General features: G+C 42.4%; 1 protein-coding gene across 2 annotated transcripts; it reads left to right on the top strand.

Annotated features, from left to right (window-relative positions):
- The first annotated feature begins 45,079 nt into the window (after positions 1 to 45,079).
- Positions 45,080 to 236,223, top strand: SPTBN1 (spectrin beta, non-erythrocytic 1). 2 transcript variants are annotated; one of them, XM_058551239.1, is made up of 36 exons: positions 45,080 to 45,242; positions 98,392 to 98,586; positions 167,471 to 167,622; positions 178,824 to 178,997; positions 183,096 to 183,187; positions 184,710 to 184,790; positions 185,178 to 185,293; positions 188,549 to 188,661; positions 189,459 to 189,646; positions 190,681 to 190,798; positions 191,820 to 191,978; positions 192,646 to 192,948; positions 194,768 to 194,921; positions 195,627 to 196,497; positions 196,586 to 196,723; positions 197,529 to 198,285; positions 199,120 to 199,322; positions 204,249 to 204,339; positions 209,113 to 209,259; positions 210,134 to 210,397; positions 211,685 to 211,909; positions 212,336 to 212,425; positions 212,602 to 212,883; positions 213,582 to 213,712; positions 214,996 to 215,200; positions 215,586 to 215,960; positions 219,961 to 220,205; positions 221,408 to 221,546; positions 222,335 to 222,419; positions 224,290 to 224,486; positions 225,628 to 225,740; positions 226,477 to 226,540; positions 230,893 to 231,131; positions 232,344 to 232,517; positions 234,047 to 234,089; positions 234,905 to 236,223. In XM_058551239.1, the coding sequence occupies exons 2-36, from the start codon at positions 98,439 to 98,441 to the stop codon at positions 235,121 to 235,123; spliced, it is 7,095 nt and encodes a 2,364-aa protein (XP_058407222.1). In that variant the 5' UTR covers positions 45,080 to 45,242; positions 98,392 to 98,438; the 3' UTR covers positions 235,124 to 236,223. The 2 variants fall into 2 exon arrangements, with proteins under 2 accessions (XP_058407222.1, XP_058407224.1); XM_058551241.1 differs by lacking the exons at positions 45,080 to 45,242; positions 98,392 to 98,586 and adding an exon at positions 130,488 to 131,013.
- The last annotated feature ends 322 nt before the right edge of the window (positions 236,224 to 236,545 follow it).

Raw genomic sequence — 236,545 nt, 5'->3', positions numbered from 1 at the left:
ATGAGATTAAGAATAAAGTAGAAAGCATTGGAAATACAGCAGACCATATGGAAGAGAGAATTAGCGAGCTTGAAGACAGAAATCTAGAAATGATTCAGGTGGAAGAGGAGACATAACCAAGATTTTTAAAAAATGGAGAAATTCTACAAGAAATATCCAACTTAATTATGAAAGGCAATATAAGGATAATAGGTATTCCAGAGAAGAAGAGAGGGAGAAAGAAGCAGAGAGCTTATTTAAAGAAATAATAGGGGGCCAGCCCAGTGGCGCAAGCAGTTAAGTGCACGCGCTCCGCTGCGGTGGCCTGGGGTTCGCCGGTTCAGATCCTGGGCGCGCACCGACACACTGCTTGGCAAGCTATGCTGTGGCAGCGTCCTATATAAAGTGGAGGAAGATGGGCATGGATGTTAGCCCAGGGCCAGTCTTCCTCAACAAAAAGAGGAGGAATGGCATGGATGTTAGCTCAGGGCTGATCTTCCTCACACACACACAGAAGGGGGGGGCGGCCTTGTGGCGCAAGCAGTTAAGTGCGTGCGCTCTGCTGTGGCAGCCCGGGGTTCGCCAGTTCAGATCCCAGGCAGGCATCAATGCACTGCTTGGCAAGCCATGCTGTGGCGGCGTCCCATATAAAGTGGAGGAAGATGGGCATGGATGTTAGCCCATGGCCAGTCTTCCTCAGCAAAAAAGAGGAGGATTGGCAGATGTTAGCTCAGGGCCCATCTTCCTCACAGAAAAAAAAAAGAAAGAAAAAAGAAATAATAGCTGAGAACTTACTAAACCTGGGGACAGAACTGGATATATTAGTACATGAAGCTAACAAAACACCCAATTATCTCAATGTAGAAAGACCTTCTCCAAGGCACATTATATTAAAACTATCAAAAGTCAATGACAAAAAAAGAATATTAAAAGTGGCCAGAAAGAAGAAAATGACTTTCAAAGGAAACTCCTAGGCTATCAGTGGATTTCTCAGCAGAAACTCTACACGCTAGGAGAGAGTGGAATGATATATTCAAAATATTGAAAGATAAAAACTGTCAGCCAAGAATACTCTATCCAACAAAGTTATCCTTCAGATATGAAGGAGAAATAAAGACTTTCCCAGACAAATAAAAGCTGAGAGGGTTCATTGCCACTAGACCTACCATACAAGAAATGTTGAAAAGAAGCCCTCCTAACTGAAACAAAAAGGCAAAGATATAGAAAGTTTTGAGCAAGGTGATAAATAGACAGACAGAATCAGAAAATTGCAACTCCATAACAGAATAGGTTAGTAAACACTTAATTATAACATAAAGACTAAAGGGAAAGAAATCATCAAAAATAACTACAACCACTTCAATTTGGTAACAGACTCACAATATGAGAAGGGATAATTTGGGATAAAAACATAGAAAGGGAAGAGGAAAAAGATGGAAATTGTATAGACAAATGGAGATAGGATACTATCAGCAGAAAAAAGACTATCTCATCTATAAGATCTTTTATACAAACTTCATGGTAACCACAAAACAAAAACTGAGAGCAGAGTCACAAAACATATAAAAAGAGGAAACTGAGAAACACATCACAGAAAACCACCAAACTGAAATGGTACACAGAAACACAAGGAAAAACAAACAATGGAAATATAGAACAACCAGAAAACAAAAGGTAAAATGTCAGTATTAAGCCTTCATATATCAATAATTACTCTAAATGTAAACAGATTGAATTCACCAATCAAAAGACACAGAGTGGCTGGATGGATTAAGAAACAAGACCCAACAATGTGCTGCTTCCAGAAGACCCATCTCATTCTAAAGACAAATATAGGCTCAGAGTGAAGGGAAGGAATATGATACTCCAAGCAAATGGCAACCAAAAGAAAGTGGGTGTAGCCATACTGATACCCGACAAAGTAGACTTCAAGCCAAAAATGATAATAAGAGACAAAGATGGACATTATATAATGATAAAGGGGATATTCCACCAAGAAGACATAATATTTATTAATATGTATGCACCTAACATAAGAACACCAAAGGATATAAAGCAACTATTAACAGACCTAATGGAAGAAATTGACAGCAACACAATAATAGTAGGGAACTTTAATACCCCACTAACATCAATGAATAGGTCATCTAGACACAGAATCAACAAGGAAACGTTGGCTTTAAATGAAACACTAGATCAGATGGACTTACCAGATGTATATAGACCATTCCAACCAAAAGCAGCAGAATACACATTCTTCTCAAGTGCACATGGAATATTCCCAAAGATAGACCATATCTTAGGAAACAAAACAAGTCTCAATAAATTTAAGAAGATTGAAGTCGTATCAAGCATCTTTTCCAACCACAATGGTATAAAACTAAAATCAATTACAAGAAGAAAGCTAGAAAAGTCATAAATATGTGGAGACTAAACAACATGCAACTGAACAACTATTGGACCAAAGGAGAAATCAAAAAATACCTGGGGACAAATGAAAATGAAAACACAACATACCAAAACCTATGGGATTCAGCAAAAGTGGTACTAAGAGGGAAGTATATAGCAACATAGGCCTATCTCAAGAAACAAGAAAAATCTCAAATAAACAATCTAACACTACACCTGAAAGAATTGGAAAAAGAAGAAATGAATGAAGCCCAAAGTTGGTAGAAGGAAGAAAATAAAAATCATAGCAGAAATAAATGAAATAGAGACTGAAAAGATCAATGAAACTAACAGCTGGTTCCTTGGAAAGATAAACAAAATTGACAAACCCTTAGCTAAACTCACTAAGAAAAAAAGAGAGGGCTCAATAAATAAATCAGAAATTCAAGAGGAGAAATTACAACAGATACCACAGAAATACAAAGGATTATAAGAGAATACTATGAAAAACTATATGCCAATAAATTGGATAAGTTAGAAGAAATGGATAAATTCTTAGAATCACACAACCTCCCAAAACTGAATCAAGAAGAAATAGAAAATCTGAACAGATCGATCACAAGTAAGGAGATTGAAACAGTAATCAAAAACCTCCCCAAAACCAAAAGTCCCAGACCAGATGGCTTCTCTGGTGAATTCTACCGAACATTCAAAGAAGATTTAATACTTATCCTTCTCAAACTATTCCAAAAAATTGGAGAGGCAGGGATGCTACCTACCCCATTTTATGAGTCCCACCTTACCATGATACCAAAACCAGATAAGGACAACACAAAAAAGGAAAACTGCAGGCCAATATTGTTGATGAACACAGACACAAAAGTTCTCAACAAAATATTAGCAAATTGAATACAACAATACATTAAAAAAGTCATACGCCACAATCAAGTGGGATTTTTTCCAGGGACACAAGGATGGTTCAACATCTGCAAATCAATCAACATGATACACTACATTAACAAAATGAAGAACAAAAATCGCATGATCATTTCAACAGATGAAGAGAAAGAATTTGACAAGATCCAACATCCATTTAAGATAAAAACTCTCAATAAAATGGGTAGAGAGGAAAGTACCTCAACATAATAAAGGCCATATATAACAAGCCCACAGGCAACATCATACTCAATGGTGAAAAACTGAAAGCTAGTCTTCTAAGAATAGGAACAAGACAAGGATGCCCACCCTCACCACTCTTATTCAACATAGTATTGGAAGTCTTAGCCAGTGCAATTAGGCAAGAGAAAAAATAAAGGGATCCAAATTGGAAAGGAAGAAGTAAAACTGTCACTATTTGCAGATGACATGATTTCATATATATATACATATATATATATATATATATGTATATATATATATATAACTCTAAAGAATCCATCAAAAAACTATTAGAAATAATTAATGAATACAGTAAAGTTGCAGAGCACAAAATCAATGTACAAAAATCAGTCACATTTCTATACACTAACACCAAACTAGCAGTAAGAGACATCAAGAATATAATCCCATTTATGATCGCAACAAAAAAAATAAAATACCAAGGAATAAATTTAACCAGGGCAGTGAAAGACCTGTACACTGAAAACTATAAGACATTGTTGATGGGGCCAGCCCCGGTGGCCTAGTGTTTAAGTTCGGTGCACTCCACTTCAGTGGCCTGGGTTCAGTTCCCGGGCATGGACCTACACCACCTGCCTGTCAGTGGCATGCTGTGGTGGCGGCTCACATACAAGAGGAAGATTGGCAACAGATGTTAGCTTAGGGAGAATCTTCCTCAACAACAATGAGAAAAAAAGACATTGTTGAAGGAAATTGAAGAAGACACAAAGAAATGGAAAGATATGCTGTGCTCGTGGATCGGAGGAATTAACTTAGTTAAAATATCCATATTACCTAAAGCAATCTACAGATTCAATGCAATCCCAATCAGAATCCCAATGACATTTTTCACAGAAATAGAACAAAGAATCATAAATAATATGGAACAACAAAAGACCCTGAATAGAAAAAGCAATCCTGAGAAAAAAGAACAAAGCTGGAGGTATCACACTCCCTGAATTCAAAATCTACTACAAAGTTGTAGTAATCAAAACAGCATGGTACTGGCACAAAAACAGAAACACAAATCAATGGAACACCATCAAGAGCCCAGAAATAGGCCCACACATCTATGGACAGCTAAAAGGAGCCAAGAACATACAATGGAGAAAGGAAGGTCTCTTCAATAAATAGTGTTGGGAAAACTGGACAGCCACATGCAAAAGAATGAAAGTAGAACATTATCTTAACACCATACCCAAAAATTAAGCCAAAATGGATTAAAGAATTGAATGTAAGACCTGAAACCACAAAACTTCTAGAAGAAAACATTGGCAGTACACTCTTTGACATCGGTCTTAGCAGTATCTTTTTGAATATCATGTCTCCTCAGGCAAAGGAAACAAAAGAAAAAATAAACAAATGAGACTACATCAGACTAAAAAGCTTCTGCATGGTGAAGAAAATCATCAACAAAACCAAAAGACACCTACCAATTGGGAGAAAATATTTGCAAATCATATATCCAATAAGCAGTTAATATCTAAAATATATAAAGAACTCATACAACCCAACAACAAAAAAACAAACAACCCAATCAAAAACAGGTAGAGGATATGAACAGACATTTTTTCAAAGAAGACATATAGATGGCCAACAGGCACATGAAAAGATGTTCAACATCACTAATTATTAGGGAAATGCAAATCAAAACTACAATGAGATATCACCTCACACCTGTCAGAATGGCTATTATTAAAAAGACAAGAAACAACAAATGTTGGAGAGGGTGTGGAGAAAAATGAACCCTTGTACACTGCTGGTGGGAATGTAAATTGGTGCATCCACTATGGAAAACAGTACGGAGATTCCTCAAAGACTTAAAAATAGAACTACCATATGATCCAGCTATTCCACTTCTGGGTATTTATCCAAAGAACACAACAACACTAATTCAAAAAGATATATGCACCCCTATGTTCACTGCAGCATTATTCACAATAGCCAAGACTTGGAAGCAACCTAAATGCCCATCAACAGATGTATGGATAAAGAAGATGTGGTACAGATATACAATGGAATACTACTCGGCCATAAAAAAAATGAAATCTTGCCTTTGCAATAAGATGAATGGACCTTGAGTGTATTATGTGAAGCAAAATAAGTCAGACGGAGAAAGACATTTACTGTATGACTTCACTCACATGTCCAAGATAAACAAACAGACAAACACATAGATAAGGAGACCAGATTGGTGGTTAGCAGAGGGGAAGAGGGTTGGGAGAAGATGAAAGGGGTAAAGGGGCACATGCGTATGGTGATGGATGGAAACTAGACTGTTGGTGGTGAATACAATGCAGTCTATACAGAAGTCGAAATGTAATGATATACACCTGAAATTTACATAATGTTGTAAATGAATGTGACCTCAATAAAACACACACACACACACACACACACACACACACACACTGAGATATCACTTCACACTCATTAAGACAGTTACTATTAAACAAAAAGGAAAATGACAAATGTTGGTGAGGATGTGGAGATGTTGGAACCCTTGTGCATTGCTGATGGGAATGTAAAGTAGCACAGCTGCTATGGAGAACATTTCGGCAGTTCCTGAAAAAGCTAAAAATAGAACTACCATATGATCCACAATTTTACTCCTAGGTATATACCCCAAACAATTGAAAGCAGAGACTCAGAAATACTTGTACACCAATGCTCATTGCAGCATTATTCACAGTAGCCAAAAGGTGGAAACAACCCAAGTGTCCATGAACAGACGAATGGATGGTATATATGGTGGTATATGCATATGGTGGTACATTATTCAGCCATAAAATGAATGAAGTTCTGATAAATACTACAACATGGATGAACCTTGAAGATATTATGCTAAATAAAATAACCCAGACACAAAAGAACAAATATTATATGATTCCATTTACATGAGGTACTTAGAATAGGTAAATTCATAGAAACAGAAAGTAGATTAGAGGTTACCTGCAGCTGGGTGGGAGAGAAGAATGGGCAGTTAGTTATTGCTTAATGATTACACAGTTTCTGTTAGGGATCCTGAAAATTTTTGTAAATAGAGAGTGGTGATAGTTGCACAACATTGTGAATGCAATTCGTTCCACTGAATTGTACATTTAAAAACTGTTAAAATAATAAATTTTATACATATTTTACCACAATAAACAATTTTTTTCTAAGTTAAGAAAAAAAAGAGGGAGGAAAAAGTAGGCTGAATTAAGTAAAATCTATTCAGTTCAAGGGAACAGATTTAAGATAAAGTCTCAGAGGCATTCCTGGTACAATAGACCTTCTCCACAATTAACACGTCTCCTCTGCACCAGGCTGGCAGTAACTCTTACTATCTTATTCTTTAATAGGGATCTAGATTTAACAATAATGCTTTTCATTTTATAGCATATTCACAATCTTTAAAGCTCTTTTACATTCATTATTCCAATTGACCCTTAAAATAATAGTGACAATAATAATAGGTAGGAGTTCAAACAAAGATTTTATTTATTTATTTATTTTTATTTTTTTAATTTTATTTATTTATTTTTTCCCCCAAAGCCCTAGTAGATAGTTGTATGTCATAGCTGCACATCCTTCCATTTGCTGTATGTGGGACGCAGCCCCAACATGGCCGGAGAAGCAGCGCGTCGGTGCTCGCCCGGGATCCGAACCCGGCCGCCAGCAGCAGAGCGCGCGCACTTAACCGCCAAGCCACGGGGCCGGCCTCAAACAAAGATTTTAGAATAAGACCTCAGTTTGACTGCCACCCTGGCCACTTATGAGCTGTGTGACCTTAGGCTGGTTAATTAACCATTCTGAGCCTCAATCTTCTGTCCTATAAGATGAGGATAATAAAAGCACCTACTTCATAAGGTTGTGGTGAGCATCCAAAGAGATAATACTTGTCCAGTGTTGCCCAGCACATAGTAAGTGCTCAAGAAATGCTAGCCAGTGTTATTTATATATATATATATGTTTCAGAAAAATTATCTGACATTTGAAAATAAGCAGAAAATATTACTGGACCTTCTTTCAGTGCGGCACTGGGCTAGATTTTCTATTGACTTTACAACTCTGTAGGTGCAAAGGCTAACTTAAAAATCTTTGGTGAAGATGTAAATAACTTTTGTCAAATAGAGCAGATAAGAAAAAAGATTACAGTCTATTGTCCTGTTGGACATTAACCAGTTTTGTCTCTAACTTGGCATTCTTATAACATTTCTTTATTAAATTGTACACACATATAATCTCTAATGCTCCTTGGACCAGTTTTAACATCTTAATGTTCCCCTCAATAAATAAAATCTTTGATGTGTATTCATATTATATCTGCCTGAGAGAATATGATTTTAGCCTTTCGAAAACTATACTTTAACATATTAGACAACTAATACAGGTAGGCCTGCCCCATTTACTTGAGGGACTCTGAAACTCGAAGAGATTTTGACTTGCCCAGACTTTAGGAGCACAATTCAGTTTTCTCTAACTCCAGTCCAATATTTTTTTGTTTTACCTTATGCTTTTGCCCAAATAATATTTAAAAATAGAATAATAACAATAAAGAATACAATATGAAAGAATATAAGACAGTGTTCTTCTGGCAGGCTTCAGCAGTTTCCAGGCTATCTTCGCAGCCATCACTCAAAGAGGAATGTGAGAAACCATGTGAAGCTATTTTCTAAACGTTCTGCTTCTCTAAATGTTTTTCAAACCCAAAGAGGAGAAAGAGACACTCTTCAAAGACAGCAATGGTCTAAAAAAAGGGATGAGGTGGGGAATCTGATAGTTCACTAACCTAGTTAACGGGAAATCAAAACTATTCTATGCAAAATAAATTTAATCTACATTGATTAGGTAGAGGGAGATGGGGCTGAATCTATCTTGGGATTTGAGCAGACTCAGCATCTCTGAAAACTTTCTAGTAAAGCCTTCAGAATTAGAAGGGTAATTAAGAGGGAACCCTGTGTCAGGGGCTGAACTTGCTGTTATGCTCTGGATGGGGAAAGTAACTAAACCCAGCATGGTGCTCAGAATCCGGTGGCCCAGCTGTTCCAGAAGAAGGCAGAAGCAGCAGGCAGAGCTGAACACTGGCAAGGTGAGTGTGGAACCAGGGTTAATTTAAATTAAGCAGTGCCTAAATCAAGTGAAAGGAGCTACCTTTACATTTACTACAACTGCAGGTTTATTAAAATAACATTAGTGAAGAGGGTTTTTTGTATTAAAAAAAAATTACACCAACGTTGTATATTGGTCCAGTCGGTCCCTCATTTTTGTAACACTTTCGTCTCCAAATTTCCCTGGATTTCCTCCTACCTCTCTAGCTGCTCCTTTTCGGTCTCCTTTGCTGATTGTTCATCCTTGATTTCTCAGTGTCAGTTGACTCGGGGGTCATTCATTCCTTAGCCCTATCTTTTCACCTCTACATGGTTTAAATGTCATCTGACATGTCCCAAATTTTATCTACAGCCTCAATCTTTTGCCTGAACTCAGAACTAATATATCTAGCTGCATATGTAAAATCTCCACTTGGATGCCAATGATCAACTTAAACTTAATACATCCAGAACAGTGTTTGATTCTGTCCCCTCACTCCACATCCATGTTCCCCAAGAGAACAAATTTTATGTCAGGGCTTTTGCACATGCTCTTTCCTGGGCCTAGAACACTCTTCTCCTTTTTTTTTTTTTTTTAATAATTTTATTTATTTATTTTTCCCCCAAAGCCCCAGTAGATAGTTGCATGTCATAGCTGCACAGCCTTCCAGCCGCTGCACGTGGGACGCAGCCTCAGCATGGCGGAGGAAGCAGTGCGCCCGCACGCACCCGGGATCCGAACCCACACCGCCAGCATCGGAGTGCGCGCACCCAACCGCCAAGCCACAGGGCGGCCCAGAACACTCTTCCCCTAATCATTTCATTCAGATCTAAGTTCCAACGTCACTTCCTTCATGGAGCTGTCCCTGACCCCCCCATCTGAAGTAGCTCCCCTTTTCCCCAGCACCACCGCTAGTCATTCTGGCAGTCATGAAGATAACCTGGAAACTGCCCCAAGACGTCATATTTATTACTATATGGAATTCTGTTACTTCAGTGTTTGCTTGTTTCTTGTTAATCTCCTCCTACCCCATAGCTCTGCTTCCTACCCCAATAGAAAATGAGCCTTGAGGGAGTTGGGACTCATCTATCCTAGTCACTGCTGTTCCACCAACACCTAGGCCCTCAACAAATTGTTATTGAATACATATAGGCATGCATGAATGCATCTCTGGGGGTCTATTTTCCCATAAAACCTGAGAGTAATTATCACCAAAAGTATGCATGATAATTGGGAAGGAAGAAGGTACCAGTTCAGGCATGACTTTGAATTTCTAAATTGATTCTGGGATAGTAAATGCCATTGGGACAATGAGGAGGGCAGAAGATGCACTCACGTCTGTGTGTGCGCACGTGTGTGTGTGTGTGTGTGTGTGTGTGTGTCTCGGGTGCAGGGGGGTGGGGAGGATAAGAAAATAGAAGAACACAAGAGAGTAAATTGTTCACTTTCCAGATTGAGATTCCAATACTCCCCAAATGTCCAGAAAAACTTTGAGAGACTGATATAACCATTTTATTTTTATTTTGGCAAGTAAAGATATTAGGGGGGAAGTTATCATCTACTATCATCACCATCACGTCATAAAATAAAGGACATTTAACTTCTAAAAAGTGGAATAGACATGAACTTCATTTTTTTCAAGCTGAATAAACTTTGTCTTATGAAAACTCCTTATATGGACTTTATTTCTCCCATTCATCATGGTGCTTTGGAAATGTCACCACTGATATTGTGGGGAACCATTGACTTAAGTGACTGGTTCAAGGTCAACAAGCAATCACTGGCAAGTTTCTCGAGTCTGTATATCTCAACATGTCTATTGCCAATTAAAGCTTTTCAATAAGTATTCTCTACTAGGGTATTGTCATGTGTAGGCGACCTCAGAAACTTGGCATTGAGATGTTATTTAGAATTTTCCCATACATTAACCAATTATAAGGCCAGACATACCAAAAAAAAAAGTAAGATATCTGAAATAAATGTGCATGTGTGCACGTGCATGTGCATGGGTGTGTGTGTATAATGCATTAAGGAAGAAACTGGTGGATCCGGAGAATTATAATACGTAAAAAAGATCAGTAGGAGCCCGCCCAATGGTGTAGCGGTTAAGTTCACATGCTCTGCTTTGGTGGCCCGGGGTTTGCAGGTTTGGATCCCGGGTGCGGACCAATGCACCGCTTGTCAAGCCACGCTGTGGTGGCATCCCATATAAAGTAGAGGAAGATGGGCATGGATGTTTAGCCCAGGGCCAATCTTCCTCAGCGAAAAGAGGAGGATTGTTAACAGATGTTAGCTGAGGGCTAATCTTGCTCACACACAAGAAAAGATCAGTAGTTCCTACTGAAATTAATGACCAAGACATCTAGTATCACGGTTATGTTACATAGAACACAAAGTAGAATTTCCTTTCATTTTACTGTCAATTGTTTTAAAAATAAATATTTTTTAAAGACTAAGAAAAAAAGGCACAAATAACAGGACAATTGAAAAAAAATGTTTAGTCTACTGAGGAAACTAAGAAACAAAAGCAAGTGACACAGATGATACAAAGTGTTATTCATATTTAATGTTGAACCAAATTATTCAGGAATAACACCACATGAGAAGGAGAATATATTTTGAAAATGGAAAAGTGAATTATTTCCTTAGGTGACTTACTTCATATGAAAAGAGGAAAATCTGCTCGAGGAGAATATGCAGAATGCAAGCAACAGTGCTTTGAAATAAAGTTGTACAGGGACAAGGAGAGAAAGGTTTTGGGCTGAGGGGTCATTCGTTAGCCAGCCAGTATCTGAAAGAAGCGGGGATGGCTGGGACATGTGTCACAGCTCATTAGATACCATTTTAATAAATTAATAATTTAGGTCCCAGGGGGAGCATTGGGTGACTGTAGTCATACATATAAGCAAATGACAATAAGGACTAAGTGTTCTGGTCATTTCATTGACCTGCGGGCTCATGGAGGATAGTAAACAGGGACTCGGTGTCTGGCTCACTAGATAAACGACAATAATAAGAGGAATCATAACAGTTCCAATTTGAAACTCTAGGTCTGCAGGGGGCAGCCACATAATCCACTCAAGTCAAAGAGTAAGAAAACTCAATTAGCAGCTGTCCACCACCCCTCTCCACCACCCCACCCCCTCTGATGAGGGAAAGGAGTAGAATTTTCTCCCACATACTCCCTGAACCATGGGGGTGTCTTTTGAGCTTCTGAACAGCAGTCAGGAAATGAGGCTGTTCAGTAAGTCGATACTGTGAACCACAGGTCTCCTGAAGAGCTTCAGTGGAAAATAATACCAGTGGATAGATTTGAATTGTCAATAAAACCAAAGTTATTCTTCCTACTTAGTTCAAGTAGAAATTGTCATATTTTAAACAAACCCTGTATAATATTTGTGATTTACAAGCAGATTCAAAATGTTATCTTTTGATTCAACAAGCAGTCAAGCCTCAGGACAAGAAAAGGAAGTTGGTACCAAGCTTCCTGGACCAGAGACTGTCCACCCAACACGCTCCTCCTGGAAACATCTTGAAAATAAAATAGCCCTCAGACCCTCCTGTTTCCCTTGGTTACAGCAGTCAGAACCTGTCGTGGGCTTAAATCCCACACTATTCGAGATAGATCCCCATGCAGAAGAAAATAAACCCAGTCACCCTGATTTGTTTGAATTTTAACAAAAAGTTTCCAAAGACTCCTGACTTTTTGCCTCGAGATTCACCTCGCTGAACTCATGTTAGTCTTTCACTCATAGGAAGAGTCTCTGTGAAGAGGTGGGGACAGAAGGAGAGAAAAGGACTGGAGAGAGCTGGATTTAGTCTACCTGTACCAGCAGCCAGCTGTGTGTTGATCGTGGTCATGCTGTGTCACTTACCTTCTCTGAACTTTAATTTCTTTAGCTGGATAGTTAGGGTATTGATGATCTTTAAGGTCTTTTCTAGTTCCAAAATAATATGATTTGATGTTTATAACTCTGTGTGATTGGACAGAAAGTTTGAATAGGTCTGTTGCCCAAGAATAAACTGGTTATATCATTCAGTTGTTGAAATGACCAAGATAACTAGATTAAAAAACGCTTGGCTGGTAATTTCAGCAACCTTAACCACTCACTAGTTGACAATGAAGGAGTCCTTTCGATTGCTTAAAATAGCTTTTCAAAACAGTTAAAATAGCTTGAAAAAAAAACGAATAACCGTCTTTGGTCAATTCGTCTCCATCACATAATCTGACCTCGTGTACGGATATCTTGGGACACACATCCTGCAGGGTTATTTTGTAAACTCTCCTCTCTTAGCGCCTATCGCACAACATTTGCTGCATCCTGGATGCCTTTTCTTGCTCTATTTCACAACTCCTCTTTCTCTGTCCACTCCCTAAATGTTACGTCCTTAGCACTCCTTCTCAGATCTTTTCCTCTCTCACTGTATTTGCTCTCCTTGGATGATTTCACCCTCAGCCCACAATAGTGTGTGGTAAATGTTAAGTAACAGCTCTTCCAAGGGGGTGAAAAAGCCCAGATTTATAGTGTTTGCTGATTTCTGTGGTATAAATACTCTCACCACTGCTGATTTCAAGCTACTAATCATTGTGAAGTTCGGAATTGATACACAAAATTGGCCCTTACCAGCTGTATGAGCCAACTCCAGCACACCACCATGCCCATCCCTTTTCTACCACCTACATGCTGAAGTCTCTTTCTCTATTTTGAGTTTGTTCCAGATTCAACTCCACTTGAATGTCACGTCTTCTCAACATCATCAAGGGCAAAATGTGCATACAATCTACCTATAAACTTTTTCCTGTATTCCCAGTTTATCAAGGCAACCACGGACAGGAGTGAGTGACCCAGGCTATGGGAAATATGCTAACCTTGAACTATTGTGGGAATGCATCTTTTGAACGATGGAATAAGACCACAGGCTGGTGGGTGGGGATGGAGTTTTTCCCAGCAGAGAACGGATGTTTCTGCTCAATCATCCTGTGAAGTGGTTTCTCTTGGGACAAGAAATGGGAGGCGGGGAATGCTTCGAACTGGAGAAAAGAAAGATCTAGGGCCTAAGTCCAGCTAAGTCTGAATCTGAGATATGGAGAAGCCTAGAGTTGTTCTACTAGCAGAGGAACTGCTGCTGTCACGTGGAGGCAGTGAATAGTAACACCAAGTTTCTGATCTAGCGGCAATGTGGAGGCTGAACAGGCAAGGCAAAAAAGGGGCTAATTTCTGGAGATGCCACGCTGAGGCAGAAATTGTGGACCTGGTCAGTCTCGAGAGGACACATCCCATTTCCAAGTCTGGAACGGGGTTCCATAGGCAGCAGTCACCCGTAAGTCAGCTGATCCCGCAAAGGGAGGGTCTCAGAAGGGCGTTAACTATAGCAGCAGCAGCAGCCAAGCAGCAAGATTAGAAGGTTAGAGGAGAAGAACCCAAGGGACTTGTTTTGCTCAACCGAGAGGCGCTCTAAGACACTCTCAGAAATAACAGATAGGACTCTGACAGGAGCTGGTTTCCTGCAAGTAGTTCCAGTACAGGCTCTATGCTATAAGAATTTAGGTATACTAAGGAAGAATAACTTTATGTCGTAGTCACAGGCTAGTGGGGCCAGGGTATTCTCCTGGATTACATTTATTTCCAACTAATGAGACTATTTACTACAAAGCCTAAGCCTGAAAACTAGGAGTCATTCTGTATTATCTGACCTACTATGTATAATCAGTCACAAATTCTTGTCAGTTCTATTGCTCAGCATTTTCTGGAATCCGTCTTTTCTCTTCATGCTCACAGTCATTCCTTCCGTTCAGGCCTTCATCCTTTCTCATGTGGATTTCTCTGAGAGCCTCCCAACCAGTCTCCCTAACTTCTGTCTTGCTCCCTCCGATCAATCCATCTACCACATTGCTACAAAGTGATCTTCAAACAAAAACCTCTTCAAGTCACTCCTTTGCTAAGAATCCTTCAGATAAAATCTAGACCCCTTGGGATGGTTGGCATACAAGATCCTTCATCGTCTTTCACAGCTCATTTCACGCTCCCCTGGTGCCTCCAAAACACAGAGTCATCTCTATGGGAGGATGCTTTGGATCTCTTCCCCGTCTTCTTTTTTATCTTAATGACGTGGTTTTAAACTCTTGTGCCTTTCTCCATTTCACCCCTCTCTTCTGGTTTTCCTCTTACATCTCTGGTCATTCCTTCTCACTTTCTGCTTCCTCTATTCATCCCTCAAATGTTGATTTTCCCAGGGTTCTTTCCTCAGCTCTCTTTTCTCTCTTCCTGAAAAACGTAACTCATTCCTGGGGCATCCACTTCCACCTAATGTTGAATTCTCTTAAATCTTTGCCTCCAGATCAGACTGCACTTCTCAACACAGAATGTCTCTTAGCTATCTTAAATGCCATATGTCTGAAACAGAACTTTCCCACCTTCAGATTCCTCCTATATTCTCTACCTCAGTTTATCTCTCTGTTTGGAAGTTGTGTCAGTTATTTACTGCTGCCTAACAAATCACCCAAAAACAGTGGCTTAATACAGCAATCATTTATTGTTCCACAATTGTCCCACAAGTCTGTGGGTCAGCTGGGTATTTCTGCTAACCTGAGCCAGACTCAGCTGATCTGGGCTAGGTTCTCTCACATGTCTGGAGCCTCAGCTGGGACAACCAGGCTAACTGGGCCCATATGGTTTCTCAACCTCCATCAGATTAACTGAGGTTTATTCACATGGCAGATGGGCAGAGATCCAGAGAAACCATTCAAGGCTTCTGGAAACCTATGATCAGAACTAACACACTATCACTTCCATTGTATTTTATTGAGCAGAAGTCACAAGGGCAGCCCAGGTTGAAGGGATTGAGAAATACACACCACATCCTGATGGAAGAAGCTGCATTGTGAGTGATGTGGATATACAGAGTGGTGGAGAAGTGCAGTGATTTTTGCAGTCTACCACAGAAGTAATCCCAGATCCCTCCACAGTGATAATGTGGTGGTGGTGATGATGATGATGGCGACTAATGTTTGCTAAATGCCCAGCACACACCCTGCTCGGAGCTAATGTCAGGGAAAAGGCAAATCCTGCATTGTGTTTAAAGTTATTCATTAAAATCACTTTGTATTTTATTTATGAGAATCTCAACTTTATGATGAGATGATATAGAAGATGTACAAATTTAACCTAAATTTTATGGTAACTGATACGTAAATATTCACTACTTTTTCTTTAACTGTAAAACAAGGATTGTAACTAATCTAATGCTTTGTATTCTCCATAGAACTTGGGTCAATAACTTCCCTTCTTGCAAACAACTGAATTGGTCTCAAAAGTCCTCATTATTACTGTGTCTATGTCCTGTATGAGAAGGCTGCTTTGAGCAAGGATGGTTTGAAAACACAGTCGCATGGTTTAGTCAACTTATTTCATAAGGATTAAATCAAAACAAAACATTTGTCATTTAACGGTACCTTTGATTTACTAATCCCTTTCCCTGGACTGGACCAAGTATGGCTTTAAGGACTTTCTGGATATTTTCTCCATTACTTTTCATCAGCTAAATATGCACAAAGAAAACTGAAAGGTAATCTTGTCATCATCCTCAATAAAGTATATTTTCATATTCACTAAGATATTGCATTTAAAATAGGATACAAAATTTATATGTATCCACAAAAAAATAATAGAAAACAAGTGCTCATCAGATTTTTTAAAAATTTTCTCATTTTTGCAAGTTTAATAATAATAATAAAATCTATTTTAATAATAGATAAATTGTAGCCTCTGGTTTTAACCTTAATTTTAATCAAGGCTGAATCAAATATATTTGGAGTTTATATTAATTTTTTTCCAAATAGGTACTTTACATTATTTCATTTAGTCTTCACAGTCACTCTAGAAGGAAGTTACTATTTTTATTAATTCCTTAACGTATAGTTGAGGAAATGGAAGGGTAGTATGGTAAAATATGTAGCTCAAAGTGACACAGCTAGTAAGTGATGGGGCCAGGGTTTGAATTCACGTAGTCTGACTCCAGGGCCACTCGTAGACAAAATGCTAAATTGGGACCTCCTTCTCCTTCACTCCCCACATCTAGTTGATCTGCCAGTTCTACCTCTTTCCCATTTATTGACCCAACACCTCCTATTCAACCCACTGGCCCTGAGTTTATTCAGGCTCTCAGAAATTCTTGCCTAGATTATTCCCTTAGCTTTCTGATTAGTCTCCTTGTTTCTAGTCCTGCAGCTAAAGTACAGATCTGGTAACTTCCTTCTCTTACTTAAAACACTTTGAGGAGTAACATATAAATTAAAACTACAATGTGTTTCCACAACTCTATTAGCCAGCTTGGTCTGCCATAACAAGATACCACAGACTGGGTGGCTTAAACAACAGACATTTATTTACTCACAGTTCTGGAGGCTGGCAGTTCAAGATCAAGTTTCCAGCAGTATTTGTTTCTGGTGAGGACTCTGTTCCTGGCTTGCACATGTCTGCCTTCTCACTGAGTCTTCACATGGCCTTTCCTCTGAGTGTATGCAGAGAGAGAGAGAGATCTCTGGTGTCTCTTCCTCTTCTTATATGGACGCCAGTGCTATCAGATTAGGGTCCCATTCTTATGGCCTCATTTAACAATTACCTCTGTAAAGGTTCTAATTCCAAATACAGTCACATTGGGGGTTAGGGCTTTAACATATGAATTTGAGGGGGGACGGGGCACAATTCAGTCCATAACAACTACACACACACGTCAGAATGGCTAAAAATGAAAAAGACAAACAATATCAATTGTTGGAAACTGGAACAACTAGAAGTCTCACACACAGCTGCTGGGACTTTAAATTAGTCCAATCACTTTGTAAAATTGGCAAAATCCAATAAAGCTGAATACATACTTAGCTTATGACCCAGAGATTCCACTCCTAGGTATTTTATCCAGTAGAAATGCATAAGAACACTCACCAAAAGCCATGTACAAGAAGGCAGCACTATTCATAATAGCCTCAAACTGGAAAGAACTCACATGCTGATACATAATAGAATGAATAAATAAATGATGGCAAATTCAGACAACGGAGTACTATACAACCAAAGATTGAATGAACTACCTCTCCACATGACAGAGTGGATGATGCTCAGAAACATAATCCTGGCTGATAAAAGCCAGGCACAGAAGAGTACATACCTTAAAATTCCGCTTAAATAATGTTCAAAAACAGGCAAAACAAATCTATAGTGTTAGAAGTCAGGCCAGTGGTCCTCCTTGGAGACAGAAGTAGTGACTGAAAGGGAAAAAGAGCGGGCTTCAGGGGTTCTGGTTACATTATGATCTAGTTTCTGGCTGGACAGCTGTGTTCAGTTCATAAAAATTCATCAAGCTGAATACTTATCATGTGTGCACGATTCTGCACATATTTTACACTTCAATAAAAATTTTTCTTAAAAAAGAAATATTCTGAAGACTCTGTTTCACCCCAGAATGAAGTCCCAATACTTCAGCCTAGCCTAAAGCCCTTTGTAACCTGGTCCCAGGCCAACTTTCCCAGCCCTATACACACTACTCTTGGCGTAAACTCCAGCCAAAATAAGCCATCACCAATACCCACAATGCATAATGCTCTTTCATGCTCTCTGCCTGCCTGAATTCCCTTCTCACTTCATCTACCTAGTTAACTCCTTTTTAAACTTTGAAAGTCAGATCAAGCTTCATTCTCCACCAGGAAGTTTTTCCTCACCTCACACAACCAGGCTGCATTAGGAGTCCCTGCTCTGTCCTCCCTTAACATTCAATGTACTTATCACCCTTAGTACATTGCACTGTCATTTTTGGTTTATAAATCTGTCTTCACTGCTGGACTGTGAGTGTGATGAGGGCAAAGATTGTGTCCTTTATCTCTGCATATACAGCATCCAGTGCAGTGCCAGCACATAGCAAATGCCCAATGAACAGCAAATGAATTCATAAAGGGATTAACAAAATTTAGCTTATGTCTTCATTTTGGCACAGAATTTTTCTTTAGTCATTCTATCAAGAAAAGTCAAAAAAAAAAAAGAGAGAGAAAAGAAACTAATCTGGCAGCACAGACTATACCATGCCCAAAGTTTAGTTTGCGAGTGCTTTGTTCCCCACAAAAATTAATATCAGGGAAACCAAAAACAGATTTTTAAAAATATATAATAGTCATATTGCCCATTCCCTAAAGACTGTCCAACTGAACAAAATGATTGCATTCCTCTGGAATATGGGTGAAGTGTTAATGTTCTTGGTTGGCTTGAAACTCAAGAAATTCCTCTAACATCTAGATTAGCCATGTTTCTTGGTGGATCTGCCAAAAATTCCTCAGATATCGCAGTCTGGGATTTATGAACTGAGAGGTTTATGATATTTCAGAGCGTAGAACAGGCTATTGTTTTACATGTTAGACAAGTCGAGTAAATGCAGTGAAAGCTGTGACTGGGCTTGGGGCCTAAAAAGTGAACCAAGTTGACAATAGTCATTTTCTAGGCAAGTTCCAAACAGGCTAAAACCAGGCAAAATGCTAAGTAGTGATCACATTGGATTCTCAACAACGTTTCTTCTACTTCTGAGTTTGGGCTTCAGGCATGGCTCCATAATAGAAAGCCAGACAATGTGTTAATGATGATAAGGATGATAAAGATGATAAGGATATTACCATGATGATGATTCCTGGTAAATAAGAGTGCATAATGCGCAACAGAATAAGCACAGATGTGAAACCTGACCTCACACTGCTTATCATCCCAAAAAGTTAAGGCAAAGGTAAAGAGGTAATATGTGTACAATCTGAGAGGTGAACCTAGGCCTACCTTTAGGGCATTTGCTCACCCTCTCTTCAATGAGCACTTCTCATTCTCTCCACCCCAGGACCGGACCTGCAGGATTATTTGTAGCACTGTCCCTGACTCCGCCTATCCTCTTGAGCTACAGCTGATTGGACCACACACAGATACCTGAATCAAACTGAGCCAATCAGATTGTCTTAATTTGGAATTGAGCCACAGTTAAGCCAGTGCTCAAAAGAGACGACCTGTAGGGCTGCCTGCCCAGCTGTTTGGGGTGCAAAGGAGTGGGGAAGCAGAGGAAAGTGGACCGCAGGGAGAAAGAAGAGATACAATAAGTTATCACGGCGGAATGGGGGTTGGCGAGAAGAGACATCACTCGCTGACAGCTTTCCTGTTTCTGTTTCCAATCCTCTGGAGAGATAGGATACCTTCTCTGCCCAAGTCTGGCCTGCTCTTTATGACATAACACCACGTTTTTGTTCATGCTGGTTTGGGTGGGTTTCTGAGGTCCCAAGACTATAGGACACGAGCGCTCTCGTATTCAGGCAGGAGGTCTGTCTTCACCCCGCAGTGCCTTCAGAAAAGGAGAGAGGGTGGACTGAGCCCAGGCTCGGGCGAGTGGGATTGCGCTGCAGCAGTCCGAATCCACAGCCATGGCTGGAGTTTAAGCTCTGAACGCTGGGGGCTTGCGAGCTGTTGGTTAGTGGGGGTGTTAATGTGGTTCTTTGAAAAAGGAAGCCTGACACTGTGAATGATGACATTTGAGCGTCAACAATACAAAATTAAGCCTGTGGAAAATTTTAATTATGATAGCTAACACAGGAAATTGCATTTATGTATGGAAACTAAATTTAGAAGCCCGGACAGATTGACAGGATCCTTCCTAAATCCATGTAAATAGCCCACGCCAGGTGCCAGGAAGTAACTGCAGTAGCAGGGACTGGCTAGGCCGGCAGGCCACTTGGCTGTGCTAAAGTCTGGAGGAAGAAAAGGGCTTTTCTCTAGATAAGTTATTTTTTCAAAAGTCTTATCTTCCAGGTTAAGAGGGAAGTAACAGTTTTTGAAAGAATCATTTTCAAGGCGGTTCCTATTCTCTCCCTGCTTTGTGTCCGTAAACAAGGAAAGGGTGTGGTCGAGACTTGGATTTGCTCTGGGCGGTGTTTATGTAGCCCCGGCCAGCTGCCCCAGGCAGGACACAGTGGAAAAGGGGAAGTGGGAGTGGGTAAGGGGAAATTTCTCGGGCTCCTTTCCCTCACCCACTGTGCCCCCAACTCTTAGGGTTCCCTCCTTCCCATGGTGTTCCTTTACCACTTCAAATCCAAGTGACATGAAAACTGAGATCAGAGGCAGAAGAGTGACATTAATGGTGGTTCAGTAGGGCAATGACATTGGAGTCAGGCAGACATGTTTAAAGCCCTGGTACTGCCTCGGTGCTGCTCTTGGATCCACACAAAAGGGGCCTCTACCCTAGGCCATGGGCTCTAGTGGGCCCAACTGTGGCTTTCCTCAAGGCGCACTCCACTCCATGGAGTGAAGAGTCCATCAGGTCAAAGGAACATGCCCACCAGAGCTCGTATCTCCCCCTCTAGACCATGCTCCAGGTAGAGAGACACCAGAATTCCCTGTGCCAATGGCCCCCAGCCTGCTTCCAGGACCCGTACAGGCCTCTTCCCAGGCGTGTCCTCCCGAGGGTGTGCACCTCCTAGATTTTAGGGTGGCTCAGAGGCAGCCGTTTGTAGATAGTATGGACGAGAGTTGGACGGTGCATGCTAGAGCATCTGCATGTGAGTTTCAGGGGTGGGAAGAGAAGGGCACCAGGCCAGGGACTGGGGCATGACTGTCTTTGCGCCACCTCTTTCTGGTTCAGACCAAGGAGTCTGAAAATTCTAAATTTGAATCTGGCCTTCCAGGTTGTTTTGAAAGTTTATTTTTTAAAGCAGGAGAAGAGAACGTATTTTACTTATCTGTTAGCTTGATGTATAACTTTTGCCATGGAATACGGGTCTCTATTTCTACTCTTACTCCTGGCCCCCCAAATGTTAGAGGTGAGCCGTGCTACCACTTCAACACTATGTGACCTTAGATAAGTTACTTTAGGCCCCTGAAACTCAGTTTCCTTCCCTGCAAAATGAAGGCAATAACAGTAGCAGTTATTTTGAGAATTTAAAATGTAATTAGTTCTATTATTGTTATGTGCCCTTCGGCAAGTTACTTAATCTCTCTGTGCCTCAGTTTTCTCATCTGTCAAATGGGAGGATACTAATAGTACCTGTCTTATGGGTTGTTGTTAATTAATGTATGTAAGGGTCTTAGAACAGTGTCTGGTGCATAGTAAATGCTATTAAATGTTAGTTGTTGTTGTTGTTATCCACTGCCCAATACCACCACCACCACCACCCGGCCAACTGGATTAAAGGAAACAGCAGCATATGCGGTGTGTAGGTCGTAGTGAGGCACATCTCTGCCACATTTTTGAGTTACTTTGGGACTTGCCTGGTACTCCAGACTCATCCTGTGATTTCAAAATCCCTACCAGACTTAGGAAGCATGAAGCCTGCTCCTGCTTCCAACTGCGACTGTTGCTTTGGCCAAGCGTAATTTGATGAATACAAAGTAAGAGTCCTGTCCTGGGATAACCCTTATTCTTGTCTGTAAAGGACTTTGAGATCCACTCAGAAAGGTACAAAACAAATCTTAAATCTCTGGGCAGAGACGCGGCGGTAACAGCGAGTGAGGAACGGGCGAGGGGTGTTGGCGGCTCTGCTGAGATCCACCGATTGCCATGCCTTGCTATGGAAGAGTTTCTGCAGCCCTGTGCATTGGCAGGCTCTCGGGGCTGGGCTGGGTTTGGGAATTAACTTGAAATGTTAATTTTGTAAATATCTAGAGAGGGCTGATCTTTTGTAAGAGGAGACTTGATCACATAGAAAGAACCTATAAGCCACACAGAGCTACAAAAGGATTTCCCAACTGCAAGCCTCATTTTTTTCTGCTACATAACACTGCCTCTGTGGATCAGCAGCTCTTTCTTCTGCTCAGCACCCGGGCAGCCCACACTCTGTTTGCTTCAATTTTGTAAGAGATTATCAACGGGCAGCTTAGATACCCCAGTGCTCTCCATGGGAGTGAAACTTAAGAAGGGTACCAGGGAGGCCATTAACAAAACATCAAGCATCAAGCCCGTCACCTTCAGCAGCATCCTCTCCCCAAGGACCCATTGCAGGCAGGTTCTTCCTACATCCCTGTGCTCTATAGACACATTTTATCTTGGGAACGTTCTATTCCTTGTTCACATTAAGGCATGAGTAACTAAGATCAGCATACGGTATTATACCTTTCTCAAATACTTTCATTTAAAAAAGACTGAAGAAAGCCCTAAACCAAAGAAATAAGGCAATTTCAGACCACAGCAGTCAGCAGTTAGAGAGGGTTTTGTCAGGGTGGTGGTCCTGAGGAATGGCAGGCCTATTCCAAAGTCCTTCTCATCTCAGAATCCGTTTATTCAGCCTACATACTTTTCTACCTGTGCTTTCAGGTGTGATATTAGGGATCAACCCCACAAGTTCATTGGCATCACTGTGGTTTGGGGCCAGTTGCACAGCTATTCCCTGGGGACTATGAGCAGTGACCACTGATTCCCTGTGGTCGTGGTTTTCATGAGGCCTTTGCTTTGGAATTCCCTTCTCTTTATAGTCAACAGCTTTGAGTGTTACAGACAGTCATGGAATAGTGCCGTGACCACACCTTATTTGTGTTTGGTGGTTCTGACCACATACATGCACTCCTACATCATAGGAATGGGACCATTTTAATATACAGAAAAAGGCTACAGTGAGGGAAAGCAGCTCCACGGTGTTGCCAATGAGGGGACCTGTTTTGATTGACTTGAGTGGTGCCTTTGTTTTTAAGATCATATTTGATGCAGGATGTAAATATGTAAGTTGGATTGCATGCTCTGCTGAACAAGCCCAGCAATAAATTATAAACATCGTTGTGACATTTCTTAAAGGAAGTAGTTGCTATGTGTGACTAGTAACCCCTTTTTCAAGGGTTAAACATCCGAGCTATTTAAATTCCTCTGCAAGGTATGAAAAGCGAATTAAGTAATCATGGCACAATCACTCAAATCAGAAGAATGGGGAGTGCAGTAGTTTTTTTTTTTCTTGTAACGGTGAGGTGGTAGGGGAACATCAAATCTGTTTGTCAAAATTTAGGAAAAATCTCTAGCCATTAAAAGATTTTAGGAGATAAATGATCCCCCTTACAGTTGATAGCTAGGATGAGTATCCTTGTGGTACAATCAAATTAACATGTATTGGATTGTTGACTGTGCGCTGTGTACTACAGAGTGAGCGTGTAAGTCCAGGGCGTGGGGAGATCATTGTATGAGTGTGTTATGGGTGTGTCATGAAGCAGCAGCAATATTTTTCTCAATGTTCTGTGTATGAAGCCTAGTTTGCCAGACAGCTGCTGAGGAGTCGAACCAAAGAATATGATAGTCAATATGTTTCATCCATGAGAACTAATTTAAATGAATTTATCACTGGTACAATAAGCTATGCTCTATGCCAGCTCTTCTCTGCTCAAAAGAAAACAGATATATTGCTAGTTTATTTCTCATGAAGGAAAAGTTTTGATTCCACCCTGAATGTACCTTTGTTTATTTGTAGAGGTGTTTCCTATTTTGCCTTATCAAAATATTTCAGCTGTAGCTTAGGAAATTGAGTAGGTATAGGAGGTTCTGTCCCAACCAAGTCAGATGAGTGTGTTCAATCACAGCTCTGAAGCAGATCTACTATGTTAGCAATTAGAGCACGTAAAAAAAAAGGGGAAAAATATTTTTATTCCAGTGAGTATCTCCTATGGGAAAAAAGGCAGATGGAAAGAATAGCAATGATGAAACAAAATTAATATATCTGTATTACATAACAACCAAAAAAGCTGCCATGTAACATTTCTATGTTTCCTTTTACAAATAATGCGCATTTTTTTTCTTTGAGTAGGAGTTTATGCTTGAGTTGGCAGCAGCCAAGCCTTAAAGGCCTAGGATAGATAAATGATTTCTGCCCCTTCAAGGAGATTTTTACATATCTCTGCCCAGTGCCATTATGTGTTGATTTGATAGTTTAACATTCAGAAAGTGTGTTTGTTTCCCTATGTTTTATTTCTTGGCTATACGTGTTTATTTCTCTACTTCCTATTTCTTGGCTGTGTTGGGGGTTGGGGGTGGATATCTTTTGCCCTCACGGACTGCCTACACGTGTGAAATCAAATTCCGAGGAAACGTATTCTAACTCTCTCTAAGCAACATAAACTGTTTTATTATTGAAGACAGTGTATTCCAGTTTGCTAACAAATCCAGCTCTGGGGTATCAAAAGTTGGAGACTTTTCCTCTCCTGTTTCTTTCTATAGAGGAGTCAATGGTATTGAACACACAAGAATTGCGTTACTTTTAGGCCAGAGGAGTGAAGGCAGCAGTCAGGGGAGTAAGAGAGTTAATCATGTGTCCTAAATTGAGCTCGCGGCGATGTACCTAGTGCATCCAGTTAACTAATCTTTAATTTTTGTACCAGGCACAGAGCCAGCATGTCCTGTTGACCGGGAAGGATGACAAAGGAGAACATTGTAAAAATGCTGAATCTATTTCACTATCACCAAAGATAGGCATCTCTGAAGCTGACAGTCTTGTTCATACAAAATGCAATGATATCATTCAAATTGTGAGAAAAGGAGTCTAACTTGGTTGGGATAGGAAAGACAAAACGAAAACAAAGAAACTTTGGCCCAAGAGTCATTTCTCTTTGGAAAGATTTCTAAAAATTGAATGGCCCACAGTGCACCTAACAGTGCAATCTGTGGGCTGCCAACGGAGCAGCCGTGGAAGTGAACCCAGTGATTCAAGGTGGGAGAAAATTAAGTGGACAGAGTCTACCTTCTGAAGATGCTCTTCTTATCAGAGTTTCCTGAGAGCTTCCGGAGTGATGAGTTCCAAATTATGTACAGCCATAGTGGGAGAAAAAAGATTTGGCTAGCTGCAGACACTGGATTTAATTATCTCATGGCCTATTTCCAGCTTCAGAACAATTTCTGCTTCTACCTTATAACCCATCACAACCCAGGAGTTTAAGAATTTTATCTTAAGGTATCTTAATGTAGTTTATTTTTTTGAAAGAAAATTACCATAGAAAAAACAGTTTTTAAAAACCACTATCCACTTATCCACACATGTACACATGTATGTGTACGAATACATAACATATATTTTAGTCACACATAAAGATTTAAATAAAGTAGGTGCCCTGGCTCTATTCCCTTTATGGAAAGTTCAAAGAGAAAGATCTAAACATGGCTTTTTCCTAAATTAGGTGCTATATTCTTTGGAACATGTTTCGCAGGATATTACTTAGGTGCTCCAATTAGCTGGACAGAATAATTATTACACATACAGAAAACAAATGGCTAATTTCTTTAAAAATATAAAAATGAGTCTTACAAGTCAATAAGAAAAAGAAACAATCTTACAGGAAAATAGGCAAAGGATATATACAGGTAGTTCAGGAAAAGGAACAAAAACAGGAAATAGACATATAAAAATATACTCAACTTCACTCATAGTTTAAAAATTCAAATGATGATGAGATAGCAACTTTCACTTCCAATTGGTAAAGACTACAAAGAGTGGTGATCCCAGGATAAGGTGTGAGGAAGCAGTCCCTCTCATACATTGTTGGTGAGCATATTAATTAATATAATGTTTTGTGGTGGCAATTTTGCAATATCAGGGCCGGCCCCGTGGCTTAGCGGTTAAGTGCGCACGCTCCACTGCTGGTGGCCCGGGTTCGGATCCCGGGTGTGCACTGAGGCACCGCTTCTCCGGCCATGCTGAGGCCGAGTCCCACATACAACAACTAGAAGGATGTGCACCTATGATGTACAACTATCTACTGGGGCTTTGGGCGGAAAAAAATAAATAAATAAAAATCTTTAAAAAAAAAAAAAAATTTTGCAATATCAAAGTTGACCCAGAAATTTTACTTCTAGGAATGTAACCTATAGAAACACTCACATAAGTACAAAGACAAATGTCCGTGGATGATGGTTGCAGCATGGTTCCTAACAGCTAAAATATGAAACAAACCACTAAAAAGAATGACGTAGATCTCTACGTATGCACATAGAAAGATATAGCAACAAGAAAAAAAGAGCGAGTTACAAAAAGAATATAGAAAATGGTTCCATTTTTGTTATGTGCAAAGGAGAAAAACCTAATCGCATATATACTATAATGTAAATACTGGTTATTTCCGGGGGTGGGATTTTGGAGCACCTTCCATTTCTGCCTTGTATATTTCTGTAATATTTGATCATGGATTAAATGTAAAATAAAAATGGTTTTTAAAAAATTACATTATGAACATCACTTAGGTAATTTTCTTGCCAAACGTTAAATCTGAATCTCAACAAGAGAAAACAGTCAGATAAACCCAGATTATATGATATTCTACAAGATAATCAGCCCAGACTTCTCAAATTTATCAGTTACGAAAAATGAGAAGAGGCTGTTCTAGATTAAACAGGGAGACTGATCTATATTTAAAATAACTAAAGGGAACCAATAACTAAATGCAATATGTGATCTTGACTGAATTCTGAATGCATAAAAAACCTTATAAAAGACCTTTTAGGACACAATTGCCTTGGTGAATCTAGGTGAAAGAACAGAATTTCTAGAATTATATTTTGGGAAATACTAGTATAGGAAACGCCCCTTTAATTAAATGTATTGTGCTCTTCCAAGCTAGATGTTCTCATGGATATATTATCTCATTTAATGTTGGTTATTTATAAGAGAGAAAGATGATTTCCTATTGAAGCCAAAACTCTAATTATTACTATGATTGCTGAAGGATACTAATATATTCAATTCTAGAATATTTATCTGGTCCATAGATTTCCAGTTAGTGCCTAGATGCCAACTAGGATTTATTATAAAGTTGGGGACTTTCAGAGCTGGAATCTATCTTTGAGAAGATACATGGGATCAATCCTCATCATTTTACAGATGAGCAAAAGGGACTCAGATGGGCTAGATGTTGTACTCATAGTCAGTTAGAAGGAAAACTGGTTTGGGAAACCTTGCCTCCAAATTTAATACACTTACAATAAAACCATAAAGATTTATTTGACTGGTGCTAAAAGTCAACAATAGACTAGGCATCATAATGGCCTGCTCTGAGATGGGCTCCTTCTGCATGGAAAGAGGCTTAACACTGGAGGAGGAATTGCATGATAATCCTCAAGGAGCAAAGAACCTCCAACTCCTAGCGCTTGTAATAATGCAGGCAGCTTGCCGAGTCCAAGCCGAACCAAGACATGCCCTTTGCTTGACTTTTTTATTACATAAGAAAGCACTAGGAGTTCAAGCCAATACTTTTTTCTCCCTAAAAAAATACAAAAGAAAAAAGAACTGACTGCTTATGGAAGATGGATAACAAAAGAGTCCTAGGTCCTTTACTTAGGCTCCTGATAAACATTTCCCTTGCAACACATTCCCAGCAGGCCTCATCCCGTCTGGTAGAATTATGGGAGAGAGGTTAAATCATTTTTCCTTTATAAAATTTGTGTACCTCCTTTTTTTTTTTAATTTTCTTTTTCTTTTTTTGGTGAGGAAGATCGGCCCTGAGTTAACATCCATTGCCAATCTTCCTCTTTTTGTTTGAGGAAGACTGTCCCTGAGCTAACATCTGTGCCAATCTTCCTCCATTCTGTATATGGGATGCCACCACAGCATGGCTTGACAAGTGGTGTGCAGGTGCGCGCCCGGGATCCAAAACCACAAACCGCAGGCCATATGTGGGGCACGTGAACCCAAGCACTATGCCACTGGGCTGGCCCCTGTACCTCCTTCTTGACTCGGCTAAGACTCCAGATTTACATCCCCTATTTTGTAGCTCCCTCTGAGAATCATCTCCTGACCTACACAGTGGAGTTAAGGAAATCAACAAGCCCATATCCCTAAAACGATTTCCCTGACTGGCTCGTGCCCACTCCTCAGGGGCCAGGAAAATGTTCCACAGAGATGATGGTGAAAGTGTGACTTCTCCTTGTAGTGGGGCAGGTACTGGAGGATGGGACAGGCAAAGGATTCTAGAGGGCTCAGAGAACCACAAGGGTAAACAAAGCTAAAGCTTGTAGAGGTAAGCCCAAGTCTAAATAGCTGGCAGAGCACATATCATGTCAGGTCAGGAGGCTACTGAGATCGAGGTTGCTAAGTTAAGGGTTTGGAACTGAATGAAAATGGGCTTGTAGCACAGATAGGTCAGGGTTAGGCAAGATAATCTCTTAGAAAATAGCCCCAGATTCCAGTTGGCATGTGTGGCTCACCATTTGTGGCTGGAAGGGTCTGGTGTCTTGAATTAGCTGAAGCAGCCAGGATCAGCTGCACCCAGAAGAGCAACTGGTTAGTGAACAACAGCCAAGACCACCAGGGCCTGAGTTAGAGTCCGGAGTGAAAACTGGATTCCCACATCCAAGGAGGTCAGCAGGGTGTGAAGTCAAAGACAAATCCATTGTTGGCCCAATAATCAAGTTTGACAAATCAAGGGAAGAGCAAGAAAGCAAGCATGAAGGATAGCAGGCAGCCAAGGTGGTCGACGTCAGAGGAGTGCAGTACAGTGCTGGGGGTGGGATGGGTTGGAGTGATGCCAGGGCCACACAGTGGATGATACAGCCACTCTTCAATCTGTTCCTGCTGCTCTGAATGGGATGTGTCTTGTGCCATTAAAAGTACCTCCAGAAACTTGGTTTACTCTGTTTCCTTGCAATTAACTGAGAGTATGAAGAGAAAGGAGAAGTTTGCTTATGGGGAAGAGTATGTTTGTGTTGATAGGAACTCCAGAATTTCAAACACAAACATGCAGGCATTCCTACTGGAATATGCTGGGGCAGTAGGAATGGGGGAATATGGCCAAAAGGACTGCACCGTGATCAGCCACACTGAGTTCTCCAACTGGCTGGTTGGGGATCCATGGGTCAAGTCAAGGTGCTTTCTTTTAAAAAACTCCATGAGAATGCACACATTTTGGGGAGGGTGAGTAACATGAATACACACTCCTAACAGCTCAGTTCAGAAGTATTTATGCTTACAACTGGAGGGAATGGAACAAAGGCACCTCAGGTTTAGGGGAAGGCTATGTTCCCAGCATGGAAGCCTGAGAACACTGGGCACCAACAGGGCAGGGGAGAAAGAGAGGGTGAACCCTAGGGGTGCTCCAGAGCCTGCTCAGAAAGGAGGGTAGATAGTGGGGTCCAGTTGACAGGATGCCAGTGTACCTACCTTTACCTCAACCTCTACCACAGTAGGCCAACTTGCGTCTATTGTGCACATTGGGTTTCTGTGATTTTCTTTCATTTGCCTTAGATAATTTGAAAACCACTGTCCTATACTAAGACAGAGTGCCGTCCATGTTATCCAGAAGCTCTTTGTTGGATGCTATCTTGGTCATTTGCCGTAGGACACTCTCCTCAAGGAGTTTACAGTCTCTCTGGATAGCCCAGTTTTGTAATGTAATGGCAAAAAGGAGAGAACAAAATGGGGTAGGACTGAAGTGCTAAGTGATGTTTTAGCGGCTACAAGTGACTCACAATTGCAAGAAAAAAGAGATCCCTGGGGTGTGGGGGTGAGGGACCATGTCAAAAAAGTACAGAAATTTCTATTTAAAAAAATGGTATTTGAGCTGAGCTTAAAGGAGTAGAGGCTTTGAATAAGTGGGGACGATATTCTAAGCTGTGAAAAGAGCATGAGCAAAGGTATAGAGATAACGAATGCTCAAGACCAGTTTAAGAAACAGTAAATAGAGAAAACATATGGATGACTGACGGTGTTTTCCATTTTTTAAATTACTTATTCAGACTGTATCCTGAGCAAGAACAATTTCCTGCAGTTTATAAATAGGTCCCAGTTATTTTAGTAGAACGTAACACTGGTGATCATTCATGGAATGTTCCACAGAGACTCCAGTTTTCCAAGGGCCAGGAAAATGTATAAGTGTGTAAGAAATGGTCCCATACATGAAACACCATTCATAAAACCTAATACAAAGTTTACGCAGAACCTGTTCCTAACCAGGTATTTGTCTCTCTGTCTCATTCTCCCTCCTGGACTTGTTCCTGATTTACTATGCAAAGTGCCTAAGGCTTCAGATGACATGTACCTCTGGATATAAAAGAACGAGAATAGAAATCGGGAGATAAAAAAACAGGGACAAGAGATGAAGTCATTTGTCTGAGCTCACAGGGAGGGTGGTGCCAAGGTTACAATTCAGGACGCCTATCTCAAGTTCCCTTTCACCCAAGATCTTGAACACAGAATTCCTACCCACCTCCACAACCAAGAAGCCACCAGAACAGTACAGAATTCCAATTCTCGTGATTCCTAAGATGAGAACCTTTTCACTAGGCTGGTATGTTTCATTGGTTGGGGATCCCAATTGCCTACACTTGAGAAACATTCCAATACATAATACATGTTATATAGTGTCCAGAAGAAAGAAGATATTTATATTGGTAGTTAATTATGTTAGGGTGGATTTGTATTTAGTTGCAATTAGCATCATTCTCAATTTTCCTCTACTGTTCTATTTTCCAATCTGTTTCACTAGCAATTGTATCACTATATATTGTTCATTTTGGCCTAAGAAAGATTATGAATGTATACATCTCTTTTATTCGTATTTTTCCTTTGGGTTCCTCTTACTATAGACTTAGGGCGAAAGTGAACTGATGATTATCCTAAATATTCTATCTTCCAGTCATACTGCAGTTGGTAAAAGAGGGAGCTTGGACTTCACTCACAGCTTTGAATGACTAAAATTAAGTTTTAGCAGCAATAGCAGCAGCAGCAGCTGACTGCTTTATTACCAAAACTTTCTTAGGAAAAATATCCAACAGTCAATCCTGTCTTATACCTGAAGCAATTACTATCAAACATCTTCAAAACTATGAAATAACTCTATTACTTGTGATTCTAAAAGTTTTTGCAAAAATATGAAGTTGTATCTAAGCCTTCACCCATATCCCAGCTCTCTAAATGAGAATGAGCATTATTAAGTCGCCCTCTCATTCTTACAATTAGGTCATTTTATGGGATAATAAAACCATCGCCAACAGCATTTCTGGCCATTCCAATAATCCTCCCCAAAATTCTTAAACTACTCCTAGAGTTGAAAGGAAGCTCCATCCAACTTATCAAATGTAATAACAACTGCCTACAAAAATGTCCTTTGACAGGCAGAATTTGTAGCCAAAGAGTATTATTTTCACGCAGTGTTTAAGATTTGCAGAATTCTTTTTTAAAAACAAGGGTTTTACTTGGTTCAGCATGCCATGTGTCTAAGTTTTACATTTCATGAGGATTTTCAGAGAGAGAGGGTGAAGATATTCTTTTTAGTGATATGAGAGCAACATTGGATTATATATTAAACCACCAGCTAATTAGAAATTAAGTTCACAGGCACAACCTAGCCAAGCATTGGCTACATGTATTTTTTGGTTCCCAACATCCCAATATCTTTACCTCAGGGTATGAAAGAACTAGAGCAGATATTGAGAGAGTTCTGCTTTAGAAAGAAAATCAGGTTTTTCCGTTTTGATACCTAAAATAAGCAAACAAACGAAGAAAACAAAAAATAAAAAAAACACAGTAGTGTTTTGAGATGTGGAAGTTTAGATAAATTCTTCTCTGTGCAGTCCTCAGAAAGTAAGATTCAAAGGCCCTTCATATTTTAGCATTATATATCCATAAAGAGTGGCCACGCCCAGGTGATCAGGAAACACACCTTTCCTTCCTTTCTCCAGTGTGGTCTATTTAGACTTTCCCAAACTGATGCCCCTCCCAGCACTATTTCTACTGAATGTGACTTGAACAAAGGGCTTGGGAGTAGTGGGAGAGGAGGCGATCATGGTGAAATCAGTTTCGGAAGTGTGAGATGCAACATCTACCTCTTGGTTGATTTATGAAGCGTCATAGTATATTAAAGTCTCTGAGAAAATCTGCGATTAAATTAAGGTCTCTTTTTGGCTATCTCAGCATTTCCCAAATTTAGTTGACCACAGAACCTCATTCCCTTTTGGGCTATGCACTAGTATTCTGTGGACTCCTTTGGATAAACATTGGCCTGTGCAAGAGCACTGGCTTTCACTCAGACACAGGGGCCTCAAAGGCTCTCTTTGCCACTCCATAGCTTTGAGATTTTGGGCAAGTGACTTACCCTCTCAGAGCCCTAGTTTTCTCATCTGAATTATGGGGAAATTATATCTATCTCTCACGGTCTTTTGAAGACATAGTATATGCTCAATAAATATTTACCTCCTTCCCTTTACAATCCACCGTAGTATAAATCTTTCTGGGTCTCAACATGCATTCCAGTATCCTAATATGACCACTTTCTTTTTTCAGTCTCATCTCCTAGTAACATGGAGAACTGTTAACACTGTTTTAGAGTCAAACTCTATAGAATGTAACTTTACTAGCTGTGTGACTTATGATTTGAGGTATGTTACCTACCCTCTCTGTGCCTCAGTGTCCTCACCTGTAAAATGGGGATAATAATGGTACCTGCTTCATAGGTTGTGAAGATTAAAGGTTAATATTGATAAAGCACTCAGAATAACACCCAGCATAAGGTAAGTGCTCAATAATCTCATTAAAACTACTGGTAGTTTTATCTTCTAATCATACACTGTGCTCCAGACACACTCGGCTTCTTGCTACCCAAAGATACTTGATGTTTTCCCACGTCTACACCTTAAGTCTTGCTGATCTCTTCACCTGGAATGCCCTTCTTCCCCTTTTCTACCTGGGAAAATCCTGCTCTTCCTTCCAGGCCCATCATGAATGCTACCTTCTTGATGAAGCTTTTCTAGATTTCCCCTAACCAGGGGTCTTCCTCCTCCAAGGAATCACCTCAGGCTTTGTAGCTCTCTCTTGGCTCCTACCATGTTCAACTTTGTATCCAATGAGTTTTATACTCCTAGAGGAGCCCCCCCACACACACACACACTCAGCACCCAGCAGTGTGATCTAGCAGGACAACTTCAGGCTGGGACCCAGGAAACCTGGGCTCTGGTCCCAGGCCAACCACTCTGTAATCTCAGGCAAGTCACTTCACAGAAACTTTGGTTTCTTCTTTCTTAAAACAGTGGGTTGGATTAGTTGAGATCTAAGGACTTTTCTGTCTCTACCCTTCTGTAAGTCTAGTATACACTCCTTGGGCAGCCATATACATGCCTGTGGACTATCAAGTGAATAGAAGGAACAAAATTGGAGCCAGAAAGGTTTGGCAGAAACTCTTCATTGCACTGTTATTAGAAGCAAAAGACGGAAACAATCCAAATAAATAAATTGTGGTGTATAGTGGAATACTATGCAGCTGTAACAACAACAAAGGAATAAGGAAGCTTACCATGTGCTGATAAGGAAAGATCTCTAGGATGTATTAAATGAAAAGAAACAAGGTACAGAACAGTGTTTGCAGTATGCTACCGCTATATAATAAAGGGAAAGAAGTAATCAGAGTATATATTTGGTTTTGTTTTTATATGACTAAAGAGACACTGGGCAGGTGCTCTGGAAGAGTACACAAGAAATTTAAAAAGTGGTTACATGTAGGCAATGGGGGTGAGGGTATGGGGTGGATTGGGACAGGGTAACAATGAGAATTTCAATACATATCACTTAATACCATTTTGATTTTTAAATAATGTGAATGTATTGCTTATTCAAACAAAAAGCTAAAATTAAAAGAGAAAACTGATTGTGACAATGAGTATTTTTAACAAAAAAAGATGTTTATCTTATTTGTGTATTTTCAGTTTTCAGTGGGGCTAAGAAAGAACTAAGGAATGATTTTCTAATTTATTGCTGCAGCTTTGTACTGAGGTATGAATCCCTGTGGCAAAATTGTCACTGGAAAGGTGAAACTTCGGCTATTAAGATGTTCCTGGAGTTTTCTTCCCAAGGCAGCCACACTGATCCTCCAGTTCATGCCACCTGATGCACATGCTCAGAAACCAAAGGCCTCCATCCATCTGGGATGTAGCTGGTGATTATGTGAAAGGCTAATGGCCGCAGTATCAGCACCCCTATTCTTCCTGGAGGATCCGGGAGAATTCAGTTGAGAAGGAGGGCAGGGGCAGCCTCGCAAATTCTGAAATCCTCTTGAAGGGCAAATTAACAGAGGAATGACTGGAGAAAGCTCTGATTCTTCTCTCACGGATGGTTAAAGATAACGCCCACATGCCAATAGCTAGGACACAATTCAGAGAATGCTTTTGGATAACTTCTCTAGCCTTCCCATAGAATTTACCCCTCAGAGAGCATGAACCTTCCCACCAAATGGGTGAAATCCCAGGTTCTTTTCAAATTCACTTAACCCAACGCCTTAAGAAACTTAGACCTATAAATATTTTTGTTCCTACCAGAGTCCCATGGCAATTGGAAATCCAACATATGATTTTCTCAGCTTGCTTTGGTCCAAGGTCCTCTTTGAAGAGAATCCTGAGAGTGTAAATTACTTGCAGCTGAGACAGGCCCATACTTACCCAGCATGTATTGCATCAAACCGCAGCACTCCTGCCTGGCTGCTCCTGGGAAGGCCTCAGAAGAGCCTCTCAAAGCAGACCTCATACAAACAAGCACCTCACCTCTACCCCCATCTCCTGTCCCCTTCAAAAAACAAACAACAATACTGCTCTGTTCACCAAACACAGGGGGATCTTCTGTTTAAAGTGTTTTTCTTATTTCATATTGGCAGCACTTATTAAGGAACGGATGACTTTCAAGTTGGGTGAACTTTGTTTGAAACATAAGCACATAAGAATCCAGGTGCTTAAAATGTTTTCAAACTTAAGTACATCCTTACACCCTTCATCAAATAACATGTTTTTAAAGTTTTATTAAAACTATGTCAGTTAAAAAAAAATGCCTTTGACCACATATTTTGAGTCATTCTGTTTGCTTTTAGGGCTCGTAATAAAATGTCTAAGATCCTATTTCCCTTTTCAAACTTTTGGAAACAGCTTTGGTGTCAGATGGACCTGGGTTTGAATTCTGTTTTCATCACTTACTAGCTGTAAGACCTCAGGCAATTGACCCAACTTCTTTGTGCCTCAGTTTCCTCATCGGTAACATGAGGATAATAATAGTATGCACCACACAGATTAGTTGTGAGGATTAAATGAGTACATGTAAAGTACTTAGCAGAATGCCTAGAGATATATATGAGTAGTAAAAATAGTAATGTTAAAACAATAACAAAAAAATCATTATACCTTGTATCTCCTTTAGTGGAAATGCTTATTAACAGAAATTTAGCAAATATTTCCTCATTTTTGTGATTTTTTTAAGGGCTCCAATTTCAGTCTTAAATAAAGGCTTATCATTAAAATTGAACTCTTGCTTGCTCAACCCTTGCGTAAAAGAAAGAACCCAAGAGAAGAAACCAGCCCGCCAACCATGAGAAGCAAGCAAGGAAAGAATTTCATTGCCTCCACAGCAAATGTTCAGATAGTCTCAATGTTTTTTGTCATCCTCAGAGAATGAGACATAACATTTTATGCTGTGACTGTGCATCCCCACCCACCCAGCATCTGAGGGCATAGGATGGGAAAGGAGGATACCCCAACATTGGAAGTATCATTAGGGGGCAAGATCTAATCACTCAATCAAGACAGAAGAGTTTCTCCTCAAACCAGCTACATGTTAAAATTCTCTGGCTGTGTGGGGAAGTGATTTTTCTCTCTGTTTCTCTTTGTTCCTCACCCATTAGCCTATGAATTTCTGCAATTTCTTGAATGAATTCTAGGCATGAATCTAGCCCACCTCTGGAATCCTTTACATGGACTGGCAAACTATGTCAAATTAGTGGGGGTGGGGGGTGGCTTATCTTGAAGCAATGACACTCTGTCATTGCCAAGGTCATCTTTGGACTTCCAAAAGAATGATGCCACTCATGAAAATAGTAGCCATGCCTGCCTTCTGCTCTCAGAAAAGCATCATGGCTTGCCATCCACGGATACTGAGGCCGTTGTGATGGAGGCACTATGGAAAGCCTGGAAGTGGAAAACTTGATCTCTTTGGAGTTCTTGTTTTGTGGCATATTCTAAATTCTAGTTGCTTTTCTTCAGTTTCCTCAAGCCTAAATAGTGAGGATGCCAATTACTTAGCTCCCCATTGACAATGTCTGGAACAGAGTTGTCCAATAGAAATATAAGGTGAGCCACATATGTAATTTAAAACTTTCACAGTAGTTTAAAAATTTTTTTTAAATATTTAAAAAAATAAAAAGAAATGGTGAAATTAATTTTAAAAATAGATTTTATTTAAACCATTATATCCAAGATAGTATCATTGCAACATATAATCTAAATTTTAAAAATTGAGATATTTCACATCCCTTTGTTTTTCTTTTTCTTTTTCAAGGATGGCTAGCCCTGAGTTAACATCTGTGCCCATCTTCCTCTGTTCTATATGGGAGGCCACTACAGCATGGCTTGACAAGCAGTGCATCGGTGCATGCCCGGGATCCGAACCTGTGAACCCCAGGTCGTCGAAGCAGAGTGCACGCACTTAACCACTGGCCCACCGGGCCGGCCTCTACATTCCTTTGTTTTTAACTAAGTTTTTGAATCTGGTGTGTATGTAGATTTCAGAAAATTCACTGTTCAAACAGAGTCAAATATGTTGTTCCAAACATACTTAAAAGTTTTCCAGTAACTGAACTAAGAATCAATTTTTAAATTTAAAGTAACTAAAATTAAAAATTCAGTTTCTCTGGCTGGCCCCGTGGCATAGCGATTAAGTGCCCACGCTCCGCTGCTGGAGACCTGGGTTCGGATCCTGGGCACGCACCGATGCACCGCTTGTCAGGCCACACTGTGGCGGCGTCCCATACAAAGTGGAGGAAAATGGGCACAGATGTTAGCCCAGGGCCAGTCTTCCTCAGCAAAAAGAGGAGGATTAGTATGGATGTTAGCTCAGGGCTGATCTTCCTCACCAAAAAAAAAAAAAAAATTCAGTTTCTCTGTCAGTCCAGCCACATTTCAAGTGCTCAATAGCCACATGTGTCTAGTGGCTACTGTATTGGACAGCGCAAGTGGAGAAGAGCACACTGTCATATGGAGAGCCATCACACTCTGAGCTTTTCCCTTCCTCATTCTCAGCTGCTACTTGCTGAAGAGAGATTCTAGAAACTCTTTTTTTTTTTTTAATTTCTACTTTGGTCCCAACAATAAGGACTCAGAATCACTTTTATAATTCTGGGATGGGATAATAGAATCAAGCTGCCTGAAAATATGCATGTGGAATAATCATCTCATATTTGAAAGGTATGTGATAAACCATTTCTCAGGAGGAGCATGTAGGAAAGTTTTTTTTTAATTGAGGTAACATTGGTTTATAACATTATATAAATTTCAGATGTACATCATTGTATTTTGACCTCTTTATAGACTAGATTGTGTTCAACAGCAAAAGTCTAGTTTAAAGAACATATGGAAGCCCATTTACCTGATGTGACAAGTGGTTAGTTAGTACTGAAAAATGATGTTAAATGAGAACTAATAAAAAAAAGATTTTGAATTACATTTTTTTAATTGAGGTGAAATTCACATAACATAAAATTAACCATTTTAAAGCAAACATTTCAGTGGCATTAAGTATATTCACTATGTTGTGCAACTACCACCTCTATCTAGTTCTAAAACATTTTCATCACTCCAAAATAAAACCCCATACCCATTAAGCAGTTATACCCCATCCTCCCCCCCAGCCACAGCAACCACCAATTTGTTTTCTAAGTCTATGGATTTACCTACTCTGGAAATTTCATATAAATGGAATCATACAATACGTGACCTTTTGTGTCTGGCTTTTTTCACATTATGCTAAGCGTACATATGCTAAGTATACAATGTACTGATACATTGTAGTATGTATCAGTGCTTCATTTCTTTTATGGCTGAATAATATTCCATTGTATGTATATATCACTTTTGTTTGTTTATTCATCCATTAATGGACATATGAGTTGTTTCCACCTTTTGGCTATTGTGAGTAGTGCTACTTCCAACATTCATGTCCAAGTGTTTGGGTACTTGTCTTCAATTCTTTGGGCCATATAGCTAGGAGTGGAATTGCTGGATCATATGTAATTCTATTTTTAACTTTTTGAGGGACTGCCAAACTGTTTTCCACAGCAGCTGCATGACTTTATATTCCTACCAATGTACAAGGCTTCCAATTCCTCCACATTCTCACCAATATTTGTTATTTTCTGTTTTTCCCTCCAGTTTTATTGAAATATAATTGACATACAGCACTATATAAGTTTAAGGTGTATAGCATAATGATTTGACTTACATATTTCGTGAGATGATTACCACAATTATAAGTTTAGCTAACATCCATTATCTCATATAGATACAAAATAAAAGAAAAAGAAAAAATTTTTTTTTCCTTCTGATGAGAATTCTTAGGATTACTCTCTTAACAACTTTCATATATATCATACAGCAGTATTAACTGTTGTTAATAAGCAGTATTTTCATCATGTTGTACATTACATCTTTAGTACTTATTTATCTTATAACTGGGAGTTTTTATCTTGTGGCCACCTTCATTCAATACCTTCTCTCCTCCCCGCCCCACACCTCTGGTTACCATAAATCCGATCTCTTCCTTTTTTTTTACTTAAATCTATCCTAGTGTGTGTATGAAGTGGTATCTCATAGTGGTTTCGATTTGCATTTCTCTAATGACTAATGATATTAAACATATTTTCACGTGCTTGTTGGACATTTGCATATCTTCTTTGGAGAAAATTCTGTTCAACTGCTTTGCCCGTTTTTGAATTGGGTTGTTTGTCTTTTTGTTGTTGAGTTGTAAAAGTTCTTTATTTATTCTATATTCTAGACCCTTATCAGATGTATGATTTGCAAATATTTTCTCCTATTCTGTAGATTGTCTTTTCACTTCCTTGATAATGTCCTTTGATACACAAAAGTTTCAAATTTTGATGAAGTCCAATTTGTCTATTTTTGTTGTTGTTGCTCATGCTTTTGGTGTCATATCTAACAGTTCATTGCTTAATCCTTGAAGCACATTTTGAAAAAAAAATGATAGCTTTATATCTGGAAAAAGACATACTTTAAAGTTTTATTTTACTTGAAACAAATTTACATTCACCTACTAATCTGTTGATAAACAGTCAAACTGTTTCTTGAACACGTTTACTGAATGAAAGGCCACTTCTCTTTTGCATAAGCCACAGCTGTTTGATATACACTTTTTTTCTTTTAAGTGAGGAACTTAGAGACACTTTCAAAGCAACCTGACTCCGAATATTTTAAGGTTTTTATCATTTCCATCCCTCCCTAATTTTTTATCTTGCCCACACATAATTTGATGGTACTATTTTTAGTCTTTAACCAGACATTTCAAAAATATGCAACTCAGTTTTCACTCAAAGAACTCTCTTTGCACACTCATATTTAATTGGTTTATGTAATGCTTAATTATAATAAGTATAATTATTAAGTACAATAAGTATAACTGGCATAAACCAATTTGGGAACAAACACAACTGGCTTGATGAATATAAAGCACAACTGGTGGGAGCTGAAGTATACAGGTGTAGCAGAGTATGGTCTATTAGCAGAGTGTGTTTGGTTTGCCATGGACATCAGTCAATACACTTACAACACAGAGGGAGTGAAGAGTGCAATCCAACAAGCGGGTTAAGTGAAGAAGCATTAAGAGAGCATCTTCTCTACTATTCTAGAGGTCTAAATTCAGAATTACTTTAAGAATTTTAAAAAAATTGCGGTAATAGGGGCCGGCCTGGTGGCATAGTGGTTAAGTACGCCCGTTCCACTTCCGTTCGCGTTTTGGTGGCCCGGGGTTAGCAGGTTCAGATCCCAGGTGTGGACCTATGCACCACCTATCAAACCATGCTGTGGCAGGCATCCCATGTATTTAAAGTAGAGGAAGATGGGCACGGATGTGAGCCCAGGGCCAATCTTCCTCAGCAAAAAGAGGAGGATTGGTAACAGATGTTAGCTCAGGGCTAATCCTCTTCACCAAAACAAAACAAAACAAAAAATTCTTTAATAAAAAGAAAATTGTGGCAACATATCCATAACATAAAATTTGCCATTTTAACCATTTTTAAGTGTACAGTTCACTGGCATTAAGTACATTCACATTGTTTTACAACCATCACCACCATCCATCTCCAGAATTTTTTTCATCTTGCAAACAGAATTACTTTTTAATAATTAATATGCAATGACCAGACACATAGCTCTGATATACTAGCTTCTAAGCAGATATCTCTGGCACTTAGTAGCTGTGTAAACTTGGGCAACTCATTCAACCTACTAGTGTCTCAGTTTTCTTGCCTATAAAATGGGGTTAATATCTACCCCACAGAACTGACAAAAGGACAAAATAATATGACATTTGCTAAAGCACGTTAAAAACTGGAAAGTATTTTATAGTCGCTGCTTATGATTATTAAAAGAAAATTTGAAGATCGTTTATAGAAAGCTGAGACTGTTTATTCTGATCATTTTATGTTATTTCTGTATATTTAGATTACCATATATTCAGATTTATCACATATATATTTTACTTATTTATTGATTGATTCTATCCCCTACTAGAATGGAAGATCCATGAAGGCAGTGATTTTTTTACTGTTTTGCCCAGTGCTCTATTTCAGATCCTAGAACAGATTACGGCATATACATTTCTCAAATAAATGAAAAAATGAATTATTTTATACAATAAATGTATTGTTAGTACTCAAAAAATACTCACTCATAATAATGACAGTTTAAACATGTAAGTCTTTAAGTTTTCCCAGGGCAAAATTAATACATGTGAATAACCAAATGGAACATTTCTAATCTGAGGAAACTTCCCAGACTAGCTCGGGGTTAAAAAAAAGTCGTTTCAGAGTAAATAGAAATGAAAAAAATTTATTCAAGTTTTCAAAATGTGTTCTGATTTTTAAATTTTAGGCTATTATCAGTACAATAAAAGATGGATTTTAATTGGGTTAATATAACCAAGGAAAGACTTAAAGTAGCCGGCAGTGGCGCACAACAGTACTGTGCATCAATATCTGGTTTCAGATGTAGCCTCATGACTTGCTTTGGCAAATGAAATGTGAGTGGAGGAAACCTTGCATCATTTCTGGGTGGAAGTATTTAGTTGCTGGTACTTAACCCTCCATCACACTCCCCCTACAGTGGAGATTGTGGAAGCGCCCATTGACATGGAGGTACCATAATATTAAAGTATTCTGGAAAACTGAGCTGACACATGGAAGACAGCTTCCCCAGAGAGTATCTTGAAACCACAGTTGGCTTTATATAAGTAATAAATTAGCTTTTGTTAATTTGGGACTTGCATATTATACTGAGATTTGGGGACTGTGAGTTATAACATGATAACCTAGTCTATAGTGACTACTATATATGTTGACAAGATTTCCTCCTACATTTTGAATGGAAAGTTAAAATAACAATTTATTTCTGCAAAATTTTTGTAATAAAGTACTGCCTCTATGGGAGTTAAAGCCATATATAATCACATGGTTTTAAAAATGGAGAGGGGTATGTTACAGACATGATATCAATGAGTTCTAGGTTCCTTTACATCAACCTTGATGCTAATGTGAAGTTACACTTCAGCAAAGCTGCTTTTGAGATATCTGAGAATAATTCTTTGTTACCATCATTACTGCCCAAGGCTTTTTATCTTTTTCTAGATTCTTGCTTTCCACAGAGATGTATTTCTTCTCCAATAATCTCTTCAGACTTAGACTGTCTTTTCTTTGACCTGTTACTTTTTTTTTTGGTCGGCGGTACACTGGGCTGTCCTGGGTGATGATATTTTTCCACCAAAGGGTAAGAATTTGAAATTGTGAGGCAGGTATTAATAGTGAAATTTTGAATCCTTGTCTTTCACATTTTTGGAATACTTACTGCCACTTTACTAGAGTACCTTGCTAAGGTTATGTGAGGCCTCCCTTTTTGAAGGAAATTTTTAAAAGTAAGTGGGAGTGAGCGGCCGGCCCTGTGGCTTAGCAGTTAAGTGTGCGCGCTCCACTACTGGCGGCCCGGGTCGGATCCCAGGCACGCAGGGAGGCACCGCTTCTCTGGCCATGTTGAGGCCGTGTCCCACATACAGCAACTAGAAGGATGTGCAACTATGACATACAACTATCTACTGGGGCTTTGGGGAATAAAAGGAGGAGGATTGGCAATAGATGTTAGCTCAGAGCGGGTCTTCCTCAGCAAAAAGAGGAGGATTAGCATGGATGTTAGCTTAGGGCTGATCTTCCTCACACACACACAAAAAAAATTAAAAAAAAAAAAGTAAGTGGGAGTGGAATGGGGTAGGGGAGGTGACTCATCCATCAAATGAAGATTATTCAAGTACTGTTATCTGCGATAAAGGAAGCAGTCAAGAGACACCAATTCAGAATCACACTGGAAAAATTTCAACAGGCATTTCCCAGTACTGCCATTGTTTTCTTTGGTTTTCATCAACACTGTGGGTGGGGAGGTGCTGGGGGCCGTGGCACAAACTAAGTGAAAGGGAAACAACTCTCATTCCTAGTGGATTTCCTGTATTACCTAATGAGGGCAGCCCTTACATGCCGATTCTGTTCCATTCAATTCAACCAATATTTTTTGATCACCTTCTAAGTGCCTGCTATGTACAGTCAAAGAACCTGGCCCTTGGACAGTTCCCCTTCTGGCTATGTTAATCAATCTTCTGAGAAAAATGTTAAATTACTTGCCTTCATTGTTTTTCATAAATATCAAATGTAAACATTGATACAAACATTCAAACTGATGGTGAATGCCTAAAAGGAAGAATCATTTTCACTTTGCTGGGACAATTTCATGTAGTTTTATTTTAAAATGTTCATTTAAAAAATATATACAGGGGCCAACCCGGTCGCACAGTGCTAAGTTCTCACGCTCCGCTTTGGCGGCCCGGGGCTCGCAGGCCTGATCCTGGGCGTGGATCTACCCACTGCTCATCAAGCCAGGCTGTGGCAGTGCTCCATAAACAAAATAGAGGAAGACTGGCACAGATGTTAGCTCAGGGACAATCTTCCCCACCAAAAAGAGGAAGATTGGCAACAGATGTTAGCTCATGGCCAATCTTCTCACACATACACACACACAAAATATATATACACACAAATATAAACCCATCAGGCTTCTGGTCTATTGATTTGAAATATAAGCATGACCCAAACTATTTGGCTGCCTTTTATTTCTACTTTTTATTCAGGGGTTGAGGGTCAGATCTCTAGGGAAAAAGGGGCTTTTTCAACCCAGAAAAGCCTTCTTCCTTCTGAAGGCTTACAGTGCCGCAGTTGGACACCTACAGACCAAGCAGAAAGTCACTTTCTCCAGACTGCTTTCTAAAGAGCGTTTCTATTCATGGCCCTGGTGATGACACCATCTTTTTTCCCCAACAGTGGCGGTTCCAGAATTTCTACATAGCCTTGTGGGGGTTGACAGGGTGGGCAAGCTGGTTGGGAAGGGGCACTGACAGTTGAGAAAAATTCGAGAAAAGGTCCGGAGTCCGTCTCGTACTGTGGGTAGGGGGAGAACTCCGGCCCCTCCAGCCATCGCAAGGCCTCCACTGCAGCCGGGACGTCCCCTCTCCGTAGGAGTGGCTCCGGAAAAGCATCGCTTCAGGTGAAAGTAAGCCTGCGTTTGGGCGAGAGGCAGGAGTTGGATGAATCACTTGTGGGGTCTGTTCCCAGCTACCCCGAGGGAAAGGATGAAAAAGCACTCACAACGGAGGAAGATCTTGACTTCACCGAAGAACCACCTCCCTCCCCTCATCGCCCCAAGGTTTCCCACGGAGAAGTCACTATCGCTCTTCATCAGGCTGAGCGGAACCTATAAGGCAACACCACCTAGATCTAAAACCAAACCAGCCAACCAACGCTCTAAACCCTCCCTCAGCACGCTCTCTCCATCGCGTTCCAAACGCAAACATCGCGGGTGAAAAGAGGCTGCACAAGTCACGCAGAAAATTAAGCTGCGCCTTTCCATGGCGATAATCGAATTAGCCTCAAATTAAACGTGAAATTGGCCCTCGCCGGCTGTGGGGACAAAGCCCTCATTGTCCCTCTGCTCCGGTAGCGGCGGCGACGGTGCCCATCCTGCCCAGGCCAGCCCCGGCCAGCCCCCGCGGCAGGCGACGAGGTCCGCGCTGGGCGGGGGCAGAGCCTCGGCGGGGGAAAGCGTGGACGCGCCCCAGGATCCGCTCGCGCGCGGAGCAGGCTCTGGGTGAGCAGCTGCGGGGCTGCCAGCAGGGGCGGGGGCAGGCGAGAGGGAGCGACCGAGGGAGGGAGGAGCGGAGGAGAAAAGAGGAGAGCGGAGGGTGTGCGGGAAAGAGCATGTGCGCGCGCGTGTTGCGCGCACCCGGCGCCCGCGCCCGCGCGCTCTCTCTCCCCGCCCCTCGCCCCCTCCCTGCGCGCTCCCTCCCCTCCTCCCGCCCACCTCGCGCTCCCGCCCAGCCCCCGGAATCAGTGCAGCTGTTGCCGTGCAGGCTGCGGATTCCTCCAGTCCCTCCCTCGGCCGCCTCTCCGCCCGGAGCAAGCGCGCAGCCCCGCGCAGCAGCGCCCACTGGTCCCGTCCTGTGAGCCCCGGCCCCAGCCGCGGACAGCCCCGCGGAGTCGCCTCCCGGCCCACCCGCCCGGCCGCCAAGGAGCGGGAGGAGGACGGGACTCCGGCGCCCCCACCCCTATCCGCGGGAGGTAGGTAGGGGGCCTGAGGCTGGAAGATGCCAACTCACTGGGGCTGCCTCCCGGGCAGCGGGCGGGAGGAGGGGCGCGGGCCCAGGCCGGGAGGACGCAGCTGCCCTGCCGCTGCCTTGCGCCGGGGGAGCGGCGTGGGGGCGGGGAGGCTGCAGAGCCCGGGCGGGGGCGGCGCGGGAAGCCTGGGTCTCCAGTGCTAATTATTGCTAGGGTTATGCGGGGCAGAGGGCGGTGGGCTCTGCAGTGAGGCGGCCGCAGACCAGCGGTGCGCACCGCGGCCGCCCAGCCTCATCCCCGGGCGCAGTGGCGCCGATTCCTTCTCCCTGCGTCCGCCGCCGCCTCCCTCCAGCCAGGCGCAGCGGCCCCTGGCGCGGGGGTGGGTGCGGAGTAGGCTGCAGGGAAGGTGTATTTTCAGGTGGCCTCCCTCTAGTCCCGGCTGGTGGGGAGCGGGGCGGCGTTGACAGGGCCGGGCTCTAGGCTTAACGGTACGGGGGATGCTGCCAGGCGTGGTCCGAACTGCGCTGCGCTGCAGCTGAACCGGAGGCGGCGGCCCGGCGCCCCTCACCCCCGCCCATCCTCGCGCCCGCTCCCCCCTCCGCGGCCGCTCCCCGCCCTCCCTGTCGTCCCCACTCTCCCAGTGCTGGGCGTGAGCCGCCTCGGGGCACCGAGCCGCCGCTGCGCCCGCCCTTGAGCTCCTGCCACCCTCTCTTCAACAGGTTTGTACCAGCGCGGAGCCCCTCCGGGCCTGCCTTTGGGGTGGTAGGCTGGAAGCCCCTCTCGTCATCATTCCTCACACCACGCTCGTGGCCCTCTTTTTCGGGGGGGAGAGACTTCCCTTTGTTTTTCTGTTAGGAAAGATGCCCAGTGCTTGCCATCAGATGGGGAGGGGAAATGTGGGGATCAGTACACAAACCGTGTCCATTTTTGCAGTCAAAAGCCAGGCCCGATAGTAAGTTAGGAGAGGACGAGTGTGGGGGTGCTTCGGTGGGGGAGAAAAATGGATTCGGTGGGGTTTATTTGGGCGGGGATGTGCTTTTTTGGCAAGATGGATGGCTCACGGTGCCCTCGCCGTGATGCAGCACAATGCAGCAGTATCGCAGCCTCCCCTGGTTCTCGCTGGCGGGGCTTGGCACGGCCACTCGGCGCCTGCGGCCCCCGCCCGGCCCCACCCAGGCCCGGGGCTGCCCTTGGCCGAGACTCGGAGCTGCGTCTACCTTGTCATGCTGCTTCAGCTGGATGTGGCGTCAGGAGGACCAGGTCACCTCGCTGTGAGGGGGGAGGCTTCTCTTTGGGCTGACCCCCTTCCGCCCCGCCTGTTGGGCTATGCTCGGATGAAGGGGCGCCCTGCAGCGCTAATGCGGGCAGAAGGAGCCGGCCTGCGGCTGCGGACCGCAATCTGATCTCCGACCGAGGGACCTGAACCGTAGGGAGGGGCAGCAGGGAGGACGGGGCCCAGCGGTGTGCGGAGGCAGTGGTGCATTCGGTATTGGGAGTCGCAGCGTCTTTCTGTGGATCACCCATGATCTGTAACTACAACCCCACTATCCTTCGGTTTCTTCATATGTGAAAGTTCATGTTTATTAATTGGAGCTTCGCAGCTATGACATTACTGTACCTCGGTCTTTGGTCAATACGGAGAAGGATTTTTTCCTAGAGGAAACCATTTTTTGAAATGAAGCGATTGATATATTTTAGTTTTTGTGTCCTTGAGGCATTTCTAAAAATACTGACATTCAGTAGATTGTTTTAAAAGGAACCTATTTTTTGATGGATAGTAAATGGTTTCTTTAACCTGTATTTGCTTTGTTTTTATTGTTTGCTTTTTCTGTAAATCAAGTACAATTACATATTTGGATTCTTTATTAAGGATTATTAGGTAAATGAGTGTCATAATTGATGGTAAGTACTCAGATTGATTTAGATAGGCAAGTTGTCTCCAGTTATGACTAATGGGATTGTGATGGTAACTGACTGCGTTTATGTTTGTTTATATGTATTTTTCGTATAAATATTTTTTGCAGATGTGGCTGGGGAGGGGGTTGAGAAAGGCAGACCCCCAAGGCCGCTGTGGCTGTTATCTGGTCAGAAGGAGATGGTTCCCTATGTCTTGTTTAGTCTAGACTAGTACACAGGGAATTTTTCTTCTAAATGCCACTTCGACAATTCATTTATTCAGTGTGGAATGGCAAATGAGATGCATTTCAAATGTCACCCCAGCTCTTCTAAAATGTATAGGTGAAAAAGAGAATTTAGTATTCTAACTGGAAGGGAAGGTCAGTGTTGTAAAGCAAGGGCGTGTCTACTTTTATTTTTTAAATCTCTAATGAATCCAAATTAGTGGCATTTGATTTTATGTGGCTCTGCAGAGTAGAACTGAATGCAAATTGTGTGGTTTATGTGCATTATTTTGAGTTTCTCTGATAGAGGGCCATTAAAATGTAGAACTTTTTGGGTTTGGCCTTCATTGTTGTGCTGGTTGTATAAAATCATGTTGCATAAAGATGTTTGGGAGTACTGTTCCCATGGATTATCCAGACATTTTGGATTTACTACTGTGTTGTAAGAAAATATCCTGTGTTGATGTCACAGGAGGTTTAGCTGTTCTGACTTACACACCAGCTGCAGAATTCTGTTAGATTAAGCTCTTTGTAATTCTGTGTCTCTGAACTGACCAAAACCTTCAACTGAGAGGATGAGAAGCGTTGCGGCAGTGAAGAAACTGCCAGCGCCTGGTCATCTTCTGTTGTGCAGGCTTTCTGTGAAGAGCATCTCTTGGGTGAGACTAGTAACAACTGTCTGAGATGTTGTAGGAGCTAGTGAGAAGGCCTCACTCTCTACTTGTGACACATTCTTAGCAGAGACTTGGCATTGGCAGAGTTTCCTTGGAAGAGTTTGAGTGGTTATTTTGCCTTGCTGTTTGAAAGTATGGCTTTACACGTGGAAGAACTATTTTGAGATGGAAGGATTTTACTACCACTAAACAAAGATAGACATGAGGAGTGGAAGTTATTCCATGTGGTGGTTGTTGAAATAAGTTTTTCATTTTAAGAGCATATTCTTAGAATTTTAAAGCCCAATGCATGTATTTTTCACATGCAGTGATGTGATGCTCCTTTAATTATGTTGGGCCCTGACTGCCATCTGCATTATAATCGGGCTTTAATGTTCTGTGGATTTCCGTATGGCAGTCCTGGTTTCTTCCTTGAGACTATTGGGAATGTAAACCATTCTTCCGTAGGGAAAGGATTAATACCTCTGCTGGAAAAGCTACTTTTGTAGGTCTGTGGAGGTGAGTAAAACATCTCATGAATTTCTCTTATAAGTTATCAGTCTTCGCTGTTTCTCAAAGCACCTTTTCTTTGCAAAAGACCTAGTTTAGTACTCTTGATTTTTCTGTTAACAGTTGTCCTGTATCCAAGTTTATGTAGTGTAGGAATAACATCATCAATCTTTTTACCTTGCTGGGTAAAATGAAATTATCCCAATTACATTCACCCATACTTCTATTTTTAAACATCACTGGAGAAGGCATTTTTATAATGTCTCTTGCTATCATAGTGAGGTTCCTGGACCAGCAGCATCAGGACAGGATCACTTGGGAGCTTCTTATAAATGCAGATTCTTAGAGGCCCCAACTCAGATCTATCCAATCAGAATTTGCATTTTAACAAGACCTGTAATCAGAATAAGTGGTTTGTATTCACATTAAATTGAGAAACTGCTCTACTCCTTCAGCTAAGGGACTTCTATATCAAAAGATTCCTTCTAGTATCTTACTTTTGTCTTTTCTTTTGCTGAAGTATCCACACATTTTTTTCCTTGTGTCACTAAGTAGTGTTGAAGAAAATGATGCCCTCACTGTAAATTATTTAATATAGAAATACTTTATAAGGTTCTTCTTTAATCTTTTGGTGGAAGAGTCCTATTTATTATAGTTTATTTAGATTAATCGTTTTTTTGGTTCTTTTCTAAAACACCTCTAAAGTTGAAAAACAACCCCCCTACCCCCCCCCCCCCCCGCCCCCCAACCTGGCTGGAGAAGAGGGCATTGACTTTGACACAGCAGGACTGGAGGCCAGGAAGCTAAACCTCTGAGCACAGGGTCCCGTCTACCTCCTCTGCTCTCTTCTGGCATCTTGTTCTCTGTCATCAGCTATTTCTCCTGGTATATTTAATGTCCTGCCTTTCTGGTCCATTATTTTCTTAAAGTTGTTTTCTATTAAGTGATTTGCCTATACAAAATAATGCTCATAAAAGATATGTTACAGAATCACAAACGAGTGGGCACTCAGGCAGCCACCACCTAGTTCGAGAAGAACCTTATACACTGAGTTCCTTGTGTGCCCCTCTGTCATCCCATCTGAAGCAACTACTGTCCTGAATTTTGTGCTTATCATTCCCTTGCTCTTCTTTATGGGTTATCCTTTTAAAAATTCTTATTTAATTTTGTACATTTTTGAACTTCATGTAAGTGAAATTATTCTTTATGTATTTTTCTGTGACTTGCACTTTTAGATTAACATTATGTTCCTGAGACTCATTCATTTTATTGCTGTATTTCATTCATTTTCACTGCTATATAGTATTGCATATGGCTTATTTGTTCCTTCTACTGTAGATGGAGATGTGGGTTGATTCCAGTTGTTTGCTATTATACAAAGGCAGCTGTGGACAGGTCTTCTACATGTCTCTTGGTACACATGTGGAGATACACACACATGCCACACACACATTATCTATTTCTCAGGAATGAAATTTGCTGGATCATACAGTATGTGCATCATCAACCTTCTAGATAATTCCAGACTGTTTTCCCAAAGAGATTGTACCAATTGTATTCCTACTAGTAGTGTGTGTGTTAGACTTGTTCTACGACCTTGCCAGTACTTCATTTACCAGACTTTAAAATGTTGTCCAGTTGATATTTGTGAAATGTTATCTCATTGTGTTTTTTATTTGCAATTTCCCTGATTGTTGAGGTTAAGTATCTATTTATATTATTGGGCATTTATGTTCCTTCTTTTGTGAAGTCCCTGTTTAGTCTTTTGCCTGTTGATCTTTTAGATTTTTTTTGTTATTGATTTGTAGGAGTTCTTTATGTAGATTGCCTGCTAATCCCTTGTGGGTTGTGTGTGTTGCAAAAATTACCTCCCAGTTTGTGTTTGTTTTCTAAAACTGTGGTTTCATTTGATGAATAGTCATTCATAATTTCAGTAGAGTCATAATTAGTTTTTGTCCTTTATGGTTTGTGTGGATGATTTTGTTGTTGTAGAAAAATGTTCCTTAGTTTGGAAAGAGCATGGGTTTTGGAGTCAAACAGATCTGGGCTCAAATCCTAATCCTACTGTATGCTAGCCACGTGGCCAGAGCTAGGTTCTGGCCTTGAGCTGGTTCATTACTCTTAGCACCACAGTTTCCTTGTGAGTAAAATTAAAATAATACTACTTCTTCCCACAATAGTGAGACAGCAGTGCATAGTGCTAGGCACATGGTAGGTGTGCAGCTGATGACAGTTCCATTCCTTTCTCCTTGGACTACCTATGCTGTAGGAGCCACTGACCCCTTTGGGAATGCTGTCCGAAAATTACCTTGACATTTTTATATCAAAAGAGTTATTAAACAGCTTATTCTTTTATTTTTTAAAAGGCTGTGTTAGAATGGAATTTACATATTGATTAACACAGTCTGTGTAAGACCACTTATTGGAAACCGTTTGTCAGTTCAGGTTCCTTTTCTTGAAAGTAGTGTAATTACAATTCTTTCCACCAAGAAGCACGTATACTAATGTTCTCCCTTTGCTGCTACTCTAAGATTACTTTGCAATATTGTTTTTGATGCAGTAAATATTTATTGGAGACCTTCTCTTGCCAGGGCTTGAAATTGGGTTGGGTGATGGTGGTGTGGGTTGGCTTAAAGTTGAATAAGAATTAGTTCCTAGGGCCGACCCCGTGGCTTAGCGGTTAAGTGCGCGTGCTCCACTGCTGGTGGCCCGGGTTCAGATCCTGGGCGCGCACCCATGCACGGCTTCTCCGGCCATGCTAAGGCCACGTCCCACATACAGCAACTAGAAGGATGTGCAGCTATGACATACAACAATCTACTGGGGCTTTGGGGGGATAAATAAATAAAATTAAAAAAAAAAAAAAAGAATTAGTTCCTAAATCCGAGGACTATATACTCTGCCAGATAGAATATACTCTGTAAATGTACACAGATGATAAAAGACCTTTTACTGACCAGGTGTATGACTTTGGCAAGCCATTAATCCTTCTGGTCTCATATCTAAATTTATAAGATGAAAAACTTAGATGAAATCATAGTGGGGTTAAAACCTGGCACATGGACACCACTCCCCCTGTCCCTAGCAGATGTGGAAAATCAGCCATGGTACTCTTTTTCCGCTGAGCTGAGATAGAGCCTCAGTAACACTCTCAATACAGTGTCCTAGGCAGTAACTACCAGTTGATTGGATCTGGCACTTAGTTTTTAAGATCCTGTACATCTCTAAAATTCTGTGATGGTAAGATAATTGTGTAACACAACACTTCGGCAATGTTTCAAATACAGTGGAACAGGAAGAAACTAGAAGCAAAGAGACAGGAAAGAGGTTATTGTGGAGGCCCAGAGGTTAAGGGAGCAAGTTATGGTGGTGGCCAAGGGAATGAGAAGGAGGCGGGGATGGGAGAAAGGTTGTGAAGGCCCAATCCTGTGCCAGCTGTTTGTAGGGTGAATAGATGGGAGGTGGACCTAAATGGATGAGGAGCTAAGGTGATAAAGGTTTCAAATTTGGGTGATGACAAAGAACGTGGTCGGTGATGATGAGAGAAAAAGACAAGTTAAGGGGAAGAGTGGATATCTGGTAGGGAAGAGATTCAGTTTTGTCTTTAAACGTGAAATTTGAGGTTCTAGCAGAACCCTTAGTGGAGATAATATTCAAGAGGTTGAAGGAGACAGGTCAGGGCTAGTGTGGCGGGTAGGAGGCTGTTGGATGCAGGGGTCTCAAGCTTTGTGCTCTGAATTTACACAGCCTGGTCACTCGCTAAGTGACCTTGGGCAAAATGCCTTGACTTCTCTGTGTGCTTCAGTATCTTCATCTGCAAAATGGTATTGATGATTCCTATCACAAAGGATTATTAAAGCTAAGTGAGATAATCCAGTGCCCATCATAATACATTTTAATTATCATAAAACATGGAATTTTTGCTTAGTGTGTTTCATTGTTATGCTTTCAAATAAGTAATTTGATTTATTCAGAGAAGGTGCATTCCAGTAAACAATACCATCATTCAGGTAAATAATGCTAAGTTTGGTCTATGTTAAACTTGTCCCTATGTATCATATCTAAAATTAGGAAAGACAAACCTGTTTAATATTCATTTTTAACAAACAAAACACTAAAACCCTAGAATTTGGGGAAAGGATAGGAACAGATTGTTTATAAAAGGAGAAATCGAGGAAGCCAATAACTATATTAAATTGTTCAAACTCACCAGTAATATGAAACACAAATTAAAACAATTAGATTAATTTTTCTGCTTAAATCTCTCTGGGACGCTGTGAGATGGGAGCTCTGCATTACTTTTTGGGAGAATATTTGGATTAATACAAACTTTGTGGAAAACAGTGGGCTATATATATAACAGAAACCTTAAATGTTTGTATCTTTTGGACTGAAATCCCACTTGTAGTTCTCTAACCTAAGGAAAGAATTAAAAATAAGGACAGAGGTTTTTATTTATTTATTTATTTATTTAGTGAGGAAGATCAGCCCTGAGCTAACATCCGTGCTAATCCTCCTCTTTTTTCATTGAGAAAGACCGGCTCTGAGCTAACATCTATTGCCAGTCCTCCTCCTTTTTTTTTTCCCCCAAAGCCCCAGTAGATAGTTGTATGTCATAGTTGCACATCCTTCTAGTTGCTGTATGTGGGACGCGGCCTCAGCATGGTCGGAGAAGCGGTGTGTCGGTGCACGCCTGGGATCCAAACCCGGCCGCCAGTAGCGGAGCGCGTGCACTTAACCGCTAAGCCACGGGGCCGGCCCCAGGACAGAGGTTTTTAAACAAGGATTTTCTTAGCAGTATAAATAGTGAAAAAGCAAATAGGGCATAATCAAATAAATTATGGCACAGGCATAGGATGGAATTCAATTTAGTGCTTAAAATAATGGTTTGTTAGAGTATTACTGAAATGGGAAAATGCTAACAATATAATATTCAGTGGAAAAATTGTATGCAAAGCTGTATGATATGGTATAACTCTAGTTTTGTTATGTTACATAAAAGACTGGAAGGAAATACATTAAAATGTTTGGATGGTGAGTTGATGGGTGATTTCCTTTCTTGTATGAAAGGAAATTCCTATGACTTAATGTTTCTTATTTTGAGTTTTGAATTATTGTACAAATAGAAAGAGTACAGTAAATAATATAGTAGACTACCATGAGGACCATTTTTTTAATCAAAAAAGCAGTCAACACTTTAATTTTGAAAAAAGGAAAGAAAAAAGCAGATCTGACGAACTGTAGATCATTATTAAATTCCAAAAGATTGTCATATCTAACCTCCTCTGCGCTTTTCTAAGAGCAGTGGAAAAACAAGTAAGCCGGCATTTTAAGGTATAGGTGTGAGAGAGAAGTAGAGCTTTCAGATGTAATAGAATGCTAACTTGCCTCTCTCCACTAACCTAGGTCAGCTTAAAAAGTAGGGGAGACTAGGATTCTTGAGTATTTCCAAACTGCACACTTGTGTGGAGAGCAGTGGAATTCTGTGATGTACTTGTTCTCACTTGTGGAAGCCCAAACACTGCTGCTGGAGCTAATTTTGTAACCATTAGACCATCGTATTTCATTGGAATTGGTCCGAAATGTAGATGAAATTCCAAGTGAAAATTTTAAAATAAAAATGACTCCAGATTTAGATTACTTCCAAAGAATGGTTTCTCAGCATTTGGGAATATGGTAGGCTAAGAGTGGGAGGAAGCAATTTTAATGATATCCTTCCTTTTTTGTGTGAAAGGATATTCTTATGTAACATTCTATATAGAATTTTGTGTGCATGTGTGTGATATCTCTTTTATCTATTCTGTCACATAGGTGAGAAAGGGAGATGTGTGTGTGATTGACTAATCTCTACCATGAAGGGAGAGAAAGGGCTATTTTAAGACTTTTTAAATGGGGAATTTATAGAGAGAATATTCTGAAGGTGAATCCCAGGAATGAGTCACATGGTCCTTAGCCAGTGGAAATGTTTGGGAGGAAATAGTACTTTCTGTTTTATGGTCCGATTCCCTAACTGTATTGGTACCTTGTAAAATGTAGCTTATAAAAATGAGCTATTTTACTTCCGTGAATTTTGTATTTTTTCCTTCATGAACTTAACAGTTGATTGAGGAGGGTTTCGGGTTAAGTGTGCTTCCAGATATGACACTAAGATGCTGTAATTTCAAGGTTGCTTTAAAATTGACCCTTGTTTATAGGCGTCATAATTCCATTCTTAGCAAACTCTAAACTCTGAGAGTGAAGAACCATTCGACATCTGTCCTGTAGAATCTAGAATTCCCTGCTGTTTCTGATCTTTAACATGTAAACTTGAAGCCATTAGTTAGGCAGTAAAATCTGTATTAGAACATAACTATAGATTTTTACCCAACAGATGAACTAAGAATGAAATTTAGAATGACATAAAAATATAATAGAATGTATGCTTTTGAAGTATGTGTGTGTAATTAAATATGTCTTTGCTTAGAAAGTCCATTAACTTAATAGTGATTATCTCTGGGTGATGGGATTGTGGAAGAATTCTAATTTCATCTCTCCATATTTTCCAAATTTTGGAAAATACTTAATAAACTCTTGCTCTTTATCAAAAATATCGTAACATTTACCATAATACACCTCATTTTAGCTGGATAAAAACTAATAAGTAAAATGATTAATTGGCTAAATATACCCTCTGCTGTTCAATTTGTTTTGTACCAGAACTTATGGGAAAGCAGTACTAATACTGAAGATGTAAAGAACATTGAAATTTTGAAAAGATTTTTCGATTCCTCATTTAAATGTGCATTTTGTTAGAGCCTTGGCATTTCATTACTTCTGTGGGAGTGTGGGAAAAGATGTAGGAACTGGGCCACAAGGAAGCCTGACAGAAATGTCCTCCAGGAGGAGATGAGCCTCTGTGGCTACTGCCTGTGGCTCTGGATGAAGTTTCTTGTTGTTTCCCCACCCTCTTGGGTGGCTGTTTCAGGAATAATTTTTGTCCTAGTGTGTTTGCCTCAAGGCCAGATCTAAACATTGAAGGGCTGCACATTTTTCTGGAATGTTCTTCACCAGCTGTACAGTCTTTGGGATTGGGTAATACATGTTCTTATCATGGTTAGCACCCCTCCCCTCCTTTTTGGCCCTTTTATCTTATTTATTTAGAGGAGAAAGAAAACCTAGATTCTTCCCTAAAACAATGCTTATTTATTTTGTTCTGTGATGTTTAAACATTTTCCGTTGTATTTTTTAACCTGTAGCATAGGCGTGCTTTTATAGTGAGTACAGTAGTCTTAAAAGTTAAAAATCTTCATTTTTTGACCTTCTTAGTATCCCTGAATTTTTGACAGTGTTTGCTAATATATACAGTGCGTATAGTTTTTTTCTGAATGGTTTATGAAGAATATATACTTTCATAGAGGTATAAATTAGCATAAAATCATCATAACAAAAACTTTAAAATAACATTTTTTTTTTTTTTTGAGGAAGATCAGCCCTGAGCTAACATCCATGCTAATCCTCCTCTTTTTGCTGAGGAAGACTGGCTCTGAGCTAACATCTATTGCCAATCTTCCTCCTTTTTGTTCCCCAAAGCCCCAGCAGATAGTTGTATGTCATAGTTGCACATCCTTCTAGTTGCTGTATGTGGGACGCGGCCTCAGCATGGCCAGAGAAGCGGTGCGTCGGTGCACGCCTGGATCCGAACCGGGCTGCCAGCAGTGGAGCGCGCGCACTTAACCGCTAAGCCACGGGGCCAGCCCTAAAATAACGTTTGTATTACAAAAATAATACATTTTTATTTTGTAGTTTATTATAGATCATATGGAAAATAAAAATGAACACAAAGAAGAAAATGAAAATCACTGGACATTCAGTGACCCCAGAAACATGCAGTTAAGATTTTGGCGTTTATCCTTTAAACCTTTTTTCCCCTGTGCACGTATCTGTTTATCTCACAAATAAGGGCCAATTCTCAAATCTTAGGCTAAAGATGTAAAGTTTTGACAGTCTAAATAATCACTTGATGTTGTTTATCACTCTTCGAGTTTACACATGTAGCATGGCAAAACATAAAGTCTTATTATTGGTCATATTTAAAGCTATGACATGGATACTGTCTGTTGCCCTGAGCTGTTTTTAGTGGTGGGGCTGTTAAGCAAAAACGGTGAAGAAACAGAGAATCCAAAATTTGCTTATTATAGATACTTGTTTGAAAAAAATCTTTTTACAGTGGAAAAATACTAGAAATTAAGTTCTCATTAGATAATGTGTGGTTTCTGTTTTGTTTTGAAAGGAATTCCCATCAGAGTTGCATTAATTCCCTTGAGAGATATCTCCATATGCTTCGGACAACATCTAATTTTACTTTTGTCTTCAGATTTCAGAGAGCTACTCCATAACTTGTTGCAAATGGAATGGATGTGGTTATTATAATCTTGGTCTTAAATGTAATAAATTTTACTGGGCAGGGTTTGGTTGTAACTGTTGAAAGCATACACTGGAGCTCAACTTTCTTAGGGTCATGGTATAGCTGAATTCTTTAAAATTCTATCTTTGGATCTAGGATCTGTTTCAAGAAGAAAAAGCAATATACATACATATTTGATTGTGCAAGCTAGTTCTTTCAGCCCTGGGACATCGGATGGATGGAGGTGACTTGCTGACACTTCTTTGTTGCCTTAATTCTAGTATCTGGTCTCTTCCTGAAGAAGGTGCTAAAATAGTTTCTTCATGTGGTGAGAGAACGAGGGAGTAGGAAGAGGGGAAAAATACCATTTTGTTGGAAGAGAAAGAAAGCCCTTTCCAGCAATTTCCATGAGGTACTTTGTGGTTGTTATTAGTCTTGTTTGGCTTGGTGGTTCTGGAGGAAAAGTGGCAGATGACCTTCTTCCCAGGTTTAAACACTAAAGGCCAGTGGTCGCTACTTTCACAGTTTAGAGGGAAAATCTGAGCCGGGCTGGGTGATGGATGGAACAGGGTTGGCTGATGGAGCTTAGCTGCACTACGTAGACTTCCTCTCTCCAAATAAGGGATCTTCAGAAGCTTCCAACCTGATGGGAATCATTCTCTTTGAAGGTGGCCCAAACCCATCAAGGAAAATGCTTGATGGTTAATGATCATGGGCTGTCTGAAGCCTGCCATAGGGATCTCAGCTGAAGATCTAGGCAGCTGCAGATGTTGAGTCTAGCGCTTGGAGAGGTGTCAAGCAGAGACAGTGCCCAGAGTGGTCTTAGTGCCCCCAGTTAGGGGACAGCAGGCGACTGGAATGTGGCCTTATCCGGATCTCTGACCGGATGAGCACACCTGTCACTATTTTAGGAGGCGAGTGGTGGTCAGAGGTATCGGTCGGGTGACTTCTCTGAGAGAGGTCTGGTCCTTCTCACAGCGAGGTTGACAACTCTGTGCTGCCAGCTGTCCTTAAATACCCAACTTATCTCCTGGGGTAGAGTCGAGGGAGCACCGTGATCCCGGAGCAAAGACGTTTGTGTGCTGTTTGAGGAGGAAAGAAACCAGTGCACACCTCGTGTTTTATTCTTGGTTTTAAAGGTAGGTTTTTTTGTCTGTTTGCTTATTTTAAATTAACACCCACTGCTACAGGAATTCCTGAGTTTCTCTGATAATCAGGACGATTTCTCATTTTGAAAGGCCTTTGATTTTGAAGTATGAGTTCCTGATGTTAAGAACACCAACTTTCATCCTAGTTCTAAAAATCTCATTTGATTCATAAAGTGAAAGTTTAGTTAGAGAGCAGGCTAATTTATTGTCTTGTTCCTGAGGAAGACTACTCTCGTCTGTCAGGTGAAGTTTTTATATGTATTTTTCCAGCTATGAGGAATTATTTTGTTAGTGTATGTTTGCATGAATATTTTATTCTTAATTATAGGCTATATTTCCTTTGAACTACACCTTTGTTAAAGGAAACCTGTTCACATGAAATATATATATCTTTAGTGGGTCATAGTTGAGAACTGCCTGTCAGTCTTCTCAACTTTTGAAGTAAGTGGATATTTAATGTAGAGAGTATATTGATAGCTGGCCTATCATTGGAATGTTGTGCAGCTATGCAGAGCATGAGGCTCAAATGTGCTAATTAAATATATGTTTTTAGCAAGGATGGAATGTAGCAGCATGTGGTTAACCATTCTGAAAGTTTGTTTTTAAAGAGGACTTTTTTTGGTCCAAATATTAACAATTAGAGAGTACATTGACTGAGAGGATGTATTGCTCTGTTAAATTGTTCTTTTCACAGGGGTAACGAATTGGACTCATTAAATACTGAGATTACCCTTTAAAATGTACCCTGATTAATAATCTGCTTCAAAATGTAGGCAGTGGGGGCATGACTAGGGTTTAGGATCTGTAGTCAAGGTGTCCCTTTTTAAAGATTTGACCTTGCTTTTTTCCCCTCATTATCAGTTCTCCTTCCTGACTTGGTGAGTACGCAGTCTTTGCTTGGGCAGTGAGGCGCATTGGTCCCCCCAGTTTGAGCAGTATTCTGATACTTGTTTTGGGGACCAGTGTGAATTGGATCATTTGAACTAAGCTGCATCCACACAGATGGTGGTCTGATTGTTTTTTTAGTCAGGCATTGTGCAGAGTGACCTGATGGGAGTAAATGGCAGTTAGGTTGTGTAATGTGGCAACATCTTACTTAGTGTGTCTTTAAAGATAAGTGGGATGTGATTCGAGCAAGGCTGTGCATAAAAAGTTGGAATGTGTTGGAGAACTGCCAAGAGATTGGCTGAAAGCTGTGTGACAAGCGCTAATGCAGGCTTGGCCCGCCCTAAAATAGCTACAGTTTAACAAAATATCTTGAAACTTGTCACTTCACTTGAGCAAACTTGCTCCCCTACATGTACGTATTACCAAGAAATAGAGATGGTGCCTTTCCTCTTTAGTTTAGCAAGGTTTATTTTTATTTATTTATCTTTTTGTTCTGACAGTCTTAAAAAATCTGGTGACTATATGTAGAAAAATACTTCTGTGTAACATCTTGTATGGTTTTACCTGGACTAATTACTAATGCATTTTATCCCAAACTTCACGTTGAGGTTCCCCTGCCCCACCCACCCCACTCACTGCAAAATATGCAGCCTTTGTGGTTTGAATAAAAATTGAGACCCTGAAGGTTTAAAAAAAAAGTCCTATCTTTTATATGTTGGGTAGTCATTTGGATATAAATTATTGATGTTTGAACACTAAAACATAGAAGCAGAGTCAAAGGCATTGGTTACTGCCCCGCAGAATCTTATTTTTTTTCTTAGTTTATTCACTCTTTGACTTCATATTAAGTTCATTGACGGTTTGTTTGCAGTGCTTGATTCCTGTTTGTAGTTGATTTACTTTCTAATTGTGGTCTCTCCATTTTTTTAAATAGAAAAGCTTGTTTTTTTCAGTCAGGATGGTAAGAACAAAGCCAGGGGCTGGGAGTGCAGTCTTTAGGAGGGGTCTTGTAAGGTTTGAGCCTGTTGGTGACATCATGAGCACCCGCAGAGGGGACGGTGGGTGGGTGGAGGTGGGGGCTGCCTGTGGGGATAATCCAGACAGTTTATTAGTTTGGGTGCTGTGAAGATGAAATTTTTAAAAATGCAGTATTTGGATTAGTGAGTGTGGAGCTAACTAAGAACAGAGAGGATTTAGATGATAAATGTGTAAACAGTGAGTGAACTTTATCTTGAGGGGCATAAATGCCAATCAATTCCTACTACTTAAGAAGTTTAACAAAGTCCATTAGAAATTTGGACTTAGGCATTGCGATAATTTTACAGCTTTTTAGAGTATCCCGCAAATGGCTTTGTTTCTTTTATATCACTGTCTTTAGATTTATAATAAGCCTAAATTTTGCTTTGTCACTTTTGGTATCTTGCGTATACTTCAGAGGGCCTCTCCTTGTATAGAAACAGTATTTCTGGCTCTATGTAAGTGCCTTCTACAGAGATTTATAGTTCATAATTATTAGGCCTTTGGTCAATAGAGTTGAGGTTATATTTTTAGGTTTGTTTTTATTATATGTAAAAAACATTTTGTGTTTTTACAACATGGAAAAATATTTTGTGGAAAACGTGTAGAGATACTTAGCTTCTTTAGATGTATTGATCTTTTCATTATTAGATGGCAGATGAATTCTCTATGGTATTGTTGACATGTTGGAAAATTTCTTTATTGAGCCCATGATTTCTTTGTTTTTTAAATTATGTTTTTGCCTTTCTCTTCTTTTACACATTCCCTGTTTTTTTAAACACACTCTTGGATAGCTGAATTGGTAAATTGAGTTCAGGAGATGTGACCTCTGAGCCGGAGCCACCACCGGTCTCCTTTTCACTTAGCACGCCATTATCTGATCTGCTTGTGTGATCTTGCTTTTGGATAGTTTTCACCTCAGACCATCCATTGATTTAGAGGATGCATTCCTTTAATCTTGCAAGAGAGTTCAATCATTCACTGTAAGATAAGCAGACAAAAAGTAAAATATTCCTTTTTTGGATTATTGTCTCAATTAGAAAATCATTCATTTTAATTTTACACGTGCATATTGGATGTCATCTCTCTTTGTATGCCTTGTATTGGCACAAGCTCATAAGACTAGGAACAAATAAGCTTAGTATTTAAAATATTCCAGACATAAACATTTACGGAATTTTCTTATGTATGTTGGGGGGTGCACAGAATAGACTCAGGGTTTAATTGGCTCTTTGTGCTGTGTGAAGGCAGATAGAAACATTACAGAAATCTGCTGCAGATGGTAGCAGAGTGGACAGGTGAGGGCCACATGGAAGTTCATACCAGGGGTAGGTGGAGTAATGAGTTGGTTTATGAAATGCTAGCCATCTTAGATGTTTCTACAGCTGTTGTCAGCTAGCTGAAAATAAATTGAACTTGTCGGAATGCTAAGAGTTTTGCCATCTGAATAGGCTTAGATAAAATAGTGCTTCAGATGCCAATAAAGATACCTATTGTAACATTATTATAATAGAAAAAAAAATTGGTAATAACCCAAATGTCCATCATTTTTTACTTAGAGGAAGGAATATGGAGGCAGTACAAGGTAGTGGTTAAGAGTGCTGACCCAGGGGCTACCTGAATCTGAATCCCGACTCCACCACAGACTCACTTTGTGACCGTGGGCAGGTCATTCACCCTACTCTGTCTCAGTTTCCTCATCTGTAGGGTGGGGGCAATCATCATACAGACTTTAAAGTGTTATTATGAGGATTAAATAAGTTAATATCAGTGAAGTGATTACTCTGTCTGGCAAATATATAACTATTACTTATTATGATATTGATAATATTATTAGTATTGAAAACCTTCTAATAACATAGGAAGGTTTTTAATATCAGGGAAAAAAAGCAGAACACAAGATTGTGTAAATGGTATGATCTCATCTATGTAGAAAAACATATCAAGAAAAAGAGATGAGAAGGAAATACTCCAAATGTTAATTTTTTGGGGAGAATGGTGGGATTATTTGTGATTTTTGTTTTTGTTTCAATGCTTTTCTGTATTTTTCACTGTGCTACAGTAAGTGTGTCTTTTATAATTTGAAAAAATAAATTTTTTGAAAAGTGCAGGTTTTCCCTTGTAGACAATTAGTATGTTAATTATAAGAACATCCCGTTTATTCTTCAAAAGCTCGGGACCTTCCATTTGACCAAAGTTTGCCTCCTTTTGATTCTGCAATACAGTACTTTCACATTCTTACAGAGTACCTCAGAGTAATGAAACTCCAAACTTTTAAAAAAAATTTCATAATTTAGGTTTTCCTAGTAATTTAGAGTAATGGTATAGTAAAAAAAATATAAACACATGTAGTTATGTGACTGCCATTTATTAGTGATATGACAAATATTATTATTAGACAAATTATGTAACAGAGTTTGGGTTTTCTCATGTGAAAAGGAGATAATACCAATGATTATCCTCTACCAGCTATCACAGCATCAAGATTAGATGCAGCAATCTATACACCTCATTTCTCAATGTCTGGCACATTACAGGCACTCAGTAAATGATGTTACTACCCTCACTGCCCACGCTGGTCGACAAACAAACTACGAACAAACTAAACTTGGTCCTTTCAAATTAGTCCATACCATGGTGTTAACTCACTGATCTTGAGTGCTTGATTTAAGATTCTGTAGACCAAAGTGGCCTCCTTAAAGGTTCGTTTTTGTTGTATGCTTATTCTACTATCTACCTCTCCATCCTTCAAATATCTCTCTCTCTATTTTGTCACTTCTAGTTAATTTATATAGATTTATTTAAGAAAATTCCCTTCCATGGTGTAACAGGCAGGTTAGGCTGGTGCTGCAGTAACAAGCATCTCCAAAATCTCAGTGGCTCAAACTCACAGAGGTGTATTTCTCATTCATTGTTATATGTCCATCATAGGATGGCAGGGGGCTCTGCCCCCTGTTTTTCTCACTCAGGAGCTCTCGCTGATGGGTCATACAAAAACCATTGGCCAGAACTAGTCACATGATGCTGCCCAAACTGCAAGGGGAGCAGCAAGTGTGACCTGCCCACGTGACCAGAAAGAGAAGAGACTGGATATATATGATCATTAGAAGTTTCTGGTCAAACATAGATAACGGTGTAGGTAATATGGTCTAACTTGGCATTTCCCATCAATTTCTTTTTTTTTTTAAATAATTTTATTTATTTATTTTACCCCCCAAAGTCCCGGTAGATAGTTGTATGTCATAGCTGCACATCCTTCTAGTTGCTGTATGTGGGACGTGGCCTCAGCATGGCCGGAGAAGCGGTGCGTCGGTGCGCGCCTGGGATCCGAACCTGGGCTGCCAGCAGCGGAGCACACGCACTTAACCGCTAAGCCACGGGGCCACCCCAACCATCAATTTCTTTGAAGCACAATTTTTGCAGTATGTTAACGTGTTATTTTTTAAAAAGAAAATGCTAGGCTAAGTAAAATGTAATAGGTTTCTTTAGTGAAGGACTTCTCAGAGCCTTTGTAAGCTAATAGGCATTCTACAGGGGAGAGTAATGTATGATGTTTCCCAAACTTAACCTGACCATGGAATTCTTTTCCTTTTTTTTCCATAGCCTCTCTTAGGCCCAGGGTTTCATAGAATACGCTTTGGGATACACTAGTCTAGTCTGTTCTCATACAAAGCAAAAATGTTAGGGTTGCATTTTAATGGTTGCATAAGTTGGGGAGAAGCTTTATTCTTATTGCTTGTTAGAAGAGTTGATTATTTGAAGTCTGATTTGTACTATTATGAATCAAATTGCAGGCAGTGTTTTTTTTTAAAGTTTAGTCATTATTGGTTACATGCCTGTGTTGAATCCATAGGATTTTTCTTCATTTAGTTGCTTTTGTGTTCTAAACTTACCATTGAAAAGAGAAAGGTAAACAAACCATGACCACACATCTTAGTGGTTATACAAGATTAAATTGGTATGAACAGATGGCCCAAACACGTATAATTTTTATTGGCTTCAACATTTTTTTCTTGGTTCTCTCTAACTTTCCATAACAAATTTTCTAGAAGGTTTGACACTACTGGAATGAAGGCTCTGATAAGAAGCAGAGTCTCACAACTTTTGTCAAGAGGTATTACTCATTTCTCTACCAGGAGGCTTTGGATTTTAACATGGTATTTGTTGCCAGGGATTTTATGCCTGCATATGTAACAAATCTCAGTATGGAAATTTTCACTTAAATGTGGCTATAAACTTCATGTAATAAAACTTTAGGTAAGAAGGAGCTCTTCCTGTTTCATAACTTGAAAACTTGAGAGAGTAAAACTTTATAATGACTAACTCCCCAGACCTTTGAGTTTATGGCTTTTTTTTTTTTTGTGATAAATTCAATTTATGTTAGAAATTACATGAAATCCAGGCTGAGAATTCAGTTTTCATTTTTCTCTTTTGTTTGTTTTTCTGCTTTGTGAGTGAAAAGATGTGAAGCGCAATTGCTGTTTCGTGACAAGAAACACACTTTTAAATGTATCAGTTAAGTCAGCAGCCCCCTACGCCTCTTTTTTTTGCCCACTGCCACTTTAGTCAGGAGCTGGCTGGTAGTAAACGTGCCTTATGAAGGTGACTGGTGAGGATTTGAGGCAGGAAAAACCTTCTTTAGAGCATGGTTCCCAGTCTTGAACTTTTTGTTGGTTTTAATATCGTCGTAGAAAAAGCGTTCATGACCCATCACATAAACGAACATAAAAAAACATTTTTCACATGGGCTGGGGCTGAAGGAGTCAAACTTAATATATCAAGGAGTATTACAAACATGAGAACCATCGCTGTTTACTGCAAGGCTGCTCCTGGTCACAGGACTGTTGCCTGGAGCAGGCCTTCCAGGTATTTGACGACCTGAGATGCTTGTGTTGGGTTTCAGCACTGGTAGCCTTGGTGTAGGTCTGCTTTTGAGAGAGGATTGTTTATTTCCTCACCTTTGGGGACCTGTAGTGCTGTCGTCTCATGGACCACCCTTGTGGACCAACGAGCTAAGAAGCACCAGCCAGGTGTTAGGAAGGTTTGTGGCCGAGCAGTGTTTTCACATTGCAGACTGCAGTTCATGGACAGAAAGATTGTAGACAATACATAGAGTTAGGAGTTTTAGAGCTGGGCGGGACCCTGTAGACCTTAGTACATCCACTCCATTGTATAAAGGAGGAGACAAGCTCAGAGAGGTCAGGTGAAGTCACACAGCCTCACACCAGTGTAAGCACTGAAATTACCATGTTAAGTCAGCAATAGTTATTCTGAACCATTTGCAGATATGTGGGAACACTCAGTCTCTTTGTGACCTTTTTAAAAGTGTTGAGCCTTGAAAGCTGTCTTACCTGTGCTTATTTGGACCACTTGTGATGCATTTTAAAATTATATATATGAAGTGAGCCTGCAAGGTAATGCTCATGTTTGCTGTTTTCATGCTGTCAAACTAGCATTAACGTTTATTGAGAAACATTTGTTGGGAAAATAGATAGTGTTTTACTAGAGATTATAAAAAAGAGAGGTTTTTTTTGTTTGTTTTTATTTAGGGAAAGAAGGAAAACCCATTGTGTGTGGAACTAGAAGTCAGCACATGCAGCATGTCCATCTTTGTCTTCATAAAAATAGCAAGTAACCGTGCCCTGGCTACCCGGGCCAGGCTGAACGAAGGTGAAAGTCATTCTAAAATGGAAAAGGATCTGGTTAAATATTACTATGAAAAGTTGAATATGTTTAAAAATTTTCAGAACCAGGGAGTTAGATATAGGCTGACTGAAGAATTCTCTCTGCCCGCAGATGATTTGTGCTGTGTGTTATCAATGGTTTAAAGGGGGATAAAGGACACTTCTGAAAAACCAGACCCTCGCCTGCCCCTGTGCCCCCACCGCACACTGATTTGTAACCATGTAAGAAATCTGGGATATGATTGGTAAAAATAAAGCAATAAATCCCATCGTCCCAAATCCTCTTCTGTGGAAGGTAGGACTTGGGAGAGAGTATCTTATAGTGGTTGGGTTCCGTTTCTGGAGCCGTGCTACATGATGGAAGCTTGCCTCTGCTAGTTACTGCCTCTGGGTCTTTGGGAGGTGACCGTATAATTTATCCTCTAAACTGAGTAATTTATGAGAGTGAAAGGGGACACTTTTAATAATTGTACCAGGACAACAGGCATAAACTGGGACTGCCTGAGGCAAACCAGGTGATATGGTCACCCTAGTCTTATCAAATTGCCTGATGTCTGTGTCCCAGTGTCTTCATGTTGTAAAATGGGCATGATAATACTTGCTTCTTAGGGGATTAAGATTAAGTGCAATAAAACATGTAAATTGTGTGGAATGTTTAGCATAAGATAACTGTTCAGCAGAGTTAGCTATTTTTAAAAAAACTATTATTTAGGATACTAAATTCACATAACCACATATATTCAGTTTACTTTCTCGTCTTCATATTATTTCTCCATAGCAAATTTTGCTTTTACTTTTAGTAAATGAATAATAGCATTTACTAATGATTTCTTCCATTGATGGCACCCACTCAAACTTAATTACTTGCTTTATCTGAGCCCTTTACTCAGATAAAGGCTGTGAAAGTAAAATTTACTTTTACTTTGTCAGCTACCCATGTGTCTGGCAATTAGTTATATAATTAGCATCTGTGGTCCAGAGAAGGATGGGCATTGGGGCACTGGTTATCAGGTGGTGGCTAATTCATAGCCACTCTACGGAGCACAGTTTTTACAGTTGACCCTGAGATGTAGGAATGGTTGAGTGGTTGAGTGGGTAGAGAGCGCCAAAATTAGATCTCCTCCTTGCCTCTCTCAAGTTGAATTTTCCCAGCTTAGTGATATGTACAGTTACCAGATTTAGCAAAAACAAAGAGACCAGAATGCCCAGTTAAATATGCATTTCAGATAAAACAGCTCGTCTTTTATAGTAGAAGTATGTCTCTTGCAATATTTGGGACATACTTATAGTAAAAATTCATTATCTGAAAGTCCACTTTAACTTGGTGTCCTGTATTTATTTGGCAATCCAATTATATGGTCTAAAGAGACTTTTTACCCTGTTCAGTGTAACCCACATTCAGATGTATATACAGAAGCATAATCCAGTGCCTATTGAAGTATTGTGTTAACTTTTAAAAAGTCTGTGTTTTTTACCCTCCATTGGAATGGACAGTTGAGAAACTGTTACTGAGTGACTGCTGCTGGGTGTCCACTAAGGCTGAGATAAAAAAGGAATTCAGTCTGGTTTGCCACAGCAGCAGGGATTACATTTGCTCTGTAAGAACTTCTTGGCTGTGAGTATGGATGGACTGAAGCCAGCCCTTTCTCCTTGGAGGGGAGTCCGTTGGTTAAGGTGACTTGTTGAAGCCTTGGCCAATTCAGGGAGTTCTTGGTTTTGTGATTGAATTACTTTAGTAATAATCTGGAGGGGGTGGTGGTGGTTAATTTTGGATCATTTGTATTTCACTTGTCAGTGTAGAGGGAACAATTTTTATTGTCATTAAGAGTGACCTTTAAATACTCTTCCTATTAAATTCCCCTCTTCCTGTTTCCTTTAGTCGTGCTGCCTAGAAAATGCTGGTGAATTTTTCTGCATCTGCCTTGGAGCTCCGTCAGCTTTCAACATGAAGGGCACTGTGTGATTGGAAGATTAGAGGCCGTGGAAACCTGAGTGTCTATTTGCATTTTTTACACTCTGGGTATGATGCCTCTGTTAAGTCAATTCTCAGAGAAAAAGGTTCGCTAGGTTAATGATACACTTGGTGAAATTAGTAATGGCAAGTGAAGGTTGAGACTGTGTGTCCTGGAGAAGAGTGAGCCAGAGCAAATGGATTTTGGACCAATACTGGCTTTTCAGTTGCTGCCATTTAGAGAGTTTAATGTACCCAGTGAGAAGGCACAGGTGTCAGACTATCCTTTGAAGAAAAATGCACAGTGGTGAGAGCTTACTATCAGGCACAGATAGTGTGTGGGTAGGTTAGCCAAGGGAAGAAAATCCCATTAGAGCTGTTTGTTCCAAGTACCAGATTTGGAGGTGTATTTTGTTGTTAACTGGTGGCTTTCCAGAAAATAAATTATTTATATGTAAAGACTCATGCTAGCCTGGCTTTAGACACTGATAGTTGTTTTGAAAAACTTGTTTCCCTCCTTCATTTACCTTCCTTTCTGAGCTGTGTCCTTTTCTCATTGCTCCCTTAGCGGCCCATTTTTTTGGGACATGGTTTTGCTCCTCAGACAAACCTTCGTCATAGTGTCATAGGATTGATTTGCAAGATGGGTGGAATATTTGTCCTAATTGTTTACGTGACTTAGTGTTTGCGGGTGTCTGGTTGGGTGAGGATTGGCTATAATGGTAGAAATTTTCAGATTTTAGAGCAAGATTCTCTATCTTAGCACATTTGCATCACCTGAGGAACTTGAAAAAATAAAGAAGTCGAGGCCCCACCCCCCAGAGAATTCGATTTAATTGTCTTGGGTACAAAATGGGCCCCAGGACTTTTAAGAGCTCCCCAGGTGATTTTAACGTATAGCCACGTTTGCACGTTATCCTTTGGTTTACTTTCAGAATTCTGGCTGTAGCCTATGCTGTTCGTTAGGTTAGCCATGAGCCTCATCGGCTACTTATATTTAAATTAATTAAAATTAACTAAAACTAAAAATTCAGTTCCTCCATCACACTAGCCACATTTCAGATGCTCAGTAGCCACATAAAGCTCATGGCTACTCTTCTGGACAGATATAGAATGTTTCCAATATGGCAGACAGTTCTGTTGGACAGCCGAGATTTCGGCTGTCTGTAGGATGTTCATGAAACAGAGGAGCCGTGAACATTTGAGAAGTCTGATACAGGAAGGACAGGCTTGGAGTAGAGCTGATCCAACAGGACTTGCCAGGACTGAGTTACCGTGTGTGTTTTTAACAGCCTTTTTCTCAATGGTCTTTTGGCACCAGAAGCCCTGCAGCAGTTGGTGCAATGGATTATGTGTCACCTCTTGCTGAAAGGCCCCGTTTAAAGCAGGCTGGCCTGAAGGGGTGTGGTAAGGACTGAGGGCAGGAAAACGTGAACTCTGGGGAGTCCAGGGCGAGGAAGGGGAGAATTAAGCTTTATTCCTGTAGAGCCGAGGAATGCACTTTAAGGCACTGAAGCATGAGTATTTGGGGTAAAACGAGGTGAGAGGTGATTTTATCCCTTCTGTTGGAGAAACACCTGCCTCAGTTGTTTGCCTCTCCTGGCTCATCTCTAGTGTGTGGGAGAGAAGGACGGTACTAGCATATATTTCCAGTGTGCTTGTGGGGGTTGGGCAGCAGGGAGGAGTTGAGAGAATGGGATCAAACTAAATCATTTTTATTCAGACATATCACATAAAGATCCAAGTAGGATAGAGTCATGGAAAAGAGAAAGAGAAGAAAAATGAAGTATGCTAACGGGTGTAGATTTTCTAAAGGATGCTTTCCTCAGGCAGGTCCTCTGCAGGACTGAGAAACCCTCAGGTGGAGAGGCTGTCACAGGCGACAATCCAGTCTGTCCCCTCCAGCCTCTTTGCTGAGCCTCTCTTTTGCATTTCACTGAACATTAGCACCTCCCCAGGAACAGATTTCTATTGCTTTTTCTGAGCCCGTCAAAAAGAAAATGCCAAGTGTCCGTGGGCACAGGGAGTGGGTAGGAAGAGCTCTGACAATGCTTGAATCAAAAGTGTGCAGGTCGTCCAGGGGCGAGAGTCCCAACAGCTTAATAGGGCCTGTGAGTCACTTGAGTTTTTCCTATTTTGTCATTGTCTGCTGTTAACCGGGGGTGAAGTTTAAGTGCCTGTTGCAGGCTTCATTTCCTTTCTTTGTTACGCTTGCCAGGTGAGTTTTCCTGATGGGTTTGTGTCTAAATATCCGTACTGGCAAGTGATAACCGCACAGCACTGCCTGCCTCCCCCTGAGGAATCAGCGATCAGGACCTTCCCCCAGTTACTTCCACTCAGCTTTGACTGCTGGAGGAGAGACATACTTCCTTTCCCACTGTCAATGAGTTTTATACATTTTGTTAACACTTATCCTTTATTTTGAATTATGTCCAGCCCTTTTATTTTGCCTCGTTTTCTGTTCTGTTTCCTCAAGCTCAGAGAGCTAGGTAGGAAATGTTAATTTCTTTCAAAAAACTTTTAAAACGTTTTAAAAAACTTCTTTTAAAAACAGGAAAATGGAAGATTGGAAAGACCAAAAAGAAGTGCTAAAAAGAATAGTTGGAAAACAAGCATTGACTAATTAATATCTTGTGTGGTAATGAGCCATGCTGGTAGCTCGCAAGGGTGCTGCTGGTCCTCCTGCTTATGGATTTTGGAGGCCTTTATGGAATTGAATTTTAAAGGGCAAGTAGGAGACTTACCTCCAAGCCCTTGAAAATTTGCGTTCTGAAGTACCGTAACCTTTCAATTCTTAGTGTAGTACACAGAGAAATCTAGAAATAAGTAGACCTGGGTTCTCAACAATGAGGTTAAATTGCAATTAAAACCAAAGGATGAGGTGGTGCCTTAGACATCCTCTTGCTTGGTGATTTCCAGATAATGTACATCAGAACCACCTCAGGGCCTTTTAAAAAATTACAGGTTTTGGTCACATCACATCCCTATTGAATAGAATTTCCAGGCACAGGGCCCAGGAATCTATATTTTAAAATTCCTAGGTGATGTTGGTGAGCAGCCAAGTTTGGGAACCACTGGCCTTATCATCTTACCTCAGTTTTCAGATGAGGAAACTGAGGACTAGGGTGGTGAACTGATTTCCTTACAGTTAAAGGTAGCCAGAGGGAGGACTAGACCAGGGACCTTTCTGAGGTCCCTTTCACTCCCGAGAGTCTGTGACTCTCTGGTTTCACCTTAGACTGTTGTGATATCTGACTCATAGTGTAGTCTTCTTTCTGAAATTACTTCTTTTCATTTTATTTTTGGCAGTGTGTTGAATTCTGCTCCTGTTTCATTCTGAGAGTGCTGTTTCTTACTTTATTATAAAAGGTGGCGTGTCACAGGTCCTGCATTGTCACACAAGCTGGATGTGAGCTTTGAGGGTGATCTCTGGGACCCTTTTTCTCAGATTTCAGTGTTGTGCATTATCTCATCCTGGCGACTTCTTTGTGATTTACAGTTTCCTTCCTCCCCTCACCATTTAAAAAAAAAAAGTTCTATCTCTTGATATATTTTTGGCTTCAAAATAACTCCAGATGGTACGTTTTGTGTAAGGGAAAAAAGTAGCAGAATTTTTCACACTTGTTTGTGAATTATTTTCCTACCTTCAATTTTAATGAAGTTATTACTCTTAAAAAGGATTAATTTTGTAAAGACTAATCACTGAACAAACGTACTTGTATACAGTATTTAATTCCATTGGCAAAAATCAAGAGTCTTGTTACTTTTACATCTTTACATCATTTGTTACTCTTTTATATCGTTAGCATCAGATGCTAAAATAGTCCAATTTTCTGGAAATAGAAGATTAACAAAAAGAACTTTTAATGCTTGGGTTTGACATTGAGAAATGAGTGCCAAAAGTGGGATCAAATAATATGATGTACTTGAAAGTACTTTGAAAAATACATGGCAACGTACAGATGTAAGTTATTGATTTTAAAAATCATAATTCTTACTTGAGAGCTGATATGGTTTCAAATGATTGAGAGCTTTTACAAAGAGCATGCATACAGAAATCCCTAATTGGGAATGTTTTGCAAAATATTACTGAGTTTGTGGATTATTTATGGAAAATGTTCTTTACTTTGAAATGATCTTTTCACTGTGGTTTTTGATTAGTTGGTTTTTTCTGGATCAAGGAGAGGACCTAGATCTATTCTTTGAGCCTAAAATATTTTTAATGCTGCTGTTTCCATAAGAATATGAGAGCACCTCAGCATTAATCATTTGTGCTGATCACCCCAAGAATCTATTTTATTTTGCTGAGTTGATGCAGAGGATAAACAACTTTTTAGAGATTTTTATAAACAGATCTTTTAATTCTGAAAGTATTTAAGGGGTCTTCTTTGGTGTGCTTTAATTCTAGTGGGTTCCACAAAAAAAGAAAAGAGGACATTTGAACAATGTTGAAACCACTGAAATGGTGACAAGAGAGTTATTTCAAAACGCATTTTCTCCAGAAATTTCTGATTGGGAATAAGCGCTTTAAAGTAACTGGATACTTTGATTAATCTACCATGTCAGAATTTTCCCTCAGTAGTGGATATGTTTTATCAGACTAAATTGGGTAACTGCCTCAGGAGCATAGATGGGCGTGGAGCTTCAGAGAGAATGTGGAGTACTTCCCATTGCTGGGCTCCGTGCTGGCACCAGAGCCCAGAAACGAGAGTTCTGCCCTGTCTCTCCCTTCACAGGGGAGCAAATGAGGAACCAGTGACAAGTTCTTGTCATGATTATTACAAAATTGTGGACACAAAATTGGTGTGTCTTATTCAGGTAGGTGACAAATGGGATAGGGACAGCTTTCTGAAGAAGGATGATGTCTGAGACGACTGTTGAAGAATGAATAGTGTTAGCTGGAAAGATTAGGGTGTGGAGGAGTCCCAAGCAGAGGAAACAGCATGCACAAAGCCACGGAGAGAGGAGAAGAGAGTGTGCTTTGGGAGGTGTTCTCTTATGGCCCAAGCTGAGGGAGCGTGTTGAGGAGTGAAGGGAGCTGAGGCAAGGGAAAGGTCTTGCATGCCCTGAAAAGGAGGTTTTACCCAAAAGATGAAGTGGGAGGGAGTTGAAAGATTTCAGGCAAGGTTGTGTGTTTTTCAAAGCTTATTTGAGCTCCATTATGGCAGAGAATAAATTTCAGTAGGGCAAAATGGCAGAGCAGGCAATAATTCAGTTATGAAATGCTGAGGGACTTTACTAAGGTCAAGGTTATAGTTCACAATTTTTTTGAGGTCCAGAGAAATTGTTAATAATAAACCTGACTGACAGGAAAAACTGAATCCCCAAGGCATCGTAGTCTGTCAGTGTGAGGGTTTACCTTCTCTCCCACATAGCCATACATTTGAAGAGTCTTCAAATCCATATTCAAGGATTGAAGATTGCCCACATTATTAACAGGACTTTATAATTTTCAAATATGTTCTCTTTCAATTACTCTGCACTTAGATAGAAAAAAATTTCATTGCCTACTGGATATTATGATTTGAACTGTTATGGTGGTCAACATTCTTGGTGAAGAACTGATCGGAAATTGTTGATCATATTGTGTAAGAATAATTCTTTGGAGTAAATATGTTCCTGAAGAGTTGCATGTAAGGTAAAATTTTGCACATCATATTTTAAGTGCCTTATAGCTATGCACTATTTAAATTAATCCTCTTGAAACTTCTGTGATTTGAAGAATCATTTTTAAGTAATTTACTTCTGATTTCTCTCTTTTCTAAATCCAGATTTTCCTATAGGTTTTGGTTATAGGCTCTTAAAGAAACAGAAGTTTAGCATTGCTCGTGAACATTGTTAGTTCTTTAGATATTTCCAGAGGAATAATGTACTTTAAGAGCTGAGGAAAAAAAAAAAACTCTGTAAAATATTTGTTTTGAGGATACATTTATGAAAGTAATACATTTATTAATTTTCCTGTAATCCCAGGGCTAACCTTTGTTAACATTTTGGTGCACTTCTTTCTGCTCTTGTTTATTCACACTTGCTCACACACGTACACTCACATATTTACACTTTAGTTTTTATGTAATTGTGCTCACTTTGTTACATCATGAGTTGTGTCTATGTTAGGAATGTTCTTTTGAAAACTTTTTTCACGGCTGTGTAAAGTAACCAGACAATCTGGGCATTTAGGTTGTCTTTGGGTTTTTTGCTACTATAAAAAACACAGTGATGAGCATTGTTGCGTTCAAATTTTTATCCAGATTCTTTTCTGGTGGATTCCTAAGCGGGAAATTGGTGGATCTAAGGAATTTTATTTGACACCTGTTTCTAAGGCTGTAAGTTCCCATGACCTCCTTGCAGGTGTCTTACTACGACTTGTGTTCACTGACTGACTCCTGTGGCAAATGCCTTCAAACTTAAGCAGGCTGGTAACATTTTATATGGGCTTTGGTTTTTGTTACTTAAAAGATTTGCTTCTGGAACATTTATGTAAATGACAGTAGTCTTTATGCTGAGGACACAAGGGCATGTGTCTTATATCTCAAGCAAAGATACTCCCAGCCTACATTAGAAATTAACTGACTACTGGGTGGATTTCCTTTCTTTTCATGTGAAATAAGAATGAGATTTATTTGCTTGTATAAACTAGAGCAGAAAAGTTAATAGAAATAATAAAAGCTGTCAGACTCTGTTTAACTCTATTATGCTTTTATACTCAGATTCTTTTAAAACTGTGTTTAGAAAATTGTTGTGCAGTTTAATGTGTCTACAGAATATTGAATATAGTATTTATCAGAAAACCCAATCCTTGAAGTTTAGATAGAACCAAGGAGGATATCTGGATGTTTTCAGTGTTCTTATAATTTCCTCTATGCTCAAATTACTCTTACTTACATATTCTGTAAACCATATACTTTTATGTGTTCTGGATTTAAATAGGTTAAATTTGGGGGAGAAGGTCCCAGACTAAGTACCAAGATAGAATATTTTCATGTAGAGTTGCTTTTCTGTTTTTAGCTCGTGTTGTATTTACTGCGGAATAGCTCCTTAATCAGGAGGCCCTTTAAATCTTACATCTAATTTTGGGTGCTGATAGGGTGTCTATCAAAGACCTAGAAAGTTAATATAACTTCCCTGAAGTCACATGAGTGGGTTACTGTCTTTTCTTGGAACACATACAAAGAAAGAGTCCTTCTTCAAGACTGATATAATCACAATGTCATGCTCTTTCTCACAATACCACTGTAGAGAATTACAGAGAAAGAAGCAATTAAATGGTACTATCCAAATCCAGAAAAGAATGAGGCTCAGTGTAGGGGAATTGGGCAGTGGACAGAATGCAAATTCTTATATAACTATAATTAATGTAGGCATGACTCATTTGAAGTTAAAAAACTTCAAATGTGAAGATTGGATTTTAGAAGTTACAGAGAATGATTATTCACATTATGAAATGACTCATCCCTTGTAAAAGGACATATTATCTTTCTTTTAAGGGAGATTCCCCTGGAGCATTTGGGTACTTGGCTGCTCATTGTTTTGTTGGTTTCTTTGTTTTAACTGAATTAGAATGCCCTATGATGCAGTTTCTTAAAAAATTATGATGTGACCCAGGTGTTCCACTCCTAGGCATTTACCCAAGAGAAATGAAAGAACATGTCCACCCAAAAACTTGTACACAAATGTTCATAGCAGCTTTATTTTGTAGTAGCCCAAAACCGGAAACAACTCGTATGTCTATCACAAGTGAATGGATAAATTGTGTTATATCCATACAGTGGAGTACTACTTGGCAATGAAAAAAGAACAAACTATTGCCATATGCAACAAGATAGGTGAATCTCAAAATAATTATACTGAGTGAAGAGGCCAGACAGAAAAGAGTTCATACTGTGTGATTCCATTTATATAGGAGATATAAACTAATCTCTAGTGATGGAAAGCAGATCTTTGGTTGTCTGGGGGTGGAGGATGAGGATAAGTTGGGGTGGGCTAGGAGGAATGGACTACAAAGGGGCATGAGGAAACTTTTTGGAATGATGGATGTGTTCATTTTCTTGATTGTGGTGATGGTTTCACGGGTGTATACATGTCAAAACTTATCAAATTGTGTAATTTATGTGCAGTTTATTTATACTTATTATATGTCAACTATACCTCAGTAAGTCCCCTCTCCACCTGTCTACTGGCTCCACTACGGTGTTATATCCCACTCAACCCACCCGCAGTCAAGAACAAGGGCAGGAATGGGCCAACAGTTGTAGTCCAGTGTGCAGAATGCTGTGCTAGATATGTGCACAGGGGGTGCAGTGATGGCCTCTGTTGCAGGAGGTGAGCTTGAGCTGAGTGTTGGAGAGGGGTGTTTTAGCAGGTGTGCAGAGTCTGGGAACTGTAAGGGGGTTGAACTGTCTGGAATGAGGGTGTGTGTGAGTTTGTGACAGGGGATCAGACTGGGGGAAAGCAGAGGCCTTGTGTTCTTATCATATAGTCTGAAGCGTTGTTTTGAAAGTCCTGGGCCATCGCTGGTGGATGGTAAGCAGGGGAAAGACGAAATCTGCTCAGGGCCCCTGCCCATGTCTGGGAGGATGAGGAGGCAGGAATCTCAGGTTCAGAGCTCGGGGAGCCCTTACGAGATGCCACTCCCCAATCTGTCCAAAGAATGTTCCTGCCCGAGAGAACCTTGTTACCCAATAGAGATCTGTCTTGCCAGATGACTCTGCTCTGTCCAAGAAACTGCACACTACATTGGAATCCCACCTGTACAAATACTTAAAATTTCTCATTTCAAAAATAAAGTGTTCTTTGTAGAAACTAAGGAAAATATAGTTTCCTTAAGAAAAATAAGAAAATTTAAATGGCCTTTAATCCCACCACCCAGTGCTAACTACTTTTAACATTTTGGTATATATTATTCCAGATAAATGTATGTCTCCAAACAAAAATAGAATCATAATTTTTGTGTATGTATTTTGTTACCTGCTATTTCATCTGAGCATTGTCCCATGTTTTACATATATGTATAAAATATCATTGTTTTTATTTAATGCATGAGAGTCTACATATTAGTGTCATGATTTATTTAACCAAATTCCTTTTTTGGGATTTTTTTGTTATAAAATTTTAAAAATTCTGGGAAAAACAGCATCTTAGTTAAATCAAATAAATCAAAGAATGTACGATTGATTAAAATGTTAGTCAAACATTTATTTTTTTAGTTTATATTACAGAAAAATAGCCCTGGGCTAGTGGATATTATAACTAAACGAAGGGGAGGGAGGTCCACTTCTAGAATTACACGTGGGTACATACAGTGGTTCTTTGTTACCCAGTGATAATTATTTCATCTGTGCTGTTCACAAAAAGTAACCACCAATGTGAACTCAAAAAGGAAGATTTCTTCCTTATCAGAAATCAGTTAAAAAGTATAAATAACAGTAATAGCTAACATATTTTTGAATGTTAATGTATTGTTTTAAGCATTTTACATCCATTACCTCATTTAATTCTGAAAGACAATTTTATGAGATATAGGTTCAATTATTTTTCCTATTTTACAGATAAATAAACTGAAGTACAGAGAGGTTAGTAACTTACTCAAATAAGTGATCAATTTATGATATGGAGACATTCAACAATAGTAGTAAGCAAAGACATGCAAATTAAAATAATGAGAAATCACTTCAGAGACCCCTAGTGATCTTCTCCGTAATAGTGGTGTTGATCAGGGTGGAGGGAAAACAAGGCCTCTGGTATAGTGCTGGTGGGAGGGTCCATTTCTGTAAAGTAATAGGTTTCTCTTTTAGAAGTTTATCCTAAGAAAATAGTTGGTCAAGGTTACAATGGTATTACCACATTCATGAAAATATTATTGAGACTAGTGAACAACTGTGTACAGTAGGGACTTTAACAACTCTTATAGTAGGGACTTCGTTAAATAAGTTATGGTACATCCATACGGTAGAACACTGCTCAGCTATCACAAACGATGATTTGGCTGCAAGTTTTTGGGAATAGTTGTTCAGGAAATAGTAAATGAGGATAAACATTCAGCATGGACATCTGTGCACACGCTGTGCTCCTGGTTGGGTATTTGGCCCCCCACCAGGGAACCAGCATACCCGGCTTCCTCCTTTGTTTACTGCAGTGCCAGAGAAACATGTCATCTGTTGACCCATAGGATGCATGTCCATGCAAGGAATGCCTGGAGTTTCTGTGGGAAACCCTCTGGGGTTCTCTGAAAATAAGCATCATAAACAATACCAGCCTTACGGGAAGGAGAGAAGGAATGACTGTAGTTTGTTATTGATCTTACATTAACTTCATTTAACAAATGCAGAAACAGAATTTTATAACTGGGAAGTCCAGCCACAGCAGAACTACAAATTGGTTTTGTTTTGTTTCATTTTTCTAGTCTTCCTCTAGGCCCACCTGAGTATCTTCCTTCTTCTTCCCTTGAGACTTGCTCCACCCAGTGAGTTTTCCTCGTTATTGTCCTGCCCCTCTGTGCCAGGACTTTTTTCCTACCAAAGTTTACTTGTCCTGGATCTTGTTTCCCCTCAAGTTCTTTTTGATTCAGATGTTTTGTTGAACAATGACTTGATGTGTTACCCTTCTTAGGTAATTGAACTTTCACAACTGCCTTTTCTCAAAGATGTAACTATTTTGGGAATTGCAGAAATCCTAATGCCCTGACCCCACCCCTCAGGGGCAGCTCATCCTGAGTCCTCCTCCAAGACAGAATTTAAAGGCTGCCTTGATACCCAAAACTTCGTTTCTTGTGTTACAGAAAGAACTTTGTGTGATGTGCTTTCTACATTTTGAAAAATGTCTGCAAATATTTTGGGAACTGAATTTCAGGAAGGGCTGCCCTCTGGCTGAACTCTGCTTACAAAATCCATAAATACAGGGTTTCGGCCCTTCACAGCAGGCCAGGTGTGAGTGTGCACTAGTGACCTAACAGAGACCATTTCTGTGAACATCCTGCCAGAAGAGTAGAGAATAACAAGGGAAAAAAACAAACTTGATAGTTGGCTTTCTTGTTGAGGGTGTCAGTGAAGAATGGAGCTGCTGTCGACTTGTTTTTATATACTTTTGCTTAAAGAATGGTTGTTAGAGAGTCCCAGTTGGAAAACCCCTTTGTGCTATGTTTTATTAGGTTGGGGGCACAGCATGGAGATGGGAGTCAGGATCTGGAGCCAAACCCAGATCAGGAGGTAGCAATAGAGTATTGCCTAAGAGCGTAGACCAGTGGGGCTTTCTACGATGATGGAAATGTTCTCTATCTGTGGTGTACAGTTGCCATGAGCCACATGTGGCTTCTGAGTGCATATGGCTAGTACATTGAGGAGCTGAATTTTAAATTTTATTTAACTTTAACTCATTTAAATTTAACTAGCCGCATGTGGCTCATGGCAACTGTGTTGGGCAGCATAGGATAGACTCAGAAGCTAGACAGCTTGGGTTCAAATCCCAACTCCACTAACTTTACCTCTTTGACCTTGGGGAAGTTCCTTAACCACTCTGTGCCACAGTTTTCTCATCTGTAAAATACAAAAGATAATAGTGCCTACCTCAAAAAGGTTATTTTGAGGATTAGATGAGTTAATATTTGTAAAGGGCGTAGGCCTGGCTCATAGAGCTTTATAAATGTTTGTTAAACAATGCAAATATACATATATTCATAAAATTAAAAATTAAAGTAAGATCCATGTTGTGTTTTCTTTCAGGAAGCCCCCATACATCAATCCTCAATGCATTTTTCTTAACATCCCTTAAATACTGTGGAGATCAGAAAAGTCATTTATTCAGTAAATATTTGTGGAGCCTGGACTTTGTGCCAAGTGCAGTGCTGGGTGCTGGAGATACACGTGGTGGTGAATAAGAGACTTGGATCTTATCTCTTATCCTCATAAGATAGCTAACACTCTAGCACAGTTTTCTCATCTGATGGTTATGGAACTTTAGGACAGGAAGGGATTTTAGAAGTAGGGTAAATGTTCAGGTGTAGGCCCAGAAACCCGGAGGAACTTTCTGCCTGCCCCTGGTCAGCTAGCTGAGACTTCCATTTTGTCTCCTGACTACTAGCTCACACTTTCCCTTTGCACTTATGGGTCACGTGTGTCCTGAGGCTCTCACTGCCCACTTCAGAAGCCTTCGTGTAAGATTACTATTTGTCCTCTTCTGCAAAGGATTGGTCTTTCAATTCTCAGATGATGATGATGATGATGATCCTTCTCCCATTATAAAATAGTGGCAATATTAGATAGTAGCTTTTTGTGTTTGTTTTAATTTTTACTCCTTACTTAACAAAATAAAGGTTGGAAACCCATGTTGGTCCCTCCATTTTTTTGTTTGTTTAACTTTATAGACTCATGAAATTGAAAAGTCTGCGTCGGACCATACTACTCCATTTGGTTTGTGTAAACTTTAAAAAATTTATATATATAAGCCTTGACAGTTATGAAGTACTGAGAGTGAGAGGCTTTTGAACCATAATTGATTTGACAAGAAATGGATATAATGAAGGAAGGTGACTGGTGGTTTGCCCTTTGATTTGCTTTCAACACTTGCTAAAGAGCGGAGGGAGGGGGAGAGAATCTGCCAGATTGCTCTACATATGAAAAATATTAAAATGTGAGCATGGCTCAGCCACTGAGATAAGAAAAATCGTTTAAAGTTAAGTTTCTAAATGATGTCCTAAAAACACAGCGTTTGTAATTATCTAATTAAATTAATCAAGGCTACAGGTAATAGAAGTGATGTGGGAGGCATTTTCTGGCAGATAAAGCTTCAGGAACTTTCCCATCTGCACATGATTATGAAGCCCCTGTTGTTACTTCACTTTCTCCCTTCCTTAGCCCGCATTTCTCACTACGAACTAATCGTACGTAATAATAAAACCCTGGATGTCAGCCAACACAGAGTTTTGGCTAACTTTTTAGAGTGTTTGTGAAAGTTGAAAAAGCAACGCAGCTGTAATACTGGGTACTTTCCAACAGAGGATATGTTTTCCAGATGAAAGCACAAATAGTAATTGAAATGTAATCAGTATTTTTGGCATCTTGGTATTATAATTCTTTTCACTTTTTGTTATGTTAATTGTTTATTTCTTAGGATTTGTTTTGTGCTTTTTCTGTGGTCTGTAATCCACTAAAAGTGAGGAAATGAACGAGTATTTTAGGCAGTTTTTCACTGTTTAAAAAAAAAACAATGGTAAGTAGTCTTATTTGTTAGCTGAAGACTTATTTTAAATAACCACAAAATTTTCGTTTAAGATATTTTATTGTGAGACTCGTTTCGGGCAGCAGAGAGAAGAAAATCTAAATCCCAAATACAGTGTCCAAATTTCAGAGCTGAGTGGAAACTTCTAGATCATCAGGTAGTCTGCAGCCTCAGTGTTCATCAAGTGTTGTCAGGGCCAGGCCAGCTGGAGGTGCCCCTTCCTTTGAGAGGCTTGCCCTACTGAGTGATGAGCTCACCTTTTTCGTCCCATCCACCACCCTAACGGAGGAGGGATGCAGATGAATTCATTGGTATTTGGGGCTTAGGACGTTTTTTGTTTTGTTTAAGGTGCAAGAGGCTCTAGTTGATCAAGTTCTCAGCCCTTAGTTTTGAAGATCCTGATGCCTGCCTCGCCCACACCTAAGCCTCATTAAATCAGAGAATCGCCCCAAGTGATTGTGACGTGCGGCTAGGGCTGGGAACTGCTGTTCAAGTCCACTCTTCTCTCTTGACAGATGAGGAAACTGAGGCCCTGAGCCTCTAGGTGACCTGTCCCAAGTCCTCCGCTGGGACTGACCGGAATCTGGGACATCTGGTGTCTAGAAGGGATGTCAGAGTCTCTGATTCCAGATCTCTGGTGATCTTCTCACAAGAGGCCTCAAACTACTTTGCGGAGAGGCAGGCCAGGAGGCTGCAGAGTGGGACCCCAGTGAGGAGGGTGGAGCCTTGCTCTCCCTGTCCTTTTCACCCATGTGCAACTGCCCTCCTTTTCCCACCAGAGCTGCTGCCTTCCTCAGTGAGAGGATGATAAACAGCCTCAGCTGCTCCTATTTTTTTACAGAAACAAATAGGTTTGTAATTAGCTAAATGAAATGGCAGCTTCCAGACCAGTTGCTGTTGATCACAGAAGAGCCTTTTGAATAGCTGGTCACCTCTGCATATCTTAGAAGCCTCTTTCTCCCCTTTTAGGGAACAGTACATATTATTTAGACACAGTGTTTGGTATAACTGACAATTTCTAATGCTATGTGTATCCATTAGGGATAATTTAAACCAATTAAATGGTAACCTGGCTCGACAACAGGGTGCAGATCTGTAATATCCGAAAAGAGGGGTTGGACCGCGTGGACTGAGTTGGTCTGTTCCAGCTCTTCTCCTGTCAGAGGCTTTGTCTAAAAGCCTTACCCGTGCACTAGCCCTGGCCATTCCTCGGCGCTGCAGCTGTGCACTGGACGGTGGTAACCTGGTTCACTCCCCACCCCTGCACTGGGCGCCTGTGGGGCACCCCCGCCTGGGGGTGAAGCCTCTGAGGAGAGGAGAACACAAAGGAGCGGGGCTGGGAGTTGTGAGGGAAAAAGAAGCAGGGATATGGAGTAACTTATGTGCAGAGACTTTGCTTGAGAAAAGTTTGATCACATTTTTGTTAAGTATTTACAGCTCCAGGTAATCATTAGCATATTTTGGCACATTTGGTAGAAAAACATTTGCATTGTAAATCAAGACTGGATTAAAGGGCTTTGGTTCATTTCCAGACCTGCCGTTTATTCTTGTAATAGGACAGCATCTGTTTCCATATGTAGAAGTCGGAGAAATGAAGAAGAGAAAATTGTGTGTACTTGTCTTTTCAGGATGTCAATCAGAGAATTCTCTCATCTCTTATCTAAACGCTCACTGGCCTCTGAAATGACACACCCACCTCCCAGTGTGAGACTGTGGCTGTGACTGGGAAGCTGGTGATTTTCAGATTTCTGGCCTCAAAGGCCTCACTCCTGCTGTCTTCTGGAAGCTGAAGGTGAAGGTTTGTTGCTCTTGTCAGGAGCCCATTACAATGACCTAAGGAACGTAGACCTGTAGTGGGCAGCTGGCCTCTGTTGAGCGCTGTGGCATGGTCAGTCTGATGGAGTGGTCTGGCTTTACCTGCCCACCCCCTCCTCTGTGAGGAGTTGGTTTACATCAGAGAAGGCTGCTCCCGACATCACTGTCTGTTTCTGGCAATAGAGCCACAGCAGAGGTGAAGGATACGTCCTGCCATTTAGAGGAAGTGAAATAAATTATTTACTTCAGAGAATACCTTTTGAGGCTGGGATATGTATGCGTGGGTGACAGCTCCCTGCCTGGTTTTCCTGCAAGGTTCTGTACGTAGGGAAAGATTAACGTACTTGGCCTCAAGTCAGACAGAGATGTGTCAATGAAAAATCTATCTCAATGCACAACCAAGGGCAAACTCTGGCTTTGCTGTGTTTGTTTTTTTCCTTTTTGGAATGTACGCTGAAAGCAAGGGGGGGGGGCTCCTCATCTCTCTTTTGTAAAGCCTGTTGGGCTGGTTAGCAGGAACTTTCTGGAACTTCTAGAGGGAGGTTCCTGGAGAATGTGTGAGTAGTGAGTAGTCTGGTTGAAGAGGGCCAGCACTTGTTGACTTTGCCGCCTTAAGAGTCAAGAGGGAGCTCTGTTCAGACTCCTGAGCTAACATATCAGCCAGCTCACCTCAGAGGAGAATGCACTTTAAGTCATTGCCGTGTTCCCTCTGGTCATGAGGAAAGAAGAGGGCTGGTACTGCCTGCCTGTGCAGCTGGCATCTTTCTTGAAACAGCAGTCACTCTGGATTTTACACTAAGAGTGGTTTTTAACAACTGGGTACATTCTTAGTTTTTGGTCATTGATCCCTAAGTTAAAAGAAATCCTTTTCCTGTGTGGAGCTTACTCTGTTGAGCTTATTAATGTTAAAAAAAAGATATTTTTGGACCCTGCTCATCCAGTCTCACCTGCCTCCAAGACTGAGACTCCATTCTGATGTATTATACGTGGTTTCTTGGCATGCTCCATTTGGAGATAGGAAAATGATCTCATGGGAACTTGGCCAGTCTTTCAGCACACTCTATAAGCCAGTGGCTACCTTCCTGTTCTCAGAAGACGAGGCAATGTGAGGGGTCTCTTTGCTCACCTGGTTAGTGCCTTTGCAGTCAGAGCAAACTAAGAAGGCCAGCACCCTGCCTGTTGTCCTCCTGCAGGCCCAGTGTGGGACAAAATGTGTTTCAGAGAAATCTCTTTGACACTGGCTGCCCACTCCCTCCCTGGAGGATCTGAGGGTTTTAGCCGAATTTAAAAGTATCACAGGCTTAGATGCAAGAAATCTCCATAAGCATGAAAAATGACCATTCTTGTAGGTCACCATGTTGATCTATGCTCTCATCACTGGTCTCACAAACAGGTCTTTCCTTTCTAGTCTTTGAACATATCAACTCTTTTTGAGCAACACAGCAATATCAAAAACATATGCCTGTCATCAAAAAGCAAAACCAACCCATTTGTGGCGGAGGAACTGCTAAATGTCTAACTCTTCATTATCCCATAGCTGAGTGTGGTTACAGTGAGTGGCTTTCCCATACTTTGTTGATGCTTCCAAATGTATCAGTTCACTTTTTTCAGAAACGTGTTGGTGCTATCATGATCAGCCTATAGAACATGGGTGAGATAAGGACACTTCTGGAAACTGCATTTAAAATAGCCAGAAGAAAAAAAATTCTACAGCTGCTGTGATACCTTGGTGGTTTGATTTGGTTTGTTAGCAACTCATCCTCAGAGTATCCCCCTCATTATGTCTGGACTTCCCTGCAAATGACTGATGCTGGATATGTGTGCATTGACTTTTAAGTACACTAGGGGGGACTGATGAGTTCAGATCCCCTCCCTTAGAGCAAAACTCTGATCAGGAGGATCACAGAGTAATTTCTTAGGGAAACTCCTTGAAATGCAACCCCCCAAATTAAAGAAGCAAAGAGACATTTTCTTTTAAGCAGTATAAACAAAGGACTTGTGAAGCACAGGCAGTTTTATATTCTGACATTCTTAAATAAAACCTTTTTGCATTTTCACATTTATTTAGGTAGCAGGAATGTCTTCACCTTTCGTGAAGGACAAAATCTCAGACTCAGTAATATGCCCTGGGTGAGATGTCACACCAGCATAGGCAGTATTTTCTTTCTTTCTTTTTTTTTTTTTGTGAGGAAGATCAGCCCTGAGCTAACATCCATACTAATCCTCCTCTTTTTTTTTTTTTTTGCTGAGGAAAGGCATTATTTTCTAATCAAAAGTTTTTTTTAATGAACATATGTTTTACTTGGTACATTATGATATCAAAAAAGTATAAAATTGCCTAATAAAATAATTGTTTTAATGATAAATGTTTCCAGTGGTGCCCTTAAAATGAATGTTTTCATTAAAATGTAAATGCTGTTTTCAAAATTTTTCACCCATTTTTTCAGTGTGGTTGTGAAACCCAGTGAAAATGTTTATAAGTGTTTGCAGAAGAATACTTTTGTTTTAAAGAGAATGCAAATATTTTCTTAATATGAAAACACCCCTACAAGGAATGGTTACAATTAAAGTAAACGAGATTCAGTTAAAAATAGGAATGGAAAAGACATTCTTTTGAAATATCTTGAGCCTCATTGAAGAGAGTATCGTGCATACCTTGGGAACCAAGTTTTGAGTGTTACTACAGTGTATGATCACAAGAATGGCAAATACTTTGTGGTTAACCAAATCTTAGAGGCCTCTTAGTTGGAAGGGATCTTAGAATTCATGCAGCCCAGCTTCCCACATAGTACTTGGTCCCCTCTGTAGCTGCCCTGTCAAGTGTTACTTCCCCACCACATGTGAACCTCTGGTGATATGGTGAACTCCCTGCTCTCCGGCCAGCCCTCTGCATTTTTGGAGAGCTCTAGTTGTTAGAAAGCTCCTTCTAACCCTGAGTCACTATGAATTTGTTGCTCCCTGCCTGCCAAAGAGTCTGTGCCCGTGCCCACATGAGGGCTTCTGAAGCTACTTGAAGATAGTTGCCAAGTGTCCCTTTAAGATTTTTTTCCCCTGTGAAGTCCTAGCTCCTGGGTGGGACTCCCAGGTGTCTTACAGCCTGGCTGCCCCCTTCTGGACACTCGGGTTGGTCAGTACCCTGGGATGATTACTTGATTTCTGACAGCAAAGCCATCTAGATCGTGCTGCCTTCTGCTGGTGTTTGATACTGAGCTTACAACATTTTCTTTGGACTGCTATCAGTTTTCACCTAACCTTGGGTACTTTAAAAACCTAAATGTAGGACTGCGTGGGTTCTTGAACAATTCTGAGTCTCTTCTCAGTCCAGGGTCCTCCCCTGTGCTAAGTGTGCTTTCTGAGGTAGTGAGGAAGTGTTGCCTAGACCCGGGCCCTGTGTTGTGAATCTGCCCCACCACCCTGTGATCAAAGAGTCAACACCCTTTGAGTATGGCTATTCAGCCCCAATGAAAATTGGACTTGGGAAATTAACCTCTGTAATTTAGACAGAAATTTTAAGTTTTTTCTTTGGTCATTGAGGGAAGTAAAAAATTCTGATGTGGTAAATACAGTAAAAACACGTAAAATGTAGATAATTCTTGGTCATTTAGGGGTTTATTTCAGTTTTTGTTTGTTTACTATTTACAGCTTACATTTGAACAAATTTACCATTGGATAAACTGGAAAATTTTTCTTCTTGATATGGCAGATTTGGTAGGGAGAGTGCTTATAATACTTTGGGAAGATAGAAATTTTTAATTATAAAGTTTATTCATTAAATGTTTACCTATTGTCTACTATATGGTAGGCATTGTATCTAGGGATACATTGATGAAAAAGAGAAATGCCTAATAATTCATGGAAAGTATAGAATATAAGGTGAGAGAGTCATTTAACAAATAATTAAATTACACAGGTAATTATTTAAACACTGTTGATACATGCCATGAAGAAGAAATACTAACAAGAGCAAACCAACAGGAGGCCCTGGGCTGGTGGGGCTGGAGGCTTCAGAAGAGCCTTCCTCTACAGGCTGACCCGGTTCTCCTTTATCTGTTGTCCCTATCTTTAAAATCACAAGTTATTGAGAGAGAGCAGCTCTATTGCTAATGAGATTAGAAAGCCTTCCTTGGCTGTAGGATCCTTTTTGGGTTGGGATTGGCATTTAATGGCATTCGAGTTCACTGGGACACGGCTAAAAATCCAGCACCACTGGGGTGCCCAGCCCCTGATTTTCCCTGATTTTCTCTCTGCGCTGAATCAGAGAATGCTAACAGGATCTGGTTCCCTCCAGTTCTCTGAACTGCCCTACCATCCTGTTCATTCTTCACTCTGTTGCTGAGTTGGACAAAAGAAGCAACTAACTTCTTTGAAAGCATTTGGAGGTGGGAAGACAAAGTGCATGTAATGTTGTAGATATTTTAGGAAGTAGGAAACTGGTTTATTAATAACATATTTCAAGGAGATGAAAGTACAGGCTTGATTTTGGTGAGGCAAGGAATTAAAAAATGTAGTTTCCAAAGTCACATCACCAGGGAGCTTTTAAAGAAACTCAGAGTGGTCTGGATGTTCTAGTTGTTGTTCTTCTAAGCCTGTTTCAAGCCTTTCTAAGCCTGTTTCCTATAACAGGGAAAGTTGCTGCGTTCCTTTGCTCTTGAACCTGATTGAGGACCTTACCAGCTAAGCCCTTATTTTCATTTTGTAATAAGTTGAGCAATAGAGTGGGAGCCAAGCAAATCTGAACTGCAGGCCGATAGCCCTGTGGCTTTGGATAGGCCGTGCTTTATCCTGTGCCTTTCTGAGGAGGGTGGTGGAGTGTTCGGTGGATTGTGGTCTGGCCCTGTGGTAGACGTACTTACTTGTGGCTGGTCACCTGTGACGGGTGCATGCTCTTAGTTAATCAGAGAGCTCCTCTGTGGTTCTAAACTTAAGGCAATATTTTAAACACTGTGGCTCATTTTTCTTGTATATCAGTGTTTCAATATTCTAGAAAGCCAAAGTGAATCTCCACATTTACTTCAATGACCTTTGTTACGAAGTTTGATATCGAGCACCTTTGGAAGCACGCTTTTAAAGAATAATGTGCAGAATTCTAGTGAGTTGTAGTCTGCATATATTGTTAAACGGTGTTTAAAAAAATTGTTTTTTGCCAGATTGATTAAGTTTAAACAAATTTTAGTAAGAGACGTTTGATCATGTTAAAACAGTAATTACTTGAACGATTTTTCTGCAATTGAAGACACTTCTTTTCAAGTATCATAGGCCAAGCTTTACTCATTTTGTTTATTTGAGAGGTTACAGATTTCTAAGTGAGTTTGGGAAACATTTACGAGGCACACAAAGGGTAAAGGCTTGCCACGAAGTGTTAATCCAAGCAGTAAGAATTGTTGGAACTGCTCTCTGAGAAAATTTAACTGATAATATTTAAACCTTTGTAAATTTGGGTATTATTAGACAAGCCTAGGATTTAGGTCACTTTGCAAAGGGAAATGATTCTTAAAATATTACATATTAGAATAAATATGTTTATTTATCTCAAATGAGATTGTGAAATTCATGATTACTCCATTCCTATCCAAATATGACCCATCTTATTTTGCAATAGTTGAAAATAAATTTCTTAACAAAAATTCATCTTTTGCTAAATGAATCTGAGTGAAGAGAAGGTTGCCCCTTACATAACGTTGAGTACTTTTTATTGGGGTCCGGGATGCATACTATTCAGACAGAAAGAAGCATTGTGTTTCAGAGTTAGATTGCTTTGGAGTGATACTGTGCCTGCTGCCTGCCATTTTATTTCGCAGTTGTTTTTGAGCATCTGCTATGGTTTAAGCATGGTGCTGGTGCTGGTGGTATAAAGATAAACAGAACAGAGAGGATCCTGGCCCTCAAGGAGTTTTCTGTGTGTGTGTGCATGTGCGCTTCATTTATCATTTTGTATAGTGTTGCTTTTCAGTGCAGTTTTACATTTTTCTTTCATTTGATCGTTATTCCATTTTCACTTGAGAGATTTGCACAGAATTTTGGCACTGGGCTGCTCTAGGAGTAAATGTCAGCTTCCAAATAGAAAGCACATTATTGCTCCTCTGTTACTTGGGCATACACAATACTGACTTAAGAAATTTCACAAAGAATAAGGCAGTGAAATGCCAAACTCACTGAAATTCAGGATTGGCATTTTGGCAGCAGTACCATTAGACCTAGATTGTAAAATAATTTAAAACTATCTAGAAGTAAAGGTAAGACCAAGATGGTTATTGGCTTAGAAACACCACATTGGTCATAAGGTCACAGTGTTAGGTCTGCACTGAGTTAATGATTTCAATTTTAATTGCTCCTCTCTGTAAGGAGAACAGAAACAAGGATGGCCTTTAACTGCCAAGTATACAAGGATAGCCGTGTATTTAGTAGAAATTATTTAAAATGTTTTTTGTTTGATTCAAGTTAGGTGATTTGAGACTTATAGACATTGGAAAAGCTGACCTTTCTTTCGAGATCTGTTTTCAAAATAAAGCTAGTTTAAAAAAATTTTAAGGCTTGCAAATTTATATTTAGAATCTAGATGGTGTCATATGTAGGCAGAGAAAAGAAATAAGGTGCTTTGTTTAAAATTTTAATGTACAAATAGTAAATGAGAATAAATTTCTATGCAGTATATTAAGAATTTTCCTTTCATTTAAGGCAGTCAGATGATAAATCTGTTTATAATTTAGCTGTTATTTGTGCAGTTTACTCTGTAAAATGGAGGGAGCTCAGAGAGATGCCCTGTTTTCCCTCCACATTATAGTCTTCTTTGTTGTAGAAATGTATCCTTGGTCATACTGTGTAATATAAGTTTTTAAGCCATAATGATGGATTCTTTTTAATAGATTGTTTTAAATAAAATGACCTATGGTCAGTGTATTTTTCCACTAGTGAAATCTTTTAAAATAATTAATTTCCTTTATAATAAGAGTTGATTTTGCTCCCTCAAATAGTAGAGCCTGCTTTAACCTGCCCATGTTAAAAAAGAAAATTTGTCCCTAGAGCTGTGTTCATAAAACTAGAGCCAGCCTTCTAGGGGCATCTTTCATCTGTGTAGGAAAGAGGTTATTTCTGAATAATGAAGGTGTCTTATTTTGTTATAGCAGCCCAAACAGGCTACCATAGGTTAGGTGGCTTCTTTTAAAGAACAAACATTTCTTTCTTTCTTTTTATTTTATTTTATTTATTTATTTTTTACCCCAAAGCCCCAGTAGATAGTTGTATGTCATAGTTGCACAGCCTTCTAGTTGCTGTATGTGGGATGCGGCCTCAGCATGGCCGGAGAAGCGGTGCGTCGGTGCCTGCCTAGGATCCGAACCCGGGCCGCCAGCAGCGGAGCGCGTGCACTTAACCGCTAAGCCACGGGGCCGGCCCGCAAACATTTGTTTCTCACAGTTCTGGAGGCTGGAAAGTCCAAGATCAATGTGCTGGCAGATTTGGTGTTTGGTAAGGACCTGCTTCTTGGTTCTTAAACTGCCGTCGTCTTGCTATAACCTCCTGTGGCAGGAGTGAGGTTACACTGTGGGTCTCTTTTATGAGGGCACTAAACCCATTCATAAGGACTCTTCCCTCATGACCAAATCACCTCCCAAAGCCCCACCTCCAAATACCATCACGTTGGGCATTAGGATTTAACATGTGAATTTTGGGAGGACACAAACATTCAGTCTATAGCAGAAGGTTTATAATGAGTGCTTTAGTCTTTGAATGTTGTAGGCAGAAGATGGCTGAACCATCACTGTTTGCCTAAAGTACATATATTAGCGTTTGGGGAGAGTAGCCCACTGTGAATTTTTACATCAGAGACATGATGAATGGGACCTGTGGTATATGAAATTCTAATTCTTTCGTACAAAGAAATGTGCTCTTCATCTTCCTGTCTTTGAAGACCTGCCTTCAAGTCTTCGTTTACTTAAAGGTGATATGCATTTTCTCTTTAGCTTAGACAATGTTTCTTAACCTTTTTTTCATTATTCCTTTGCTCCACCAGGAGTCTTTTAGACATTTTTTTCCTTATCTCCCACCCATGAAATTTTAATATCACAGACATACTGTATCTCTGTGCTTACACAAAAAAGAGTAAGTTTTTTTGCCGCATCCCCAAAATGAATTTTCATTCTCTGGGAGCCGCATCATCTCCATTGAGAATGTACGAGTTAGGAGTCCTGGTTAGGTAGGTTGCTGCCCTGTGTAGTAATTAGACTTGGAAGAGGGCAAATCTGTTTCCTCATTTATTTAAGAACCTTGAGTCCGTCAGATATTTTTTTGATATGGACCACTATGAAGGGTTTGTACTTCAAAACTCAGGCTAAGTTATTCATTTAAAGCATGGGCTTTGGAGTCATACATACTTGGTTCAGATCCTCTTAGCTTCCTCATTTCCATGCTGTGCTGCCACAGACAAAGCCTTAATTTATTCATCTGTAAAATAGGGCAGTAATGGTATCTGCCTCAAAAGGTTGCTAGGGAGGACTGAATGAAAAAGCAAGTAAATATCATGCCCACATAAAGTAAGCCAGCAAGAAAATTAAGTTATTTTTAATAGCATTAGAGTTTTCTTTGGTTGTTAGACTCATCAGCTCTCTGCATTTTAAAGATTAGCTTGAGTTTTTATGGCTCTGGATTCAGTGGTGATAAAGATGTTATAGATATTGGGCTCATAGCTGTGTAACTTGATGTAGTTGTTGAACTCTTTGGACCCCAGTTTCTACATTTTAGTAACTAAGAAAACAAAATAAGTTGGTTGAAGCTTCAAATATGGCAGTAATCCTAATAAATGTAAATGGATTATATTTGCCCACTAAATGACAGAGATTCTTGGATTGAATTTAAAAAATAAGAGGCATAACTAAAACAAAATCACTCTAGAAGATGAAATAGTAGAATGGAAAAAAATATACCAGGCAAATATTACCATCAGTCAAAGTAGAATGAATGTGTGAATAGGAAGAAAATAGAATATTTCATAAGGTTAACAACCCACAAGGAACATAAAATAATTATGATTTTTGTATGTATCCAGGGAATTATAAGGAAAATCTGATAAATCCATGATTATGTTGAGAGATTTTAACATGCTTTGTCATCGATAAATAAAACAGGTAAAAGTTAGTATAGAATATTTGAGGACCACCTTTGTTAAGGAGGTTTAATTATTAAACAGGTCTCTGAGCACCCTTCCTTTTCAAAATGGTCTGATTCTATGAATTTTGGCTAGTTTGTACAGTGATATCATATTTTTGTACAGTCGATGTGTTCCTGTAAAGCTGCAGGTAAACTGGATAATTTTAAAAGTGAATGACACTTTTATAAGGGACATTGTATGGGTGTCACTTTTCTTATGTTGTTAGCTGTCACACTAGGACTTTTTATGTATGTCTTGGTGTTTGTGAGCAGAAAATTCTGAATGCTTAGGCTGGAATCTTGGGCCTTTTTGTGAAACTAGCTCGGTGAACCTGAGTAACAGTGAGTTAGCTGGGTTTATTCATCACTGTGGTTCTAGATGTGGTTTCTTATGAATACTCCTCTTTACTGGCTGTTTTACACATGCTGCAGAATGCCTCAGTGGGCACATGGCAAACAGGATGTGACTCTCTTGCTTTCTGGGGACTGAATAGTTGAGAAGGTTTAGGCAGAACTCTCATAGGTCTCTTCCTGGAAGTTCTCAGACACACAGTTTGGTCCCTTCAAAGTCCCTGAGCAGAACTTTTTTTTTTTTTTTTTTTAAGATAGCACACCAGCAGTCCAATGTATGCTTTTCCAAGTCTTTTATGAGTAAAGTGGGAAGGTTTTAAGTGTTTGCAGAACATTTGGGGTCTGCGAATTCTGCCAAAGTAATTGTTAGCATATGGTTTTCCTCCTCAAAAAGGATTGGCAAATGTTAGTCACCTTTTTCACTTTTATTTATTTGAGCCTTTAATTAAGATTGGGTATTAAGGAAGTGTGTGTGTGTGTGTGTAGTGCCAGTGAAAATTCCATTTATTCTCTATTTGTTGCTTTACTCTGAAATCTGAGTAGTTCATACAAAAAATAAATTCTTTTCGTGGGGAAAAGCTAAATTAAAAAGGGAAACATTTTAATATGTACATGGAGAAGTACCTTATTAAATGTATGTTCGTGTTCATTAATAGACTAGTCTAAACTTCCTTGAAAGCAGAGTGCCCAGCAGATCTATGTAGCTCAGAAGAGTCTGTGTTTTGGGCTTTGTGACTGATGGAGATAGTACCAGAGTGGCAGCTTGAATTGACATTGCCTCTGTGGCCTCACCTCCAGTCTTCCTTCTGCCTGTCTCCCACCCAGCCTGCCAGCCCGCAAATAAATAATTAGCAAGCACTTAATGTGTCCAGGCACCCTGCTAGGAGTTGAGAGATATAAAGACAGTATGATGGGATCATGATCTCAAGAGCCTATGGCCTATTGATGATAAGTAAATAGAAGTTTTTTAATTGTGACACAGTTTTAAATGATAAGTGGTAAGTCAGAGATATATAAGGTGTCTGGGAGGGAGTACATATGCAGGCTGTCTAAGGTTGTCTTAATTCAGACCAAGTGGTGGTGGTGGTAAGTGATTAGAGGTGGCTTCCTGGATGAGGTGATACCTTAGCTAGGATTGGTGGGAAGAGTGGAGAGCTTTCCAGGTAGTAATTTTGGAGGTGAGACAGGAGCATGACTTCCTTCAGGAGCTACGAGAGCTTAGGACAGGAATAGTGAGACCAGGCTGGCAAGCTGGTCAGAATCCCCTCATGAAGGTTCTGATTTCTCTTCAAAGGTTTCTGGGCATTATTCTGAAGGCATGGGGATTTATTATTCTGAAGGCATGGGCATTGGTGGGTTTTAGTCACTGGAATGAAATGATTAGGATTACGTTTGAGAAAGGTCCCTCTGGTGGCAATGTGGGGGAATGGATTAGGGGTTAAAATTAAAGGTGAGGTGCTGGAAGAAGAAACTATTGCTTGAGCTAACCCAAGAGATTTTCAGGAGGTACAAGCAACCTTGGAGCCTGAATATGGGAGAAGAGGGAGAAATGAAGGCTGACTGCAAGGTTTGTAGCTGAGGTCACTGGGAGAAATGAGGGTGCCATTCAATGAGGGAGTGACAGAGGAAAAACAGAGTCTGGAGGGAGGAATTATGAGTTTAGTTTTAGACACTGACTTAAAGGCAGGGGTGGGCCGGCCCGGTGGCTTAGCGGTTAAGTGCACGCGCTCCGCTGCTGGCGGCCCGGGTTCGGATCCCGGGCGTGCACCGACGCACCGCTTCTCCGGCCATGCTGAGGCCGCGTCCCACATACAGCAACTAGAGGGATGTGCAGCTATGACATACAACTATCTGCTGGGGCTTTTGGGGAAAAAAATAAATAAATAAAATCTTTAAAAAAAAAAAAAAGAAGGCAGGGGTGTGGGTGATATCACCTGGGGAGATTTTGTAGAGTAACAGAAGAGGGCAGTGGAAGGAAGTTTGGAAATAAACTATAAAGAGCAAAAACCTTTGCACTTTTCTAGTACCTGTGTGACATGAAAAATACATTTGGCATCTTGGAAAGTAAACAGATGACGTGTTTTCCCTCTGGGCTTTGCCAGGTATTGACTTTCAGAATTTTAAATTCAATAAAGAGGAGAGCTAATAGAATACTCCTAAAACTTGGAATGGTGATGCTCCACTTTCTTTCCTGGTGATTATGACCTTCTGCTAACACATGCCAGAGCTGTAGGAACCTCTTTGCCTTGTAGGTCTAGGATGATTGTTTCCTCATGCGTTTCTGTCCTGGTCTGCCAGTTTGAAGAAATAAAATCGTTTTCTTCTCATTGGGGGTGAAAATGGAAAAGCTTTTGGAATTTCTTTGTATCTTTTGGAAAATTCCAGTTCATAGGACGTAGGATTAGAGAAGAGTAATTTGGTGGAGGAATCTTAGCTTTTTAACATATTCCTTATTTTTACACACACAGACACACACGCACATGCACACACACAGTTAGGAGAGGGAAGAGTAGGGAAGACAGATATGTATTTTTAATCATTTTCCCAAAACCTAGCCCCCAAAGACGTGGGTGTTACTCATATCACACCCAGGCTATTATTGATTTTTATTCATTCAAGGATTATTTAATGAGTTCCTGCTGTGGTGATCAAGTCTGAGAGAATCTGGGCCCTCACTGAGCCAGCGGAGGCAATGAGAACCCTTCTCTGATAGAGGAGATTGTCTTGCCTTGTGCCAACCTTACATGGTTCTCTCAAGCATTCCTAATGGTGGACCCACCAGGCAGAGTTACAAGATGGCCATCCCTTCTCTCTTCTCTCCTCCTAATCTTCCCTCAGCCATTTAAGAAATACAGATTACTTCACTGGCCCTTGGGACACACAGCTGATAAGTACCTTGGGAAAATCTAGCCCTTTATAGATAACCTCCCAGGGACACCTGTATGTGTGATACAAACTTCTCTCGCAGCTGGCACAGTCCGTTGTTGAAGGGGGTTAGAGAATAATGATGTTTGCAGCTTGCTGGGCTTTCTGAAATCCCCATGCCTTGGGCGTGCTTGTTCACGTTCTTTCCTTGACTCTGACTATTCTTTCACCCTCAGGTCACTCTACTGTTGCTGTTGAACACTTAAAAGCACCCTTTCACTATGGCCCTGGTGGGCATGTGGGATGTTTTGCTTTGACATTGCCCTGAAAATTAAGAAAAAAGAAAAAAGCTTCCATCATCATGAAAACTTGGCTGTTTGACAAGGATATTGCCTTAGGACAGATGGAGACTATTGAAGAAAAAAATATCCCATATATCCAAATTCTTAGACACTCGAGTGAAACAATAGAATAAAAAGAATAAGGTATAGCATCGATATTTCTTTTGTACAGACTAGTAGGAACTTTTGCTTCCCACTCTCCTCTTTGTTTTAAGGAACAATGGTGTTTTTAAAGAACACCATTAAGAAGAATACTTGGAAAAAATACTTAGGATCTCTGAATGACTTAAATTTTAAGCTTAAGAAAAAGATTAACACTTGCTTGTTGAGAAATGTGTGGAAAGCATTCGGTGGTTTTGAGGATAAGTCAGTGGTAGGAAGAGAGATTCATGGGGGGACAAAGGTTGTAGTTGGGCTTACTCAGGAGGCAGGTGTGGTGAAGCTAGAGCTGCCCTGGAGGCCGCGGTGTGGCTTGTTCTCATTGGTCAGCAGGTGGCGCCAAATAGCAAAAGCGACTCAGAGGTGTGGCGTTTAGATTTCACCTTGGGTTGGGTTAAATCTCATTTTCTGTGCTCTCAGAAATTTGGAATTAATAGCACTTTCACATTTTTTCACCTAGAGATGGCCTCCTCCAAGGCTGAATTTTATAAAAAGTCTTTAGTATTGATACAGTCATGAAAATTAACCATCTCCAAGTTCAAATGATACATGACAATATTGTTTTTTTTTTTTTGAAGAGGTTATGATTTTGAATGTTAAAAGCAACTGTGAGATCATTCAGTAGAATATGTTTACTGGCTTATGTTTCTGAAATTTTTGTGTTTTTATAAAATCTTGTAAATACATTGCTAATGTAGATGTTAAAATTAATCTACTGATAATTTATATTGTTGGGATTGGTTATGTCTGCCTGATGGGAATCCAGGATTTTGCTCCCATCCAAGATGTTTCTGTTTGAGCAAAGATGGGTGACTGTTTGAGTTACAGATGTGTGGCTCAGTTGTAAGGTGGACACAGTATAGGATGTCCTTAGGAACATGTAGGATGTGTTGGCGCTGTTCTTGGATAGCTTGTGAGAAAACAGCTAATGACAAAGGAGGAGGCAGTTCTGTGCTTCTGCCACCAACTACTATACTCTGTAAGGTGGAGTTCATTTGTTTCAGCTTAATTTATTTACCATGGAAACCTGGTTGTATGTGACATTTGTGGTTCTGTGTTAGAACTTGAGAAAAGCTATATTTGAAGCATAATAGGAGAAATGATTCTTCGCTGCGTATGTGGCTTTATTTTCTTTGTATGTGGCATATATGAGGTTAAAAAATCGGCTGGAGTGGTCATTTTATGGGTGCTAAGTGGTGGTTTGGCTTTATTAGTGCACAAGCTCTGGTGATTAGGCCTGTTAACTCTGGTCTGTGTGCATGTTCTTGGTGCATAGTGAATGAGGCTTTGAAAAAATGAGCATCCAGGTACAAAATCTTAAAATAAATTTTCAAATCTTAAAACGGAAAGTGGGATGGGATGGGAAGGAGAGAGAACAAATATTTTCTCCCTTGGGACATTTTGTCCAAAAAGGGGGCATCTTGCCTCCTCCTCCTCTTAACCCACCTAGATAGCTTTGTGGGAATTGCAAGAATGTACCACACCGATAGGATTTAAGCACATCCTTGCCTCCTGGAATCTGTTTTCCATACAGCAACAGGATTGATCTTTTAAAAACATATATCCAATGGTGTTAGTTATTAGCCTAAAATCCTGCAGTGGCTTCTGTCCACTTAGGCTCGTAGAGCGCTCCGTGGTCTGGCCCCACTTGCCTTTCCAAGCTCGTCTCCTTGTCTCTCCCCCTGCCCACCAGACTCCAGCCGCAATGACGTCTCCATTCCTCCAGCAAGCCGTGCTGTTACTCACCTTGTGGCCTTTCCATAAGCTGTTTCCTTTGCCTGGAATGCTATTCCTCTTGATCTGGCTGTGACCTGTTACTTTTTGGCATTGAGATCTCAGTTTAAATACCCACTCAGAGAGGCCTTCCCTGACTGCCTGATCTGAAATGGTCACTCACTCACACTCCTTCACGTCACTCCACTTTTATTTCATTTTCTTTTAACTCTCTTACCTTTTCTTGTGGGCTTTTTGTCCAGCTCCTCCTACTAGGACATAAGCTTCTCTAGAGCCGAGTCCTTATCTTGTTTACTGTTGACCTAGCATCTGGAACAGGGCCGAGCACGTAGCAAGTCCTCAGTACATTCTGGTTCAATGACTGAATAATTATTGAAGGGAGAAGCTATATTTAAAACTAAATGTATTTATTTCTCTTAATTCTCTGAGAGCACTGTGATAAAGGGCCAAAAGTTGAAGCCTAGGTTCTTGTTTCCCATTTATCCCAGTAGAACATGGACCCTAGGTGGGTCCCTGAGGAGTGGGTATTGATATTGGTAGTAGACTTTGTAATAACACAGCAATATAAATAATTGCAGTCATTATTTATCAAGCATCTACTATGCACTGGTACTGTCTTTGGTGCCATACGTTTACTGTCTCATTTAATCTTAGGCATCACTTTTCTAATATGTAAATGAGATGTTTAGATAAAGTGATCTGTTAGCTCTCTTATGTAATAGCTCTCTTATGTAACATTTTATGAATTTCCAGGAGAAGCTAAAAGATTATAGTTTATGGTGATACACAATAGAAATAAATGAGTTCATTCAGAAGCCCCAAATAGGTGTTCATCCAGCTCCGATAAATCTTTAAAATTCTGAAGTTTAAATTTTAGAGAGGAGGAAGAAACCCACCCTCCGTTGGGCATCCATCATCTCATTCAGTCCCCTTAACAACCTGTAGAGTATCTTCCCTCGTTGTTGGTTGGGGAAATTGAGGCTTGGAGATACTGAGTACCTTGGCCAAGGTCACACAAGGTAATGAGGCAATGCTGAAGTTCAAAACCAGCTTTGATTGACTCCAGAGACCCGTTCTGGACATGCACGAATTGTTTTACCTTCTACTCACCTTTGTCCCAGGAGGTTTTATGGGGACTCTGCATTTTAGATGCCTAAATAGGGTTTTCTTTTCTTTCTCGCAGAGCTCTAAGAAGGAGCTAATGTGGAAGAGCGGCTGAGACGGTTCAAGATGACGACCACAGTAGCCACAGACTACGACAACATTGAGATCCAGCAGCAGTACAGCGATGTCAACAACCGCTGGGACGTGGACGACTGGGACAATGAGAACAGCTCCGCGCGGCTCTTTGAGCGGTCCCGCATCAAGGCTCTGGCAGGTAAGTCTCCTTCATGCCCCATCACAGAGGCCCAGGATGTCTTCTAGTTCCCTTTAAAATCATCCACCTTACAAGATCAGCTTACAAGACTCCCTTACAAGATCGGCTCACCTCTACTTAAACATGTCCCACGAGAGCGAGCTGACCATTTCATAAGGTAGCCAGTTCCATATTTGGAAAACTGTCAGTCGTAAAGCCAAAATGAGTGATTTTTATAGCAGTTCAGAAAGAGCTGCCCTAAGGTTTGTGAGAATTCTTTTTTCTTTCTTTCTTATTTTTTTTTTGGGAAGAAGATTAGCCCTGAGCTAATATCCGATGGCAGTCTCCTCTTTTTGCTGAGGAAGATTGGCCCTGGGCTAACACCTGTGTGCATCTTCCTCTATTTTATATGGGATGCCTGCCACAGCATGGCTTGACAAGGGGTGCGTTGGTCCGCGCTGGGATCTGATGGGATACCGCGCTGGGATTCCGATGCGGAACTGGCAAACTTAACTGCTAGGCCACCGGGCCAGCCTCCAAGAATTCTTTTATTTTTGATACATCTTACATTTCGAAATATTGAAGCATACTATATATACCTTATACAGAAAAATATACAAATTAACTTGTGTACTTAGTGCTTGTGATATGTGAATTGACCTGACTTGTTAGAGCACTTACTTTGAGTGACCAACGTCAGTATCACATGCAAGGGTTTTAGATCTGAGAAGCAATAGCTTCATCTGGTGAGGGCACATTTAAAACTGTAACAGGTAAGTCTGCTATTCATTCATTAAAACTAGCAGGGGCGCATCATTACTTTGTGATTTCTCATTCCCTTGCTGTTGAATACCTAGAGCACACTTTCGCGGTGGCCTTAGTTGGGGTGGGGAATGTTTGCCCTGAAATTGCCCTGAAAATCAGGAAGGGGTTCTGTCACGGTGAAAACTCAGCAGTACTGAATATATGCAAACCCAGGGTCCAAGTGGAGTTTATGCAGGGTCTTGCATCTGTACTTTGAGATTTCAAATAAAATAGTTTCCAAGTGAGAAAAGTGGGTTTATGATTTTTTTTTCTGTTGTCTTTAATTACGACAAGTAAATTGGAGTTATGACTTAAACAGGTAAGTTTACTGTTAAATTGGGAACATAGCTTACTTTTTTGTTCCCTTTACAATGTAATCTGATTGTGAGGCATGTTTCATTTAGAGCTCTCTTAATTGTAAGTGAAAGGAAACCTATCCCAAAGTGGTTTAAATGACAGAATTTATTGACCAAATGGTAGACAAATTGGCCTTTAAGCAAGACTTACTCCTGGGCTTCAATGGTGTGAGCAAGACTCAGTTTCTCTCTCCCCGCTTTTTGGCTTTACTTGCTAGTGTGTAGCAGGCTGCACGTTAGCAGGCTCTTGGGACCCTGTAGTCCCAAGATGGCTGCCCTAGATCCCAGATCTGTCCATAAGGACATCCAGCAGAAAAGAGCACATTGCTTCCCCAGTACTTCCACCACGGTCCTGGGATCTGTGTCACTGGCCTGATTGATCATGACTTGGGTCATGTGCCTCTCTCAGAACCTCTCTCCCACTGGAGTCAGAGAAGAGGATATGCTGATTGACATCAGCTAATCAGGACACACTTCAGGAGTGAGGGGGGTTGTGGGGGGATGGGGAGGGGTCAGTCCCACCCAAATAGCTTGGCTAGAAAATTTGGAATATAATAGAAAGGGGGAAGAAGGAAATGGATGTTGGGGATGCAGCCAACTAAATGCTATAGGAAAATTATTCAGCTGCTTAGGATAATGTTTCTTGAGTGGTGGTGATTTAAAGATCTTTCTTGAGCTTGCCCTGTTTATGAGCATAAATGAATGTTTACCCAGATAGTCACTCTAGAATTGGATCTTTATTTTCTAGCTTACTGATTAAATGGAACCTTATGGAAATCATGATCCTGGCTTTCGCTAGTAGATTGGTTTGTACTTTAATCTCTATCTCTCTTTTCTTGAATCTGCATTTGAGCCTTTAGGCCAGTATGATAGTGGGGCCAGTTACCTTTGATCATGAGTCATTTTCTTTCTAGTTCCAGGCTACCATGTATTATTTCCCTTTTAAGGAGGATTTTACTTGCAAACTGCAGGGCAATTCTTTGCTCTTTGTATCTGATCTTTCCTACTAGTCCAGAGGAGATTCCCCCAGGTGTCGTTAGTATTGAACAGTTGTCCTGACACTTCCTAGAATGTGTTTCCCTCAGTGTTATCCAGGTCCCTAAACAATTGTAATTATTATAATATTAGTAAGCACTTAATATGATGCTTACTGTGTTCCAGGCACTGTTCTGAATGCATTGCATATGTTAACAGTTAATCTCATAATAACCATATGAGAGAGATTATTATTATCTACAATGTATAGATGAGAAAACTGAGGCACAGAAGATTACGTAACTTGCCCAGGGTTACACTTTTGTTAAGTGGCTGAAGGCAGACTGGCTCCAGAGTGTATGTTCAACTATTTTTCTATATTCCGTAAAATACAAAATGACTCAGAACTCATTGGTGTAGAGTATTGATGATGTGTAATTCAAACATGTTAAAACGCTCAGGAGTGCATCCTGTGGCCTCCAAGAAGCAATGAGTGACCATGAGAAGTTACTGAAAAGAAAGCATGCTGCCTCCAGGTTAAATGATGTTGAAAAAAAGAATTGCTTTCCGTGAATCCAGAAGATATAAGAACTATCCCTTTACTGGAGGAAATTATCTTATCTGACTTCCCTGTTCTGTGGGACAGAAAAATCTGAGCTCTCTAAGAAATCTTATATGCTGATAACAGGAGTAATAGAATAGTCCAGCAGTGTCTAGAACAGTGGTTCTAGAATTTGAGCATGCATCAGAATCACCTGGAGGGCTTGTTAAAGCATAGATTGCTGGGCCCTACCTCCAGAGTTTGTAATTCAGTCAGTCTAGCATGGGGCTTGATAATATGCGTTTCTAACAGGTTCCCAGGTGACACTGATGCAACTGGCCTGGGGAGTCACATTTTGAGACTGGTATAGAGTATTGACGGTCATCTGGTTTACTTCCTTGGGTGACTGAGACCATTTCATCTAGACCCAGCTAAAGTCTAGGGAGAATTCAAGTATCAAACTCACCAGTGTTGTCTTCAAGATACACTTTAATGTGAGAGTGGTGTGAAAGGCTGGCCACCTGATTTTAAGAAAAGGGAAATATCTTCCTGACTTGCATAGGGCAGTAATATAGTGATAGGCTCAGCGTGGGGGAGTGTTGTTGGAGGGTTTCTGTTACAAATGCATGTTCTGAAGTGGGAAAGCTTATTAGAGCAGTAGAAACATACATTTCAAGTTTCCTGTCTCTGTAAGGTGTTCTCCATGTTGAGTCTTGTCTAGACTTCAATCTGAATTCTGAGGTGATTTACAAAAGACGTCAATGCAGGAATTCATCTTTTTACAGTGCAGCGCATTGTGTATAGATAGTATAACCATTACCTTGTGTTGTCCTTTTCTAAGTAGATTTAAATGTCTGTATCTCTTAGGAAATAAGGTGAGGTAAACTACTTGCTACTAATTTTTATCCAATTTACAGGTACTTTTTGTTATTAGGCTGCAGTATATATGTTCTCCTGGTGGGTTGTAAAAACCTTCTTAATTTCAGATTTGCTTGCCTTCATCCTCTTCATGTTCAGGAATTGCTTTTAACTCAGTGTGGTATAATAAGAAGTAAATTTGTTCTCTGTTTCTAGTTACTGGCACAGAGCTTCTAAAACCCTTGGAATTTTCTGTGTCTTTTGTTATTCATAAAGAGTCTCTTTGATCACACTTGTATTTAGGAGGTGGCTTAGGGTGAGACCCCTATGTAGCCTTAGGATAGGGATGGTCACTGGAAAGACCAACTGATTTAGAAGGTGGGAACTTTCAGGTCTACCCACTCACCAGTGAGAAATGCGGGTAGCGGGGCTTGGAGATTGAGTTCAGTCACCAGTGGCCAATGATTTAATCAGTTTTGCCTACATAATGAAACTTCCACAAAAACCCCTAAACAACAGGGTTTGGAGAGCTTTTGGGTTGGGGAACGCATCAGTGTTGCTGGGAGGGTGGTACGCCCTGAGAGGGCATGGAAGTTCTGTCCCCCACCATACCTTACCCTACGTACCTCTTCCATTTGGCTGTTCCTGAATTATATCCTTTATAATAAACCAGCAAACATAAGTACAATGTTTTCATGAGTTCTGTGAGTTGTTCTAGCAAATTATTGAGCCTGAGCAGGTGTGGTCATGGGAACCCCTGAATTTATAGCCAGTCATTCAGACATACAGTGGTCTGGGACTGGAGACTGGCATCTGAAGTGGGGGCGTTATTGTGAGACTGAGTCCTTAACCGACGGGTCTGCACTAACTCCGGGTAGTTAGTGTCAGAATTGAATTGAATTCTAGGACGCCCATTTGTTGTTGAAGTATCAGACTCAGTAAGCTGTTTCACAGGGGAGATGGCTTCTCTGGTATAGTGTGTAACATGTCCATTTTTTTAAAAGGTAGAAATCAGGCCTGCAATCACTTGTCTAGTGCTGATTTATCATCACGAAGATGAAAGAGTCTGGAGTTGGGTCACTTCCATTGCCCAATGAGCTTTGACTCTTTCCATTCTCATTAAACTTTTTTGCTTGAAAATTAACTCTGACTCATGTCTCAGTCACTCATCACCCCTCCTGCTCCTTAGTAGTTAGAAACATCAGAGGGAAACACCAAGTGGAAGCACAAGGAATGAACTCTCCTATCTTTGTAATCCACCTAGAGCATCTCCTGGTGGGATTGAAAACAGCAGCTTTTTCTCAAAGTGAGAAAAACTTCATCTGAAAGCTTCCCCTTCACACGGGTTGGGTGAAGAGGGAGTCTCTCAAATCTTCAGCTTGTAAAAATGTAAGACTTAGGGATATTTTAGAAAATAATTAGAGTTAATATTGACTGTTGCCACATATTCAAAAATTTTATATGTATGAGGCTAGTGAGATATATACTTATGCCTAAAATTAAATGAGTTACCGTTTATAGTTCAGAAGCAAGATAAAAAGAGCATTGGTCCATCATGTTGTGTAGCAAAGAGATCATGTCATGCCAGTTCAGCCTTGAGGCAGAGTGCTGTGAAGTGATTTTTATGCATTCTGTAAATGATTCCCTGCATCCCATGATGGCATACTCACATTCCTGACCTCTGACCGAATCGCCTCAGTAGTGTGGAACATGTGATGATGAAAATGGCTCAAAATAAGCTAGACTTTTTGGAAACCAGCATTTTATTTTAAGGAAATGTAAAAGGTAAATGTTTTCTTTTTACAAATGATGGATGTTTATGGTTGTAGGTTATATTTTGTGGAATCAACACAAATTAGGGGAAGTAGTCTTTTAAAAAGTGTAACATTTAGCTTGAAAATACTAAGAATTAATATCTTTATATCAACACTCAAATAGTAAATTTAAAAAATTAGGAAGACATACACCAAAATATTCAGTGTGTATTTCTGAATGACTCTCCTTTTTCCTTACCTGTATTTGAATTTTTTCCTGAAATAAAATCTAAACTATTTTGTAATTAAAAAAAAAATGCATGAAAGCATCTTACCATCTAATATCACATTCAGAAGTTTTGATTCTTTCCCAAAAAATAATGGCATAGAGAGATGGTAGGAGAAAGCCTGTGTATGAAAGAGTATTAAGAAAAAATGACAGGGCCAGCCTGGTGGCATGGCGGTTAAGTTCGTGCATTCCCCTTCGGCGGCCTGGGGTTCGCCGGTTTGGATTCTGGGCATGGACCTACTCACAGCTCATCAAGCCACGCTGAGGCAGTGTCCCACATAGAAGAACTAGAAGGACATACAACTAGAATATACAACTATGTACTGGAGCTTTGGGGAGAAAAAAGAAAAAAAGAGAAAGATTGGCAACAGATGTTAGCTCAGGGCCAATCGGGGGGGAAAAAAAGACAAATTAAAAACGAGATTACTTTGGGAGTTGTCACTCATCAACATTTATGAGTTAAAATTTTGCATAAGAGCCTTTCTGCTAAGCTAAGGACATGGCAAAAGAAATTGACCTTGAGTTTACATGGTTATGGGGGAATCAAGGACAGCTGATAGCCGTAGGGAAATGAGGTGAAAGCATCTACTTGTATCTTTTACGTTACCTGTATAGAGTAAATAACAGTTATTAGTGGCTGTATGTATAAGCCAGATTCCCTTTAAACATACATGTTTATTTGAGTGACTAAGAATTTTGGTGAACATTTAGTCAGCTAAAGCAGTAATGTACTTTAAATATCTAGATCAGTGCTGTCCAAAAGAAATATAATACTAGCCACATGTAGGTAAGATGTTTTAAATTTTCTAAGGTGTTTCAGTTAATCAGGTTATCCAAAATGTTATCATATCAACATGTAATCAGTATAAAAAGTTATTAGCAAGATACTTTACATTTTTTTATGCTAAATCTTTAAAATCCAGTATGTATTTTACTACCTGCATTTCACATGGTCAGTAGTCATATGTGGCCATTGGCTACCAACTTGGACAGTGCAGCTCCAGTGCCTTCACATAGACACTTTTATTGGCTAAAATTGCCAAGTAAATATGGGCTTTAAAATATCTATCAGGTGTTTGGTCTCGGGTATATTTATGAAGCAGTAATTAGTTGGCCACTTGGCTAAATGTGAATTTAAATTCTGATGAGGCGTGATGCATCAATTGAATTATTCTGAAAACAAACACTTCTCCTTTTTGTGCTTTCCAATACTAAACTTTTACTAAATGGGTGCAAAGTAGCAACAAAGACAGATCCTCCACAACATCTACACTGCTCTTTCAATTGAAAACATTGACACTGTTCTCAAGCACTGTTTTTGGGTGCAGAAGACTCAATAGCACACTTATTTAATAAGGCGTATTCCAAGGTCCCCCCTTCCCCATAAATTGAGATTCACTACTGTGGGAGGGAGCACAGGAATCTGCATTTTTACTGCATATGGTACATTTTGAGAAACACTTTCCTGGGACATGGCCTACGTGTTCTCACTTAATATTCAAATCCTGTTATCCTTGAGTATTCGCATCAAAACGAAAATCAACGTTTTGTCTCTCCTTAAAATGTTAGTCTGCCCTTTCCTCCCCAGTAAGTAGGTCACAGTTTATGTTTGATATCTTGACACCTAAGAAGGCTTAATGTTCTGCCCAAACTGAGTCTAGTGCTGTCACCTGGCAGGAGGGACACATTCTTCCTGTAATCCTTGGCCTCATTACAGCCCCTGCCTGGGTGGATCCTCCTCCACGTGGAGGTGATTGAGACCTACCCCTGCCCTTCAGCCCCTATCACTGTTTGGACCTTTTAATTTGTAATCTCCAGGAAGGTAGAAGATTTCTCCTGGCCTAAATTAGCTCTCTAGTGCTAATTAAAATTAACGGGAACGCTTGAAAAGTATATCCTAAAAATTCTGTAGTTACAGATAAAAAAAAATCAGGCACAGTTTTCTCAGGAGGAAAAGAGCTGGATTCTGTCCTGAGAATTAGAGCAGAACTTGCCATCATTTTCTCCCAGTTGACTGTAAATTTCAAGCTATCATTATTGTACTTAAATTATTTACTTAATCCTAAGATAGACAGATCTGCACATAGATGGAGGAAAACTTATTTTAAAACCATAAAAGATTTTTAAGTTTACCTCTTTTGAGAGATGTCCTAATGTCTTTTCTACCTACAGTCACGAGTTTTTAATTAGCTAGTTTAGATATTGGCTTTATATTTTTTTATGATCTCCTATAATATAGTGGTTTTACTTAGAAACTTTCCAGAATACGGCCATTAATTCACAATCAACCACCCCCTGCCAAAATGAGTAAACAAATAAATATGTATGTAAAATATTTGACTTTCTTCTAGTGACAGTACAGAGCCAGCTTGCTGTTGAATATGTAAAGAGATCTATAAAAGATGGTCTGGAACTGTCTAATTAGAAAGATAAAACCTATTTACATGAAATGTTAACTAAACGTGTATGCAAGTGCCAAGAAAGTAGTATAGGCAATTACTGCTCTAGTAATTTCAAGGGAAGGATTGATCACAAGAGGAAGAAAACCAAAGTCATTTTAAGAGGATGGGTTGAGTAATGTAAAGAGGGAGAGAGACTGGGGTTTGAACCTTGGCACGACCGCTTCAGTTTCCACTGCAGCAAAACAGAAGGGGCCAGGTGCCAAGTCTCTGAGGGACCCCTCTCATTAAAATAGTCCACTTTCGGCTTCTCAAGATGACACACCACTTGAAGCTTGGACTCATTCCTCAAAAATTAAGCTAGAGCTTTCCTTATTTGCATACTCACTTCCCTGTTCATATGGAACACTTTTATAACCCAAGGGAAAGGCTTCTTGCATGAAGGAATGGATTTTTATAGTCAGGATTAACAGAGATTTAATAGCTACCCATTATTTTCCTCATCCACTCTTGAAGCTGTTCGCTAAATTATGCATTATTTGGGATTATTTGTGAGAGAGGCATGGTCCGTAATGCATAGTAAATACACCACCCATTATTTGTGAATTCTGAATCTGAAAGAGCATTTCATATCAGGTTCATTAAAGCTGTTGAAGAGAATGTCTGTTTAGGTCATCACATGTAGTCTCAGATTATGTCCTCAGTTTACTTTCTGTGTACACATGGCTTCAGTAGTTTCCTGACCACAGGAATGCAGGAATCTTTTCTTTCTCTTTTGGGTACAGCTTCTTCAGGTTTCCTTCCCCTCCTTTTCTTCTTACTGCTGTAAATGACTCCCTCCCCACTTTTGGAAGCTTGGATTCCTGCTGCTGTTCCTTAGATTCCTCAGATTCTCTTCTCACCTCAGCGATGGCTGAAATCCCATAGTAGCTGAGGTGAATGATCCTAGCTGGGAGAACCAGCCTGCTCTTCCTCTCCTTCATCAGGCCTCTTAAGCACACACCATTCCCTCTTCCTAACCCAGCCCCCATTCCTGCCCCTCAGTCTTCTAGAGCCCAAGTTCTCATTCCTTAGTCACGTCAGAGAAGTTCTCTTGATCCTCATTCCCTTATTCATCTCTTACTCCACACTTAGCCTTTGTCTTAACTCCTCTTCCCACCCCACCAGAATATTTCCTTAAGTCAGTCTCTACTTTTGAGGAACGCCAATCATCATTGCTATGATGATAAATTTTATGGTTGATTTATGATTAAACTTAGGGAATATAACCTCTCTTTTGTTGGGGGCTTCCTAGGTAAGCAAAAGAGGAAAAACTTATGATTTTTCTCCTTTCTTATGCTTTTCCTGGCTCTCTCTGCATATGTGCCCCCCTCCCCAGCCATCTGTCTGTCTCTTAAATATCAGGTTTATTGAGATATAATTTACATAAAATTTACCCCTGTAAACTATACAGTTCAGTGGTTTTTAATATACTCACAGAGTTGTGCAACAACCACCACTAATTCCAGAACATTTTTATCACCCCAAAAAGAAATCCATACACATTAGCAGTCACTTCTCGTTTTTACCTCCCCTAGTCCCAGGCAACCACTTTCTAACTCTATGGATTTGCCTATTCTGGACATTTCGTATAAATGGAATCATACAACATGTGGCCTTTTGTGACTGGTTTCTTTCACTAAGCAAAACATTTTCAAGTTTCATCCATGTTGTAGCATGTATCAGTACCTCATTTCTCCCTCTGCTCTTTTATATAAGTAATAGTGATGAATTAGTGATAAAGAACAGAAAAAATTCTGTGAAGGCTGCCAACATGATAATACTGTGATTTTTATTTGGCAGTTGCCTGGGAACAGATGGCAGATCCGTTGTAGGCATCTGAGAGTACTGTAGACTTAGGAACTTTTTCATTTACCCGGATGTGGTCATCAAAAAAGCCTACTAGTAGGTGTTTAGTGTCTCATGGTCATATTTGTTGCTTTTATTAAACACACTTACACAGTTTAACTCCTTTGCCAATTTTCTACCCAAATGGACCTGTTAGTAGGTACCATCGTAGGAAAAGAAAAAGAAAAAATGTAATTTATATACAGGGCATTTATAAAGTCCTGTACACTTGTAAATAAAACATATCACATGATGAGAACAAACTGAAAGTCATGAAGTAAGTTTTATATTAACAATGCAATTCAAATATCTAAGGTTCTTTTTAACCACCATCTTCAGTTATACTATTCAATTTAATTTTCTAATTTGTAAAGAAAATTGGTGTTGAGTAGATGTTAGTTTCTTAAATTACATTTTGATTTTGGACACCAAGTTGATTAAAGAAGATGGTTATGATGATTAAACTGTATATTCGTCAGTTTTGACATGATCACATTAAATAGTAATCCAATGGGAGGAGTCTGGGTAACAAGGTAACAAGCATTTAGTCTGTGTCTGCTGATTGCCTTCTCTGAAAAGAATCCTGCCTTCAAAATTGTTTTTGGTTAGTCTTTTCTGGTTGTCAGGAACAGAGATTCACTTGAGTTATCTGAATAAAAAAAGATACGTGTGTGGTGGAGTAGGGGAGAAGAGGAGGTTAGTGCAGAGTTTCAGGTGCATGAGACCCAGAGATCCATGAGTGACTGATGCTGCTGTAGGGCTGGAGGCGTTCTTCATCTTTTGGGTCAGCTGTATGCCTCATTCATTGGAGCCTGCTGCATTGTAATAGTATCTGCACCCTCACGACTCAGCTCACACATGGCTTTGGTGTACTGTAGTTTAACTCTGTGTCTTGCCAGTCTTTTCTCTTTTGACCTCATTGCTCAGTGACTCAATATCCTGGTTTTCTCTAGTTCAAATTTCTGTGAGTTTGAGCATGGAGATGGAGCTCTGATTGGCCCAGATAATCTTTTTGTACCAGGTCACGGCCAACTGGATGTTTACAAATAATTCCCTTTAGAAGAGGTACCCACAACATCGGTGAAGAGCAGGAAGCCATATATATAAAACACTATTCCCATCCATCCATGGCTTAGAGGACATCGGGCTGGCAGTTGGAGGCTATGGTTGGCATTTCTTTTTTTTTTTAATATAATTTTTTATTTATTTATTTTTTCCCCCAAAGCCCCAGTAGATAGTTGTATGTCATAGTTGCACATCCTTCTAGTTGCTGTATGTGGGACACAGCCTCAGCATGGCTGGAGAAGTGGTGCGTCGGTGCGCGACCGGTATCCGAACCCGGACCGCCAGCAGCAGAGCGCGTGCACTTAACCGCTAAGCCATGGGGCCGTCCCAATGGTTGGCATTTCTAATGCACAATTGTGGTGTGGTGAAGGAAGGTACTTCGTACTAGGACTTTTGGGGAAAGATGTTGGGGTATCTTGTGTGATCAAGAGCTAAACCGGCAATCTGAGGAAAGGGCAAGGTGCAGACAGGCCTTGTAACCATGGAAATTAAGGCTTTCCATCTTTCAATCTCTTGTCTTTAGATTCCCCGTGTGAGTAAACTGTCTCTGCCCCTGTGGGTGGTCTTCCAAATGACAGGAAATATGGTTGCCATCTGCCCCTAGACTTTGCTGTCCACCACTTTCCCCATTTTTCTAGTTCCAGTTGGAAACATTGGGGGTGTTTGGTAGGGAGGCTATAATTTACTAGGCTTTGGTCAGGGGGCTACTCGTGAACCAGTAAACTGTGGTGTGGGGTGTGGAGGGATGTAAGAACATGGCAGCTCTCCCTGGAATCACGTGGAGCTGTTCCCGAAAAAGGGGTGGTTACTGGGCAGATGACAATAGATAACAATAAATGTTCACCACACATTTTCAGATAGACTGGTGCTCTTGATTCAGAGATAAAACTATTTTATAAAATGGCAAGGTGACATTCACCATTGACTAATTGCTTCCTTAAAGAAGAAAGCAACCAGTAATGTACAGCTTTCTTTAGGATCTTTGAAAAAACAAAGTTAACAAAGAGAAACAAACATTAGCATTTCAGTCTTTAGAATATGCCTCTAATAAGATGTTAAGTTTGTACCGAAGTTATTAAGTTGAGAATTTGCTTGGTGATTTTGTGACTCGGAAACAGTCTATCCCATTCTTTCTTCTTGGAGCCTCAAAGACCACCGCCATTCTTAGAGTATGACAGGTGCCCAGTCATAGGGTGTCATTCCAGATTTTTTAGCAGTGCAGTGACGCAAGTGCCGTATAGGCGTGACCCTTACCCACGTGTAATCTATTTTGGGGAAACAGACCATGTGTATAGAACAAGCAATGTATGCAACAGTATTACATAAAAGTGTTGTGATACTTCTCCCAAACCTGAATCTTAGCCTCTTCATTTTCTAGTCGATAAACGTAACCATTTTCCACAGTGCTTCTCTCTTCTGTATTCTCATTAGTTAATCTTCAAGGGAATTTGCTGAGCTCTGAGTTTTGACCTCTTTCTTGCAAACCTGTGAATTTTCAGAACCCTAAGGTTGTGACATAATTGAGTGATGGGCACATGTTGTTGGATGAGGCTGATAAAAATTTTGCCATACGGGTTTAAGTTTCTGCAGACTCCTTAGATTTCTTGAACATGTATGTGAAATTGCTTTATTAGCCACACGATTGTTTCTGGGCATCTTGAGAAACAGATGGACTTTAGTCAGGGAGAGGCTGAGCCATTTGCTGGTCCCCAGACCCTCCCTGCATTACATGTTACCTAGTAGATCACCCCGTACGTCTTCAGAAACCCAAGCCCTCTCCACTGTCTCGGCTTGAGCCCCAGCTCCTCCATGGAGCCGCCTTGCTTGTGTGTGGTTCACGCTGATCTTTTCAAGAAACTTCTTTGGCCTTTATTATTCTGTACCCCTTACCCCCTGAGTCTCATTCGTTTCATGTGTGTGCTCAAGGTGGGTGTATCCATATTCTCTCTAGCTGATTACTAAACTCCTTGAAGACAGTGCAATGAGTAATATTTCTGTCTGCATCCCCTGCAGCACCTCGTGTAAGTCTGAGTGCAATTACATGCTTTTATTTGTCAGACTGAAGAACCCATTCGTGGTCAGAGCTACTAAATATCACTTCATTTGGGGGAAAATTTCCCCCTAATTTCTGTGATACCTACTGAAAAGTGCTGTGTGTTTAAGAATTTTACATTAAAATGTATTATAAAATAATGCATTGTATTTTACATTGTACATTACAATGCATGCATTGTAAAAAAAAAATCCCTACATTGTACCCCTAAAACTAATACAATATGTCACTCACATCTCAATTAAAAGAAAAATCCAAACACTACAGAAGAGGACAGCGAATGTTTTTCCCTTCCCCAGACCCCTTTCTGAAGATAATTCCTTTTAGAAGTTTGATACATATCTTTTGAAATATTTTCTGTGTACATTATTGAAAGCACTTTTTCTAGTAATTAATAGAGGCAGGACCAGTTGATTGTTAGAATTCTGGAGCTTAATCTTTCTCCCACCAGAGAATATTTGTCTTAAATTTTCATTCATGCAGAATCTGATCTCCCTACCATGTTAATTTGTGGAGATGCTTTTGGAAGTGGGGGGCATTGTTTGTAAGCCGGTACAATCCCCTACACAGTGGATGGGACAGCCTTCCCACGAGGCTCTCAGTTTGCCCCCTGCCTCCTTTTGTGCTGACACATTTCTGTGATTGTCCACTCCTTCGTCAGATCACTGCAGTGTTTCTGGATCTCTTCCCTCTTTGTCTCTTTACCTTCCATGTTTCTGGGATACTAAAGACCCATAGTGGGGGCATGTCTCAAGAGGCGCACCCTCCTAGCTTGGCCTGCAGTTTGCCTGTCTTCCTATGTGGCATCATTAGCCTCAAGTCGGTGCCAGCAGTTGGAGTTTGATAATTTAATGGTTCATTACAAATTTATAAATGCTGGCTACAGTTTTTCTCCTGGAATACTGTATTGTGACTTTAAGGACGTAGGGAATTTGTGAATGTGGTAGCCAAGTACAACATGGAATGGAATGCTGTAATTGTAGTATATGGTGCCTAGAATACTTCCGTTTTGCTACAGCAGCCAGAGGCCATTCATCTGTCCCTCAGACTAGGCTACAAGTGGACTAGAGTGCTGTTGTCATTGTTGTTGTTTTAAGTGCTGTGTAATTTAAGCCCTTTCTTCTGTGGTTAACAACAACAAAAACAATCTAGTAACTTTCTAAATCCATGGGGCCAGTGGTACATTGTTTAGCCAGTTTGACCCTGTGGTCAGTTTTTACCTTTTCCTTTAGCCAGGGACATGGGTTTCCATGGGTTGACAGTCCTGAAGCTGTTTTACATACTGATGTTGGGGAAATAAGTTTACAGACCGAATCTGTTAGCCCTTTATATGTCTCTACTGTGAACACACAAAATTTTATACCTGGGACTGGTCACTCTACAGAGAATTCGTGTGCGCTTCCTGTTTCTGCCCTGAGCCCCTAAACACACCATGCATTGGAATTGTCTCCAAGCATCTGAAGGAAGGCCAGTGTTCACAGGGATGCTTGTAAATAATGTAGAGGTATTCAAGACTGCCTTGAGAAATACAGGATGGAGGGGAGGCAAGGCTGGAGGATGCACTTGATACTAATTCGAAACTCAAAACCCCAGCACTGAATTAACAAGTGTGCGTGTGCAGCTTTCTTCATGCATTTAATCAGCAGTCATCTTCATGCGGGCCAAATGTAGGTGTTTTTTTTAAAACTCCCTCACATTCAGGGAGCCATTTTAATTGGCATACTCAACACCATTATTATCCGAACTGAATTTTATCATGGAGGATGAAGTCTCTATGTTTTTTCAGCTGAATGGAGGACGTCAGAGTCATCATGTCGATCTAACCTATAACTGACTTAAGATTTTGAAAGAATGGGCTGGCCCCGTGGCTTAGCAGTTGAGTGCGCGAGCTCTGCTACTGGCGGCCCGGGTTCGGATCCCGGGCGCGCACCGCTGCACCGCTTCTCCGGCCATGTTGAGGCCCGTCCTACATACAGCAACTAGAAGGATGTGCAACTATGACATACAACTATCTACTGGGGCTTTGGTGGGGGGAGGAGGAGGATTGGCAATAGATGTTAGCTCAGAGCCGGTCTTCCTCAGCAAAAAGAGGAGGATTAGCATGAATGTTAGCTCAGGGCTGATCTTCCTCACAAAAAAAAAAAAAAATTTTGAGTACAATATCCTTAAGAAATATGTTTTATATGGCAGTCTAGCACACACAGAAATTTATGTATATGGGTATACTTCTGTATACACCCACATTTAAATTTCACGAAGTAGTGTTTACTTGTACTACCTGAGGTACTCTGATATTTTCTGTTCTCTTCCATTTTTTTGTAATGCTAGTATCAATCCACTGATGAGATTTTTAACTAACAGTGTTGGAAAAAATAAAATCATGATTATTAGAGTGAGGTGGCATTTGACTTTTTTGTTTCATTCATTTATTAGTGAATGAATGAGTGAAATATTTATTGAGCACCTATATGCCAGGTACTGTGATTAGTGTTAGAAATACAGAGATAGGTGATTAAGTGAAAACACATCTGTGGTCAGCAGAAAAGATCTTCATTTCTCACAGAGGAGAGGCCATGTCAGTAGATGGAAGGGAGTTTTAGGCTGAGTAAGTGGTGCCATGAATAGCATGATGGTGCCTGGCTGTCTTAGGGAGCCACATGCAGAGGAAGCTCAAGGTGGAACCATAGGAGTGGACAAGGAGGGCCTTGAATGCCATGCCAAGGAGTTTAGCCTGTGTCCTTTTGGCCAGTGGTTTTCTTTCTTTCTTTTTTTTTTTTGTGAGGAGATCAGCCCTTTGCTAACATCTGCCAATCCTCTCCTTTTTTTGCTGAGGAAGACTGACTGTGGGCTAACATCCGTGCCCATCTTCCTACACTTTATATGGGACGCCGCCACAGCATGGCTTGCCAAGCAGTGCGTTGGTGTGTGCCCGGGATCCAAACCAGCGAACCCTGGGCCGCCGCAGTGGAGGGCGTGCACTTAACTGCTTGCGCCACTGGGCCGGCCTGGCCAGTGGTTTTCAAAATTTAGCTCAGGAGAATTTTTATTTTCAAATAGAATATTATTTGTCACCTCCATATGTAAAAAGGCAAACTCGGAGACACCCTGGATGAAACAGAGTGGCCTCCCCTTGATTTCTACCCCCAGGGGTCCTGAGGCCCCTAATGACTTAGCCTGAGAACCACTGTATGGGGTCAGGGAATGGTAGGATCTGACTGGTATCTCAGGACACTGTGGGGGATGGCTCAGTGAGGAGATGGCTAGAGGGAGGGAAGCCGTTTTAGGAGACGGTCATGTTCATCCAGGGAAGAGACGAGGAGAGGCCCTGAAAGTGGGGTGGAGGCAAAGGGCTTGAGAGAGCAAGGACTCAATGTTACAGTCCCTAGGACTTGCTCTCCAGTGGGCTGTGGAGGGTATGGGAAAGAGAGGAGGGAGGGAAGTGAGTTTGGTTTTGATTATATGAAACCTCACGTCACGTTTTCTCTCCTGGGTGCCAGCTGCTTGGGGTATTTTGTGGGGTATTTTGGTCACAAATCTGCAAGGCAGGCCACTGTTTGGATTTTTTTTTTTTTTTTTTTGGCTCTATGATGTGGACTCCAGTTTTCAGGATTATATTACATTTTCCTTAGCTCATATTTGTCTGTATTCTCTCCAGCCTTTGGAAACCGTATGGGCCCTGAGGCGCTCTCAGTCTGCTTGTCCGCATGCATGTTTGGAGTCTTCCTGGGGTGGGCACCCGGATGTTCTTGGGTTTGGATTCCGGCACCCAGGACTGTCGGTTTTAGGGCTGATGCTGAGAATGGAAGAATGGCTTTAGAGGCCTGGAGTCTGAGATTGAATCCCTGCTCTGCCCATTACTAGCTATAAGGTGGTGGGCAAGTTACTTCTATAGGAAGAGAATCATAATGTCCACCTTGTGGGATTGTTGAGAGAACTTAAAATAATATGGAAGGTGCCTAGCTCAGTGTCCGCTCATAGGCCTGTGTATGAGGTATTGATTATAAAATTTCATTGTGAAAATAAGTCTTCTGGAGAGGGGGCTCCTCTCTCCTCCTGCAAGGAGGGCCCTCCATATTGAGAAATGTTACATTAATGCAAGGTGGGAAGATTAGAAGAAGTCAAGCTGGAAAAGCAGGAACATTCAAGGGGCACATGTTCTGATGGCCTGAAGACAATGGTGACCTGTGGCTTCGTTTGCTGTGGTGTTCAGAGGGCATTTGTGACTCTCAGGCCTTCTTCTGGGAGGCAGGAAAAGCTGAAAAAGACTTCCATTTTTTTTAATTAAAAAAAAACTAATATGTTCTTTGCATTTGCATCTTCTCTTGCTGCATTTACCTGTTTTAGGTTTGTACTCAGTGCACGTTAAAATGATCATAACCTTAAACATTTATTGAAAGTGATTTAGGAGAAAAGTGCAAAAAAATATCTAGAAACTTTTCTTGGAGTGGAGGTTGAGGAATTGATTTTTTTTTTCCCCCTGCAAATAACAAAAATTGGAGGGGGAGAGAGAGAGAGACGGAGATGGGAATGGGAGACCTGTGTTCCTTGGAGGGAGAGGGATGTGCTCAGCGTAGAAAAGCCAAGTCAGATAGGCTGGCTGTGCCTGGAAGATGGTTGGTCCTTTGTGGGGGTTATTTAGCTGTAGTGCACTGTTCCTCTTTGTTGAGACAGCTGTAGTTTGGTATCAGGGGATAATAAAGAAGAAATATAACTAGATTTTTGGGGGTTTATTTGTAATACTTATAATTTGTGTATCACTTTCATCTTGGAGAAGATTATAAAAATATTACTATAATATTAAGAGCAGTGTTTGGTAGGAGGCATTAGCCCCCATTTTACAGATTTCAGTCTGAGATTTTCTGAATCAGTTTGTTGTTTGCCCAGCCTGCCTGCTCCAGGGGTAATATAAATCAGGGGCCCCTGCGTTCCAGGGTGGTAATTGAAAGCCTTTGATGCCTATCTCTGACCTGCCTTTTCTCTCTCGGAAATTGCTCTCCTTCACGTAAGTATTTTTGGGCCTCTGAATGTCCTTTAGTTCATGAAAGAAAAAAATCTTGTGCCTCTCTCTAGAATTACTCCATATTAGAGAATTATGAGTAAGACTTTGAGATACCTTGAGTAAACTTAGAAGATTAGAACTGTTAAAAGAACAGAAATTAGAGCAAAGATTTTTCTTATTTGTTTTAAGAGATGAAGACTCACTTGATGACATCAGTGGTGGTTGAGCTTATTAAAACCTTTCCCAGTAGAGCCAAACGTTACCTCTACTTAACAGGAAAGCTGAAAGTTAAGAATCTAGTATTTTACAGCATTCTTTTTATTCCTGTCAGGCAGAAGAGAAGTGTGACCAGTTAACAAGGGAGGCCTAAGTGACATATATAACAAAAAGATCAAACATTTGTTTTTGTTAAATAGTATACTAAAAAGATATGGCAGTATGAATTATAAGATATGGACATATAAAATATATCCTAGATATGAGTCTTAGTAGGTTGTACAAACAACTTGAAAAAATTTTTTTGAAAAGGGGTATTTTTTATTGATGTCTTAATAGTTTATAACATTGTGAAATTTTAGTTGTACATTATTTTTTGTCCATCTCCATATAAATGCCTCCCTTCACTGAAAAGGGGTATGTTTTTATTTAAGGAAGGATGAAATTAAATAAGTGGAGGTATCCTGAGACCCTACCAAATGACAGATTCTAGTTGGGCACTTCATTTAACACGCCTACTGTTCCATTGCTGTTCTGTTGTTAGAGAAAAGCCAGCAGATGGCCAGTAAAATCTAGGGGAAACATTTTTTAGGTCACAAAGCTATTTTATGGCATTTACAAAAGTGGCTTCAGATCGGAGGCCATTGTCAGTACTGTTACTGAAGTCAGGAGATCGGGGTGCCACTGGGCTTGGCTAGTTGAGGCTTGGGAGAAATCATCCAGCCTCTCTCAGCCTCAGTTTCCTCATTTGAAAAACGAGGTGGTGGTCAGGTTGGATGGTAAGTTCCCTTACGCCTCTAAGATTGTGTGTGAGCTTCTGGGGAGTTAGCAGGCTGACTTCCTGTGGTTACCCAGGTGAGTTTTGGCTTCTTTTTCCCTGTGGTTTCTGTGTACACAGTGAGACGCAAACTGTGTATAGTTATCGAGATGATAGCAACCTTTGTGCTTCTCCAGGAAATAATAAATGCCATGGGACTTTGACTCAAGTCCTAGGCTCTTGTTTATTTTTTAACTTTTTATGTTTGATGAGTCAGAAATGGCAGGCTCTGGTAGGATGATAACAAGATTTTGATTGTAATCACTTCAAATTACAGGCCCTTCTCCTGTGTAACGATTTTTGCCATTTGCCCTTCCATAACCTTTTTTTTTTTTTTTGAGGAAGATCGGCCCTGAGCTAACATCTGCCAATCCTCCTCTTTTTGCTGAGGAAGACTGGCCCTGGGCTAACATCTGTGCCCATCTTCCTCCACTTTATATGGGACGCCGCCACAGCATGGCTTGCCATGTGGTGCGTCGGTGCATGCCCGGGATCCAAACCGGCGAACCCCGGGCCACCGCAGCGGAGCGCGCGCACCTAACCGCTTGCGCCACTGGGCTGGCCCCTGCCCTTCCATAATCTTTAATAGGCAGAATAGAAGGACAGTGTTTTGATCAGTAAGAACCTTAGTTCGTTACTTCATGAGCACTTATAACACTAAAGTTATCCTTAACAGAAAACTCTGTATGTTCCCACACTGATAGGATATCAGTATTCTTTAGCTGAGTGGGCAAGTCTAAATATTTTAGGATGGTTGATGATGTAGTGTCACAAAACCTTAGGAGTAAGGAAAACTTGTCTATTTAATATCTACCAGGGTGATCTTGTGCACATGTGGGCCTGCACATGCACACACATGCACACACATACAAACTGTGTAAATGTGTGGGTGCCTGCCCTAACTATGATGTGTTGCTACTGACATTCCTAAACCACCAATTGATTACTTTCGTGTTTTGGGGACTTGATCTCAAAGATGCTGACTGAAAAAATTTTTGAACAATTTCATGAAGGTTGGACTTGTAAAAATCATCAGGCCTGACGCAAGTGGTAACTGTGATGAATGGAATTTATTCTACAGCACTATACACAGATGTGAGGCTTAGAGGCAATTTGGAATCAAAAACTAATTTATTAGGCCTTTTGTTATAAAAATGAGAGTTGGCAGGATTCCCATAAAGTTTTTTGTTTTTTTTTCCTTAAGGGTTGAAGAGAGGACTTGGAGGGATCAGCGCGTTGGTTGATAGCATTTGAGAACGTTTTGTTCGAGCTTCAGAATCACAGACATATAACATGCGGCTTTAGATCTGCTGTAGTGCATTCTGCCTGAGTCTTTACTGAAGCTTTTTAAACATTTTTAGTTGTGGCAAAAGACATATAAAATTTACCATCTTAACCATTTTTAAGTGTACAGTTCAGTAGTGTTAACTATATTCGCGTTGTTATAGTAGATCTCTAGAACTTTTTCATCTTTCAAAACTGAAACTCTACACCCATTGAACAACTCCCCAATTCCCCCTCCCCCCCAGCTCCTGGCAACCTCTATTTGACTTTCTGTTTCCGTGAGTTTGACTACTCTAGATACCTCATATAAGTGGAATCATACAGTACCCGTCTTTTTGACTGGCTGATTTCATAATGTCCTCTTAATGACTTAGCGTAATGACCTCAAGGTTTATCCATGTTGTGGCATGTGACAGGATTCCCTTCTTTTTTAAGGCTGAATAATATTCCATTGTAGGTATAGGCCACATTTTCCTCAACCGTTCATTCATCAGTGGACACCTGGGTTGCTTCCACCACTTGGCTCTTGTGAGTAATGCTGCAGTGAACATGGATGTGCCAATATCTCTTTGAGATCCTGCTTCTATTTCTTTTGGATATATACCCAGAAGTGGGATTGCTGGATCATACGTAATTCTATTTTTAATTTTTTGAGAAACCTCCAGCTGTTTTCCACAGCAGCTGCACCATTTTACATTCCTACTAACAGGGCACAAGTGTGCCAACTTCTCCCCATACTTTTCTGAAGCTTTTATTATGTCATTAAAATAAGGGGTATTGGAGAAAAGGCACTATCATGGTCACAATTTGTATTTTTTCTGATAGATCGTAACTAAAAGGGTGATGGAAATGGTAATACAAAGGTGAGTGGAGGGGCCGGCCCCGTGGCTTGGCAGTTAAGTAAGTGCGCGCGCTCCGCTACTGGTGGCCCGGGTTCGGATCCAGGGCGCGCACCAACGCACCACTTCTCTGGCCATGCTGAGGCCGCATCCCACATACAGCAACTAGAAAGATGTGCCACTGTGACATACAACTATCTACTGGGGGGCTTTGGGGAAAAAAAAAAGGAGGAGGATTGGCAATGGATGTTAGCTCAGAGCTGGTCTTCCTCAGCAAAAAGAGGAGGATTAGCACGGATGTTAGCTCAGGGCTGATCTTCCTCACAAAAAAAAATAAAAAGGTGAGTGGAGAGGTGGTTATGGGTGAGCATGGCAGGTTACTTAGTCTCTCTCTTATCTCACCTCATTCCTTACCTGTCATAAAATTCTAGTTATAATGAATGAATCCATTTATCAGATGGTTTTAAAAAATGCCTCCTGAATAAACTGTTCCCTCAGAACATCATAAAGAAAAGTCCAGTGCAGAAAACTGAGAGAAAGGGTCTTTGGACAACAGAGTGTATTGGGGCTGACTGTGTGGTTCTGTACTGGGCTGGGAGGATGAGATTGAAGCTGCCCATACCACAGTCTGGGTCTTCATTCTCTCTGCGCGGGTACAAGTTGGACGTCTGAGAACATGGAAAGATATGGGTCATCTGCCACTTAGTACAAGCCTGTTGGCTCCAACTTGGTGTTAGATACTGGAAGTTGAGGTGGGAGAGGGGATTAGGATGAGCTTTCTCTGATTTTGTGCTCACAGAGAGGCATGAGAAATGCATGCCACTTCCTTTGTCTTCAGTCCCCTCTACCTTCAAGTTTGCCCTAGAAATGAAAGAGGCAGCAGGAATTCAGAAGGCCTACTTTCTAATTTCCAGTATGCAGTAACTTACTGTGTATCTCTGGGCGTGCCGCCCTGTGCCTTGTTCTCCTTATCCATAAATGAGATGGCTGGCTTAGGTAAGTGAATTTTGAAAAGGACCTCTTGACACCTGTTAGGAGTTCTGGCTTTCTTCTCCTCATTGTGAAGGGTGAAGGTATGGACTGGGGGGTATTACATAAGGTAGAATAGGCTCTGCAGTTTACCATGTGGTGCCACCTCTCTCACACAGCCTTTGTCTGTTTAGGCTTCTGTTCAGGCTTCTGAAATGGCTAAATCATTTTTGAACAACTGTTTCTAAGATGATTCTGGGCTAGGGAGTATGGAGTGAAGGTTATATGAAACTTGCATCTGCCCTAAAACAGATTATGGTATATTTCCAGGAGCAGTATATCTAGAGGACCTTAGAGATTTTTTACTTCAGATCCCTTAGATTTGAGGGAGAGTATTGGAGAAGCCAAGGGACTGCTCAGGGTCACAAGGCCAGTCAGTGTCAAAAGCTGAGACTGGAGTCCACTTTTGATTTTTCTTGAATTCGTAACTCGTGCACTTTCCATTATTTTAATGAGGTAGATAAGAATGATAATATAATAATGAGGTGCATAAGAAGAGATAAGCTGTACTCTAAGGCAGTGCATGATAGGTGCCAGACAAGGCGGGCTGACAGTACTGGGATAGGGTTTCTGAGGAGGAGGAATCATCCCAGCTAGGATAATCTGGGAAGCCTTGCTGGAGGAGGGATGTTCTGAGCTGAGCTTGAAAGATGGGTGGATTCTAGACCAAGAGGTGAGGGGAACACCAAGAGCAGAGGCATGGAGATGGGAAAGCCCAAGACAGGTGGTAGGGCATGGATCAGTTTGTCTGGAGCAGAGGGACAGGTAGGAGGAAGGGACAAGGACTGACATTTATTGAGCATCTATCTTGTGTCAGGCACAGTGTCTGGTCCTTTACCAGTGTCATCTCAGCATCCTGAATTGGGAAGTGACATCCGGACCGTGTACTTGTGTGAGGACATCACTTTCTCTCCACCCCATCTGTGTACTTGGCATCTGCCCTCCTTAGAGTAAAAGTCAGTTGTGCTTTAATCTAGTGGGAAAGTACCTCGTTTAAAATGGGGACAAGAGGAGAGGGAAGAATTGTCTGTTTCTGTAAAGAAGGTCTCAGGGGAAGTTGATAGTGTTGAATTCTTTTACAGTAAGCCTGGAGCCTGCCTGCCAGTTAATGGCAGCTGGCGGGCCTTGGTGCTTCTGAGTGACTGGGCTGACCATGAATTATTCAGGGCCTGTGCCCAGTGAGTGGCTGCCTAGCAAAGTCCTGTGGGAAGGAGGCTGTTATCTCATTGAGAGATCAGCAGAAGCTCAGGTGCTGTGGAGGAAGAAATGACTGCACCCTTAAAATATTTCACATTTTAGCATGCCAGGGCCGCACGCAGTGTTCACAGCCCTGCAACTGGGTAATCTGGACCTGTTTTTCAAAGAGCAAGAAATAACACCCGCCACCCCCAAATTAATAAATAACAATAACCTACGCTCTCATGTTAGTATGGCACATGTGGACAGGGATTTAGTTAGAAGCCACATTAAAATTGCAGATATGATGGTATAGCAACAGAGAGCATTCATGTAGAAGAAACCCCACTCTGCTCTGTTCTTAGCGCGTAGAGAAATGCTGTTGTTGATCCATTCAGAATGGTATTTAACTACCACTAACCCCATTTGTTGCATGCTACGGTGTGTGTCCGTCCGTCCCATTTCCTCACTAGGTTGAAAGTGCCTGCAGAGAAGAAATCACTTCTTAGAACTGCGTGGGTCCCTCCGATGGCCTGTGTTCCCAGGTGGGGCTGAGAGCACGTTGGATGGGTTCACTCTTGCACTCTGTAGACCAGGAGGTGTGGGGCCTGTGTCTTGATGATGAGGTATGCATCCCTCACTCCCTTCCTCTTCCTCCAACGCTCTCCAGTTGCCTGTTCAACCTGCTCTTTCCACCTTTTCTCGTTGCAGCCAGTTTATACGTTAAGCTCCTGGAGAAGGTAAGATGGGTGTGAATACCTGAGGCCAGGGTCCAAGGCCTGTTTTCACAAAGAATACATTTGTATTTCCTCTTCCCATTTCTTTCCCGTGAGCTGTGCTACCACGAAACAGCGTCTTCTCATTGTCCCATTTGCCCCCTTGTAAACTGGGGCCCGAGGGCTCTGAACACCTGTGTGTGTCAGCCTTTTCCCTCCATGTCAAGGTGGGAAGTAGAACCAGAAATCCTGGGCAAGAGCAGGCCTGGCCTCAGCTGCATTCCTCAGATGTTCTTTTCCTTTGAACCACTCTACTTGCAGTGAAGGAGCCCCGTCTTGGCTCTGGCTGGTGTTATATTCACAGGCATAGCAACACCTGTTTGCTAAAGGTGGGGCCTCTGGACTGGGGCATTCTTTTGCCCTTACAGGGAAGCTTTGCTTGTGTAGATAACAGACGTGATAAGAATGCAGGGATAAGGTTTGGCTGGGGTAGAAGATTCAATAAACTGCATTCCTTCTCCAGGACCTTGGGTGCTTGTTACTGAGTGTAACTTGCCATTTTTCTCCCTCTCAGCAGAGATGCCAGGTGCTTTGTATTCAGTTCTGCTGTGACCAGTAGAACACGAAACAGAAAAAGGATATGAATGGAAATTAGATTTGCCCTGGTATTTCACATTCAGCCATATAACTAGATGATTTTGTGGGAGGGTGTGTGTGTGTGTAGAGAGAAACACCCATATCCTCCAAGGAACAGAGATAGCAGTTATTGTAGATGGAAAAATACCTTGAGCTGTCCCTTTAATTTTTCTTCTTGTTATTCTACATCCTGAAGTATAAAATCTGATAGCCCCACCTCAAACACTGACCTTTCTAAAAGCACGGGCCCTTTGTAACTTGTATCATAGTGAGTATTGTGTTCTTGCCATCTCTGAGGTGTTAACTGCTTTTAATATCTATAAAATATGATTTTGAATATGGCTTTCCTGATGCATAATGTGGTGAGTTAAAGAGAAGAGTTTGTGAGTACTTCCCAGGTGGAGGACTGGTCCTGCCATTCAGAACTGTCCTTGTCCAAAATCCGAAGGGATGACCGCTCTGGTTCCCAGCCTGAGGTCAGTGACTCCATGGGAAACCTCCAGCATCCTCCAGCTGGTAGCCACCTCCGTGAAGAGATGGCCAAAGGTAGGGTAGAATTAGTTTTTGAAATTTCCTCTATGAGGAGTTTAAAGACCAGTAATCATAGCTGCTAGGGTAGTGCTAAGATCTTTGTAAACATTTATCTCAATTATAGAACAACTCTATGAGGTTGGTCCCATTATTGTGCCAATGTTTCAGGCTCTGAGAATCACAAAGTTAGAAAGTGGCGGAGCCAGCTTCCTAGGTTCCAAGTCTGTTTTTCACCACCTTTCCTTCTCTAGCTTTGCATTTCCAAACCCAGACCCAAATGCTCCGTCAGCAGTGCTCTAGGAGTAAGTTGAGGGGTTGTCTCAGCCCTGATCTGCTTGGAGTCATGTGGGTTGTGAGGGGACGGAAGTGCTGCTGACTGCTTCCTGATGCCCAGGCTGTGGGCCCTGAGTGTGAGGGGCCATTGCAGAGAAAGAGACATTCTGGAGGGGTGGCAGGGAGGAGGCAATGGCACAGAAATGCCAGTGTCAGAGATGTGTTCTGCCAGTGGGACTTTTTGAAATTGTTTTTTTGGTGGGACTGATAGTTTCAGATAATTTCTTCTGTTTTCTATTATTTTTGGCTGGATCTCATGGTAGTATGCTTGGTTGGTTGGTTGAGTTTTCTGGTATGTGGGGCAATTTCCATTGAAAAGGCATGGGTTTTTAAGAGAAGATATAGACTGAGGCAGGCTTTGGGGAGAAAGGACAGTGGTAACTAGGTGGTTAGGGGGTGGGTGGCTCTCTGGGCATTATTCACTAGAGTGGACAGGAGAAGAAGGATCGCAGTTAAGGGTTCAAGACTGGGCAAAGTGGGCAGGAGGCTCCTGGAGAAGGGAGTAGGTGGGCCAGAGAGACCTGACAGAAAGATAATCTAAGCTTCGGCCCCGTGGAGCACACATGCAGCGGCATGATTTGGAGTCCACTTCTCTATCTGGCCACGTGAGTGGAAGAGGATTATATTAGTAGTGTTATTTTGGTTTCCTATAAAGAATCGAAAAACGCTCAGGAGAAATTGGCTGTGGTCGTCCACCTGTCAAGGGATTTGATAGTGATGAATGAAAGGCAGATCTGGAAATGGCTGTAGAAAGTGGCAGAGAATTTGGCAAAACAGTTTATATGTGAAACTTTCTTGTGTCCTGCCCCTCCCTGTTCCCACCACTTCTTTCCTAGCTCTTGAGTTGGTTTTTCAAGTCCTTGAATGTGTACAAATCCCATCACATCTTAGCATGTTAGCCATCCTCTCCCAGACATTTTCAATCTTGCTAATGTTTAGATGTTCAGGAAATGAACATCCCATAGTTTACCCTTTCAAGCTTACTGTAATGCAGGAAAAACATTCTTTTTTTTTTTTTTTTTAACCTCCCAGACTACATAGAACAAACAGAGGCTTAATCTCATCCCCTAGTGTTCGCATTCATAAGCTGCATGCTAAATCATACAGAATCTTAGTGTACAGGTCCACCAAGTATGAGAAAAGGAATAAAACTAAACCAGACAAGACTAAACAAAACCCATTCACAACAAGAGAACCCTCAAAGTAGCAACTTCTGTGTGAACTAGCAAAGAATGTGCCTGATCCTGGCCTAAACTAAGTGTTGTCGAGGTTCTTGTGGAGGCCTGTTTGGGCTTTAGGTTTATCTTGATACTACTTACTGAGTTTTATGGTTTTTCTGAAAAGCTTAGAAACCATTGGTAAACTGATATTATACTCTAGGTACAAAGGAGAAACAGTGCTAGACTTGGTCGATCTGGGGTCCAGCTGTGGCTCTGCCAGTCACCAGCTGTGGGGCCCTGGGTAGGGCACTGTATCTCTCTGAACCTCAGTAGTCTTGTCTGCAAAATGGACACAATACCTACTTCACAGGGTTAGTCACTTGAGAAACTGTCTGAGAGAGCATTTTGTAAGCTACAAAGTGCTATAATAATGTGATGTTGTTGCTACTGGGGCTATTCAGTTCACGTGGAGATTGATGATAACTGGGACTGCAACAGCAGTCGCCAAGAGGCGGGAACCCACGTCACTCATAAATACATTTAGAACCAGAAGGAGTTTTTTGTGACCGTAGATTCCAACCTGTGTGATTTATAGGTGAGGATTGCGAGCCCCAGGGAAGGGTAGACATGCGTGCAATTACTTAGCTTCTTGGTGGCACTCAGGAGTTGGGGTGAGCCTGAGCACCTGACTCTGGCCTTGGGTCTTTCCACCATACCACAGCACTTCTACTTTGTGCTGTCCACAAATAATTCTAGGGACTTGGTTTTACCTTTCTGGCATCACAAGGATGGAGGATACATATTATTCGGGCTTCGGTTGCTTCGCTCCCATAGCTGACTTTGCCAGATTACGCCTTGGAATCTTGATGCAGCTGGAACGCAGGCACAGCTGCTCATCAGGGTTGACCACATGTGTTGATACCCTGGCCTGGGTGAGGGACAGTAGTTTTTCAGATTAGAAAAGATTGAGGGGATAGGCCAAAATTGCAGGGTCTATTTCTGCAGAAGGCTTGGTAGACTATTGAGCATTCTCAAAACTATCTCAATCCCCTTAATGTTCCCATTCATGTGCTACATGTTTCTGCCATAGGTGTCTTCAGGATTCTTCTTCTTAGATCACTATAAAGAAAACTGTAGGTAGGACCCCTGGCTTCTTGCTTTATTAACTTTATTACGTGCAAGTTCCTTTAAATTCCTGCTTTCCTCCTTAGCATGTCTCCATCCTTTCCCTCCTGCCTCTGTAGGTGAGGGTACCTCCTCTTGACTAAGGTGGACTGCTCCACCCGTACCTTTGAGCCATTTTCCCACCAGCCTTTTCCTGCCTGTGCCAACTCAGGGCTGAAACCTGTGCACAGAGGACACACTCAGCTGGACCCTGCCCCAGAACCCCTTCCCCTGGTCCTGTAGCTCCCATTCACTAGTCTTATCTTCACAACCTCTATCTTCTTGTTCTTCTTCTTCCCTTTTCTCCTCATTCTTGAACTCGCTGTAATCTCCCTTCAGCTTTTATTACCCCCCTGACCTCCTGTTCACGCACTGGATCACCTTTTCTCTGACGTCTAGTTCCTTGTTCATTTTGTAGAACGTGGTGCCATCTATCACCTTCCCTGCTTGAATATTTCTCTCCTTTATTGGATTTTCATTCTCTAACTCCCTTGGTATCTCCATTGTTGTTTCTTCTTCCTCTCAAACTCATGCCTTCCCCAGGGCTCTAGGCTTAGCCTCTTGCCTCTTACCTGCTTTCTAGATTTAAGCCTACTACAGTCTCCACTCTCCCTCCGTGCGTGGGACTGTATCTTCAGCCTTGAGGTCTCATTCCAAATCCCTGACTGCTTCTGGACATGTCAGCCCGTGGTGCTGCAGGTAACTCCAATTACCTAGAAGGAAATATCCAGTCCTCCCCTGCACCCTGCAGCCAGCTGTATAAACCCCAGCGTTTTCTTCACCCTGAGCCTTTGAACCTCCCATATACAGTCAGTTACCAAAGTCCTGTGGATTAACTCTTGCATCAAGCCCATTCCTTTTTTCCTATTGCCACACCCTTGACTAGTCCTTTAACCTGGACAACTGCAGTAACCACCTAAGTGACCATGCTGCCTTTCGTCCCTCTCCTTTCTCCCCATTCTAACCTTCCACTGCCAGACTAATCATCCCTGGAGCCCAACTCAGACTCCATCCTCCTCTGGCTCAAGAGTCTCCAAAGGTCCCCAGCCCAGGCTTGGTTCCAAGCCTGCTTCTCAAGGCTTCCCCCACTCCTGACAGTCCTTTACGCTGTAGTCAAACAGCAGCACTCACTGGTGCTGTTTCTGGGACAGTCCAGTCCGTGCCTTCACTTGTGCTGCCTTCCCCCACTAGGAGAGGAGGCTTCCCCCTCGCCCCGGCCTGTTGCTAGTCCACCTGTGCTTCAAGGTCTGGTCCAATGCCATTCCCTCCTGCAGTTGTTCCTGCCTGCCTTCCTGGGCGGGTGTGACCTCCCTGTCCTCCGAACTCTTGTAGCTCTCTTCCCCTAGCCTGTATTCTCTTCTTGTAGAATTGGACTGTTTGCATATCTGTCCCATCTCCTTTGGCCAGCAGCTCTCTCAGTCATCTTTGAATCCTCCAAAATACTGGACAGTGTGCCTTGCACACAGTTGGCACCCAGTAAACACTGAATGGAATAAAGAATGAGTACCTCTGGCCTTCCTTTACCTCCTCCCCCTGCTGAGTTGGAGGTGGTTAGATGAGCCATCAGGGTGTGTCCTCTTCTTCTCTGGGCCCATCACACCAAACAGATTCCCACTACTCACCTCCTGCCCCTGTGCGGTTATTAAACCTTTCCCCAGCCTCAAACTTTTTTTTCCAATACTTACGTGTGTTCACTCTGCCTGGATTGTTCTAAGTCTGCTCTTTAGGATTGAGTGTGGTACACTAGTCCCAGCCTCTACCCCATCACATTGTATGTAACCTGGCTAATTAGAAAGCTTATTTCATCTACTTCTGCATACCACAGTGAGCTGAAAGGGAGACTCTAAGAGTGTTGACTCCTACTCTGTTCATTAAGTGGCTTAAAGATTAAAAATAAAGCCTTGTAAATTGGCAAGCACTTTGCAATCTCCGTTTCTGTGCCCATAGCTGGACACTTAGAGATTTATCATTTCACCAGTTAAGAAGATCTTAATTGAGAAAATTCTCCATTCTACTCTTTGTGGGGAAAAATGCGAGAAGAGGTGCATTTTGAAAAATATAGACCTAATTTTTAATAGTATGACCATTGTTAGGGCATTTTTCACATTATCCCCTCAGTGACCTTGTAGAGATAGACATTGATTATCCCTGTCGGACAGCAGAGATTTAGAAAGAATCCAGGGTTTCTTCTGAGGTCACAGGTGACTAAGAGGCTTGGCCAGGACTAGAAACTCAGGTCTTGAGAATCCTAGTGAAGTGTTTCTTCCAGTACCCTGCGTTTTGCCACCTTCCTGTCAGTGTCGTGAATTGTGGCAGTGGTAAAGGGCTTTTTTTTAAATAACATATTCATTCTTGTAAATAATTTTTTTTTAATTTTATTTATTTATTTTTCCCCCCAAAGCCCCAGTAGATAGTTGTACATCATAGTTGCACATCCTTCTAGTTGCTGTATGTGGGACGCGGCCTTAGCATGGCCGGAGAAGCGGTGCGTCGGTGCGCGCCCGGGGATCCAAACCCTGGCCGTCAGCAGCGGAGCGCGCGCACTTAACTGGTAAGCCACGGGGCCGGCCCCTGGTAAATGGCTTTAAACTGTAGAAAAACACTGTAGCAAAAGCTCTACATCTTGGATGATGAGAAGTGTCTTCAAATCCTGGGCCTAGCTTTAGAAAGCTAAAGGTCGACACTGGATATATTAAAAACCCAGTGTGTGGATGGAAGGAGTGGGGGTTGTTCGGAGTTGAGCAGTTAGCCAGACTCTAGGTTTGTTTTAACTCTAGTCTTGGACAGGATGCAGTTGCTTGAATTACAAGTGCCCTGGGGACTAAAGTAAACTTGGGGTGGAAGCTCACCTCTTTAGTGCAGATTGGAATCTCTTAGGAATGAAATTACCTTCTTCAGTGAGTGTTGCTGCTCCATGCTGGAAGCACCAGATTTGTAATTTGTTGTCTGTTTATAGTGAGGAAAAGGGGGGCGGGGGAGACTAGGGTCAATTATTTCCCAAGAATACATTTTGATCACTGTTATCTTCTCTGTAGAGGACTTTATTTTTGTTTTACATTGGTGGAAGAAGTAGCTAAGGAGGAGGGGAGTTTAAAAATTTTGAAGAACCCAAAAGTTTAGAGGCCTTGTTTGACAATAAAAGTAAGATTTGAGTTTACAGCCAAACCACCCTGAACGCGCCCGACCTATTTGATCTGGGAAGGTAAGCAGGGTCGGGCCTGGTTAGTACTTGGATGGGAGATTTGAGGGTAATATTTGTTCTCTTATCTCCAGATGGGCTCAGAAACTCCTCCAGGTTCGGGATCCTTAAGGTGTTTATCTGTGTACCTTTCTCCCACAATGCTTTGCAAGTCGGTGCTCCCATGAGTCTTCCTTGCATGGAATTACTATTATAGGGCCAGTGTTATCCCAGAAAACCTCCAGCTTAACATCCCATGATGGCAGCAGAAGTCTGTTAAGACTCTATCGTGAGCCCTCACGCAGGCCTCCCGGCACTGTGGCCCCGCACAGCGCCCAGTGTGACTTTGTTTTACTTTTACACGGGCCGGCGGCCGCCGCGTGGTTGGCGCCCGCGCATTGGGGACGCCCGCGCGCCCAGGTGCGCGGCCCGCGTGGCCGTATTATCTCCGCCGACGCTGAACGGTGGGTGAGCCACCGAGGCCGGGGACCTGCGGGGCTCCCTGCCCTCGCGGCCGCCTCCGTTTCATGTGATAGTAATTGGAGACTTTTCCGTTACGTGAGGCTCTCAACAAAAGATTGTAATTCCAGCAGCTTTGTTTGGGAAGGCACCACCGCGGCGGGCGCGTCCTGGGCCCGGCCCAGGGGTCGGTGGCTCCGGACAGCGAGGGCGCCGCGGGCCGTGCGGGCGGCCGGTGGGTGGGGGGCCGGGGGCCGGCGGCCTCCCCCGCGCCCCTCCTCGTGGTACAGCCTGCGTTTCCTCTACAATGCTGTTATGCTAATCAGGTGACATCACCGCCCAGCGCACCGCGCACCGCGAGTGGCTCCTGATTAAATTACAAACCGACGGCCGCCCGGAGGAGGTGTGCGCGCTGCTCCCGCCAGCTCCGGGGCTCGGCGACTGGGGCATGCTTAAGATTGGCCATATTTAAAAAAATTTCTAAGTCGGACTTGCGCCTCCCTCCGTCCGTCCTCCCGCTCCTCCTTGGTAATTTATGTCAAGCTTCTAGCCAAGGGCCGCAAAAGGAAAGAAGGCGACCAGGAATTAGATGCGTGTGTGGTAACTCCTGGCCGGGCTGAGGTGGACTCTCCTGCAGCCAACTCCCTATCAGATCACCCTGCTGGACTTTCAGACTGGAATGGGGCTTCCCTAAGGTCCAGCCCTTTTTGCAGGGGCCGGGAGCCAAGCCGTGCGGAAGCTGCTGTGTGTTGGATGGGGGTTGGAGGGGGCCGGAGCGGGATTTCCACCGTGCAGCCCGCCAGGGCGTTACGCCGGGCATAATGGAATTGCAGAGGACGTCTAGCATATCCGCGCCGCTGTCGCCGTCTTACACGGGGCAGGTGCCTTACAACTACAACCAGCTTGAGGGGAGATTCAAGCAGCTACAAGGTAAGCCGCCTCCCAAAGGCCGGGCCTGCCTGGGGCCGTGCCTCCGGGGGTTCTGAGGCTTTATTTGTGCCATATGGTACTTGACCCTAATGAAGACGGGCGGCTGCATGGCCCGGCCCCAAAGCCTCTGGTTGGCTGCGAGCACCCCATTCGCTGCTTAAAGGAGCGGATTTCTTACTCCCTACTCCAGAAACGCCACCATTTGGAGCCCCCCTCTCTCTCCAGTGTCCTTTTGGCTCTCTTGGTTGTCAGGTGTCCGCTGCCCACTGCATACACATTTTTTGCCCTTTTAGCTATCTGTGTATCGCAGTAGATCAGTGCCAGTAGACCTATTAGTATGCAAGTATTTGATTCCGGGTCGCCTCTGTCTCCCAGCCCCCAGCCTCTTACCTCTGGGAAGCCTAAAGGTGTAAAGTGCACTGCTCGACACCCAGTCCTGTAGAACAATAGCAAAAGGGAGGAGGGAGTGGTCTTTTTGTTCCTAAGTCTTGGGTAAATTACAGTTTTGATTCCGAAGCTTAATTTTAACTCTTTTGATGTATTGTGTTGGGGGGAGAGCCTTCCCATCAATTTAGTGGACTATGTAATTTATAATGAAAACCAGTTATTGTCATTCCAGTGTTATGGGTTGGATTAGTTGGATCAATTACAGGTTTCTTGGAGACTATATTAGTCTGAAATAATTGAAGGACTCTGATATTTTACCACACATATTTTTATGGAGAGCAGGGTCCTGTGTGCAGCCGTGTGTGGGATGACGGGCCCGCAGCCTGCGGCCGGGGTGGCCCCTGTATCCTGCCCAGCCAGTGGGCCTGGCCAGCAGTGTCTCAGAGCTTATACATGAAAAAGGATTCATAACTGAAAACAGAACTGCTTCCGTTTGGAAGCCCCTGGAATCAGTAGTAGGCCGGGAATGGCTCTAGTGCTGTGGAATAGCCTTTGCAGACTGTGTATGTTTCTTATTTTAACTCTTCTCAGTGCCCCAAATGTGGTTCCTGTGAGGAGGAGGAGGAAGGAAGGAAGCAAGCAGCTCAGTCCTAGAATGTTTTCATTGGGAAAGGGGGGAGGATGTATTTCATTCATAGGTTTATTTGTCTTGTGAAATAGTTGACAGTAATGACACTTTTCTGGAAAACAAGAGGCAGGACAGGACGTGATTTTAAACATTTGCTAGGCTGTGCTGCATTCCTGGGGCAGTTAGCTAAGAGGAATCTCCGTTCCCTCCAGGGAATGGTTCTGTGTCTTTGGTTCATTCCTCTTGAGCTCTTCGAAGGTGGAATTTGCTTTTTTGGAAAACTTGAGGGGGCCAAGGCTGTTGGGGGTATTCGCAAGTGATAGAGAAGTGGGAGGTGTGTTTCTATTATTTTCTGGGTCTATGTTAGGAGCCCCACAGTTTCAGATTCTGAGAATTCAGAATGCACCTCTTCTTCAAATGACCCAAGCTCCCCGCTTCATTGTGTCACACACCAAGGAGAAAGCACCCTTGGGGGATCCTCCCTCAGAAAACCTATCACTGATGTCCAGTCAGCCTACTCCTCTAGTCTCAGAAGGAATGCAAAACCAAGAAATACAAGGTGTGGGGAGGAGTGTATCCATAGGCCCACCCATAACAAAAGACTGTTATTCTGAAAGGTTTGAGGATGGTTGTAAAACTGCTCACTGAGAAGGGTGGAGTTTACACACAGGAAATGTCTTAAACTGTCCTCTCTGGACAGAGTAAAATTTAAATTAAAAAAAAAAAGAAATAATCACATGCGCCTAATAGTTTTCCTCATGTGTCTCAAAGAAATCCCTTCAAAAGAGCTGGGCTTCACATTTTGTGTGGTGGCTTTTTTTTTTTCAATGACCTTTGTCCGGTAATTTAATTCTAGATAACTTTCTTATTTCTGAGTATTGTGGTTTAGGAGTTGCACAAGTTTAGCGTTGGTATTTCTGTAACAGAAAACCACCCATGTTGAGGAACTGAGAAAGGGTGAATTAACTCTCAAGTCTGGTGGATCCCAGAAGAATTACAAACATTTGGCACAGTCCTTAGTAACAAATGTAACTGATTGCATTTTAAGCAACTTTAGGAGAATTTTTGATAAAACTTTTCCCCATCCCCTCACCCCCAATTTGGTGTTTTGTTTTTATTTGTAATTCTTTCAATCATCACATCTTTGATAACATAAATTCTATCTGCTTATTTAGTTTTGTACATGCCTACAAAGCTGCTTTTTTCAGTTTTCTGGGTATAATTCTTCCTAGCACTTATAACCCAATATTGACAAGCTGCACCTCTGAATCTGTATAGGTTTTTTTTAATGCCTTTTATATGAATTTATTAATTTAGCATCTATGCCTAAGAGTCTCAGCGTGCTGTGATCTCATGAGGTATTTCTGCATTTTTGCTGGTTTCAAATATTTTCACACTGGATCCTAAAAATTTGGGGAGGGACCATGGGATGAGATGTGATGTTCCAGCTAAGGGAAGTAGGATGTTAAAATGAGTCTGGTCTACTTAGATAAAGTAGTTTCGAGAGATTTGTAGGTAAGTGAATAAATATGGTTAAAACCAAAACCTCATTGACTTAAAGGACTGCGATGCAGAGTGATATCTATCACAGTAATGCTCCTGGTATAAGACAAGAGGCAGGACCTTCAGCCTCTGATGGCTTCAGACGTTAACCACCAACACCCAGCACACACCTAACAGACACACCCAATGCGTGCGCTCTCGCTTGCAAATTTTTCACCTGCAAAATTAAGCTACCACTTTCCTCAGAGTCTGTTCATGTATCTGATCAAGTTGAATTAGTTGTTTTGTTTTTCTTTTTTAAATAAGAGAGGAATACTGAAATATGACAAAACTCAATCTCACATGTTTAGAAAAATGTGTTTGAGGTAACAGAGAGGTTCATAAAACTTCTTCTGCGGTTTCACATCAGCTAGCTAACTCCTTATAGGAAAATACTCCTGCTACTCTTCTACTCAGAAACTGTTGCTTGTGCCTATTGTATAAATTCTAGATTCCTTAGCTTGGCATTCAGGACCCTTCCCCAAACGGCCCCACCCCACCGACTTCCTATTCCAGCTCTTACATTCCAGTCAAATCTTTCAGGTAGGCAGGCCTGCAGCTCTTCATAAAACCAAGCCCTGGGTTTTGCCTTCATTGTTGACCTTCTGCCTCAGATGCCCCACCCTTTCATTTTACCTATAGAAATCTTTCCTACAATTTTATAAGACTATTTGTGAATTCCAGTTATTCCTGAAAGCTTCTCCTTGTCTCCTCCGTTGGGGTTGGTGGGAACAAGATTTCATTGAATGCTTATCATATACCAGACATGTTAGTAGGAGCTTTAAATATGGTATTTTATCTTGTCTTCATATCATAGCTATAAGATTTTAAAGATGAGAAGATAGAGTCAAATAGCTTGTCCAGGGTCGCAGGCATTACTGAGCTCAGGCTGCACATTGTTGTTCTCGAACTTTCTCCGCCCAGACTTCTAGGTATTAATATTATGTTTTTCTGCAAAAAAATAATGAGGTGACATTGTGAAATGCCCACCCTAACCTGATTCCTTTTCCTGCCTACCTGCCCCACAGAGTACTGATTCTGTTGGCTCAGGCAGTGAAATTTTAATGAAGACAGCATCTAGTTGAAAAGCATCCAAATGAACTTTTTCTGCCTTTTTTGCAGCCTAACCCTGACATGACATCTAGCACCTGGTATTTCTGTGGAAGGTGCTTTCTCTTAGGTGTCATGGCTCAATGAATTTGTCCCACTGTCCGGAAAGAGCTATGGAGTGGTCTTCATTGGGACATAAAGGGAGACTAAAAAGTTTCAGGCCGTGGGAATGTATTACTCAGGTTTATTACGTGCTAGCTCAGAGTTGCCTTGTTGAATTTCTTCATTTTTTTGTTTTGATTTCTTAACTATTAGGGAAAGAATATTGCTGGTTTTATACCTGTGGATCATGAAGAAAATTTATTCTTAAGCTTTTAAGAACTTTTCAGTTTGTTATGGTATCTAGATGTTTGTCTTGTGTAATTTCTTTAACTTCAGAGAAAGAAGATTGCTGAGTTTACACCTGTTTGTCATGAAGAAAATTTTAAGTTCTTAGATATAAAGTAATAGTCTTCAAATATTTCCCACTGTGACAGTGAGAAGAGCTGATGACAAATGATAACCCTGTTTTTTTTCGGGGGGGGCAAGATTTATAAGAACGTATTTGGGTTTAATGAAAGCATAGAAGATTGACTTTTTGGTCTGGATACCTGCCAATACTATGATACTGTAGTTTTTCTAAGCCCAGATAACTTTGTGGGATAAGTCACAAATTAAAAAAACAACTCCTTTCACCAGTTTGCCAGAGTTTGAGCTCAAAATTAAGAAGTTCCCAACAGATTTGTGAATTAGAATCCTTTTTGAATGATGTAGTAATAATAATAATTATTTTTATTAATGTGTGTAGCACTTTAATATGTCATGTTGCATAATTAACTAAATGAGATTATTCAAAGTACCCAGCATGGGATCTAGTACTTGCTAAGTTCTAAGTAAGGGTGCATAATATTAGTATTAATAATCTCATGGGGTGGATATTCTCTTACTTTTTATGGATAAACAGACCATTGGATTAAGATCAGCTGGTATGAGGCTCCCTCTCCAGAATCCAGGTTTTCTGACTCCAAATTTGACCTCCTCCTATAACCACAAAGTGTATGGGTTAGGTATGAGCCACGACACCCGTTACCCAGATATCATGAATACATTCTGGTGGCATAGAAAATTAATGAACTCAGAACTGCTCAGATTTCTGGACACGTGGTGCTCTCAGTTTTTGGTGGGCTAGGGATGCTGACAGTTAAAGGAACACCGATTCTTTTTGCTTAAATCCAATGTTTGACTGGGACGACCATTAAAGGGTCTCTTGGAGGCCAGCTAGGAAGAAGAGGGTGATACATAACTCCCTTTTTGGAAAAGATACAACTTTTCTTAGGGTAGTGAAGTAATGGGACTCAAAACATCCTGACTGCTGAGGAAGATTTCTGGATGACTGTGTTCCAGAACATCACCTCTTCTCACGCTGTGGGCCTGGAAGGGGGTCGGTTCACAGCCCCACTCCCTCTTCCTTTGTTTTAGTCTCTTCCTGCGGTTTCCTAAAGCCCCCATACAGCTGTCCTAGCCTCCCTCAAGCCCAGCCCTGATAAGAGCTCTCCTCTGCGCAAAAACTTTTGGGATTTGACTACAATGTCATTTGACTTCAGCTGACTTTCACATCTCCAGTTCCAGCTCCTCCTTATTCGGTGGTATTTAGGATTCCCCAATCCTACCCTGCATTTTCCTACCCTTGAGACCCTACCCTTCTGGTTTCTTCCACTGGGAATTATTTCTCATGTCAAGATCATTCTTTTGAGGTTCAGTTCAGATGCCAGTTAATTCTAAGTATTCCCAGTCTGAGGGGAGGTCAGAATCCCTGCTTGGATTCCCTTCCTTTAAGATTTAAAGTTTAAGCACTTGGTCGTTCTGTGATTTTCACATACTGCTTTTGGTTACAGTTTGAGTTTGCCTCTTTGTTTTCCCTACATTTCACAATGTCTGAGAGCATAAAGACAAAAGTCTGACATAACCTGTCTTATGTGTGGCAGTCACTAAGTCTTTTCTTACATGTAGCAGTCACTAAGTCTTTGTTAAAGAGGAAATAGATGAAGTTAATGTTATGGACTGCTTTATTACAGTGGTTCTCAAATTGAGGTCTCCAGACCAGCAGCATCAACATGACCTGGGAACTTGCCAGCAAGAGAAATTCTCAGGCCCTACTTCTGACCTACTGAATCAGAAACTCTGGGGGTGGGGCCCGTACTAGGTATTTTTCACTAGCCTGCCAGGTAACTTTGATGCACACTCAAGTTTGAGAAATACTCCCTTATTGGATCAGCCATACAATCTTTGCGGTTTGGGAGGTGGCAGAGGGAAGATGGGGAAGAACAGACTGCATGAATTGTTCCCAAATGGGAGCAGATATTACATCTGATTTCTTATTGAAGACTGAAGAGTTCTGGAAAAGTATGTTTTAGAACAAAATTATGTAATAGAGAGAGAAAGGCATTTAACTAGCCAGGAATGGGCTCTATTCTGCTAAATCAGAGAAGCCATTTGACGTCTGTAGGCCTCAGCTACCTCATCTGTCAAATGTGGTCAATTATTTGTCCCGGTTCCCCCACCGAGTTGGTGTGAAGACCAATCTAGAAAGAGATGTAAGTTTAGAAAAAATAGAGTTAAAGGTAATAGCATGTGTAGGTTCCTAGGACAGTTCGGTAAGGCATCTAGTTTAGTTCCTTTTAGATTCTTAATCAAGAATCTGTTGGATTTAACCTTAAAAATAAAAGTCCCAGGGCCGGCCTGGTGGCGCAAGCCGTTAAGTTTGTGTGCTCTGCTGCGGTGGCCCGGGGTTCGCCAGTTCGGATCCCGGGCGTGTACCGACGCACCACTTGTCAAGCCATGCTGTGGCGGCCTCCCATATAAAGTGGAGGAAGATGGGCACGGATGTTAGCCCAGGGCCAGTCTTCCTCATCAAAAAGGGGAGGATTGGCAGATGTTAGCTTAGGGCTGATCTTCCTCACAAAACAATAAATAAATAAAAAATAAAAGTCCCAGCAACTTGACATCTGGAAAGGAGGCAGGTGGCACCTGGCCACAACCCTTTCTGGGATATCTGAAGATCTGGGCTGCTTTCCTTATCTGAATGCCGGCCAGGTTTACCTTCCAGGGTGTGTTGAACAGCACATGCCGTAATCTATGTGAAGTTTCCTTGAAAACGTTCATATACTATTAAAAATGTAAAGTATGGTTATTGTTTCCATAATCATTTTTTTTTTTAAGGAAAATTTCTACATATAGATGAACCCTAAGAATTCGAGTATTGTACAGCAATTTAAATAGTGGACTTCAGGGTTCATTTTCCTCTCTTTTGAAAAATGTGAATAATGACAGCTTCAAGTTTTCAATTAACGCTAGCTTCACAGCCATACATCTGTTCATACTGGAATTACACTTATGCACGTTATCAAAATAAGCTAGGCAGATTGCAGCCATTTTTAGGTCTTGGTGCCTTTTCTCTCTCTTGCCTGACAAGTTTCTTTCAACTCTTAGGCCCCAGCTATGAAAAACTAATGATGGGGGAAATAAATGATAGGGGCATGGTAAGCATTTTTCTAACTTCAGTCTTCTTTGCTGGATTGGCTTAACTAAAAATTGACAATTGTTAAACCATTTCATGGGTGCAAAGAACTTGCCATTTAATAGCTTAGTAGTCACTAATCTAGGCTACTTTAGAGCAAGAAGAATCCTAAGAAATAAACTAGTAAAATAAAACTGATTTAAAAAAAGAGAGGGCTTGTTTGTTTATTAACAAGTATTTATTGATTGCCTGCTTTTCAACAAGCAGCTGTCCTCTGGTTAGAGAAGGTGTAAGCGTGTTTCCACAACACTGGGCTTGCTGGCTCTGAGCTGACTGGTGAATAAAAACAGTTGGAGAAATAAAACTCCAGGTGAGGGACCAGGAAGGGGAATTTGAGCAGGTTCAGAGTGGCCAGAGTTTAGAGTGCAGAGTGAGGGAGGGCTAGTAGGAGGGTTCTAGAAGGATAATTGACAAAGGCCGGAGGGCGCATGGTCCCGTGAATCAGGTTAAGGAGTTTGGAAGTGTCAGGCAGTGGGAAGCTACTGAAGGGTTTTAAAGAAGAGAGTGACTTGTGACTTTGTGTTTTTAAAGAAAGCCGGTCTGACTCCTGAGTGTGATTGTTTTGGAGGGTGGTCAAGAGAAGAGACGGGAGAGCAGTGAGGTGGCTGTTGCATTTGTGGGGTGAGAAACTTAGAAGCAACATAGCCTCCCTTGGATTTTGAACTGCAGGGTACTTAGAACCTTATCACTCAGTGTGGTCTGTAGATGACCTGGGAGTTGGTTAGAAATGCAGAGTCTCAGGCCCACCCGAGACCTGCTGAGTCAGAACCTCATTTTAACAAGATGCCTGAGTGGTTTGCATGCACCTTCGAGTTTAAGAAGCGCTGCCTTGGAAATCATCTCTACTTGCTCCTCTACCCCTATAAACAGAGAAGGAAATAGTCCCAGAAAGATTATGACCTTTCTGAGGTTTAAAGTTTATATGTTTTGTATAAAGTCTGCATTAAAGGTAGTTTTGTGGGGTTTTTTCTTTTAAGTAAACTAGGTAATTTTAACTAACTATAAAAATAATCTTGTAGGGGCTGGCCCTGGCGTAGGGGTTAAGTGTGTGCACTCCGCTGCAGCGGCCCAGGGTTCAGATCCCTGGCGCGCACCGAGGCACCATTTGTCAGGCCATGCTGTGGCCCCGTCCCATATAAAGTGGAGGAAGATGGGATGGATGTTAGCCCAGGGCCAGTCTTCCTCAGCAAAAAGAGTAGGATTGGCATGGATGTTAGCTCAGGGCTGATCTTCCTCACAAAAAAGAAAATAATCTTGCATCCAAATATATAATAATTAAAGAAAATTTAGTATTACCCTAGGAGATTGCAGAGCTTTAAAAACATAGTTGGTTTATTCCTAGTTTTGTAAGTCTTTGTAGAATTTGGCTGGGGTTTTTTTACTTGCTAATCCTGCAGTTCTAGAAATCTGTGATGTTAAAAAAACAGTTTCTTTTCATTTACCCATTTGGTATTAATGGAGAATTACGAAAATACTCAGGGCCCATTTCTCTCAGTTCTTCCAGAAATTCAGCATGGTGTCCTGGGATGTAGAGGCTTATTAAGTCCATACCTGCTTTATGACTTCACTCTTTTATATAATTTTAAACTATTTTTTTTGAAAGCAAAAATATCCCCCCTTCCCCCACATTCCATCTCAGTAAAATGATCATATATTAAATGAATGTTGCTGTTCTTGCAGTTGGTTAGACTTTAGTCCAGTTTCACATGTATCAAACTTACCTAGCAGTGCCTTCGACTTTTGGTGTTAGAAGTGGATTTGAAATACGTTAAGTATCTGTTGCTTGATAAGTGCTCATTTCCTGTGAGTCTGCAGGTGAAGCTTTAAAATTACTGGGCATTGATTAGGTAGGAGAGAAAAAGCACCTGCTGAAACTTGTTGGCTGGAAGGTTTTGTCCCTTAGAAGAAGAAAGAAAAGGGGTGGAGGAGGTAAGTGACTTCTGTTCTTGATGGCACCACACCAGAACCTTGGTGACGGAAGGGGTGCGGATAATGAAAGCACCAGTAGTCAGGAGATGACTCAGATGATGTTCTTTCAAAGGCAGGGTTGAAGGTCATTAATGGATACAGTTAGATTTCTAGCTGTTCTTTGTAGTACTCTAAAATTCTTTTTATATATTTATTATTTCATAGCCATACTATGACACTTTCAACAGAAATAAAAATAAAATAATAGTTCATGTAAGATCCTGCAATCCCAGCAAATCTTAACTTTCCGATAGTTCTTAGCTATATGCATCTATAATTTAACACTATTATAATCATTATACAGATTGTTTGGTCTTGGTGTCTTGCTTGTATTTTTTATTTAACGTTGTATCACAGACTTTTCATATGTGATTATTTCTATGCCTCTTGCCAAATATTGCCAAATTGCTTTCCAAATCAGGGCAGTTTATTTACCAATCTGAGCCTGTTATCTATGGGATGGAGGTAATAGACATTCTGTGTAATAAGATTGTTGTAAGAATAAGTGAGATTCTCCATGGAAACTGTGTCTGACATGGTACCTGGTACATAGTGGGCCCTCAGTAATCAATGTCAGCCTTTATTACTGGTCCTGGTTAAATGGCAAAGCAGGGCTCAGCAGGGGCCAGTCTTCTGAACTTGAGTTGAGTGTCTCAACCCCCACCCCCACCCTGAAACCTGTTCTGGGTGTGGTTTCCTTCAGCATGTTAGGAGAATGTTTAGTTTGCCTGAAAGTGCAGCCAACTGAAACACCTTTTATGTTCCCCTTTAGAAAGTACACAGGGTTGACGGTAGTCACTTGAGTCTGGTGACTTTTGATGTAGGTTGAAGGTCACAAAGGTGGTGCCTCTCCGAAGTTCATAAAAAGCATCTGGAGCAGTTACTGCTGAAGCCAGAGCGTCCAGCACTTTGTCAGAGAGGACTACTGTAGCCAAGCTCGTATTAACTGCCCTCCACAGGTTGTTGAATGCCTCTACTGTGTTTGCTTTTGAAAGGCCTTTCTTAGCCTCTCTCTCTCTCTCCCAGCCTTGTTTTCAAGAGGCACAGGACCTTTAAGTAGCAAATCCGGTAATCACAGTAGCATGGAGACCCAGGCCAGCCTATATTTGGTTTCACAAAGGCCTTCTGAAAGATCTGGCCTTAAAGTCCCTTTTTAATGCTGAAATGATGCAAGTGGAAAGTTAATTTGAGGATCACTGAGACACGCTTTATTCATGAAGAATGTGAGCAAAACATAAAAAGTCTGGAGGCTCTGTTCTTCTCTGGTGGCAAGGAAATTACATGGGCTGTGTCATTATTTGGGCGAATTTTACCCCTCCCCCACACACTCACACTGAGAATGCAATTGTGATGGAATTTTGGAGTGAGAGCTATCTGTTTAAACACAGACTAGTTGCAAGAGTGTGTGTGTGTATGTGCTTTGCCTGAAATCCTTATACAAATCATAGACATTGTTTTTGTGACACTGACATGCAAATGGTGGTTATCTCTTGGAATGTGGCCTTGACATTTTGCATTAGGTATTTTTTTTTAAGAGAAACTTTGAAGGTCTATTTTGAAGTAGATGCAGTCTTTGAAAGTCTGCCTAGTCTGTTTGAACTGTTAGATGGCAGTGAGTTTCTATAGATTGCTAGCTTGAATGTTATGTAGTTGAGAGGTGAATACAAGTCTAGTGCAAAGTATGTTTCTGGTGCTTGAAAACGGTGCCCTGATTTCTATTGAGGGAGACATTTATTCCTACAGAGGTTTAAACGACTTGCTATAAAAAAAATTCAGTCTAGCAGTGGTAGAGGGAGATTATGCATTATCTGCAAACAACTGCCAAGCAGATGAAATCCCAGCTGCGCCGAGTCTGTGGTGGAGAGTGGGTGGGGGTGGCCAGGGGAGCCACGTGATCAGAACCTGGCGTGGTGGTATGGTGAGGAGGGCTGTCCAGGGCTGTCAGAGGCTGTGATCAGTGTTAGGACGTTTGAGCTCTCATTTCAGAAACACAAGGTGGTAGAAAGCACATGGGCCGTGGATTCACATAAGCCAACATTAAAATCTTGGTTCCACCAGTGACCTCACTGTGCTCCATTTTCTTCATCTGTTAAAAACTGGGACGAATAAAAAGACCATGGGGTGGTTATGAAGCTTAAATCAGTATATTGTACTAATAGGGTGACCAACTCATCCTGGTTTGCCAGAGACTTTCCTGGTTTTAGCACTGGCCGTTCCATGTCCGGGGACTCTCCCTGAGTCCCAGAGAAGCTGGGTGGTGGGTCACCCTAATTATATGTGAAAGTATCTGTTACCACATACAAGGACAGTGTCTGTGTGTGTGTTCATCCCTGTGTCCTTCCTAGTGCTGGGCGTATAAATAAATGTCTCATAAATAAGGGAATAAATGAATGAGTAAAGTAATAAAGGCAGTAATACTTTTTTTTTAAAATGAGTTAGTGGATCTTTCTTTCTGTTGCCTCTTCTCTCCTGAGAAAAGAGATGGCCTCAGCAGCCATATAATAATGTGTTGAATGAAAGAATGAATCACGTGGTAATGATTTTGGCCCTATGATGTGGCTAAACTGTAACTTCAGGAAGGGCTTATCTGGGTCTACTTTTTTGATAAAATGAAATTTTGATAGGACCTGAGGGACCTCCCTCATAGAGGCTCTGTACCCTGCAGGGCACTGGGGAATTTGCTTACGTTTGGTGGGGAGGAGAGGAGAGGCCCACGATACTGAAGTACTTGGAGAGAGAGAAACAGTTCCCTAGAAATTAATTAAACATCAGGTCCTCTCTTCTTTTTTTGTTGTTTTCTTTCCTTTGAGTGGGATGGGGCAAGAGTAGTTGGATCTGGAGAAAGTGTAAGGGTTACGTTAATGTAATCTAGTCACATAGCAAAAGAGGTCCAAGTGTACCCCGCAAAACTGAAGTCCACTCTTCTAGGTGTGGTGGCCATCCAGAGGTTTATATTGTGTGCCTGTGAAATGAATGCAGCTTCTAACTTTCGAATATGTCTTTGCTCACAGTGATACAGCATAAGTAATGCCTTTCTAGAGGCTGGGCGGTTAATAATACTCAGCAAATACGGGCAGGGCCTCAGAAATTTAGATACCAGATTAATGTGCAAGATTGGCCTTGTAAACTGTGAAATATCCACAAGAAAACTAATTTTGGCCCAAGAACTACTTCCTAGTTCTCAATGCCTCCCAGTCCCCTCCTACCACTACCTTTAAAAAAATCTTTGGTTGTCCTCTGCAAATATATATGATTTCAATTTTGAGACGGTAGGTTATTTTTTCACTTGAAACAGAGGGAAGCAGTTTTTTAAAGTCATACTCATTCAGCAGTGGCCTTGACTATAGCCAAATTTGACTAGAAGTTCTTGGCCACAGAACCACATACTGCAGTCTTTATCAGGGTAGTAAATTCAGATGGCTTTTTGGGAAGGGAGAGGGCTGGAGTTGAGGGAGGGGGACTAGGCAGTGACCTGCTGGGCTCTGGCTCTGGAGCTGGTTCCTTTGTGAGTGTCTGCCACCAGTGTGCTGGGAGTCAGATGGCGGGGGGTGGGCCCAGATACCATCTCAACCATGGCTGTCATCCAGTGATTCTGAAATGACCTTTCTTACCTCATTTTCCTATGAGGTCATAGTTGTCTGCAGACATAAATTATGTCATGGATTCTTGCTCCCACTTTGTTTGATAAGGAGCTGCTCTTCTGCTCAGTGCTTTTTGGAGGAGGAAAGTGGGGTGCATAGGTCTCTCAGTGATTCCACAGTTGATTTGGGATCTTCTTTGTTCTCCTTCCCCCAGCAGAAATTCACAGGGTAACTCATTTGCTAAGGTTCCCTGTATTAAAAACCAACAAACAAAACTCCTGTTGGAGTAGCATTGTTAGTGTAATTATTGGCCTTACTCACCCCCTGTTGAATATCTTCCTTAGGGAGGGCCTCTCTCTGTAGCTCTGTGCTAGGCACTGGGGTAGTTTCTATCCCTGTGTTCAGGAAGCTCACAAACAAGTCAAGAGACTGGAAAACAGATACCATTTGTGTAGTAGGATTTGAATGAGTAAGTATAAGGAAGGGGGGGGTGCTTTACCACCTGCCCTCCCCACTCTGTCCGGATTGCTGTGAGAATCAGTTAACAGTAATGTGTGTGAACTCCCTATGAAAAATACAAACTCATAATCAAATCGAAGACATTTTTTTGTGGGAAAACAAATGCTGAGGCTGTGCTTGTTCTCAGGTCCACTCATCTGGTCTGGTGTCCCCTGATGAAGGAAACAGACCTTTTCAATAATAATAGCCAACATTTATTGAATACTTATGTACTCGACTCTGTGCCATTTATGATATGCGTTACCTCATTGCATGCTCAGAAGAATGCTAGAGATTAGCACAGACATCTCTGTTTACAGATGAGGAAACCAAGGTTTGGAGAGATGAAGTAACTTGTTCAGTGTCATACAGCTAGTAAGTGGTGGGCCCGGCAGTCACACCCAGCTGTGTGTTCACAGAGCTATACTCCACGCTGCCTCTCCAGAGATAGTTATCTTCCTGGGAGGATCTAGGTGTGGCTGGGTGCGGAGGGAGCGGTTGGACCATGTCTAACAGCAGCCTACACAGTTTCTTGAGTCTGCTTTGAAGCAGCTTCCTCAGCCCTAGTTCCTCAGAATGCATCCTCTCCTCTGGGTGTGGGATTTATGATGTGGTTTCCTTCTTCCTGCTTCTGGAGGTCAGCTCTTCTCCCCCAGAGTCGGAAAGACCATCAGTTGCTGATAATCTGCTGTGCTGGAGTCACTCTGTGCCAGCCCTGTGTTCAGGATGGGTCATGGTTGTGTCACCACGCGGTAAGCCAGGGTGCTGTGAGGGCCAGATCAGTGCAGTCTGGTTTGGAATTGGAGGTCACACCCTTTCCATCACATTGCTCATGAGTCTATTTGATGCCTGTGATGCGAAAGTTCAACCACAAGCAAAAAACCTCTTGCACTGAACGTGACTTAAAAAAAAAAAAAGTTTTTGTGGGCTTTCCGCATGAGCCGGCTATGAACCACGTGCCTTCATGTACATATTATTTATCCTTTTAGTAGCCCTGTGAGGTAGGTGGTGTCATATCTGCTCTGTGGATTGAGGAACCCGAAGATCAGAAAGGTGAGATGAGATGGCAAGGTCGCTTAGCTAGCAAATGACAGAATGGGTGACTTTGCAGAATTCTGCAGCAAAAAGAGGGGCTGTTTTCAACATTTCTTTGAGCTTAAAGTGTGTACTTTTTCTACATAGGTAGAGGCAGACAGCAAGGCGTAGTGTACATGTCAGCACATGGGTAGATTGTATTGATTTTAGTTTTGTTTTAAATTTTGTTTAAAATGTGTATTTAGCCACTTTTATTAGAGATGCAGCCAAATTCCCAGGTGTTTAAAAGTGTCACACTTACTCAGCAACAAATTGAATACACAGCTTAAAAATGGAAGGCTCACCAATCAGTTTCTTAAATCTCAATTTCTGATAAAACCATTGCTATTGATGAGTAAATCCTTCCAGTCTGCTAATTTGCTTATCACTGATATTGCAAGGGGCATAACATTGCAGGAATGGGTAATGCATCTGCATATCTTGAAGGACAGAGTTGACATCCACCCACATGTGGATACAGTATTTGGTAAATGCACGTATGGTATTCTGGAGGTATGTTGAGCCATGTAATAGCTTAAATTCAGGTGATATTGAGTCTTGGTGTATCAGGATTCTTTTGAACATAGCTATAGACGTGGATACAGATAGGCCCGCTGCTAGATTTGTGAGGGCTCTGGATTTTGAGTTGTTAGCGATGAAATACTTGCAGCCAGTCATCTCTTGTGATACAGTGATGTCGTGACTCCGTGGTGGTCAGACTGCATGATGGCTCAGCTTCAGGGTATCAAGGACTCATTTGAATCTGTCCACAAACCTCTGAACCAAAAGGAGAGGGAAAATGTGTTTACATACATTGGAAGGTTGGGTCCCACCCTGCCTCTGCTTAGGCAGTCATGAAAACCTTGTCTTTCTTCCTTTCTCCTGCGTGAGGCAGGAATTAACCTGTAGCACAAAACAAACATGTTTGGATGGATGCTTAGGGCAGCTAAGCATCCCCTAACATGCCCTACGGTTCAGTTTAGGTTATGGCAGCAGAGTTAGAGGGCAATTCTGGTGGGTCATGGTGATGGTCTGTGTTTTATTCCTGTCGTCACCCAAATCTGCCTCTCCTTGCTGCTGCTGCCTTGGCTCAATTAATGACTTAAAACTAGAACATTGACGGGAGGTGTGCATAGGCCCAGGAAGATAACTGTTGGCTCTAGTTGTTGCTTCAGTTTCTTTACTCCAGTGATAGGAGTAGTGTTACCTAGAACTTGTCCTCAAAACTGAACTGGCAAAACTTGGAAGCCAGTTGCTTATAATGTGCTCTAGTTGATGCGCCATTGCAGACTGGCTGTTGGAATAAAGTAGCATGTGCCTCTTAGTTAAGAAGAATCCCTGCTATGGGTGAAGGCAGGATAAGTTTTTAGAACATGTTTATAGTTGTGAGATCCCTGAAGGAGCCATCAAATCCATCCACTCGTTCAATCAACAATTCAACAAGCAAGAGATTGTCATGGTGAGCAAGTTACAATGCTACGCACACTAGAAACACCGGTGTGTAAGAGGCAGCCACTGCCTCAAATTACATTCTAAGACATGCAAATAACATCCCTTGGTTGTGAGATGTGAGAGAGGCGTTTTGGAGGAGTTGACATTTGAGCTGCAGCTTTAAGTATGACCAGGATTAGGTAATGAGATGGTGGGTGCTTGGGGGTGGGGATGGGATATGACCAGATGGAGCTATAAAACCGTAGGGCATGTTAGGGGAATGGCTAGACATCTGCTTAGGATATGATGTATACTTTTTCCTGCCATTTCAGTTTTTAATGCTTATTAGTTGGGGGTTTTGCCTCCTTTTTGTTAGCCAGCATCCAGTTAATGTTGGCACAGATCCAGGGAATCAGGTGCTTAGCAGCTGATGTTGGTGAAATGACCTTGCATGAGTGACTTGTATCTTATTTCTCTCACCTTTTAGAAAAGGTTGTTAGATCATCATCTGATACAGATTTGAAGGCCCCTGCAAATAAATGCATGGAGGGTACTGCTGGGAGTACCAGTAACCAGTGGTAACTTTGATTTCACCTAATACTTCTTCTTTTTTTTTTTTTTGTGAGGAAGATCAGGCCTGAGCTAATATCCATGCTAATCCTCCTCTTCTTGCTGAGGAAGACCGGCTCTGAGCTAACATCCATTGCCAATCCTCCTTTTTCTTCCCCCAAAGCCGCCCAGTAGATAGTTGTATGTCATAGTTGCACATCCTTCTAGTTGCTGTATGTGGGACACGGCCTCAGCATGGCCGGAGAAGCGGTGCGTTGGTACGCGCCCAGGATCCGAACCTGGGCCGCTAGTAGCGGAGCGCGCGCACTTAACCGCCAAGCCACAGGGCCAGCCCCACACCTAATACTTCAAGGCTCTGCTGGGTAAGATGCCCACTGCTAAAAAAATGTAAGCATTCCTGGCTTCTGTGTTCTGTGGGCTCACAGAATCAGTCCTGTCAGGAAACTAACAGGCTACCCAGGAGAAGGAAAGCAAAAGAAAAGATATCCTCATGCAGAAAGAAGGAAAGTAGGACCCTACCTAAACTCTAGCCCAGTAGTGGTGGTGGTGGTAGTAGTAATACAGCTAAAACTTCTTGATACCCTGTGCAAGCACTGTTTTGAGTACTTTGCATGTATTAATTCATCTGCGGCTCCCAGTGTCCCTGTGAGATAAGAATTATCTCCATTTTGAAGATGAGGAAACTGAGGTAACAAAGGATGCTTTGCCCAAGGACACTTAGCTAGTAAGCGGTAGAGCTGGGATTCCAGTCCGGGCAGTCAGCTTCTGGACTCTGTGAGTCCTTTACTCTCTCTCTGTGTTGCCTCTTTCGTGATGCTTGAGGCCTGTGCTTTTGTAGATCTCACATTAGCATTTTGTGAGGATCTGGGCAACCTTGATCTGGTGAAAAGCAGTTGTCGAAAAGTGGAAATTCCTGATCCTATTCCAACTGTAAAGGATTTGCTGAGACTCTCGCTTTTAATTGGTGGTGGTATTGAAAGGCAGTATGATAAATGCAATGTAAAATTCAGGCCCGCCTGGTTTTGGAAGACTTGATTCCTTTTTCTTTGATAGTAGTTTGCTTTGGTGGTTCTGGCAGAATAAGAGGGACTCAGCTGACAATGCAGATGCCTTGATCTTTTTTTTCAGTGTTAAAAGTTATTTGTCACCATGTTACAAACTCACCATTTCTTTCCAGCAGCATTGAGTTTTTGTTGTTTAAACGTTTTGGTTTTGGTAGTGGTTTCTCTTTGTTTTTGCGTGGTATTTTGCCGGTATACAAAATTATTTGTGCAGAAACTGTGAGAACCTGGAATGCAGGTACTAGTCCTGAAGTAGAATTTTGGAGTTAAAAGTGTAGTGTTCACTTCTGAGGTGTAGCCTGCAGAGAAGGTAACCCTTGGGCAGTTTTCAATGGTGAGGGCATTACCTAGGAACACAGAGTTGGGCCAAAACCCACGTTTTAAGTTCAGATTGTTGGAGTTCACTGATTTTTCTTGACTTGAAACATTTTCAGCTGCTGGAGTGTTTGTTCGTGTATTTAGGCTGAGTTTCCTTTTGTTCTGTGATGTCCATGTGTGGATAAAGTAGATAATCCCTATTTCTGGTTCAACTGCTGCTGCCAAGTATAAGTGAAGACTTCCAGCTGCTATTCGCATTTTGTTTTCAGGCCACCTTTTGAGTTTCCCGATAGCAGAAATGAAAATAGTTTTTAAGAGGGGCACCAGTTGTTGTTATACCCTAAAACCAAAGACTTGATTTTGTTTGCCATCCATTGTGTTGTAAATTTGGCATAAGAGAAGCAAGTAATTTATATTTATTGTTTATATCTCACCTAGTTCCAGAAATGATTTAATTTGGCCTAGGCAAGTGTTTCCTGATCATTTTTTTTACGTGTGTGTGATGATAATTCTGCTCCTTGGAGAGTTTGGAATCGCAAGACTCATCATAGGATTGTTGGGTTGGTGAATGCTGGGTTTGTTCTCTTCCTTGGCCTCTCTTTCCAGAAAAATGTGAATGTCTTTTTTAGGAAGGCCTGGCATTGCCAGACTGAAAGGTGCCATGTCACTGCTATTATGCCTGTTTTTCCGGAGAAATTTTCATTAGCAGTGCTGTAGAAAAACCCTCTTGTCTGAGAGTGTATGTTGTAAACTCCCGTTTTGATCTCTTTTGAGATTAAAGCTTATTTTATGGATTTGTGTAGTCCAAGTGATCTCTTTTACTTATCTTTGAGATGCAATGTACTTAAAATGTAGAAGGAGCCAAGACAAGCGTGTAGTCAGAATGAATTATAACAGTTTTCGTTCAGCATGTGGTCCCCACAGGTGTAAGACTGTCACCCAAGGAGAGAGAATACAGTACCAGATTATGAGCTCCCACGTTTTTGACATTGACTCTGTGGAGATGACAGCCAGTGTGTGGCCACTGTATGGGTAAACCATATAATATAACAAACCAAACTTTTCTGAAAACACCTAAACTCCCCATCTTTCACATTTACATGTAGGAACCATAGCATACCCTATAGTGAGGGTTGCTTCATCTCTTTATAGTAGGAACAGCATAGTAAGCAGGAAGATCTGCGGCTCTCTTAATACCCAGACTGTGGGCAGACCAGATCGCCCTCAGCTGGAGCACATAGCTGTAGACTGGGCATATCAAGGGAGTTGAGCGTTGCTGTTCAGTCCTGCCTTTGAATTGGCAAGTTATATCTGCTGTGGAGTTCTGAAAAGTATCTTTGTGAGTCCCAGTAACTCCTGAGTATTGACCTTTGGGTTTAGGTATAATGTAAGTCTTAGAGAATTGATGAGAATGTAGGAACCGGTTCTAGCCAATGCATTAAGACTAAAGTGACTGCATTGTTTGTCAGGTCTTACCAGAAAGTACAGTGTGACAGAGAGATCCTAAAACTGTAAAAGTAAATAGCCTACAGCAGTTAACCATATTTACTTTGGAAACAGGTTATAAACCCAAATCTCTATGCTGGGAACATGAATGAGTTTCTTTTCTCCTTTCTCCAGGTAAAAGCTGCTATTGAGAACTGCTCTCTGGTGTTGCTAGGACACACCTGTATGACCTTCTTTATGTAAATAATTAACAGGGAAATATTTTCATTTACGTTAAAGCCATATATGAAAGAGGTTTTCGGGCTGGCTCTGATAGCCCTTGGCCCCTGTGGGAGAGTAAGCTAACACTGAAAAAATTCAAGCTTCCAAATGGTCAGATGGAACCCTAGAATAGCATCGTCAGAGTAAAACCCATGTGAAGGTTACTCTGGGGTGACTTTATTGTTACATAAGGAGTAGATTTTTGTTTCTGTCTGGTATGTCGAGTGGTGGAGGTTAAAGATAGAACTACGCATGGAACTAAAAAGCACCTGAAATTTCTAGGAAACCAGCAACATTTAGAGGCCTCGGGCCCTCTGTGGCTGGGCACTTTGCATTTTTAATGTCCACACTGGTTCTTCACAGCCTGCTTATTGAATGCATAAAGGGCAGATTGACCCACCTTATTGGGAAAGCAATTTGAAGCACAGGCCTTGTGAATTGGGGGGATCAGGAGTATTGCCATCAGCTGTGTGTGTGTCGGGGGGCATTTAATCAGTGTAGTCAGATTCTCTTCTAACAAGAACATCTTCCCTCCCTCGTTGTTTCTTGACAGCGTGAGAAATTTACTGCCAGTAACTAGTTAATTCTGAATGGATTTGTGTTCCTACCGTGCACTTCCGAAAGTACGAGGCCTGGTGGTAGCCAAGAGGAGATGTGCACGTAATAAATTCAGTGAAACTACAAGTATTGAATGGCAAGCAGAGGAGTTGCCCGTAGTCATTAAATGCTTCTCCTTCATAATTAATAATCTTTTCAGTGTTCTTAGTATTGGGGAGGAAGGGATGCTCAGAATTGAGAATTATCGATAAGATCTTCAGTGAGACACAAGGCGGTGACTGCCCAGCTTGTCCAGGACGTGGTCATCCTTTGGGGCTGACAGAATTTGCTTTCCAGGAATCATGGCTGGCACTGAACTGCCACTGCCTCTGGGCTCCCACCGTCACTCCTCAGCTGGTGAGCCAGCCCTCGGGAAGCACAGCATTCATGCTTTAGTTTCTTTGCTTTTTTTTTTAACATTTTATTTGCCTTGGGATCACTTTGAAGCTTTGGCTTTTCAGGGATTTTCCTGGGGTACAGCCCCACAGTTTAAAAAAACTGTTCAAGGCCTTACTTAGCTCATAACAAGAGTAAAACCCTTTTCCCCTCATCATTACTGCTTCCTCCTCGCTGCCTACTTAGCCAGCTGCTGCAGGTCTCATTACACTTCATTAATCCTGAGCATCTGTCTATAGGAACTGCCTCAAGATAAAAAGAGGAAACTCAGCGAAACATTTTTGTTGCTGCTGCTAATTACCCCAAGCTATACTTTTTATTAATTAATTGCTCTACTTCCAAATCTGAACGAGGACCTTTCCCCATGCCAGACACCAGGCGTTCCGAACACTCCCCTTCCTGCAGATGTCCTCTCTGTGGTTTGGTACGTGGGGTACCTGTAATTATCAGGGCCAAGAATAGGGTGGCCCTGGAAACCAAGGTAAAGGAAAAACACACCTGGAAGTCTGGTTGTGTGTGACCTCCACTTGTTCAAAGCCTTCAGTTGATGCTGATGCTTTTTTTAAACAGATACCATTTTCAATTATCTCATCTGTTTGTTAAAATACACGATGGCAAAACAATTAACAAAGCTAGTTTTCTTGACTCACTAGTTCCAGAGTCTAAAAAAGAATTTTAATGGGGGTTGTGATGGGAGAGAGTAATGGATATTTCTATGTTCTGGCTAAAGGTGACCTTTGAAAAGAAAAGGGTTGATCTTGGGTTTGCAATTGATGGTGACTGAGAGCAAGGACTCTGATGGTGAAAGATGAATTACACTCCTCCCAGGTGTGGAGCAGGGGAGATGAGCACCTCCCTTCGTGGGACTTGAAGAGAGGTCCTGAATTGAAAGAACAACGGAAAATATGGAGGATTCTTTCTGATGAGGATGTCTGTCATCATTGAATTATGAGTAAAACTCCCAGTTTGGGAATTGTCAGGAATTCAGGTTGCAGAATACCTTAAGAGGTTTAGTTCCATGAGCTCCGTTTAGGTGGAGAAAAATCTTATTCACCATTCAGGCTTGAACCCCCATTTCATCTCAGTTGCAGCCTAAGGTCCCTGCTAGTGTAGAATTCTGTTTAGAACAGTGGGGGCTGTGGGGTCAGACCTTGGTCCAAACTCCTGGAACTGTGCTTGCTTTGTGACTGGAGAAGCTACTGAACCTCTCTGAGCCTTACTTTGTTCTTATGCAAAATATGTTTAATGATAAGAGTACCTACTTCACATGGTGGGTGTGAGAATTAAATGAGTTTTAGTGAAGTGCTTAGAAGAGTGCCTGACTCTTATAGTAAGTGCTCAATAAATTGAGTACAGGGGTGGATATGGGAGATGATTGAATTCCATCATCCTCCAGGATCGTGTCCATGGAGCTTTCCACCTGTGTAGCTGAAGCACTGGTAGATCAACCCCAGTGGGCTCTGATCTTATCCTTGTGGCTGATTGGTGATGTCACCTGGACTCAAACGTTTGACCCCTTGACTCACCTCTGGTCAGTTGATCCCACAGTGTCTTTTGCCACCTGTTAAATGCAGTATAATTAACTGATGTGTTGTTAAACTGTAAACTCCTCCAGCACCTATGTGTATTTTCCATTGCTTATACAGCAATTTACAAACGCTTTTTATTTTTTTTTGTGAGAAAGATTAGCCTTGAGCTAACATCCGTTGCCAATCCTCCTCTTTTTGCTGAGGAAGATTCTCCCTGAGCTCACATTCTGGGCCCATCTTCCTCAACTTTATATGGGATGCCGCCACAGCATGGCTTGACAAGCGGTGCGTCCGTCCACGCCTGGGATCTGAACCCGTGAATCCTGCAGCTGAAGGATTCAGCTGCTAACTTAACTGCTGCGCCACCGGGCTGGCCCCTATAGACACTTTTGAAAAATGGAATTTGTTTTTCCCGTAGATGAAATCTGAGGTGGAACCCCAGTAAATAAAAGGTATAAAATGGGAGCTTTTCTGACCAAAGTGCAGGACAGAAGGTACTTGGAGCCTGACCTCTGGGAACCTGGTTTGAAAACTCCTCTAGCATCCTGTAGACCTCAGTGTTTCTTCAGTGACTGTCACTTCTTTTTATGTTAATATCCTCAGTGTCCCCATCTATTAAAAGGAAGTATTAATATTTGTTTGCCTTATTTTGCTTATAAATTTTGTATGAGGTTAAACACTGATTTAGTATTCTCCAGAAGAAAGATGTGAATTTCAGGCTGTCGTTTTATTTTGGAGTCCTCATTGAAGACAGCCCTTTACATAAGACCTTTTGTGGTGCCCCAGGAGAATTTTTCCTCCAGTTAGTACCCTTTTTATTCCTACCCATCAATCTCATACCCAGTGGTGAGCCTCAGTTCTCTTATCAAATAAAAATGAAAAAATGAATTGTGTTTTCCTTCAAATGGAAATGCCCTTTACATATTTCAAAAATGATATGTGCTCATTAAAAAAAAAAGGCAACAAACAGTGTGGAAATGCCTCCCATCTCTGGTTTTACTCCCTTGAGATTACAGTTAATAGTTTGGAAAGTATCCTTCCATACCTTTTTATGTAGTTATTTACACTTAAATATATATATATATGCATAGGATCATACTAAGTATACACACTTTTCTGTAAGTGACTCTTCATTTGTGGCCATTTTCCTAAGCCTGTACACTGAAGATTTCCCTTACTGCTTTTTTTTTTTTGGTGAGGAGGATTGGCTGTGAGCTAACATCTGTTGCCAGTCTTCCTCTTTTTGATGAGTAAGATTGGCTCTGAGCTAACATCTGTGCCCATCTTCCTCTATTTTGTATATGGGACGCCGCCACAGCATGGTCTGATGAGCGGTGCGTCGGTCCGTGCCTGAGATTCAAACCTGGGAACCCCGGGCCACCGAAGTGAAGTGCACAAACTCAACCACTACGCTACCAGGCCAGCCCCCTCCTTACTCTTTTTAATGCATACATCCTATTCTTTTATATGGATGCATTGTATTTTAATTAATCAATCTGTTAGTGTATATTTAGTTGTTTCTGGTCTTTCCTGTTTTGTTGTTGCTTTTTGTTTTTTACAATTATTTTAAAAATCTGCAGTCTGCATCCTGTACAACTATGTGTGCCTACACAAGTATTTCTAGAAAGTAAACATCTATGGGTGTGATTGGTAGATGGAGGAAATGCATATTTTAAATTTTGATATTGTCCCCTTACCCGCCCACCAGCCACATGAGGGTGCCCGTTTCTTCAGTAAGTGTGAAGGGATTTGTTTTTCAAGTCCAAGGAATAGAGTTTAGTTTATTTTCACCTAGTCCTGAAAGTGGACCTTATGCCATCTGCCACCCCAGCAGAACCTCTGTGGTCCCCTAGCACCCAATTCCAAGATTATCATCTTGATAATGGAGGAAAAACAGCCAAGGTCTTCATTAAGCAATAAAATGCCCCTGAAGAACACATCGGCTATAGCAGTAGGCTTCCCAGGCCATATCTGGATAACTAGCAATAATACTCCTCCTGTGACAGGGTTGGTTTACCTTCCCCCTTTCCCCCACAAACTGGCAAAACTACAAACAGCCAGGTCCGCACACCTGTTGTAAGCAACTGACTTTGTGGAGTGCAAGATAAAGCCTTGCTTGTAGGAATGGGAGGGAAATGGGGTGGGGTGGGGTGGGTTGGGTTGTGGGGGGCCTGCATGTGGGTGTGAACTCTAGGAAGGACATTATGAAGATTTGCATTTTATTTTGTGTGAAGAGATTTGCATTTAAGTTAAGCAACACTGCAACAAGTTTAAGTTTCCAAAACAAATACAACAGAAAAACTGATCTCCTTATTTATACCCCCCCCCTTGTTGCTTTCTTTTTTCACTTGAAAAAAGTTAAATTAAGGTAGGTGACCAGTTGAAAGTTAAGAAGATTCAGAATGATCCAGGTCATACCTTGTGCATTGTCTTCTGTAAAACTGTGCTTAAAGCTTTGGTTAGTGTTCCTATTGATGAAAATTAGATTTTGGTTAAAAAAAAAAAAGCAAGCTAGTATAAACCGTTAACTGTCCTACCCACCTTTGATTACTGTGAGGGATCCTTTGGGGCCACCCCACATGTCAACTAGGTCATCATAGGGGTTGAATCTGAGGTCATTTCCTCCTCCAATTTTTCTGTCCTCCTTTACTGAAACAAGGCAATGTACATTGTGTACTTATAGGATCTACCAGCCAAAACTCTGTACTGTCTGGCTTTGAAAGAAATCTTGTGTAACCATTTATCATATGGGTGAGGTTGAGGAAAACCACAAGGGAAGTTAGCAGAATTGTTTTTCAGTGTTTGACCCTGTGAGTGACAACTTTCTCTTTTTCATTTTGAGCTATCTTAAAAATAACTAAATGGTAGTTGAATATGGCTGTTATCTAGTGTTGTGAATTCCTGAGGAATTGAAAATTGCTCGTTAACTTTTGAAGGAGAGAACTCAATGCTTTTAGGTGCCGTTCCCAGTGTCTTCATACTAGTTACTCAAAAAATGGTTGCTTGTTGGTTGCTACATTAAACCAAGGAGGGAAAAATGACAGGAGGCCTTTATTGCTGAATGTCAGGTACTAATGTGTATAACATTTGCTGTTCTACGTGAAATACTTTGTCAGGCAGTGAAATGGTTGGCTGAGTTAAATGTATAATCGAGTATTAGATCAGAGGTTATCATTCAGTAGGTTACTTCTTGAATGAAGAATACTCAATGAGAAGTGAAATTTTGGTTCAGTACACTGGGATATCACTTAGAATATAGTGCTAAGCTCTGAAGTTCTTTAGTTCAGTCCAGGGAATAGCTCATCTTTATAAAATTATGCATTTTGTTTTTGAATCTTGTCACAACCAGTAGTTATTTCTGAAATCCACGTGTAGTTTGGACACCTGCCCCCCTCCCCCTAAACACACATGGAGGCTTGGGCTTCCTTGCGTGTACAGGTGTAAGTTTGGAGTTTGGCATTGAAGATGAGACAGTCTTATTTATCATTCTGTCATTTCAACCCTCATAGTTTCTACACTGGGTCGTGGTCACTGGCCAAAAGGGTTTAGGTGAATAATTTGTAATGTTCTTTAGGACAGAAGCCAGTTTTTAAATTCTTCTGTGTTTACATTCATTTGTTTTTAAATATAATTTCTCTTATTAAGTGGAACCTTATCCTAATTCTGTAGTTCCAAATGATACCTCAGCATCACCATGACTTGCTTTGGTTTCAAAATGCTAATCCTTTGCAGATTAAATTTACACATATAACCATATTTGGAGGGCTTCAATGATATCTTAGGGTATCTTCGACAGACACTCCTACAGTTAGTTGATTCAGGGAATGATTATTTTAGTAAACTCTCTACTATGCATGAAAAGCAGACAGCTTCATGGTGACCTTTAGCTCTTTTTGACTGCCTCCTCCTTCTTCTCTGTGTTTGTCTCTGGTTTAAAAAAGAGTTCCTCGATCTTAGCTTTTTTGAACTCAAATGAATTACGGTTAACTTGGGCATCCTCATTATTTCGGAGAGCTGTCAGAAACTGTCCTGAGTGGCTGGAATTAGTGCGGTTGTCTTGATGGCATCCGCCTTTCTGGAAACATTGAGGTAGAGCAGTAGTGTCCTCTTGCATCTTGAGTGTCTGACAATAATGTGACTCTAGTGTGTGAAAGAGAGTTCTCTTTTCCTCCCTGCACTGTTGACCCTAAGAATCCTGGAAAACTGGAAAAGATAGAACATCATAAGCAAGGGCCTAGGGGTGCACACTGTGTGATTTTTAATATACTGGTTTAGACCAGCTATGTGGTCCTCAGAACAGTATGGCCACCTTTTTGGTGCATTGTATGAAAAAAGAAACATAGTAAATATAAATTCTCTCTCTCCGTATCCACTTAATCCCAAAGCTCCTTAATAAAAATCTGCCTTTAGTCCTTGAAAATGAAGTGCAAGATTTTATCTTTACCAGTGAATTTGTGTACCGCAAGATAGACTGGCTTAGAATATAATATTTACTGCTTCCTTAGTTGTTGCTAAGAAAAAGTAATTCTACACAGACACCACCCCCCATTATTGCAATTAAATTACCTACATGAAGTCTTATCTCTCGTGTACCTATTACGGTTGTTGCCCTTTAAAAATTCTCTCCTACATGGTCTGTATTAATGTTCGTGTTCTGCCATATAAGTTTCAGTAATTAAGGATGTGGTATTTGTTTAGTTCTAGCTTTTGAGGATATTACAAGTTACCCTCAGTCCACCTTGGACTTAGTATTTTTTAGTCACCTTCCAGGGAGGGTTAGGGGAGAGGAGGTGATGGCAAATGAAGAGCCCCTCAGAGTAGAGAACCTGAAGCTTGCGTGGAGAGGGTTTGGAATGTTGGGAAATCTGGCCTCAAGCCACCAGGCTCCCGCTCATCCTTTGACCTTGAAGTAGTGGCCTTGAGTTCTAGCCCATGGTGCACGTGCTTTTCCCTCCTGACAGCTGGGGTAGCACACTATGAGCTCTGCTATGTCAAGGCAACCAGATAAATACCCCTCAGCTGGGGAGGGGAGAAGGCCCTGCGTTCACCCCCTAACTGACCTGACATGTGGGCAGAGTCCTCGTAACATAACTTAAAAAAAATAAATGTGGCTACTGCACATCAACCTGGCTGCATGTTTAATAGTGAAATTTAAAATGGTCCCCAGTACAGTACCTTGTTCGTAGCAAGCACTCAGTGCATATTTGCTAAGCTGATTTTGATTTGAAAATGGAAGCTAACAAGTGGGATATAGGACCAATGACATTATAAAAATGTTTTAAACCAGAAATTGACAAACTTTTTTGTAAAGAGCCAAATAGTAACTAATGGCTTTGTGGGCCACATAGGGTCTCTGTCCTATCTCCTCATCCTCCTCTGACACCTCTTCTCCCCTCTTCCCCATCCCACCAAAATGAAAAACCACTCTAGTTCCCACGCTGTACAAAAAAAGGCTACAGGCCGAAGTTTGCTGGTGCCTGTTTTAATTTGATGTTTTCAGTCATGGAGGAGCTGATGTGAGATGGATGGTTGGGATGTTTTCTCTGTTGTTTTGGGGAGCTGATATCTTGTTTTCTTCAGGCTGTGTTTGATGGCCGCGTGAGTGGGAGCTTTGGGATTCTTCAGGGCTCAGATAGGTGAGGGTTCTAATCCTGGATGTGTGCTTGCTAGCCATATGCCCTCAGGCAGATCACCAAAACCTTTCTTTGCCTCCTCTGGTTAGAACTAACGGCTTGTAATAAACAAGGTAAAGTTAGTGAAGATCCTAACACAGCATCCACCAGAGCATAGGAGCAGAGTAGAGCTTACTTCACCCTCCGTCCTGCTGATTCTCCCTGGCTGCAGTTCTGGGCTGTTTCATGCTGCACTGTCCCATAGAGATGGAGAGTAGCAGATGAGCAGACTCATGATATGGCTTCCTGTATATGAAGGCAGTTTTGAAGTGTGACACTCATTTTCAGGCAAATTTAATGAACGGTTTCTGAATATTTCTTCATAAGGTCCTATTTCTATTTTTTTAAGGCACTTAACTTTTCCCTGCTGGTTTTGGCATTTTACACTACTTAATTGACCCTAGTTCTCACCTTAGCTCTCGTCTTAGAAGAGTTAGTGATGTTACTCTGCCCATTTGCTTTCAGGGTTTGCCCCTACCATAACCTCGGCTGCCTCCACGGTCTTGGCTTTTTGTAAATTGTGACTTTAAAGGGGCTCACCTTGAAGTGATGACTGACAGGCAGGCAGGCAGGCCAGCCACCTGGAAATTGGCCTACTTTCTCAGTTCATTATTATAGGTCTCCTTTCAGAAGGTCCCTCTGCAGTGCCTTGGTTTCCATGTTGGCGAAATTGGGCCTGAGCGACTCAGAAGAAAGCCCCTCTGTAAGCTGCAAGCCGGGCCTGTTCCCTGATGTAAACTGTAGGTGCAAGGTTATATAGAGTTCATAGTTGTTTTATAGTCTGCATATCAAACTGTTAAGTATTAGCAGAGAATTGTATATTTGCTACACATGCATTTAGAACAGATGTTTACATGTGTTTTGTCCATGAAGTGGGTTAAACTGTTAGGAAAAATATTTGAACTCAAGTTCTATTTATATCCAAACCAGCAAACATAAATTAAAGTCCCCCAGACTAATCCGTCACAGGGAGGCCTTCAGTCAAAAGATTAGTTTCCTTCCTTTTGCTGCCTCAAGATAACGGTTTGATTCTCCATTATCAATACAGCCAGTTGCCTGTTTCCGGTTTCCTGCTCTGTGTATTTTGTATGTTGCTCATGGGAAATGATTTATTTATTTTTTCAAGCTAAAAACTTAGGGAGACTCCACCCTACTGTATTCTTTTGTTTTGAATTAGGATTCCTTTTTTTTTTTTTTTTAACAACTTAAGAATTTAGTGGAAAAATTGATAAAACTAGTATAAATAAGTCTTGTGACTATTGGCCTGTTTGGGTCATGTTAAAATAATGTTATAAATACACCCTTATATATTTTGCAGTTTCACTTTGTTAGATGGGTATGTGGTGGCAGTTGCCCCAAAATAAAACAAAATAAAAACAAATAAAATTTTTTCAGACTTTTTAGGTTAGCTTTGGACCACTTTTAATCTGAAAGACAGTACCACACAATTGCATATTTATCATTCATCAGACATTGAGAAATAATTGCAAGAAGCACTTCAGTTGTGAAAGATTTTTAGTGATGTACGATGATAACATTTAAATGGTTAGGGTCTGTCTATGCGATTAGGAATTTCTTTCCTCAACAATTCCAGTGGGACTATCCCAGCAGCAGCAGGTTTTGTTGAGAGCCTGTTTGTTGGGCATTCGATGTTTGCTGATTCATTCAACAAGTGTTTAGCGTGCACTCTGCCAACCATTTGGTAAGGCTTTACACAGACGTAGAATTGGGTCCTTGCCCTGGAGGCGGTTAGTTGAGGAGATAGGATGTAGGATACGTAATAAAAACATGAGAGACCACAACCTATCAAATGAAGGCCTATTGGAAGAGCTAATCTTGACCTGGGTCTTAAAAGAGAGGTAAGAGAAGAGAAAGTGCCTTCCAGGTTAGGAGAATGGTGTAAGCAAAGGTGGGAAAAGGAATGTGCAAGATGAGAGTTCAGAACATGATGAAGAAGACCTGTTGAGTTGAGGAACACAAAAATAGTGTGTCAGAGAAGATCCCAGAGGAGGCAGGTGCCTTAGGAGAGGCTGCTCGGAACTCTTGAATGCCAGGCTCAGAGATTTGGACCGTCTTGTGGATGACTGGGAGCCATTGAAGGTTTTGGTACGGTGGTGTAACTTTGAAAAACCACTGTTTGGGGAAGATGACTGTGGCAGTGATGTTTAAGGTGGGTGAGAATGGGAAAAGTACAAGGCAAGAGATTTCAGTAATTGTTGGAGGGTGGGGCCTGAAACCATCCTAACTGTACTAAGCTTTTTCTTCTAAACACCCAAAAATACATTGTTGAAATCATTCTCTTGGCAACTGATCCTGTACTACTTTGTAATATCTTTTGTTATTTTTTAACTTTCCATTTAGTTTGTCCAGCTAGACTTCTAGTTCATTGAGGGCAAGAGACCTTGTCTTAGACGTAGAGTTCTGGGTATGTTAGACACTTTGTAAATACTGGAGCTTGTTAACACTCTCAACTTCAGATTAGTCTTTAGTCAGCTAGTTATACAATAGTGTCGATTTAAATAGCCAGTCATGGGGATCTGTTCATGGGATGATTGCTTCGTCATCTCCTTTTGATTTCTTCTGAGTTTCCATCCTTGTACCTCTTTTCCTACTGTGAACCCAAGTCTACATCTAACTTAGCTGTGTGTCTGTATAAAGAAAAATCGCACATGATTTCCAGCTCTTACTTAAGATAGGCCATTATCTTAGCAGAATTGAAGAAGATCCTAATAGAAAATATTCTTGGGTTACACCAGCAGGTTCAGACTATGTGAAAAGTAGAAGAAAGATTTGCTCTCTTCAGCCAGGCATAAATTCAGTCTTGGGGAAATAATGAATGGGGTCATTTGTCAGTTCCTGTTTCTGTATTTCTCTTATTTTCCATCCGGAGATGTTCCATGCCTTCAAGCCTTTCTTCATCCCTGGCTCCCATCCCTTTCCATAGCCAGAACTGTGGCACATGGTGAATATGGTTGTGTTTAGTGCTCTGTGCAGAGAGTGTTGCAGAAAGATGCTATACAATCATTTCCATGACAAAATGCCCTTGTGTTCATCAAAGCTATTTCTATATCCTATAGCTTAACTGACTGCTAACACGGTGTTCATTGTCCTCGCTACAGCAAATTCTCCAGAGTAAATAAGAATGAAACATTACAATCTTCCTATATTGATAATAGTCACTCCCTAAAAAGAAAGGAAAGTTGATTATGTGCTTCTAGAAGGGGAGGATGGACACGATATTCACAGCCCTTTGGTTAAAATTAAGCAAGTACGTTTCTCTGTTCTCAATATCTCATCCCTTTTCTGGAAGACGTCTTCTGAAAATTTCAAGTTATTTATCAAAAACAAAAGACAATGAATTTAAACACTTAGAGGAGAAGATGTAGCCATGCATCCTAATTCCTCTTAACCAGACTGAGCAGTGTAAGAGACAGCAACACTCAAGGACACTTAGCACATCCCAGCCCTGCCACTACTGGTTGGTGACACTGAGCAGCCCTTAACTTCACCGAGCCTTGGGCTTTGCTGGAGATCAGTCTTGTGTCCCACCTTTCTGACACAGTTGCTGTGCAGATCTAGTGAGCTTTGAGAAAGTATAAATTGCTCTTCAGATTCGTGATGGTGTTACTGAAGGCATACCATGTTATAAAATTCTGTTTTCAGGGAAGAACACTATAATAGAATTTCATTTATAATTCACTCCTTCCAGGGATCAGAAACTGACGTAGATGTTGAGACTCACCCAAGGTGGGTTCTCATCTGCTTCTTAGTAGTTCTTATTGACCAGGCAGTTGGCTAATTCATCTCTGAGCCCATGGAGCTAAAGACTTAGCTAGCTGGATCTTCACACTTGGAACCACTTCTGGTTCTCAGGATTTCAAGGACATTTTGGTAGAATTTATGGTTCTGGGAAACTTATTTTGAGAGCAGCTTTAGGAGTCCTTCCTGACTGCCACCCCTGCGTTGTCACACAGACTGCCTCACCAAACTCCCTCCCATGGAGGGCTGCTGGTTCTTTTTGCTCTGTCTTCACTCAGGTCCCCACTTTTCTAATCTCTGGACTGCTGGTGCTGCAGCTGCCTCAAGTCCCGGCTTGTATCAGTAGGTACATGATGATCTCTAGGCCACCAAGAGGTGGTAGTGTCCTCAGGTACCATCTGGGGTTCCACTCTGCCCACCACATTGTGAGTCATTGCAAAGAGGGGTTGGTGAGGAGTATTTAAACCTGAAGGCCTTTACGTGGAGGAGTGAGGAGACCTAATTTCTGTGGCTTCACAGAGAGCGAGCCTTGGTGGGCCAAAGAAACGGGTTAGTCTTGATGGAGACACCATCCTAACAATTGGAGTTGCACAGTGATGGAGCAGACCCTTTCACAAAGTAAGGACTTGGGTTAGGATAGTGAGATTATAGGTGATTTCCATATCTTATATCACTGAAACATGTTTTTTAAAAAATGTTGTGCTAGAGGCATTATTGCATAGTGATTGAGAACAGGGCTTTGGAGCCAGCCTGCGAGGAGCGTTACGAGAACCTGCCGCATGGAGTGGTTACCAGGACTGTAAAGCACGTAGATCGGTACCTGGGTAGTAAGTCTCAGGGTAGTAAGTCTCAGTGAACGCTGTTATTATTTTAATAAAAAGAAAGAACAAGCCATTTTCTTTCCATACAACTATTAACAACCTCCTGGCACATGCACACACAGAGTGTCCCCCTTTTCTGGGATTTTTAAATAGCTGGCCTGGGTGCAGAAGAAGAGGTTTTTTGCTTTTGAAAGAAGATTGATTTAGATGACTTCTAAAGCCTTGTTCCGCCCTGAGATTATATGATTCCATGATCCCTGGTAAGTTTCTCAAATGGTTGAATTGATGAGAGCACAGCTTTGCCTGGGAAAGGGAGAAGGAACTAATGTAATGAGCAGTTACAACAAGCCGGGCACTTTGATGTGCCCTTTACCTCCTCTCATTTAATGCTGGGGCAGCCTTTAGGTGAGTCCCTCTAAATAAATATAATGTAGGGAATGGAGGCAGACACAGCTGAGAGATACTCACAGGGAGCAGGGCTGTGGAGGTGCTGTTTCTTGGAGGCACCACCTACTGAGTTTGGGGCAGGGCTGAGTGGAAACCTGCCCCGGCGTCAGGCTCAGCCCTGTCAACTTGGAAGGAGATGCTGGCATGATTTGGCTTGATTAACAGCAATATAGGCCCCCAAAAAGTAAAAGGAGAACAGAAATGGCAAGGGGGACAGAAGAGTTGGCTGTCACACTGACCCAGACCAAGCCCTCCCCTGTGGTTCTCTAGGCTGCTGTTCCTCTGCCTTGCAAGGAAGCGGCAAGCCCTTGTGGAATGAGTGGGCCTGAGGGCAGGGAATTTCTGCTGCCATCAGCCAGCACGCAAACCATCAGCATCAAAAAGCCTTCGATGTTGGCTAAGAGAATAATGAATGAATAGCACCCCAACTTGGGTGTCCCTCTTTGTGGAATGCAGTCTGAGACACTACAAATGCCACCTTCAATTAGTGTGAACCCAGAATGTCTAAACCAGGGTTTCTCAACCTAGGCACTACTGACATTTTGGGCTGGATAATTCTTTACTTTGTGGGCCATCCTGTGCACTGTAGGATGTTTAGCAGTATCCCTGGCCTCTGCCCACTAGATGCCAGTGGCACCTACACCCCAAGTGTGACGATCAAAAACGTCTCCAGACATTATCAAATGTCCCCTGGGGAGCAAAATTGCCCCTAGTTGAGAACCACTGGTCTAAATAACCAAAACAATATGGCGTTTGTAAAGGCTCCCTTTTCACATCACCAGATTTGCCTCATATGCATAAAACTAGAAGTGGGCTCTCTTCCCTCTGCTGCTCCCATCATCTCCTCACACAGCTCTCAGGCACAGTGACAGCAGCGTGAACTGGGAAACACACCTCTGGACTGTCTTCCATTATCTGTGCCAAGGGCCTCCTGCTCCTCCTCAGGCAGGCATCTGGCCTAATCTGCCTCGGCCTCACCAGATTGGGAGTGCAGGGCTGATGTCATTGTGCCTTCCTAGGAAGGGTGGAACAAAAGACGGAGTCCCCAAGGACATGCAGCTTCATCCCCAGCTTGGCCGCTGGGTAGGCTTTTTTCCCTTCCTTTCCCTCCTTCCTGCCTCAGAAGTGTTTGTTGTTCTCCAAGCGCTCCATTGTAAGAGGACACGCCAAGCTGGCCAGGCTTTGTGTCTCTCTCCTGAGCCTGTTTCCTGCCCCTCATGTGTCGTAAGGGTGTTGATTCTGGTCCAGTCCCTGGGTGGAATCTTCCATGCCTTTTCTACTGTGGTAGCGTGAGCCTGAGGAACATAGACTCTATGTGAATTTTCTAGCACGCTTATGCTACCTGAAGCCTGCTCTTAAGCTGTGTGGGGAGAGTAGAGGAGGGGGAGCAGGAGAGAGGGCAAGAAAGCAAGCTCTCATTTCTTTCATTTTATGTTTTTAACTTCTCCTCTTCTTCTTCCCTCCCTTATTCCTGGAGTTCCTGAGGACTGTAGCAACCCTGGAGAGCCCTCCTCACACAGATCCTCAGCCTGTTTTATTTCCACTCAGTTCTCTCTGTTCCACCTGTGACCTCTCTGTTTGCCTCTTCATGGGGAAGAGGGTTGGGGTTGGGCTATAACTCTTCAGGACAAGGTGCTGTGGGAGTGCGTTTACTGTCCTTTGAAGCAGATCCTCAGAATCTCCTCGTAAAGGAATTTAGAACCTGAAAGAAGCCAGGGGTGTTTCTGTAATTTCAGATTCACCCAAAGGAGTGACAGTTGGCTAAGGAACACATTTTGTGCTTCTTTATTTAGAAATACCTTAATCCAAGCAGGTTTTCATTTTGATCTTGTTCCCCTGATAGGCTGGGTGTGGAGTGACTTTGGGCCCCAAACCCTTAATGACAGCCGAGGATACCCATCAAGGTCTTTATTAAAGACGTTTCCAGTTCCAGTGTAGCACATAAAAGATACTATAATTTAAAAAATATTAGATGACCCTGAATGCATCTGAACCAGGAGTTACTTGCCGTCAGTGAACTGTACCTAGGAGAAGTTTAACGTATCTGTGTACTTTGCTCTGGACCTGCTCTTTTGAATAGCCAACCTTAGGCCAAAAAATACAGCTCCTCGAGTCACTGTCATGAAGTTATCATCCATCATGATGATTGTGTGATTAATAATGCATGTAATCTTTTCTCTGTGACCTATCATGGTGTTATTGGTGCAGCTCCTTTTTCAGTCTGCAGCGTGCCCCTCACTGCCTTTTTCTTGTTCTCCCGATCGTGCTCTTTCTGGTCCTTTGTTTTGGGTTGGCCTTTTTATCCCTGGGGAAAAGCCTTCTTTTTCTCTGGATAGGCTGTTCCTTTAGGGACAGGCTGGACTGGGAGGAGCTGCTGGCTATAGCAGCTGGCCAGCTCCCTTGGCAGGTGCCTCACTGGGTGCCCCGGCTGCCTCACCTGGTAAAGGCTCATCCCACGTTGCCTCTGTCTCGCTCCCTCCCTTTGGTTCGGTGGATGGAGGCCTTGGCAAAGCCTTCCAGGCAAACCTTTCCCAGATGCTCTGGCTAGCCTGGGAACCCAGTACCTGGCCACCGGGTGTATGCCCCGTCAGCAAGGGTGGCTTTTTAGTTGTCACCCAATGGTGGTGAAATACATAAAAAGTTGTTGGAGTCTGCTCCCTTTTTTGTGGATTCGTATGTAAACATCTTGGTGGGTTTGGGCTTGCCCTGGAAGGAGTAGGTCTTGGGTCCCTTTGCTGCAAATTCATGCTGATGGAACTAGAAGTAGGGCAGATAACTGACAGAAGAGTAGCTCTGTGGAGCACAGTCAGGGAGTACCAGTGGGTGGTCCAGGGCACGTTCTGTGGATCCCTGTTGAAGGTCTTCCAGCACCCTGCCTTTAGAACATTCTTCAGAAGTAAGAAGATTGGAAGCCTGTTTGTATGGGATGTGAAGGGGCAGTTCTGGGTAGATGTGTATAGAGTTTTATGCTTTAAATTGGGCAGAACTTGATCACTGAGGTTTGAAAAACTGAATACTGTTTCTTGGATGACTTGGAGGTGCAAATACCACACTATAGGCCATAAACTAGCAGTTGCCTTTTCAACAAATGGTTGAGGTTTGGAGATGGTAGTTGTCCACTCATCTTACAGAAGAGGACACTGAATCCAGTGTCTCAGCACATTTTTGGTGACACCTTGGGCCCAGGCCCTGCTCCCCTAATGCCTGGCCAGGTCTCTTTGCACTCTATCATGTTGCCTGCCATTTTCTCTGTTGTTCACGGGGTGTGTGACTGAACAGGTACAAGAGTCATTGCAGATCAAGTTCATGAGTGAATTTATCTTCTAGAGCGTTGCCTGATTCTTTGTACATGAGGGAAGCAATTTCTTGGTGTCTCTTGGGCTTTTCTACCTCATTTCCTTCCATATCCTGTGTGCTTCCCCCACACTCGCCTTTTGGAGGAACAACAGCTATAACATACATGTTAGAAACTTTGCCAAATATTATACTATTGGGCGGGACTTCAGAGGAGCCCACTGTGATCTGTTGCATCCTGCTGCCTCTTCAGCAGAGATGGGAGAAAATGAAATGAATGAGATCAAAGGATATTCTGCTGGTGGTCTGCTTAGGGGCTCAGATGTTCAAGGATTGTATGATTCCTCTATTCCCAAAGAGTTGACTGTGCTTAAGAGCAGCTAAATAGAGGTTTCATCAGAGTTTAATTTTGCTCTTCTTTCTTTGGATGGGGTCTCGTGACCCTGCTGTCACACACCTGCCGCTGTCCTTTCTGTGGTTGGTGGTAAAGCAAGCTCTCCTCTGCTTGCAGATGAACGCGAAGCCGTGCAGAAGAAGACCTTCACCAAGTGGGTCAATTCCCACCTTGCCCGAGTGTCCTGCCGGATCACAGATTTGTACACTGACCTTCGAGATGGACGGATGCTCATCAAACTGCTGGAGGTCCTCTCCGGAGAGAGGCTGGTAAGTGGGAATGTTATTGTCTTGCACAGTAGGTGGGAAAGTGTTTTAGAAAAATCAAGTGTGGACTTGTCTCCTATTGAATTCTGCAATTAATGGTTGATATTTTGGAGAAGGAGAATCTCGATAAATGAGATGAGTATGTTGGAGAAAGCTCCAGTGTAACGTTCTGAGTCTGGTGATGTTCTTGAACTCTGATAAAGTGGCCTCGTTCTGGTAATTTGTGACGTTACTACCTTTGGTCAGAAAGAGCTTGGCCGATGTCCCCAGTTAAACGGCACGGTGCTGGAAATTGAAGGGCCGGGCTTGGGTGCTGGTTCCAAGATGAATGTGTATCCTACAAGATCATGGAATAATTTTAACTTTGTGTCTTATTGATCCTCTGGAAAATCTGAGCTGCCGTTTTAAGGTGGCAAGAGCTGAATTCAGCGGTCTCTGACGTTTTTTGCTTCTCGGCACACTTTTATTTTGGGAGTGGAGGGAGAGGCTGGTGTTGTATTGTCTCCTTGGGAACTTGGAGCTTCCGATGAATTCACCGTGCCTTTTCGGGCCGGGGAGTTGTGAGCCTACAGTGAAAATTTTATCCCCATTCTGTTTGCCAGAGCTACCTAGGCTGCCTCGGATGTGACTTTTGTTTATGAACCTTAAAACAAGGAAGCTTAAGCCAGTCACTGTAACTGATCCAACAGGTTTTGTCTTGCCTTTGTTTGAAAATGGACGCTGTATTCTACCAGAGCACACGCAGTTCCATAGGTGGTGGTGGGGCCAAGCCAAACGCTGACGCCCAGGGAGAGAGCCCCACATCTGTAGTGACATCACCAGGAAAATATGATGCTGGTGGTTGGCAGTGCTGCCAGAAAGCCTTATTTTTAACTTGATCTCCACCCTGTAACTTGATAGCCATGGTGGGTCTGTATGCAGACCGACCCACACACCTCTGACCACAGGCAAGGGGCTGAGGTTGTACCCTGCCCTATTATTAGCCCACAGACAGATTGCCCCTTTGCGCCTGGGTAAAAATGGAGTCAGTTTTCTCTCTCCCTGCGCCTCCCTTCATGAACAGGGGCCTCTAAAAGATAGTGAAGCCCCATCTCATCTACAGTTAGTTTTGTTCGTGCTCTTTGTTCCCTGAGCATGCAGGTCTTGTTGCCTCATTTCCTTTGAGAGTTTGTGGGTCAAGCTAGACAAACTAGATAAATAAAGGAGGCTCCTGCCCAAGACCATGATGGTGCCGTGAGGGCAGTGTGTAGGGGGGAGGATGGGGGCAGGAGGCCCATGTGGAGAGGGCAAGGGCTGGTCATTTATTGCATGTCGATTTGTTTTTTAACTGAGTCTTGTTTGAGACCCTAGGCTAGAGTGACTGTGATATGCACCTATAAATGTAATTTTTGTAACCAACCTTTTCCCCTCCTCTCACCCTTTTTTTTTCTCTTAATGTTTAACCTAGTATGATTGTTTATTGATTTTTTTTTTTTTTTGGAGTGTGGTTTTGAAAGTAGCTAGAAAAATCATTCAAGGTCACGTGGATAGAAATTAGTTTGAACATTTATTTTTGTTCCAAGAGGGTCCAGTCTTCCAGGCTGTGGGGAGTAAATTGTTTACCTTTGAGAGTCCATAATTCTTTTATACCAAGAAGATTGTGTCTTTGATAATGTCCACATAATAAATGGGATCAGGCCCATTGCCCTTTATCCTGAACAGGGCAACAAAAATATTACTAAGGAGAAAAAAGCAACTAACAAAGCATAATTCTGTAGTTCTTACTTGCATGTGCACACCTCCCACTCCTCTCTATTTGCTGCTAGAAATAAATCTTGTTGCAGTAACCCAGAGACCCAGGAGAGCAGGGATGGGGAAGAACATAGGATGGCCACATCTCCAACCTCTCAGGCAGTCAGTGCCAGAAACTGTGTTTGGCAATGACATACCACTTTGTAAAACCTCAAGTGCCTTGACTTCTTTTATTATCCATTCCTCTCAGCCAACCCTGATTATAGGTTGGGCAGTCTGATTAATCTTCTCATTCCAAAAATACGGATACCATAGATAGAGTGAGCTAAAAGCTCTTGTTCATTTAGACTGGAGATTTTCAGCCTGTTTGGCCCTGTGGTTTATTTGGTTTATGGAACTTTCTGGAAGGGACACAAACCACTCTCTGCTTTTGGCTACAGAGGCTGCCAGGGACTCAAGTTAGAGACCCTTCCTGCAGGAGACTCCTCCTTGAGGGCTTGCCCCAAAGGATCCTGGCATATTCAGATTCCAAAACTAATGAGATGGTTAGAGCTTCCAGGCCTGGGTAAGTTAATGTCCACAACTAAACGTGTATCATCTGATAACATTCAGTGGGCGCTGGGCTTTCTGCACCAGTGATCCAAAACCCTGGGTAACATAGACATTTGCATTCCATCTGGAGCCGTGTCTCAGTCGGCATTTTAGCCCCAGCACTTACCACCAGCTTGGCAGTAGGTAGTAGATAAATGTTTGAGGGGCTAGGGTATCTAAGTTTACTTTATTAATACATTCTTGGAGTCAGTTCATCCCTCTTTTCAGAGGAGGAAATTTGATTTTTACTGAGTGAAGTTCAAAGAAACACTAGCTGAATGATCCAGATAATTCCACCTCAACTCCACCTTGCATTTTGGCTTGATAAATTTGAGTTAAATTTGGACCGGTTTTAGGTAGGCATTTCAATTATCAAGACACTTGATTCTGATGTACTGGGGAACATCAGAGGGCAGAAATCCGCATCTCTGGTCCTGGTTAGGGCAGGGTCCGTGTCTGAAAGTGTCCCCCTCTTGGCCTCAGGTATGTCTGCTCATGGGGCAATGAGGAAACTTGGAAACTGAGCCAGGAAGATGTTGCTGGGATTGGGTTGATGACAGAGAAAACCATTCCTTTCCGATATCTTACTCTGAAATTACTATGGACTGTAACTCTTCATAAGGGTCTTGCTTTGAAATTCCCTAAAAATAAAGACCCGCCCTTGACTTACGCATCAACTGGCAGGTAGAAGTGGTGAGCATAGAACCTGTGCCGGTCACTTTGTCATTGGTCCCAGATCGCAGAACCAGATTAGGACAGGACTTGAGGGATGAAGGTTTGTTCCACGGCAACTCTGACATTTGCAAGAAGTGGGGGCCTCTGGCATAAAATTGTCAGGCATGGACTTTGGTGGTAAAGTGGAGCCCAGAGGTCATAAGCCAAGTTCAAAGCTTGCCTGTGCCTGTCCCCTTCCCTCTGTGGACCTCAGCAGTGAAGATTGGTTGTTAGTAAGACCGCCAGTTTTCTGCCTTGCTCCTGCCAGACTGAGCCCTCACCTCTAACTCAGAGAGGACGAGGTTTTCTGAACACCTCTGCCCCCACCATTTCCAATCACAGATGACTGCTGGTTTTTGCTTACCTTTGTTTTCCTGATATTCTGTCTTCTTATTCGGTTAATCAGTCTCAAAGAAGAGAAAGCAACAACAAAAAAAGATTTTTTTTTTTGTCACAGTTAATTTCAAAAGAGGCTGAGCTAGGTGGAGAAGATAGATTTACCATGAGGTTTGTTAAGCCTTAAATCCCACATGGAACTACTCTGAATGAGTTTTACATAAAGCCTTTGTTAGGAGAACCATACTGGCCTGTATTGTTGAAATGGGTTTTGTGGACTCTCCACAGAACCTATCTGTTGTTTGTAATATCGTTTGTGTGGGAGAATTTGCTTTTGTTCTAAACAACCAGGCACAGAAGAACACTCCCATTAAATTGCGGTCTAATTGCACAGATGCAAAAAGTGAATTAATAGTACTAGCTACCAAATGATAAAGTACCGAATCAGTGGCCCCAAAGCGCTAGAGTTCAGAAAGGGAAACTAAACTAGCCTTCTGGATGGGGTGTCAAGAAAGCCTAGGAAGTGGCTAGGGTTCCAGCTGGATCCAGGAGGAAAAGTTCAGATGTGGATAGCCAGAGAATATCAGGGTCGAGTGTCAGCTGTGAGGAAGAGCAAAGAGAGGGTTTGGGGGCGGGCATCAGGAAGGAAATGGTGTAGGGGTAGCATCCTGGCTGAATTGGAGTTTGTGTTTGGAAGGAATGATGATAGTAACTTCACTGCGTATCACTTTTAATGTTTACTGTCACACACATTATCTCGTTTAGTTCTCACAGTCTAATGAGGTGGACAACTTATGCTTTATAGAAGAAATAGGCAGGTGACCAGGGTCTTGATCAAGGCTGGCATCACTGGTATAAGTAATATAACTTGGACTCTAGCCCACTCTGTCTGTTGGTCCCCTCCCTTCCCACTGAGCCCTGCTAAAGGAGAAAATGCTCCTTGGGAGGTAGGTACCAACCAGTGAGGAGATGGGCAGGAATTAATAGAACACAGTATGTTGTTCCCTGATTAATTTTAGTTGGGCAAGAATTGTTTATACTCTTCTTAAAGCTCAAAGTTTGACGTGTAGGGAGGCATTTGGCCGTATAGCGTATTAGAGGAGATTTTGGAATTAGTGCTTCCCATCCTACCCTCTATATTAAGTAGAGGCATTTGTGTGTCTGTGTGTGTGTAGTGAAAATCTGTTTTTGATTAAAAGACAAAAACATAAGCAGGTGTCGTTCTCACTGGAATACTGAGACCAGATAGTGTCTTTTCTCTGTTTCCTCTTCTGAACAAGAGATCAGCAGGCACTTCACAATTCTCTGTGCGTGCTAGGGGGCCTTCCACCCTCCAACAAGTAGATGTGTTTTATAACTGGAAGTGACTTTAGTGGCTACCAAGATCCCTTCATTTCATAGGTACCTTAACTCAGAGAGTAAGCGGCCAGCAGGGCCATCCAGCTGGTGTGTGGCAAGTCTAGGCCTAGAGTTGGCCTCTCCCAATTCCCAGGGCTGGTGCTCTGTCCACCCTGCAACCCCTAGAGAGCTGTTGTTCCAGGTGGCTTTGGACACCCATGGAGAAAATCGGAGGGAGCGGGATTACCAGCCTCCCCGGGGGGGCCTCCCAAAACACCCTACCAGAACCCCTCCCTCATGTCTTCTTCTTCTATTCTAGGAGGCCAAATTGGCTCAGAGAAACATTTGTTTTCTCTTTTTCATCTCTAGGCTCTGACAAAAACCCTGCCATTGTGATTATTCCATAGTTCTGCAAATCCTGAGGCCCTGCGGGGTGTAGTTGACCCAGACTCAAGGCCGGGTGGGCATTTGGGGCAGAGCCGGGGCCCTGGGCTCCAGCTTCCTCCTTCCTTTCTAAGGGCATTGGGTCCACTTGGGCGAATTTGCCCAAGGCCACGCAGCTTCTCAGGGGCAGGGCTTAGACCAGCTGCTCTAATAAGCAATTAGAATTCTGTCATCAGATGCTAGGGGTGGTTATTTAGCCCTGTAATTCCCACTCCTCCTTTGGAGTCGGCAAGAAGATGGGTCTGGAGTGAGGCCTGAGGTGGAGCTGTGCTGGATACAGATTTGGGACTAGTAGGGACAGAAGGGGCCTTGGGAAGGGAAACAGGAAAAGCGCCTGCAAAACACAGGAACATGGGCCATGGTGTGGGAAGAACAGGGCAGCTTGTTAGGATGATTTAAAGGAGGATCAGTAAAGATAGGCATTTCCTGAGAGGAACCGCCTCCCTGCCTGCAGAGCCCTCTTGTTTCTGAGTCACACATGAGTCTGGTATTGATCCTCGTCTTCACATTAATGGCATTTCAAACTGCCCCATCAGAAAGGACACATAGGACAGAAATGCACATGTTGCCATGGGAACTGACCTGTGTCACACTAGGAATTTGACAATAATTAATGGAGGCAAGACAGGGAACGCTCCTTTTCTTGGCAGAATTAGCTACTCTTGGGACGAGGCTTAGGAAAGTGTTTATTACTGAGAGATGCAACCCCCACCTCTCGTTCCATTGTGTTTAGTTTTCTCCATTGTTATCTCTTCTTCCTTTGGAGAAGATGGAAGTTTAGTAATATAAAAATAGCCCTTTAAGAAAATGGAAACTATCTGCCAGATGGGAACTGAGTCTCTTTATTTCCTGCCACTCTTGGTTCTCGGTGTGGCATAAAGAACGAGCTTTGGAATCCTGGCCCACCACATACTAACTAGCTGCATGGATTACTTCATCTCTCTAAACCAGTTCTCATCTGTAAGATAGCAATAATAATAATTATTGTTACTCAGTGTTATTGTGAGGATTAAATGTGGTAAGAGATATAAACCACCGAATAAAGAGGTTAACACGGTTAGTTGCTCAGTAAATGGCAGCTAAGAATTTTTAGATCTTGGAAGCTTTTGTTTCCAGTTTGTATAACCAATGTGTTTCAATGTATAGCCCTGTGAGATCATTAACATTTCTTAAAATTAATTTCCTGTAATTATGTCTCCCTAGACTTGCCCAAGTGTTGTACCTTACAACGTTGTAGAAATCCTCTCAGTGGCAAATAGAGCATAAGAGTTGGGAGTGGAATACCTGAGTTTCAGTCTTATTGTTACTCCCCCTTGTGTTGTGCCTTCAGTAACATCATCTAACCTCATCATGTCTAGTTTATTCTTTTGGTATAAAGGGAGTTAGTATGCCCCTGAAGGTGAGTGAGCATCATTTGAGATGAGATGTGGGAAAATGTTTTGAAAAACATAAAGGTGGTATAATGAGGTGATGAAGCAAATCTCCTCTAATAACTTGTACTGTGCAGTAGTTAGCCTAGTTTGAATTACTAGCTACACAGCAGGAATATGTTATTTAAAATATCTCTGTAAATCATGCTTTTCAGACTTGTTTTCTAGTAAGGTTTGGATTATAGAGTTCTTACTAGGTATAGAAGCCCCAGGTGTCAAGGTTTGGGTATTTCCACACCCCTCCTCTCCTTCATTCCATCTCGCCTCCCTCGGGACACCAACCAGCCACATTTTTCTCTACCACCTTTTCTCTTCATTCCGGTCCAGAATTTAATTTAGGGTGTCAGGATAAGAAGAGTAGTATTATCATCACTATTTTGGGGCACATTCTCTTCTGGTTTTAAATTTGTCTTTCAACTAATGTATGTCAACTTTTCTGGCTCTTAGTAGGAGAGTTCTATCTAGACCCTAAACATTTCCCCTTGTCTGCAGAGGTGTGTTATTTCTAAACAGTTTGAAGCCCGAGTGGCATAGGGAGAAGGGAGTCCTCTTTTTTGTTTTAAGAATAATTATTGGGAGGAAAATACTTGAGGTGCTCCTTGCTGGTAGAGACACTTTGTGGGCTTGCGAATGCCATAATGATTAGTTTACCATTTCATTTACGTAGCAGCCCTTTGAGATAATTATTGAAATTATGCCCATTTTAAGGATAAACTGTTGAGAAATAAGGCACTGATTTGCTAGAAAGTGGGGAAATTGTAGCTTGAATGTGGGCATTTTAACGTCAGATTCATTATCTTCTACACCACGTTACCCAACAAAAGCATATTGTGTAGATCTGATTTGCTCATTTTTGATGTTTTAAAAGATGTAAAGGCCAGGAGCAGTAGGAAAACTAAACAACAACAACAACAGAAACCTTAGGGAGAGAAAAGCAGAGCATCACTCTCCCCTCACCACCAAATCTTGGTTTGATTTTGGGAGAATTGCGAAAATAAAGAGGGGAGGATCTCATGGAAGTTTTACGTTTTCTCGGGCTTTTGGAAATTGGTGAGGTTTGCTTTTTAACTATTTGAACGGAGTCTGATCTGAAAAGAAGGTTTTGTTTCAGTTCCTTTCCTTGTCTCATGCTCTAGTGTTTCTGATGGCTGGAGCTCTCTGGGGACTTGAGTTGCATCTGGGTCTGGAGTGATCCATCCTTAGCTCATTTGGTATGACCAGTCAGCATCAACATGGGGGCCCTACGATGTGGATTAGACTTCCCCAGTATGCAGGAGAGTGTTTGGACCCTGATCACAATCCTCCCCCACCCACACCCTTGCACTCCACATTCATGTAGAAGCACACACATGTCCTGCTGAGATTTTGTAGACAGAGAATAGAGGCTGGGAATGGCTCGTGTATTAGAGATCAAGTTTTTCAAGATAAACTCTGGAGGAGCAGTGGTTATGCCTGATGGAGCATGGGAAGATACCGACAGCCCCCAGTCTATTCCTTGTTCTTCTCCTACTTAGCTCCTTCTCATTCCGTCTACATCGTTAGCTCCTTCTCATTCCGTCCACACCGTTCTTCTCACCCTCAATTAGGAAACAACCTTTTCTGTCCTCTTGGAGGTAGACTTGGGAGAATGTCTGCTGCAGTTAGAAAAGTGCCTCTGTCCTCGTTGCTCTGTAGTTCTCAACATGAAGTCACTTTCTTTGTGATTGAAACACACAAGGAGGTGGACCACTATCTCACTAGTCAGGGGCACAATCCTTGAAAAGAGCGGAGAGGAAAAGTCCTCTGAACAGTAAAAAGAAATCTCAGAAGGCTCTATACCAGAACTCACACACCTTCTTAGAGGCAGTTAATCCCCATCCCTCAACTTTGAACAAAGTTTTAATCAGGAGCCTCGTTTAATCCAGAGCCACCTGGGTATGAGGAGCACAAGGGGCCGCTGGGCATAGTCACTTTTTCAGCTGTGAGAAATGATCCCGATCCAGAGAAAACCAGGAGAACTGAAAGTGCGCACGTGAGAACCAGATGCAGAGTTCTGCCACTTCTTTCCCAAGGGGCAGCAGTTGTACCTCCCTCATCAGGGGCACTGCTGATTCCACGCTCATCTCTCCATCTGAGGAGAGGAGCATAATGAGGCCCGGTAATGTGGCCGACTTGTGGGGGCTGTCGGGCGTACTTTTGAAGGAGACAGTACCAATGTCAGCCTCAAACCACATCTACAGAATCAGTCACAGAATTTTATATAGAGCCTTCCTCTTTCTATTTTATGTCTAACCTTTTTTACCTCGTTAGATTGCTGATTTTGATGTAATGTTATCATTTGATATCACATAAATAACAAATCCTAAGATTTCCCACATACCTGAAATAAATTAGTTGTGAAGTATCTGGAGAGAAAACGCCTTTTTTTTTGAAGGGGGGTGGTGTAAGGAAAGCTACCATAATAGTGTGAAAAGCTTGATTTAGAGGTTTCTTGTGCTATTGCTATTTTCTATTGCTATTATTTACTTTTTTTTTCCATTGCTATTATTTGAAAATAGAATCTGCTGCTTATGGTAAGGCCTCTGCTTGTAATCTTATTTTCTCAGGGTCAAAGCACATTCTTATATGCTTGCTAGTTGTTTTTGTAGGAGAAGAGAAAGTCAAGAAAAAAAAACAGTCTGATACTGGACAGACTTAAAATGGCCACCTGGGGCTGGCCCCGTGGTTTAGCGGTTAAGTGCACGCGCTCTGCTGCTGGCGGCCCGGGTTCAGATCCCAGGCGCGCACCGACGCACCGCTTCTCTGGCCATGCTGAGGCCGCGTCCCACATACAGCGCCTAGAAGGATGTGCAGCTATGACATACAACTATCTACTGGGGCTTTCTACTCGGGGGGGGTGGGATGAATAAATAAATAAAATTATTTAAAAAAAACAAAATGGCCACCTGTTGGCACAAGCAGTTAAGTGTGTGCACTCCGCTGCGGCGGCCCGGGGATCCCGGGTGCGCACCGACGCACCGCTCATCAAGCCATGCTGTGGCAGCGTCCCATATAAAGTGGAGGAAGATGGGCACAGATGTTAGCCCGGGGCTGGTCTTCCTCAGCAAAAAAAAAAAAAATAAGAGGAGGATTGGCAGATGTTAGCACAGGGCTGATCTCCTCACAAAAAAAAAAAAAAAAAAGGCCACCTATTGCCCAAGTTGCCTTCACTTCAGATATTTTCCATCTAGCAAATAACTGAGGATCTCAACTACAGAGGGGAAAATGAGAAACAGGCAAGACATTACTGGAGGACCGGCTGCCACCCTTACCTGGGTGTGCCCAGGTTGCTGCACACCTGGCTGCCTTTCCCCTGTGAGGCCGGCTCATATAGCACATACCATGCCTAGCCCCTCCTCAGGCGTTCAGTTCACTACGTGCCAGCCTTGTGCTCGGAACTGAACGAACCAGAGACCCCTGAGATAAAGCGTCATCATCCCTGCTCTCAAGAAGCGAGTAGTCTAGTTGGAAGTAATAAGAGGAATACATAAAACAACAGCAAGAATGAAAGATTATGATTAGTTCCTGAACTCTGTGGTCCAGACCATAAATGTGTCAAGTTTTGAGGAAAGGGAGACCTGTGAGAACTGGAATGGTTGGAAATGTTTCCTAGAAGGAAAGATGTGTTTTGACCTGAGCCTTGAAAGATATGGTGAGATGGCCAAGGAGACTCTGGGGAGGTAGGATGGCAGCCACCAGGTCAGCCAGGCCCAGTACATTCTTCTGGCTAGCAGAGTGTGCACACCTGGTGGTATCTTTGTGAAATGGTGAGATCATCCTGAGGTGCAGCGTCTGCTAGAGAGGGAGTGATGGGAAATAGAGAAGGAGGTGGGAAGAATGGAGCCGGGCAGTGGAGGGCATGAGCTTGTTCTGACACAGCAGATAATAGAGACCCATTGAAAATTTGGTGTGTATATGCACACAGATATATTTTTCTTTTGCTTTGTTTATTTAAAATGTTCACCTTCCAAGGGCCTCTTTTGGATTTTGATGCAACTGGATAAAAAGAAGAGACGTTCAGGGTGTTCAAATTAGACTGTTCTCATATTTTTTTTCCTTTATCCTTTCTTTTCAGTAAGTCACACCCTTTTATTCAACACCCTCCCCATCACCCTAATAAAACCACCACTTGGTGGTAGGTCCCCTTTTTTCATTTTGAGCCAACCTTAGGAACTGACCCAGACCAGCAGGTGGCAGACCTATTTTTACATTTACAGCAGTCAGAAAATCCTCAGAGGTATTTTGCCATGCATCTGCAAAAAATTGTATGGATGGCAGCAGTAGCTCTGAAATTCTTTATGAAAACTGAGTTTCTTTTTCTCTAAACTCTGAGCTTCTATGCTCATTTGTAAATTATGTGTAGCTTCCATGATTAAACAAACCTTTGAAGAGTGATCAGTTACCATCTCTTAAGTAAACTTTTCTAAGGTTGTTAAGATAAATGCTCTCCTTGGACTGAATGAGCACACATGTTTTTGAGTGTTTTGGTTTGAGTAGGAGAGTGCTGCATGAACAGGCATGTGTGAACTCTGGGCAGTAGCTCTGAGCCTGTGTGTGCCCTGTTGGATGATCTGTTTCCACCTTCTGCTCACTCGTTTCTAGCCTAAACCCACCAAGGGACGAATGCGCATCCACTGTCTGGAGAATGTGGACAAGGCCCTTCAGTTCCTGAAGGAGCAGAGAGTCCATCTTGAGAACATGGGATCCCACGACATCGTGGATGGTAACCACCGGCTGACCCTTGGGCTCATCTGGACCATCATCCTGCGCTTCCAGGTAAGGGGCTTGGCCTGGGGATTAGGCCTTCCTCCCAGGTACAAGCATCCTTGTGTGTAACTGGCCTCCTCATTCCAGAGGAACCAGGAAGACTAGGTTGAAATGAATTTCAGAGTCAGGTGTGTGGAGTGGTGTGTCACATCCGGCTGCCGTGTAGGAATGTGGCAGTGACCACATCCTCCTGCAGTTTTGCTGGCCCCTGAAAGTCTGGGCTCTCCTGGCAGATAAAGGGGTTTCTAGGCTACATCCCCACCCACCACTTAACTGGTACCTACTCTAAACGTCTGGTCTCTGCCTTTCGGCTTTCAGGAGCAAAGGTAAAAGGATGTGGTTGATGCTAGGTTACTATCACTAGACTGTCTGGACTTCACCAGGTTGTGGCTTGTATCGTAGAATATTTTTAGGAGAAGCCGTTTACTATTATGACACGTATGTGGGCTCTGTTTTCATCTTCTCATTCTCCTATGGATATGAAGAAGCAGTTTTTAGGGGGAAAATGCAAAAGCTTTATGGTTGTTTGAAGCAATTATGATTTTATGGGTTTGTTATCCTCGAGGGGAAGGTTCTCAATATCAAAGTACCCTAAGCTGGAAGGAACTCTCAAGGTCATTCACTCTATGAGGAAGGCGAGGGGCCTTGCCCGGGATCACACAGCCAGTCATGCTGCAGTGCCTGCTTCTGACCCCTTAGGAGAGAGCTCAGCATTTCATGACTGGGAAGCACCTCCAGCCTGATTACTTTCTCCAGGCACGTGCTTCACGTTCATGTGTTTCAATTAAAATTTGAAATGCAAGGAACACTTCCTACTATAGCATCAGGTTACTCTGCAAACAAATGTCCTAACAGTCCCTTCTCTTTGGTGGCTGTGTTCTCTGTGCCTTTCCTTCCTATTCTGCCTTTTTGATGAAGTCTGATTTTTCTGGGTATATAAAAATCCAACCAAAAAATGGCAAAAACAGAAATCAAATTATGGCTCTCTGAGTTTTCTTATTAAAACTCTGAAATCTGCCTGGCATTGGGCTTAAGTTTACAGTGTTCTGGGGGGGGTGGGGGGGTGGAGTAGGGACGGGGCTAAAACAGAGCGATACAAAGAAACAGCTCCCTGAATGGGGCCTGATGACTGACTCTCTTGGGAACGCTTTTTACTAATTCAGATTCCCTGGTCCCAGCCCCAGTGAATCAGATTAAGTACGACTGAGGGAGGGAACCACTGTAGAGATGACATCATTAATGGAATTAATTACAACAATCAAGGACTTTATTTTGCAGATAGAACTCTTACGTAGGTTTCTGTCATTTAGTTCCTGGATGGTTTGAAATTGGAGTGAATACTATTAAATCACTAATTATTGCTATTGGGTCCTTGGCCAGCAGAGGTGAAATTAGCAGGACACTCTTTGAGCCTCACCTCCATTTTGTAGAGTAAAAAAACCTCTATTTCTATTGCCTTGGGCCTGTAGTAATTAGAGCGTGGTAGGGCATCCTGATGGTGGCCTCTCTTGACAGCAGGTCAGTGCCCACATTAGTGAGCTGGCACATGCAGCCCTTTCCAGGATTCTCAGCATGAATTGGGTTGAGTCATTGACTAATTAGCTTCCTATCAGCTTGCCTTTTTCTGTACTTGAACCGTAAAGACTGATAGGTACTTTCTCCTTTTCCTTTAAGGCAAGAACGTAGGCTGCTGATGTCACTGCAAGGCCTGCAGTGTTGGTGTCTTACATGACCCAGCGTTCTCCAGCAGCTTTATTAATTCATCACCCGTTCCATAAACATGTATTGATTCTGCATCAGCCGAGGCCTAGCTCACGTTCTGCCTCCTCTGTGAAGCTTTCCCATGTGTCTACAGAGATCTCTCTTTCCCCCAGCTCCTGAATATTATACAGCCTTGTCTTACGTTCCCAGAATGCACACGCGTGTGTGTGCATGCATGTGTGTGTCCATGTCCCCAGAGCTCCCAGGATGTGGCCTGCCCTGTATGTGCATAGCAGGTATCCATTAAATACTGATGACACAGGTTTTATGCTGCTGTTCCTTTAGAAGAGAGTAAAAGATGGCGTGAGAAGCTGGAATGAAAGTCTTTGAGTTTGCCTTGTGAAAATAAAGAGTTGTCTTCATTTCAGAAGGGTAGACTCTGTTTCTAAATGAACAAGTCTGGAAACAGACTCCCCTCACACAGATGCGTAAGAAAGCTGATGGGGGTTAATGTGTAAAATTCCACCTGCCTTTTCTGGTGAGTCAGTCTGACCCCTTGAATGAGGGTTAGCCTTTCACATTTACTTTCTGCACATGAGCTAATGAGCCTAGTAATAGAGTTGGAGTTTATGCAAACTCAGGCTTCACATACTTAGCACAGTTAAAAATGGAGAATTTTTTTTAGAAGTTCAATTATTTCAATTTCCAGGTGTTTTTCCTAGTTGAAAATTTCTCTCTCTCTCTCTTTTTTTTTTGTGAGGAAGACCAGCCCTGAGCTAACATCCAATGCCAATCCTCTTCTTTTTGCTGAGGAAGATTGGCCCTGGGCTAACATCCGTGCCCATCTTCCTCCACTTTATATGGGACGCTGCCATCGCATGGCTTGACAAGTGGTGCGTTGGTGCATGCCCGGGATCCGAACCTGCAAACCCCAGGCCACCATAGCAGAGAGCACGCACTTAACTGCTGCGCCACGGGGCCGGCCCCCAAAATTTCTCTCTTTTAATCTTACATTTATATGTTTTATCCTCTTTTTATCTCTTTTTCAAAAAGAATTCTGAGGCGTGTTTCTAATCAAATGGAAAGACCTTTGACAGGGGCTGGGGCAGGGGGCTTGGAATGGTTCGAGCTGAAAAATGATGGATGACCTCCTAGGCCAGCATCATTTACCCCCAACCTTCATCCCATATTTTATTATTATAGGCAAGAAACTAAAGACAAAAGGATATTTAGAGCATTTGTCTAAAGTCACACAACTGGTAGGCAGCCCCTAATCCAAAGAGGTAACATTTATGGGTCCTTTCTGTGAGCTCAGCACTTCATTTTCTTTATTCATTTAAGTACACAGCAGCGCGATGAGATAGCCACAGTTGTTACATCCTTTCCTCACATGGGAAGCTGAGGGATCTGCCTAGGGACTACAGTAGATGGTGGAGCCTGGATTTGGATTCAGATGCAGGTAGACTGACTCTCGTGCCAGTAGGCCAGGCTCTGTGTATAATGTTGAAAATATGCTGCCTGTGAGTGGGTTATGAATGCAGACTCTCTCAGTCTGTTGGAGTTGCTATAATAAAATGTTAAAACAATCACAGACTGGGTAGCTTATGAACAATGTAAATATATTTCTCACAGTTTTGGAGGCTATAAGTCTGAGATCAAGGTGCTGGCGTGGTCAGGGTGAGGGTCACAAACTTCTGGTTGTATCCTCAGATGGTGGAAGGTGCTAGGGATTTCTCTGGAGCCTCTTTTATAAGGCACTAATCCCATTCATGAGGGTTCCACCCTCATGACCTAATCATCTCTCAAAGGATCCACCTACAAATACCATCATGACTGGGGGTTAGGATTTCAACATAAGAATTTGGAGGGGATACAAACATTGAGACCAGAGCACAGACCATGGAAGCGCAGCATTTAAGTGCACACTTTCTTTGAGTGTTTGGGTCAGCTTTCAGGCAACAGTGCATACGCTGTCCTCATCTATGAAGGACACACCCTGGTGTGAATAGTGTTTGGTTATGAAAAACTGAACTTCATATTTTTCCTGGAGTCTAATGAGGTTCAAGGTGTAACATATGAACCACTGTTCTAGCTTATAGTCGGAAAGATGGGCTATCTTAGGGGTAGAAATGACTCCTAATAGGTGCTGGGAAGTCGTGCAGGTAACTAGTCTTCACTTCCATCTTATCTGTGGGCAAAGTGGAAGACCTAGTTCGTTGGTGTTTCTCTGAGGTGAAGGCTGGATTCAGAAAGGAGTTTTCATTGACACTCAGAGTAGGTAGTCCACAGGGCTGGACTTTGATCTAAAGTATACTCTTTATGTATATACAGACCTATTATTCATTCTGTGGCTCTTGTTAGGCAGCTGACCCATCTATTTGTCTAATATTTCTTTATAAATCTTAGATCCAAGATATCAGTGTGGAAACTGAAGACAACAAAGAGAAGAAATCTGCCAAGGATGCATTGCTGTTGTGGTGCCAGATGAAGACAGCTGGGTGAGTGTGAACTCGGAGGGCGTCAGGGCCCACTTCTCCCAGGACTGAGTTCCACTGTAGTCATCACGTGCAAGGTGTTGACAAGTACCTCTTCCACTGCCTCCATTGAGAAGTCTTATTAACTCGTAAGCAGTTGATAGGCTGACATTTCAGCTAGCTCTCAGAACAGAAGGAGATCTGATTTATATTTTGGACCTGTCATCTCTGCGCTCAGTTTCCCTCTCTTTATTAAGGAAACTCAAGAGAGCAGTGGATCTTGAATTTTAAAACCCTGAAACCATGTTTAGGAATCACATCCATGATATTTAAAAAACGGTTGTGGGTTTTCTCCTCCCTTTAATTTGTGGTGCTTTGGGGAGCTTCATGCAGTAAACTCAAGAGTAATCTTTACACATTATCTGTCTCGGTTTTCCTTCCTTTTATTCTTTCATTGAAATTTTAGTGAAGATATTTTTTAGAGAACTGCATCTTTCTTTTTTTTCTTTCTTTCTTTTTTTTTTTTTTGGTGAGGAAGATTAGCCCTGAACTAACATCTGTTGCCAATCCTCCTCTTTTGGCTGAGGAAGATTGGCCCTGGGCTAACATCATGCCCATCTTCCTTTATAATATGTGAGATGCCTGCTGCAGCATGGCTTGATAAGCAGTGTGTGGGGCCACGCCCGGATTCCGAACCTGCGAACCCCAGGCCACCGAAGCAGAGCGCGTGAACTTAACCACTGCGCCGGCCTGAGAACTGCATCTTTTTTGTTGCTCACGCAAGTTGTCAGGGTGCATAGGTGCTTATGAAGAACTGATGTTGTACCAGGTTAATTAGAGGGTTACTGTTGGAGCTACTTAAAGGACAAATGTAACTGTAGTGGATGTGATAAGTCAGTGATAAGTATGGAAACCACAGAGCATATAGCCTAATATGGGGATCAGGTTATGAATGATCCTTTAATCACCACAGATCCAAAGTTGTTAATAATCAATATGGTGCTGAATAGCTGATTGATTAGGGGTAAGTTTCAAACATAGGGCAATTTTTCAGGGAGATAATTTATAAAGCTTTATCCAGTTAAGTGATATAAGGAGGAAAGAAAGCTGAGTGTCACATGTAGGTAATCCTGGCATCTTCCTCTCCCAAAGTAATGTGCAAATTCGGAGCTCAGTGACTACAGGGTCCTGATATCTTTGTTGGTGGAGTAGAAAGCCAGTGGAGGCAAAAAGTTCTCAGAGGTATCTAGGTTTTGGTTGCTTTTTCCTCACTAAGAGTGGTGTTTTAAATCTAGGACACAGTTCACATCTTTTGTCAGATTGAATTACCAAGAAAGAAAAGCCGTGTGCTTGTATATTTTATTTTTGTTTTATAGCAAGCTGAAGTTGAGGTGAAATTTGCTCTGACTTGATTGTCCTTATTGATATTCACGCCTCAGAGTTTTACAGTGCTTGCATACTTTTTTTTTTAACACTGCATTTAGCAAAAGTATAACCCTTTATTTGGTAATTCTGTTGCTTTTCTCCCATGCTTTGTCCTTGGCAGGTACCCCAACGTCAACATTCACAATTTCACCACGAGCTGGAGGGACGGCATGGCCTTCAATGCACTGATACACAAACACCGGTAAGTCCTGAGAAGTCAGGCTAACAATTTTGGGATAGGATGTTGACATTCTTCTGTAGCAAATCTGGGTGACTTTTGGTCTCATATCCGTTGCGTTAGATGTTGCACCATGGTGGAACTTCCTGCATTCCACGGGAGGAAAATGTGAGAGAATATGTAAATTCTCCCAAACAAAATAAACAAGTCCACCCATTGTCTTCACTTCACTTAATAAACTTTGAAATGTTTTTTCAAAAATCAGATTTCGTTGTTTGATGATTAATATTGTAGAGTTTTACTTCGCTAAGTGGTGATTTTAACATGTGTGGAGTAATAATCATGTCTTACTGGTCACATGATTTGTTTTCAAGCCATGGTTTTTGTTGTGTTCACCGTTGTTCTACATAGGCCTGACCTGATAGATTTTGACAAACTAAAGAAATCCAATGCACACTACAATCTGCAGAATGCATTTAACCTGGCAGAGCAGCACCTTGGCCTCACTAAACTACTGGACCCTGAAGGTAAGGACTCGAGGGATAAAGAGTGGGACCTTTATCATTGAGGGGTTATATAAAATCTACTTTTTGTCAGGTAGTTTTATGTGTACATTGTGCTATGGGAATTGTCAAAGGAAGTGGAGCTTAATTTTGGTGTGGGAATTACTTCAGGATTTGTGCAAAGGATTACATTTGAAAAGGCCTTGAAAGATGAGTATGATTCAAACACGTTCTGAAGGAGAGGGCATGCTAGGCAGAGGGACTTACGTGAGCAAAGGTGAGGAACCAGGAGAAAGGAAGGTGTGTTTGGGGACTAAAGGTTCATTGGGAATGGTATTCAGAGTAATAATGGGAAACATCACTGGAACGGTGGATGGGGGCCCAACAGGTTAAAAGTTTTAGAGGTTATTCAGCAGGCAGTGGGGAGTCAATGAAAGTTCTTAGCAGCTGCACTCAAGGAAGAGAACCTGGCAGAGGCTCTCAGTGAGTGCTTGTTGACTGACATTCATCCCAAGGTGGCAAGCAGCATGGTTTGGAATGGGTGGAAACTGGGCACAAGGGCCTTGTTAGAAGGTTGTGCAGTGTTTGCTTATGAGCAGGTGAGAGCTCAAATGAGGAACGTGCATCAGGAAAGTGAACGTGTGGGTAGAAGAAGGAATAACGTAGTCCCTTCTTAGTGCTGGCTGCTTGTGAGCACAGCATCCTGTTCTCTACGTGGAACCCATCTCTGCTCTGTGGGTCGCACAGGACCCCAAAGACTGACTGCAGGTGACGTGGAGCTGACCTGTGTGGGGCAGTCCTGCAGATGTAGCTCCCTTGCTTAACAAAATCCTAATTCTAGGCTTCATGTTAGCATGAGCTGTCATAGGCACTTATTCTAATTTTGAGAAGCATTTAAAATATAAGAGGATTTGTGTGTAATGCTGGAGTTTTTTAGACCCTTTCAGCTGTGGGTAGATATTAGAGAGAAAACTGTGAGTGAAAGTTTAAAGTTCTTATAAATATAGAACAGGAAGTTGTAACTCCTCAAGGGCAGATCGAGGTCGTGAGGCTGCCAGGCAGGCTTCTTGCTCTTTTCCAGTGCATCAGATTCACCGATAGGTTCACCACAGGAAGCTGAGATGAAATTATCTTTGTGCTAACCCATTAAATGATTCCTTAGTAGAAACAGAAAACTAAAATTCCCTGGGCTGTGATAAACCCTCTTACTCAACCCCTACCTCACTGTGGGAAGGCATCCTGCCGCAGCCCTAGCTCTTCCGCTGTCATAAAGAACCTCTTTTTCCTATCACTATGACAAATTTTTTAAATAACTTGCTCATTAGTTAATCTTTCTAGTCACTACGCAGTATGAAAAGTGGTTGGTGTTCCCGGATTCAAGACAAGGAACTAAAAAAGGCAGTGATGTTACATGTCCTGTGTGTTTGATCTTGACTATGAGTTGTCCTTCACCAGTGTTAGTTGTCCAAGGTCCCAGAGAGCGTCAGTTAAAATACAGTTGTAGACAAGTTAAAAAATAGAAAGGTTTTTGCCTGCTCACTCCTTCCTGTTATATCCACATTTTGTGTTTATTAAATTGCATACAAGGCTGGCGTTTTTTATCTGGCCTTCCTCCAGTTCTCTCTCCTTGGGGCACCCTTTGATGGGGCTGAGCAGACGCAGGGGCCGGCCACAGGGGCCCTGGAGTAGCTGTGGTTCTGGCCCTCACTGCCACTGGCTGCCTCGGTGATGCTTTGCAGGGAGCTTTCCAGCCCTGTGCCCTAGTGTTCTCATCCTTCAAATAAGAGAAACAATCTTGCCTCACACAGGGCTGCCGGGAGGGTAGAAGTGAAGGTGCAGGTGTGAAGGTGTACTGGAAAAGAGCCTGATCAATTAAGAGCCTTCCTGTGTGTTCTCTTCTCCATCTATCCCGAGTCGAGTATTTCACTCAATATTGCCAAACCTTGAGGACTTTTTCACTCATTGCCATCTTCACTCTCTCAATAAATGTTTATGACCACCCGCTTTGTGCAAGACAACACACTAGGGATTTGGGAGGTAGAGTGGCACAGGGCTTAGCAAGACAGGGTTCCTACCCTCTGGGACTTAATCTTGTAAGACAAAATGTGCATAAATTATAATACCTGGCAGAAAGTGGACTGTGTGTCAATGTAAACAAAGTCCTTAAGAGAACAGAGGAGAGACGAAATTACGCCTCTAGGGATCAGAAACAGCTGTGTTGGGAGTGGTAACTTTTCAGCTGGACCTTGAAGGATAGGAAGAAGTGATGGAGTAGGGAAGGCCATTTCAGACAGAGGGAAGTTGTGAGGAAAGGGAAGGACTGTTGGAATTGTGGGATGTGTATGGGGAATGGAGAATGGCCCACTGTGTTTCACATAGGTAGTGCCTGAGAAACAGTAGGCTGTAGAGTTAGAAATGTCTAGAACAGTGCCTGGCAATTAGAGAAAGTCTGATAAATATTCAGTGAATGGATGGATGGAAAGAAGGGAAGGAAAGTTATGACAAATTCCGGAGGACTAAGGGGCTTGCACTTTTATTTTTCAGACTGCAGGGCACTTTTGCATAATTTTGAGCTAGGAGGAAGTATGTTCACAGCTGTGCTTCTGGAAAATCAACTAGCTGCAGTGTACGAAGTGAATTGGGTAGTAGGGAAACCCAGTGAGGAAGCCATTCCTTCAGGTCTGGTTATGTCGTGAGAGTCTGAACCATGAGTGACAACAAGGATTCCATAATTATAATCATCCAGACTCAGACTTGGTGACTGACTATATATGGGTAACAAGGAGATAAAGATATCCAAAGACTGAGTGACTGGAAGAAATTCTGGTGCCATCGGCAGAATTAAGGACCCGAGAAGCACAAACCCACTTTGGGGGTGGGAGGGGGCAGGGAGATGAACATGGTATGTCTGGGTAGTAGCCATGTTGCTAAGAATTCCAGCTGAATTCCTACTATGTTCTTCACTTTCTCTGTAGTAGTTTTGCATATATTTTATCTTCCTGGTGGCTGGGGATCCTCTAGAGACAGGATCATGTCTCTTAAAACTTGAATGTCCTTATTACAATAGTAATTTCTACAATAGTAGAAAGCATTACAAATATTCATGTAATAAAAGAGTCAGTGAGATCTTCAGTAGCCTTATAATTAATGCACTGATGGCAGAACTCTCAAGTAGGAAAAATGCAGGCACTGGCCTGTTCAGTGTTGAACGGTTGTTCCTGCTGCCTGGGTGGCGGAACTGTGAGCAGAGTGCTGAACGACATCTTCTCTGGGTTACAGATATCAGTGTGGACCACCCTGATGAGAAGTCCATTATCACTTACGTGGTGACTTATTACCACTACTTCTCTAAGATGAAGGCCCTGGCTGTTGAAGGAAAACGAATTGGAAAGGTGAGCTCACACCAATTTTACAGGTTGTGAGACGTAATTAAGGTTCCTTTCTCAATGTACTGCCACTGAGCACCTTGTTCTCCCGTGCACCCATAAATTTAGCCATCAGCAGTTTGTGGTGGACTCTCCAAACGGCAGGGAAGTAGGCAGAAGCCTCTTCATCCCGAAGAATAATGGGAGGTAGGAGTGGTGGCTAAAATATTCAGGAAGGGATTTGAGGGGAATCTCAGAGCCAGAAACACCCCTCCCCTCAGCCTTACCAGAAAATTGGGTATTGAAAATCTGATTGAGTTGGCTGATGTCATGGGTGTAAAATCCTACTTAGCACAGTTGAAAGGCCTCAGTAGTATGCTTTTTATTTCTGGTTTGACTGATGTTCACCTGCTGTATATTTCAAAACACCTCAGACCAGATGACATTGTCTTCTCAATGCAATGGAATGGAAAATTCATGAGCAGTCATGGGACAGGACCAAGCAAAATCAAGCCCATTTTGTTTCTGTAGGAATTTTTTTTGGAGCTTATGCAGTAGGAGTCATTCACAGTCTTAAACCCTTTGCCTGGGGGTTGGGAGGTTACAGAACCAATTATAGTTGAGTTAAGCTATCATTGTTTGCAAATAATAGCCACAGTCTGAGTGCCTATTAGCAAATGGTTCCTCAAGTTCTATGCCAGAGTAGCATAGAACTGTTTCAAAGCCAGTCATTAAGTGCGCGTGTCCTCGTGTAGGGTGCAATCATGTTTTTCTTTCATAGTGATATGATCTTACGTTTCCATTTTTCTAACTCTTGTTGACAGGTGCTTGACAATGCTATTGAAACAGAAAAAATGATTGAAAAGTATGAATCACTTGCCTCTGACCTTCTGGAGTGGATTGAACAAACCATCATCATTTTGAACAATCGCAAATTTGCCAATTCACTGGTTGGGGTTCAACAACAGCTTCAGGCATTCAACACTTACCGCACTGTGGAGAAACCACCCAAGTAAGATGCAGAGTGGAGTGCATGGCCATTAGTATGGGAAGAGAGATCACTGCAGCCCAGACCCCTGTTTTCTGACACGCATGATCCCATCTCTTAATGAGTGCCTCTCACCAGTGGCCTGTCGTACTCCTTTCCATCTGCTCCTGTGTCGCTGAGATTTATTACAAATCATGCCCTCTGTGAGCCCTTTCCAGGAGATTGTGCCGCTGATACATGTGATACTTGAGAATCCTGAAAAATGGTGCAGGTCCCCAATCCCTTATCTTCTGCCTGTTTCAGAATTCCATATTTTTTGGATTTTAGAAAAGTAGAATGAGTGTATGTTGTATATTATAAGACTCCAGGTGGGTCCAAGGCAATAACCCCTAATCAGGGCCGCTAATATATCTAGCAAAATGTGTAAATATTCACATTGTGGATAAAAACGGACAGTAAATGGTTTTGTATTAGTTCAGATCAGATTTTGCTGCCCAGAAAAGCTTGATTTTTCACATCCTTTTAAAATTCCTAATTGTCGAATAGGGATTGTGGACCTTATCTCTTATTGTGGTGCTAAAGTCATTCCTCCTTTTTCTGAAAGTCTACTCAGTTGTGAGTTTCTTGCTGAGGTCTCTGAAACCCATTGAAAGTTACATTAGGTAGTCATTTGAATAATTCTTGCTGAATGCATCCAGCTGTGGTCTCTGAATGACGTTAAGACCGTTGTCTAGGACTTATGGTCTAAACTTTGAATGAGGTGATTAATGAAAGAGTGGTATTGTGTGCCCCCAAATATAAATCTCAGTAACAACAACCAACCAAACACAAAAAAATTCCACAGTTGGGCACATTTTGTGGTCTGTAATATCCAAAAACTAACCCACTGTGGTTTCACTAACATGTGTTTCACATAACTCAGACCAGAGATAAATGGCTTTTAAAATTGCGTGGCTGAGTGAAATGTTTTTTTCTCCAGAAGCAAATGAATTTTTCCCTTTGAAGGAACAAAATGCAGTCAATAATCTTTATGGGTTTTTTTTTGTGTGTGTGCTTAGATTTACTGAGAAGGGGAACTTGGAAGTGCTGCTTTTCACCATTCAGAGCAAGATGAGGGCCAACAATCAGAAGGTCTACATGCCCCGGGAGGGGAAGCTCATCTCTGATATTAACAAGGTAAAACCGATGCATCTGGTCCTGTTTGGGCCTGGCTTCCTGGAGGCTTCAGGTTCTATTGCTGAGGCTTGGTTGTTAAGAGGGCAAGAGACTGAAAGGATCCACCCCTGCTGCCTGCTGAATTGATAAGTGACAGCTGTTGCTCAGGTATTGCAGAGGGTCAAGTGACTACTTGGGGTAGGCTAGTCTTTTGGAGGCTGGGGGACAGGGGGAAATGTTAGATTTTATCGAGCGAGCCTTGGTTCAGCCTGTTTATCTTGTTGCTCTCATCTGTCCAAGGCGGTTGACTCAAAAGTCTCTAAATTGCAGAAGGGAGAACTCGAAATCTTATTTCATGTCATCTGAAATCTCTAGAGGTTGGGAGTTAGGATTTTGGCTCCTTCCATCAGAGAAGCTGTCAGACGATTTCCATTATCATGCCTGTAAGGTCTGCAATTATAAGATTTCACAGTGGGCATTATTTCCAAGCAGAAATTTGAAAAATCTAGAACTGTGGTCAGTTGTACACATTTAGATTCTTTTAAGTGGAATTTTTTTTTAACGTGAAGTGTGATGTATTTCATAGAAATGAATTTAATGTGGACAATCATTGAGGATTTTGAAAAAAATACTCAGATATATGAATTAAAAACAAGTGGTTCAGGGTAGTGTGAAAGAGATTCATAATGTGATTTCGTTCTGAGGAAAAGCATTTATCTTTTTTATATGATCAGAGCTATTGAAGATAATTACTTTGTTTCCTCTCAAAATAAGAGATTTATAACTTAGTTATATTGCTCTCTGTCTACACTGTTTTGTTTTCCAAATATAACACCGGATCTTGAGATTTAGAAGGGGAGAGTGTTCCCATGGGGCTCAACTGAGAGAAAACTGGTTTTTCTCAAGGCTTAAGCATCAGTGAGGGTGAGGATGAGATTTCCCTTTTAAGTTCACGGGTCTTGTTGAGAAGTACTAGCTGCTGACTGTAACCAAGGACAGTTCCTTGAACATTGCTGGAAACTGTTCTTTTTCACTTCCGTAGGCCTGGGAAAGACTGGAAAAAGCAGAGCACGAGAGAGAACTGGCCCTGCGGAATGAGCTCATAAGACAGGAGAAACTGGAACAGCTCGCCCGCAGATTCGATCGCAAGGCAGCTATGAGAGAGACTTGGCTGAGCGAAAACCAGCGTCTGGTGTCTCAGGTTCTGTTCTAGACGTTATTCGAGAAACTGCTCTCAGAGGAATCTAGAACTGTAGACCATGCCCAAGGGCCATAGGACAGCTGCTTTCCACTATCCAGTGTTCTGAAGTAACTGTCAAGTCATCTTGCCCACTTGCCATGAAGAGGATGTTTATAATTTCTAGTAGACTTTCTCTTCTATTTATTTAACTTCATAGATTTGGAAGTAGTTCAAGCAGAGTTTGGTTCACACACACTCACTGGCTGTAAACATTCTCATTTATATAATTTTTTAAAAATTCCCTGTTTCCCTCAATCTTTGACCAACTAATTCTTGAGGCAGTTAGACTGGTGGTGAAATAAATACAAGTGACTTTCTTTTCTGCTTGGCTTGACATAACTATCACCTGCTCCAGTATCATGAGTCAGGGGCTAGATACAAGCTGGACCACTCTGTAAAAGGAGAAGTTGCTGATTTGCTTTGAGGAGGGCATCTGAGCTCCAGCACAGAGCTTCAGAGGGTCCTAGGGAAGGCAGCGACCAGCAGAGGAGCTCAGCTCAGGAGTTGGTGTTTGGCTTTAGGACCAAAGATTAAGGAGTGCTCAGGATTCCGCCTCTGTTCTCTATTTCTTTGTTCCAGTCAGAAGGCTTTTTTATTTTGTGTTTCTTTTCATTCCATTTCTCTGTAGGACAACTTTGGATTTGACCTTCCTGCAGTCGAGGCCGCCACAAAAAAGCACGAGGCCATTGAGACAGACATTGCCGCATATGAGGAGCGTGTGCAGGCCGTGGTAGCCGTGGCCAGGGAGCTCGAGGCGGAGAACTACCATGACATCAAGCGCATCACAGCGAGGAAAGACAATGTCATCCGGCTCTGGGAGTACCTGCTGGAACTGCTCAGGGCCCGGAGGCAGCGTCTTGAGATGAACCTGGGGCTGCAGAAGATATTCCAGGAAATGCTCTACATTATGGACTGGATGGACGAAATGAAGGTAAACCTGACTGAAATGAGAGGCCAGAGCTGATCCAGTGAGGCCTGTGTTTTCTGGGATCCACTCACTAATCCCCCACCATACAGTTGTGCCCCTTGTCCAGCTGCCCACTTCTAAAGCCAGAGAAGGACCACATCACCCATGGGAAGATGGTTAGCTCCCAAGTTAAATGAGGTGTGAAGTGTGAAAAAGTTGTAGTGAAGACCGGTTTGTAGCTAGAGATCTGCGACTGTGATTGAGATCTAATTTACATATATTCCACCATAGGGAATCAATCAAATTGTGGTTTTTAATTCTTTAGAGTTGAACTGGCTTTCCATCTCTTTGATCCATGTGTGAGTGGCTCTAGCTTGGGGAGGGGGTCCAGGCAGGTGGTGTGGGTAGGTGGGAGAGTGGTAGGCAGCAGTGCTCTCGGGGTGCAGGTCAGGAGCCAGGCACCCAGAGTTCACATTGTGAGTCCCGGAGCTGCCTGATCTCCTTGAGCTTCCTTTCCTTGTCTTTAAGTGGAGGTCGTAACCATCTCCCTCGTTGGGTTACAGCGAGGATTAAATGTGGTAATATGTGTACAGATCTTAGGGCGGGGCTAGTTGCAAATGGCTGCCAGTGCCGATTTGTGCTTCCCCTTCCATTGTTGACATCCCTGAGCATAGAGTCCTAAGCTTTCCCCCAACCCAGCAAGAGGCCTGCCGCTGTGCCATACCCTTGTGCCCATTAGTATCCTCTAATGCAGGCTGTGGAGAGCTCATCCACGTCAAGCAGTTCCCCAGCTGGAAGCCATTTAGCCTTGTACCTAGAACAGAACAGGGCAGTTTTCAGACAGTACCATGAAGCCTCCGTTATCTCAGCACGTTGTGTTCCCAAGCTTGACCTTATGCAAGGGGTTTCCTTCCTGGGATGTATAAGCCCTCGTCTTTTCCTCACCTCTTGAACTATTCCAACCAGAAGGGCAAGGTGACTTGATACCGTCAGTTTTCCCTGTTATTGTCCCATATTTATGATGTTCTCAGGTTGGGCCTGTCTTGCCCTCTTAAAATAGGAATGTTCATGAAATCTTGCAGAGAGATGCTTTTCATTTTATAAATTATGATGCACATTAGAATTCAGATTGGGCCAGAGACGTCCTCAGAAATAAGAGTGAAGTTGAATGTTCCATCTGGAGAGGATGTGGGATGAGGCCCCCAAATTGGGCTGATGGAAGAAACAAAAGAACATGTTGGTGGGTTCAAACTTACACCAGAGTAGTTGCTCGGGGCCTGCTGAGAATGACAGCTGCCTGACCCTGTTCTCCCTACTTGGTTAAAGTTGTGGTTTGTAACTGGATTCTTCTCCCATTGATTATGGAAGTGTCGTGGAGGCATACCTATAAGCTTTTAACTGAGGAAAGTATCCATTTAAGGGGTCAGCAACTTCTAGGAGATTTCTTTAAACTCTGAAGTGAAATAACTCTGTTACCTTTATCCGTTAGCTTCTTGGTTAGTTCTCGCTGCAGCAGTTTCTTCTTGGAGCCCTAGATTACATTTCATATCAATCCCCCCTCCCTCCCTTTTCCTCTTTTCTGTGGTTTTTAGTGTAGATTCGACTTGCTTATTCCAAGGTAGATGATCCTTAGTGTATTATGTTTCTCCTGATTCAGGCTTTCCGGTTTGCTTTGTTCTGCTCTGGTTTGCTCATCGTCATCTTCCCCTAAAGATATGGGGAGGATGGCTGGCTAGGGGGAGGGTGCAGCTGGGTTGCTGGCTCTCAGCCTGTCCAGAGATGATGAGTAGCTGAAGTCAAGGTTGTATTCACAGGTGTCCTTTCTGTTGCCTCTTGTGCACAGGTGCTATTATTGTCTCAAGACTATGGCAAACACTTGCTCGGCGTGGAAGACCTGTTACAGAAGCACGCCCTGGTGGAAGCAGACATCGGCATCCAGGCAGAGCGGGTGAGAGGTGTCAATGCCTCTGCCCAGAAGTTTGCAACAGACGGGGAAGGTAAGGATGGACCGTTCCAGACATTACCTCCTAGTCACCAGAGGTCCATCTTTGTGAAAGTCGATAAGTTGTGTGTGGCAGTGGGGTTTTTGAGGTTCCTGTGCCGTTGTGGGTTCCCAGTGGGTTTGTCTGCTGCTGCCGTGTTGTGGGTATATGAGATGCAGTGGGGTGGCCTTCTGAGCACTTTAACTCTGTCTTGCTTTTCTGAAATGAACTTGTCTTTTCCTTAAATACTCAAGTGCTGTTTGGTTTTGAGTGGCTTAAGGTTTGGCAGTGAAACTTTGCCAGACCAGACTCAATGTACACCAGCAACCTGGTGTGGCTGCTCAAAACTCGCATGGCTTTCATGCTTGGTTGTGCATGTCTTTGTTTAAAGCATGTTTGGAAGGATTTGGTTTTGTTTCTTATATTTTAGAAACAATTAAAATGCAGCTGTCTTCTTTCTTAGAATTTATGTGCTTTTTTTTTTGGTTCATAAGTGATCTAAAAATAATAACACTTGGGGCAAAAAAATAACACTCCTCCCTGGTCTTCCAGTCAAGGTCCGAAAAGGTGCTCCGTTGCCCCATGATGTGGCCCTGCACTTAAGAGTTGACCTGGTAATCTAGTAGTAAGAGCATGGGGTGTAGCTTACTGCCTGCAAATGAGCAGGAACCTATGCTAAACTCTGTCACACACCCACGTTCCTTCCTTGGCATTAAACAGGTTACAAGCCCTGTGACCCCCAGGTGATCCGAGACCGAGTGGCCCACATGGAGTTCTGTTATCAAGAGCTTTGCCAGCTGGCAGCGGAGCGCCGGGCCCGCCTGGAAGAGTCTCGTCGCCTCTGGAAGTTCTTCTGGGAGATGGCAGAAGAGGAAGGCTGGATACGAGAGAAGGAGAAGATCCTGTCCTCCGATGATTATGGGAAAGACCTCACCAGCGTCATGCGCCTGCTCAGCAAGCACCGGGCGTTCGAGGACGAGATGAGCGGCCGCAGCAGCCACTTTGAGCAGGCCATCAAAGAAGGTGAAGACATGATTGCGGAGGAGCACTTCGGGTCAGAGAAGATCCGAGAGAGGATCATTTACATTCGGGAGCAGTGGGCCAACTTGGAGCAGCTCTCGGCCATTCGGAAGAAACGCCTGGAGGAGGCCTCACTGCTCCACCAGTTCCAGGCAGATGCTGACGACGTTGATGCTTGGATGCTGGACATCCTGAAGATCGTCTCCAGCAACGACGTGGGCCACGACGAGTACTCCACACAGTCTCTGGTCAAGAAACACAAGGATGTGGCAGAGGAGATCGCCAACTACAGGCCTACCATCGACACACTGCATGAGCAAGCCAGCGCCCTCCCACAGGAGCACGCGGAGTCTCCAGATGTGAGGGGCAGGCTGTCGGGCATCGAGGAACGGTACAAGGAGGTGGCAGAGCTGACGAGGCTGAGGAAACAGGCGCTGCAGGACACCCTGGCCCTGTACAAGATGTTCAGCGAGGCTGATGCCTGTGAGCTCTGGATCGACGAGAAGGAGCAGTGGCTCAACAACATGGAGATCCCAGAGAAGCTGGAGGACCTGGAGGTCATCCAGCACAGGTGAGTGGGGATGCTGCTGGGGGCCAGCCCACCCCTCATTACCACCAGTGACCAAGGAGGTGACTGTCTTGTTGAATTGCCTTTTCAGATTTGAGAGCCTAGAACCAGAGATGAACAACCAGGCATCACGGGTCGCGGTGGTGAACCAGATTGCACGACAGCTGATGCATAGCGGCCACCCAAGTGAGAAAGAAATCAAAGCCCAGCAAGACAAACTCAACACAAGGTGAGCGTGAGCCAGGGGTGTGCTGGCTCCCTGCGTTTGGGGCTGAGGAGGGCAAGGTCACTTGCCAAGCCTTGCTGTCAGGAATTTCCTGCACAGCGTCACTGGCATTGTGGCACTGATGTCATGGCATTGGCATCTGCCTTTGGACATACCCTAGTGTTGCAAGAAGTGTCTTTTGGGGTGACATCATTCGGGACAGCCCAGCACCTGCCCCTCCCCACATCAGAAGGTAGAGCCTTGGTGAGACCTGTACACAATGTGGTAGATGATGGCATCAAGTTGGCACCTGTGCTGTCCATTTTAAGATGACTTCTGGAACAGGACTTGAGCATGTTTGAGACATAATTGGCCAATGAAAGTCCTGATTATCAAGGTAGACCTTTGTCCTGGTCTTATCTTTCTGTTGAATAAACACATGTGAATAGGTTGTGGTGGCACGATGGCCTCAGTTCTGAAGGTTACTGTCAGGTTGGGTTTGGAATATGTTCATTGGGTGCAGTTCAAAGATGAGTAAAATGTGTATGGCAGTTGGGGGACAGATGTGTTGTCACTGCTCATGTTGGAGCTCCTTAACAAGTCCCTGTTCACGTCAAGCTCTTTCCAGATTATGTTGTGTCCCTGAGCTGTTTCAATGATATTTGGTGTCCATATACTGAGAGAGAGCATTTTCCAGAAAGCATTTAGTCAAAGCAAAGATGGAGAAAAAGAAATTGCAGCTTTGACCATCACTGTTAGTTTCATTATCCAGCCATGAGCTTTCAGCCTCTCTTTCACACCACTCTCCTCCAACCCCCTGCACTCACAGGTGGAGTCAGTTCAGAGAACTGGTCGACAGGAAGAAGGACGCTCTTCTCTCTGCCCTGAGCATACAGAACTACCACCTTGAGTGCAATGAGACCAAATCCTGGATTCGGGAAAAGACCAAGGTTATCGAATCCACGCAGGACCTGGGCAATGACCTGGCCGGCGTCATGGCCCTGCAGCGCAAGCTGACCGGCATGGAGCGAGACTTGGTGGCCATTGAGGCGAAGCTGAGCGACCTACAGAAGGAGGCGGAGAAGCTCGAGTCTGAGCACCCCGACCAGGCTCAGGCCATCCTGTCTCGGCTGGCCGAGATCAGTGACGTGTGGGAGGAGATGAAGACCACCCTGAAAAACCGAGAGGCCTCCCTGGGAGAGGCCAGCAAGCTGCAGCAGTTCCTGCGGGACCTGGACGACTTCCAGTCCTGGCTCTCCAGGACCCAGACGGCCATCGCCTCAGAAGACATGCCCAACACCCTGACTGAGGCGGAGAAGCTTCTCACGCAGCATGAGAACATCAAAAACGAGATCGACAACTATGAAGAGGACTACCAGAAGATGAGGGACATGGGCGAGATGGTCACTCAGGGACAGACCGACGCCCAGTACATGTTTCTGCGGCAGCGGCTGCAGGCCTTGGACACTGGATGGAACGAGCTCCACAAAATGTGGGAGAACAGGCAGAATCTCCTCTCGCAGTCCCACGCCTACCAGCAGTTCCTCAGGGACACGAAGCAGGCTGAAGCCTTTCTTAACAACCAGGTAATGTTCATCCTTGCCTTCACTTCCTATTCGAGCAGGCTCTGCTTGTGTATTGAAACATATTGGCCGGCGCTACTGGTTTAAACCACACCTGCGATGTAAATGAAATTAGATAATTTAGAGACATTTTTTCCTTGATCTCTGAGTCATTGAAACCCGTTACAACGTAGGGGACAGAAATTGAGGAATTCCATAGGAACTTTCTTGCCTTGCAAAATACAGATTTGTTTCAACTACTGTCAAGGACCTCTAATGTTCATAGAATGTCCTCATAGTATCTCATTAAATTGGCAACATTCTGTGAGATATTAATTCAATGGAAAATGTACAGTGAGGATTTTTTTTTTTTTTTGGTGACCAAATGCCTCTGTCTTCCTTGCTCTAGAAGAGCCAGGGACCTCACCTGATGACACAAGGGAGAGATTAGGAAAAAAAATAGCTGAGGATGGTGGGCAACATCAAGGTTGCTAATCTCTCTTAAAAAAGAGAGTTTGAAGGGTGTGTTGCTGCTGCCTTCATGGACCCATGAGAAGACCTTTCTGGCTGATGCACAAAGCTTTGTTGGCTTTCCTTACTCACTGTGGGAAAAAATTTACTGCATTTAACCAGTTAAGGAAATTTAATCACTTATGGTATCCTACTGGCTTTTTTTCCCCTCCAAACTTTTTGTTTTATCTGACTCGAGGGATAATTTTATTTAAGTGTAATGAAGCAAGTGTTGTGAAGTATGTTGCATGGAAATTTAGGGCAAAGGAAAGAGTGCTTGTGTTATTCTGAAAGTGAGTCATATTTCATGAAGTCTCATCTTGCTATGCTTTTATCTTTTTAAATAAGGAGTATGTTTTGGCCCATACCGAAATGCCCACCACCTTGGAAGGAGCTGAAGCAGCTATTAAAAAACAAGAGGACTTCATGACCACTATGGATGCCAATGAGGAGAAGATCAATGCTGTTGTGGAGACTGGCCGGCGGCTGGTGAGCGATGGGAACATCAACTCAGATCGCATCCAGGAGAAGGTGGACTCTATTGATGACAGGTACGGTGTTCTCACGTTCCTAAGGGGGTCTTGCACCCTGGGACTCTCAAGCATTTGAATCATTGGCCGAAAGTCCTTGGGACTGTGGGTATAAATTTCCCAGGGGACAAGATATGGGCACCTAGCAAAATTTAGTCTGCCTATCACAGAATCAGCAATGCATGGCTGCCTGAGAATGTGGTTCTCGTTGTCAGACATGTACAAAAGCAAAGCCTGAGAGGCCAAACAAATCCTTAACTTAAGACTTATAAGAGCAATGATGCTGAGTAGCATTCGGGGGTAAGCCATGCCCTTCAAAAGTTGATGCACTGCATGTCACCCGACAGGACCCTGAGAGCCAGACACTTGCTCAGCGAAGCCCACATTCCCCCTTATCCACACAAGCCTCCGCTGAAGCCTTTCAGGAGGGAGCGGGGAGGGAGGGAGAGGTTGGCTTGTCCTGAATACCTGGCAGGGCCACAAAGGAACATTATCAGGCCTTTCTTAGAAAATTGGCTTGGATGATGCTGTAATAGGATCTATTTCATCATGAGAGAAAAGGCCCTTTTCGTCTTCTGCCAAGGCATCTCCAGGACTGGATGGATGCTCTTGTTTTATTTCTATTGATTTATTTATTTGCAGTTTGGAAAGATTTTTCTCGCTGACTGAAAACCATGTACTCTGCTTCACTCTCCTCTCTAATTCTCACCCTGCCTTGGTTGTTATGGAAGTGGGAGTTCAGGGCAGGTCAAAATGTGCATGCGCCTGCACGGGCTGGTTCTGGGCTAGCCTCTTCCATCTTGGTCTGGCCCTCTGGGTCAGTCACTGGCCTCTATTCCAACCGATCTTCTCTGGTCCTGGTTCGGTTGGGGCTGAATTTAAGGGCTTATTGTGAGACTGATGTCATGGAGAAACAAGCCCTTCCTCAGGGCTTCTCCTCTGACCTTCAAGTGCAGTGAAAAGGAAGAACTTCCTGCCAAGAGCGTGTCTTTGTTGACCATCTCTAAGAGGATCCCCTGGGACCCTGGGCCTAATTAACTTTTTGTGATATGGGGTGGAAAAGGGAATTACTCTTTGCTCATAAAGATTGAGCTTCTGGCTTTGGCATTTCCAGTCCATCTTTTGCTCTGATTTGAGCCTAAATCACATGTTTTAAGGGTAGTACTGTGGAATTGGGTATAACATATGTCAATTAAAATTTTGTATCTGTTGCTTTTAAAACAGCTACAAAAAAGAAAAGAAAAGTCTCTCCACCAAACCCTTCTTAAATGGGTGTGAGAGAAAAGGGTTGGACAAGGCGTTCTTAACTTAGAGACAAAGAATTTCCTTTTTTCCTGATGTTAAATCTCTGATTATTTTGTAAATATGGTACCCCATGTTCCTCCGTGTTAGGTGCACACAGCTGGTTTCCTGAAGGCAGGCTTGGCCATTAGGCACACGTGCATTCAGGCAGCTGCCTTGCAGCTTCCTCTGTGTATTTGTGTGTCCCCCAGTGCTGCAGCTGTGAGGGGTTGTTGGAAGCAGGTGATGTTGTCAAGACCAGAGACTCCTGGAAATGGTTATTTCCCAGCCCTTCGTTACGGGTTAACCTTCCTTTTGCCCTTGACTGAGAGCCTGGGCTGCTGGGGTTCCAGAGCCTCCTTAGGATTTCTGTTTTTAAAAAGAAATGGTGAAAGGATTCTGTACTATCCATAAGCATAAGAAAGATGGAAAGGGGAGGGGGCTTTCCACTGATCTGCCCTCAGGAGGACTACGTTTTCTTATTTTCCTCCACTGGTGTTAACTGAATTCTGGTTTCTCTTTAATATCCCCAGAGGCCTCAAGATCTGAAACTGACCCCAGAGGATACTTGTCTGTTATGAAAATATACAAATCTGTGAGTTCCAGATGGTGTAGGGGCACAAACTAAGTAAACATCTAAACCTTCAGATCTAATACCCTGTCCAGAAACGTTCTGACACTCTTGTGAAACTATTTTCAAAAATCATAATGTGCCTACGTTCCGGAAATCTTGTCGATTACCACTGAGTTTGTTGAAATGAAAAAGCACCAGAACAAAGACGCTGACTCTTAGCAGATGTGGGTGGGGCGCAAGTGGCCTTTTAAGTGCTTGTGACTGAGTGGAAAGGAGCCTGCTGTCCAAGCCAGCCCTGGGGGATGCGAATGGGTGAGCTTCCTGGCTCAAAGGAAAATTCCAGCCACAGCACAGTCCTGGGAGAACAAGGAACAGTATCCAGCTTCATAAAGCTAGACCCTATGTCACATGGGGAGAAAAGCTTAAAAATTACCAACCTGTTATACTCAGGCACCTGAGGTTCTTTACTTTTCACAAGAATCTGGGTTAAACCCAGCATCTGCCCCATGTGATGAGGGAGCTTTTGGGTCTTACTATAGGGGTAGGAGGTGAGAGATGGGAATAAAGCAAGAGATTTAACCTTGCCCTGAACAAAGAGTGCTCTTAGGACTGTGGGAAACTACGGCCAAGTTTTAGAAGGTCCTTCCCTATAATTAAATCCATGATCCAGCCTTGAAAGACCTTTGCGAGTTTCACTTCCCATGAATGCCATCGGTTACCACTAGTAAACAGCTAAGCCACACTCACTTCTCTCGAGGGTTTTCTGAGTCAGCAACAGTTTCGGCTGCCTGCATAGCTGTTTTTCACTCTGCAGAGCACATCAGTCAAAGGCCATCATCTTGCCCTCTCCTAGATCTGTGCCATTTGGACATGGGGCCCTAAATCGCCGTTTGGCCTTTTCCTTCTTCACAGTCCCACTGTAAGAGAAATCCCCCACCACAGAAATCTGCTGGGCACATGTCAAACTTGGTTATGTAGAGATAAATTCAAGATTCTGTCTGGTTGTATCTCTCTCAGTGAATCTTCTCAGACAGTGTTTACAGTTATTTTTATTTCCAGTATTTCCCTGAGCTTCAAGGATGTATGTCCTGTTGTAACTGCTGGTGTCTGAGTCTCCCTTGCCATCATAGCTCTTTCGTGTGGCACTGTGGAAGAGAATGGGTTCTTTTATTCCAGGCCTTTCAGCAAAGGCAGGACTCTCGCATTTTGTGCCTAACTCCAACTCAAATTACTTTTCTCCTCAAGATTTGCTTTATTTTCTTAAAACCCCCTACAAATAGTGACTGGAATTTGAGGGTAGGGAACTTGAAGAACTTTTCTTGACGTTTCTTCCACACCCACATTTTTAGATGGCTATTCCAAACTCACTAACAAAATTTTTTTTTAAATTTCTGGTCTCTGAGAAAGGATAGCAATGAAGTAAAGGGACTTTGGTCTTTATTTTTTGGTGTTATAAAAGCAATAGAATGTTAAAAGTTTAGGGGGGGAAACTACTACCTTTAATCTCATTGTAGCACATGCCATTTTAGTTTTTGCTTTCTAATCTGTGCCTTGGGAGTTTTATATCATTGAATATCCATAAACTCTTTTCATTTAACATTATATAAGAAGTATTTTTCTATTTTTGCATTTTGCCTAAGTGGTATAAACATAGTAAGATCCCTTTTTCTGAAGCTCTGAAACTCCTTTCAACTAAAAAATAAAATTAAAAAGTCATTATATGTGTGTAGCATATACCTGACAGTATTATTTCCATTCGTGTTATTCCTGGTGTTCTGTGGTCACTGGTACCTCTAGGAGCAGAGGGCATTTCCCTTCGGCTCCCCGGGCAGATCACAGCTGCAGTGCTGCCTCTGTCACTTGTTTTGCCAGCACTCACTGAGGGCCCACGTGACACATGGCATTGCTGTAAGATCTGTCTTGCTCCTCAGGAGGATTCTTTAAAAGTCAGTCAGCAGCAAGTGCCCACTGAGCTGCTCTTTCTTGGCATTGTGGGAAATCAGAGGTTGTGTGCTTCCTCAGCCCTGCCATAGGGGGCCGGCAGAGCTGGGCAAGAGACCTTGCCCAGGCACGTGCAGCAAGAAATTGCTCTGAGAATCAGAGTGAAAACCCAAACCTCTTCATTTGCATTCTGTTTCTTTACCACTCTTAATACCCTGCACTTAGGCTGCCTGGCTTGCCTAAGTTACTCAGGAATATCGGGGAAGCTGTGTTGTGGCAGTGCTGATTCTCTGTGTGATGTAGTCCTCGTGACTGCGGTAGAATCATTTAAAGGCCGTCCTTGCGCGCCACTCAGAGCATCCACGTAGCTATCCTTCACAGTCTCTGGTGGAGAGCCTAAGCCACTGGGCGCGTGTTGGAAGTTTGCCAGTGAGTTCTGGCACTTCCACAGTGTGTGTGAAGAAGCTGTGTCCGGCGTTCCAGCTGGGGAGTGAGCACCCCGTTTCCCTTGTTGTTCATAAGTTCAGCAACTCCTTCTAATTCTTACAAGTTCTTTGTTTAAGTTTTTGTACTTAAACTTCTTAAACCTTGATTACTCTTATCTATTTAGAGTGGGGTTGAGTAGATAGAAATCTCAGAGGTCCAAAAATTTTCGTTCCTGGTTTGTTGTTTTTGGTGATCTTTTCTCAAGATGGGAATTTGTTCATCAGGAAACATTAATTTAAAGCCAGTTACATGATAGTATATATTTTCTTAGCCATGTATATGTCCTGTCACCTAGTTATGAGTTTCTTGAAGGTAAGTTTCAAATTCTCCCACAGTGCCTGAAATGGAGACTTGAAGACAGTGATGCTCAGATTTTTTTTCCTAGCACCAGATGAGGAAGCACAAATTTATACAGCTTATTTGACTGCATCCCTGGCCTGTTGTGTGGCTTGAACAGGTGTCTTGGTCTCTCTTGTACCGTGGCTTACTCATTTGGAGGATGCTAAACTGGCTTGTTTATCTTGTCTCCTTGACATAATTGAGAACTGTAAGCAAACCGTTTTCACTTTATATAGAAACCCAGGAAAGAAGTTGAGTTTTAAATTCTGCTTTTCAAAATTCTCTCCCTCCCTTTTTAAAAATTATTTTTATCATCATTATAACAGACATAGGAGGAATCGTGAAGCAGCCAGTGAGCTTCTGATGAGATTGAAGGACAACAGGGATCTTCAGAAATTCCTACAAGATTGTCAGGAGGTATGTCTCCCTTTAACCTCTCCCTTCCTTGTTTCTAACAAGAGCTAGCAAACATTTGACAGAAAAGCCCTTGGGATTATAAAATTAATTGAGGCCAGAAATTCATATCACCTCTATAATTTGTAGGTGGGGCGGTTTGGCACCTTGTCAGTTCTCCAGCCTTACAAGCTACCACCAGAGTAACTAGATTATTATAATCTAGAATATTATAGTCCAGAACTGTGCTGTCCATCTCAGTAGAACTAGCCACATGTGGCTATTATATTTTAAGTCAATTAAAATTAAGATAAGAGTATAGTTCCTCCATCATACTGGATGTATTTTAAGTGCTCAGTAGCCAACTGTGATTAGTGGCTGCCATATTGGGTATTTCCATTGTTGAAGACAGTGATATCCTAGAATATTCTATAACCTAAAAAGCATTTAATATTATGTTTTAACTATTTAAAGTAATGTACATTTAATGGTGTGGAAGGAAAAGACTAAAGAAACTGGAACTGGCTACCCAGGTAAGAAGCAAAGATTAAAAAAATAAAACCTGAGTTTCTTATTCACTGAAGACCTTGATATATACATCTTTCGTGCTCCTTAGATATACATCTAAGATGCCAAGAGCAGTAATCCTGATTTCAGCTCTTGAGTTTAACATGTGGTATTCAACTGATGACTCTCGTACTATTTCATGCTCCCCTGATAAACACATAAACAAACTTGGAAAACTAAGGTTAGCTAGAAAAATGCAGTCTCTCTGCAAGCTAGTTGGAGAAAAGCATCCAGCTGACTTTACATGCGTGAGTTCATGAGCACATCGTATTTCTCTGGCAGAGAACAACAGTGTAACTCAGTCCTCTCTGGTTTATTAGACTAAATCCCCTCGGAGGCAAAAACGGGATGAAGAATATCCAAGTGAAGCTGCAGGGACCTTGGGGAGTGGGGTTAGAGAGTATGGGGACAGGATCAGGTCGTGTGCTAAGAATATGACTGAAATCATTACAAACATTTTATATGCGAACGTGTGGCTGTGTGTTAAAAAAAAAATACAGCTCAACAATGATCATGTTAGATCATGTGACAGAAGCGATCTTTCACGTCCATTGAACTGCTATCTTACTGTGAATCTTGCAATATGCTCTAGCAGCTAAACCTTAAGAAGGAAAGCCCCTAAACTATGTAGTTTAGGGTCTATCGGCTTTCAGTGCCACATTGATGAATGCAGGTCTCAGGGGGATTTGCCTGGAGCTGGGCAGGCTGAAGACAGGAGTGCCTCTTCAGGTGCCGTCCAAGCACGAATAACCTATTTGAAAAGGATGCTCATGGAAAGAGGCATTCATGGCCACAGACAGGGTGGGAGCAGACGAATGGGAGGTACAGTCAGCTGTGTGGAGTTGCATTTGTGCTGCAGTGAGTACCAAGTGCCCTTTAGCATTGGAGTAAGAGGGCTCAGGACGTGTTTACAGCCTGGGCCGTGCCTTCCAGAGTCAAGGTCCCTGTATTACCTTGATGTTTCCCTGGAAGCACCATCAATGACTGGTTTTAACCTTAGGCCATAATGGAGTAGGAATCAATAGGATTCCATACTCTCCCTTAAAGGGCAAGTTAATGAGATGAAATTCCTTGAGTTGAGCCTGGTGAAACCTGGTCTAAATTTGAGAAAAAGAATGCCAGGAAATGAGCGGGAGTTGAGGGGACAATAAGAAGCCTTGAGAGAAACCCAGTTGCAATTTCCAGCCCCCTATTTTTCTTTTACATACATGTGGGTTCATAAGTAGAAATGTGTGGAAAAAGGAAGTAAATAAAACCATAGTCCTTCCCAGGGGAGTTACAGGAAATAGTCAGGCTTACTAGGTCTTTAGATCTTTGTTAACACTTGTTCCAAATTAGCATTGTTGGTTGTGAGGAGGAGTTCACTCCCCAACACACACTAGTGTGTTAGACATGCCCAGAGGGCTCGATCCTGTGTGATTTCCCCTCAAAGCATGCAGAAAGGTTTTGGCTGGGCTTTTATGTCCTGGAGAGGATTAGCAGGTCTCCTTGTGACTGCTCTGCCAAGGCTCACTGGTTTATCCTTTCTTTCCTTGAACCCATAGTGTCTGCTGGGGCGTGCCAGTGTCCCGTATCAGCATATGCAGTTTCTGTGCGGTGACAGAATTTAGGCTAGGTTTAGGGGCTCCAGAACCCTTGGTGTAGAAGCATAAGCAAAGGGGTGATGTGTATTATTCTTTGGCTGTAAACTTTCCATCATTCAGCCTCATTAAAATACGCCCCTTTTTAGCCAGAATCTCTGAGAATGGAGTTTGTGTGTGGACCAGCCCTGCTTTTGAAAGTCTACCTCTTAAGCTGGTAGATATTTACAGAGCACCCAGAGCTCAGGTTTAATAGCATTGCTGGCTCTTGGCATTGTTGGAGGTCTAGGGAATTCACGTTGTTCCTTTGTCACACCCTGTCCCTTGTGGGTACCTTGGTTAGAGGTGAGACAGGTTGTGACATCTGCTGTTGTTGCCAGCCCCCATAAGCACTGCCTGGATGGGGAAATTGATTGCAGCAGCAGTAGGGTGGGAATGAGCAGGGGCCCTCATATTCCCAGTTATAGATGGGGATACAAAAAGCCTCATAATTTTTATAGTGTTATTTTAGTGTGATATCCTGAAAAATGAATGGTGTAAAAAATAGTGCTTTTTTGCTTTATTCACTCACAGCACACCTCCTGTTTTCTGAAACTGAATTTTTTTTTCAGGAGGGCCGTATAACTAGTGTGTGTGGCACAGGGATAGTGAGTTCAGTGCTTCGCTGTGAGCTTAATTCAGTGATCAAAGCATTTTTCCTATCCCTTTCCAGTCTGCGCGGTGTTCTTTTCTGCAGAGACTAAGGATATTCTTAAATGACCTTTGTAAATGCCCACAGATAATAACTGTAGTTCTGATTCCAGAATGCTGATGAAGGGCTGATGAACTAGCAAGTTCCATAGATCCATTCCATTGTGCTGTATAGCATGATGCTTTATCTGTGGGATGATGTGTTCAGCAAAGAGCAGATTTGTTTATAAGCCTTTGATTTTTATGTAACTCTTTTTTTTAAATCTCTCTTGGGTAGGTGGTTATGAATAGCAAAAATATGTGAATGTCCTTTGCAATTTGGATAAATGCTTTCTATTGTGTTTAATCTGTGTATGTTTGTGTGTGTGGAATACAGGGGTAAGTTTTACCATTTTGTTTCCTTTTCATCCCTTTTCCCCTATGAATGAATGGCCATAGTATTTCAGATTTTAGCTACTCAGTTAACTGGAAAATAGGTAATTCTTTTCAAGTAGGAAATTTAGTGTCTCTGTTGTTGTGTAACAAATCTATGGTCTTTGCTTTCAAAGGGCGTTATGAGATTTACTGGTTCTTCCCCTTGATAAAGAGTGGCATCAAAGATTTCACTGCCTTTTACTTTCAACCCCTGCCCCCTCCTGCGTGGTGGGTGAATATCTTGAGAAAGGTACAGATGGTGCCTGGAGTTCCCCACGGTCAGAGCCAGGGGTGCTCCTGTGACCTGCATCACCCTCCTTGACGTAGTTTTCAAAGAACAGACTTTCTGTTGTTGAAGCAAATTTATGGAGAAATCTTTCCCAGCAGCAGCCCAGAGTACGAGTGAATGGCCTTGGAAATGTTGATTCTGTAGGGGTTTCTATTGGTTTTATATGTCATTTCTAAACCTTTTGGAAATAGGACCATGAAGGAGTTTGGGTACAACTTGGTTGTGGCAGCGACTGATAATAAAAGTCACAAGGGAGAAGGGACACAGTCCCTGAAGACGTTTGCTTCTGGTTCCGGGCTGACCCTGCACTCCTTTGTATATCTTCCGCCTGGACAAACAAAAAGCTCTTCCTGGGCTAGTGCTGGGCATGGGGTAGTAATTAGGATCCTAGCCTGGCCAACTCCAGGCAGGCAGTAAGGAGCCAGGCGAATCGGGACGAAAGCCAGCAGGAGAAGTGTGTCCGGGGCCTCTGGTTAAGCTGACTCCCACCCCGAGCCTCGTGAGAGAACTCCGTTCTCACAGCTGTCAGTGACTGGCAGGCTTTGTGAGGCTTTCCAGAGTTTAGATCCAAGTAGACATGTTGGGTCTCAAAATCAAGGCCTGTGAAGTGTTCTTGGACTGAATGGAAGGCCCTTTAGAGAAATAGCAGCTATAGAAAAAGAGGTGACGGTGACTCAAACTTGAAGGAAACATTGAGAGAGCATCAATGTTGCTGTCATCCCTACAGTGAGCAAGTTATTTATGCTTTTTGGCATTCCCATAGATAAACCCATGAAGGGGAGGGAGGGATAAAAGAGTAGAGTTTTTGTGTTTTTTATAGTAGAACTAAAAGAGTAAAAAGATTACTGAACGGAGTAAAAGACAGTTAATCATGATTAACATGGTATAGCTGGCATAGGTATTGGGAAGAGAAAGAAGGTTGTGACTTGGACTGGTTAGGGCAGAATTTTAAACACACGGCTTTGGGGGAAAAGCTGGTTAAGAGTGCCAAGCAGTTTGAAAGCTGGCTCGGAGAGCTTTTGTACTTCTGGATTCAGTGTTAGATACATAGTTTGCAGCAAGGCTCAGGTACAGCCTCCATACAGTGGAGATGCCTGTCATGACAGGGCAGAGTTGTAAAGTAAATATTTGGTTGTCTGTTGACATGGAAACGTGCAGTATGCATAGTATGACATACACAGCTCTGTCCAGGCAGAAAAAAAGGCTGATGTCTATGATCACAGTCTCTGAAACCTTCCTGATGTTTTTTTTTCCTAGCTCTCTCTCTGGATCAATGAAAAAATGCTTACAGCCCAGGACATGTCCTATGATGAAGCCAGAAATCTGCACAGTAAATGGTTAAAACATCAAGCATTTATGGCAGAACTAGCATCCAACAAGGAATGGCTTGACAAAATTGAGAAGGTGAGTTAAAATGTTTGGTGAGGCTCCCATTTCCGCAGTGTGGCCGTGGTGAGAAAACGAACTGGGTGGAAATGAGCTTTTCATTTAGCACATTTTCCAGCATATTTGAATCACATCAGATCATATAGAAAAGTTACACAGCCCGCAGCAGTCCCACTTCCCCTCACCACACCCTGACTTCAACCCAGCAGAAGGGAGCAGAATAGCAGCGACCCAGCTAGGTGGTACAAAAACGCTTGATTTATCTTTTAATGAAAACTAGGTGTTTAGTTTCTGTTGTGTATCTCTTCTCCTGCAGATGACCGAATGTGAGCCCCCGGGGCAGAGTCCCCACTATCTTGATCGTATTACATGTATTGGACTGTGACAGAGACTGATGAGATCCAGTTGCACAGAATTTAGAAATATTATGTATTTTAAGTTTTCCCTATCTTTCCTGTGTGACTACTGTATCCTAAGCACTATAATAATTTACGTTGTATTATTTCGGCACAGAGAGATTCCATGCAGCATAACTGAACACGAATGTGAAGTTCCCTGCCCTCCCTTCTCTTTCTTCACACTTTTTATATTGTTTTAGACTCTTAATGGTTAAAATAATGTGTTAGGTCTTTTGGGGGTGACGTGGAGGGGATGAAGTCTTAGGTTCTCCTGTTGAAACGATTTCTGCCTCCAGCAGTCACTTCTTGCTTGACTCCCACGAAAGCCATATAGTGTGCGTAGACTAGGCCATTATCAGTTTTACTGAGCAGTAACTTCATGTGGAAGGACTCTATGTTGAATGAATTAGGTAAATCACAGATCAGATATCTTAAGTTTGTTTTTCACAGTGACTTTTGTTCTCCAGCAGACTGTATTTATTTGTGTTTTCCAGGAAGGAATGCAGCTCATTTCAGAAAAGCCCGAGACAGAAGCCGTGGTGAAGGAGAAACTCACTGGTTTACATAAAATGTGGGAAGTCCTTGAATCCACCACCCAGACCAAGGCCCAGCGGCTCTTTGATGCAAACAAGGCTGAACTTTTCACCCAGAGCTGCGCAGATCTGGACAAATGGCTGCATGGCCTGGAGAGTCAGATCCAATCTGATGACTACGGCAAAGACCTCACCAGCGTCAACATCCTGCTGAAAAAGCAACAGGCAAGCGCGAGGCAACCACGTACTTGGGCCTGTGTCTGTTACTGCCATAGTCTTAATAGTCTTAACTCACCCACTATGTTCTCAGCCATCCACCTCTATGTGAAGGGATTGTAACCCAGCTGTTTGCTCTGACAGCATCATGGAGCTTTCCAGAATCAACTGGAAAGACACAGTATTAGTACAATTATTGGGTGTCCGTGCATGGGAATACTGTTTTTATCATCGTCTTAGTTGATAGATAGTATCACCATTTAACAATTGAGTAAATATTCATTGTTCAGGGTACTTAATAGATAATAAAAGAAATTTGGGTTTTTTACATCATGATAGAACACTGTAAGGGCAAATGAATTTACTTGGAAATTATGAGAAAACAGCTCCAGTGAGGTTGAGAAAGCAAGTTGGTGGCAGAATCTTCCAGTGGCTCTCCTGGTTGGGTTTGCAGTGCATGGCCAAATTCCAGGCCCAACAGTTCTGCTGAGAACCAGTCCCTGCAGGAGCATGTTTGCCAAGTGCTGAGTCTTGTTTCTTCAAAGTGACACTCACCCTACCTTTTGCTAAATGGTGCAGTTTCTCTGCTCTTCAAGTTATTATACATTAAAGAGTGTTTTTATGGGTGGTTTTTAGTTGCAGCTGTTTACCTCCACTTCCTAAGAAAGGAATCAATTTATTCCCAGATACCATCCCCTATCTCTAAGCTGTCAGTATGTGGTCTTCGCAGTGTGGTGTTTCCTGAGGGAGACACCTCTGCTTTCACTTCCACTCAATTTTCCTCATGTAAATAAACAACTAGTATGTTTTCAGCTGATTATCCAGTATTTAAAAAAAGAATAATCAGCTTTCTGAATAAAGAAATTGAGAGAAGATGATAACATTAGCTGTCCTTCTTGCCTAAAAGACCTGGAACCTCAAGACTTGGTTCCTTTCTGATAGTTAAACTGGTTTCCAACATCGGTTATGGCTTCTGAACAGGCAGATGAAGACTGTCCTTTCCCCATAATTAATTCTTATTTCCTCTGTCATTTGCCTCCTAAAGTTCCTATATAAACTTGAATGTTGCTCCCAAGTTTAAAAATCCTAGAAAGGGATTTTTAAAAAAAACAGCTGACGAAGTGGAATTCTAAGTGATAGTGTGATAGATGTTAGGAACCATTTCTTGGTCTCTCGTCTCTTTACATTAATATTCATCCATCTTCCATTTTGGCCAGTGTGAAAAACAAACAGTTCATAGGGTTGTCTGTGTTTCCCTGTCTCTGGTGTGAAGGTTGGTCTGTTTTCTGCCCTCAGATGCTGGAGAATCAGATGGAGGTGCGGAAGAAGGAGATCGAAGAGCTCCAGAGCCAGGCCCAGGCACTGAGTCAGGAGGGGAAGAGCACCGACGAGGTGGACAGCAAGCGCCTCACTGTGCAGACCAAGTTCATGGAATTGCTGGAGCCCTTGAATGAAAGGAAGCATAACCTGCTGGCCTCCAAGGAGATCCACCAGTTCAACAGGGATGTGGAGGACGAGATCGTGAGTAGACCCTCACCTGTCCTGCCTGAAGCCCGTGTTCTCACTTCTCTGCTGGACTCACCTTGGGCCACGGTGGTGAGCTGAGTTGTAAAAGCTCATGCTCTGTGTATTCACACAAAATGCAACTCCATTTTTCTGTCTGGTTTTCTAAAGATATTCTAGGGTTTTCATGCCCCTAAAACAAGAAGTTTAGAAATAAATAAAGAATGTGGATTCACGGTGAGTCCAGCGTTGAGAATGAAGTAAGGTCTGGGAGACTAGCCCTTGTCCTGTATTGGAGAAGAAGAGCAGGTTCCTCAGGCAGCCATTCCCAGTGGGATCGAACACGCTTTTCTCTCTCAAGCTGGAACTCCCTGTTGCCCTTGTTCATGTCAAATATTTGTTCTTTTTGAGTGGTCCTGATCACCTATTTACAATTTTTTCTAGTTGTGGGTTGGAGAGAGGATGCCTTTGGCAACTTCGAGAGATCATGGCCACAACCTTCAGACTGTGCAGCTGTTAATAAAGAAAAATCAGGTAAGCATTTCTGCTCAGGCCAACTCAGTCTGATAAATAATTGCTTCAAATTACAAGGCAGCGAATGTGAGAGAGTTTTGAAGGCTTACGATTTCTCCTTGGCCCTCATGGCTTGGCATAAACAGTATGCTGTTGCAGTTTAGCAAGCCTTTCGTTTGTGTTACCTGCTCCCACAGACCCTCCAGAAAGAAATCCAGGGGCACCAGCCTCGTATCGATGACATCTTTGAGAGGAGCCAAAACATCGTGACTGACAGCAGCAGCCTCAATGCCGAGGCCATCCGGCAGAGGCTTGCCGACCTGAAGGAGCAGTGGGGCTGCCTCATTGAGGAGACGGAGAATCGCCACAGGCGGCTCGAGGAGGCACACAGGGCCCAGCAGTACTACTTTGACGCGGCTGAGGCCGAGGCGTGGATGAGCGAGCAGGAGCTGTACATGATGTCTGAGGAGAAGGCCAAGGTGAGAGAGGGTTCTGGCCCTCTACAAAAGAAGTGGAGTCCCATCCCTGCCCCAGAAGAACCTGTGACTTCGAGCTTGTTTTCTGCCGGGGGCTGGGTCTTTGTGAAATACTTCATTGTTGCCTTTGAGTATCATGGCGGCACAATGGTGCATAAAGGTGGCTGGAATCTGGCTATTTCTCTTTGATGCAGAATTTTCTTGTCTGAATCTTGGTGTGTCATTAAGACTGGGTTCATTCTGCCTTTTTTTTTTTTTTTTTTTAAATAGGAATTTGCCAGAGTCCTTCTTGCTTTTTCTAGTTATAGGATTACCTAAACTTTATAACATACAAAATGCTTTTGAGACAATTGGAAAGTATTTTAAGGTTCCAGAATGCTGTCATCTACATATCTGTTAGACTGTGAGGAGTTTCAGCCAGCCAGGATGTGCTTGGTTTGCCCAGGCTTTGCTTTATACCTCAGAGGGGTCTTGGTCATTCTGCATTGTCCTCATGTTCGTCTTTCACAGAAGCTTCCCACAGTCCAGTCTGTACTGACACTCTTGAAATGCTTCTGTGTTCCGCTGCCCCTATCACACTTATGGTTATTTTCTTTCTGATGATTTTTCCTCTTGCCCCAAATGCTGTCAACCCATCCCTCTTTAAGGTGTGTTGGGTCGGAGGGGACGGCTGTGGTCGTGATAGTCACCTCTCTTTGCAGGATGAACAGAGTGCCGTCTCCATGTTGAAGAAGCACCAGATTTTGGAACAAGCCGTGGAGGACTATGCAGAGACAGTGCATCAGCTCTCTAAGACCAGCCGGGCCCTGGTGGCCGATGGCCATCCTGAAAAGTGAGTGCCATTATGTAAAGATGATACTGGTCGATCACTTCTTCCCAGTAAGGACCTCTTACTCTGACCCATGCAAAAGGAAATGGTAGGATTCATTTTGAGTAACTGCTAATGTAGACCTTTGGGAAGCATTTGTAAAACAGACCCAGTAAGCCTGTGCTGAATAGGAAGGGTGAGCTGTCATATTAGGAAATAGCTCTTATGGATTAAATATCTCCTGTTGGCCAAGGCCCTATTGAGAGGTTATTGGTATCATGAGTCAGAAGTACAGATTGACTTGCACAGATACAGGTTATCAAAGCACCTACCCTTGGGTTGAAAAAGTCATCCAGTTTAGGAAAGTCATTATTAGCTTTAAGAGGAGTGGTAGACAATAATACACGGACCTGTAAAATAAAAGGACTCCAGAGAAGAACAGAATGATACCACCTCCTAACTCTTATACGTCGAGTCCTTAGAACGCCTTAGGAGTTTAAAAAAAGAGGTATGTGTGTCATACTCCCTGACTGTATGCCAGACTCACGAACTAACTTCAATGGCAGTTGTTTTGGGCTTTCTACGTAACTGCCTTTTATGACTCAGGAAGGAAAGGGATTGGCTTTGTGAGTTGACCAGGGCAAGTGGGAGATAAGGTCAACGGCTGTGTTGGTGTATTGGTCCTTCAGGTGTTCATGACCAGGATTCTCAGGAAAGTGTCCTTTCTAGTCTCCAGTGACAGGGATAAACAGGTCCTTGTTTCTTTGATTTCCTGTTACAAGACAGTCATTCTGGGGAGAAGTTGGAGGGAGGGGGATGCAGCACTCCCAAGACCCACAAAAGGGGAGCAGCAGGCTCTGCCCTCCTGGCAGGGGAGAGCATACAGCCCGGAGAAGGTAAAGGTGTGTGCCAGACGGGGATGTCTTTGGCCGTTCAGCAGCTTGGTACCTGAGGATGGAAGGTGGCTCCTGGACTTTGCATTAACTTTTAACGTCAGAGGAAATCCTGACTTAACAGAGCCAGCAGTGCAGAGAGTTAGGGTTTCTCTCCCCTCCCTCCACCATTACAGTCAGGATGGCCTTCGGCCTTAATTATTGTGCTTTTACATGTTGGCTCTTCATTACTTGAAGTTGAGGTCAAATTTCAGAGTTTTATATTTTAGGCTAAATAGGTTAACCAGAAGTTTCCTTCAAGAAATTTTATGTAACATGTTCTCTTGGCATTTCCGCCTCATTTGTTTTCTCCCTGAAGAACATTTGACATTTAAGGTCCTTTTCCCCCCACTGCCCCCACCCCCCCTTTTCCAGTGAGCGCATTAGCATGCGGCAGTCCAAAGTAGACAAGCTGTACGCTGGCCTGAAAGACCTTGCTGAAGAAAGGAGAGGCAAGCTGGACGAGAGGCACAGGCTCTTCCAACTCAATCGTGAGGTGGATGACCTGGAGCAGTGGATCGCTGAGAGGGAGGTGGTCGCAGGGTCGCACGAATTGGGGCAGGACTATGAGCACGTCACGGCAAGTACTCCGGGCAGAACGTGAGTGGTTGTGCAATGAGTGTTGGGTATGGAAGGCCGTTTGCATTCCTTGTCTGTGAGCACATAAAACACCCCTTGACTGACTTGGATCATAGGTCACAGGGTTTAGTTTCAACTCTGTTTTTGTCACCAGACGACTTTGACTTAGATCGTTTAACCTCTCTGTGCTCCCTTCTCCAGTAGTACAAGGAGATGGAGGCAGTGCCTTACTCTGCTACAGTGAGCAAGAAGGAAGCCTGATTGATTAGAGGTTTTAGAGCTAAGATCTGTTCAGTCATGCATATTATTCGTTTCTTTCCAAAGGACGTTCATGTGATCAAGAAACACTAGTCTCACTGATTTCTTTACACCCGTTCCCGTTTCAGATGTTACAAGAACGATTCCGGGAATTTGCCCGAGACACAGGGAACATTGGGCAGGAGCGTGTGGACACAGTCAATCACATGGCAGATGAACTCATCAACTCTGGGCACTCAGATGCCGCCACCATCGCTGAGTGGAAGGACGGGCTCAACGAAGCTTGGGCTGACCTCCTGGAGCTCATTGACACGAGAACACAGATTCTCGCCGCCTCCTATGAACTGCATAAGTTTTACCACGATGCCAAGGAAATCTTTGGGCGCATACAGGACAAACACAAGAAACTCCCCGAGGAGCTTGGGAGAGATCAGAACACAGTGGAGACCTTACAGAGAATGCACACCACGTTTGAGCACGACATCCAGGCTCTGGGCACGCAGGTGGGTGGGGAGCTGCGCAGGGGTGTGTGTGGGGGCGGTTTTCTTTCCATCAGCATCTTTGTACATCTCTGAGCATCTCTCTTCATTCCTTGGCTCCTCAAAACATGCCTCAAAGCAACAGATCTTAGCTCAGAGTGAATCTTGCCCAGCAAAAAAGAAAAAAAAAGAACGGGCCATGCTCTTGGGGGAGGAACAGGTGGTGGGGGTGACCAGGGTGGAGGAAATTAAAAAAAAAAAAAAGTACCTCAAAGAATTGCCCAAGTTATACGCACATGCGTGCACACATGCACATTGTTATAATGCTCCGTTTGGGAGAACTTATTCCATAAAGTTCTGAGATTGCCACATTTGCAGACATTGTTAGATGGACATCCCCATGATTAAAATAAACCAGATGCACACACAGACATTTGCAAGTTATAGACCTGTCAACAAGAATTTGTATTATATTAGCATAGCCATCCAGAATAATTTCCAAAATAAGACCTTATTATTTTCCATCAACTGGGGTCTGAATTATATATCCAGAAAGATGGAAAACAAGATTCTAATATTTTAATGTCCGTGGTCTTTTTCCCCCTAGTGTAGAATGGCTAACACTAAGACTTTGTTTAAAAGATGTTTGACCAGGTGTTAATAATGTAACAGTAAAAATCTGTGGTGTAATCACTCTATAGTTCGCTCTCTGCACAGTTTCTTGTTTATTCTTATGTCTTTTAGATGAAAAATAAGTTACATCTTTTTTTTTCCCCTAAATTTCATGGTCCTAGAGAAGAAGCCAGTTTTGTTCAAGATACCAGCCCTGAGTTTATCAGGAGTTTTGTTCTTGTCTTTTAGAAGCGCATTGATAATCTAGCGCAGGGAAACTTCTGTAGAAGCTCACGAAGTAAATGTTTTTGGCTTTGTAGGACACAATGGTCCCCGTTGCAGCTACTTAGCTCTGCTATTGCAGCATAAAGCAGCCATAGACAATATGAAAATAAAGGGGCATGGCTGTGTGCCAGTAAATCTTTATTTATAAAAACAGGCAGCCCAGGTTTGACTGTGGGCCGACCCCTGATATAGTGCATCAGCCTCATCACTCTCTGGTGTGCTTTGGGGTTTTCTCTGTGGAGAGACCACCTTTACTGCCGTTTTCTTCTCGCTTCCCCTTAATTTGCCCCTTGTAGAAGCAGAGGGACTTCTGTCACAGCTGGGGCTTTGTTCAGATTAAGTGGCTTCAGCTTCTCTAGCAAGGAGGTAGAAGGTGTCGAGGGAATATTTAAAAAAGATGCCTGGAGTGGCTGAGGGTCTGCATTAAGCAGAATGTAAACGGGCCCACCATGACGTAAGGGTTTCCAGTCTTTCTTTCAGAGCTAGTGGACTCCAGCTCTGTGAAAACTTGCCATCCAAAAGCTTGTCAGCTGCATGTTCAGTGGCTTTCATTACACGTAAGGTCCAGGAGCACCATATGAACATGTAAGGATCCATAACGATGCGGTCTGACATGTGGTTAGAGCAAGGTCGCTGGAGAAGGGCAGACCCTTGTTTGAAGTGGGGCCTGTCGCTCTGTGTCACTGCAAGTTTAATTTACCTCTCTAAGCTTCAGTTCCCTAACACTTGGAGGATTGAGATGTTTGTAAAACGTATGCCATAGCAAGAGCTCCGTGAATGTTCTCTGTTGTTACATAAAAAAGCTTAGGGGAACTTTTGGGAGGCCCAGAGGCAGAGTGAGAACACCCCTGCCCGGCAGCAGGTGTTTCCGCTGCACCTGTAAAATCATTTACTTTTGGAACTTAAAAAGATTCCAGAGATGATGGAGTTGCTCCCTCATTTTTTTAATGAAATCCCTTTACCTTGTGAGGCTCAGAGAGATGAGGGAGCCCATTGAGGGTCCAGTCACATCCAGGACAGGAATCCCCTCCCTCAAGCCTGGCAGTCTCTACCTCAGGGCACCCACTGGGCTAGGCCATTTATAGCTATAAGAGTATGTGTGCCCTTTCTGCGGTTAATGACCCAGTCCAGGTTTACTAGAGCAGAAGGGAAGGCTCTTGGTGCTGGCTCCCAGAAGCCAGTGGTGTTTCCTTCCTGGCCACTTAACTCCTGTGTCAGCCTGACCTGCCACCATTCTCCGTGAGAGCAGTGGGGCACGAGGAAACAACACAGTGTTGGCACCGGATGGTCGTCTTCAGTGAGTCCTCAGAGCTGTAGTTAATCTCTTATGCTGTCCTCCTGCACCTTGCTTTTTGTTGTGAGAGCAAATTAAAAACAGGTAAAGGTTGTTTTTTAAAAATTTTTTGAAATATTTGGTTAGTCATATAGGAAATTAGCTTTTCAAATAATTTCCTAGGGACTTGCTCGTTGTAATTTGAGTTATACCTGAGCCATTACCATGGAAACCAAATGATCATCTTTGCATCTTTTGTAGAAATTTCTTTTCCTTACCTACCACTACCTCAAGTCCCTCTGTGTAGTCGGGGTCAGTAGTCTACCTCCGCCCAAGCCCCAGTGTTGTCCATCCCCATCCCCTTTGACCCCACCTACACCCCCCACGTAGTATTTCCCCACATACTCCCTTCACAGGCATCTGAAGGCTCCTGTCATCCAGGACGACTGTTGTCTGGACGCAGATCACACAACCTACAACCTATCAGTGAATGCAGATTGAATGTACATTCCCCCATATGTCTGTATTTTTAATTAGACATAGTACACATGTATGACACTACTACTATGTATTTTATATACATAAAACATGGAAGAGAAGGAAATTTAAAAATATAAAATAGCCATGGTTATTAGTTTCTCTTGTAAAAGCATATCTTCCTCCCACTCCCCATCCCCCAAAAAAGGTGAAGCCTATTCTTGGTTTTTCCTCCTTTTTATGCGGCAAGTAGACATTATGCACATAGTCTGCACTTTGCTTTTTTCTCTTAGCCATCATCTTGGAGTACTATTCATATGAGAACACAGAGCCCTCCCTCATTCTTTTCCATGACTGCTTAGGGCCTCTTGTATGGATGTGCCATCACTAATTTAACCAGTCCCTCACTGACGGGTATTTACTTTATTTTCCGTCTTTTGCTTTTATAGACAATGCTACAATAATTAACCTTAGGTGTATTTCATTTCCTAAATGTGCAAGAAAGTATGTAGGATAAATTCCCTAGAATGAGATCATAAAATCAAAAGGTACATGCATTTACAAGTTTGATGAACACTGCCCATGCCTTCTATAGGAGCTATAGCCTGTTGTCCAACCAACAGTGAATCAGCTCACTGGCAGGTAAATCATCAAACTTGAATTTTTGCCAACTGGTAGATGAAAAATTACAGCATCTGTGTAGCATCTTTTCATAAGACCCATTCGCATTTCTTATTATGCAAAGTTTTTGAAATTTGAATTTTGAAATTTGGCTAGTTAAAATTTTACCTTGTTAAGCATCAGTCAGTTTTTTCAAGTATATTAGTTGCTGCATTTTTATGTTTTTCAAGTTGAAGCGTCCTCTTGTGAGAGCTCTTTACAGGTGATACGTATATTGTTTTCAGCAACATCACATAGCAAGGGAGGAGGCATTTTCAAAATGTGTTCTTCATGACAATTTCTCATTCATGATGAAAACGTCGTCTTTACCCTGAGGGAGCAGATTAGGTGTTTATTTTTTTAATCTGTCTGGATATGTACCATGTGGTTTCTGTACTGTCTTTATATCCCAGGGCCCCCCCGGGGGACCTTTCCTCACCAAGATCTCCCGCCTGTGTTCCTGTAGCATTTCATTTGTCTTATCCTTCGTGCAGAACTTAATAATGTAGTTCAATACGTTTATAGTAAACTTGGGTTTTTGTGACTTGGATCTCCCTGATGAAATTGTGAGCTTCTTGGGTGGGGGGGTCCCCACTTGGACTTGGTGCTCCGGTTAGCGCGTAAGCAGACAGCATGTGGTGTGTGTGAAGGGAGAGCTGGGGCAATGGAGAGAAAGCCCTGCCATCTCACCTGGCTCATCTCCCCGTGGCTTCGCAGGTAAGGCAGCTGCAGGAGGATGCGGCCCGCCTCCAGGCAGCCTATGCAGGTGACAAGGCCGATGACATCCAGAAGCGGGAGAATGAGGTCCTGGAAGCCTGGAAGGCCCTGCTGGACGCCTGTGAGGGCCGCAGGGTGCGGCTGGTGGACACAGGGGACAAGTTCCGCTTCTTCAGCATGGTGCGCGACCTCATGCTGTGGATGGAGGATGTCATCCGGCAGATCGAAGCCCAGGAGAAGCCAAGGTAACACTCCTGGGCAGGAGGAAATCCGGCTAACTGACCCCAGGTTAATGCATAGAAGGGATCTTCCAGAGAGAACTAGAGGCCTTGCCTGAGAGTTCAAGGCCAGAGGAGGGTTGGGGGGGAGTTTGGGGGGAGCCACCGCTGTGTCCGTTGTCTCCTGCACATGGTTGCCAGGGAACGAGGGGCCCAGTGTCGTCAGGCCCTCTCCATTTCCATTTCTCCCCCGACTCCGCTGCCATGTTCCATGCTCACCCCGGCCCTCCTGCCCTCGTCAGTGACCTCTTACCTTGAACATAACCAGCTCTACCTCACAATTGGAATGAGATGGCTTTTCTGTGTTTTTTTTCTCTATTAGATTAAAAACCACTCTATCCCTTTTCATACACATTACTAAGAGTGTCTCTTAACCCTCAACATCTACTCTAATGGTGTCTTGAGATTATTATTTGATATTTGTTCTATCTCGTCTCTTTGGTTGAGTTTCATACAGAGCAGTGAAGAGAAGCTAATAGGTGACCAAGCAGCACATATATAATCCCCACTTCACTCCTGCCAGCACCAGCCCCCACCGTAACTGAGAAATGAACTGTGCTCCAAGAGAAGAAATACTGTTATTACTATATATGCTGTATACTATATGTATGTATATATAAAGCCACTCTGTTTTCTAGATCAAGACTTTCCAGTTCATTTTGATCTATGAAAAGTTCTTTCATCTCTACCAATCACTGATTTCTAAGCTAGTTCCCACTCTGTGTGTCTCTTCGTGTCTAATAAGGAGACGATATCAGCTGCTCTTTGGAACACGTGTCCTGAACCTTGGACAGCTAACTCACTGGGGTACGATTGGGGATGCCTGTTACTGCCTCTGTACCTTCTTGAAAAGAGTCCAAATTACATTTCAAAGTAAAAGTTTGAACAGAGATCCAGTGGTTTTTCTGGCACCTGGCTAGCAACCATTTTGAGTTACTCAGACACACACAAAAATGAGAGGAGCCTTGTTCTGTTAGGTTGCATAGCTGGTTCTGAATCACACTGTGACTGTGCTGTAGCTCCAGTGACCCAGCCTGAGCTCAGACTGTGAATCAGGCCTGAAAGGCAAAGTGTGCCGTTGAACAGTGCCTTCAAATTAATTACGTGTTTTGAAACCTACATTTATTTGAAAAGCTCGATCTTCTAAAAGAGATGTTGTCTAATTTTAGGGATGTATCATCGGTTGAACTATTAATGAATAATCATCAAGGTATCAAAGCTGAAATTGATGCTCGTAATGACAGTTTCACAACCTGCATTGAACTTGGGAAATCCCTGCTGGCGAGAAAACACTATGCATCTGAGGAGGTAGGAGGCCACTTTGCTCTGGGGCCCCAGGGTGAATGCAGCTGGTGTTAAGATGTAAAATGACTTTATTTAGTGAGTATGTATATATGTGTGTATGCACACACATACACACACAGGAATAGATACGTTCTTATACACATATGCACATTCTTACACATTTCAGAACTCCGTCTTTCCTCTATGTGTAGAATAAGACAATTACGCAAGACTCTAGGCACAGAGCCAATCAGTCCGGGGCGCAGAAGACAGTTGTTGAGGGCCCAGGTTGAGGTTTCCTCCTCTCACCTCCTCTATCAGTACTCTTCCAGGGTGATGCCCCTACTCTGTTGCACGTGCCCTAAATGAGTTTGCTCTTGAGAACTTGGTTGCTAGTTCCAGTTAGGGTGATGGTAATAAAGAGGCGAGTGGGGGGCCTCTTTAGGAGATTGGATGTTCTCGTAGAGAGGTCAGGGCTTTGCCCCTCGTGCTGTCTCTCTTCCTCAGCGTGTTTGCTGAAGGGAACACCAGAGTCTGGAGGGGGCTCAGTGTGCTGTTGGCCTCCTCATGACAAAGCAGCTTTGGGTGGAGCCCGGCCTTCCTCTCAGCCCCTTCTGGAAGGAATGTTTCCATGCTTTTCTCTCCTCTCCCGGTACACAGATAGGCTGAGGAGTCCTTAGATGTTTCCTGGCTTAGTGGTGGTCTCTACAGAAAATGTGTTTTTCTTATGTGAAGTGGCTCATCAAGGGGAGGACCAGGGGGATGTGGTACATTCTATTAAGATGTCCTTGGGGGTCCTTCTCTTCTCGCAGATCAAGGAAAAGTTACTGCAGTTGACAGAAAAGAGAAAAGAAATGATTGACAAGTGGGAAGACCGATGGGAATGGTTAAGACTGAGTAAGAACATACTTAATCTTTCTGCTCTTTTTGGGTGTCCATTGAAAGCATGCGAGTTTATTTTCCTGCTTTAATTGATTTGATGTGGTGTTATCACTTAATGATTTTTTTGGAGTTTTAAATGCTTCTTTTTTAATGCCCTATTTCACCATTTCATGCTAAATATTTTTAAGTAGCTCCCTGTGGCATATTCCTTATTTTTCATCCCATGGTTGATCTCAGTGTTGTAAGCAGGATTTGGGTGTTTAGGAAGAACATGGGATGGCAGAACTCAGTATCCCTCTGGGAGAGTACAGACGGAAGCCCTCTCCTCCAAATTGTCTTTAAGAAGAATTATTACTGCAGAGTCAAGCAAGTGGAAAGTTGGCCTGATTAGGTCTTATATTTGGTGCTCTTAGTAGAAGGTTAATAAAAGCTAGCAACTACAGAGGTTTTGCAGTCAACTGGGCGTTGTTCTAAGTGTTTTATATATTTTTCTGTATTTACTCCCCACAGTGACCCTCTGAGGTAGTTCTATTTTTAATCTCATGTTATAAAGGAACATATGAGCTAACACAGTTTATAATTTACAGTGTTGGAAATAGCACTTAATAATTGGTATGAACACTGAAAGTAGTAGCCCAGCTCAAGCGTTATTTACCATCCTTGCCATTCTGTGTTTGGGGCTCTGGGCGCTGTCCTTGTGTTGTAACCCCCTTCTCAGACACCAAGAGTGCTTACTAGAAACAGGATCCAAGAGGCCTTTTCTTAAAGGTGTGTTTTTACCTAGTGAGGACACTTCACCGTCTTGGGCCCAGAACCCTCTTTTGAAAAAGAAATCACAGTTCTGACCATTCTTTGGGTGAGGATTTGGTCTGTAAATTCTGAGAATTCCCAGGGCAGGCTCAGCTCAGCAAAACCCCTGTTACACCCCACTGTGAACTAGGCACTGGGTGTATGCTGGGCGTACAGGATGAGGTGACAGTCCCTGGTACAGTGGTGGCATCTTCTCCTTGTGGCTGTGTTGGGGGCCACCAGGGTGATGAAAAGAGACAGCCGGCAGCTCCTGGGGACAGATGATGCCTGCAGTCAATTTCTTACCTGAACAGCCTCCAGCATTGCTGCTTGAGATGCAGTGAAAATTCACGTTAGACGCAGTGCGAAGCCGGTTGTGACCTGCCTGCTCATGACTGCAGTGGAAACCATGCTGCTTTCTCACATGTGGGGACCCAGGCTGAGTAAAGCAGAAGCCTTGGCCCATATTGTCCCCACTTTCTGTAGTGCTCCCCATATCTTTCCCTCTCTCTCAACCTCCCAAAATAAAGCATAGAACTACCACCCCAGAAAGGGTGATGTATGAATGCCTGCTCCTTTAGCATAATCTGGTTGTTATGTGGGTTGTGAATTCCTGCAGGGCTCTGAGGCTCATCTCACTGAAGTAGGGCTGAGTGAGCAGAGCACACCCTCTAGGCCTGCACTGTCCTTACGGTAGCCACTGTCTACATGTGGCTCTTGAGAACTTGAAATGTGGCCAGTCCAAATTGAGATGTGCTGTAAGGGTGAAATACATGTTGGATTTCAAAGATGGAAGGAAAAAAAATGAAATATCTCAATAATTTTTTTATACTGATTACATGTTCCAGTGATAACAATTTGATACATCAGGTTGTCTAAAATGTGCTTTTGTAATTAATTTCACCTGTTTCTTTTTAATGTGGCTACTAGAAAGGTTAAAGTTGTATACGTAGCTCACGTTACATTTATGTTGGACAGTACTGATCAAGAGTAGACTGTAAACTGGCTGTGCAGGCAGCTGCCACCAGAGGGCGGTACCGTCCCTGACTGCCACGTCCCCCTGCTCACCAGCACTCACTCTTGGTACCCTGTGCAGTTCTGGAGGTCCATCAGTTCTCAAGGGATGCCAGTGTGGCCGAGGCCTGGCTGCTCGGACAGGAGCCATACCTATCCAGCCGAGAAATAGGCCAGAGCGTGGATGAGGTGGAGAAGCTTATCAAGCGCCACGAGGCTTTTGAAAAGTCTGCAGCAACCTGGGACGAGAGGTTCTCCGCCCTGGAAAGGCTGACAACGGTGAGTGACTGCTGGATGCCGGGGCGCTCAGCCTATTGGTTGTCATAGGCAACCCATTTTATTTGCTTGCCTCCTAGACTGGAGAATTTTGCATTATTGCTCTGTTTTTAAAAGCAGTAAGGATTTTCGTGCAATTGGTGGCTCTCTCAGCACGGGACCTGGGGAGACTGCCCAGGGCTCCCACCCCCTCTGTCACATCCTGGACAACTTGATTTAGGATCACTTATCATAGCTTCCTGCTTGGGAGTCGATTGATTGGGGTTTGCTTTTCTCTTCTGATCTGCTTTTCCTCCCATATCTAATGGAAACTTTGGTTTCTAGGAAGCATAGCCTTATAATTCCCTTCAGAATTTCAGAATTAGAATTCCCATCAAGTGATAGCTTGATCCTAGACCATTGAAAATTCTCCCCATACCTGATCATCTCTTCTGCCCACATCAAGGCCTTAGGAGAGGGCTTGCTCACTGGTGTTTCCTCTCCCAGGACACTTAACACTCCTGGTAGAAAGCTGATTCTTTATGGTATACAAAAATGGTCTTCTTTCTGATTTCTACAATTCTGGGGATTTAAAATGTACCTGAGTACTTTGGTGTTAAAAAGGAATACTTTTGGTGCATGCATATTGCTCGTGAAATGGCTTAGTTTCAATTAGACGATTCTGTGGCTTTTTTTATGTGTTATTTAGGTTTTGGCTGAACACAAATCCCTACCACAGCACAGGAGCCTCCTTGAGAATTACTGCAGCTCCGTCTCAGTGGTGTTTGTCTGAGCCATGATGGGAGGTTCAGCAGGGACCCTCATGCTCGGGCGCTTTCTTCCTAAGCAGAGTTGAGAGCTGCATAGCTCATTCAAAAATTAAACCCAACATCCCCGGGGGCCACACAAACGACTCATAGGGATCTGGCAGCCCATGGAATAGAGCTATTTCACCACCTAGACCTCTGTTTCCTATAGTTTTGGGGTTGTAGCTGCAGTTCCTATGACCTTAATGCCATTGCTTAGGATGTTAAAGCTTCTGATTGTGCAGTATGATCCAGTGTAGAGAACTCAGACAAGAGGACTTCCTGGGTTCATCTAGAACCCTTTCCTTAAAAGAGGCAGAGTTTGGGGCTCTGCTGAATGTCACTGTGTTCTCCCTTAGTTGGAGTTACTGGAAGTGCGCAGACAGCAAGAGGAAGAGGAGAGGAAGAGGCGGCCGCCTTCTCCCGAGCCGAGCACGAAGGTTTCCGAGGAGACCGAGTCCCAGCAGCAGTGGTGAGTCACAGGCAGCTGGCGCTGCTGGAATCTGAGCTTCAGTGACAAGTGAGGTATAGGGGCATCTTTTCTACGCTTGTGCTATGCTAGGCTTAGCCACATGCCCTTCCTGTTAATTACTTCTGTAGAATATTTAGAATCTGTATAGTCACCCCTGGATAACGTCTGAGAACGCTGACTTGTCCACAGTCACATTGCTGTGTAGGCGGCAGAAGTGGAACGTAGACAGCACCCTCTCTACTGCACACATGTGCGTGTGCACACACACACACACACACACACACACTCACTCAGAATTTCCGTATGATTAAATGGATGGAGGGAACCACCCAGATTTCAGGCCAGTGATTTTGTGGAGATGCTTTGTGAAAGTTCTTTGTGACTTCACATGAAGGACAGAAATTATTCTCTATTTCTGAAAGGCTAGTTATTTTGCTGTGGCAAAAGCTCCAGGACAACCCCTAATGCTGCCTGCATGCAGGGACAGGGCATGCCTGTAGTCGTCTTCTCCATCTAGAGTCTGTTTGAAACACTTGGAAGGTTTTTAAAAAGAAGTTGTATTCTGTAAAAGAAGGTTGTATGTGTTTTTCTGAGAGAAAACCTGTAGTAAAATTAATGTTGTTCTCACCCGTCCTCTCTTACCGTTTTTCTCTTTCTCCTCCTCTTCATTTCTTCTTCCCCCCCCTCTCTCCCTCCCCTTCCCTCCTCTGTCTTCCTTCTCCCGTTTACCTAACAGGGATACTTCAAAAGGAGAGCAAGTTTCCCAGAATGGTTTGCCGGCTGAACAGGGATCTCCACGGGTTAGTTACCGCTCTCAAACCTACCAAAACTACAAAAACTTTAATAGCAGACGGACAGCCAGTGACCAGCCATGGTCTGGACTGTGAAGTTCACTACCGTTTGTCAAGAACCACTCTTTCCAAATCCTGTTGATTTCACCTTTTGGCTTCCACTTCACCCACAGTGTTAAAATTTTACTTAATTCATAGCCTTCCTTGGTTTCATATTTGTTTGCGTTTAATTCATGTTTATTTGAGTCTTTTAACTGATGGATGCTCAGTTGCCTTAAAGCAACGTACTCATTTTTTGTTTATTTATTGTGAGCTTTTTACTTTATTAAGATCTTACAGCAAAAGCCTTACATGAGTAATTGAAATTAAATGAGATTACAGCAAAATGAAGAAGAGAACTAGAATCGGACAGGTACGGCACATCCAGTTATACTAACAGGGTGCAGTACTGCGCTGTACGTAGCCCCTTTATTAACCTGCAGTAGTTCACTAGTAACTAGGAAGACTGGTGTATGAGGAAGGAGACTTTACTAAGTACTAAGATTAAAACCTCAAGTCAGCTGTGTAACATTCCATGAAGGATGCATTCATTTATTGAAAAGGATAAGAAAATAAAGGGAAGATGAATCTACTTGGGAAGCTATTTTAGTTTTTAGGTGCATAATCTCAAACGTTTTGAGATCCTCAGATGGCTTATTACTTTTTACAAACGAGATCCTCCCTTATTTTTTTCTGCCAAGTCCTGAATTGAGAATTCTAGGCTTACTTGCAACAGATAATGCCGCCAGCCTCGGGAGTAAAGTGCCCGCTGACTGCTGCCGCCACCTTTGTCTTGGTCACTGCCAGCCCTGCCGACACATGGGACGTGGCAGGTGACGGCCGTTGTCAGCGTGTGTCGGAAGCCTGCCTACCAGACTTCCAGGCCTCTCCATTCAGTTGATGACTTCAGGGTGTCAAACTATTTTAAATTTTTCAGACAAATGGAACAAAAGCCGTTCTGGTTCACCCTGGTTACTTGAACGATGTACTTGGTGGACCACCTTAGGAGCATGCCTCCTGGCTTCAGAAGTAATTTAATGTCTCTGTAGACAGAAACTCCATTGTATGTCTCTGTCGTATGTACGGATCTCCTGATTCATTTTTCATTTTCTTACGACTTTCTGGAGTTTTCTAATAAGAGTTTTTTAGGATGGCATTTATCAGACCACCAGCAGGGATTGAAAATGTTTTCACAGAAATTCTATTCCTTAGGAATAAAAGCTAATGAAAGAGGTGATTTCCTGGTACTCGTAAAGACAAAACCAAATCCACATTACATCAAAGCCTCGTGAGACATTCACTTGCTCATTTGCCATATTTAGATGTTAGGGGAATCAGAAACCTGTTTTGATATGTGTTCTCCATGAGTTAAGTCTAATTTGTCTTTTCATTTCATGATGCATGTCTTTTTTTTCTTTTGTCAGGATAACATCATATAGCATCTTGTTTGTTTTTCCTTATTTCTATGTACATATCTATCTACTTGTGACTGTAGATGGGTATATAGATAGATGCCAAGCTTCTTATTGTTCTGGGGTTAGTGTGCACCATTATTGGGTCTCTGCCTTAAAATTCACCAAAATCCATTTTAGAAAAAAACAGTGCTTCATCTTTGATCTTTAGGGAGCTCTGACGTGTTTCTGGCTCCGAATTGTATGTGTCACTGATCTATATGTATATATGTGATGTTTCCATATATATGTTTAAATTTTGTATCATCCGGACTAATACCCAATTTTATGCTTTTTGTATTCAGAAGACCAAAAAAAAAAAAAGGAACCACATAAGCACAGAGGAAAGGAGTGCTGTCATGTCTTTGGCATTTGTTCTCATGCCTGTTTTTACCTAGATTTTTAAATTGTAGCTTGCCAGAGCAAATTTTTAATTACAATTGGATTGTGTTGGAAGAAGAAAAGCCTTTTCATTCCTTTGAGTTACGGTGCAGAGACTCAAGATAATGAACTTGGAAATAGCGTTGCTTCCTGCACTTAGGAAACCAATCAGGTGTTTCTTGTGCTACTAGTTGTCACGTTGCATTTTTGTTCACCTCCTGATTTAAACGTCTCAGGTGTATGCGGCCACTAAAGCACTCGGGACTAATTGCTCAAGAGAAGCAGCGTGGGGTGGGGGCGGGGTGGACCCCCGTGTACCCACCATCTGGTCGTAGCACTTATGATTTGCTTTGATGTCTGTCTCTAGTGGTGTGTTGTCTGTTGGCATGCTTAAGCACATGTCCATTAAAATTCATTTTGTTCCTTTTATTTTCGTTGTTTTCTTGGTTAGCGATTCATTTGCATAAACATTAATTATCTCTGCATACTGGTTTGGGGTTTTCTCTTTCCTTCTAACTCTAAAGAAAAAAATTTTTGCTGCAGAATTTTCCCCAGAAGAGGCTCCCCTGGCCTTCACCTACCTTGAAGTGCGACCAAGTACTATAAATTTTAGCCTTTTTCCGGTAAACATTCTTCTGTCCAGGTCACTGCTGTCACTAGCAGTTTTCGAGTCAACACCTGCAGCACTAATTTTTTTTTAACCTGGTTTTTCTACACACTAACCTCATGTCTCCCTGGACTCACGCCTGGCATAGGCCCTCCAGACCAAACTCACACTTCCTCCCCACCAGAAGTGTCCTGAAATCTCACACTAGAACAGATTTGTCAACTTTGAAATCCACTCACTTTCTTTTGACTCAGGGTTTTGTTTTTTGGTGGTGATTTCCCCTTCTGTATCTCTCCTTTAAAAGTGAAAGGAAGGAGAGAAATATTTAAATAGCCTATTGCTCATAAGCATGTGTCCACAGGCTGTCACTGCAAGGCCAGGATATCACCATGCCTTTTTGCCCAGAGAATCTACCTTGCACGTTGTTATGTGGGTGAAGGGTTGCAGTCAGAAACACCCTTAAATTGCATAGCCTCTAGTCTCACCCTAAACCCTGATGCTAATGCTGATAGTTTGCACAGACGGAATATAAACTCGTGTTTCCCGCCTAGCCACTTAGATAAGACTTGAACGAGGGATCAGTTCTGAGAGTTGACATATCTGAGTATTCAAGCAGTGGTGGCCAGTCTACCATTTATCCTTTTGAGGTTGTTGCTGCTAATTTGGTGTCATTTGGTTCTGGGCAGCAGTGGTGGGGGACGTATCTAATGAGCGTGCCATTGACACCTCCATGTTTGTCCGTGTATGAGGGGTGCAGGTTGTCTGTAATCCACTAAAGCGCCAGCCACACCCACCCAGCTTTAGTAACTCGCTAATCCCACGCCCTGAGTGTATCAGCCAGGGGCTGCTACAGTTAATGGTACACAGTTGATGGTACACAGGCTGAAAGCAATAATGAATCAAGACCCTACTGCATTTCCCAAGCCGAAAAGCCATGAGGGTTACAATATAAATGAGCTTGGGAAGGAACAGCTCCCGAAGACGTCTCCAGCCTGAAGGGTCAGAGCCGCTGGAAGCCTGGCTGTCTCTGGGCTTTCTCGTCTCAGTGCAGCAAGGCACCGTGATCAACCAACACGTGATGGGGAAGGCCCTGGTTCTGTCTTTGTTTGGGGGTAAATAGCTGTGTGGTGTTGAGTGACTGTGATTGGCTTTTCCAGCTCCTTTAACACAAACTACAACCCACTCACGATACAACTTCGGCAGATGTGGTTAAAACAGTGTTTGTTGACTTACCTCATTTCCTTCCAGCTCTTAAGTTCCAAAGTCTAACTGGGATGGTAGATGTGAAATGCATGATTGTCATCCTAATTTCTGCATGTGTTTATGACGATGTGTTGAGGGGAGGGGGAGAGAGCCAGAGAGCATTTTCAGAAGCGAAACGTCTTTCTTTGTCTTACTTCGGGGGAATGCTGTGTAGCTCTGACAGAGTTGTCTATCAATCTGTTTGTGAATGCCCTTTCGCTTAAACTTCCAGCCCTTCTGGTGGCGTCCTTGGTTGTAAGGTGGCTGCTGTATAACGTCCACTCTCTTATATTTAATATGTGTGATTGTTACCGTTGTCCTTTTGTTTTAAAGTAACCACAAGAGGAAATGATCTGAGTTATATTAGAGAAAATGGATTGATCGGAGGAGCAGAGTGCAGTAAAACTCATACTGGCATTTCGCTTTTCTCATATCCCCGTAAACGGGCGGGTATTAATCCATTCCCACCTTCTAATGTCCTTGGTGTCCAGCTGGCTTTGTGGGATGTGCAATGGTTTTACTGTACTGCCTCGATCTGTGCCAGGCATTTATACACAGCCACGTGTGCGAGTCAGTCAGAGCGTATGTGGTCACCCCCGTGGCTCACGGGGTTAGCTGAATGGCCTCTGTGCTGTCCCTAGATGGCAGAAACGGCAGACACGAGCGAAATGGTCAACGGCGCTGCAGAACAGAGGACAAGCTCGAAAGAGTCCAGCCCCATCCCCTCCCCCACCTCCGATCGCAAAACCAAGACGGCCCTCCCGGCCCAGAGCGCCGCCACCCTGCCGGCCAGAACCCAGGAGACGCCTTCGGCCCAGATGGAAGGCTTCCTGAATCGGAAGCACGAGTGGGAGGCCCACAACAAGAAGGCCACAAGCAGGTAACGGCGGCACAGGCTGAGGCACTAAGATGGGCAGTCAGCTCGTTACAGGTAGAGGCGGGTCGCTCTTGAGTTGAAAGGGGAGTGTGTGTTCACGTAGGTGGTTTGTTCTGCAGCTTCCTGGGCATCACGTGGTTCTTAGGACTGACGCTGGAAAGTTAGTAGAGCGCTTCTTATTCGCTGAGAGAGAGTTAAGTGTGGTTGGAAATAGCAAAGAGAGGCCTTAGTTCACCCTGAGAAGGAATGCTGCTAGACTGAGGTTGCAGACTCTTCCCTAAAGTGAGATGATGTCATTGTAGTGTTCCTCCTCATGCGATTTTTTAGAACGTTCATCATTTCCCATGCCTTATCTCCATATCATTCTTTATATTCCTTATCTCCCAATAGCCCTGCTTTCATTATCTCTATTTTACAGATGAGGAAATTGAGGCTCTGGGAGGTTAAGGAAGCTTACTCTCTGTAGAAACCTAGTAAATGGCATAATTGGGGTGAAACTCATATCTGACTCCACAGCCTGTGTGCTTAACCAGTAAACCAAACTGCCTGGGACCACCATGTACAGTTGTGCAGGTTGTACACTATACCAGGGAATCCCATCTAAGAGCTGCCATCCACATTGAGGACAACATAGGTTTATTTGTTAATACAGGCAGGTGGCAGTAAAGTTATTTGGTTCTGATAAAATCAGAATATTATGATAGTTTGCCATATGATGGAGAAAGGCCACCTTTTTCTAATTGATCCAAAGGTACCATAAGTGCTAATGGCCCTGGATTTGCCTCCTGTCAAGTTGCCAAGCCACATCAAGAATGAAGCTGAGCTGGAAGAGCTGCTTAAGGCCAGGCATGTTTCAGATAATGAGCCTGGCCTGTACCCAGTTACCACAAGAGGGTACTACAGCAACGAGTACCAAACACCAGCAAAAATCTTTCCCAGCAGACCCACGGGTACCTTTATTTAATGAAAGAGGGCACCATGTTTTTCCCCAAACACAGAGAGGGAAGTGGCCCTCAAAAACCTGCCACCATGTACCCTGTCCCAGGAGTCCACGGAGGAATTTTGTTCCACTGTTTATTTTTAGCAGAATTTAGGAGGGACTTTTAGCACGGGGTCACACCACCTTGTGTGAGGATCATTTTCATATTAATCAGATTCTTAATTTTTGAAGGGAGGGTGGTGTCGAACCTTGACGTTCCTGTCTTTGCTTCTCAGGTCCTGGCACAATGTTTATTGTGTCATAAATAACCAAGAAATGGGTTTCTACAAAGATGCGAAGACCGCTGCTTCCGGAATTCCCTACCACAGCGAGGTCCCCGTGAGCTTGAAAGAAGCTGTCTGTGAAGTGGCCCTTGATTACAAAAAGAAGAAGCACGTGTTCAAGCTAAGGTGAGAGTCGCCGTGCTGCACAGTCGCCGGGGAGTGGGGTGTGTTCATTTTCACTCTGGGGGTTGGTTTTCTTCCACAGATAGTGTTATCAGGTGGGTCCTCTCCTCTGCCATTTAAATAATCAGTAAAGTGGCAAACCAATTTGGCACTCATCTCGGTCAGGATCTTTGGGGACTGTGGCCAGTCACGGGGGTCCCTGTGGTTAACAGCACAGCTGAACATTGAGGAAAAGGAGGTTTTGTTTTTATAAGCTGGAACTTAGTGTTCCCTAAGACAAGGTGAGCTAGTTACGTTTCACAATTTAGGGGAAGCTTAGAAAAATAGTTTCCCCATTTTTGCAGCTTATCCAGATCCAGGAGGTGCTATTCTTTGCTCATGAGTTGTCTGGAGATGGGTCAAATGAGTCATCCTGGAGCCAGATGGAGACAAACAGGGAGTGTGTGCGCTCCCCTGACTCGCCCAGCAGATGTTCCAGATGCCTCTGGAACCATCTAGTTCCAAATGTCTCTACCCTGTAGAACATATGCACCTTCCCACGGAGTGGATCCAACCTCAGAAGTTCTGCTTGTACTTGGAAATGGGCAGAAAAAGCATTTTATCTTGTAAAAATGTAAAAGCTAAACATGTTAGTGGTTAGGATATTACTTAAAGTAGTTAAATACTAATTCGATCTGTTGCTTTGGGATCTGAAGAGCTTTGGTCTCCAGTTATGTGTGTGTGTCATGCCAGTTGGACTAGGCCAAGGCCTACAAATGGTGTGATTTATTTGAGCTCTGTTGACGAGCACTGGAGCGGGCTCTTCGGGACTTGGAACACTTCACATTCTGTGAGACGAGGCACAGACAGCCTGGCTGCCTGGCCGCCTCCCGCTTTGTACTCCTTGATGCAGCTTCAGAGGGTCAGGATATTGGCAGAGAGCACTTAATCCTCCTCCACCCTGGCAACGCCCCCTTCCTCTTGAGAGCAGCATAGTGAATGAGTGAGCCCTCCATGCTGATGACCTCGTGGTGTCAGGGTGATGGCCTCGCCGGCGCAGTTTGTTCGTTCTGAGACATGCGTAGGAGGAGAAATCTAGGAGACCTTTTCTGTATGTCTGTTCAGAAACTCTGGTGTTTGTAAATGTGGAGGACACGAGCTCAGGAGCAGAATTTCAAAAGGGCTCATAATTTTTAAAGAGCTTTTTCTTGAATTCCATTTAGAGCAGTGATCTGGCATCGAGTGGTCTTTGCCAAAACAAAGCCAGATGTTGATCTATTTGGGACTTTTTTGGTTCTTCCATTGGATTGAAACGCTAAGTTGCCTGTGTATATTATACTGGCCCAATTATGTGGCTTCTTCTTGTCCAGGGGGCCACTGCTGGGCCTGTGCGGGCCCCAGGCACGGTTGGTGATGCATGCAGGGCTCTGATGGGCATTCTGGTGTGATTCTGTGGCCTGCTTGCATCCCACATAGGATATAGGAGTTGGGGGATTTTTTTTTTTTTTTCTTGAAGTTGTATTGTGACTTAACTTTCTTCCTTCAAATTACAGACTAAATGATGGCAATGAGTACCTCTTCCAAGCCAAAGATGATGTAAGTTTCTAAGATTCATTTCTCTCAAATACTTAAGAGTTTGCAAGTATTTGTGGCATGATAAGCTTTATTTATGATGTTCTTCAATAAGTAATGGTCAGTGGTGGCTTCTGTCATCTGGTCTCCGCTGTCACTAACACTGGAGGTGTTAGCTTCTCTTTATGTCTCTAGGAGGCAGGGAATGTCATCTCCTTGTCTCCTTGCCGGGGCGGGAGAGCTAATGCAGGGTCTGTCAAGTCCATGGAGGAAAACGTGCCCACCCCCTCCCAGAGGATGAGGTCCAGTGAGGTGGGCCCAGGACTGAAGGTGGACCCTGAGGCCCAGTCAGGAGCCTCCCTGCTGCACCCCACTGCCTTTAACCAGCCATTCACGGTTGTGCTCCACCTTGGAGAGAGGGGTGACTGATGAGAAAACAACGTGGGCTTTACATTTTAAAAAACAACTTCTGTTAAATTTATACAGTGTTATATGTCAAATATATTAAAAAAGAAAACAAAAATCAGCTTTTAGGGTAGGTCCTGACAACCCGCAGATGGAGCCCCTCCGAGTTTGTAGGACCATGTAGTAGAGTGGTGACCTTCCGGGACTGTAAATTGAATTCTCCTGAGAGTTGAACCGTGTTCACTCTACTGATAAAGCGGAGGTTCATTTGGGCATTGCTTACCCCTCAGTTAGCCACATGCCTCTGTTAGCCAGACACACTGTTCCCGAGCCTTACGACCGACAGAGGCTCAGGCGGTCATCCAGGTGGAGTGAGAGCATCTCATGCCTGTGCCTCTAAGTTGAGTCTCACCTGTGCCTCCTCCTTTGTCCAGGAGGAAATGAACACATGGATCCAGGCCATCTCTTCCGCCATCTCCTCCGATAAACACGAGGTGTCTGCCAGCACCCAGAGCACGCCAGCATCCAGCCGGGCACAGACCTTGCCCACCAGCGTCGTCACCATCACCAGCGAGTCCAGTCCCGGCAAGCGGGAGAAGGACAAAGAGAAAGACAAAGAGAAGCGGTTCAGCATTTTTGGCAAAAAGAAGTGAACTCCTTTCCTTCATCTCGTGCCCTTCTCTTACCTTTTCAGTGAAATTCCAGCATGCAAGCTCAGAACCAACACATTGCTCTCTGTGCCTAATGTTCCTCAATGTGGTGATTTCTTTTTTTTTTTTAATTTATAGAGCATTTCTTGGGAGGGGTGGGGAACATACACCTAAACACTTTATCTCCAAGTTACAAAAGTTTGAGGTGCAGAGGGAAGACCAGATTTTTTTTAATGAAATTATATAGATTAGATCTCAATATTTAAACTGTTCCTCAATTTTGTGAGGCTGTGTTGGAAATAACCTGCCTCTAGTGCTGTTGGTATGCAGGGCAGCGGTGCTTAAACAAGATTTCCTGTGCTCACCAGAGACAAAATGTACCAATTTCCTGACACCATTCTCTTCCATTCACTCCCAGTGGTTACCCTGAGTCTTGACTATTAGAAGTGCCCACGATGGGTCTAACCTTGATTAAACAGATCGTGTATTAAGATCTCGCTGCAGCCATAGTGCAGCTCCATGTTAACTCTCCAGACCAAACCATTTGTATCTGGCATCACTTACTAACACGCGACATGTGGCTTTTCTGCATCAACTGCGACGACGGTTCAGAATGTCGGGATACAAGAAGGAATAGAAAACTGATACTGTTTTAAATAATCTGTAATTTCAATTTTTTTTTTTTGCTGAAATACATTATATTGTATGTTTGAGATAATTCTAGTACAAAGTATAATAAAACTAGATGTATAATAAACCCTTTAAATCATTGGTAAGTGTACAAGTGGAACTGAAGCATTTACTGGACAAAGTAATGTTACTCTAATGGTTACTTGCTCGTGCGTTGCCACACTGTGTTATAATTTGCTTCATTACCTTGCTATTTGATACATAGTGTGCATTTCTCTGTCACTGTAACGATTGTAATGACAACTTTTCATCTTACTGCACAATCAAAATGGCATTGATAGGAATGAACTCCGAGGCTGGGCCTGAGCAGGGGTTGGTCCCTCAGGCCTGGTGCTCAGTCGTATGACCTGTACCTCTCCACTTTTGCCCTATCTGTTAAATATATGCTATGTCATTAAATGCTTTTAAATCTAGCACGGTGGGTCATTATTGTTTTTCTCTCCTGCGTGCACGCCGTGTAAGGAAATTGCAAAGTGAGAAATAGCAAACAGGAAACATTCGACAGTCCGTCTGGGCTCCTGCTCTGCGTTCTCGTGCACATGTGGTGCACCAGCTTTGAAAACTACAGCAAACAGAATAATAAGTGTGGAACGTTGTGCAGCTACACATCCAAATTTTATCTATTTATGAAAAAGTTATCAGAGAGCTTGCTAAATCTGAGCTGTGAGGCAGACGTTGGCAAGCTTTTTCTGTAACGGGCCAGAGAGTAAATATTTTAGGCTTTGCGGGCTGTAC

The sequence above is a fragment of the Diceros bicornis genome, chromosome 12 (genome assembly GCF_020826845.1).
Source record: "Diceros bicornis minor isolate mBicDic1 chromosome 12, mDicBic1.mat.cur, whole genome shotgun sequence".
Lineage (NCBI taxonomy): Eukaryota > Metazoa > Chordata > Mammalia > Perissodactyla > Rhinocerotidae > Diceros > Diceros bicornis.
This window is presented reverse-complemented; position numbering and strand designations above follow the sequence as displayed.

Coding starts and splice junctions, on each gene's coding strand:
- SPTBN1 (XM_058551239.1), top strand. CDS start 98,439: ATGACGACCACAGTAGCCACAGACTACGACAACATTGAGATCCAGCAG. Junction 222,420..224,289: donor ATGGGAATGGTTAAGACTGA/GTAAGAACATAC, acceptor TACCCTGTGCAG/TTCTGGAGGTCCATCAGTTC. Junction 225,741..226,476: donor ACCGAGTCCCAGCAGCAGTG/GTGAGTCACAGG, acceptor TTTACCTAACAG/GGATACTTCAAAAGGAGAGC.